Genomic DNA, 288,358 nt, shown 5'->3' on the forward strand with positions numbered 1-288,358 from the left:
AGAAGGTGTATAATTATCAAAATTTGACAGTTCAAATGCAATGAGTCTACCAATTAGACTATCCAAGGCTAAATCATTACCAAGTGTACATCTCAGTTCTTGTATTCCAAGTACTCTAATGGCATAGATAGGAAGAAGCATTCTTAATACCTTGTCAATCATAGTCTCTTTAGATATTTCTACTCCAGCTCCTCTAATTGCATTTACCACCTCTTTGAGTTGGCCCCAATACTTTGCAACAATTTTTCCTTCTTTCATTTTCGTGTCATCAATTTTGCCTCTCAAACTTTTAGCTTTAGCCCTTGATGTTGACAACATATTCTTGTCTCATCCATGAATTTGTGTCAACTTATCCCACATTTGCTTTGCAGTATTTTCACATCATCAAAATAATCACAACTTAGGGAAGATGCCAGATCTATCATCATTGTTAATGTAGAGAGATTTGACCTAGCCGCACAAGATAAGATGTTAGAGGCCATTCATGATGCAAACATGTTGTTGTAGTGCAAGATCCTTCTTCGTTGTCTCAGTAAAATCAATTAGGCATAAAAGGCAGTTTGGTATGGTTACATGTGGGCACCATGTAAATTGTTTGGTGATCAAAATGAGTAATTCAAAAATCCACGTAAAAATATGGATATTTTTCATAAATGCTTTTGATTCTTAAAACAATATCCTCATGCAATCTTAAGCAACCATGTTAGTAGGAAAATGCATCTATTGGGAATAACATTAAAACTAATGCAATGTTTGTTTTGATTATTAGTGACAAAATGCATAAATAAAGCAAACACGTGAACCATTGTAATGGTTCTTTGTAAATGGTTCTTTGGTGAACATACATGGGTGATTTGGGAATTGTTTTGAAAATTTTGAGGGAGCACTATATGGAATTAGGAACACTGAGATACTTATTTTATGTCTAGAGACCACATTTTTTGCAAGGGCTCATTTGGTTTTCTCTATGGCATTGATTTTTAAATGCACAAGGGCCTTTGTGGTGGTTAACTTGTGAGATTCAATCCAACAAAAAAGTACAAAAGAGATAGCCAAGTTGGGGGTTGGTCAAAGCTATGAAAACATTTCAAGTCAAGAGGTGAGCTCAAGTTTACAACAAGAAACAAGGTTTTGGGATGTTGGTGATTTGCACTAGATGGTGGGACTAAATTTAGGGGAATTCTTGTAATAAAATTTCTCGAGCATTCCTTGTCAACGCGGGAGAAACACTCATACTTTGGGGGCTTCTCTAATTGTTTTTTTTCACAAATGAATTAATTGGGAAAACATAGTGAGAATACAAATTTGAGCATCATTGTTGAGCAACATGGGCATCATTTCTTGCTTGGAAAGATGTTTCTTTGAGTTGAAAGCAGAGGACCCACAACTTAAAAGTGAACTTGTGTTTTTAAAAAAGGCACAGATTCATTTCCATTTAGGGGACACCAAATTTTAATGGGGTTGCAATTGTCAAGTGTAGGGGCCTATTTAAAACAGTCAAAGTGCCAAACGGAGACCATGCCCTATTCTAAAAAATAGGTGTGAGGGAATTGTTGTATGTTGACATTACCAAATTGTAGGAGACTATTGTTTAAGTGAAAGATATGTGTTTAGAAGACCAAATGAGCAACACAAGCCTAGCTTGGAGAGCATCAAATATATTTGAAATTGGGGTCATTATTTTAGAAGTTGAACAAGGTTGAATGATGTGTATAAGGAAAGGGAATGAAAAGCCCATTTGTCCCACATTGCCCCTATTTTCTTCTTTTATATTATTTTTATATTTCAGCACTTGATCAATTACATGTTATAGTGAGTTCTTTTGGCAATGGAGTATGCTAGTATGTGTGGGCCCATCAGATTGCTAAGTAGTGATGATGTGCACAAATTTTAAATAATCAATGATGACATGTTCACAATGAAAAGGGTGACAACATAAAATCACTATAAAAATACAAAAATGTGTCACGTATCTAGCTGGGTCTCAGTGCTAGTTAGATGCTAATAGACGTCAATGAATGAGAGTACAACATGTGGTGACAAGCTAGTGACATGTTTGTTGAATGTCCCAGTGCTGGTTAGATGGTGATTGATGTCAATGAATGAGAATGCAACATGTGGGGACAAGCTGGTGATATGTCTATTGAATGTCCCAGAGATAGATAGATGGTGATTGATGTCAATGAATGAGAGTGTGACATGTGGCGACAAGCTAGTGACATGTCTATTGTATGTCCTAGTACTAGTTAGATGGTGATTGATGTTGATGAATGAGAGTACATGCGGTCATAAACTAGTGACATGTATGTTGAATGTCCTAGTTCTAGTTAGATGACAATTAATGTCAATGAATGAGAGTACATGTGGCGACAAGCTCGAGATGTGTTTGTTGAATGTCCTAGTGCTAGTTAGATGGTGATTGATATCAATGAATGAGAGTGTGACATGTGATGTCAATCTGGTGATGTTTCTATTGAATTTTATTCATGAATGTACCACTTATAAAAATGCAAAAATGTACCATGTGTCTAGGTGGTTCCCAGTACTAGTTAAATGACAATTGATGTCAATGAATGAGAGTGTGACATGTCGTGACATGTCCATTAAATTTCCTAGTACTAGTTAGATGGTGATTGACCTCAATGAATGAGAGTGTGATATATGCATGTGGTGACAAGATGGTGGTGTATCTATTAAATGTCTAAGTGCTAGTTAGATGGCGATTAATATCGATGAATGAGAGTGCAACATATGGCGACAAGTTAGTGACATATCTATTGAATATCCCAGTGCTAGTTAGATGGTGATTGATGTGGATGAATGAGGGTGTGACATGTGGTTACAAGTTGGTGAGGTGTCTATTGAATGTCTCAGTGTTAGTTAGATGGTGATTAATTTTGATGAATGAGAGTGCAACATGAACGTGTGGCAACAAGCTGGTAAATTGTCTATTGCTTGTCCCAGTACTAGTTAGATGACAATTAATGTCAATGAATGAGAGTGTGACATGAGGCACAAAGTTGTTGATGTGTATGTTGAATGTCCCAATGCTAGTTATATGGTGATTGACATTGATGAATGAGAGTGTGACATGTGGCAACAAGCTGGTGATGTGTCTATTAAATGTCCCAGTGCTAGTTAGATGGTGATTGATGTTGATGAATGAGAGTGTGACATTCTAGTGACAATATGTCAATGTGTCTATTGAATGTCTCAGTTCTAGTTAGATGGAAAATGATGTCAATAATAAGAGTGCTACACATGGAAACAAGCTGGTGATGTATTTTTTGAATGGCATGCATGAATCAACGGTTCACATAAATTCACAAGGGAAGATACATGATATTCAAGGATTGCAACGAAGTGAGATGTTGCCACATGGAAGTGGGTCTTGACCAGTCAATGATGATGCAAAATGGACAAGGATGATCAAGCCAATAACACTAACACTTTGATTCATTTCTCGAGGGGGCCTATTAATATCAAGATAAAAAATCTTTGAAATTAGGGCTCTTTATGGAACATTAGACATAAAAAATTAAAAAAATTCAATTAGGGTATCAGGAAATATCAAAACTCACATAAGGGGTTTGTATTGATGTTTCGTCATCGTTAGGGAAATATCGAGTCATCTAATTAATCAATCAGTTGTAGCATTAAATCATCAAATCATTGTTAGAATTACAATCAAACATCAATTTTTTATTTAAACCAACACACTTCACACATTGATACAAAGAGGGGAAAATATAAATGCCTAAAAATGGTCAAAATAAGTATTAAAACTAAATTAAGGCAAAAGCCTACAACGCAATGGTAACTTGCGAGCCTCTCATGTGGGAGGTCTTGGGTTCGAATCTACCTTTGCTTAACATATAATAATAATTAATTCCAATAAATAATAATAATTAATCTAGGCTTTGACTATTTATTGATAAAAAAAAAGTATTAAAACTAAATTAAATCCATTTGGATTAATTAAAATAAAACATCAAATATTTAATTGAATTAAGCATTTTATTGTATGGTTCTTTAATCAATTAAATCCACCTCATTCATAAATCATACATGGCTATTTAATTAATTATTTTAAATTAATTCCTCCTAAATTGTCTCACCGACCACTACATAATAGAATTAATTCTGATAGATGAAAAAAGGAGGGATGAGTTCACATTGATCACAAATAGACTTTGATATCTTGACCATCCAATCTTGAGAGAGAATTGTACCCCACATCTTGATTATGATTGATCTAAACTGCCCCCACACCTTGTGAAATCCTATAAACAAGATATATTTCAAAAGAGAATCATTCATTCTCATTTAGAGTCATCCCTTCGTGGAACCTAATGTTGATTACTCTAGTCCAATTATTATATTTAGAGTAGATATTAATGTAGTTGGATTTAAAATCCTATATATTAATGTAAATGGTAAAATCATCTCTGTCAATCCAAGACTTGTTAAGGGTATTTTTAGAGTAGAACCAATTTTAGTTGTTTCTCTGCCTCAAGATGTTTGTCATTAGGATCTATTGGAAGATTTTTTGAACACTCAAATCTCCCTTGATGAGAAAGGTGGAGTTTTTTTTATCCATATAGGAGAGGAGTGATGCAAGAAGTTTGAAGAGTTGTAACTTTTGACTCGGATCTAGATTTTCTTAGATTTTTTTGGGTTTTTTTCAAAATCTATAGTTGAGGTGGGTTCCAACTTAATTAGCTCTATTGGGGCCTTTTCAATTTTTTTTTAGAGCCAGAAATTCCATCTTGACCTCCGAATTTCAGTTTTAAAATATCTTAGGTGTGTTTTTTATTTTTTTCTGCTTTGTAACAACTTTAAAAAAAAATTCTAAATTTTGGAGATTAGTTGGTAATTTGCTTTTATGGTTTAAAGGGTAGATATAGGAAACTTCGAATTTGCTTTCAGAGGTTTTTTAGAAGTTACCAAAAATGACATATTTTTCTAGTTGTCAAAATTTGCCAAATTTGGAAATTTCCTATTATTTTCTTTTTGGAGTCAGTTGTTATTTAATGGAGTTAGAGATCCATGTAGAAGCAATTTTTGGTAATGAACAATTCAAAGTTTGAATCTATATTGGGTGTTGTCATGAGTCTATTAAGTTCTTTGTGAGTTGAGATTGGTGTGCTACATCATTTGGTATCAGAGCCACAAGATGGCTGGGAGAGAAAGAGGAAGAGGAGGTGTTACCCAATTTCAAAGAATCATATTAGACTTGTGAAGGCAGATTGAGAAGCTTACTAAAAGAGTTGATAATCAAAGAATATGAAATGATAATGTATTAGAGGAAGAAACAAACAGAGGAAGCGGTGATCAAATGGAGGGAAATGTAGAAGATGAAGCTAAGGAGTTAGCACAAATGAGCTACAAAGACAGAGTCCTAAGGGCTTTAGAAGGAAAGAATGACAGTATCAAAATTGAAGTCTCATACTATGATGGTAACCTTAAAGTAGAAGAATTGATAGATTGGTTAAATGAGATGAGTAATTTTTTTGATTGGAAGCCTATGATAGAGGAAAAGAAGATGAAGTTTATATGCACGAAATTAAAAGATCATGCCATGATCTAGTGGTATCATCTCCAAAAGGAGTGGGTGAAGAAAAACAAGGACAAGATCAAGACATGGAGTAAGATGGAAAAGAAATTGAGGGAAAATTTCTTGCCTATAGATTATTCTCAAACTCTCTTTCGTAGGTTCCAAAATCTGAAGCAAAACTTATGTTCTGTACAAGAATACACAAATGAATTCTATAAGCTATTCATCCACATAGAACAACAAGAAGACGATGAGCAGATGGCAGCTAGGTATATAAATGGTTTAAAATTCACCATCCAAGATGAGTTGTGGATGCACCATGTCAATAGTATGGAAGAGGCCTATCAATTGGCTCTAAAGGTTGAAGAGAAACAGAATAGACAATATAACTAGAGGAATAGAGGAGGATGAAGAGACGCATCAAACCGTTTTTGAGGAAGTTCTAGTTATGGTTGAGAAGACTCATCCTTGGGATTCGATAGAGCAATAGATACCTGACAAGAACCTCAAAACCCAAAAAGAGGAAAGGGTTTTCAAAGAGGATGAGGCTATGGTAGTGGAAGAGGATGGGAAAATCAAAGAAGACCTTTTGTTTGCTTCAAATGCAAAGAGGAAGGACACAGGGCTTTCGAATGCTCAAAATATAACATGCTAGAAAGAATGCAAGGAGGACAAACCAAAGTGAACCTGATGCGGATAGAAGAAGAGGAGAAAGAAGTCTCACCAGACGTAGGAGAAAATCTCATGATGAGGAGATCAATGATCATCCCAGAGAAGGAAAAAACTCTTGCAAATATCTCTGAGAATTCATGGCTATGAACTAACATCTTTAGAACCAAGTGCACTTCAGGTGGAAAGGTATGTCAAGTTATTATTGATGGGGGTTAGTTGTGAGAATATGGTATGTAGAGAAATGGTAGAGAAACTAGGTTTACAATGCGAAAAGCACCCTCATCCCTATCGTATTGCATGGTGTAAGAAAGGAAATGAAGTCACTATTGATAAAAGATGTTTAGTAAGGTTTACCATAGGAAAGCTATATAAGGATGAGATATGGTGTGATGTTATCCCTATGGATGCTTGCCATATATTATTGGGGAGACCATGGCAGTATGATAGGAAGGCCACACATGATGGTGAGAAGAATACATACACATTCCGGAAGGATGGCTCAAAAGTGGTTTTATTACCACTCAAGGATGAAAGGAAGAGTGAAGCCATGTTGTCTGCAAAAGAAGTTGCCAAGGAAATGAAGGTGACAGGGTGTTGTTGTGCCCTGGTAGTGAAAAGAAAAGAAGACCAAGAGAACCCAATACCATCTGATGCAATCAAGGTATTAGAGGAATTTTTTGATGTTGTGCTTGATGAATTACTAGATGGTCTGCCACCAAAGAGGGATATCCAACACCACATTGATCTTATCCCTGAAGCCACCCTACCTAATCAAGCAACCTATCGAATGAATCCAACCCAACATGCAGAGCTAAATAAATAGGTCATAGAACTCCTACAAAAGGGTTTGGTTAGAGAAAGCATGAGCCCATGCGTAGTACCAACATTATTGACTCCAAAAAAAAGATGGTACATGGAGGATGTGCACTGACAGTAGAGCAATTAATAAGATTGCCATTAAGTATCGATTTCCTATTCCTTGTATCGAGGACATGATGGATGAATTGGTAGGTGTCGATACTTCAGCAAGATTGATTTTTGAAGTGGTTATCACCATATTCATATTCGAGAAGGGGATGAATGGAAGTCAGCTTTCAAAATAAAGGATAGTTTGTATGAATGGAAGGTTATGCCATTCGGACTTTCTAATGCACCAAGCACATTTATGCAATTGATGAATGTTATACTGCGACCTTGTATTGGTAAATTTGTGGTTGTTTATTTTGATGACATCTTGATTTTTAGCAAGAACAAAGAAGAACATTTACAACACCTGAAAGTTATCTTGGCTAATCTAAGAGCAGAGAGACTCTATGCAAACTTAAAGAAGTGCAAATTCATGTAGACTAGCTTAACCTTTTTAGGATTTGTCATTTCTAGAGATGGTATTCAAATGGACCCAGAGAAGATCAAAGCAATTCTCGGATGGCCTACTGCTACAAACATATCAAAGGTAAGGAGTTTCCACGGGTTAGCCACTTTCTATCAAAATTTTATCAGGAATGTTAGTAGCATTGTAGCACCTATAATAGATTGCACAAAGGGAAGGGATTTTTCTTGGACAACAGATGCAAAAGAAAGTTTCAAGTTTTTGAAGGAGAAGGTAACTACAGCTCCTATACTTGCACTTCCAAATTTTGACAAAGTTTTTTAAGTAGAGTATGATGCCTCCCATATTGGAATAGGTGTTGCTCTTAGTCAAGTAGGTAAACCTATAACCTTTTTTAGTGAAAAACTCAATGATACAAGGAACAATTACTCCACCTATAGTCTGCAATTCTATGTCATTGTTCAAGCATTACACCATTGGAGACACTACTTAGTGCCACAAAAGTTTGTGCTATTTACTGATCACCTTTCTCTAAAATACATCAACACCCAAAAGAAGTTGAATACACGGCATGCCAAGTGGGTCTCTTTCTTACAAGGATACACCTTTGTTTTGAAGCATAAGTATGGGAAACAAAATCAAGTTGTTGATACCTTGAGTAGGTGTACTTCTCTATTAACCACAATGGCAATCGAAGTTGTTGGATTTGATACTATTAAAACACTATATGCTGTTGATGATGATTTTTGGGAAATTGTGGAATAGTTGAATGGTTCAAGCATTGGTAGAACGTCTCATGTCAAAGGTGATTATTTTCTGTAAGATGGTTACCTCTTCAAGGGAAGACAACTATGTGTACCAATTGGCTCTATGTGAGAAAACATTATTTAGGAATTCTACAATGGAAGGATGGCTGGACAGTTCAGAAAGGAGAAAACAATATACTTGGTGGCAAAAAAATTTTATTGGTCGAAGATCAAGAGAGACATTACTAAGTATGTGGTGAGGTGCATAATTTGTCAAATGGCTAAGGGACATTCACAGAATATAGGTTTATACATGTCGTTACCAATTCTCATTGAACCATGGACTGACTCGAGTATGGATTTTGTATTGGGTCTTCCACACACTCAGTGAGGTAATGACTCTCTCTTTTTTTTTTTTATCGGTTTTCCAAAATGGATCACTTTAATGCCTATAAAAGACTAATGATGCCACTAGGATCACCGAATTGTTCTTCTCAAATGTTGTTCGCTTACATGGTCTACCCAAAACCATTACTTCTGACTATGATACCAAGTTCTAAGTCATTTCTGGAGGACTTTTAGGAAGAAATTGGGAACCAAGTTATAGTTTAGCAATGCCTACCACCCTCAAACCGATGGACAAATAGAGGTATTCAATCGAAGTTTGGGGAATTTGTTACGATGCATTTTTGGTGAGAAGCTCAAATAGTGGGACTTGGCATTACCCCAAGTAGAATTTGCTTATAATAGTTCTATTAATAGGTCAACAAGGAAATCTTCTTTCCAAATTATTTATGGTAAAAATCCTTCAGGTGTTCTAGATCTCATGCCTCTACCATTGGGTATTAGGATTGGTGATGATGGAGTGGCCTTTGTTGAACACCTTCAACAACTCCAACAAGATGTCTGGCACAAGTTACAACTTAGCAATGACAACTACAAGATTCTTGCAGATGCTACTAGAAGACACCAAACATTTACTGAAGGTGACTTGGTCATCATTTACTTACGCCTTGAATGGTTTCCTACTGGCACATATCACAAGTTGAAATACAAAAAGATTGGGCCTTGCAAAATCCTTAAGGAAATTAATGATAATGCTTATGAAGTTAGCTTACCCAATAATCTAGACATCTCTCTTGTGTTTAATGTTGCTAATTTGCATAAATTTCATGGAAATATTCCAGAGGTAGCTGATGGACATGAATTTGAGTGGCAACATCACCTTCCAAATAAGAAATGGGATATCGTTGCCCAAATTCTTGACAAACAATCTACTTCCACAAGGCACGATCAATACAACCGCTATTTAGTACACTGGGATGGCTTACTAGACACTAAAAACACATGGCATTTTGAGTGGGCAATGTTGCAGTTAGATCCTTCCAAGTTGCACCACTTCACCAACAGTCACTTGCAAGAGTAGTGTTTCTTTCAAGAAGGGTAGAATGATGTAGGGAGTTTGAAGAGTCATAACTTTTGACTCGAATCTGGGTTTTCTTAGATTTTTTTGGGTTTTTTTCAAAATCTATAGTTGAGGTGGAATCTATCGTACCTAGCTTTGTTGGGGCCATTTTGATTTATTTTTTGAGAGCCAGAAATTCCATCTTGACCTCCAAATTTCAATTTTAAAATATCTTAGGTGTTTTTTTTTGTTTTATCTTTGTAATAACTTCAAAATTTCTTTCTAAATTTTGAAGATTAGTTGGAAATTTGCCTTTATGGTTTAAAGGGTAGATATAGGAAACTTTGAATTTGCTTTCGAAGGTTTTTTAGAAGTTACCAAAAATGGCATATTTTTCCAGTTGTCGAAGTCTACCAAATTTGGAAATTTTCTATTTTTTCTATTTGGAGTCAGTTGTTATTTAATGGAGTTAGAGATCCATGTAGAAGCAATTTTTGGTAATGAACAATTCAAATTTTGAATCTATATTGGGTGTTGTCATGATTTTATTAAGTTCTCTATGAGTTGAGATCGGTGTGCTACATCAAGGAGATAGAGGAAGAAGAGATCAAGGACTTCCCTCCCCACTTCAAATTAGTAATCATTAGTCCAGGTAATGTTGAGGAAGGGTTCCCTTCCTAGAAAAGTACTCTTCAAGTCACTCCCTCCAAGGAAGTAGTATGATTTAACCAAGAAGCAGAGGAAGAGGAGTTTATTTCCAAAAATCTAGCCCAAACAACGGAAGAACCAAGTGAAACCCTGGAATGAAAAGAAGAAAAATTCAATATGTTAATAGAGGCTCTTAACAATATGGTAGTGGATGATCTAATTAATTAGTTTTTGGATGAGATTTGTGATCATGGGGAGGAGGTGAAGTTGCATAAATCTATTTTAATCACTGAAGTTATGGAAATGGACCTCAAGGAAGAAGAAATAACCTCTACAATTGATAAGGAAATAATAGATTTTGAGATCAATGAGGAAACAAAGGATGACAACTTGGGACCTTTAGGTTTAGGAATTTCCCTCCCAAGCAAAGGAGCTCCTGATTGTGAAAGAGTATTGAAAAAGTGTGGTCAAAAATCGTTGCAAGAGTTGAGATCTAAAGATGGGGTAGCAAAAGGTCAAGTTAAAATTACCAATATTCTTTTTGCAAGAAAGGAGAAGATCCTTCCCAAAGTACCATGAATATCATTACATTGAATGTTAGGGGCCTGAACACCCCTAACAAGAAGCGACTCCTAAAGCGTTGCATCTCTAACACTTAGGCTAACATAATTCTTCTTCGAGAAACTAAACTAAATAGTAAATAAATGGGTAAATTTAAGGTGTCTCTAGGTTGAAGGGAGGTAAGAGACTCTCCAAAAGAAGGAGCCTCAAGTGGGCTTGCTTTGTTATGGGATCCAAGGAAATTATCTATCTCATGCTTGGAAGTTTATAGAGATTGGATTTGTAGCAGTGAAGGGCATAAGATCTAATTTTTGGTATAATCTTTTTAATATCTATGGACCAATCAACAACAGAGATAAATCAAGGCTATGGACAAATTTGGAAGAAAATCTCAATGTAGAACAAGATGGTCTATCCATTATTGGAGGAGATTTTAATGTTATCCTTCATCCCTTAGAGAAATGAGGTGGCAGTAATTCTCTTTCTTTGGCATCAAAGGAGTATTCTGATTGGGTTAATAGGCTAGGTTTGATGGAAATAACAAGTTCAAATAATACCTTTACCTAGAATAATAGAAGGAAAGGCTTTAGCAATATCACGAAAATATTAGATAGGTTTCTTATTTATGGGAACCTATCTTCTGTACCTATTTCATTCCACTCTGAAGTTAAACCAATATCAGAATCAAACCACTATCCTGTTGTGCTAAAGGTTATAGAGGATAAATGCCCTAGTAATTGCCCTTTCAAATTTGAGAAAATGTGGCTTAAAGACAAAAATTATCTTATACAAATTTTAAAATGGTGGGAAGAAACAAAGGCCTTAGGCTTCAAAATGTTCCAATTAGTTAGTAAGCTGAAAAAAATCAAGCGAAAACTAAAGGAGTGAAACTTAGAATTCTTCAAGAACATCTTTGAGGATAAGTTAACTTTGGAAGAAAAATTGGCATCCCTTAATAATGAAGTTATGGATCATGGAATGGGGGAAATTTAGTACCTAGAAGAAAAGAAGCTTATGCAATAATATGAAGAAGTTCTTGCCAAAGAAGATCTTTTTTGGAGGCATAAATTGAGAGAGGTGTGGTTAGAGGCAAAGGACAACAATAGTAAGTTTTTCCATAACAGTTCCAAACAAAGAAGGGCAACCAATCGAATTACATCTATCAAAGGGAAGGATGGAAACATCAAGAATTATCCTAAGGAGATAAGCTTGGAGGTAGTCTCTTATTTTGAAGATATCTACAATGGTGAGGTTAGTTATAATCTGCTTTCCTAACAAAATGTTATGTCCAACATCCCAAAACTAGTATCCAGGGAACAAAAAAATATTCTTCTATAGAAGATATCTAAGTCAAATGTCGAGGAAAATCTTAAACAAATGCATTTGAATAAATCACCAGGACCAGATGGACTCCTTGCCTTCTTCTTTTAGAAATGTTGGCACTTCATTGGAGATGATATTACTAAAGCTCTAGAAGGAGTCAAGAATTTAGGCAAATTGCTTCCTGAAGTTAGTAACACTTTTATTGCCCTTATTCCTAAAAAGGAAAATGTGGATTCATTTAATGACTTTAGATGTATTGCCCTATGCAATACTCTTTATAAGCTCTTTACCAAGATTTTGGTCTCTAGGCTTCATAACATTATACCCAACCTCATTAGTGAGGAGAAAACAAGTTTTGTCCTTGGAAGACCTATATATGATGGAATCATTATAGCTCATAATGAAATTCATTATGTTCAGAACAATAGATCCCCTAGTATGCTCATTGAATTAGATATTAGTAAGGCATGTGATAGGGTAGATTGGTGTTTCTTATGTAAATGTCTAGAAGCATATGGATTCTCGAAATAATGGATAAAATTAGTCTTCAAATATATCTCATCCCTAAAGATGTCTATTCTAGTAAATAGCACCATGGTAGGTTTTTTCAATATTTATCAAGGTCTTCAATAGGGGGACCCAATCTCTCCATTCCTCTTTATTCTAGTGGCAGATGTGTTAGGAAGATCACTTTGTTGGGCTAGATCCTTAGAGGAAATTAAAGGGATTCTGATAACTAGTGACTATGATCCTATTGCTCATCAACATTTTGTAGATGATACCATGTTATATGGGGAAAGCTCAGTAAAGGACTCTTTAGCTCTTAAAAGTATCATAAATATACTGAGACATCAGGGAAAGCAATTAACAAAGACAAATAAAAAATCTTCTTTTTTAATACTAATCCTAACATGGAACAACTAATATGTGATATCCTTGATTTTAAAAAGCGCACTCTTTCTTGTAGATATTTAGGCCTTCCACTAAAATCTAGCCATAACATATCAAAGCTTTGGGACCCTCTTGCAGAGAAACTAAACGATAGAATTTTTGGTTGGAAAGGCAAATGGCTATCCTTAGTAAGGAGGAAAACCATGGTTTCTTTAGTCTTGTTAGCTCAGCCTATTTATCAACTTTCCTGTATGAATCTTCCTAGTAGTAAACTAAGTGACATTAGTGATTGCCTTAGGTCCTTTTTATGGCAAGGAAGTGCAAAGAAAAGAAAGTTTTCCCTCCTCTCTTGGGACCAAGTCTATAGATCAAAAGAAATAGGAGTGACAGGCATAAAAAATATCAAACTTCAAGGGAAAGCTTTGGGAGCAAGGTTAATTTGGCGAATGATTAGATTCCCCAACCTAAAATGGGTCAAGATGATTACTCAAAAATACCTTTCATCCCCCGATCTGATTAATTTTTTCAGAGAGACTCATCCTCCTAAAGGATCAAGATTTTGGAATTTCTTATTGAAATGCAAGCATATTATATAGGATAGTTTGTCATGGAATCTAGGGGATGGAACAAATATTTTATTCTGGTCAGGAACATGGGAAGGATATAAGGCCCTTGATCTTTATCCTTCCCTCTGTCTATGCAAATCCTATTTGGAATCAAAATGAGGATTTAAGGTTAGGGAGTGTGTGACATTTAAGGACAATGAGATGAACTAGAAATGGAAAGATTTTGAGTTTGGGGATAATCCACTAGAAGATAAAAATATCCTCAAATGAATTCTTTATTCGAGGAAAATTTCCTTCAAAGGAGGGAAGGATTCCCTCATCTGGTCTAGAAGTAATAATGGAGAGTACTCTTCTAAACTAGGTTACAGGCATTTAGAATATCTTCAAGGATTTTCTAAAAGCATTCTTCCTCTTAGATTGTGTTGGGATAAGTTTTGTCTCCCTGAGGCAAGATTCTTTACTTGGATAGTCCTTTACTAGAGGATCCTCACTGCAAAAAGACTAAGGAAGTTTGGATTTCAAGGTCTAACAAGATGTCCATTTTGTGAAGCTGAGGAAGAAACTACAGATCATCTTTTCCTTAATTTCCCTTATTCAACTATTTTTTGGCAATGACTTTGCTCTCAATTAGGCCTATTGATGGCCTTCCTAACTCCATATTTAGTATGTTGATGTCTTGGCCCCTCTTAAGATCTGATAGTATCTTTCACAACCTTTGGATCTCTTCCCCTTCAATAGTTCTTTGGGAACTATGGAAGGAGAAGAATAGAAGAATTTTTCAAGATAGTAAGATGTCGACAAATCAACTTTTTAACAAGATAGAAATTTCACTTATTGAGTTAGCAAATAATAGACTGCTTAATTCTAACATCAAACAAGCCAGGAAGAATTAATGGGATGAAAAGATGCGCGGATGATGAATTGGGTTAAAGATCCCGCCCTTTCTAGGAAAAGGGGTAGATGAAGGTAAATCCTCAAGGGAAGAATGTGTATAGAAAACCAAAAAAGAGATGGTTCAGGCTAAATTTTGATGGAGCATCGAGAGGTAACCTAGGTAAAGCTAGCATACGATGTTGCATTCACAATGACAAAGGAGAGTCCAAAATACAAATATAGCAAGATACATTGGAGAAACTGCTAATAACTAGGCAAATATTTTTGCTTTAGTAGAAGGCTTCTTATTATACAAAGATTTGGGAATTAATAGATTAGAAATGGAAGGAGACTCAGACATAATTATAAATGCTCTTAGGAAAGGAGCTCTTTCTAACTAGAGGCTAGATGCACAGGTCTCAGAAGCTTTAGACCTATGCAAATCCTTCAGTACAATAATAATTAACCAAATTTAATAGGAAGGTAACAAGAGAGTAGACGAGCTAGATAATTTAGGGATTGATGAATCCTTTCCAGTTGATTAAATTAAATTTCAATCTTCACTTCAATCTCATTTAGCATTTTTTTATAAAATAGATTTAATAATTACTTGTTATACTTTCGAAATCCTTAGTAGTGTTTCAATTGTTTTTCCCTTTTTTCAATAATTGTTTCCCTTTGGAAGTTTTTAATTCACTTTGTAATTTTTATTTTGTGTATCTTTTTAATTTTAATTTAATGTTTGTTGGTTCCTTGCTATCTATCTTTTTAGGATCTCAATGTCTTTAGTAGTTGTGTGTCTTTCTTAGGATTCTCTAACTTCCTAACAAGCAATATATAATTTTGTTGGATGTTTATTTGTGCTATTTTAGGTCATATAAATAGATTGGCTAACTAAGGAATTAAGGAATCTCTCCCAACATTTTTAAATTATGTCATCTAATGGTCTTGATTCTAAAAGGGCAATATTGATGGACTATCACCTAACTTGTCCCCTCAGTGACCCTTGAATTGGGTTGTATAATTATTTTTCTATTGATACATGGCTTCGACCTCCTACTTATAAAAAAATAAAAAATAAAACTATTTAGAAGACAAAGTCAATTTTCAGAGTAAACTTTCTACACAAATCCTGTCAACTTAAAAAATTAAATATATAATTTTATATATTTTTAGAATAAACTATAATTAAATAATTAAAAATAGGCAAGAGCCTATAACACAATGGTAAGTTGTGAGCCTCTCAATAGAGAGGTCTTGGGTTCAAATCCACTCAAGTTTAACACATAAAAATTAATCTCAAACAAATAATAATAATGAATTTAGGCTTCGGCCCATTATCTATCAAAAAAAAAAAAAAAACTAAAATAAATTAAAAATCATAGTTAATCCTTAAAAGAAATTGTGTTAAAACAATAGAAAAAATATAAAACTACAGATTATTCTCTAAAAATTCTCTTAATTTAAGTAACAAAATTGAAAAGGATTGGTTGATCAATCATGTTGTTCCATATCGATATTCCATATTTAAGTCTATTAGATTGATGTATTAGAGTTTATTTGGTCTCTTGAATCTTGATTACCTTTATAATAGAGAAACACTATATCTCACTTATCAATCAATGGGATCTATATTTTGTATTTATTATATTGTAGTATTCTATCTCTCTTTATTTAATTTCATTATTACCATGAGTACTACTAACATTTTGACCTCGATTTTACTCTATATTGGACTCTACTTAATTTGATTCCACTTGTTGGAATGATAAGGTAAGAGAGAAAAAAGAGACAAACAATTAAAATATTAAAAAATAATAAATCTGAATTGCAGTCCATACAATGTAGACCATTACATTCAACTACTTACAATTCTATCGAGTTGGACTAAAATATATACAAAACACATACTCGTTCAATAAAAAATAAAGAAAGACTTTCATAGAAATTTATTTATTCATCTAACAACAATAAGAGTTGAAATTGCATGCCAATTTCATTTAAATTATAGTCAAATCAAAAAATGATCCCTGCTTTTAATGCTTGCTATGACTAGGAAGTGGTAGCTATCAAATATGAAATGTACATGGGGGATTTTAGACAAGATATGTGACGGTGGTAGTTGGGATTATTTCCAACACTTTGTCCTTCTTAATATACTACTCGCCAAGATTGTCCCCACTCTAATTCATTTTGTGGAAGTAGATCTGAGTTATGGCTATAAGAAACCCTTTAATTAACATTCAAATTTAGATGGCTATGCAAGTGCCGAAGAAGCTCGACCATCCACTTCATACAAGGAAATAAAAAATAAAAGGAAATAACAATAGTACATATGAATTAGGATGATCAAAGTTAATTCTAAATAAAAAATGGTAGCTTCCAATAACCTGCAAAGTCATAAATCAACAATGTTCCCGTATAATTTTAAAAAGATCGAGAGAATTGTAAGGAAAAAAGGTAAGTTGCTATAAAAAAAATTTTTTTTAAATTTCCATTGTCGGAGAAACAAATTTATTCAAAAAATACTGACAACTTTTAGGGAGAAAATGGGATTCCCCCATAAAGCCTATGGACGTAATTATATGGAGAAATTCTTATAGGGGAGATAATTGCAAAATAAATTGATATACTTAGTTGAAAAGTGCAATTTTGGAGGCAACAACCTACAATACTATGATAAACAATTGTGAACCTCTTGTTACAACTTTATTTTATTTTATCTTCCTCTTTTTCAAACACAATATATAATTTTTATCTTTTGTTTTTATATTTATTATTATATTTTATTATATAAAATTTTTAATTAGTATTTGACATACCATCATTGTGTACTCATTTAAGACTAATAATTAATTTAAATTAATGTTTGACACACCATCATTTTGTACTATTTAAGAATTATAATTTAATTATTTAGATTTTAATCTAATAAAAAAAATTTAATTATGATGAATGATAGTCTTATTGTAACGCTCCGCTAGGGAACCTTAGAGAAACTAACTTTAAAAGATGCTAAGCTTGCTAAATAATGAATATATCAATATTACTAACTTTTTATTTATTTTTTAGCAATAAGAGGTCGAAGCCAACGTTAATTATTATTTATTGTGATTAATTATTTCAATTATTAGTTAAGCTTGAGTAGGTTCAAACCCAAAACCTCCCAATTAAGAGGCTCACAATTCGTCATTGTGTTGTAGGCTCTTGCCTAAGCAATAATAAAAAATACTAATTTTATCTGACTCAATTAATAAAATAAAACCCAAGATAACTTTTAATATAAAAAATTATTATTTAATTAATTAACTAAAAGGTCATAATGTTACCCTTACTTAGGTTCCTGATCAAATTATCAATTTAATCCCATTGGTTGAACATCTAAACTATGCATCCCAAAGTGACAACACAAGATTAGGAAAACTTGACAAATCAAACAAATTGAAGGGTAAGTCATCGAATTCAAGTCACGTAGACAAATTCAGAAGGTAGGGGAAATCATACACTTATCTTGTACCATAAGAGAAATAGTTTAGGGTTAGGATTTGGACTTAAGATCAATCTTAGAGAACACCATGGCTCCCTTAATTTGGTTAAACAAGTCATTGATCCTTGGCAAGGGATATATGTTCTTAATTGTCACCTTGAAGCCAACTACCCACGACGTGCATCACAATATTCTAGGTAAAGACCCACAGCTTCTGAGCCTACAATGGGCAATGCAGGAAGAGTGCATAAAGTCTATGTAGTAGTAGATCTTCGTGAAGCAGATCATTAGGGTACCATTGTTGAGACCATTAGAGCCACTAGAGGTACACCTCTTTCTACTTTATTTGACTCTGGTACTAGAAACTCTTTTATATCACCTTCTTTAGTAGCCAAGTACAAGCTAGAGGTAGTTAAGTTGGACATAAGTTAGCAAGTGCAACTAGCTTTAGGAGCCAAAGTGACCACCCACTCTCTAGTGCATCATTGTGGACTAGACCTTGGAGGGTTCACTACTACAGTGGACCTTCAAGTCATTCCCCTTAAATTGTATGATGTAGTGCTGAGTATGGACTAGTTAGGAGTTCATGGAGCCAACATCGATTGTAGGAGGAAGATTATTAAGTGCAAGGATGATGATGGTACCATTAGCTATGCATTCATGATGAAGATATTTATAAGATAACTTTATGTACTCAATATGCCCATTATGAGTTCACAGTGGTTCCGTTTGGCTTGACGAATGCTCCATTAGTATTTCTGTGTCTAATGAATGGAGTGTTTCACATTACCATGATCGATTTGTACTTGTGTTCTTGGATGATATATTGATTTATTTCAAATCTTAGGAGGAACACAAAGAACATCTTTGGTTAGTTCTGCAGTGCCTTAGAGACATTTAGTTGTATGCAAGTGTGACAAAGTGTGATTTCTTCCAGTTCAAAGTTTGGTATTTAGGGCATGTTATTTTAGGTGATGGTATCTCGGTGGATCCTACAAAGATCTAGGCTATAGTGGATTGGCCAACACCTGCTAATGTTAAAGAGGTTTGTAGTTTCATGGGCTTGGCTGGATACTATCGTAGATTTGCCCATAACTTTTCAAGAGTTGCTTACCCTATCACTTCCCTTCAAAAAAAGGGAAAGAAGTTTGTTTGGACGAAGAAGTGCGAAGAGGTATTTAGGAAGCTCAAAGAGATTCTAATTAGTGCACCTATTTTGGTAGTACCTGATTTGATAGGTGATTTCATGGTGTGTTTTGATGCTTGCCTATAAGGGATTGGGCTAGTCTCTGTACGTAAAGGATGGGTAATTTCATATGAGTTTTGCAAACTCAAGAACCACGAGATGAATTATCCCACCCCTGATCTTGAGTTAGGAGTAGTTGTCCATGCCCTAGCGAGATGGAGACACTTCTTATTGGGGCACCGCTTTCAGCTTCATAGTGATCATCACGGTTTGTAGTATATCTTCACACAATCCAATTTGAATGCTAAGCAAAGGTGTTGGATGGAGTTATTGTGTGAATATGATTTCGAGGTGAAGTACATTGAGGAGAAGGAGAATGTGGTAGCTAACGTGGTGAATCATAGGAGACATGGGTTATCAACATTGACTTAGTGTTGATTTATGGGGTTGTATATTATAGGCACTTCCCATAGACACATGGTATAAGGAGGCGAAGGTAGAGGTTGACTCAGGTAGACCTTTAGAGGGTAGATTTTTGGGCTACGTATTGGAATTGGATGACCTTTCATGTCAATTAGGAAAGATTTATGTGCCTTTACTAGATGATTTTCATACAATGAATTTATCTAAGGCCCATCATGCACCTTACTCAACACACCCAAGTGTCAAGAAGATGCATGCAAATTTGTGACAATTATACTTTGGGTTTGGGATGAAGCAAGATATCATTGATTTTGTGGCTAGTTGTCTTGAATGCCAGATGGTTAAGGCAGAGCCACAACATCCAACAAGGCTTCTTCATCCTAATCTCATTCCTTTATGGAAATGGGATATTATCTTGATGGACTTTATTGTGGCACTACCTATGAATCCCCAATGACATGATGCTATCATGGTTACTGTTGATCAGTTGACAAAGATGGCACACTTTTCACCGACGAGGTCATCCTATACAATGACTTCAGTAGCCAAAGTCTTGATGTGCGATATTGTAAGATTGCATGGTATTCCCCCAAAGATCATTTCGGATAGGGATCCTATGTTCACATCCACATTTTGGATTTCATTACAACATGATTTGCTAGCACAACTAAATTTTAGCTTAGCATATCACCCAAAGATAGATGGATAGACTGAGAGGGTGAACCAGGTTTTGGACGATATGTTGAGGATTTATGTCATGGATCGACAGACTCTTTGGGAGGATTACCTGTACTTGGTTGAGTTTGCATTTAATAATGGGTCTCATAGTTCGATTGGGATGAAACCTTTCGAAACATTATATGGTTGTCCTTGTGGTACACCCCTAAGTTGGGATAGGCTTGAGAATCACATCTTGTTGAGCCTTGAGATGCTTCAAGACATGGAGTGGCAAGTAGTGTGTATTCCTGAGCACATGGCTACAACACAGGATAGATAGAAGAAGTATGCAAATGCTCATAGGGCAAATAGATAGTTTGCAATGGAAGATAAGGTATTCCTGAGAGTGCGACTGCAGAAGAGTCTGATCTATTACGGGAAGGGTTCAAAGCTAATACCTCAATTTGTGGATCCATTTGAGATTCTTGAGAGGATAGGTCCATTTGCTTATTGTCTTACATTGTCACCCAATTTGGCTCATATTCATGATGTTTTCCATGTTTCTATACTTAGACAATATATCCCTAACGTGGTACATGTTCTTGATTGGAATGCATTACAAGTAGAGGACAAGTAGCTAGCTATGGAGCTCGTGCACATTCTGCAATGATGAGAGTTGACCCTCAAGGGTTAGGTCATAGAGCATGTAAGGGTCCAGTGGGACCCTACTGACAAGACATCATCTACTTGGGAGGATGTAGCTAGATTATAGGAGTTATATCCCTACTTGTTTATAGGCTTCCAGGAGAAAGCTTAATTTTAGGGGAGAGGGTGTAGTGCCTACCCCATTTTGCTTTCAGTTATATCGCCAAACACTTTTAGGCCAATTTCATATTTTATCATTTTATGTAGTGGTACTTGGTTACCATATGAGTTAATACTATCTTTTGTTTTGTTTATGTGATGAGACACTCCACACTTGAGATATTTTATGTGATTATGATTCATGGTTGGTCTTGTGATAATATTTAAAGGTTTTCTATAATGATTATAGTTAGGATTATGATGATTTATAGTTTATTTTGGATACTTACCCCATACTTGCATGTGTATGGTGCACATGTCTATTTTACATTTACGCTTATCATGATTTTTATGGTTGAGGGAGGGAGTCGTAGTCACTTGCTAGTCAAGATCTACACAATGTACCACTCCCTGCCATTGCCTGTTTAATTTTAGATAGGAGTGGAAGTTTTCTTGTTTGGTGGGAGTTAGTTTTAGATAGGAGTGGAAGTTTCCTTGTTTGGTGGGAGTCCATTTTGGAAACACAGAAACTTGTTTGTGAGTTAAAAATCTATATAAGAGGTTTTGGGGTTCATTTTTAGGGGGGAGGTTTTTCGTGAGCTCTAGGATTCTAATTGTTTCGGTTGGGCATTAGATTCAGGTAATAGTTGTAAAACTTTGTTGTAATTTTGTTTTGCTTAAATGTTTACCATTTTCTTCATCTACTTCGTGGATGTCATGTGTGGATTCTCTCATTCTTATTCTAGGGTTATTATGGGCTTTTTATAAAAAGATTATTTTCAAAATTTGGGTAGATCGGGTTCTTTTTGGACAAATACGCTAGTGTAGGTTTTATTCCAGATCTAAATGCATTATTAATAAATAAATAAATAAATAATTTTTTTTTTTTTAGCAAACTTAACATCTTTTAACCTTAGTTTCTCTAGAGTGCATTACACTTGTGACATGTTAAATAAGAATTAATTAAATGTTCACAATCATATAAAATTACATTATTATTGTATGTTTCTAAATTATTCCATAGATTATTCCAAGTACACATTTTAATAATTTTGATGTAGTTTACAAATATATTTCAATTAACTATCCAAATTTGCAAATGAAAAAAGTTAGACGTTGCCCAACACAACAACGACGCAAAGCGTCAAAGTTCCTGCCTAAGTATAGTTTTTGCATATGACAAGTAGCAATTTAGGTAATGTTTTATACATTGGATATGCAATAGGATAAAACATATTGTGCAATTTTCTTTGTATTTGAATAATAATTTACATTAGCAAAGCATCTACTCAATTATGTTATGCAACTTGATACATCAATAGTATGTCTTATAGCATATCAATGCATATACATTATTTCATTATACATATATGACACAGAGAGTGTACTTGGATATGAGACTCATGCATATACATTGTTTGATTACACATCTTTCTTTAGATTGACTAGTATCTTTTGTAACTACCATTAGTTATAGCTTGATATGTCATTATAGCTATCCATGGTACCTGCAAATTCCATTTTGTGCATGTTAGTATATTGTACTTATGTCTCATACTAACTTTCTTTTCATATTTTAAATAAATGTTAATTTGTGACTAGTCATGTTTACCTTTTGTTGTGAGAAATTGTTCAATCTCCATTTGTCACAACATGATTGATGGCATTGTTCTAGTTTAATGTGAATTGACCTTTCACGGTGAAATCTCAAAGGATAAAGATGAACTTTGATTAGTCTTGTCTGTAGTCCTCAACTTTTGTGTCTTCCAGGCTTGGTAGTAGTTGTTCAACAATGCACTTGTCTATTGAACATTGGATGATTTGTTTGTTTTTAGTTGTGATGACAGTCTTTAGGTGTAATGAATATACATATGGAACCTCTTGATTGCATCTATTGCAATGAGCTGTTTTGTCTTCTAGCATTCCATAATCCTCAAATTTTAAGTTGCATTGGGAACAAAATGCATGAAATGAATTTGTGAATGAGTTGGCTACTTTGAGAACCCCATCAACCTACAAGATATGTTTTGATATTAATTTTTCTTGTGTAAGAATTAATTAATAGTTGAAGTGCTGAATTATTTGAGTTTGCTTACCTGTTATGTTGTTTGTAGCAATGCATTCAAGGCATCCAATTTTCTCTTGTCTTTAAGTGTACAGATGTATGTAGCGACCCCTATGCAAAATGTTTTGTCCACGTCGTTTCGTCGTACAATGTTTATAAACAACATTGTAGGAGTCTCACCTCTTTGTAATTGGATTGCTATTTGCATGGATTCTTCTTGGAATGCAGAGTTGATTTGGAGCTAGTCATTGACAAAATATTTTTATTTTCTACTTTTAGAACTCTTTACTCAATAGAAACATGACTACTATACATGTTGCATAGAAAGAAGAAGTGTTTAGTGTCTTTTTTACTTGTACTTTTTCATCATCATTATTTTCATCTTTTATGTCAACAACATATTGGGAGCCTGTTTGTCATCCTGCAACTACTAGTGCACCTATTGTACCAATGGCATAGGTACTTGTGCTTGTGAGTAGCTGTTTGATTGTGGAGCTTGGTATGAATTTGTATTCTTGGCAAAGTCACGGTATAGTTTCAATTGTGCTTGAATCTTGGAGCTTCAAGATGCAATCTGAATCTCCACGGTCAAAGGTTGTTTTGTGTCCTAGTTGAAATCCTGACACTATAATGGATGTTCATGGAACTATCTTGTGTTTGTACTCTTGTACTAAGTTCCCTGTCACATTTAAAGTTATTGTCATTTCTCCTTTAGAGTCTGTCAAGTTTGCACGTAGCACCTCTTGTGTTTTGTTTTCTCTATCCAGTGTTGCTATATATACGACAAGTATGTCTCCTTCAAAAGTATTTCTTGCTTTTCTTGCATTCAAGTCCTCAATTGATATTGCATTGGGGTTTCCTAGTTTTGACCTACATAACGTATTATGGTGTTAGTCTAGTATTGTAGTGGTTTGATATTTAACATTTCTTCAAATACTAGAAATTCATGTATTGAATTATCATTTTTCATGTGGGAATTCATGTTATTGAAGATGAGAAAAGCTTAGTACCCTTTTGTTGTTTGCTCTTGCTTGACATGTGTTCCCTTTCCTGTTCTTTTGCTTCCTTCCATTATTGTGCTACATAGAAATGTAGAACATTGAAATATATACTATTAAATTAGAGTTATTGTCTTTGATACATAAAACTCTTAGGTTTAAGATGTATTTGCATTCTTGTATGCATTCTTTCATTTAATTTTTTGTTTCGTTGTCTATGTATTAGAAATCTAGAGTGGAGTATGGAACCTTATGAATGTAGCAAGGTGATCAGTCCAGTATGCTTCTGCTTTGTAATAACAACATATATTACTTGGGTTTGTTCAGATGTGATCAATTGATGGATTGTATACATTTTGTGTTTCTTCTGTGATGTAATCATGTTGTGGTATTGCATATATTTTTCAAGATTTTTTTTCCTAGCATTTCTTGTTGACATATCAATATTGAAATCGCCTACAATGTATAGATTAGTCATTGGTTTGACATATGGGGTGACTTGTTGAATAATAGTGGCATATTCTTCAATGGGTGTGTTAGGTCTTACATAAAGATTACATATATTTAGTTCATTGCTTTTGATCAAAGTTGTTATTGTAATAGATTCTATATTTGTTGTGTTGTATTGCTTTGTCTTTGAAATGACTATGGTTTTGTTGGCTAGTGTCATTATACCATGTATGTGGTAGGCATTGAAGTTGTTGAAATATTGGAATTTGTCATTTATTTTAGGGATTTGCATGTGTACTTCTTGAATGCAGATGATGTCAAATGACATTATATCATAGTCATTAGTTATGTCATTTATGTGAGGCTTTAAACTACGCATGTTTAGTGTGCATAATAGCATGGATGGTGTGTTATGAGAACATGTATCATCATTCTCAAATTGCCATTTTGCACTTGATTGTAGGTGGGACATTTCAATATGTATTCTCTCTTTGATTTTAAATTTTTTTGGTGTTGAAGGTTTTAAAAGGAATAAAGAGCCAATTGTTTTAGTTCGTGATGGTGTTGTGTATGTTAATCCATGTTGTCTAACGCCTGTGGGGTCAAAAGCCATTGCCTCCATTGTAAGCCCCTACGACCTATGTATTGTTCTTGCACATGCTATCTGTGTAGGGAATTTTTTTTGTACAATAATTTTATTTTTCACCGATGCCTTTTGGATAGGTCAAACAATGTGTAGTATCGGTACCCAGTCATTTTCAATTTTTTCTATATAGCATTGTACGAGTTTCTTGTGTTGTTGTTGTTCGATTGTATTGTCGTTAAATCTTATCCAAACTATGTCAAAATCATTATATTTTGTGTATGCTTTGAATATTCCATCTAATCCATTTACTAGACCATCTTTTGTGTGTAGTTTCCTACATATAGTTCTACCAGAATATTTGGTTTGAGATGAATTTGATGTGGGAGTGAAATTGTTTGTGTGTGTAGGCATAATGCATTGTTATTTTCATTATCTTTGTCAATGGCATTGAGGATAGTTATTTCACCAGGAACTATTACAAGCATTTTTGTATTATGAGCATCGACATCGATTCTTCTATAGAAAAGGAATGGTAGTTTTGGGTCCAATGGTGGTTTTCTCATGCATTGTTCATTGATATAGTGTAAATCTTCATTTGTTTGCATGCCTATTCATATTTTGTTGAGAACATTAATGAATTTTTCATCCTTTTGCCTTACTATAAATGTTAACAAATAACATTTAACGTTGTCTATCCAAAAATTGTAAGGCATCAATTCTGACATAGTTGCTTTATTTTCAAATATGACTGTGTCAAGTACTGGTTGTGCTTGGTACAAGTCTCCACAAAAAATTATATCGACATTTCCAATGTGTATGGTAGGCATTTGCATTATCTCACGCAATCGTTTGTCAATGTAACATAGGAATGTGGCACTAACTAATGATATCTCATCAATGAGAAGTACACGTAACTGATCATAGTGCTTTGACATTGCATCTAGTATGTCGCTATTGAGTGGCAAGAAGTCGGATGTGATAAAAGGTATTTGGAATGCTGAATGTAATGTGACTCCACCTACATTATGTGCCATTTTTCTTGCCATTGTTAGGCCCTTTGGTTTGTTGGGATCACTGTCGATGTACTTATTGTAGATTCGAAAGAGAGCTTGGTATATAACTTTTGCAGTGAAAGTCTTTCCAGTTCTAGCTCCGCCTATCAAGAATAGATGCAATGTGTTCTTGTTGTTTTTAATTTTATTTTTAACAATATCTTTGACAATTGCTTGTTGTTCTCTATTTAGCATCTGCCTCATTTTGTGGTACTCATCATTGTCCATAATTTGTGGATGGTGGCTGATTTCAAATGTGTTATAATGTATGTTGCTTTGTATCTTGTGTACCTTGTGTTGGATATCTTTTTGTATGTCATATTGCTCAATTTTCTTGTGTTCGTTGACTGTGAGGGTTTGGCCATCCATGCCATCATTCTCAGTATCTAGATCCTTGACTGCTTTTTCCATGTCACCCCATGCAAGAGTTGTGTTATGATTAAACTTTGCTTGATTCATTATGATTATTTGCTGATAGTATAAATGTGCTTGTTCCCATGATGTAAAACTTTGTTTCAATGTGCTCTCATTGATTGTAAATGGCACATAGAGTATTATTTGTTCTCTACAATAGTTTTCTAGGTCCATGTGTTTGTTGAAGTTGATAAATCATATTATACTCAGTTTGCTTTTTGTGTGTATTTTGTGTCATTTTTGCTATACTCAGAGACAAATTCTGCAAGGCATATGCTCTGAAGGATTAGAGATTGACTTAAATAGTAGTCCACTAAGGATTTTGAGAGGACATTTTTTGACTGATTAGGTTCTTTAAGTAATTCTTTATTGCTTTTTAGTATAAATGTATGATTGTGATCATCTCTTGTGTCTATGAATATGCACTTTCTTGAGCTATGATTTAGTGGTAGTGATAGAACTATGTGTGCTACTTGTTGTGATGACATTTGTTTTAAATTTAGTAGCGCATTTCCTAGCTTTGTTATCATTCGTATTGCATCAATACTATCTTTTTTGTGGTCATTATGTATTCTTTTAAATGTATTTGTCATTGTTTTGTCCACTTTTGTCATGTATGAGCTACAATACATTGCTGCAGCATATGCATTCAGTACAAATTGAGCATCAGTATTGAGTCTCCATAGTTGTGGAATTCTCTTTGCAAAGCTATTGTTCCAAATTTTTGATGGCTTTCGTCACAAGAAGAGCGTTGATCATTGTAGAGTTGATGTTAGAGCCAAGATATATTCTTCTTCACTGATTCCAATTTCATCTAAGAACATTTGAAATGTGTATGATAGGTCATAGTTTGCCTTTCTTTTGAACTTATTGCTTCATTCTTCTCTAACAATGGTTCAAGTATTACTGTCCTTTGGAGGTGTGGAAAAGGAAAATTGTATCTGCATGAAATCTTTCTTAGTCTTCTACATCGCTTTATGTGGTGGTACTTGTGAATTGTACAAAGACCAGGCTCTATATGTTCAGTTACACAAGTAATGTACTTGTCAATAAAGTTTGTAATGGATGTATTGCTATCTGTTCCATATATTGGTGCATTTTTTACCCAAAGTAGGAAATGATCATGTTCATTTCCTCGATTCTGGAATTCAGTTACTGAGAAGTAATCCACAACATTTCCAAAGAACGATTCATCAATTAAAATTAATTTCTTCATTGCATCTATTTTGTGCCTATAATATAGTGCACAAGTCACTAGGTTTTTCTTTATCAGATTGAATTTGTCACCTTTTTTTTCATACTCTTGTTGTTGTTCAATTTTTGACTGATGCACATTGTGCAATTGTTCGAGTGCACTTAATAGTGGATCCCAATTTTGTTCTACACTAGTAAAAGTAACAAAAAAAGTTGGAGGCCCTAGTTGGTGTATCATTGCGAAAACATTCTTCTTAAGTTGGTGTATGTAGTCTGGTGATATTCTTATTCTTTTGAAGTCAACGTATCCAATGTCTGATTTAAGAATTCTTTCCAAGTTGGGTTTTTTCTTAACATCTTTCGCTTGCAATTTGCGTCCTTTCAATTGTCCCTTTTGTATTCTTATCCACATTGTAGAGAGTACCTGTTGCACCAATACCTTGATAGTCTTAAAGAAGATATTTGTCGTGTGGTATGCAAAGTACCTTTTTAATTGCAGGAGTTCCCATCGTGCAATCTTTTGGTAAGAAAATCTTTGAATGATGTCTTCGTCACGTGGTTTTCCAAAGAATAATGTGGGAAAAATTATTTCCTCAGCATATTTGTCTTTGAATATTTTAATTGGTGGGTGCTCTTGTGCAGGTGCAACGTTAATTATCTTGTCTTGCATTTTATGTATGGATCTTGATTTGGTGAATCCATGTACCAAGGTTTCTGAAGGCTCATTGTCTGACTGTGTTGCATTTTCACTGAATGGAGAGGATGTTTCATCTTCGGAACTTGCATATTTCCTTTCATTCTTGACATTAATCTGAAGAGCTTCTTTCCAATCTTCTTTTATTTTAACATTTTCCATTATGTATAGTGGTGTACTTGTGAGTTTTGAGAGTGCTTGCATCACTAATGCACCATTCCTATTTGAAATGCATTTTTGTATTCTAAGTGCCTTTTGAGAGCAACAACAATAGTTGTTGTGATATTGGTTGTTTGTGGTAGTGCATTTTGTATGATATTCATGTTCACAGGAACATTGATAATAGAACCTGTTAGTCCCACTTGTGATTTTTTGTATCCTAGTTCCCATATTTGAGCAAATGCAATTCTCACTGACATTGGTCATTCTTCCAGTTGTGACAAGATTTTCACATCTTCTATCGGTTCATTAATTCTAATTTTTTTGGTGTACTATATGTTGGGAGCTTGAAGTGTTTCAATGCAAACAAGCATGTTCAATAGATGAAATTATTTGGCGCTTCATATTTTATTTGCATCAGAGTATAATAGTTGTTATTTTCCTTTTGTTTCATTGGTCTCATGTCTTTCATGAACACAATAGTTGACAAATTGAGCATGTGTGTTTTGGTGTATCCTGGATTGTTGTTTCAAATATCTCTATTGGTGACAATCAATTTTTGTTTTTTAGCAAACGACATTGTCCTGCCTCTTTTTTTTGTTCTTTGGATTCTACATGTGCATGTTGACTTATTTTGAGTGTTCTTGCTTCGATTTGCACCATTCGTTGTATTATTTTGTGTATCTCTAATAAATTTCTTAAGATGACATATTCAAAGTGCATTTGTTGTATTTTTTCTAGTATTACTTCGAAAATCTCTGATAACTCTCTTGAGGCGACATAGTCGAAGTACATGCTTTCTATTAGGGCTCTCTAGTTTGATATTTTTAACGTGCACCTTGTCATGTCCTATATTATTTTTGTTTGCAATTTCTACAATGTGTTGTGTGTTATGCTCTTTTATAAATCTCTTCAGTTTGTTGTATCGCATTTGTGCTCGATGAATGACTCTTTATGACTGTAATCTTAGTAGTGGTTTGAAGTAACCAGCAATAGGATTTGTATCATGAAAGAGGATTGAGTATGCTTCTTCTTCTATTTATTCATTGAAGTGCAAGTACTTTCTTGTTGTTGTCGTTGAGAAAATGCATATTTGTATTTTTAACCACTTGGATAACCAATGAATGCAGAATATATCTCCCCATAGTCCAACTTCTCCATTGTGTATGTTTTGCTTTGCAGAAAGTCACATTCTGCGCAAATATGTTTCTGGATCATGTACTCGGTGCAGTTCATATAGAGTTTGTGGATGAAGTTCTATACTATACGAATACAATGCTTCGGAATCACCTTCTTGTTTGCATTGTAAGAAGTAATCAATAGTTCCATTTCTTAGCTCAAGTGATGTATATCTATAATTTAGTAAGAATTCCAAGGAGTCAAATAAGCAGTCTCCTATGTTGTACTTGAATGTTGGTACTCTGCATAGTCCTTCATTCTCTAGTACAATGTCAATACTGCAAGTTCTATCTTGACCTGTTGGCTTGTAATGCTCTAGGTCTATAATTTCTATTTGATTTTGTATCATTTTATGTTTCAGGAAGGACTAGTACAACCTTGGTTTTCTTGTCACTTGTATACTTGCACAATGTTTCTTTTCTACATGCGGATATTGCTTTCCTGCATGACAAGATGCATCTTTTCAATATACTATTTTTAATTATCTTGGATTAATTACTCTGATTTTTCTATTCTTTAAAATTACACTTGCCATAAGAAACTATACTATACATTACAATATGCAGTCCCATTTATTCAGAAGTATCTAGTATGGAACAATTCAACTTTCAGAGAATGATTTAGATTTGGACTATGGTTGTCATGACAAGAAAAATGTACTTCCACATTGATATTTTTATAGAGGAATAATTGCATACACTATCTCACAATGATAAATGTAACTTGAAGACATCTAGGCAATACAAAAACTTGTACTTCTTATCTCTTCTACTATCACATATTATAAAAAGATATATTATGATACTAGAATAGAAAGCACATAACATGTTGCATCATTAGAATTCCTTGATGAAATATTCAAAAAACAAAATGCTAAGTTCCCATCTATTCACAAGTATCTAGTATGGAACAATTTAACTTTCATGGAATGATTTTTTAGATTCAGACTATGGTTGTCATGACAAGAAAAGTGTACTTCCACATTGATATTATTATAGAGGAATAATTGTATACACTATTTCACAATGATAAATGTAACCTGAAGACATGTAGGTAGTACAAAAACTTATACTTCTTATCTCTTCTACTATTACATATTAAAAAAAGATATCTTATGATACTAAACTAAAAAACACATAACATATTGCATCATTAGAATCCCTTGATGAAATATTCAAAAAACATAATGCTAATAGAAAACATAAGTAGCAAATACAAACATTGATACTCCTCTTGTTCTTTGGTCATGTCTCTATGTTATCTTTATGCTTTTTTCATCTTTCCTCTTCACATCACCACCATAATATTAAATAGTCATTGATGAAGTAAAGAAAAATGCTAATATAAAACACAAGTAGTGAATACAAAAATTGCTACTATTCTTTTCTTCAATCATGCCTCCATGTTATCTTTATACTTTTTTCACCTTCTCTTCACATCTCCACATAAAATATGATATGATGACTATGTCATCCAACAATAGAAATAATGTTGAGATCGCTCTATGTTTGTACCATTTGAATCATAAATTCAATGGTGAAGCTCAATGACATTATTATCTGATTTCACATGGAAACTGGAGAAGTCAAATGTGTCATGGTTAACACCATGCATATCTATATTGTTAGGATTGGTAGCAAGATTGTTTAGAAATGAAGGAACATTTTCATTGGGAACATTACTATCATATTTTTCTATAATTGGATCCATGTTGAGAATTGCAGAATTCCATTTTTTGTGAGATAGGTGCATGGGGGAAACAACTTGTTCTAGTTGTTGCAGTGAGCATGAGTTTATCAAATTTGAGGGATGTATATTTTGATAACTCATTTCAAAATTGGGTAGTCCAATTGCAGTAGGATAGGTTGATTCAAATAATGGATAGTGAATTTTTGTGTCACTTTTTGAAGAATACATGCTATCTATGTTAGCAGCATGTATGGAATTGATATGTTCTTTCGATGGAAGATCTTGTACTAGATTTCTATGAAAAATTTCATGGATGTTAGGTTTCATATGTATCATGGTTAGAAAGTGTTGGTTCTCAGTGATAGGTATTATTTGACCAAAATGATCATTTGTATAGACCATTGACATTGGACCATTTCTTCCTATTTCTATTAGACATCATTCAACTTGAAGGGTCAATCCAAGTTGATCTTTCTCTAAGTGAGAGATACTTTTTGTTTCATGTATCTCTGTATCTGGACGCACAATATTTGTAATGGCTTTGTATCCTTTAAAGGATATTGCAGCTAGATCATATGCGATAGTAGTTTCCTCTTTGGTATCAAATGTTCCTAGCCATTTTTGCTTTTTTTTGTATAGGATTCCACACTTGTACAACATAACGACCACTTGAACGTTTCCATACACCTCGATATGAATTTTCTTTTGGATAGATTTTAGATCCATTGCAAAATGACATATGTCCTTTGTTTTCTTAAACTTTTTTAGAACGTTCTTGCAATTCAGACAATTTCATGTATTTAGTTTTCTTCCTGTTTGATCTCATTACATTTGAGATCTAAGTGCTCTACACATTGGAAGATTGACTATGAGGTGTATAGTTGACATGGAAAAAGTTGATGTATGCATTACTACCTCTTATTGACATGTTGGCCATATCACGTGCAAAGGCTGCTTGTTCTGTTGTGTTAAATGTTCCTAGCCATTTTTGTCTTTGTAGCTTGGGCAATGTTATCTCTGCTGAAAATCGACCAGATGATTTCTTGCGAACACCCTTGTATGTCTTCTCCATTTCTTCTTTTGTGTTTCTATAGCACAATTAAACTTTTGTTAAGACATGTCTCAATACACACATGTTTACATTACATTACAAATGACCAATCCTCTCAAACAACAATTTCAATTATAAAGAAATGAAAATGATACACAATTCCAAAAAATAGTAGCTCAAAAATGATTGTTGTCATATTATTCATAATCATCTTTTGTCAGTAGTTACTTGTAGCTTATCTACATTATAAACATTATTTCTATACTATGATCAATTAGAACACTACCAGCTGATAAATACTAAATGTCATTACTATTGTCATGACTAGTGACATTACTATTATTGTACGTTGCTCGATTACATACCAAATGCATACAATATGGCTATCATACACACTACAACTAACGTTACAAACCATGGAGTATTGTCCACTGTGAAGAATAGTGTAAAACCTACTAATGTTATCAAGATTAGTGTCATCCATGCTTTTATTACAAGTTCTTCATAGCTAGGCACATGCTCAATTTTGTTCTCAGCCAATTTAGTCATCATGTTCTGTTGATATGCTCGATTCACTACAAGGGGGTTAGCAATCTAGAGACATTGTTCAAAAACCAAAAAATAAATTCTTTGACTGTGGGTGGTCTCGACTTACAAATGTATATATGCATTCTAATCTATTCTATGACATTTTGATTGTAGATTTTGTAGTCAAGAAAACAATACAATTAGTAATTTTGCTTCGCTGAGATCTATTCAAGCACATTGTTTCTTTGACTTCTTTTGTTGCCAATCATTACTTTGAATGAAAAAACTTATACCAATAGAGATATTATGAAATTCTAACATGGATCTTAAGGAAATAATACAGAAAGAAACAAGTAGATTTTGAAAACTCGTAACTTTGAAATTTCTAGATTCTAATCAAAGGTATAACTTTACTTACTATTTTTTTCTTCACTCTATTGCCAAACTTGTGTATTTGATCCTTGTTGATTTTCTTGCTTTGCAATCAAAGTGTCGTATTAAGAAAAGCATAATCAAGCTTTCACAACATTAGATGTCATTAATTAGGTCACCAGTTCTTATTCTACATATGCAAAAAATAATCTATTGTGTGGCATAATCATTGTGCACACATTGAACATAGTAGATCAAACTTTTACTAGTTCTTAGTTAGCTTTGCAAAAAAAATGGTTAGATAAACAAAGCTATCTGCATGTTTGCAATAGTCAAAGTTCAAAACAACTTCTAATATATAATAAAATGAGATGGAGATTACTAGATACATATTGTAATACATTTGTTGAAGCCTCAATGGATACTTCACTAAGAAGCAAATGACATTGAAATAACCAAATACATATTATACTATGTCATAGTGAAAAATGTTATAGCTTTTACATGCAAGTTGTGAACTTTCATTCATAGTAAGCATAAGCTTATACATCATTACTATATTCTTCTGGTGATTGTCATCTTGTAATCGTTAGTTCATCAATAAAGAAAGCACCATCTCCCAATATCCGCTACAAGATGAATGCCAAGTGGCTCGAAATTATTCTCAAATACAAATAAAAAATGACATGTGTAATGGTGCTTTATGGTCTTAGCTGCCAATGCTCCCGTATCATTATCATACCATTGCCCAAGAATTTATGTGTTGGCATGTCTTATAATCCATTCAAGTGAAAACATTGGATATGTTACCACAAGGTTTATTATGGATAAAAGTGTTTCCTTTTCAGCAACCGTGCTAAATGGTGATAGTTCGCAGAATAGTGTCTTGCATGCTGGATTGAAAATGGTTGTCAATTCTTGTGCAATGTGATTTCCAAGAGAGAAATGTCTTATGATATCTTCACAATGAACTATGATATGAGCTTCCCTATATTGCCACACCAAATGTTTTAAGTAAATCAATTCACCGTTAGTCATGGATGGGGATAGAACACAAATTTGATTAGTGTGTGGTATTGGCTGAATGTTTCCCCATCCATCATATCTGAACATGACAACATGCTTATCATAAAAATATCTTTCCAATATTTTCCTTTGGCATTCGTCTGGAAGTTGTAGAATTTTTTCAAGAATACTAGATTGTGGACTTTCAGAGAGGTGATCTGTATCACGATCTAATGAAACAAATGTATCAAGACAATCCATTCTTTTGGAATATGGATGTGAAGAACCTGTTTGCAACAAGGAACATTTCTTAGAATTTACTGAGCATCAGTTAGTTGTAAGATATATCGTGCACTTAGTGTCATTCTTTCTTCAATATACATTTTATGGCAATAATCATACAAACATCATTAATATAACTAATTCCATACATACTATTCAATAAATGTGCAATGGGTGACTATCAATTACAATGTTTAATTTCGCATCAATGGATTCCACTATTCATTGCATCTTAATAGCATACTATTCAATAAATGTGCAATGGATGACTATCAATTACAATGTTTAAGTTTTCATTAATACATTCCACTATTCATTGCATCTTAATAGTATAATTAGTATTCAAGTTCTAAAGTTCTTTATAGTAATTATAGTACCATAAGTTTGCAACCAATTATATTCATAACAAAGCTAGAAGAGACATTACTTTAATAATATTTTTATTCATATATCGATATCATATTCACATTACTTGTACATACTTGTTCATTCATAGCATAAAGTGCTTAAATAAAGCACCTAGTCTCCGTAGTATTCTCCATATTTTGTAGATACATATAACAATAGGCAAAGCACAATAGTCTTTGTGCTATTTTTCACACTTCATACATACATGTAACCATAGGACAAGGACGATGTAATAATTGAACTTTGACATTAGTACTTCCAATTTATGAGCAGAAGTCAATTTATAGTACTACTGGACAATCAAATAGTTCATGAAGAGCTTGTAGTTGAAGGAGTTGAAGCTGTCAAATCTGTAGTTGGAGCAGTCAAATTTGCTTCAATTGGGAGTTGTTTGTCACTTGGATGCTTTTGTTCACATGGAACACTGTTTTCCTTGGGTAGATTTGTGTATAAAGACATGAATGCATTGTACAAATTTGTCACTCTTGTCACAAGACGTTCACCCAAATGAGTAGCGTGTGCATTTAACGCATGAACTAGAACAAGATCACATTCATTAGTAATAGCTAGATGCACAACACTATAAATGCATGATGCAACCTCACACTCTTCAACTGCTTTATGGGAAAAGAAGCTACCACCAATAGATGCATGTGGAGTTCCTCAATATGCACAAATTGCTTCATGGTATCCCGTCGGTGGCACAAAGTACTCTCGTAAATAAGCATTTGCTAGTTTCTCAATGATTGTTGCTTCTTGTACGAAGTCCATACAATTCAACAAGAATTGTGAAACAATATCAACATAGAAAATTTTTCCTTAAGCATTTTTTAGAAATTCCTCACCTATCAGTGTCCTTAGAGATTGCTCGACACATGAGCAGTCAAATATGAAGACATGTCACATTGTGGTTGATTCAATTGGTCCTATAATGGGACAGTCCCACTGCGGCCTTGGAATACATACTTGCTTATCCATTTTCAAGTTGTAAAGTCTGTTATCAACTTTCCAATTGTCAGATTCTATAGTCCTTTAAATTTCTAAAGCTAGTTATATTAGTCACTAGCATAATTCTCCTAGTAGAGAAAGTAATCGCTGAAGATTTTGAAACACATGTCGCAAGTATTGTCTATAGCACAAGTTTTCCTGATTGAAAAGAAAAATCAACAAGATGCACAATAATACTATTTAGTTTTGTGTTATTTTGTTATTTGTTATTTATTATAGCAACCAATTAACATTCAAGATGCAGTACATGAAAATATAGGCTTGTGACTTTACTTTCAAAAAAATAATAATTAGCATTGAAATTTTCATTTATTTATTTTTAAATAAATTTGGTGAAAGTTTGTATTCATAAATAAATCAAATATTCTCTTTTACCAATGAGATATTCTAATGATGGAAAATAGGAAAACTTAATTTACTTAAGGTCTTAAAAATTCCAAACAAGCAAATATAATCTAAGTTTCACTACCACAATTGCCATTCTTCTGTGAGTGCTATTTCCAGGTCTCTTGTGGGGCCTTTTACATCACTATTTTTGTCCTCTGTCCAAACACCAAAGATGTCACATGTAGACAATGCAATATATTCTCATTAAGGCTTTGTTTCCTATATGCTCTTTTTCACATTCTAGTATTCCTCAATGGTTTCAAGATACATAAATGACATTAGATACATTATAAAATATTTAAATATAAACATGTACTTGGTTGTGTAATAACAAATAGTAGAAAGGTCTTAAAAAGTCCAAAGATGCAAATATAATCTATAATAATAAATGATAAATATAAAATGTAGGACAAATCCTTAATATATTTAACATAGTGCAATTTAAATACAACAAAACACAAATATATAATAATAATATATAAGTTTCACTACCACAAATTGCCACTCTTGAGTGAGTGCTATTTTAAGGTCTCTTGTTGGGCCTTTTGCATCACTATTTTTGTCCCCTCTCCAGACACCAATAGAACGTGACCTTACAAGGAACTAAATCATGGAAGGTCCTCCACATAATGAGGAGAATGTGGACATCAGTTCACATCGAGTCTTTTTCTTAAATATAGCGGATGATTAATAATGTGATAAGGATAGACATATCAATGTGCTTATTGTAAGATTGATAATTGAGAAATGATATAATCAGACGAAATACAAAATACTGACATACATTTAGGAAGAAGCTCCATAAATGTATACAATGGTTCCAAATGTGACAGAGGCCATTAATTAATTGAGCTTTGTCCATGCCTATCTTCGTACTTGTATTTTCATTTCTAGAGTAATATAAGTTTAATATATTATCATCTAAGAAAGCATTCAGACGACCTTTTGAATAGTGGGGCAACCTTGCATGTTTATCCATTGTTGGTGTTTTCCCAACCACCAGAGTAGCTTCATTTACTATATTTGCTAGATTTGCTCTGTAGTAGAATCAAAACTATTATAATATATTTAATAATACGTTACAAATAGCACATGAGATAACTAGTGAATCCACTGATAGTAGTAGCAGTTGAGTTCAAGCTCTCATCTGCAGCTAAAGGAAGTTGCTTGTTGGTGACTTCCCTCCCAATTTTATTTGGGAGTTTTATGCACAATATTAGGAAATAGCTAATCAGAATTCTAATGATCTCAAAAAATTGAAAGTAGTGGATATCTCAATTCGTGTCTTAGTTCAGTCTTTTTTGCTAATTTTTTACATAAACAATGTGTTATATCGCTTAAAAATCAGATCAATTTGACTAAACCTACAAAGTGCAGTGTCCAAACACTTGTCTTTTTGTTTTCAAGTAGTATCACTGCTGAGATGCTATCAAAACTATTCATCTCCTAAAATTGTGAAACTGGAAAATATCAAGAACATAATCGGTTCAAGGTTTACTCTTGTTCATAATTGTTGTCAATGCAGACAACCATTGTAGGATGTTGCCACATCACCAATCTGTAGCCACATACATTACTCTAAAATTTTGCATCTTTTTCCATTACTGAGACTCATGAAAACTGTTAAAATCAAAGAAAATCATTCTAATTGTGTTAGTTATAGAATGAACCTCATCTATGGAGATATTTGAAGTTACATTCTTCTTTTCTCTTACAAAGACATCATAGACATGAGACACACCCTTATGTCTTATATGTGGGAGGCAATAGCAATTACATCCTTATGCCATAATATTGAATCTATTAGTTAAGACAACTTATTAAAACTAAAATCAATTTTATATGATTTACAAGGGCCTTAATGATTTTCTTATTTGCAATGTTATCTTAGTCTGATACCCCCTTTTTAATGGTTGGGTTATTGACCTCGTGATTGTAAGTCTAAATGGGGGGTTTTTGCATTTTTGCCAGTATTAATGATACCTAGTACATCCTCTCCAACTTCTTCAAATATAACAATTTCTGTCTTTTCTGCCCCTAAGAATGATAGGTTTCCTAAAACACGATTTTCTTTATTTTTCATTTGGCAATATTGATGAATTTGACTATTTAACATTTTTTATCATTAACACTTCATAATGTAGTCCATGATCCATCATTTCTTCTTTCTTTGGGTATCTCATTCTGATGATTGATCAGTTATCCGACAGTTCCTATCTTTTCTGCTCCTAAGAATGACATGTTTCCTAAAATGGGGGTTTCTTTATTTTTCGCGTTGGCAATATTGATGGATTTGATTATTTAACATTTTTTATCATCAACATTTTATCACATACATCATGATCAGTTACTTGATAGTCACTAGGAAAACCTAAAAAATGGCAACAACAAAATATTAATTGAAAAATTGGAGCATAAATGTACAAAGAAAGCAAGCATCAGATCCAATTTAGGCTGTGTGACTGGAGATCATAAGATCTAAAGATTCAAGGCAATTTGGAGAGTTGGGATCAGATGATACACCAAATATTTTGGCATAGCACTGTTTCAAGCACAATGATGATATTTTCTGCCACCTAAACTACTGGCGAGCTACAAACTTCAAGCATTCTCAGTGGCATAAATGCATTGAGAACATCTAGGGTGGACAAGTTGAATCCAAGAAGAAATATTTTTTTGAGACTAATTATACACAGACTTCCGCACAAGCTTCCTAATGGTGAGCTCAATTTGTGCACACTATGTAGAACACCTATGACTTTGAAGTGTCTCTTCATTGAATGTTTGTTTGTCAGAGAAATTTTGAGGCTGTTTAGTTATTCATTTGATGAGAATATCAAGATTCATGAGATTGTGTTTGGTAATATCCTGAGCTTTAAAAAGGAGCATAATGTTTTTTTTCTCTATTTTCTCAATTGAAATTCTCTACCAAGATCAAATATGGGCAAATGAATATGAACCTTGCAAAGGTGTGGCTCCTACTGATGGAGAGTGTTATAATTGAGGAAAATTGGACCTTTGACAGGATTAAAAACAGGGATGGCATAGGAGATAGTCAATTGGAAATTCTGAGGTCCAATAGTGAAGTCTATGTGGTTGACAGGGAAGTCAACCACATCAAGTTTCCTTTCACCTCTTTCCTTTGGCTTCTTAAAAAAGAATTGCCAACTTAAAACAAGAAATAAATTTACTATATTATCAGCTACCACTCCTAAGCACAAAGGATGATATTCTGCAAAGGAAGAAAAGGGGGCCAATTAGTTCTAAAGCTTTAACAAAATAGGTGGTCAACATTACCTTATAGTTTGATGAAAGGCATCTATGGCCAGAGCAATTTAATCTCAATTAGATCCCATCCAAAATAATTTGGAGCTCTCAAAATGACTATTGTTTCTTGGTGTGGGACATTACTTTTTGCTGGTAGGTTTTTCACAAATGATAGCCTTTCGCTAATTATAATATACGGTTATCAATTTAGTAAAATTATAGTTTGATTATTATTCTGTGTATGCTTATGATTTTCAATACTTCCATAACAACTATCCTTTATATACCTATGAGTAGGAAGTGAATCCTTGCCTTCAAGAAAAGAGCATTCATAAAGGAGAACTCAGAGAAACATAGGCAGTGATTGAAGTCGAATACAAAGTTACTTTGAAAATATTTCTATGGATCCATCATTGCAAGGTTGATGTGAATAGTCTACATATTGTTGGGCTAGGAAAAATATAGAATCTTAGCCAATTTTGATGGAGTATAGAACACAGTTTGTTGGTCATCCTTGGAGATTTGGTTTACGTTTTGTTCCCAATGGTTCCTAGAGTTTTCATCACAACATTATTCACTACAATCAACTCTTAAGAATGACAACAAGAGCACAAAAAAATTGTATTATAAATGAAAATATAGAAAGGCTGCAAGAGTGCCTATGAATTCATGCCTTGATAGTTCAACTATATGTAAATTTTGTGCATTGAGGGAAAGCTTTGCATATTTTATTAAATCACAGGAGAAGGAATAAACTACCTAGAAAGCTTCTAGTGTGAGATGAACATAGCAAGCTCCTTTTAGAGACTAATACAAGGTATATTTTTTAAATATTTTTCTCTAATCTTTAGATAACTGTTTGGATAAAGAAGCATAAACAAACAAGGAACTAAATCATGGAAGTCCTTGCACATAAATATCGAGGAGAATGTGGGCATCAATTCACATTGAGTCTCTCTCTTTAATGAATAATGCGATAAGGATATAAATATCAAACAAAATGTGGTCACAACAGCCATGAACATGGAGAGAAGTCATGGAACAACTAACATTATAATTTTGGAGGGAGGATAACCGCAAACATTATGGCTTCTACTAGAATTTCTACATGGGTTGGTCTCCCTTGTTGGATACATTACCTCCACAGTTATAGTCTGATTTTTTGCTTGATCAATTCTTTAAATTTTGTCCATATTAATGGCACGTACTAGCATGTCATGGAGTACTAAAACAACTCATTATTTGTTGAATATTTTTATCTTCTGAGCTTTTCTCTTGTGAGTCATTTTTTAAATTTTGACACGAGTTCTTTATGTTTTGGTTCTTTTTGGACTAATGTGACATGCTTATTGTTCATGAAAAATTGTTAGTATTTGAAGTAAAGAATTTTTTTTCTTATAAAAAAAAAATTCAATTTGATTTTCTTTTGACAAGTTAATTGTTAGCATCCTGATGATGGATCACAGAGTGTGATCCGAAATGTTGATGTAAAAAAATGTTCACACAATCAAATCCAGAAAAAAAACTACAACACTAATGGATTGTGGAAATCTTATAAGAAATTTAATTTACTTTATTTATTTATTTAGCTATTTGAAACTTTGTATCACAAAATGTGCATCTATAATTAAAATTATTTCAAAATAATTAGTATTTGAGGTAAGGGTTTTATTCCCCCTCTATTTATGCCATTTTGAGCTATTAGGTCAATGTTCTTGATAGGGAATTCTATTTAATTATTGCAGTTGTTAATTGAACAGATCAAAGATTTAAATTTCATCTATCCTCTTTTCAATTGCACCACTTCATCATTAAGCATAGGCCGATTCTGGAAAACTGGCTTGATAGAGTTGTGTTAATGTTGGTCCTGATAACAATATCTAATTGTTTGTAAACAATATTAATATGTTATGAAATCTTCAAAAAGAAACAGGGCAAGGTTAAGATAGATGGTATAAAGATAAATATACTCAGAAGCTTATTAATTCTAGTAAACATTCTTACTGTTGATAATCCATGTTTATTTTTGTGGACAATATATAATATAGGTTTTAATAACCTGGATTTGCTGAACATTTTTAGAGTAAAACTAGAAAGTTCTCAATCATCCACATTTCTGTATTGAAATTGAGGGGATGTTCCATTTTCAATAGACTGATGAACTGGGAAGAAATGACAAATTTAGCTCATTTGTAAATATTAATGACTAAAACAATCTCTAACAGAGATGAATTTAAGAAGAGTATGATTAGTAAAAACATAATAATAATTGGAAGAGAAACATGGTAATCCATTTGATCAAATTATGTAATACTAAATAGCTGTAATTAGTGTACAACATAAATAATAAATAAAAAACTTAGGAATGTAATAAAGTCCAAAGATATATTGTCTTTTGCCTGAAGTTTTTGTGATATTTGCCACCATTTTAATTGAAATAATTTTCTTACTTTTTAAGAATTTATGGTTATTTTCCAAATTTGTTTTTAACTTTCTAGGGAAATCTCTCATTTTTAGCATCTGCAGTGTGGATTGCAGAGTTGATTAAAGGCTGACAAATAGTAAGCTTTATAAGTCTTTAGGAGTGGAACATTGTTTGAAAAGAAAATTGCAAAACCACTGGTGTATGTCCTATTTTTCAATTTAAAGAAGATTAGGGAGTCACCAATCACAATATTTATTTTAAACTTCTCGTCTCCTAGGAAATAGGAATGCTGTATTATGTGCTTATTTAGTTTCCACTTTGCAAATAACCAAAGGGAAGGTTGCTTGCATTCCTTTTGAGAAATTTGACGTTAAAATATATCACAAGAAAAGTATATAGCTCCTGGAACATGAATGTGCCTTTAGCACAAATGTTTGACCCAGTCTCTTATTGAGTGCTTTGCCCAGAAGTTAATACTAACAAATTGTGTTAGTTGAGATGGCTACTATCATTACTCTCTGGAATTCTTGAAGCTTAAATCCTGATGGTGTTTCTATTACTAGTGTGCTACCAGCTTGTGCCTATTAAGGGGCTCTAAAACTAGGCAAAGAGATCCATCAATATATGTTAGAAATCTAGAGTTGAATAACAAAAATGTTAGGTAGAGATCTAAGCAATCCAACATAAGATCTGACCACAATACTTTCAGGGATCGTAAAAGAGGCAAAAGATCAATACAACTTAAAGCATGGCACAGAAGGGGAGAAATCCCAACATCACTTTGACACGCCAAGCAGAGAAGGAACTCCATGTCCTCAGTAGGGAGAAAATCAAATGTATTCACCTCTATAATAAGAGACCTCTTACACAGACTAATAACAGAGGAATGCATATCATTCACTCCTATCCAATGTAGAGTCAACAATGTTCAAGAATAAAGTTCTTTTAGTTCGAGAAGATCAAATTGGGTGATATGTTTCCTCTCTTTGGATTGCTTTCTTCCATAGTGGAAGATTTATCTATGAAGAATTGGTTGAATGATGAGTTGTGGATGGATCCATTGACAATCTGGAGCAAGGCATGTTTCCTTGATATTTTATTCTGGATTCATGCAGAGGCAAAGACAATTTTTTTTTGTCTTTATGGAGGATACATAAGGAAAATAACCTCAATACCAACGGCAACTACCCACGGTTTGAGAAGATTAAATGAGGTTTTAAGTCCACTTCTTTGCAGTAGTTTCTCACACTGCCTATACTTTGAGGCAAGGCACTCAACTCTGTAGTGATTTATTTTCTCTATGATAATACTAGATGAGCAGATGACAAATTTGTTAGGCCAGGAACGGACTAAAAATGATCAAGGATAGTCAAATGAGATAGTATACAAATAAATCAGTGAAGTGAGCTTTCCGTTCTTCATTGACTCTTCATTTCAATTTCAAAATGACTGCTCAAATCTTACAATAACCAAAGGATCATTAATGTAATATTTACATAATATTACATACATCTGTTAATTTGTAGGGGTTATAGTGAGATCAACCATGCCTCTGAATTTTTTAATTTTATCTCTTCAAAGTGCTTTTGTTAGTATACATATTGATTGATTTGAAGTTGGACAGTCGATCAATGACCTCAACCTGTCCCTTTTGATAGTATTTTGGATTTCAGAGACAAGATCCCTTAGCAAGATTTTAGAAATTTTTAGGGGAGCTAATTGTTATAGTTGTAATATTAATAGATGCACTGGTACTGAGTTCGAAAATAGAGATAGTTCTAAAACTATGCCACTAAATACGTTGTGTGCAAAAGTTGTAGATAGTCGCCTCTAATCCTGATGATAATTGTACATTAAAGATACAAGATCTAATGGCTGCCACAGGACCCCAAAAATCTCTTAAGAAACTTCCTGATATCATAACAAGCAAGCGCGATTTTACTGAAAGGTTAGAGAATGAGGGTGTTGTCCATAGTTCAGCTGCTCGAGATTAAGATGAACCATTTTGTAGATATAACAAATGTGTATAGATTACCATATTCTTTTATTCAATTCATGGTTTAATGGAATTGATGTTAAGGAAAGATATCTGTTCACATCTAGCCAGCAGAGATCTTGCAGAGAAAATCAAATTTTAGTGACTCAGACTCCTCATATTTCTGAGCAACAATATTCCCCTTTCTTGTATAATGAAGAAGACCAAATGCTCCAAGTTTTATATTCATGGGTGTGTTGATAGGTTTTGACCATGAAGGAAGCATTACTTTGGCTTGAATTCAGTTCTATTCTCATCAAGGGATTCTTCCTTTTCAGATGAGCCATTGACATATTTTGAATACAGACATTGTTTCATCTATAAAAAAATCCAACTTACTAAGCACTAGCAACTAGAGCATTTGGAAGAACTTCACTTCTAGACGTTAGAATCTTCATAAAGGAAAAACCAAGACTAGCTCAGAAGGAGGAAGAACTCCATAAACTCCCAACGAGTGATTTTTGTCCCCATACCCAACTGGAAGGACTAGGTAATCGAAAGGAGCATTCATATTTACAAAATTGGCCAAATTTGTTATCAAGGGATCGATCATATCTGCAGAGCTGTTAGGACAATTTCTTTTCCATATTTCAATCCTAAGTCTAGCATCGTATCAACGTGTATTACAAGCGTTGATAAATGATGACTGTATCTAATTGTCAAATGATTTTCAAATATTAGGGATCATATTTACCCTCATAAATCCAATAAAGAAGCTACTAAATATTTAGCAAAAGGAAAAATGCAACGTGAGACTGAAGTTAAAAGAGACACATTGGGAGCTTAGTTTCATTAAGAAATCTATATTTATTCCCAATCATTAACATTCAAAACAATGAAATCTAATAGTGGAAATGACAGTATATTTCAATTCTGTTTATGTAAGGTAGAGAACAAAACCTTTATCATATTGAGGGTTATTAGTTAAAATTCAAACATCAAACATAGTAAAAAAAATAGCTGAACAATTTTTCAAAAATTTCCACTAAACAAACCCTACAAATCTCCACTCGACAAACCCTCTAAGCCTTATACATCTCAACCCTATCTCCACTAAACAAACCCTCAAAGCCTTACACACCTAAAATTATGTACAAATTACTAATGCAGAAAATTTATAACCAAAACTAAATCCGAACCCTACAAATTCTCCATTAAACAACCCGAAAGTAAAGAACTTCCACTCAATCTATACTTCAAGCTTTTTGAAATTGTCAACAAAAACAAAAGAAATAAGGACGCTTATTTTAAAAGCAAAAAGAGTTATGAACTTATAAGAAAATGTTGGAGAGAAAGAGGAAGAAGAGCGAACTTGTTCGGAAGGAGTGAATATGCAACCTATAAGGTTTTCAATTGCATAAACCTTGCTTTTAAATTTGAACCTCATTATAGGTCAAATTTAAGGTGCAGTACTCTTCTATTCATTATGTATTAACAACCATTGATTTTATCTTGTTTGTTGTACTAAGTAGTGGAATGTAGAATCCAACTATTCGCAAGTCAATATATCATTATTTCCTATTGTCGTAGCTTGGTTCTTGACCAATCATATGCAACTGATTTAACTACACTAATTGTAATTGGTCATCCATATTCCTATGAAGTAGTGCAATGTAGAATCGAACATAAAACACAAATATATAATAATAATACATAAGTTTCACTAGCACAAATTGTCACTATTATGTGAATGCTATTTCAAGGTCTCTTGTTGGGCCTTTTACAACACTATTTTTGTCTCCTCTCGAAACACCAATAGAATGTGACCTTACAAGGAATTAAATTATGGAAGCTCCTCCACATAATGAGGAGAATGTGGGCATCAGTTCACATCAAGTCTTTTTCTTAAATTTAGTGGATGATGAATAAAGTGATAAGGATAGACATATCAATATGTTGATTGCAAGATTGATAATTGAGAAATGATATAATCAGAAGAAATACAAAATACTGACAAAAAATACAAAATTATCTTGTATTTAAACCATTTTATTGTAGAATCCAACTATTTCCAAGTTAGCATACGATTTTTTTTTCCTATTGTCATAGCTTGGTTCTTTTGATACAATTGTCATATCATCAAATATAACTCTAAAGCATTCATTTTTTTATAAGTATTTCAATAGCACAATATATGAGTTTAATAAAACCTTGAACACTATGAGTTTCATAAAACCTTGGACAATCGTAATGATAAATCACAATAATAATATATTAAATAATATGACATATTATTATCACATTTTATTTCAAAATCTGTTATTTCAATCAAAATAGAAACAAATACTTCAAAAAAAACTCCACAGGTCTGTTACTGTATAACTTTTGTATCCTCTAGAAAATGATATTCTTTTTCATTCAAACCTTATCTCCATAAAACTTGGAGATCTTTCTAATGACAAACAGTCATGAGCCACAATGTTCCACTAGCAACAATCACAAATATACTGGAATCACAATAAACTACTAGTGATGCTATATTAGTTCATTGAGTTTGGCTTTACACCCTTTCTCAGGGGACTTTCCCCAACAATTTGAAAAGATCCATGTTTGATTGTGTTTTGGCAAACTCTTGAACCATTTTGTGAATTAAATTATAGAAATTATTGAAAATATGCATTTGAAGGTTACCAAGGTTCATTCTATAGTAGCCAAGCTCATATATTTCAAAAGCTTCAAAGCTTTTTATACAAATACAACAAAGTTACAAAAACACCACCAAACATCAAAACCCTAATAACATATTGCACTCAAATTTTCAATATAGTTTTCCACAACAATCAAAAGCCATATATCAAGCATATTATATTATTCAAAATTTTATCCGTGCACAAAATTATTATGATATAACATATCTGCATAGATCTTTGCAAAAAAACACAATTCTTTACAATAAATTTGATTCTACACAATAGATCATAGATCTCAAATTTTGACCAATGGATCTCAAATTTTCAAACAAAAAACTCAATTCTTTTACAACAAAATCGATTCTAAACCATAAACCTGAACAAGTTTCCATAGATAGATTTCATATAAATATGATGATCACAAAAAATAATACAACTACAACACAATATGTTCTAAACAATAGATTTGGACAAGATTCCATGTAAATATGATGATCACAAAAAATAATACAATTATAACACAATATAATCTCAAATAAAAAAAATAGAGAAATCTTCAACATACCTTGTACTCTAGTAAGAAGAGACGAAAGCCAAGCTTTTAGAAATGTGAATTAAAAGTAATCAACCAATGCTATAAATAAGAAAATAACAATTCTAGAAAATTCCATAATCAATGCTCACACATGACAAATGTTGACTAAAAAATCATTTATAAGCCACAACTATAAAGAAATATATTCTTTGACATCCATAATCAATGCTCATAGGACAAATGTTGACTTAAAAATAATTTATAAGCCACAACTATAAAGAAAAATATCTCTTAACATTCTTTTCAATTTCAAGAAAATTTATGTAACACAACAATAATAAACGATAAGATATGTCATCTCTCTAATTGCTTATCAGGTCGTATTGTTTTGTTTGTTTGTGTTGATTTCTTAGAAATGGAATACAACTGTAACCACAACAATAATAAACGACAAGAAATGTCATCTTTGTAATTGCTTATCATGTTGTCTTGTTTTGTTTGTTTTTATTGATTTTTTACAAATGAAATACAATTATAACCACAATTTATAAATATTTGACAATATGTTTCATTCTTATTAGTATTATGATGATTATTATTATTATTGTTATTATTAGTATTGATATCTAAAATTTGAAAAAAGATAAAAATAAAAAATTATTTTGTGTGCACAAAACAATAATGAAAAACTTTCAAACTCATGACTGGAGTACACATAAATCAATCAAATTGCATGAAAATAAGCCTAAGTTTGAAAAATGTCAAAAAAAAAATATGTTTATAGTGAAAAATGGAACTCCTGATTGGACAAACTAATAAAATTATTATCTTTTAAGGAATGCGTAAGTTTCCTTGGCATGAACTAATAATGAAAGTGAATATTGTTGTTTTGACATAAGAAAATACCAGCGCTTGAATGGGCAGAATAATCTGGACGAACCGTTTTTCGTAGTGTGAGACAATTCCGGTGTCAAGTAAGAGGCTGGCGGGAAACCACAGAAGCAAAATGTTAAATGCAGCTATCCTGTATGCTATTAGCTAGGCTTTTTTTTTTCATGATTGACTTAAAACTATGTTGCATGCACTGCTTCTTGAATTCGTATAAGTTTTGAAGGGACTGTTATAATAGCCGTTTCACTTTTTTCTGCAAATGTTCATATCAGATCATTACAAATCTCCTCTTATACATCGGTATAAACTAACCCTAAAATGTTTTATTGTGCCATTACAAACACATGTTCTCCGACATTTTGAAAAGTTTTAAATTGAGCCTCCACTCGTCTGGAGCGTCTAATATTGTTTTTGCTGCTTTAAAACCACTGTTACAGGGAAAGCAAGTCAGGGTTTATGACATGGTGTACGATTCTTAATAACCTCTGAAGTTTGCACACAGAGAACTCCACAACACAGCCAAGGCGTGGGCATATTTAAAAGCCCGACATATTTAGGGTTTTACAAGAATAACCAATTATGGCAGGCGAAGCAAACATGACGAGCTGGACGGATTTATTGAATAACTCCACCAAGCTTTTGCAACAAGCCGCTCCTTCTACAGAATTTCCTCCAATACAGGTTGAATTTGAATTTGTTTTCGGGTACACATAGGAGAATGAATATCTATATCTCTGTAGTTTTCAAGCTTTGTGGGACTTTACTATGTTAATGTTTTCATCTAACAAAAAAGGAACGGAACCTCGAGTTTTGTTTTTGAAATAGTAATTCTATGCTGGAATCATTATATCAATTTGATTTTACTCTCTAGAAATTCGAAAATTGAAGGAATGCGATATTTGCTTATATATATATATATATATATATATATATTTTAATTTTTAATTTTTAATTTTTTATTATTATTACAGAGAAGTTTAGATCAACTGGAGGCTCTATCGAATAAGTTGAAAGCTAAAACTTCGAGGCTCGAGGTGCCCAGCCACAACATTGCAGCAACAAGGTATGACTTAGCTTTTACCATTTTTCAGTACGTTAAAAAGGTATGTTTAATCTTATCATTTTTGGCCTTGTTGAACAAGGCATCTCTCAACTTTCAACTGTTTTCATAGGGTCTTTTTTATTAGTTTGTAAATGATGTTCTTCAGTGGGCTTCACAACCACTGTCCAGTGATTGGGCATGCCACGCATAACATATCCGTAATTGAATTGAGCATGAAAAGCTTGGATTGCATAGATACTAGTCCCCCATTAAACCTCAACCTCATAAAAATGAAATGCACGTCGTTGTTTTGCTACTGTTGTTTGGTGACTTCCACAGGCCCTGATATTATTTTATTTGCTGTCGGGTCTGTGTTTATTTTTGTCTTTTCTTAATGGGTACTGCCATGGATTGTGTTGCTGCAGTCTTGCTCGAAGTGAGTTTGGATTACATGTATCAGATTTTTAACCTCTTTATGTCTGTGGATGGAATTATGGGCCCCTCGCATTGGGGGTTGTTTCAAATCAGGTTAAGAGCCTTTCATTATCCTATCAATACTCCTTATAGAAAACAACTCTTATACAATGGTCAATCAGAAATATATACAACAGACACAATAAAAATAAGCAGCATATTTAAAATTATCATGTTACCGGATTTTGGGTTTGGCTCTAGGCACAGGTTCAGATTTGATCTTGGTTCGGGTTATTGGTTGTTTTTGTTGCTGTGGGCACCCAAAAAAAGTCCCCACAAGTAAAATAAAAAATCATTTAAGAATTAAAATTCTTTCAACGCTAATTTCATACAAGACTTGCATTTGCACCATTCTTTTTTAACTAGCTAGTTTTGAAGGTTGCCGTTTTAGATGTTACAGTTGCACAACTTGCTCAAGTTTCTATAGATGAGGCAGCTCCAGCACTTTCGATATAAGTAGCTAGTGGGATTGGCAATGTAATGAATAATGGATCAAACGAAGGTGAACCAAGTGTTGACCTTGATGCTTATATGAAGATGAATATGGATGGATATCAAATATGGATTGTAATTTGAATCTCCAGTGTGTAATTACATTTTGAGACTTGAATATTATAATTTCTCAAATTGTGAATATGATATTACAAGGCATTTAAAAATTTATGTATTGGTTATTATGGATTTATCACTGTACCCATGGGAAACATTTGACATAACCAGGGTTCACACACACATATCTATAGATGTTGCTATATCTGTACGGAAGGAAAAGAATCGATGTACCCACATATCTGAACCCATGTCTTTTTTTTTCTCTCTAGTTAAGGTCCATTGTTGATTGTACATTACATACAAAGGTTTTTACCACGAATGAGAAGGTAGTGGATTAAAAATCTTGAATTAGGATATTGTTTCAAATCTGACTCGGGTTTTCTACTTTTGCCATGTTTTGCTTCATCCCGTTGCAAAATAACAACATGCAAACATGCAAAGGAAACGATATAGATTTCCAAGGAAATGAGCAATTACAAACACAAAGCTATTGATAATGATTCTGATATAAAACATGCATGGCTGTTACATCATATATACTGCTGTTACAATGCTAAAACATGCGTACATTTTCCTCCAAAACCTATTTAAAATGACGCAAATCTGCTCAATGATGAACCTCTCAAGTAGTGTTGGGTTTCTGTCCAACCTAAAAATATCCAAGGGTTTCCATCCCCAGATATGGCTGCTACTGTCAAACCATCAACGAGGAGAAGTTATCAAGTATTAAATCAACATCCCCAAATATGGCTGCTACTGTCAAACCATCAATGAGGAGAAGTTATCAAGTATTAAATCAACATATCATAATAATTGGAGAAGGAAGGAAATCCCTTAAATAGATTCTCTAAACCGCCTTTGGACCTCAAATCACGATGTATGAATCGTAATAAACTTTTTTTTCCCTCTTTCAATAGGGTCGTTCCACTTCTAGAAGGCTAAATAAATAAAATAAATTCATTTTATAGCTTTTCTTTAATAATGAAGTCACTTTATATTTTATTATCTTCTAAATAAATTCTCTTTATGACTTCATTTCATAACTTAAGTCACTCTATTTTTATATTTTAATTTTATAATCTAAAGTAACTTTTCCCTTATAATATTATTTTATGGGGTCAAAACAATATTATTTATTTCTCCATCAATTAATAATTGACAATGTCAACCTCTCAACCGTTATATCTCCAAAGTAACTTTTCGGGATGACAAAAGAATATGCTAATCAACACCTGAATGATCATTGAGGAGAAGGTGCGTCACTTTATTTTTATAGTTTAATTATATAACCCAAAGTAACTTTCCCTTGTAATATTATTTTGCGGGGTCAAAATAATATTTTTTTTCCTCCATCAATTAATAATTGACAATGCCAGCCTCTCACCCATTATATCTCCGAAGTGGCTTATTGAGATGACAAAAGAATTGGCTAATCAACACCTGAATGATCATTTAGGAGAAGGGGACATTACAGTCCTCCCTTCCTGAGATTGCTTGCCCTCAAGCAAGCAGCACCTAGATGGCAAATCCAAATAACAGGATCCCATATCAACCATAGGAATGCTGCTCCACCAAAATGGTGCCCTACTTTGATATCAATGCCAGTACACCACAAACTGTGAAGCAAGATAATGGAATCTATGTGAAGCAATATGCTCAACCAATCAATAACAGGATCCCAGATATAGAACCTACTTTATGAGATGAAGTAATGATCTAATAGCAAGGAATCATCATCAGCCATCCAACCACACATGTAGACCAGCCAAAGAATGTGATAAACAATTCTCACATATTAAAAATATCAACAGACTAGGCCACTACACACCGATGTTATATCTCAACCAACAACAAATAGGAATGCAACGATGTCATCATACCAGGTGAAAAGTAGAAGACTCATCTCATGAGGATTTTCCAACAAGTATTTGTGTTCCCACATATTCCAATGCATATGCATAGCTGATGTAGACCTAAACAATCTGAGAATGTAGTGAACAACCATGTATGATAGTCACTTGCAACAAAACAACCCATGCCATTTGGCTCAAATGCCATCCAATATGCAGCTCTACTGTCACAAGAACTAGGTGCCAATATCAAATTTGGAATGTACATGCCATCGCCAACACCAAGCCAACACCAAAAGTCAACTCATGAGTGGTTGGTTCACTAATATTATGTTTGCCAATAATGGTAATTTGTTGCAGGGGAAACATGGTTTGTTGGGCTATCAAATAGTTTCCTTTGCCTTCTCAATCCTCCCTTCCTGAGATTACTTGGCCTTGAGCAATCAGCACTTGAATGCCGAAGCCAAATAATGGTATCCCATATCAATTTTAGGAACACCACTCCACCAAAATGATGCGCTACCTTAATATCAATGCCAATGCACTACAAACTTTGAAGCAAGATAATGGAATCTACGTGAAACAATACGGCCAACCGATCAATACGTGGATCCCAAATATAGAACCTACTTTACGAGATGAAGTAGTAATCTGATACCAACGAATCATCATCAGCCATCCAACCACAGATTTAGACTGACTAAAGAATATGATAAGCAACTCTCCCTGTTCACATATTCAAAATCAACAGACTAGGCCACCACATATCGATGTTATATCTCAGACCAACAACAAATAGGAAAGCAATGATGTCGTCATACCAGTTTTAAAGTAGAAGACTCATCTCATGAGGATTTCCCAACAAGTATTCGTGTTCCCACACGTTCCAATGCATACCCACAGCTGTTGTAGACCTAAACAATTCTGAGAATGCAGCAAACAACCATGTAGGACAGTCACTTGGAACAAAACAACCCATGTTATTCAGCTCAAATGCCAGCGAATATGCAGCTCTACCATCACAAGAACTAGGTGGCCATATCAAATTCGGAATGTAGATGCCTTCACCAACACCAAAAGTCAACTCATGAGTGGCTGGTCCACTAATAGTAACTTCCATAGAATCATTATGTCTGCCAATAATGGTAATTTGTTGCAGGGGAAACATGGCTTGTTGGGCTATCAAATAGCTTCCATTGCCTTCTCAATCCAACTCTCGAGTCTCAACCATTATTTGGGACTGATTTAGTGCTGTTGTTCCAAGGTAAACAGATTCAGTCCTCTTGGAGGATGCATCATCAACCAAAGACTCATGTTCATCTTTCAAAACCAATACCAACATTTGCTGACTCAATCACTTTATCTTCTCCATGATCATGGGCTGCATTACCTTGAGGAGGAAGACATATATCACTGTTGTTATAACAATCAGCACATCTGTCATGCATTTGTGTCGCACCTTCAACTTTTACAATCACTTCTTTATTGGAAACTTTATTCTCAATATTTTGCACTTTGAATACCATGATCTAATTTTTCTTCATGTGTATGAATTGTGTCATTGTTGGAATCAACTAGCACACTAGAAAATGCATTGTGGTCACCTAAAGAATCCACACTATCATCATGCATATTAATTTCATGCTTAACATGAAGAGAAGTTGTGTTTTTCCCTATTCTAGAATCCTCTTTGCTTAAACCCTTATATAGCTGAAGTGAACTTCTGGCTTCTTCTTCATATTAATTCTCAGCATTGTGATGATCTATATGCTCATCATCAGTGTGATATTGTTGGTGGTTTGGGACAGACAAATAATTGTGGCAGAGAGAGACATATCCAAGGCTTGGTTGGTTGGTATGAGGAATGGGTTGTTATTTTCTGACTTTGAGGTGCAAATCTGATTTGTTCTCTTGAAGTGTAGTAACATACTATTTAAGCTGTTGCTGTTTTCAAGAAGAGAAATGTGGTACTTAGGCACTATTTCCAGCTGCAAAACAAAAGACATCTTTTACTGAACAAATTTGTAGATAAGTCCTATCTAATATTATGATTGCTTTGTAGGTCCATGGATCAATCTTTGATGATATTATGTGAGTTTATTTTTATAATATTATCCATGAGATAACTGAAAGAAGCATAAAAGATTATTGTTCGTAGGTCAATACTTATCATTGTAAAGTTATGAGATTATCTGCAATTGTTATAATTCATATTATTGATATTTTGCCAAAATATTCTAATGAAATCTGTCTTCTATTATAAGGTGTGATGTTTTAATATTTATTGCTCAGACTTTCTGGTTTTGGCAATTGGAAGTTTTATGCATGCAGAGACACTATAGTGGTATAATTCCAGACTTTATTGAAATAGTGGTATAATTCCAGATTTATTGAGCTGACGTTAATAAGGAAACCTTGGCAGAATCAAGAGAGTCACCACACTGGGCATTTGTGTTGTTTTTACTGCTGTATCAACTGTTGGAGATAGGAGCCAGGTTTTATCAGCAGAGGCTCTAAATATTCATCTTGCGTGAGTTCTAGACAAGATTTTCCCGACAGTGGGCTTGTATTTGGATGTGACTGCAATCTGTGGGTTCTTTCTTTGCATTGGACAAGGTATGCCCAATATATTGCATGGTTCAAGTGTGCAATACTCTGTAGTGACTCTTCCTTCATAGCAAGTTAGAGATTAAAAATCAAGAAAGTCACCACATTGGGCATTTGTGTCGTGTTTACTACTGTATCAACTGTTGGAGATAGGAGCCAGGTCTTATCAGCAGAGGCTCTAAATATTCATCTTGTGTGAGTTCTAGACTAGAATTTGCAGACAGTGGGCTTGTATTTGGATGTGACTGCAATCTGTGGGTTCTTTCTTTGCACTGGACAAAGTATGTCCAATATATTGCTTGGTTCAAGTGTGCACAACTCTGTAGTGGCTCGTCATAGCAAGTTACAGATTCATAGGGAGCTTGGGCAGCATATGAAGAATGCCATTGTCCTTTGTAGAGGATTGACAAGCTTGTGAAGCAGTATTGGCTTCGAAAGCTCCTTGTTTGATCAAACATTGGAGCCAACTGATAATCCAATCTTGTGATAATGCTGCCCTTGTTGAGGAAGTCTTTGCTGAGAGGGAGTCTCAACATCAGTTGCTCTTATTATGTGCTAAAATGCATATTTCTCTAAGACTAAGAAATATGAGGAAAAAGCGCTTGAAGAGATGTTGTTTGTATATTTCTTCGTGAGAGAGAAATATGAGGTGAAATCCCTTGCAGTGCATATCTCTATGTGATAGAGAAATATAAGGTGAAGCCCTTGTACTGCATAATTCTCTGTGATGGAGAAATGAGGTGAAAGCCCTTGAGAGACTAGGTGAGAGCGTATATGCTGCATACTATACATATAATACTTAAAATGCTAGTTATGAAGATATATTAAGACTATTAAGAAATAAAATATTATAGTAGAATGGTGTCAAAAACAAATACAAAATGTTAAAATGTAGTGAAGGGAGGCTTCTAATCACTCCTCAAGAGGACAAGCCTCAAGCAACAATTGTCAGCTAATCAATGATTGATCGATGACACAGTTGGCGACTTGGGATTGATGCCCCAAGCCTGGGAGACATCCTCATCTTGGGGATGCTAGCGTTTAAGGGGACATGTGTCAACTACTAGGGTTGCCATTGCACCAAAAGATTGGCTTGTCAATGCCCAATACAACCACTAGAGTTATAGAAGACATAGGAGGTGGTTAAGCCATTTTGCGAACCTCGTAAGGTACCCTAGCCCACTGCTAACAATGCGTCCCCGTGGAACATTGATTTTCCTCCAATACTTGTTTAAAATGATGCAAATTTGCTCAATAATGAACATTGAGTGAGCCCACCTCTCAAGAAGTGTTGGTTTCCATCCAACCTACAAATATCCAAGGGTTTCTATCGTCAAATATGGCTGCTACCACCAAACTAGTAACAAGGAGAAATTATCAAGTATCATATAAACATATCATAATAATTGGAGAAGGAAGGAAGCTCCTTAAATAGATTCTCTAAATTGCCTTTAGACCTCAAATCACAATGTGATTCTTAATAAACGCTTTCCTTCCTTCCAAGAGGTTTGTCTAATTTTTAGAAGACGATAAATAAAATAAAATCATTTTATAACTTCGCCTTGATGATGAAGTCACTTTATATTTTGCTATCTTTTTAATAAAGTCACTTTATGACGTTATTTCATAACTTAAGTTATTTTTATTTTATAACCCAAAGTAACTTTTTTCTTTTAATATTATTTATTATTTAATGGGCTCAAAATAATATTATTTATTTTCTCCATCAATTAGTAATTGACATTGCCCAGCTCTCATCCCTTATATCTTTGAAGTAACCTATTGGGATGACAAAAGAATACGCTAATGAACACTTGAATGATAACTGCAACCCTATGAGCATTTACTGAAATCAAATTCTGCCCTAGCTTGTAAATAACTAAACTTTGTTGCCAATTTCTATCTAGAATGTTAAGTTCTCATGTTCAAGTATAGTTGTGCGTACAAGGTACAACTTTGGGTATGTGGCTAAACCATTTTTCCCCCTTGGGTTTAGGTATTGGTATGTTTGTAGATGACATACATCTACAAATGCACCCGTACTTGAATTCAAGGGAAAACATATTGCGGATATACTCTTACCTGAAACTAAAATACAAATTTGACGTACTTGTGTACCCTAACCACATTCATATATGGATGTACCCATACCTGTGGCTAAGGGGAAAAGTTGACATACCTGGTTAGTACCCAAACCTGTACCTCATACCAAAAACTTGCTTAGTATAATTTAACATTCTAGACAGAAATTGGCAACAAAATTTAGCTGTTTACCTAGACCATGATTTCAGTTAAGTTAGTGCTCATAGGATTGTATTATCTTCTCCTTTGTGGTAAGAACCACTATATGCAATGTACAATGGACTTAAAGAAGGAATTTACATAGATTAATAGACTGATATATGTTGCAATTCAGATTATAGTCTATATATATTCTCATCTAGAGAAGTACAATGATGATTGATTCAATTCAGCCTAGTGTTTGATGAAACTGTAAATCAATCTTTTGGTCTTTCATTATACACACACACACATACACACACACATATTTGTGTCTGTGTTTTGCTCCCTCAAGTTGGAGGGTTTTCCCAAGGTATTTGTTGTGTCTTATCATTTATTATTATTTTTTGCTAATTATTGTCATTTCTGTTATAAAATTTAACATGGTACCAAAGCGGGTTTAAGCAAGATCAGGATCAGATTCATTCAAGCAACGTAGTCTTCTCCTCTTCTTCCCATTTGAGTAAAGTCTATCTAAGCATCAAACACGGTGAATGTACTCAACAGTTGCTAGTGCATCCCATGAGCAATCACAACACCCACATCTCCAACAACAACAACAAGGAGGGCGTCAATGAGCAGAGCCTTGAGGTGTTTCAATGAATTGTGGTGTGTGATTGGGTGCCCTAGTTAAGGATTTTGCTAATGGGGAAGCTTTGCCTTCCTTGGCCTAGTTGAAGCAAGTTATGAAGATTATTTTGAGTTGTAAATTAGATTTCAAGACACTTGTGGCTCAGCCAAAACCCTTGCTTTCGAAGGCCGTGGAGTGAATTATAGATGATATCTTGGAGCACGACGTTGAGGCCTTGGATCTTTGTAATGCTATTAGGGATGGCATTAATCATGTCTACCTTTGGCATAAGCATTTGGAGATTGTGGTGTGTGCCTTGGATGTGAGGCATAGGTCTTTGGGTGAAGGGCAACTTTGGCATGCAACGAATGCACTTGTTGATTTAACTGTAGATGTTGATGACAAAGAGCCCTCAACTGTAGTTCTTGCTTATTTTTGGTACATGTCTTTTGGGCAACATGTGGCATCTTCTAATGTTGCAGGCACTTTCGTTCATCGTCCGTGTGTTGTAACACGAACGTGGTTCACTAGGTAGCAGTTTCAAGGCATGGAATCAAATCACGTCTTGGCAAAGGGCACAAAGATCGTTGCTAGTCATGGATTTTCTATTTTGACTTACACCATGAATGCTATTATATTGTTTGGGATGTGGGCTCTTGTGGTTGACATCCCTTGCCTAGATTGTGGCCTCCAAACACATTTTTTTTTATCGTTGGACTTTCACATGGCCCCCCTTGCACTCCATCTATGATAAGGTCATGGAGGAGTTGAGAAAGCATGACCGTTGAGGTAGCTCTGTTAGGCTCCTTAGGGAATTTTAACAAATTTTTGCCTGTATATGTCATCTTTTTGAAATTGTAGATTCTTAATTGATGGACAACCAAGATTAGGATGTCAAGAAGGAGGTTTTGCGGCTTATGCAGATCTAGGCTATTGTGAAAAAGGGCCTCAATCCACCTGAGAGATAGGTTAGAGATCTCTTTCACATAATTGTCAGCTCTAGAATTGAGGTTCTTGATTACATGAGCCAAATGATACTTGATAGACAATTGATATTCTCACCATGACTCTACGAATTGAAATTTCACATTTACAAGACAAGCTTGGTGTTGTGGAGAATACAACTCTGGCTGAAGGGAGTCTCAACCTCAATGATCCTTTCTACTTGCTAAAAAGCATTTCTTTCAGATAGAGAAATATGAGGTGAAAACCCTTTTACACCTCTGAAATGGAGAAGCTGCACTTTTTACTCATGGGAGTAGCCATGGTGGATTTCATGGTTAGAGACTCCATGATGACATCACGTTGAGTGGCTCCATGATGAGCAGTTGTGCACGTGCTTCTTTCTACACATGTGAGTAGCCATGGTGGACGTCGTGTTGAGTGCCTCCATGATGTTATCATGATGAGAAATTTAAACTTTTTTCCACAATTGGGTGTAGCCATTATGGGTGTAATGCTGAGAGACTCCATGACATGAATACTTGGAAATATACCTCCATAGCTAAGAGGTAATGTTGATAATTATAGCAGTAGGAGTTACTTTCCAAATTAAATAAATAAGATTAAAGGACTAACTCAAGTGGTGTGACACATCATATTTTATTGAAGCTGAATCGACACAGAAAGTCGCCTCACTTTGTAATGTCAAAAAGGCTGTCAAGACAATAATGGAGCAAGAGAAGTTTGTATACTTAGAGAAGGAATTCACATGGACTAAAAGATTGATATTTGTTGCAATTCAATTTATTAACTATATATATTCTCATATAGAGAACTGCAATGATGATTGATTCAGTTTGGCCTAGTGTTTGTTGGAACTGTAAATCAGTGTTCTACTCTTTCATTATATATATAAGTGGTATATTTGTGTCTGGGTTCTTCTCCTTCAAGTTGGAGGGTTTTCCCACGATATTTGCTGTCTTATTGTTCATTATTTTGTTTTGCTGCTAATCTTCATTTCTGGTAAAACATTTAACACCTTGCACTGTTCTTACTGTCAACACTCCCATAGTAACAAAACTCATTTTTTGATATGGTTCATCTAAGGAAAAACAAGGGTTGGCCATAAAATATCAGAAAATGTACAAGAGATCGGCAAAAAAGTGGATAATATATATTAAATTTGCAAAGATTAATATTCCTTTATAATTTTATGACAGAATTAGTTGTTTACAAGTTAGAGAAGAATTTGAATCTTTCTCACTTCCTCAAGTGTTCTGTAATAGTCATGGCCATGGTAACAACCCTTGTATGAACATTCCATACTATGGAGTTGAAATAAGGAAAGAACAATGATTGACCAAAAGAATATGCAAGACACTCAAAAAAAAGTTAACTATAGAGTAGAACTATACAATTCTAATATTCTCAATGCATAATTGCAACAAAATTGAGTTGTTTACGAGTTACAAACAATATTTGAAGCTAGGTCAAGATTCTCATTCTGTTCTTTATATGCTTATACTCTAGTCACAACTTTCTTATCAAATGCTCCCTAAACTTTAATAACGGAAAAGGTGTAATTCCCCTCGTTTTAAGTGACAATTAATCAAGTTAGTATTAAGTTGTCAAAAAAAAGTGTATTCAGTTGTTGACTTAATAGAATTAATCAAGTTAGTATTAAGTTGTTAAAAAAAAGTGTATTCAGTTGTTTAGTATTAATTAATTTAATAAAATAATAAAATATTATTTAATGCCACTTTATTAAATAGAAGCTCTCCAAAATAATATTATTATTTAGGTTGGCCAAGTTGGCCTAATGTTCTAGATGCTTCTTGTAGTTCTTTAAAAGGTGGCTGGATGGAGGAAATAAGCATGATTTTGGGATTTGATAATTCGTATGAATCTTTCTATAAATGAAATCTCCGAGGACGAAAACCTTCAGAAGATTGGAAGGGTTGGATGAAAACCTAGCTCTTCCTGGGGTTGGATTCGTGATAGAGTCTACATCTGTGCCAAATTTGTGAAGCCTCCAGTAGAGACAAATTTGCAGAAAATAAAGATATTTGCTGAATGAATTATTTTATATTTGAATTGGAAAGATAAGGATTATTTTATTCTGAGTGCTGTTGGAACATAATATTTTGTGGGTCACGATCTATTATTGGTCTTCCATAACAAGTAGTGGTGTGAAAGTAATAAGGGTGAGCATTAATATTTTCTGGAATTAATTAAATAAAGGAGTCAACTCAAAAAAGTGCCTCATTCTCTGTAGTATGCAAACATATCAAATATTAATATTTATCATTTATGTGACCTTCTGGGTAAGGTGCGATATATTTATTATTGCCAAAGTCTTCATCTGGATCCATGCAACGATTTGAGTTTTGAGAGATAAATATTTTGGCAATTCATATTGTGAATCATGACTTTGGAGGAGAATTGTCGGTGCTATTACAAGAGACAATTCAATAAAGGGAAAATACAAAGGCTGCGGGCTATCTAACGTTTGGTGTGGAATTCATATTACCTTGCAAGTGATATGCATGACTTACTAAGAACATCACTGGTGGTGTTTGTGTGGCATGATGGGGCCAAGAACTAATTTTGCTAGGTGTATCGCTACTGTTAGCTTTATTTGGTCAAGCTGATTGGAAAATTCTGGGAAACCGTGGCCAATGCTTCTCTTTTTGCAACCAGATTTTTATATTAAACATTGCATTTGTTGGAGATTTGCATTACTGAAGAAATAAGTGTTTTCAGAACTGTTCTGATGCATGTGGTTTGATATATCCTCAGGTTTCGATTTTTGTCAGGATTTTGTATACAAGTTTTGTATGATGTGCAAATCGGAAGCAAACAATAATAGCAAAACTAAATCTGTTAAAGAAACTGAGAATTGAATGCATTCAACTGTGAAATTTAAAGAATATATTGCTATTTTTCCATTATGCCTACTTGGGAATATTACACTGGTATCACTATTGCAACACTTGGCAGCCTGTTTGGGTTAATTGCACGTGTGGAAAAGGGGGTAATAGCTTGGAAAAACAGCAAGGGTAATGGTAGGTTTAGATCAGCCACCATCTAAGTCATTCGAATTCGAGTTCAACGACTATAAAATTCGAATGGAGTTCGGCAAGAGAAAAAATTCAAATTAAATTCGCCTTCTATAGTTTTAATTTAAAAAAAAAAAATGTAATATATCCCATAAATTATCAAAATAATTAAAATTGCCTAATAGATTTTAAAACTGTAAAACATGATGACACATTTATAAAGTATAAAACATAGTATTTAATATTTATTAAGTATAAAACAAATTTTTTATTTCACATTAATTTAATAAACTGATTAAATATATATCTAATGACCTATTACTCAAAGATTTTAAAATTTAAAGAATCAATTATATTACTTAAAAATTAATATATTTTTTAAACATTTCATTTATAATCAACAAATTTAATAAAATAAAAACTTATTTATAATGAATAAATATAATATATGTATTATTACATTATAAAGAAATAAACCTAAGATTCATGAATATTATTTCATTTGTTCTTAATAAATTTAATATAACAAAGAATTCATTTATACGTTACATTGAAATGAACCTAATAAATACATTGTTACATAACATTATTAAATAAAGTTAACAAAGACTATTACATTAAAATAAATTTAACAAAGACTATTATGTTATATTATTACATGAAATAAATTTAAGAAAGACATTTGAGGACTTCACAGGCGTGGGAGCCGGGAAATTGCAGGCATAAGGAAAATTGTTGTCGTTTGCAAGAGCCTGTGCACACTCGTCTACAGGAGCTGGAGATTTCGCATGTGCACACTCCACCACAAAAGGATATACAAACCTTCATTGAAACCTCTGTTGAATCCTTTGTATTCAGAACTCTTTGCATTTCAGGGCCGAAAAAATGGTTCCAAAACCCTATAAAATATGTTGCCAAATGCCTACAATAGTAGTTTTTAAATATTTACAGCAATAAAAAAAATTCCCAATTTTTACTGGCGAACACTGACAATTTTCATCAAATATTTTAGGAAAAATTAATATTCGGCAAAATCTGAATCTCATGCTTGGGATTCACCGAATCCTGTGACTTAGGCCACTATCATCAGGTGACAAAAAAGCCAAATAAATGTTAAAAAAAATGCTAAACTGTTTGAGTCCTAGAAATCTTTATCCGATTCAATTGGTTCATAGCATAACAGATGGGAAGACTTTAATGCATACAGAAACGGAATAAAGTAACATTTTACAAGCAGATCCACAGGTTCATCACAATCCAGACCTTTTATGCCTACTTTTTTTATGTGGGAAGATGAACCCACACAAGAGGAACTTGTAGATGATAATGAGGATGCTGAAATACTAGCTAAGTTTTAAGCTTGCGTACCAGATTTCCAACCAGCCATCTCTTTTAAATCTTTAAGATGAAATTCTTACATCTCCAGATCTTTCTTATGTTGTGAGGCTAGGTTACTCAAGAGGTTTTTGGCTATGTTTTGAGGTACATATTATTAATAATAGTAAGTTAGTGCTTGTTTGAGAGAGACATTTACTATTTTCAGTAAGTTAATTGGACGTGTAGCAAGAACAATGGTTGACCTCCAGGTTTAGACAGGATAGAGATATAATGAGTTATTTAAGGAAATATTAAAGTTTATAATGGTATTAATGATTGATGGTTATATTTTAAAGTTATTATTTAACTTTATATAGTGACTTTTAAGTGTGGGCCATTATATATTTTTAACAGTTGCACCTTTATCACGTTATGACCAATGGTTGACAAAAAGAGCAATTATAAAATCATTTTAATGAAAGGGCCAAATGACTTTAAGTTATGGCTTCTAAATAACATTTATGAAGGGAGACCACTTATTTAAATGTTTTCCTAAGTTGATGTGAAAAGGAAATGCATTTAATGAATTAAAAACAAAAGAAAATGTTTCTAAAGCTAAGTGACGGAGTTATGAGAAGTGTATGGATGAAGACCTCTGGTTGATTTTTATTTAGCAGATATAAAAGCCAATGAAGAAAGAAATTGAACCATTCTATGCATATGCTTTTGTCTTGGTTTTTGGTGTGAGACTTGGGAATTTGCCAAGGGTTTCAGTTTCAGCTTGGAGAATTGCGAATTCTTCTTGTTTTGGGCACTTTGAATCGGTTAAAGATCCAATATAACTGTGCAATTAGCCATGGCTTCATCCAAGAGTCATGAATGGTGATCAATGGTTTGAATTTGATGAAGAATGAAATAGGTTTCATTAGCAAAGAAGCAGAGGTGACAGATAATAAACAGCAGATTCAATTGCAACCTTTAGTCAAGGTAACTGCAGCATTTTTATGGCAGCCACACTCTATATGAGTTGCGTGGGGTTTTTAGAGGATGATGTCCAGCTTCCAGACTTGATCGCCTAGGGTTTATTTTGCATTGCATGAAAGTTGTGATCATTTTTGAATCAAATTACAAAGCTGCAACTTCAAATCAGGTTCTCATAATTGATTTCAACATCATTTGGAATTAAAGATGGAAATCTTTATCTCACATGTCCATTACAACAACATTAGATTTCAAGGCTGCTATAATTTGTTAATTTGATGTATTTGCTATTCTGTTTATATGCACTGTGAAATCAAACAGTTGTATGACTAAGTCTGTAACAGTTTAACCATTTAGTCCAAATTTACAACAGAGGAATTCTCGTGTCAAGAGGTCGTTTATCAAGTGTTTGACGAATTGTGTCTGTGGTATAAGTGATTAGCATGTTATGACCTTATAAATGTATGACAGAATTTATATGCAAAGTTCTTGTAATTTGCGTGGTGTTTTGGGTGATACAAGAATTAGAAAATTATTTTAGACTTCACTTTCCAACTATTTGACGAAAATCCTCCAAGACGTATTGAACATTTTAGGATAGATATTGGATAACCTGTTGGGGGTATTACACAGTTGATTCTCCAAGGTGTGGAGAGGTTGTGGATGCAAATGATTTTTCAGGCATGCCTTTCTCTCATGAGTTTTCAATTTATTATTTTCAGATTGTAGCATGTAAAACCATGTTTTTGATCAAATTTCAGTCTACAACATTCTATGGAGTGGTGAGATTATGGTGAGACATTGTTGGAGGTGGAGTGGACAGGCATAATAGTAGGAATACTTTCACATGTCAGAGTTGCACATCTCAATAATATTGATTTCATCAGAGTGGAGCAGCAATGTGATTTAGTGCTCTTCAAATGGTTGGTTTGGGATATTGGTGTTGCAGCTCAGAATTGGTTGGGGACAAGCAATATTTGGGTCAGTAGGACTGTAATGTCCTCTATTTAAGTGGCAATTAATTTAATTAGTAGGACTGTAATGTCCTCTATTTAAGTGGCAATTAATTTAATTAATTTTAATAAGTTATCAAAAAATAAAATAAATATTTGTTAATCTTAATTTAATAAAATGTTAAAATATTATTAAATGTCACTTCATTAAATAAAAGTTTTCCAATTTTTTTTTAATTTTAAAGCTGTCCAAGTTGGCCTAATGTTCTATTGGTTCCCAAAACCGCTGATTGGAAATCCAAGAGCCTACCACTTTTCCAATAGGATTCCGCAATCAGTTTTGGCCAATGAACGAGAATCACTTCGATTCCCTTGCGCTTTAGGCTCTACTACACCTAAGTGGGTAGATCTTCACCTCAAATGTTTACTGCTTAGTTCAAGGCTTTTGTATAGTGAATTTAAACTTTGCGAGTTCTTCGGTTGATCCTCGAACTCAATCAATATGAATTTGAATGTTGAGTGTTTGAAATGGTTGGATTTTTTGTATAATGTTTGTCAATAATGGATTTGATGCTTGTAGGAAGGAAGATATAGATTTTCTGAGTTTAACAATAAAAAGACCAGTGCCTCTGCGCCTTCGGGCAATATAGTCAACTTCAATGAAGATTTTCATGTACAACTTTATAATGTTCTATGCACTTATATTGTCAACAATTAAATAATCAAGATGCAACAGATCAAATATATATGCAAATTTAAATTAGTGCAGATTGAATTTTAACTCCTCTGGTAGGGATACAAATTGGACAAAGATACAGAACAATTTGATATTTCACGATATCCATCATGATCGAGTTTAAGATGCTAAATGATTGTGTCCACTTATCCGATATTTAAATTGTATACAGAATTCCAAAAAATAATTATAAAGGATGATTCATTTGCAGTTTAAATCTCTATGCTATTTAAAAACAAAGGACCTTTTATTTTATTATTAAAATAAAAGAATTGAATTCATTTTACAAAGTCATATTAGTGCTCCTTATTCCTCCTTACAAGTAGATATAAACTACTTCTTGTAGATGATTGTCATTTCAAATATATCTTTTGTCTCTCACCACCGCTCCATATTTATACTTGAAAATACAAAAGAAAGTGACTTTTAATATGGAAGTCATGCCTCTTCACAAAAAATTAACATTAACCATATAATTCTAAACTAACCAACTGTCCTCTTTTGGATTGCACTTGTCTAACCATGATCGGTATTTTTTATTTTTTAATACTTTCATTATCGTATGGTTCACTCTAGCCGTGTTAATTAAATGAGGAAAATAAATTCATTAATATCACCGGCTTGTTATTGAGGCACTTCAATATTCATTCTCTGCAATTTCGATCATAATCCCTATTTCTTACGTTGCTCTTGAGTTTCATTCTTGTACAATCGCCAAACTTAAATGGCTCCTCTGCTTTTGTTTTTGTGGCTTATCATGCATTATTCTCGCATATGATTGGACCTGTATATATATTTTCATTTGCGATATTTAATGTGTATAATGGTTATTGGGATATGATGCTTGTTTCATATTAGGTGTATTTCAAACCAACATGTGAACTTCTTGGCACCGTGAATGCAAAGGATGACCATGTCTTCAGTAATTATGGTGGAGCTTTCTCTTTTCAGTATTATGATACTTTCTAGACTATGTTGTTTCCAGACTACCATTGTTTCTAGTGTCTATTCTCGGTGAGGCAAATAGAATTCTAGGTCACTTCATTTGTTTGTTTCTATCACTCCTTTCTTCAATATCTTCATCACCGCTATAAGCAAGAGTGAGACCCTCGCACAGTTGACTCATTGCCCATTAATTTCTACCATTGGCTACCCCTTCGATAATGATGGAAGAACATCTTCTGAGACACCGCTTGGGCTATGGACACAATCTTGGGACAATACTTTGTCATCCAACTCTCTCTGCATATTTTTTCTTCATTAATACTGTTGATGCTGATCTTTTAAAACATGGTTCAAATGTCTTCCAAAATTCTTGGTGGTCTATGTCTTTGTTTGTGTGATGGATGTATGCCAATCATACCATATGTGCACTTTTGTTGTTATGGTTGCATTCGAAACCTCACTTCTTTGTATTCATAGAATGATAGTTATTATATTCCACATTTTATAGACATCATGTTCAGTTCCATCGTTTATAATATTTGAATATATGTTTTATCTTTGTGTCTTGACCAATGGATAATCCGACGTTTGAGTCAAACACTGTTTGGATAAAAGAGCGTAAGCTATTAGGCTTGTTGACTAAGCATCATAAATTGGAACTACAATATTACCAATGCTAGAAGGTAGAAATACTCTGGTTGCATCTTTATTTAACAGTTAAAAGATGAGTTTATTAACACAGGGGTTATTTTGTTATTCTTATCTTCATGTACTTGACTGTCATATGTATATATCAACTGTTGTTATAACTTACATCACTAGTACAATCCCGTCAATAGTCTTTTGGGTCTTTTTATCATGTCTAGCAAAAATATGCTATATCCATTCATTGTGAGAATGTAGAAGTATATAGAAATACCTTCAAATACTTGGCATTGATTTATAGCAATTTTGCACAAATGGAGACTAGATATTTTGGGCTCCATCATGTTCTACACGCTTCTTGGATTTCTTTAAAAGAAGGTTGGGTGTAAGTAATAAACATTCTTTTTGAATTTGATAATTTGTATGAAGCTATGTATAAAGCAAGTCTTCGAGGACAAAAACCTATAGAAGATTAGAAGTAGCTCTTGGAGTGGATTCATGACGAAGTTTGCATCTATGCCAAATTTGTGAAGTGGCCGTAAGAGACAAAGTTGCAGAAAATAAAGATATTTGCTGTATGAGGCACTTTATATTTGAATTGGGGAATTAAGGATTATTTTATTCTGAGCATTGTTGGAGCATATTGTTTTGCTGGTCATGATCTATTATTGTTCTTTGTTAGTAAGTAGTATTATGAAGTAATTGGAAAATATTTGCTTGTTATTAACAGTGATCAAGAGATCAATTTATGCAAGAGATTGAACTATGTTTCCAAAAAAAACAATCCTAAAGACTAGAAACATTCTATTTTAGAAATTGAAAACTAAATATTAGAAACATTCTAAGATTTACAAGAGATTTCAATAGATAACCATTAGATATTGAACAAAGATAATAGAAACTATCTATTATCGTAATACCCTTTGTTAATGGTTAATCTGTGCAGAGCACGAAGCTATCAAAAAGCGTAAGAGGCAGATTCTGTCTGCTCAAGGTGCTCTGCACTATTCCCTGTAGGCTGCAAACCAAATTGCTTAGATAGGGCAGCTAAGCGATTTTGACATTCAACCTTCATGTGCCCAAACTTGTGGCAATAGTTGCATTGAATGTTTTTCTTCTGAGAGCCTTCTGAATCTGGAGCAAAGGATGTCTGCTGAGAAGAATACTGATGGTACATTGGATAATGCTCCAAAACTTTCTAGCTGAGCATAATGCCAAAACAAACTGCAAAAAGCCATGATTTTTAGGAGAAAATTGGAAAAACCGAACATGATTTTTGGGGTGAAAATCAATGAAAACACAACATGATTTTTGAGTTGAAAAAACAATCAAAACTTGATAATTGAAAGCTTCGTTTTTCTTTTATGAAAAATGATAAAACCCAACAGATAATTTTTGAGGAAAAAATTTCAAACCCAACTGAGGAATCCCACACAACTTTGCGAATTATAGAATTAGAAATTTTTAAGGGAAAATTTATAGAAATGCGTAAGTGTTTTTTTTTTTTTTTTGTAAGGAAAAAAAATGAAAACCCATCAATATTTTTCTTTTTTTTGATGAAAACCCACCTGAATTTTTTAAGGAGTCAAAACACGAGACTTTGCGTGGTAAAGCAATACATGCAAACAACGTGCAAGTACATGCAACGTTAAAAGAGTAGAGATCTTGAAAATTTGAAGGGTGACCCAGAAGAGAGCTTGAAAAACCCAGAAAGAATATGTTGTCGGTTTTTAGACCGTCTGGCTAAAAAATCGAGGGACTCTAAAAAAACAGATGACAATGCAGTTGAGATCTCAAAAAACCCACCAAGAGTCTGTAATTTTTTTTATACAGTATAGAAAATTAGGGCTTTGAACAAAAATGACCTTGCTGCAAATAAAAACTCACAAAAAATGGTGGAAATGTGTAGAAAAAATAGATGGATCTAGACAGAATTGAGTTGTAGAACCGAACCAGAAATCGGCGGATTCATCTCTCAGAATGGAAACCCTAGTCAAATTATAGAGAGTTGGAAGCAAATATGCATGTAAATAATTCCGACAATAAAAGGCAGATAATTTCAACCAAGAAATAATAATTATTTAAAAAAAATAATAGTGTTGTTTTGATACCATATTTCAATGTAATTGGAAAATATTTGCTTGTTATTAACAATGATCAAGAGATCAATTTATACAAGACTGAACAATGTTTCCATAAAAAACAATTGTAAAGAATAGAAACATTCTATTCTAGAAATAGAAAACTAAATATTAGAAACATTCTAATATTTATAGAAGATTACAATAGATAACCATTAGGTATTGAACAGAGATTATAGAAACTATCTATTATTGTAATAAGTAGTGGGGTGAGAAGTATTAAAGGCTGTGGATTAATAATTGTGTGAATTAATTAGAGGGGCTGACTTGAACAAGTGCCTCATTCTCTATAGTATGCACAACATAATAAAGATTAAATATTTATGCAACTTTCTGGGTGAGGTGCGATATATGCATTTTTGCCGAAGTCTTCATTGGAATGCATACAATGATTTGAGCTTGGAGATAAATATTTTTGCAATTCATATTGTGAATTGTGGCTTTGAAGGAGTATTGCCCGTGCTATAATAAAGGCCAATTTAACATAGGGAAAATACAAAGGCTGCATGCTATCTAATATTTGGTGCGGAGTTCATGTTACCTTGCATGTGCTGTGTGTGACTTCTCAAGACTCTGGTGAACAAATTTACCATTGCTGTTGGTGTGTGTGTGGCATGAAGGGGCCAAGAAGTGCTATAATAAAGGCCAATTTAACATAGGGAAAGTACAAAGGGTGCTATAATAAAGGCCAATTTAACATAGGGAAAATACAAAGGCTGTGTGCTATCTAATATTTGGTGTGGAGTTCATGTTACCTTGCATGTGCTGTGTGTGACTTCTCAAGACTCTGGTGAACAAATTTACCATTGCTGGTGGTGTGTGTGGCATGAAGGGGCCAAGAACCAATTGTAGTAGAGTTGGAGTAGAAGGGAGATGCTATTATATATGTTCAATTCAGTATTCGGGTGGATTGCTACTGTTAGTTTTATTTGGCCAAGCTGATTGGAAACTTCTGGGAAGTCGTGGCCAATACTGGGTTGCTTTACGACCATTTCTTCTGCTGCTAAACCAGGTTTTTATATTAAGCATTGTATTCTCTGGATATTTGCATTACTGAAGATATAAGTGTTTTCGGAAGTGGTTTGATGCATGTGGTTTGATATATTCTCCGAGTTTCTTGTATAGAATTTTTGTATTACTGCAAATCTGAAGCAAACAATAATAGCAAAACTGAATCTGTTAAAGAAACTCAGAATTGAATGCATTCAATTGTGAAATTCCAAGAATATAATGTTATTTTTCCATTATCCCTATTTGGGGATATTACGAAGGTAGGTCTTCCAGATAAATAAAACAGAAATGATCAAGAAGTAAACAATACAAAAACTATAATAACTATAACATTATAGATATATTGACAAGAAAAGTGAGCTGTTTACAAATAAATGCATGATTTCGATTAGGATCACCCTATTAGAGCTGCCACCAGTACTGTCATAGCAACTCTAAGAGTATTTGTATGGACTGTTCCATAGCACGGGCCCCAAATAAGTAAAAATTGAAGCACAATATTTGACCAAAAAAATGTAGCAGAAATATAAAAGAATTGATTTGTTCACAATTAGGACATACATTGTCAATGATTGCGGGAACAATAATTAGGTGTCTTGGCATTTTCCAGTGAATCTTGGGTTCAAAGCTTGCTATCTCTGTTTGGACTCGTGCCTGACCTTTGATGTAAGTGGGTTTTGGTCGTTGTTGGAAAGTTGGAATTCAGTTAATAATATAATAGAAAAAATGAAGGTACAAATAGACACTAAATATAGTGTTAGCTGCAGAACACAAAATGTGATTGAGCCATGCATAGTCTTTTCTCTCTTGCAGAGTCAATTGTAAGGATTTGGTATAGCTATGATACCATGTAAGAATTTGGTATAGCTCTGATACCATGTAAAAATTTGCTTTAGGGCAAAATAACGCCAAGATCAAGAAGCTCAAGAGCTTAGCACAATATGGATCAATAATGTATGATCATAATAACAATATGAAAATGAATATCTCATGTCTACACACTAGAAGTGCCTGTATATAAAGGCATCTAAAATGACTAGGAGTCAACAAAGTGATAAGCATGACAACTAAGCACACGTGCACCAGAAGTGGATTATCCTCCATTGAGCACAAAAGTTTGTGCGGTGATGAAAGGATAAGCTTGCATAAGTGTGTCTCGTGAAGAGATGTTGCTGACACCATGTGCTTAAAATAGTTGCTAACTCCTGTGTTGTCAACAAGACAACTCATATGACAACGCATACTCCTAGGTGTCTACATGACAACTAATATAATAATGCATTAATCTAAGTAAACTTAAGTAAAGTGTAAATAGTAATTAATTATTTAAACTAACACCACCCCTTAAGTGCAACTTAGGGGAATGCACTTAAGCTCACAAAAGCTATGATGGGTCTTGGCTACTAGGCCATGTTAGGTACCCATGTACAAATGCAATGCAATCTCTCTGGAAATAGAGAAAGAGGGAAAACCTCATGGGAAAAACCCTCTCCCAAAAAGAGAGATTAGTACAATAAAAAAAGATGCATGTATGGATAGAGTAATCAAGACCCCCCCATTATGACATACATCATGCATATACAATAGAGAATCCCTTCATAAGAAGGAAATACAAAGAAATGAAATCTCCCCCTCAGTGAAAGATCTCCTAATGATGAGTGCCGGAAGACAAAAGAAAATCCAATGCCGACAAACAACATTTCTCCCTTTAGGAAGAAGATACACCAAGTATAGTATACTTCCCATTGTGGATAGGAAGATGTAGGAAGAGAAGCAATGTAACCTCCCCTCAATGAAGAATGCACACCCATGAAAGAAGCTCCTTGATGACTGAAGAAGCTGCACCATGAAAGCTGAATGAAGTTCCTCCTTGTAGGAAGAAGTGGTGCCATAGGTGTAGTAGAGAATGCCCCCCAACTAGCAGGAGGAATCCTCAGAAGATATGATGTCTGAGGAAATTGGAATACAATCTCCAAAGACTGATATGTCTCCTCTGAAGTAAAAGAGTCCTCCATCTGCTGAAAAGAAGTGTCCACAATCATGGTAGTCTCAAAAGAGAGATCAAGTGGTTGAGGGACAGAGTGTTCCCTTGCAACAAGTGAAGAAGAAGTCTCTTCAACAAAGAGAAGGTGGACGTCATCAATAATGTCTCCCACATCTTCAATGTAAGACTCCACAAACAACATTGCAATGTTTGGAAGGAAGTCATCCCATGAAGCTGAAATAAGAAGACATGGTATTTCCCGCTGCACTGAATCAAGAGCATCTGTGGCTGGAACTGGATCAGTAGAAGTAACAAGAGCATCAGGAGGTAAGATCTCAACTGGAGTTGTAGGTACCATAACTGGAGTGACTGTAGGTAGAATTTCATATGGGAATGGAGGAACTTGTGGATCTCCATATGCTTTCCAAAGGCACATCCAAAGGTCATAAGGATCACTTGCCTTTCTAAGGACAATAAAACAATCCAGACTGATATTTATAAAAATAGCTTGAAGAATTACGCTAATAGGCGATTGATCAGTGTAAGAGGGCAGTTCTTTGGAACATAGATAAGGAGATACTTCCTTATATTCTCTTAGATGATCAATCATCAAAGAACTCCATTTTTGATAGTTCCTTTTTGTCAACTTCAATTTTAAACCAAATTGACACTTGTGACATGACTCCATGAGATCAATAAATATATGCACCCCCCAAAATGCAAAAACAATCAAAGAACCCCCCCCCGCCCACCAAATGAATGCTTTGGGCACTTTATACTTAGTGCGATTACAATAGCCACTTGCCAATTTAGGCCTAAGTGGACTTCTGATTTTGCTGTTTGCAACCTCCTCTTGGAGTTCAAATTTGGTACTTAGCAATGTAGCTCAGATATACAACAATTTTGAAGTTTGATCAAAGCAATACAATGCAAAAAAGGAACAATTTTTGAAAGTGGTACTTTTGTCCACACAAGCCTATAATCTGATTGCAGATCTGGAAAGTAGACGAAAAATTATGCACTTTCAAAAAAAACGGAACTTGATTATGTGTCCAGATGAGCTTGTACGAAGCATTTGAAGTTGCAAAATGCAGAATTGGACAGGTACAGTCACAAAAAATTGAATTTTCTGACAAATCCGTTCACCAAAACTAGAAAATAATAGCATCAGTGAAAAGTTCAAAAAATTCTAGCCAAAATCAATAAAAAATGCACTTGATTTGGAGTCCAGATGACTGAGATATGGCCTCCCAAAGTTGGATTGTCAAATCAAAACTGGATATGGTGAGAGGTCTACCCTGATGATGTTAGGAAAACACTGGATTAAATTTGACGTCCAAATGGCTGTCACGACAATGTAATATGACTTGCTTGTGACAGTCAAACGATTGTCAATTTTATGCTCATGAAATGATGACGTCAGCAAAAAAATCCTACCCAACAAGCTGACGTGGCAGTACAGATTGTATAGATGTTGACGTGTCTAGTCATACGGTTGACGTGGTAGTTGTGTTGTCAGATGACGTGGTAGTCATGTTGTCAGATGACGTGGTAGTCATGTTGTCAGATGACGTGGTAGTCATGTACAATGCTGACGTGTTGGGCAGTTGATGTGGTGCCTTCATTGGGGGTTGACTTTGGGTTACGTGGCGGCCAGAGGTTGCTGTCGTGTCAGCTGCGTTGGAGTTGATGTGGCGTTGGGAAGGACGCACAACGGCAATGGAAAGTTTCAGCCGACAGGAGTGTGGAGATCGGTGGCTGGCGTCGGAGGTAGAAGCCAGCGATGGTGTGACAAATTTCATTGGTATTGGCGCCGGCAAGGAAGGACAACTGGCGGTGGGTGTGGGACTTTAGTCCCACATTCACCATATGGTGATCTTTTTGTATATTTTATAAACGCAGGCCGCAACAAGTTGAAACGGCTTAGAAGCCGTCGTGATATGAACTACCGAGATTGTTGTGTGCTAGTTTGTGGTTTGAACGCCGGTTATGATGTGTCGGCCAATCATGTTGTGATGTGCCAGATCCGTAGAGGAATATTCCGTGGAATGTATTGGCCGTGGGCTGTCAAGGTTTGATTGCTTGGTTTGCCTACAATAAATGCTCTCCTATAGGCTTGATGGCCAAATTTTTTTGGAAAAAATAATGCAAATTGGAAAAAATTTGCAGAGACGCGAATATAAAAATACAGATCTAAAAATCAATTGTATAGATCTAAACAGATCATACCAATTTCGCAAATTGGGCCTTCGGGTTCCGGTTTGCAAAATTTGTTTGCCTCAAATTTGACTATGGCCTAGGGCAAGCAAATTTATGGTCAAAATTCACCGAATCGACACTCTGAACGCAATGGTGAGGTTGGCTTTAGCTCTAGACGCTCCCAATAACTGCAGATACTTTGGATCTGAATCGTGATCCTCCAAGAGGTGAAGTAAAAATGGTCTCCAATGGCTATGAAATGAAGCTCCCTTAGCTCTGATACCATGTAAGAATTTGGTATAGTTCAGATATCATGTAAGAATTTGGTATAGCTCTGATACCATGTAAGAATTTGCTTAAGGCAATAATTCAATGCCAAGATCAAGAAGCTCAATAGATAGCACAAGAGAGACTAATGATGATCAAAATGATAATAGATATTAGATAATTGGATATCAGATGATTATACACCAGAAGTGCCTGTATATAAAGGCATCTAGAATGACTAGTGGTCAACAAAGAGATAAACATCACAACTAAGCACATCTCCACCAAGAGTGGATTATTCTCTATTGAGCACAAGAGTTTGTGCGATGATGAGAGGATAAGTTTACATAGGTGTATCTCGTAAAGAGATGTTGTAGACACCATGTGCTCAAATAAGTTGCTAACTCCTGTGTTGTCAACAAGACAACTCATATGACTACGCATACTCCTAGGTGTCTACATGACAACTAATATGCATTAACCTAAGTAAACTTAAGTGTAATAATAATTAATTATTTACACTAACATCAATAAGCTCCTTTTGCATTGTATTCATATGGAATGCAACTATTAAAATATATATTTGTTCATTACTTTTAGCTAGCAGCATCAAATTTATTTGAGCGGTTATGAGTAATTTTGTTAGCATAGCACAACACAATATTTTGGACCCACAGTTCCTATCTATTGTATCACAGTTATTTTGGAATAACATATAGTATGTGACAAGGAACATGCAGTTTAACATTCTTGAATGTCCTTGCATATTAGAGATTAGCTTACCATATACATTTGTTGTTATCACAACTTGCTGTTATTTTATTATTTTCATTATTCTTAATCATTGTTATGGAGCAAGCATCATTTCATGCATATAACCTTGAGTTATTCTGGGTCAGGTAATGGTTAGACACATAATTACAAAGTTAGGTTAGAGTTGGGATCAGGAATATTAACAACTATCTATGTCTGGGAACCTGCGTCAGAAATGAGAAACACATGCCCCACTAAATGGTTAGCAATTGACATTTTCAAATTGGTGAATAATAGTGTATTTCTTGTGGAATATGATTAAAATCTTAGAAGTTTTCATTCTAACATGGTTGGGTATCAGTTTTTGTCTATTGATATTTGTGAAGATAAGGGTGTGTTTTTGGTTGTTCAGTGCCGGGAATTTTCACAAAATCTTAATGTTTCATCTATTGGTTGATGATGGTTGTATGTCGCGGAGTGGTTAGAGTAGAGTGTTTGGTTACTCTGTGTGGATTAATCATTGCACATAAGTGAAGATTTATATGTTATACGTTAGGTAGTAAGCAAAGTTCTTATTAGCTTTCTTGAGAATAATATTTGAATGCAATTGTCAGTATTTTTGTGGAATTGATTGGGACATGTTTCTAAGTTACCTCAATATACAGACTCTTGGCTCGTGAAGGGATAAATGCAGAACAACTTGCACGAGATTTGAAATCTTTTGAGCTAAGGGTAAGTTTATTCTCCTATAAACTTTTGCAGTCTTTGATTTTAGCGTGTTTTTGATTTCTCAGGCTCTTAAATGATATTGGTTGTTATGGCATTCTTTTCTTCATCTCAGTTTCTTTAAGACTTCTCCTTATTATAAATTAGTCTTTTTGTCTGTCTATCTCTCTCATGGTAGTAAAGAAAGAATGAAGCTTTATAGAAGTCAGGAATGGCCATATATGGGACCAGGCAATAGAAAGTTCTAGGAAGAGAAACCTGAAAAGGCTCCAAAAAGGGGAATAACAAAAGCAAAAGTACAAAACAGGGGATTACCAATGCAAGTGGTGAAGATACTAGTAGAGATCCCTAAGTGAAAGTATTGCAAAAAATTGAAGATCCTTGAGTATCACTATATGACCTTGAATGGTGAAGTCATTGATGCCATCATTGATAATTTTGAAGAATTTAATCACAGTGGGAGTGTCATTAGCAAGGAGAATTAAGCAAGATACTCTCCATTAGCTAACATCAAAGACTGAAGTAACCTTTGTACTAGAGAAAAATCTTGTGATATCTATTTGCCCGTGTTTGGGGTTCAGGTGGATAGGAGTAGATCAGTAAAATGAAAAGGAAAACAATAAAAAATAATGTGAAGGGTATCGAGGAGAAGAAGATACTGTTGTGGGACTAACTTTAAAGCTATTGGTGATCGAACAAAAGTTTGAAGGCTGTATTGTAAAGAAAAATTGCAACAATGTTTGCTATAGAGATTTCTACTAGCTTGAAGAGAAGCGATACTAATCTCAACAGTGATCAAGACAAGTAAGTTGTAGCTGGTGCTAAAATCAGAACTTGCTAAACTGAAATTGACGAGATAAGATAAATGGTGATCAAAGAAGCTCCAGGTTGAAACACAGGTGCCTGGAGATGAACGTAGGACCAGTAATAGCAATTGCAGGCCCTCAATAATGCCCGTAGGTGCCTGATATAAACTGCAGGTCCAATTACAAATTGCAGACCTCAAATATGGTGACATGGCTCGGTAAAATGGATCACATGCCTTTAAAAAAACGAAACGCTGCCTCTGAATATGCCAATGCTGCCACAGGATGAATCGGCAGGTCCACAAACACACCAACTCCTCACAGATTGAAACGCAGGTATATGTCTACAATGAGCAACCAAATTTCTTTCCGAACCAGACAAATTCTTCAGCATCAAACTACTTATTCAACCAATTCTAGAGTTCAAGTCCTCAGTAACAAAGACAAATAAAGTTTAATTGGATTCAATCGCTCAACTCGATTGTATTCTCCAAAGCCACAACATGTACAGAAATGGAGTTTCAACCAACTAATGAAATCAGTATACTTCAGCAGTGATTCAAAACAATTCTTAGGAAAACTAATTCACAATACCTCAGCTGTGAATTACAAGGCACTTCTCAGCTCCAAACCCTTATACTAGAGCAAGGGCACAAAAATCTTTAAACACAGAAACTTTTCACAGGCAACAAAACAAATAATCAATCATATGCTTTTTCTTTTGTAATGAGCTCATATTTATAATCTGTCAAACGCATTTGTTTCTCAAACACAACACAACATCGCTTTAAGGGATTTAAGAAGATTCACCAATAGAACATCATTTTAATAATTAATTAATAGATATGAGCTCTTGCAATAAATAGCCTCATCCGATGTAGGTGATGCCTGATTGCCAGTGCCACCATCTGCAATGCCAAATATGGCAAACGCATGAATTAGACTTACTGAAAATAGTAAACCCACAACTGAGACCCCAAATCACCCTATTAGCTCACGAGGGTTGCTATAATGAACTAGCTCAATCAACTGTAGGAGCTTGCTAAGAATGGGACATTACAACCTTCCCTCCCTTAGATTGCTTGCACCTGAGCAATCCAACAACACCCTGAAACCTCCACTAGGATACCATAAGAAGCAAGTGATATCCATGTCATCACTGAACCAGCTGTATGCCAACATTATCAAAACCAACAACATAACCTGCAGTATAACACCCAATACTTGCGTTGCTGATGTAGAAATTAGGATACCACTACGACTCTAATTTGTAGGAGATCTCAACACACTGCTTTAGTATGTATACCTCAAAATCCTAGAAGATGACTCTAAATCTCGCACCTTCCTCATCGCCTCTTGTAAGGAAGGTGGGTTCAAAACCTCAATGACTTTACCCATCCACACAGTGGCTCAACTAATACTTACATAAACAACATCACGTGTCTACGATATGATATATCATAACCCATAATTGAGTCTGTAAAACTCATTGATATATCCCTCTAAATCACCAGATTGCCTTAGCTAAGCTAACTTCCATCCCGAAAGTACACCTCAAGATCCTTACTGTCAAACCTCTCGATTAAATGATCTTCAAACACTTGATAGGAAGAGATCTGATCATGGTGCATGGAAACTAGAACCACCAATCATGGGCAACCTTGTCCAAGTGTAACACTCCTAACTTGATGCGTCCACCTTAGACATAGGATGCAAAGCGAATTAAGTGTCGACCTTATGGATCCAAGCTCGAGCTGTAACTCTCCCACTACCATTGAAATGCTTCAGTGTCATCTTACTGGACATAGGACATAGGATGCAAAGCGAAATAAGTGTCGACCTTATGGATCCAAGCTCGAGCTGTAACTCTCCCACTACCATTGAAATGCTTCAGTGTCATCTTACTGGAAACCTCTCTCAAATTAGTTTGTCAAGGCCTCTATATCTCAGGTGCCGACCTAACTCTGGAATGCTCCCACTTCTGAGTCAGGAACCTATCAAAATTCAAATGGTGCTTTATTGCCTACGGTAAAGCATCCCACTCCGCAAAGTATGCCACCACGTCATTAACAAAAGGAGCGATCTCAAGCTCAACATTGATTGCATCAACCTCAAGTCTTAGAAATGTGGGCCTTTGCACCCTATCATATGTACTAGTTTGTCTATCAGTTTTGTCAGCTAATTTGCCTATATCCTTAAGTTGAACCCAATTATTATCCCTGTATATTTCATCATTACATGATTTGTCATCAACTTGAGAGTTATGAGAACTAATAGAAACATCTCAAGCCCTCTCCCTACTCTGTCTCCAAGGGAGTGCTATCTGCTACAGAGTGTTAGAAAGTTGCTGCAACGCACTTGCCACATGGTGTTGTCCCGTAGCCAAGTCCCAAAATGTAGCCCAAACTTATCTACCTTGGAACATGTGCTAGCATACTTGTAACCCGTAGCTGTAGAACCATATGAACTTCCAACTTCATTGTCACCTCCACTTACAAAACTGAATCTTAGGATTACCATCTCTGGGTGAAGTGCAACCTCTACGGGTATAATGCATACCAAACATCTAGTCACCATCCATAACGTTGGAAACCAAATCTCAAAATAATGCACTAATCAAATTGAGCTCAATTCTTCCAAGATGGCAAGAAACTGAACTAATACCACTGAATAACCCCCACCTATTTGCTATACCAAATATTTGTTTTTGCTAAATTTGAAACATAATATTGGAATATGGAAATAATTGATCACAACTGGTTATGTATAAATTTTCATAAATTTCATATAAATCTAGCAATGCAAGTTATTTCACCTTTATTTATTCAACGAGTTTTGCAGAGTCAAATATTAAGGCAAACTTAATAAGCAGTTCCAACTTTCAAATTTGTCACTCATAATCCACTATTGATATGCAAACCTAATATCCATGAGCAAATGAATTTCAAAGTTTGATGCCAACTATACAACTTTGAATTAACTAATTAATTTTTTGAGTAAGGCAATAGAAATTTAGAAGAACGTGATCATTCTTCAACTATGCTCGTACTTGTAGCAGAGTCCAAATGGGCCCAAGCAAGGATGCAATCTCGATTTTTTTGAACATAGGATGATAAATCAGATAACCTAACCTTAGAAGTGCATCACAAGTTGTAAAGGTTGAACATTGGCCCTGAAATGTTAGCCTCAGGTCACTAATGGTGATCAGAGATTCTTCGAGATGAACACAAGAAGAAATCAAAGGTCCTTAATAATGCCTGTAGGTGCCTAAATATAAACTGTAGGCCCAAATACTAATTGTAGACCTCAAATAAGGTGATGTGGGCATATAAAATGGATCACAGGCCTTCAAAAAAATGAAATGCTTCCTCTGAATATTGCAACGCTGCCACATTATCAATCGACATCTCCACAAACCAACCAACTCCTCACAAATTGAAATGCAGGTATTTGTCTGCAATGAGCAACCAAATTTCTTTCCCAACCAAACGAGTTCTTCAACATCAAATAACTTCTTAACCAATTCTAGAGTTCAAACCCTCAACAACAAAGGCAAACAAAGTTTAATTGGATTCAATCTCTCAACTCAATTGTATTCTCCAAAGCCACAACATGTACAAGAATTGAGTTTCAACCAAATAATGAAATCACTATCCATAGTAGTGATTCAAAACAATTCTCAAGAAAACTAATTTGCAATACTTCAGCTGTGAATCACAAGGCAGTTCTCAGCTCCGAACCCTTATACTAAAGCAAGGGTAAAAAAATCATCAAACTCAGAAACTCTTCACAGGCAACAAACACAAATAATCAATGGAATGCTTTTTCCTTCATAATGAGCTCATATTTATAATCCCCAAAGACATTTGTTTCCCAAAGGAAACTCCACTTAAGAAGCTTCACCAACAAAACATCATGTTATAACATATAATAATAATAAAGTGCCATTATATATGATATAAATTTTAATAATTAATTAATAAATACGAGCTCTTGCAATATATAGCCTCATTCGATGCAGGTGATGACTGACTGAAAGCATCATCATCTGTAATGCCAAATGTGGTAAGTACCTGAAATAGACTTACTAAAAATAGTAAGTCCACAGCTGAGACTTCCAAATCACCCTGTCAGCTCAGGAGGGTTACTATAATGGATTGACTCAATCAACTGCAGGAGCTTGCCAAAAATGGGGACATTACAGATGTTACTTCTCTTATTTACTCTATCACCACATATAAGGCCCAAAGAATTGAAGCTCTAACTTCTTGATGGAAGTCTTCGTCAAGCATGATTATTGATATGCTTATAGTGAGAGATAAACCAAATCTCTAATCTTAAAACTTTACTTGATCCGATGTTTATTTGTGCAGATTCTTTGCTGATTTTTGGCTTGTTGTAAATTATTCTTAAGGGACTTAAAATATCTTCTCATTCTTGGACCTGGTTGATGTGAGTTCTATGTTACTACAACATGCATGATTGAATAGTTAGTATCCCAAGATGAAACACCAATTTTCTAATTCCTTCTTAAATAAGGATGCTCATACGCTAAACAATTTATATGGATTGTGTGATCTAATGAGACAACCTAAATTCTTTAATTATAATGTTTTGTGATTTTTGAAAGGATTATAATTGTGATATTGCTACCAGGTTTCAGAATAGTGGTTCACTGAACCCATCTCTCATGAGAATGAATGGAATACTTAACACGCATTGGATCTAGGTGATGCTCACAAAGGTGAAGCAACGAGACTTCCTTGGAGGTCACTGATCCCAGTACTACTCTATCTTGAGTGCACTTAACTACGAAGTTTCCTCAATGGTTAAACCCACTCTGCTTGTGACCCCATTTGAAAAACCTTCCCAAGTGTTGTGCCTTATGAACCATTCATTAGAAAGCCCCTTAAGCTCATCAATTATTAAGTAGGAGATATTTCCCACAACACGTCAAATTGTGATATTGCTATTAGGATTCAACTATGTAGTTTTTGAGTCAAACTCATTGACCTATATTTCATGAGTAGTGGTTCACAGAACCCATCTCTCATGAGAATTAATGAAACACTGTCATGTCCCCATTTTTGGTGACAGTTCGATTTAATTAATTTAATTAATCTGGTTGTCCAAAATAATGAATATTTTATAAGGACGACTAATTAATTATTTTAATTAAATAAATAAGTGATATTAAAATTAATTATTTATAAAGTTATCAAATAAATAAATATTAAAAGGTAACTTTATATTTAATTAATTTAATAAAGTGACTTGGATTATAAAATATTTAATAAAGTCACTTAAGAGATAAAATCAGAAATGTTCTAGAAGTCTCTGGAGAAGGTGGAGAGAAAAGAATAAATAGGCACCCCGGGGCTCCATTCGAATCAGGCAGTTGTTATTTCTCTCCTGTTATCAGATTGTGATTAATCACAGGTGCATTGTGGAACCTAGAGTTTTTGCAATTGTCACAACTGGCCATTGAGAACGATAACTCTCAATTGGTTCACAATTTTGAGGGTGTGAAATATCACTTGAATTATTGCAGATTGGAGGTGACATTCAGTCATTTCATCAGGGCGATTATTTGTGGCTTAAGGAAAATTTGCGGTTCTTGCATCACTATCCTTGAAGGATTCGATTCAGATAATCAGGTCAAGGGCAGAATCGAGGAGTTGGTATTGGGGATGAGTTCAGAAGGAGTTCGATTTCTGATTAAGAAGAGTAAGGGACATCTCCCGCATTCTATATAGAAGCTAGCAGTGAGAATCGATCAAGGGTAGAAGAACGAATTCCAAAATTATCTTTCCGTCTAGCAGCGTTGCCGTGTACCATTGAGATCATTTCGGGAAGCATGGGAAATTAGATAAAAATTTGTGGGTCTCAATCCAGCACTTTCATATATTAATCAAGTCGAAGTCTGGGCCAGAGTTCATTCATTTTGGACGGTTGGTGATCTCCATTTTGATTAATACCGTGAACTGTCATGTGACTAAGGCGATTTTGTCTTCAAGTTAACATATCGCTTAATCTGCCATCAACGTGGGTAAAAGAAGACGGAGGTGATTGGGCGGAATGAAGATGAGGATTAACGCTTGTCAAACACGAGTCCAGTCTCATATTGCAATCGCCAAAATTGGCATATTCGTAGCCGCAGGTATTCGGAATTGAAGACGAATATTATCTTTGAAAACCTGAAGGAACACGTATATATGATGTTCGACTATGAAAGACGAAACGCATTTGCATCGAAGGGATTAATAGGTGTCGATTACATTAAGGTCATCAGATTTCTTTGTTGACATTCATGCCGAGGACGGAGTTATGACCAATATTAAACGTCGACTCTCATCTGCTTCCGCGTTCCAGTCCAGGTTTCAACCTCAGTCGGAATTAATTTCAACGGATGTTCAAGAAGGTTTCTTTGCGGGTTTGCACATTTCCTCATAGCGGGCTATTCACTAGTATGTACTCCACGGCAGGAACAGGATAAAGTGGATTCATATCTACCATCTCTTTTGGCACTCAACACAGTCCAGGTTCCAAACAGTTATTTCATGTTTTGTTAATAAAATAATAAGATTATATGGGTAGATGAAGAACATGTGCAAACCACATCATTTGCAGTGATTTCATAATTTTCCATGTATAGCAGAAATAGATATTAATACCAATATCACTGAATTGCTCATTTAGTTGTGCCCAAATTTCTTAGTTTCATATCAAATTTAATTCAGGATATTTCAGTGATTTCAAAAGCTTGCTTGCAAAATCGTTTGACCAATGTCTAACCCTTGAAGTTTTAAGATTTTTGGTGTTAAAGAAGCAATAACTGGTCGGGGTTATTTCAAACACTTAAGACGCATTGGATCTAGGAGATGCTCACAGAGTTGAAGCATCGGGACTTGTCGGGAGGTCACTCGTCCCAATACTACTCCAACTTGAGCATGTTTAATTACAAAGATTCCTCCATGGTTAAACCCACTCTGCTTGTAACCCCATTGGCAAAAGTTCACCAAGTGACAACCATTTGTTACAAAGCCTCTTAAGCTTATCAATTGATAAGTAAGAGATATATTCCGTAGTTAAGCACACTCAAGCTGGAGTAGTACTGGAATGGGTGACCTCTTGGGAAGACCCAACGCTTCACCTCTGAGAGCATCACCTAGATCCAATGCGTATTAAGTGTTCCATTCATTCTCGTGAGAGATGGGTTCTGTGAATCACTACCATGAAATATGGGTCAATAAATTTGATTCAAAACAACACAAATTTTGATAGTAATATCACAATTTGACTTGCGGTGGAAAATATCTCCTACTTATCAATTGATGTGCTTAAGGGGCTTTTTAATGAATAGTTCATAAGGCACAACGCTTGGTGAAAGTTTTGCAAATGAGGTTGCAAGTAGAGTGGGTTCAACCATAGAGGAAACTTCGTAGTTAAGCACACTCAAGGTGGAGTAGTACTAGGATGGGTTGAAAAACTTAAGAAATGCTGAGAGGGAGGGGGTGAATCAATATTTCAAAAATTTAAAAGTAAATGCAACTAAATGAACACAAAAGAAACAAAGACATAGGGATTTATCTCATGGAAACCCTTTTGGGTAAAAACCATGGTATGACTAATCACTGCAAATGTGGGCTCCAACGCAATACATCCAAGGCTCCAACCTTCTCAACAAAAGGTATGCTTCAACCTGATCAGACTTGAGGCAAATACCTCTAAAGGCCACAACCTCCAGCTAACTGATGATGCATCAATATTACAACCAGTCTAAATCTTGTTTAATCATGAAGTGATAAAATGTTGTATAGATGCAACAACACAACCGTTCTCACATAAATGAGTTTACAAGTGCAACAGATGAACTTCTTGTAACAGATCTCACCACACAAATGATGTGTTCTTCACACCGTTGCAGTAGACCTCCATCCGCATTGAAAATAGGCCTATCTCACCAAGTTTATAATCCCTTGTTTACACCCTATATTACACTCACCCAAGCAACCAACATCACTTTAGAATGAATCCCCAAAAAATTTGGTCTTCGGTCCACAAAAACTTGCACTCATTATACACACAACTATCCATGTTCTCTTGTCACTTATAAAATAACGATGATTTGCACTTCAAAAATCTCCCGAGACTCCTTTTACAGGTGCCTTCATCCCATTTGCTCTTGAAACAGTTACATTTTTGAGTCATTATTATCATTGATTATCAATAACGAGTTTAGGACAAAATAACTCATCATGCGACCAATGACCAATCACTAGCATTCATATTTGAGAATAACCAATGCTTCTTCGAATAGCTTCACCTAACGTGCAAACATTTTATCTATTCTAGGCAATTGACAATGTAACGCTGCGTATCCAGATAATCATTACTTTCGGTGTGTTGTATGTAGAGGTTTGAGCACATCAGATAGAAAAACTTGGCAAACGCACAAATTCGAAGAAACAAACTGCCAAGGAACCTAGGCATCCGTGGAACCGTTTCCTGTGTACTAAGCTTTTTGTTGTGGACAAAACATGCTTCTGCAAAAAACCTCATACTCCCTCAGATGAAACACTTCCCTGTGGACAACCATTCTCCTGCAAACAACATTCTCCCATGGAGACATAGGTAGGCGACTATTTTCCAGTGGACTACCATTCTCCTGTGGAGACACAGGCGGACGACCACTTTCCCATTGACTACAATTCAACAGTGGAGACACAGGTGGATGACCATTTTCCCATGGCTACCATTCTCCTGTTAAGACACATGCTAATGATCATTTTCCTATGGACTACGATTCTCTCGTAGAGACACAAGCAGGCGACCATTTTCCCGTGGAGGCACAGGCAAACAACCATTTTCCCATGGACTACCATTCTCCTATGGAGACACAAGCGGATGACCATTTGCCCATGGAGACATTGGCAAACAACCATTTTCCTATGGACTACCATTCTCTTGTGGAGACACAAGTGGGCGACCATTTTTCCGTGAGACAAGTCACTTGTCCAAGAAAAAAATGAAAAATACTAACAATCTCCCCCTATTTTTCATTGATGGCAACCCATATTGATACCATAATATTTCTAAAATTGAGTTAATGGAACCCATATTAATACCACAATATTCCTGAAGCTGAGTTGTGCTAAAGCTAAACATACAACTCCCCTTGCAATCCTACGACATAACTCCCCCTTTGACATCAATGACCATGAGATATAGCAATAAAATTCCCCCTGAACATATGCCATTTAATGAGGCGGAAAAACACCGAGCTTGTTTTGAAGATACTCAAAGCACTCTTTGGAGAATGGTTTTGTAAAAATGATAGGTACTTGTTCCTTTGAATGGACATATTCTAGCTTGACCACGTTGTTAGAAACATCCTCTTTCAGATAGTGATACTTAATAGGAATGTGCTTGGTGCGGGGGTGCATAACAGGATTCTTAGAAATATCAATGGCACTTGTATTATCACTATATATGCATATAGGATTATCAAACTGAATCTTATAATCAATCAAGGTGTTCTGTATCCAAATTACCAAAGTGCAATATGAAACTGCTGCAATATACCCAGCTTCAGCTGTAGATAAGGAAGTGCAAGATTGTTTCTTGCTGAGCCATGAAACCAAACAACTTCCTAGAAATAAAACACAGCCTCTTGTGCTCTTCTTGTCATCTACCAAGCCACCCTAATCTGCATCTGTATAGGTTGTAAGAGAGAAATCAGAACTCTTAGGAAACCAAAGACCATAATCAATAGTTCCTTTTAAATACTTAAAAATCCTCTTAAGAACATTTACATGAGTTTTTTTTGGTGATGCTTGAAACCTTGCAACATAACCAACAACTTGCATAATATCAGGTCTAGTGGCTGTAACAAACATCAGACTACGTACCATTGACCTGTAGAATGTTTGATCAACAAAGGGAGACACATCATCCTTACTTAGTTTGCATCCAGTTTCCATAGGAGTGCTGACCCGATTGCAATCCTCCATTTTAAATCTTTTAAGCAACCCTCTAACATGCTTTGCTTGTGAAATAAAAATGCCATCAGCTGTTTGCCTAATTTGCAGCCCAAGAAAAGAAGACAACTCTCCCATTGTAGACATTTCAAATTGACATTTCATGCAATAAGCAAATTCCTCATTCATTTTGAGGCTATTACTACCAAAAACCAGATCATCAACATAAACAACAACTATAAGCATATTGTTACCTTCCTCCTTAACATACAGGTTGCTGTCCACATATCTCTTTTTGAAACCTTGCTGCCATAGATAATTATCCAGCTTGTCATAACAAGCTCTAGGAGCTTGTTTTAAACCATAGAGTGGCTTCCTCAACTTGCATACGTAGTTCAAATTATTAGTTAACTTAAAACCTTTTGGCTGTTTGACATAAACTTCTTCATTTAAATCACCATTTACGAAAACAGATTTGACATCCATTTGAAACACTTTAAAGCCTTTGAAAGATGAAAAAACTAGAAACATTCTAATCGCTTCCATTCTACCTATGGGTGCAAAGGTCTCACCAAAATCAACACGTTGAACTTGTGAATATCCTTAACAAACCAAACGTGCCTTATTTCTTATCATTTTACCTTCTTCATTTACCTTATTACGAAATACTCATTTTGTTCCTATTACATTCTTGTCTTTGGGTCTAGGCACAAGTTCCCAAGTGTTGCTCGTGTGAATCTGCTCTAACTCTTCCTTCATGGCTGCTATCCAACTCTCATCCTTGGCTGCATCTTCATAGCATTTAGGCTCATACAAAGACATTAATGAAAAATCATCACCCTTGAAGTAATTTATATCTCTTCTAGTAGCTCTTGATCTCCTTTCAGCTATTACTTGATCTATTGGATGAGCCTTTTGGACAAACTTAGAAGGAGTTTGAAAAGAAGAGGGATCATCAATTTCACCTTGAGTATCATGCTTCAAATGCCCATGTGAGGTTTCAGCTTCATCATGTGAAGAACTTTCACTTCCACTTGCTGATTGAGTCTTTTCTTTGACATCTTCACCATCTTTGCTTGCTGTTATAGATTGTATGAGTTGAGATGAAGAAGGTACAACAGTGCTGGTCTGATCTTATTCTTCACTATGACTACCCACATTCTCACTAGAAATGTTAGAGACTTCATGAATTTTAATATTAGCACTTTCAACAATTTTATGCAACATTTAAATTCCTTACTCTTTGAGGAGTAGCCAAGAAAGATCTCTTGATCAGCTTTAGAATCAAAGTTACCCAAGTTATCTTCATCTCTTTTAATATAACATGGACTACCAAAATTTTTAAAGTACTTGACTGTCGCTGGTTTACCTTTCCAAAGTACATATGGAGTCTTATTAGTCCCTGCCTTGGATAAGGCAAGGAGCTAATGTTTTCATTTGCACCCCCACATTAATTCTAATGGAAAAATTACAGTGCTAAAAGCTAAAGTTTTGGTACATATATTTTTAAAATCAATTATACAGATCAAATTTCAAATTTCAGATTGGTCAAAGACTAATTTTCTGGGCTTTTATCAAATTTTCCCAATTGAAAAATATGAGGAAAAATAAGAGATAAGAACGAATTTATTATTTCACAATCTCATTAACACCTGTTAGAAAATGTGTCGGGCATGCTCCAGCTATAATATTCGTGTCCATTCAACACAAGTACGTGTCTTATGATTTTGCCTTCGGTTTGCCTTGATTCATCAAGCACCAATTTTAGAAGATTAAAAATATTGATGCCAATCACATTCTAAGTTCCGACAGTTATAAAAAAATATTTTTTATTTTTTCCTTTAATTTAACAATAAATTAATTTTATAATTTTTTTAATAATATACATTTAATATATATAGAATTAAATTTACGTGAGTTCCTTTCTTAAAGTGTGACATAATTTAGAATTTATTAAAATATAAATATATTGTCATAATTTAATAATTAAAGTTAAACACAATTTATATTAAAAAATAAATAATATTTTAAAATATCTAACATTAATTATAAAAAAATACAGATAAAATATATTGTCAATATTTGATTATAAAAATTTAATACATCTAAAATATTTAGAATCTTTTTTATATTTTTTAAATTGGTTATAATTCATATATTTCAAGTATACTGTTTTTATATAATTTTAATTTTAAAAAAAATTATTTATAATTTTGATTGTATGATCACTTGGAGATGAATATTTCAAATCTTTATAATTTATGACATGTAAGATTAAAGAATTTAAAATAAAAGATTTAAAGTTCAAAATCCTTTGCATGATTAATAAGTCTAAAGTTTATAACTTTCTAAATATTCAATGTGATTATGTGTTTCAATATTTACTTCTATTTATTGAGTATTATACAGGCATCGAGTAGTAAATATATTGTTCCTACACCACACGTATTTCTAGGCATCAAAAAACATATAGCTATATCAGATGATATGGTTGGATAGTCCCTATTACTGTTTTATCTATGAAGTTGAAAGGCTTTGAGGCTCATAAATTTTGTTGCTCTATATTATACTATAGGTTTATTTAACATACTTTACTCCAGCCATGTTTGGCCTTCTCATATTAGTTCCCTCTTATTATTTCCACCATTTTCATAAGGCAGGGACTCCAGCTCAATTAGAGCTCTTGTTCAACTTGGATCTCAACAAGTTCTATTCTAAATATACACAGCTGTATGAACAACTTCACTCCAAAAGGTATTACTCACCTTTCTTTCATTCATTAAGCAAAGTGCCATTTCTTGGACTGTTTATATTTTCTTTCCACAACACCATTTTGCTGCGGTGTCCTTGGGGTTGAAACCTCTCTCCTAATACCATGAAATTCACAAAAGCTTATAAACTCATTAGAAGTGAACTCTCAGCCATTATCAGAACATGAACATTTGATTTTTTAAATCAATTTCATTCTTAACTAGAGCTTTAAACACCTTGAATTTATCTAATGCTTCTGATTTTTCTTTTAGAAATGCAACCCATGTCATGCGAGTATAATAATCAATCAGCAACATAAAGTATTTCTCACTTTTAAGGCTTCCTATTCTAGTTGGTCCACAAAGATCTGCGTGCACTAGCTCAAGTGGCTTAGAGCTCGTATATTCTTTTGGTTTGAAGGAAACTCTAATTTGCTTCCCTTCTTGACAACTCTTGCAAACAATATCAGCTGACTTCTCTATCTTTGACATGTCTCTAACAACTTCCTTCTTGCTGATCTTGACCTTATTGTCAAAGTTAATGTGCCCAAAACGCTTGTGCCAAAGCCAACCATCATCCATGCTACTGAGGCAACAAGTTTCACCATTAGAGTCCTCAAGAATGTAGAGATTGTTAGTTGCCCTAGTTCAATTTTCTATGACATCTTTCCCTTTCTTAATAGTGCAAGAGTTTGAATCAACACCAAGATCATATCGTTGATCACATAGTTGACTGACACTCAATAGATTATGTTTCAACCCTTCAACATAGAGAACTCCAAACTGGATAAGGTAGTAGATTTACCAATGTTTCTAAATGAGACAATCTCAGCTTCAAGCTTGGCTATGTTTTCTTCTTTTGGCTGAATCTGGTTCTCAAGATTTTCATGAATTATCTTGCCTTCCTCATCGTGAATTTTTAGATTAGTCAAGTGCTTTTCAGCTTCAGTAAGAGCCATAGCAATCTTCATCTTTTCTTCACTCTCAACTTGCAGCAGTTCAACAACAAGATTATGATTTTTCTTATTGAGTCTTTTGATTTCAGCTAAGGCAATAACTACTTCAAGCTCTAGGTCAACTCCATCATCATCCATATCTACATCTTCAAGAAACTCTTGGTCTTCAAGCTGAGCATCTTCCGTAGCTATACGAGCCATATCCTCGTGAAGATCAATGCCAATTTTTTTTTGTAATTGCTCCCAAACATCTTGAGCTGAATTGAGAAGAAGATATTTGTCACACAAAGAATCAACAAGGCAGCTCAAAATAGCACTCATTGCTTTTGCATTTGCTGACACTTGTTTTGCAGAACTAGGAGGATTGATAGGGGGAATATATTCAGCTGAAACACATTCCCAAACATCTAATCCAAGAGCTTTGATATAGATCATTCTGAAACACCAAATAGTGAAGTTGGAACCATCAAACATAGGAACTCCACAATGTTCATGTGCTTCCAGGTTCAGGTTATCAACAACCATGAACAAGATCTCATCATTTTGAGGGTCCTCATTGTTGGAAAAAATTTCAGTCATCTTTTGAATATAAAACCCCTTTTGATTTATCACCTTTCCCATGTCGCCCAGGAAATCTTCTTGTTCTCCTAGCCTTTGTGTTCTATTGAAAGGACATTTTGAAGCAAAGTGGCCATGTTTCCCATAGCTGAAACACTTCAGAGAGATCTTGCCTTTGCTCTTACTAAGACCATTTTTTAGCTTCCTCACTAGATTTGCAATTTCATCATTTGAGCCTTCATCTGAACTTTCACCTTGGTTCTTTTTTTTTTTATCCTTGTTGGTGTTAGAGGCTTAGAATATCATCTCACTTTTGGAAGTGCCTTCAACATTTGTTCTCATTTGATAGGCAGTTAAAATACCATGCAACTTATTAGTGGTGAGAGTATCCAAATCAGACATTTCTTCGACAACAAATACCTTATTTCGTAGTAAGAGAGCAAAGAATCTTTTGAACCATTGTTTTCTCAACGATGTTATTTCCCAAGCCTTTCAATGCATTTACAACTTCATCAACCCGAAGAAAGTAGGCAGCAATGCTGTCATCTTCTTTCATGCGAAGACTTTCAAAAACAACCCTATATGTTTGAACCTTGGCGTTCTTAACTTTGACATCTCCATGATAGGCATTGAGCAACTTGTCCCATACTTCTTTAGCTGAGGTGCAATGCATGACTTTCACAAATTCAGATTAAAATAGTCCACATAATAAAGCATTCATGGCCTTAGCATTCGTTTTCAAAATCCTTTTTATCATCAAGATCAGCGGGTGGTTGAGCTGGAATGGTGTAGCCATTGATCATACTAAGATAAACATTACAGCCTAGAGACATAAAGTATGTTTTCATATGTACATCCCAAAAGACATAGTTGGTTCCATCAAATAAGGGTGCATAGTTTGTGGCAAGACCTTCTAAAGCACTCATGAAGACACATGACATATCTACTCTCAGGCATTTAAGCTTTGAAGGAGAGACTCAACTCTAATACCAATTGAGATACTTAAGAAATGCCGAGAGGGGTGAATCAATATTTCAAAAATTTAAAAGTAGGTGCAACTAAATGAACACAAAGGAAACAAAGACACAGGGATTTCTTAAGAAATGCCGAGAGGGGTGAATCAATATTTCAAAAATTTAAAAGTAAATGCAACTAAATGAACACAAAGGAAACAAAGACATAGGGATTTATCTCGTGGAAACCCTTTTGGGTAAGAACCATGGTATCACTAATGGCTACAAATTTGGGCTTGAACCCAGTACATCCAAGGCTCCAACTATTACGATAATAGATAGTTGTCTATATTAGTTAATGGTAATCTATTGTAAATATCTAGTTAGTTTTATTTTGCTGTAGCTTTTTTAGCTTTCTTAGCTAGAATAGAATGTTTTTATTCTTTACGATTGTTTCCTAAGGAAACATCATTTTATTCTTTTGTATATAATGACCTTTCGGTCTCTGTTAATAACAAGCAAGTATTTTACCAATTACTTCGTAATATGGTATTAGAGTCAATAATTTTTTTCGAAATTATCTGCTACAAAATTTTCAAAATTATTTCTTAGTTTATTCCATACCGTCTAGGGTTTGAGGATTTCAAAATCATAACTTTCTCCAAGCAAGAGAAAAATGGCGGGTTGGGCATTATTGCAAATTGCGGCTGCACAAATCACATCCGTTTTGGTCACTTCTTGTCTGAAAACTAGGGTTTATCTCTTTTGTAAAAGCTTGGACTTGGCAACTTCTACCATTGATGATCTTTTCCAGCAAAATCGCGACATTAAACTTGTGGTTTTTTTTGCATAACTCACACTTTTTCTTTAGACGGCCTTGCCCTTTTTTAAAACTCCCGTGACTGCACATTCCGCCATTGTTTGGAGTCAACACAATAATCTTTCACGCCACCTCTGCCTACAGCCACAACCTGTGACAAAAATTGGCAATTTTTTCCAAGAAATCGCAATTTTTTCTGCAATTCTCTTCTTCCATTGCAGCCGACTAGGGTTTTCTTGGAAACCCTAATTTTTGGCTCGAAAAATTATTTTGATTTTAGATTATTGGTGGGTTTTTCGAGAGCTCAACTGGGTTCTCATTAGATTTTTATGGGTGCCTTGATTTTTGAGCCATTGGATCCAAAAAACGAATACATTCCTTCAGGGCTTTTCAAGCTCTCTTCTAGGTCTGAAATTTCTACTTCTTCTTTTTTTTGCCTCGAAGAACATGCCTTCACAGATATTCACGTTTTTTCATTGAAAAATGTGCCATGGCATCTTTGACAAACATTCTGCTCGAGCACAAATCTAAATTCAATAGTTGAATTCATAGTTTAAAAACTCAATATTGGCAATATCTCGGCCGCCCCAAAATTATTGAAAAACTCGAAATAGAAAAAAACTCGGCAATAAATCAGCACGTTATCAAACATTTGAAAATATAAAATTTCTTAAAATATTCTAAAAAACGCATACATACACACCAAATTTGTAGAATATATAATAATTTGAGATATCCACCGTATATCATTCAAGGTTTTAAGTTAAACAGTAATTCATAGCAAGAGGAACTCAGTAGATTGTCATACTGCTAGAATCATATACCAAAAAACAAGTACAACATTTGAGATTTTGAATATAAATAAGATCGATACATAGAAGTCAAACTCTATGAAACTACTACTTCTAAAAACATATTAAGTTCAAGTTTCGGTATCAATGAAAATTGAAAATAGCAATCATAAATTGCGTCTACAAGTAAAACTCAAAAGAGATTGTTGCTATTGGGTGGGTGGTGTTGAAGTAGTTGCTATTGGCAACATCCTCAATAGGTGCCCAAATAGGTGCATCACAATCGACAAATGCCTTTGATGGATGACCAAACTCATTTTCCTCCTCACGTGTTGCCACATTTGCATCCCATTGATCTGCTTCTCTCTCAAACTTTGCTAGCTGCTCATCCGTCAATAAAGGTTCACCCACATCTGCATCCTCACCATTAGGAGGAGCAATCCAATCGGTTGAATATGGATCAGTGTCATAGAAGTCTAGTGCTTCATATGAAGCTTGCCCTTTCACCTTCTCGTGCAAGAGAAGGTTGTACTTCACATAAACCAAGTTATTCAAGCACTTTTAAGTCAACCTATTACGTTTCTTTGTGTTATGTTTTGAAAAGTACTCCAATTTCTCTTGCAGCTAGAAGCACTAGAAGGCTGTGATAAAATTTGGATGGCAAGCCGTTGAAGATTAGGCGTTGTGGCACCATAATCTTCCCACCACAGATCTGCAAGGATTAAAAAACCATTTATGATGTGGTAAAACTTCCAATAAACTTCACGAGTGAAATAAATGGTATGATAGAACTAAACACATGTTCTTTTTTACTTGGATGCAAGGTGTATCTCCTACGTTTGCAATCAGGAGAAGAAACCAACGACCCCTCTTCCCTCTTGTAGCTTTGCAACTCATCAAGTATGAGGTTTCGGAGGTCCATATCAGCAACCAATCTTCGAATACATCTGTCCAAGCCAATTTGAACCTGTGCATCTGCTTTAGAAGTGTTGGAGAAATAGTACTTGGGGTTCAAGAAGTAGGCAGCTGCATGAATGTGTTAGTGGAATTGCTGGTTCCACTTACGATCAATGATGTTCCATATGGGTCTATATTTGGTCTCATTTGACTTATACGAGTGCTGAATGGCCTCTTTTGCCCTATCCATGGCCTCATATAAAAACCCCATGGGGTTTTTATCCCCATCCACAATTCGTAGAACCTTCACCAACGGTTCTGACACGTGGACATAATAAAACATATAAAAATCAGCCAATGAAAATATTTCAAAATTAAATACTAAATCATCAATGAAGACTTGAAAACTTACTTTGAGGGTCTCCTCCATTAGCGTTTGAAAGCTAGCATCAAAGACAATCCTTACAATCTTCTCTGCTTTAGACTTTTTGACATAAGGACTCTAACCATTTCTTATCAAGAAACATGTGCCTGAGGTCTAGCAATGTCTCAAATACGCTTTGCAAGTTTAGAAAATTAGTAGCAAAGTGTGTGACCCCTGCTTGTGCAAGATCCTTACCTCTAGTGTGCTCTCTCATAAGACTCAAGACCCATGTATGATTGTAGATATACTTCACAATATTCCTTCCATCTTCGATCACCTTCTCCACCCAGCTCAGTTTCCTTAGATCCTCAAGAAGCAAGTCAAGACAATGGGTAGCACAAGGGCTCCAAGACAATATAGGATGTCTCTCCATCAGAAGTCTACTGACTGCCACATACGCAACTACATTATCAGTTATAATTTGGATGACATTAGCCACTCCCACTTCTATTACCACCTCATCCAACATGTTACACAAATTTTTTGCATTTTTTACTTGATTAGTCACATCAACGGATTTTAGAAATACCAATTGCCCCCCTGAAGCAACTATTAATGATGAAGGCTTCTCACACTTGTTCACAAAACCACCATTATCCATGATACCACCACAAACACCATCCTTTCCATCATTACCAGAAATCTCTGGCTTATCATTACTTGAACCATTATTTTTTGAAAGTTTATTTTATAATTTATTTATCATCCAAGGTTTTAAGTTAAACAGTAATTCATAGCAAGAGGAACTTAGTAGATTATCATACTGCTAGAATCGTATACCAAAAAACAAGTACAACATTTGAGATTTCGAATATAAATAAGGTCGATACATAGAAGTCAAACTCTATGAAACTACCACTTCTGAAAACATATTAAGTTCAAGTTTCAGTGTCAATGAAAACTGAAAGTAGCAATCATAAATTGCATCTACAAGTAAAACTCAAAAGAGATCGTTGCTATTGGGTGGGTGGTGTTGAAGTAGTTGCTATTGGCAACATGCTCAATAGGTGCCCAAATAGGTGCATCACAATCGACAAAAGCCTTTGATGGATGACCAAACTCATTTTCCTCCTCATGTGTTGCCACATCTGCATCCCACTGATCTGCTTCTCTCTCAAACTTTGCTAGCTGCTCATCTATCAATAAATGTTCACCCACATCTGCATCCTCACCATCAGGAGGAGCAATCCAATCGGTTGAATATGGATCAATGTCATACACTTCATATGAAGCTTGCCCTTTCACCTTCTCATGCAAGAGAAGGTTGTACTTCACATAAACCAAGTCATTCAGGCGCTTTTGAGTCAACCTTTTACGTTTCTTTATGTCATGTTTTGAAAAGTACTCCAATTTCTCTTGTAGCCAGAAGCACTACAAGGCTGCGATAAAATTCGGATGGCAAGCCGTTGAAGATTAGGTGTTGTGGCACCATAATCTTCCCACCACAGTTTTGCAAGGATTAAAAAACCATTTATGATGTGGTAAAACTTCCAATAAACTTCACGAGCGAAATAAATGGTATGATAAAACTAACACATGTTCTTTTTTACTTGGCTGAATGGTGTATCTCCTATGTTTACAATCGAGAGAAGAAAACAACAGCCCCTCTTCCCTCTTGTAGCTTTGCAATTCATCTAGTATGGGGTTTTGGAGGACCGTATTAGCAACCAATCTTCGAATAGATGTGTCCAAGACAATTTGATGCATCTGCTTTAGAAGTGTTGGAGAAATAGTACTTGGGTTTCAAGAAGTAGGCAGCTGCATGAATGTGTTGGTGGAATTGCCGGATCCACTTATGATCAATGATGTTCCATATGGGTCTATATTTGGTCTCATTTGACCTATACAAGTGCTGAATGGCCTCTTTTGCCCTATCCATGGCCTCATATAAAAACCCCATGGGGTTTTTATCCCCATCCACAATTCATAGAACCTTCACCAACGGTTTTGACACGTGGACATAATAAAACATACAAAAATCAGCCAATGAAAATATTTCAAAATTAAATACTAAATCATCAATGAAGACTTGAAAACTTACTTTGAGGGTCTCCTCCATTAGCTTTTGAAAAGCTAGCATCAAACATAATCATCACAATCTTTCTGCTTCAGGCTTCCTGGCATAAGGACTCTCTAATCATTTCTTATCAAGAAACATGTGCCTAAGGTCTAGCAATGTCTCAGATATGCTTTGCAAGTTTAGAAAATTAGTAGCAAAGCGTGCGACTCCTGCTTGTACAGGATCCTTACTTCTAGTGTGCTCTCTCATAAGACTTAAGACCCATGTATGATTGTAGATGTACTTCACAACATTCCTTCCATCTTCAACCACCTTCTCCACCCAACTCAGTGTTCCTAGATCCTCAAGAAGCAAGTCAAGACAATGGGCAGCATAAGGGCTCCAAAACGATGTGGGATGTCTTTCCATCAGAAGTCTTCTAGCTGCCACATACACAGCTGCATTGTCAGTCACAATCTGGATGACATTAGCCATTCCCACTTCTATTACCTCCTCATCCAACATGTTACACAATTTTTTGGCATTTTGTACTTGATCAGAGGCATCAACTGATTTTAGAAATACCAACTGCCCACTTGAAGCAACTATAAAGTTGATGAGCGTCCTATTCCTTCCATCTATCCACCCATCAGCTATAATAGTGCAACCTTTCTGCTCCCAAACTTTTTTTTACTCTTCCACAAGCTGATGAATATTTCTTACATCATCATTTAACAACGGCCCACTCACCTCATAGGGAGTTGGGGTCTTGAACCCTTTACTAGACAAAGAAATGGAAGTTACTATTTGATCCCAATACGGAGTACATAAAGCACTTAAGGGAATATCATTGCAGATTCAAAATCTTGTAATTGCCACCTTTGTCTTGTCATGCATCTCTTTGTTTGATGCAATGCCTAGTAAGTTGGGTTGAGCACTAGGAGTGTTACGTGGAACCCAAAAGTTTGCTAGAGACCCTCTCGTACTTCTCGATCCTCGTCTCCGAGGCCTAATAAAAGAACCCACTCCACTTGATCCTGATCCTGTATAACTAGAAGTCCCCATTGGGGCTGCCATAGCCTCAAATATCGTATTTTTTCTGCCTTACTTTGTGCATATTTTTGTAGGCTTGTCAAAGCCTCTCTTGTAGCCTCTTCCAAACATACTTCACACGATGTAATATCATTGCATGGAATCTTCGCAAGATGCTATTTCAATTGGCTTATCCCTGAAGTTATATATTTATGGCTATGGATACATTTGACGTGTCCATTAATTACCCTTGGGACCCCATGTTTCCATAAAGGATCCTTAGCTCTACCACCACCTGTCATCATGTTTCTATAGGTATGTTACTGACACTCGAAGTCTTCACTCTGCAACTATAAGAATGAACAATCAAATATTAAATAAGTTTAAAATTTGAAGGACAGTATGAGGAAAAAGAACTTCATATTTTAAGGCTACTAACTGTTATAAATAGGAGTTTTGCATAACATTTAGTAAGTCATAGACAACCTGTGATTCAACTGACATCTGATTTAAAAGTAGGCTGGTCACTTCATCAATGTTTACGCTTTATAATCACACTACATAAATGGGAAATGGACCTACAAGTCTTATGAATTAAATTGCAAGCTTCTTTTTTTTATTAATTTTTTGTATGATTTAGTCTCAAATAGGTATCTCGTAACATTTGTTACATTTGAGATTCAGTTTTGACACTGTTTTGTTTATACTGGATCATGGAACTTTTTTGGGTACCTACAAGGCTGCAAGTGCAGTATGCATACAATTGTCATCTTTATTGATGGGAGGCACTTCTATATGACAACTACCATTTTTAAACTATAGATTAAATAAATTTTGAAAATAATATTCATTACTAAAATTTTTAATAAGATTTTATCCTGTATTTAAATAAATAAAATATACCTTTAGAATTTTATATAAATTAACCAGTTTAAAGTTTTATATAAATTTTAAAAATAATATTCATTAATTTATAATATAAAAATAAAAATACATTTATAATATCAATTTAATTAAAAGTAAATAAATAAATTGGAATTCTAATTAGTAATGATAAAGGAAAAAAAAATACTTGGAATGTGGAAGAAACTCAATCGATGCCCAATTTGGAATCTGATTTGTTGAAGAAGTTTACAATAAAAGAAAATGGCGTTGAATTAGAAGTCTCCTATTTAAACTTCAATTGAAAATGGCACTTAGAAGAAGAAAATGATGGCAATGATGTCTCTTTCAGTGGTTCACACGGCAGCAAAAGTCCCGTCTAGTGCATTAGGCGGCAATGAAAGATTATTTGCAAAAGTCTCGTCCAACTAAGTTTGCATGTCTTGCTCTTACGGTCCTACTGGCTTTGTTTCCCGACCTTCCTATTTGAGGTGCTACTAAGGACAAACGCAAGAACGATGGGATGCGGATAAGTTAGTCCCTAGAAGGAGTTTGTGTTTGTGCGGGTGAAAGACTTTAATGCTCCTTAAAACCTAAAAAAATGTGATGACGTGGACTCCAACCCAAAATTGTGTTGATTGGTGGAGACTGAAATATTCACCAAAAAGTCTTGTTTTATGGTGTTATATTGCATTTTACTTGCCGCGATTATTTCCAATAACTTGGTGCCGATTTTTGGTCGTTTTTAACGGGGCTATGAAAAATCCATGAAAACATGCGATATACGTGGTATTCTTGTGGAATTTTAAACTATGGTATGAATGATTAAATACATGTCAATCATGACCGACCCAAAAAGGGGACATTACAAGTGGTATCAGAGCTATGACCTTGCTATCCTGTAGGGCAAAATAATAAAACAAGGAAACATTCTAATGAAATAAAAAGTAGTCAAACAATATGTGTATTATTTGTATGCTGTGTCAAATTGTATTATGTATTATGCGGTAAATTAATAAACCGTTTTGGTCAAACTGTTTGTTCTTCTCCTTGAGAGTGATATTCTTGCATATTAATTATACTACGATATTAGATAGTTTCTATTTTCTCTCTTCCGTCTATTTGTAATGGTCACTCTTTTTGTAATGTTTCCATAAATATCTTTTGTTTGTTATGAAAACTTTCTTTTTAACTCTATAATAATGTTTCTATTTCCTCTCTTTTGTTCGTTATGGAAAAATTCTCTTGTATCTTGTATTAGAGCAAATTCTTAGCCTCTTCAAAATTTTTTAATTTCATTTTGAAATTATTAGTTCAAAATTTTCAAAATATTTGCCAAAGTGTGTTCAAAATTTGCATCCTTTTTTTCCTCCAAAACCAGCTAGGGATCCAACATCCATATTTTTTCTTCAATTTTGTGGCCTTTTTTTGGGGCATTTTTAAGCTGGCTTTTTTTGCACATCTTCTGCAAAGGGCAACATCTAGGGTGTTTTTAACCCTCTAATTCTTGGTGGGTTTTTGTAGATCTCAATTGGGCCGCTCTCTATTTTTCCTAGGTGCATCGTTTTTTCGTGCCTTGATTTTCGAGCGAGCAAAATCAAAATCTAATTTCAGATTCTTTGTGGGTTTTTCAAGCTCTTATCCGGGTGTGTCTTCAAACGTTTTGGGTCTTCTGTCAACTTGTCTCGAAGTTCATGCCATCTCAGATTTTTCACGCTTTTTCAGTGAAAAACGTGCAATGGCATCTCTCACCAATCTCATGCTGGAAGGCAGGCAGTGATTTAACAGAAAGAACTACAACACCTGGAAACAGAGAATGATGATGATCTTCGAGTACCGTCGCATTGAGGTGCTTGTTTTGGGTATCGAGACTCGTCCTACCATAGTCAATGCTACCACAAACCAACATTGCAGAACATGCAGACCTCTCTGATCAACCCGAGGCTGCCTTTTATGTTTTTTGAGGACATTCAAATTTCTGTTTTTTGAAGATAGATTGACCATTAAGGGAGGGTATTATGATATTAGATGGTTTCTATTTTCTCTCTCTTCCGTCGGTTTCTAATGATCACTCTTTTTGTAATGTTTTCATAAACTCCTTTTGTTCATTATGAAAGCTTTCTTTTTCACTCTACAACAATGTTTTTGTTTCCTTTCTCGTGTTCGTTATAGAAACATTCTCTTGTATCTTGTATATATAAATTATTCATGATCTTTGTTTAATAATGCAATCATTATTTTACCATAATAAAACATGTCCTGTTTGTGGAATGCCTTTGGATGAAAACATTTGTGTTTTGCTGTTTGTCTTATGCAATTGGATGTGGTTATTTACATATCTTTGTAGCCTGTGAATTATGGTGTGAAGAATATAGAGATTGAGTGTTTGTTAGTTTAGTCACGTTATTCTGTGCGTTATCATATATTTGTAAACTTTTCAGGGTAAAAAAAAACCCCTGCCTATCTTTCTAAATTGCTTTATTCAAATCAATATATTTGACGTATTTTTCATTTCTGAAATGTTCAAGAATTCGATGATTTGCTTGGTGCTATCAGCTTTCCAATTGATTGATTGGTTCCAACTTCGTACTATTTGGGGGATGAACATGTTACTCTGCAACAGTGCACTTTGTCAATTCTTCTCGTATGTTAGTTTCCTTTAGTTTCAAAGCAAAGTTCTCTTAGTTGTCTACAACAGTGTATTTGTTAACTCTTCTCTTATGTTAGTGTCCAGAAGTGTCAAAGGAAAGTTCTCTTTGTTTTGTTGAAATCGTTTGCTGATAAATAAAATATAGTATTACTAAATTAGGGATTATTTGATAGTGCATCATATATTTGTTTTACTGATTTGTTAACTTTTTTGCTTTTCAAGACAACTTTTGAGGATGTCTTTCCCGTCAAAGCAGCAAGTGTGGAGGAACATGTTCAGCAGGTACTTGTCAAATCAAGATGAATTATATATATAGACAACAGTCAATTAAATTGCAACAGAGATGATGGCAACTACTGCTACTTCTACTTTTATTTTCTTTCTTAGTTTTCTATATCTTAGATGCCCATGTTTGAGAATTTCTTTTTATTGTATGTTTGTATTTGCAGTGCAATACAAGTTAAGGATCTGTGTTATAGTTCAAACTTGTAGAGTTTTCCATAGTGTAATGCTATCTTATGTGCTTGAGAAAGTTTGTACTTAGATGCTCTCATGAGCAACCATTTTACTCTCTTCACTTTAGGATTGTATAAGTGGTTTATGTCTTCTAGGGTTAACTTTGTGCTGTTAGTTCCATTTGAGGTGCTTACATTTACATTTTTAAGGCACGTACAATATTCAAATTTTTTCCCTTTTTTGGTTGTTCCCCCATAATGGCCTCCTATTCCCTGCTGTCATTGATATGCATTCCTATATTGTAGCTATCTGCATCTTGGAAACACAATTAGGTTTTTTCATTTTGATTCCCCCTCAAATGCTCATATTTTTCAAAATGACTTCACAAATGCTGTTGGACATTTGAGTTGGGATTTCACTTAAGTGTAATCCATGCTTTCTTGCTGCTGCAAGACAACTATCTATTCTGAATGACTGTTTTCTTAGGTCCAAAATCCTTAAAGCTTCATATACAAATCATTCAATGGACATGAGTAAATTAATTAATATTGGGTTATCCAAGTTTGGTGTTTGGGCTTGAAGATGTATATCATGAAAACTCCGGCCACTTTTATTAAGATTAGAAAGACAAAAAGTAACAGTTACATGCAAATATAACCAATATCACAAAGGAATAAAGCACACATAAGAGAACATAAGATGCAAAGATCTAACGTGGTTAACTCAATTCCTGGGCTATGTACACCAAACAACAAGTCCAATATTACTATCCAGTGATTTTAGCCTGATTACAATTTGCAATCCCTTGCAACTCAATACCGCTGTGAGAAGCTATTAAATAATAATCATATATCATAAAATCCCTAACCCTAAGCCATTTTATATAAGACTTATGTTGCTTACAAAATTAGGGCTAGACTATTTTATCCAATAAGAAAAAAATAACTCCCGATCCCAGGACCCCGCCTGATTAACCTCCAAGTCTGATTAGGCTCCACATAACAACTTTAATGCCAACATGTGGCATATGTTAATTTTTTCAGATCATTAGGAGCTCTTCGAGAGTTTTTATGATGCTTATGATGTGAAGGATTGCGAGATTAAATATAATTTACTTTAGCTCAAATGTTTGCCTTTAGAATTGTCAAATATTTACAAGTATTCCTATGGATGCAAGATTGTTATATTATAATACTCACTAGGACATCTCAGCTCTAGAATATTTGTATTTATATTATGTAGGGAATTTGTGGATTTGAGGTTGGGGCTGGGATTAAAAGACAAAAAATTTTTGGTTGGCCCCTTAGGCTATGAGTTGCTTCCAAATTCCATTTGGTAGAGCAATGAACAAAGGTTCACTCGACAACGTAATATATAGGAATCTATTGTAATGTCCCTTCTTGGGATCTTCTTGATTTTACCCTAAAATAACAATTCCAACTCGATTTTAAAAATGCAATTTATTTACAAATCTAAGCTAATATTAAACTAGTCAATTGTAATGCTCTAAATAAGATAATCCTAGTTTAGCTCCTACAAACAATATTCATTATATATCATTATGAAGTAAGCATATGAAATTCAATTTATTAACGTTAAATATCATGATTTTGTTATTTCATATAAATCCACATGAAGATCAATCCTATTAAAAATCAAATTACCCTAACAACATAATAATTTATCCAAGGCATGTTCGTATAGTAACAGTATTAAGAAATTGTTGGAAATGTTCGCATATCGCAAATGCGAGGATGTTTATTCTTGTATTGCAAGAGCATTGTTGAAATTCCCTATCCATCCATCTCGAGGTGGTGTACTTGATAGGATCTTGGGTTCAGTCCATCCTTCTATCCACCTCAGAAGCTAGTTGTCGTCCTTGATCCTTCCATCCCTCTATCCACTTATTTACTGCCCAGCTCACAAGCAAGGTAGGATTTCTGGCCCATCTTAGGGTGGCATGCTTGATAAGATTGTCAAGTCCATTGGCATTATTGAATTTCTTGATCTAAATACCTCAAACCACCGAACCATGAGCATGGTAGAGTTTTTCAATGACTCATTTAGGGGTGGCGTGCTTCGTATCTTGTGAACTCGGAGGATAGGCCATTCTATTTGCAAGCATTTTTAAATAAATTCAAGGTTGATTTCCTATTGGAATTTCCTATTTGCATCAACAAGTAAATAATCATAAAGGAAATGCAATAAAATTATTTACAAAATATGTTTATGGTTTCGAGGGCTTCAGATCCAGGTATGGTTTGCACCTGGTTTAGGTTTGGTTTTGATTCAATTTGTGGTTTGCCTATAGAAGTGTGGCCATTAAGACGAATATATTAAGATAGATGCATAGGTATATTAAGATGGATGCATGAATGAGTCATATGTTGAATATTTTATGTCAAATTTCTCTATACATGATAGGCAACCTCAAAATATATGTCGAAAACAATGGAGTTTTAGATGCTTTTGTTCCTGTAATAAAAGAATAGGCGCTAGCATGATCTCACAAGGAATGAACACTTGAAGCCATATGTTTAATGTCAATGATAACTTTAACAAGTTAAATCATTGTCAAGCTAATATAAATTACCGATTAGAACCATATGTTTAAAATGGGCATTTTAATATTTTTTATTATATTATTTATGTCTAGAGGTGTATTACATTTGTACACGTCGTTAAATTTAAGCCTATTGACTTTTTATGCCTAAACAATTTTACTCGATTTTATATATATATATATATATATTACACTTATATATATATATGTATATATATATGTGTGTGTATATTTGTAATTAAAAGTGTTATATATATAACACTTTTAATTACAAATATACACATATATACATCTATATATAAAAGTGTTATATATCTATATATATATTTATATATTTATATATATATACATATATACATATATATATATATATATATATATATGTATGTATATATATATGTATATATTTACATATATATATGTATATATTTACATATATATATATATACATATATATATTTATATATATATACATATATATATACATATATATATATATATACACACATATATATATATATATGTATAATATAATTTAAATTAGATATTATATTATTTAGTTTTTCTTATTGGTAATTAGTTATTATTAGTTGTAATAAAAATATCTTTACATTGAGTTTATAAATAAGAGAGAGCGCAAGTGGAGGCGAGATTTTGCAAGATGGTAGTGGCATGGTAGAACATATGCATGTAATTTAGATCTGCAATGTTGAATAGGGCTTAGTTAGGATGACAACTGCCAAGAAGAAGTAATGTGAAGAAGCCCTATAGGGCTAGGAGAAAGGACTATCCCAAGAAACCCTTGGCTGATCTGGGTTAATGATTTTGGAGAATAGACATGCCAATTGGAAGAAATTAGACAATTTTTTTTGTAAGCCACAAGAGGAGCCAACAAAGATCGACCCTTCCTTAGAAGAGTGATTTTTATTAATAGAATGACATAGTTGGCTAAAGAAAAAGAGGTTGTTGATGAAGTGGGTGAGGGAATGACCAATGTTGTCTTGAGTTAGTCAATGGTGTGAAGACTCTTGGTCCTTCAAAGTCCATCTTAAAACACTACTAATTGTTTTCTATTTTGTCATATGTGACAGAACCTAGAGCAAATACTGGATTTTCAATAACAAGCCCTATATGATGAAAGGTACAAGGTTTTATTTTAAGGATTGGGAGCCAAACTTCAATTCTTTGAAAGGTGAGATTCAAAAGGTATTAGTTTGGGTTTAGCTTTACAACCTTCCATTTAAATACTGAGGTTTGGATAGAATTATAGCTATAGGTGATAAATTGGGTAAATCTATATGATTAGATAAAGGTGTTAAAAGCAAGGGCTTTAGCATGTAAGGAAGAATCACCCCTTTCTAAAGAGATAGAAATCTTGTTTAAGTGCTGGTGTGAAGAGACAATACATTAAGGTTGAAGAGGTAGTGGATAATTGTAAATCTTGTAATGCTCTTGAGCATAGCAGTGAGAATTTCAAAGGGAAAGTAGGGTTGGATCAAGCTTATATAAAAACAGAGTGATCCAAGTGTCTATTAACATGGGCAAGAAGAAGATTTCAAAGATTGAGATAGGTAATGAAGGTGGGCTGCTTCCTGTAGCGAATGAAATTATTTTTATAAAATATTGATCGCCCATGGTTTGTGGAAAGAGATGTTTCAAAAGAGAAGGGCATCGATATAGGGACTCAGATGGAGCATAGCCAATATGAGGTACTTCCCCAGGACAATGCTGATAAAGAACCTGCACGAGTTTTTGTTTCTGAAGAAGTTAGGGGTAATGTTATATTGCATTCGAGCTCTTCAAGCTTTATGCAAGAACCCCAAGAGAGAATCCCTAGGGATTTGAGTAAAGATTTTGAGGAATTTAATAGTTTGTATGAAGGTCACACTCTTATGTCTAAGGAGAATGATAATGAGGTATTAGTCACAACCAGTAAAAGTGTGGAAGGTGATGAGGAATGTTGCAATCCCAATGTTAAGGAGGTTGCCTTTTCTGGGGACGACTCTCTCGAGTGGTTGGAAAGAGAGTAACCAAAGGCACCATCTCAGGACCCACCCTTTCCTTTAGGGGAAGGAGCAACCTAAAAAGATGGTATAGCATTTGTCACTTAGGATAAAAAGAGGGAAAATCCAGTGCCTTCAATCTCCTTGGATTAGTGGGGTTTAGAAGCCTCTAGATCATGCTCTAATTAATAGCTTTTAAAATACCTTGGTAGTGTTAAGAATATCAACCAAGATAAACCTACAGGTCTGACAGTACAGAGCGTACTTCCTCTTAATAGTAATATATCTATGTTGGCATTTAATGATTGATATATATATAAATCTCCTATAGGTGCCAAGGTAGGAAGGGTTATGTCCCTTGAGGGACATACCCTTTAAAAAGGATATATAAGTAGGTTGCAAATGCAGATTATAGGACACGCAGTTACAGCAGTCTGGTCCTATAAGCATTTTATATCTTGCAATTTATATTTGAGATTCTCTATCACAATAAAAGGTTAAATATTCAGTATTGTATCTGCATTATAATAAGCACTAATTTCATCAATATTCACATTACTTAGAAGATCATTTGCAGCATATAAGACTGGATTAAAAGTCTGATTAAGAGATAAGGATTTAACAAAAACTTTACATGGTATTAGAGCTCTGGTAATTGAACCTAGGCTCTGCTAAATTTCAGTAATCAAGCAACAATCTTCTATCTTCCATGGCTTACACAATCAGACTTGAGGCTAGGTTTGATGGGAAAGAGCACTTTGAAGCTTGGAAGTTCAGAATCATGATGATTCTTGAAGAGAACAATGTAAAACAATTCATTGATGGAGCATCCAAACAACCCCCAGTTGAACCTCAAAAATCTATCTGGAGCAGAGGAAATAGAAAAACTATTCAAATTATCTTGGATGGAGTTAAAAATGATATTGTACCTATGCTTACAAAACATCAAACTGCCTTTGATATGATGAATGCATTACGAAATGCCTATAAAGTAAACAATGCAACCAGGTTCTTGCACTAAAAAGGCAACTGAATCACATTCAGATAAAGAAAGGAGAATCGATAAGTTCTTACTTCTTAAGAGTTGTTGGCATTAGAGATGAACTATCAAGCATAGGAACCATCATTAGTGACATAGAATTAACACTTATGGCTATAGATGGATTGCCAGATTCATGGGAGACATTCGCATAGGGAATAAGTGCCAGAGATCAGCTCCCGGACTTTAACAGACTCAAGAATGATTGTCTTCAAGAGGAATCTAAAAAACTAAAGAAAGGAGGGAAACCAAAAGTAGAAGATGGAGAATTTCACATTCTTAATACAAACTCCTATAAAGGCAGTAAGAAGCATTTCAAGAAGAAAAAGGGAAATCAAAAGAATGGAAAGCCCAAGAAAGATCTATCTAAAATAAAGTGTTTCAAATGTGAAAAATTTGGACACTATAGATCTAATTGTTTGGAAAATTCCAAACAATAGGCAAATTGTACAAATGTCATTAGATAAGAAGATACTTATGATCTTGAGAACCGTGTTTTGTATTCCTCTCTATCAAATGAAATTTCAAATAAAGCATGGGTAATTGATAATGGATCTTCTAGACATATAACAGGATACAAAGAGACTCTAGATTCTTTATCAGAGAAGGTTAACAGTGAAGTTACCATTGGTGATAACTCAGCACACTCCGTTGAAGGAATTGGAAATTGTACTTTGAAACTAAAATCAGGAAATACTCTTCTTCTTAAAAGTGTACTCTATGTACCAGAGATTAAAAGAAACCTAATTTCAATTACAACACTTGAAGATGATGGACACAATGTTGCATAGATGGATGACAAAGTATTAACTTGGGCTAAGAACTCTTCCATCAAGAAAGCAAAGTTAATTGGTCAAAGAAAGAGATATTTGTATGAATTGCATACAGAATCTAGTCGATCCATTCAAGCCCTAGTCCACGAAGTAGAAGATTCAAATGAAATATGGCACAAAAGATTAGGGCATCTAAATTTTAAAACTTTATCAACTATAGAAAAGATGGTTATTGGATTACCCAAATTAAATAAAGACCACCCTGGTATTTGCAAAGGGTGTGCTCTGGGTAAAAGCACCAGAAGTCCCTTTCATGATAGTACTAGGAAAACAAATAATATACAAGAATTAATTCATTCAGATTTATGTGGACCTATGTCTGTTCCTTCTCTTGGAGGATTCTGGTATTATATCTTGTTCATAGATGACTTCTCTAGGAAAACATGGATTTACTTTTTAAAATGCAAGGAATCAAAATAAATCCTACAAAGATTTAAAAAATTCAAAGCATTAACTGAAAATTTTTTAGGACATAAAATTAAAGCCCTTAGAACTGATAACGGAGGAGTATACCTCATTTAAAAGGTTTAGTAAAGAATCAGGGATTAAGAGGGAGTACACTGTTCCTTATAACCTAGAGCAAAACGGGGTAGCAGAAAGAAAGAATAGGACAATTATAGAAGTTGCTAGGGCTATGATTTTTCACCAAAACTTAGAATATTATCTTTGGGCAGAAGCCTCTTGTACTGTTGTATATATTCAAAACATAAGTCCTCACTCATATCTTAAAGATAAAACACGTGAAGAAGTATTTACTAAAGTAAAACCCAATATAAGTGATTTTAGAATTTTTGGATGTCTTGTATATATCCATGTTCCAAAAGAAAAGAGAACCAAGTTAGAACCCTCTGGGACGATAGGTATTTTTGTAGTGTATAGTGAAACTTCTAAAGCATATAGGGTTTTCATACCTGGACAGAAAACTATTGAACTTAGCAGAGATGTAATCTTTGAAGAAGATCTTGCATTCAAAAGAGCCATAAGTTCTAATGAACCTTCTCCTTTATCTAGTTCTGAAAGAAATAGTGAATCTGGGTCCTAGAGGGAGAACTTAGAGGAAATCGAAGATGAAATTCAAAATATGAACCTTGAAGAAAATTCAAATAAAAGACCACTTTGGGCCATTAAAATAGTTGAAGTAGCTCAAGACTTTGTTGTACCTTCCGAAATAGTTAGAGAAAGAAAAAGACCTAAAAGATTCTCTGGTTATATAGCTAACACAAGTGATTTATCCAAAACAGAGCCAACCAATCCCTTTGGTGCTATTATACATACAGCTTGGAAAGAAGCTATGACAGAAGAATACCAATCTATCATGAAAAATGATGTTTGGGAAATTGTTCCAAGACCTAAAGGAAAATCTGTTGTTTCTTCCAAGTGGATATTTAAAATAAAGCATGCTGCTGATAGTAGTATTGAGAAGTATAAAGCCAGATTTGTAACCAGAGGATTTTCTTAGAAAGAAGGGATTGATTATGAAGAAACTTTTGCTCCTGTTGCCAGATATACCTCCGTAAGAGCAATCTTAGAAATTGCCGCATCAAAGGGATGGAAGGTACATCAGATGGATGTGAAAACAACATTCCTTAATGGAAAGATTTTAGAAGAAGTATATCTAGAGCAACTTGAAGGATTTGAAACTCATGATCCTAATGCTTTTGTTTGCAGGCTCAAGAAAGCTCTCCATAGGCTTAAACAGGCTCCCAGGGCTTGGTACGAAAGAGTTGATAAGTATCTCACCAGCTTAGGATTTTTCAAGAATGAAGCTGATCCAAATTTATATTATAAAAGAGATAAAGATGATATGGCAATTCTGATACTGTATGTTGATGATCTACTAATAACAGGTGACGATCATTTCATAGATCAGTGCAAGAAAGATCGAACTAGAGAATTTGCGATGAAAGATTTAGGATTCCTTCATTACTTCCTAGGACTAGAAGTACGGCAAAATTCTGACAGTATCATACTAAATCAAGGAAAGTATACATCAGATATTTTAAAGAAATTTGGAATGTGGAATTGCAAACCTATGTCTTCTCCAATGGAGAGTAATCTACGTAAACTTAAGGAAGTAGCTATAGAATCACCATCCATAGATTCTATTCTCTACAGAGAGATGATTAGGTCTCTTGTGTACTTAGTAAATACAAAACTAGATATTTGCTATGCAGTTAATGCCTTAAGTTAGTTTATGTGTAAACCGAAGGAGATTCACCTAATCGCAGTTAACACATTATAAGATACTTACAAGGCGCTCTTAATCTCGGATTCAAATATGAAAAAGTTGCTTTAGACTTACATGGATTCACTGATTCAAATTGGGGTGGAAGTGTTAAAGATAGGCAAAGTACTTCAAGATGCTGTTTCAGTTTGGGATCAGCAATGATATCTTGGATATGTAGAAAGCAGTCTTCAGTAGCACAGAGTTCCACAGAAGTTGAATACATTGCAGTAGCGATGGCCTATCGAGAAGCAGTATGGTTGAGGAAGTTACTTGTGGGATTATTTGAGCAAGCTATGAATCCCACGATTATTCATTGTGATAATCAGAGTTCCATCAAGCTCTCAATGAATCCAATTTTCCATGACAGGTCCAAGCATATTGAAATTTCTTACCATTATGTAAGAGATATGGTAGACAAGAATTCTGTAAAATTGGAATACATTTGCACTGCAGATCAGACAACAAACATACTCACCAAACCTCTATCTAGAGTGAAGATAGCACACTTCAGGAGGAGACTTGATATGGTTGAGTTGTAATCCATTTGTACTCTCTTGATTATTAATAAAATAATTTTATTTTGTTAGGCTATTGACTGTTATGGGCTCCACCATTTCTATTCATTATTTTAAGAGGTGACGATCTTTGAAAATAATGAGCACTTTTATAAAACATTATGAGAGGTGACGATCTCTTAGATAATGTGCTAAACAATAGAGTTCTACTATAAGATCTAGATGAGTTCAAGATCATATTGTGATATTGACATTGCTATGTTGATGGGTCACAAATTGGATAAAGGAAGAATTTTAGTATTCTCCGGGTTTATCCTGTATTCTGGTAGATCTTAAGACTCAGGATCATGTTGTGATATGGAAATACCAGTTTCTATGAAATCATAACTTGGATAAATGAAGAGATTACTCTGCAGATTTATCTTATATAATATCACTAGTAGTAGTGATTTGTCATATCACATGTTTAGTACTATGACTTTGTATCATTTGTTCTATGATACCACATACTAAGAAGAGACAGATAGATGTAGAGTATTAATTCTTGCTTATTCATCTATATTGGTGCTGCTAGATATAATATCTCTGTGTAGGATTATCAGGTTAAGAGGGAGTGTTAAGAATATTAACCAAGATAAACCTACAGGTTTGACAGTACAGAGCGTACTTCCTCTTAATAGGAATGCATCTATGTTGGCATATATATATATATATCTCCTATAGGTGCCAAGTTAGGAAGGGTTATATCCCTTGAGGGACATACCCTTTAGAAAGGATATATAAGTAGGTTGTAAATGCAGATTATAGGACACACAGTTACAGTAGTTTGCTCCTATAAACATTTGATATCTTGCAATTTATATTTGAGATTCTCTAGCGCAATAAAAGGTAAATATTCAGTATTGTATCTGCATTATAATAAGCACTAATTTCATCAATATTCATACTACGTAGAAGATCATTGTCAACATATAAGATTGGATTAAAAGTCTGATTAAGATATAAGGATTTAGCAGAAACTTTACAGGTAGATGGATAGAACTACTATCATCGAGCGCTAGAGATTAAAGGATAAACAAAAGAATTATGGTTTAAAATGGATGCACTGATTCATTTGATTGCAGAGAGCAGAAAAATGACTTTTTACAAGGAGGTAAAGGTGGAGAGGTCAAGATTAATCTTGATTTATACAACAATTTCCTCTTTAGGGCTGGTAGGCAAATCATTGGAAATGACTTTGTTCACTCTGAGGACAAATAAAAGGTAAACACAAATATCCTTACTATGTTCAGTTGACTGCCTCTACATTCCAAGTAGAGAAAGATAGAGGTGCCATTAAGGCTCTATGCAAGGAGCTTTTTATAGCTGAAATACTGAGAGGACTTGATATAGTTTTAATAAGCATCATTGAAGATCTTTTCATGTCAAAAGCTAGACACTACATCATGTTGATTATAAGGTGCAAGCTAGTTCCCTAAAACAAGTTCTGGAAATAGTGGATGAAGAACATTTCCAAGCAAGAAAACAACTTATCTTTGGAAACATAGACTTCTATTTAAAATAATGAGGATAAGGAGGAATGAAGGTGATTGGCTACATAATTATTTGAGAAATGATAGTGTGGACTTGGGCAAAGAAAACAAATTGCTGGAGTTCCTTTTGGACACCCTAGCAAGGAAAATAAAGGAAGGTCCAAGTTCTAATGAGGTGGATGCTGGTTACAACAAGCCAAGACAAAACAAGAAGAGGAAGCAAGTTCTTCAACAATGTATGGTCAAGGTAGTGTTTTTGTATTGTTAGTTAAGTGACTATATATATTTTAGATTAGGGATGTTGGTACATTGTGTCTCATATATATGTTATAGAAGATGAATGAGCTTGTATGCAACATTACATGCACTCATGGATAGTTGGATGAATCAGAGGTTGTTGCTAAAGCTCTTAGATCCTTACCTTTTTCCTATAAGCATGAGGTTGCAGCTATAGAAGAAATCAAAACTGTAACAAGAGACATTTTGATTGGTAAGCTATCTACTTTTGAGATGAGTGAATTTGTTGATACCCTTCGCAAAGTTGAATTTGCGTTCAAAGATACTATTTCTAAAGACAAGAAGAGATATAATCTAATGAGTTTAATGCATGTTATGAGGACCTTGGAATAAAAAGATATATTTTTGCTTTGCGGACCCACAACAAAATGGAAAGGGAGAACAAAATCATTCAAGACATTGCAAGGACAATGATGATTGAAGGAAGTGCTCTGCATGCTTATTGGAGAGAAGCTTTGAGTATTGCAGTTTACACACTTAATCAGGTGCAAATCAAAAGTGAAAACAATATGACTCTCTTATGAATAATGGTATGGTAATGTTCCTATTGTGAGATATTTGAGAATTCTTGGAAGTAAATTCTATATCAAAAGAGATGAAGATTTAGGAAATTTTGATACATATCACAAATGTGGTGGAAGTCAAGATTGGTCATGAGATCTAAAAGAAGAGTTGAATCAGTTGGAAAGAACAACACTTGGATTCTAGTTCCTAGGTAGAAGGACAAGAATGTAATTGGTACTAAATGGATTTCCATGCAAAAATTCTTCGTGTTATGTGTTATTGATGTGTTGTGGATTTTGTGCTTACATGTTTATATACTGATTAAGTTCTTTTAAAAATTTAAAGAGGATTTAATAAATACATGTTAGAAAGAGATCCACATAATCCCTCTTCACCTTAAATGAATAAGGTATTAAATCATCTACATAATTACAGAATCATAAGACTGGTTGTGACCAAGATGACTTGTTAAATTCAGTATACCTTGGCTCAGAAAGGCAAGTTGGTTGATTTTGCTACTATTAGTAATATGATAAGTTAGGCAATATAAGCAGCAAACAAGGTGATATCGTGGGTTTTAATAGTACATAAATTATGACTTAATGAACTTTGGAAAAGATGGAAAGATAATCATTCTATAAATTGTACCATACACCACACACGATCCTTCACATGCCAAAGCATAGGGATCTGTTGTTTCGTGATTACTTTGGCTCAAAATTTCCCCATAAAGATTTATCAACATCCTCATCTCTAGGCGAAGTGCTTAATCAAAAGCAGTGTTACATCGGCGCAGGGGTGCGAGGGGACGTCTGGACGAGTTTTCAGGTGCGGGAAAAAGTGGCTCAATTTGGGGACGACGGGGGTGTGGCGGTGGGGTGCTGAGAGGGAGGGGGGAGGGAGGGGGGGTTGCATAGTATATATATGACTGAAAATGCTAATTATGAAATGATACTTCAATATATTATATAACGTACCAAATATAGAAAATTGAAATGTGATTTACAAACCATAAGTTCAAACTTGAAACTTCATAACCATTACCAATGATCATTTAACTTAGTCAAATACTAAAACTTTTAAACATAATGGTAATAATGATAATGATAAATGAAGAATATAAACCACACATAGTACCATCTATGATGCAAGTCAACCATTGACTATCAATTATCAAAAGACAAAGATGCAAGATTCAAAATTCATTGTTAATGTTCAAATATGAATATCATATTATAAAGATGCTCATGATGACAATGAGCCAAGTAGCATAAAATAGTGAAATGAAATAATGTATCATAGCCATATCAAATTGAGTACAATCAACAAAATGACAAGATGTCAATAATGAGAATGGAATCATCCCAAGTGCTCTCTAATCATTCCTTGTACCAAAGTCCTCATCACTGGAACTACTAGATTCCTTGCGGGTAAGACCCTGATCCTCCAAAGGATCACCAACTAGCCCTACATTGGCTTCTATTGCATCTTCATCTTCATCAATTTGAGTTGGATCCTCTGGCTCCACATCCCATTGTGCTATAGGGGTCTCCTTGTACTTGCGTGTCTTGCGATCTTTGAGCCGCAAGAAGCCATGTACAACAATGAACGTCTCCACTCTCTTAGAGGTAAGTCTATTCCTCTCAACAGAGTGGATGAAGCTATAGGTAGACCGATTCCTCTCTGCAGCTAAGGAGCTAGACACCTAAGATAACAAAGTTGAAAGTTACAACTTACAAACAAATGTTCATAAAATTTGTAACAAATGATAAATGGTAAATTATTGAATCAATGAATCATAAACCACTAATCAGTAAAGTGAAACTCTTAAAGTTAAGATTATAAAGGGGTGAAATTAAAAACTTGAGAAAGCAGTTGGATGGCTAGTGAGGTGATCTTTCTGTGACCCGTGACATTTCCACCACAAAATGAGATTCTTTTGTGCCATAGTTTTGAGATCCACCTTTGCAATGTCTGAGTATCCTACAAGTTACAAGTTTACAACATAATATAAAAATAACTTAAATAAAGTTATAAGTAACAATTAAAAGAACTTATAATTATAAAGAGTTTAGAACACTGAATCAAGATTTAAGGATTACCTGAAAGACTAGTGAATTTAGACCACTCAGTGCGAATCTCACGAGCAATCTCAGTATCATACATCCTGGCAATGCATCGAAAGAACCCATTCTTCACCTCATCATCCTGAAGTGGTGTGACTCTACCAGGCCTAAGTATGTACCACTTCGGGTTCAATGTATAGGCAACCATGTGCAAAGGAGTGTTCAACTTCTACCACCTGCGGTGAATGATAGGCTCAATGTGTTCCATATAGAATGCTAGAGTGGGGTCTCTCACACATACAACAACCCTCATCTGCCCAAGCATGGAATCAATGTACTCATAAACCTCTCCAAGGCTAGGTGAATCTGCATCTCCATATCTAATCACCTGAAACACTAGAGTAATGATGGAAACTGTATTTTGCGTCCTTCCAAAACTGATCACTCTTCACTGTCTCCTTTACCATCTTCCTCTGCTCTATTCTAGACTCAAGCCATCGATTCCATTCTTGTGTCATTACCATGAGTTGCCATGGCTCTTGCAACTCAATCATTCTCTCTAAGAGAATATAATATGATGCATATCTGGTCTCAACTAGTTTCGGGAATTGCTTCTTTGCGAAGCTTCTGAAAAGTGCATGTGATGTATGGTGATTGCCACCTCTCTCCCATCATTAACCACCTATCTAATCTAGTCAATTTTCCCCTTTGAGTGCATTATTCATGGCATGCACACAACATGGAGTCCACGAAATATGACTATAGGCTGCCTCAACAAGCCTCCCTGCAGCTTTGCACACGTGCTGCATCTGTAACAACTTGGACCACATTTTGTGGCCCAACCTCCTCAATGGATTCCCTAAGCACATGAAACTGAAAATCAACATCTTTATGATGCCTTGAACAAGCAACTGCCTTCAAAAAGTATGGGCCCTCGATAATGTTGATGAGTGGACGATGACTAATGTTCGTCCACCCATCTATGATAATGTTGTAGCCTGAATCCATCCAACATCCCTTTATTTGCTCCATCAAGATCCCAACCTTGTCATAGGCTCTATCCAACATTGTGGTCACTTGGTGGCGCATATGATGGCTCTTCCTCTTTCACTACCATGGACATCATCATCACAAAATAGGGAGATTGAGCCACATGCGTAGAGATGCCATTGGAAAAGAAATCACCAACAACATCATCTAACTGCTCCCTTGCGTGCATGCTAAATAAATGAGCAATGGGGTTACTACCACTATGACTTGTAGTTGCTTTCCGTTTCCCTTTTTGCTATCTCCTGCTGAACTTTGTGTAGGTGAGGAAAAGGATGGTGTAGGTGACATGGTCCCTGCTCTCTGATGCAAGATACAAGTAGATGTATCTTGCTGCCCTTGTATACTCTGTACCTATTGCCTAGTAGCCAAAGATCTTGGCAGTGGGACTTCAATATCATCAGAAATGCCCCACAGATTGTTCACTTCAATTTTGTATTTCATATTTTCAGGATTTGTCAAGAATATGCATGGGTTCACACCATAACCAATCCAAAAAAGGTGTGCATTAACTCTCACAGTGCTGCCAAACCATTCTGCGCCACATATATTACATTTCCATTTACGTGTGACACCACCTGTAGGTGCAGAGCGTGTAATTTTCGTAGCAAATTGTTTAAGCGGGTACTTTGGATCATAAGGACCCCTAGCAAAGTGCGCCAAAATTTGTGAAGGGCAATCAATAGTAGGCACCCCTGGTGCAACATAAGGAGGCTCTTCCTCAGATTGGGCATCTATATTAGCCCCTCAAGCTCAAGCTAATAATTAGATGCACTTCCCTCGTTAATTTCCATGTCTTCTGCACTTTGATTGGATCTAGATGCGATTTATAAAACTACAGTTCACAAAATAAAAATGATTATGAATCGTGATACATTTCAATTCTCAGCCCTAGTAATTAAGAATTATTTAAAAAACATGATAACAAACTAGTTTCAGCCTACTTAAAACTTTACTATTTAGAAATGATTTTTAAAATAAGTAAGCTAAATATGTTTCAGCCTATTTTAATAACTTTTTTTAATATAAATTATAAAAATGATAAATCATAGAATCTAAGAATTATCAACTATCTACTATCAATAAGATTCAATAATGAAACATTCAAAAATTCAAAGCTAAAACTAAAAACAAATTATATAATATAAGTTGATTTCCAAAAGAAAAAAATGTTGTAAAATTAAAAAAACCTACCTTGAACTTGGTGACACACTTGCTAAATCAAATTTTCTTGCTCCTCTTGCTCCTCTTAATCTTGCAATTCTTTGCAAAATCACCCACTAAGCTCTCACAAACTCCTCCAACCTCTTTTACTCACTTTGCTCCTTGCTGCTCCAAAACAATGAAATGAAAATGAGGTGTATTGGCCTTATTAAGCCTTGAAATAGACCACATGGGACCCACACCCAATTTGGGTTCATTAGCAAAAAAAAAAAAAAAAAAAATGGCAAAAATATGTTCTTTTTTCTTACTTTGAAGTCAATGGGCTGGCCATGCCCTGCGCGCGCACTACTGCACCCAAGCGCCTGTGATGCACCCGCATCCCCACGTCCAACTCGGGTGCTTGCGTGGTGCGGTTGCAATTTTCACCCAATGGGTGTATCGAGGTCGTACGTGCACTCAGTGCTTCATGGTTTTGACCCGGGTTTGCACACTCGGGTTAACACTGATCAAAAGTCCCATACATTGTGTTGTATTGGGTCTAATTAGGTTAGTAGTCATGGAACCAAAATGACATTTGAAATCAGCAGATGATAATAGAATAATGACTTTTTATGGAGAAATCAAGCATGAGAGATTGGGGAGGGTACTCAATGATATGGATGATTTGGCCATTAGAGTTGTGAGGGAGATTTTGGGAGAAGCCTATTGGAATAACCACCAACATTACCCTTCAGGATTCTTGACATGACTTAATTACCTCATGTGTTTTATAAGTCTAGTGGTTGTATCAGGCATTGATAGGTTGATCTTTTTGTGCTACAACAACCCTAGGATGTAATTAGTGGTATCAAAGCTTGGTCATAGGTTCGAATATCCTTGGTTAATATTGAGGGGGGATTGTTGGAATAACTGTCAACGTTCCCCTTTAGGATTCGTGACATGGCTTAATTGCCTCATGTGTTCTATAAATCTAGTGGTTGTATTAAGCATTGATAGGTTGATCTTTTGGTGCAATGGTAACCCTAGCTTGTAAGAAAGCCTATCTTAAATATGGTCACAATTACCTTGTCAACTATGACATTCCTGGAACTTTAGTCTCCACTATGTTGATAGTTAGCTTCCAAAAACGTTGAATAGTTATGTAGAAGGGTTTTCGAGAATGAAATATTGGGTAACTTCAGTAGGGCTATTCACAATGTGGTTGCAAATTTTATGATAGGTTACCCAGAAGACTATTAGGATCTGATTGGGGTTAGAGAGGAGTGATGGCAGGAGGGAGGTGGTTAAGCACCCTATTATGATTATCAAGGACCTCGAGACTTTACAAAACACAAGTCAAATATGGTAAGGAACATTGATTTCTTATAGAAATGGTTTCATTTGAAAGAAGCCTCTTGTAATAGTTTTTGGGTGGATTACCTTATCAAGGAAAGTTTCAAATTTGCCTCAACAATCTCAAATTTGAAGGTGGAAAAGATTCAAGTGCTCCCTCCAATATTAATCAGGGGAGGAAGGACTAGAGGAACATTGGGTAAGGCTACCAAAGAACTTAATGAGGCAAAAGACGAGGACGGGCAGTCCAGCTCGAAGGCTACAATGGAGTAGGCAAAGCCATCTTCTCTAGCCTGTAAGGTTTGCGACTTCGTCGACTAAAGCTTATGAGAGTAATGTGACTAATTTGCCTAAGATTCTTCTATTTTAGTCTTAGTAGTTTTGTTGGTAAACAAAATTTTAATTGCGAGTGCTTCAAAGCTAGCCTTGTTTTCCCCGAGAGAGGTGACAATTGTGTTAATAGTTGGAGAGATTTCAATGCTCTGCATTTGAGAGGAGCAACTCCCTCATATGATGGGAGTATTTGTAGTTTTGTGTACTTTTCAGCTAAAAGTAGAAAATGTAGATATGACAAAACTAAAGAAAATTGACAACAAAAACCCCAATAGTAGACAAACAAATACAATTTTGAGATTTCAAATGGATTGTGATTACAAAGGAGACTTTAGCACAAAATGCAATGATGACAAAGGATAGCTAACCTTGACATACGCAAATATAAACTACATAACTTTCAAATGGGTTGAGTAACATGGATCTTTTCTTCAAATGTACTAACATGGCCATTGTAATTGATATGTTCCAAATGTAGATTTGGATCTCATATAAATATGAGAGGAGGAGACATGTCTCTATGGTATAATCATCATTTAATAATATTATATTAACATAGATAATATTTTATATATATATATATATATAATTTAACATGGATAAGTATATATAGGAAATGATGATTTATCAATAACAATAATGTATCTTAGATCGAATCAATCCGATTGAAGCTACAACCATAACACTCCCTCTTAGCTAGGGAGGATTTGTAGAACACATTATGCTCTCAAGTATATGAAGAGATACCATCTTAGTATGATATTGTTGGAATGACATATTTAAAGATATTAACATAAATCCATCAACTTAGATGTTATCTTTTAATATAATTTGAAGAATGATTCAACAAGAAATATCAGTCATATGATATTCATTATACGTATATTCTTTTGGTATGTGCACTGGCATCAAATCCTTGATACCTACCAAAAGAATATGATATCACCTAGAAGGATGTGAGTTATTTGATTTCCGACACTCTAGGACAACAACTTAATGAAGTCTAATCAATGATACATTCGTTATCATGACATTCAACACTCAGTGACAACAACTTAATGAAGTTTGTCATAATACATTCGTTATCATGACTTTTAGCACTCTTGGACAACAACTTAGTGAAGTCTGTCATGATGACAGGTCTACCATTTATAAGATCGTGACCTTACAATGGTTACCTTTTGTTTATATATGTCAATGAAAGATCGTCACCTTTCATTACATATCATGTGCAATATAGTAACCACCATGAACCAAGTCAGAGGGTGGTACAAGGGCTTTCACCTTAATTGTCTCTCACATAGAAAAATGCATTACGAGGAATTTCACTTAGAACTTCTCCTCACAGAGAAAATATCATTCACAAAGAATTGCACTTCAAAATTCTCCCTTAGAACAATGATCCTAGGAAGTTAGGTCCAATAGTTACTCCCTTAGAGGCTTTCTTCCCCCAAGGATTCTTGTCAGACTCACTCTGAATCTGATATCAATCTTCCAACTTTTTAGTGATAAGTCAATACTTCCTCATGATGCACTCAAGAGTAGGCTCATCAAAATCATGCAGTCACACACATGTATTTCTAGACTCCCTCTTGAGTATTAATCTTCCAAGCTCCTTTGTTGCCTTCGAAGAAGTGTCATACTCCCTCTTAATGTAGGAGGATACTCATAATCTCAATCCTCAAAGATATTTGCTTCAAGGGCCTCACTTTATCCAACCTTATCACAACTTCTTTTAAGCTACTGTCGTAAATTGCCTAATGTGTCATTCTTTTTTTTTTGCAAGATCAACTTCAGATACAAAGGAAAAGATCAAGGTAAATAACTCTTATAGTATGTGTAGAATTACAAATAAGAGAGAGACTACAATAAGCAAGTAAATATAATAATAAATACTTATCTACACAGTAATGTTCTTGATACAGGTTGCTCCAATGAAGGTCCACATGCATCAAATAAGATGATGTCTTTGTATAAACATTTGTCAACGAATGGGAATGAAACATTGGCTATTATTTCCGCCCACAATGTAAGATTCCCACTCATTCCATCAACATTGTTGGGTGGTAGTATCTATTTAGTGATACTTAGTTCTCATGAGCGATAATTTCGTTCTATGCAATTCGTATCTTGAGGAATGTATTGAAGTTTTGCTTCCATGAATGATCCATCATTGTTATTCCTCATATCATCATCTCCTTGGTGTGAGTATGTAATGTTCCTCTATACAATACTTTGATTCTATTTGATTTCCCAATTTCAAGAGGGTCCATGTAGTTTCCTCATAGAATATTGCTCACCTTTCACTTTGATATGTAGTAGGGTTTGCCTTGGTTTTAAGGAGATCGTATATGTTTTACTCTTCAGAATAATGTTTCCTCTACTTTCTCCCTCTCTTTCAAGGTTGTATATGATGAAAAGTCAGTCTCCCTCTGAATCTCAATCTCCCTCTTTTTCCTGCACGAACATTCTCGGAGGAAAAGATCAAGGCAAATGATTCATATAATACAAATAAGAATATTAACATTAGTCAGGATATTAGTAATTCAACTCATGCCTATAACTAACAACAACATTAATGATTGTAACATTTATTTTATACTGTCAATAATAAAAGTAAGATAACATAATATTTAATATCTTTTACCCTTCATAGTCGCATTATGAATCTCACAATCATCATATCAAATTATTAAATATCATTTTGAATGAAGATATATAGTTCAAATACTATCATACATATATAGTTTATTGCCACATATTCTCAATTATAATATTTATTAAATACTTACTATACATCTATTAACATATGAATTTATAAAATTTAAACAATATACTTCATAATAATAATATGAAGAGGAAACATTAAATCATATACCATGCATACTTACCTTAGTGGGACCGGTGCTCGAAACCCAATAGTCCTTCAGTATGTCTTAGTACCCGATCCCAATAGACCTTTGATATATCTAGGCACTAAAAATAATTGACTATTATATGCATTTGCCTCAAGTACCTTATTCCTTGCATGCCTGTCTCGCATGTAATTACTTCTCCTTGGATGCAAGGATCTATTTACCCTTTCCCTGATGTATTGGTTGTGGGTGTCACATCTTAATGTGGGTGGGATCATATTCCACGCAGTCTGCAGAATTTCTATGTTGGCAGAGTACGGGGATTAACACTTTTTTATGCTTTGTATGAAGGGTTGAGCCAATGAGAAGGACACTCTCTTTCTCTTTGCTTTTGCAGTGGGACCCTATAGTCCTTGTGGCAATCATATGCTTAAATGACTTGATGTTCTAATGTGATTTATCCTCCTGCGTTGCACATTCAGAAATGCTGCAGCGAAGAAAGGGCTCACGACATATTAGTTAACTTCATTACCGTCAGGATTTTGAATACGTCTCTCTTTTTTTATTGAGCAAGCATACTATGTGACACTGACTACATACGTATCACTGCTCCTTCAAAACAAAATAATACTACCACCTTAATACATCTTTGCCCCCTCTTACTAATAAATAAATCTCTGATTAGCTATTACATATTTCCTTCATACGACAGATGCTTTCGTGTCTTGTAGATTAACTATTATTTCCATGTGATAACGCTGAAGTACTTGTATCTTTTAATATCATTGCACTTCATTTGTTGTTTTGTTACTTTAAATAGAGTTATCTCAACCCGACATTAGGAACGTGCAAGAAAGCTTCAAATTCAAACTCAGTTTGTCCATATTTATTGCTGTTGTATAGTCATTGCATATAATTGCATGAAATCATCACATTATTTGGTACTTATACAATGCAAATGTATGTGTACACTGAGTAGAATCCAAACTATGTCACCATCTTTAATACTGTCAGCCGCTGAAGCCATTGTGTTGTGCCTGTTTGCTGTACATATCCTCAACGACTAAAGCTTCTATTAAAGTTGTTGTAATTGTCTTACTATAATCCCTGCATATCCTTGTTCCATCATTGAGTTTTATACGATGCAATGATTGAAGGTTTTGAAGTATGTAATTTTATAGTCTCAAATCAAATATCCTGTGTTTAGGAGCACTATCAAGTTATTATCCTAAATCCATGATTAAAAAAAAACATGTATCTATATGAGAATGATGCGGTCAGTAAGCATCCAGTATAACCAGATATCACAAGTATCAATGGATGTACATATCTTCCTTGTTCATTCGTCCAAGGACATGATATCCTCCTTAGACGTGTATTCCATTTGAATATATTTTCCTCCAATCTAAACTCAATTCTCTTCTATTCCAGAAGTATGGATGAGATTTACGCAGAGCACCAATCTAGCGATTATGTGCAATGTTAATTTTGCTAGGTGCTGTCTGCACATGAATCTCTGCAATACTTCTACTGTGAGTGTCAGATGTTTACCATTGTTATTCAATGATTGATATTACTGCTGTCTCTGAGATGGGCAATGTCCTCGTATAAAATGCTCTTCTACCTATGGTTTTCTTCATAGGATCCATTCCATCAGTTTCCTACATCTGCAGTCCTGCTCTGATACCATGTTGAGAAACATGGATCTTTTCTGCAAATGTACTACCATGGCCATTGTAATTGATATGTTCCAAATGCAGATTTGGATCTCATATAAATATGAGAAGAGGAGACATGTCTCTATGGTGTAATCATCATTTAATAATATATATATATATATATATATATATATATATATATTATATATACAATAATATATATTATTTAACATAGATAAGTATATATAAGAAATGATGATTTAACAATAACAATAATGTATCTCAGATCAAATCAATCTGACTAAAGGTACAACCTTCACAAAATGAAGATACCAATTGTTAATTCTGTAACTTAGATCTCATACTGATCTGATCGTACAGATCTGAGAATGCATGAAATCCATTAGCAGTAAGGCCTATAAGTAATAGTTAAGGATTAACTAAATCATCTTGGTTAGTCTAATGTATTAACATATGTCTCCATGTAAAAGTCACCGATTTTAAAGAGAACAATTCAAGGCTGACCTAGATACGGACATGTCCTTTCTAGGGACATGCCCTTTGGTTTATATATATATAGGGTATGTTTGTGGATAAGGGACACAAATATTACATGGTCTGCTCCTCTAGCAATATTGCCCTATCCAAATTATTGCAGAGATAAAACATTTTCAGAGAATATGGTTACCGATTTTAAAGAGAACAATTCAGGGCCGACCTAGACACGGACATGTCCCTTCTAGGGACATGCCCTTTGGTTGTAATATATATATAGGGTATGTTTGTGGATAAAGGACACACAAATATTACATGGTCTGCTCCTTTAGCAATATTGCCCTATCCAAATTATTGCAGAGATAAAACATTTTCAGAATATTATTTATACTATTGGCAACACATCATACAGGTCTGAATTATAGAAGATCATCTTCAACAAACACTATAAAGGTATTATCTGAGTCTGATTTATAGCAGAATTTATAGAAACTTTACATGGTATTAGAGCTCTAGTAGTCGAACCTAGGCTTTGCAAATTGACAATCAGACTTTAAATATCTAGCAACATCCTTCTGTCTTCAATGGAAAGCACAATCAGACTTGAGGATATGTTTGATGGAAAAGATCACATCTTTGCTTGGAAATTCAGAATTATGATGATTCTTGAAGACAATGATGTGAAACAGTTTGTTGATAAAGCATCCAAGCGACTTGATGTTAAACCTAATAAAATTATCTAGAGTAAAGGAAACAGGAAAGCCATGCAAATCATATTAGATGGAGTGAAAATTGAAATAGTACCTTTGCTAATGAAACATCAAACAACATTTCATATGATGAATGCATTATTAAATGCATACGAGGTTAACAATTCGACTAGAGCCCTTGCACTAAAAAGGCAACTAAATCATATACATATCAAGAATGGAGAATCTACGAACTCATACTTCTTAAGGGTGGCAAGTCTAAGAGACGAACTTGCAAGTATAGGGGCCATAATTGAAGACAAGGAACTAACACTTATGGCTATGGATGGGTTACCAAATTCATGGGAAACATTCTCACAAGGAGTAAGTTCTAGAGACAATCTTCTAGACTTTAATAGACTTAAAGGAGATTGCTTGCAAGAAGAATCTAGGAAAATTAAGAAAGGAGGAAAATTGAAAATTGAAGATGAAGAACTTCACGTTCTCAACACAAATTCCTATAAAGGTAAGAAGAAGCACTTCAAAAAGAAGAAGGAAAATCAAAGAAATGACAAACCTAAGAAAGATTCATCCAAAATAAAATGCTTCAAATGTGAAAAAGTTAGAGACTATAGATTTGTACAAAGTAGCAAGTAAACTGTACAAACGTTACCGAGAAAGAAGAAAACTATGATCTTGAGAATCGTGTATTGTATTCTGCTCTATCAAATGAAGTATCAAGCAAAGCATGGGTAATTGATAGTAGATCATCTCGACACATTACAGGATACAAAGAAGTACCAGATTCAATATTAGAAGAAGTTGATGGCGAAGTTACCATCGGTGATAATTCCTCCCATTCAGTCAAAGGAATTGGGAATTGCACCTTGAAACTGAAGTCAAGTATTTCGCTACATCTCAAAAGAGTACTCTATGTACCATGAATAAAGAGGAATTTAGTTTTTGTTACAATACTTGAAGATGATGGACATAATGTTGCATTCATGGACGGTAAAGTAATGACCTGGTCTAAGAACTCTTCATTCAAGAAATCAAAGTTGATTGGTCAAAGAAAGGGATTCTTGTATGACTTATATACAAAACCTAGTCAACCTATTCAAGCCTTAATTCATGAAGCTGCTGATATAAACGAAATATGGCACAAAAGGTTAGGACATCTAAATTTTAAAGCCTTATCGACTATGGAAAAGGTGGTAACTGGTTTACCTAAGCTGAATAAAGATCATTCAAGCATATGTAAAGGATGTGCTCTAGGTAAGAACACCAAAAGTCCCTTTCATGATAGCACTAGAAAAATTAACAATGTTTTGGAATTAGTCCAGTCAGATTTATGTGGACCTATGTTTGTACCTTCTGTTGGAGGATTCTGATACTATATACTTTTAATAGATGACTTCTCTAGGAAAACTTGGATCTACTTCTTAAAATGTAAAGAATTAGAAGAAATCCTTAAGAGATTAAAGAATTCAAAACCCCAAATAAAAACTTATCAGGACACAAAATTGAAACTCTTAGGATTGATAATGGAGGGGAATATACTTCAGATTTATTTAAAGAGTTTTGTAAAGAAGCAGGAATTAAGAGGGAGTATATTGTTCCTTATAACCCGCAACAAAACGGGTTAGCAGAAAGGAAGAATAGAACAATAATAGAAGCAACAAGAGTTATGATATTTGATCAAAATTTAGAATATTATCTTTGGGCAGAAGCCTCTTGTACTGCTGTCTATATCCAAAATAGAAGTCTTCACTCCCAACTTAGAGATAAAACTCCTGAAGAAGTCTTTACTAAGGTTGAACCTAATATAAGCCATCTTAGGATATTTGGTTGCCCAGTATATATACATGTCCCAAAAAGAAAAGAGAACTAAGTTATAACTCTCTGGGAGGAAAGGTATTTTTGTCAGGTATAGTGAAACATCTAAAGCATATAGGATTTTTTTACTTGGTCAGAAAAAAATGAACTTAGTAGGAATGTAATATTTGAGGAAGATTTAGCATTCAATAGAGCCCTAAGTTCTGAAGATCCCTTTCCCTTACTTAGTTCTGAAGAAAATACTGAATCTGAGTTTTAGAGGGAGAACATTGAAGAAATTGAAGATGGAATTCAAAATCTTAATGTTGAGGAAACTCAAAATCCAAAGAAAAAGACCACTTTGGGCCATTAAGACTGTAAAAGAAGCACAAGACTTCGTTGCACCATCTGAGACCTTCAGAGAAAGTAAAAGACCCAAAAGATTTTCTAGTTATGCAACAAACATGAGTGATTTATCCAAATCAAAACCAACCAATGTTTTGGATGCTATTAAACATACAACTTGGAAGGATGCTAGGATGGAAGAATACCAATCCATTATTAAGAATGATGTTTGGGAAATTGTTCCAAGGCCTGAAGGAAAATCAATTGTTTCTTCTGAGTGGATATTTAAAATTAAGCATGTTGCTGACAGTAGCATTGAAAAATATAAAGCCAGATTCGTAGCTAGAGGTTTCTCTCAGAAGGAGGGAATTGATAATGAGGAAACCTTTGCTCCAAGTGCTGGATACACTTCTTTAAGAGTAGTCCTAGCTATTGCAGCATTGGAGGGATGGAATGTACATCAGATGGATCTAAAAACAACATTTCTGAATGGAAAGATTATAGAAGAGATATGTTTGGAACAATCTGAAGGATTTGAAGCTCATAACCCTAAAGTCTTTGTTTGTAGGTTCAAGGAAGCTCTCTATGGGCTTAAACAGGCTCCAAGCACATGGTATGAAAGAATTGATAAGTATCTCTCTAGTTTAGGATTCTCCAAGAATGAAGCTGATCCAAATCTCTATTATAAAAAGGATAAAGATGATATGATAATTTCGATACTATATGTTGATGATTTACTAATAACAAGTGATGATCATCTTATAGATCAATTCAGGAAAAATCTAATCAAAGAATTTGAAATGAAAGATTTAAGATTCCTTCATTACTTCCTAGGACTAGAAGTATGGCAGAATTTTGACAGCATCATACTTAATCAAGGAAAGTATACATTAGACATCTTGAAGAGATTTGGAATATGGAACTGTAGACCTATGTCTTCTCCAATGGAGACTAATCTACACAAATTTAAGAAAACAACAGTAGAATCACCCTCCATAGATTCTACTCTTTATAGACAGATGGTTGGGTCTCTTATGGACTTGGTAAATACAAGACCTAATATTTGCTGCTGTTAATGCCTTAAGTCAATTTATGTGTGAGCCAAAGGAGATTCACGTAGTCGCAGTCAAACACATCATAAGATATTTACAAGGCACTCTTAATCTTGGGCTCAAGTATGAGAAAGTTGAATTGGACTTACATGGGTACATAGACTCAGATTGGGCTGTACGTGTTACTGATAAGAAAAGCACTTCAGGATGCTGTTTCGGTTTAGGCTCCACAATGATATCTTAGATATGCAAAAAGCAGGCATCAGTAGCACAGAGTTCCACAAAAGCTGAATACATTGCTACAACAATGGCTTCTCGGGAAGCAGTTTGGCTCAAAAAGTTAGTTGTGAGATTATTTGGTCAACCCATGAATCCTATAATTAGAGTTCCATCAAGCTTTCTGTGAATCTAGTTTTTCATGACAGTTCCAATTAGATTGAAATTCCTTACCATTATGTAAGAGATATGGTTGATAGGAATATTGTAAAATTAGAATACATTTGCATTGCAGATCAGACAATATCTATTCTTACCAAACCTCTCTCTGAAGTGAAGATAGATCATTTCAGTAAAAGACTTGGTATGGTTGAATTGTAATACATTTGTATTATTTAATTATTAATAATTTTGAATTTAAAATTATTATTGTCAGGCTATTGACTATTATGGGCTTTACCATTTGTATTCATTATTTAAGAGATGACGATCTCTGAGATAATGAACACTTGTATAAAAGACATTATGAGAGGACGATATTTTAGATAATGTCTTGAACAGTAGAGAACTACTGTCAGATCTAGATGAATTTAAGATCATATTGTGATATAGACATTTCTGTCTATGAGTCACAACTTGGATAAATAAAGAATTTAATTATTCTCTAGATTTTATCCTGTGTTTTGGTAGATCTTAACTCAAGATCATGTTGTGATATAGGCCTACCAGTAACTATGAGTCACAATTTAGACAAAGGAAGAATTTAATCATTCTCCAGATTTTATCCTGTATATTGCATTCCATGCAATACTGTTATCACAAGTATAAGTGATAAGTCATATCACAGGTATAGTAGTATGACATAGTATCATGTGTTCAATGATACCACATGCTTAGAAGATTCAGAGAGATATAGAGTATGAATCTATGCTTATTCATTTTAATTGATGATGTTAGATATGTTATCTCTCAGTATGATTATAAAGTTAAGAGGGAGTGTTAATTTTGTAACTTCGATCTCATACTGATCAGATTCCATAGATCATACAGATCTTAGAATGCATGAAATTCCTTAGATGTAAAGCCTATAAGTAATTGTCTTCTTCTTTACAGGTATCGACGTCTCCTTTGGGCAACATAATTAAGGATTAACTAAATCATCTTGGTTAGTTTAATGTATTAAAATATGTCTCCATGTAAAAGTCTCTGATTTTAAAGAGAACAATTCAAAGCTGACCTAGATAGGGACATGTCCCTTCTAGGGACATGCCCTTTGGTTGTAATATTTAGATAGGGCATGTTTGTGGACTGCTCCTTTAGCAATACTGCCCTATCCGAATAATTGCAGAGATAAAACATTTTCAGAATAATATTTATACTATTGGTAACACTTCATACAAGTCTAAATTATAGAAGATATCTTCAGCAAACACTATAAAGGTATTATCTTAGTCTGATTTATAGCAGAATTTGCAGAAACTTTGCACCAATAAATAATGCATTATGTACCATCCATTACAATTTGATTTCACTATTACATAAATAGATTATTAACTTAATCTAAAAAAGTTTAGTAATGACAACTTTGAATCTATTCAAGACATATGACTAAATGTATTCTCCATTGTCCTTTTGAAAAGATACATGATCAAAAACTCTTATGTACATGGTGTAAACCCAAAAGTTTATTCGAGAATTTTTCCATAGTTTCCCCTTTTACATTACCAATGACCTTTTTATTAATAGGTTTACAAAGTAACTACTTAGTAACTACCTTCTTCTCCAAGTTAGTAACCGACTTATTTTGCATAGTTTGGATAAGTTTATTAACTTTACAAATTTCTCACTGTAAGAGTGAACTTCTTAACTTTGACTAAAAAGTGACAAAAGTCACTGTTTACAAATATAATAGGAAACAATGATTTTTCCATCCAATTGCTACCAAGGAAACATACAATAAATACAATTTGAAATCATGTCGCAAGGTTGCTCTTGGCATCTCCTATAGAATTGCTTTGAGTGGTAGTCTATCCCCATTAAATAGAAGATTTTTCCTCATCAAAATAGCAACACGTCTTCATATAATCATGCACAACTTGGTCTCAAACGAATTCTACACCAATTGCATCTTTGTAAAATTTTGAGAGAATATCATAAATCCCACCACTTTTACTCTGTTCATGATCATTCAATCTCTAAGCATTAGGAGCATTATAAGGACTAAACCAAACTTAGTAGTAACCATGCTCTTCTTACCTTTGACACTCTCCTAATAAAGAGTTCTTTGAAACCTCTTCTCAACAATATTAAGGGTTATATATCAAAGATCTCATCTTAACTTTGAACCTTGGTAGGAGTTTATTGAATTGACAATTGATAATCAAATCTGATCTTTTGACCACATCTCTCTATTTCACCATTTACTTTCTACTTTTTCTTTTTTGGGTTATGAAATTAATCTTGTCTATGAAGATGATAGGATTTTTCTTCATTATTTTTTGCAAGAGTCTACTCATCTTGTCATTTGAGTAAACAATCATAGGCATATGCTTTCACACTGGTTGTCTTTAAATTCCATGCAACAACTACTCAATATTTTCTTCCTTCAAGCTTCATTTATACAATTTATAAATGGGTGTTATGACATATGAAGGTCTCATGTTGGCTGTGATGTTGAAGTCTTATAAAAAGATTCTAACATCACCACTTCAAAATTGTGTACAACACTCTTCATGGTATAGTCCCTTGAAATAGCATGTTTAAGAGAAACCATGCCCAAAGTATCCTATTGTTTGAGTGGTAACAAACTTTTTGATGTAGATATCTATCTTGCCAACTAATCCAAACGAAGAATTTCAGATCTTTCACAAGATTCTCTAAAATTTTCATTACAATCAAAGTCTTTAAATTACTCATTTAATTTGACATAGCATTGATCTCCATAAGAACATTGACCAATGTAGAAATCTGAACCAAATTGATGCAGGCGCATCTTGGGTACTTTGGCAATCTTGCATCAATCAAAAGATTTCCTTTTCAATTGTTGTTGGTTGTTGTTTGAGGAATGGTCTTTTCTATTCGTGTTTTTTCTTTTTGCGTAGTTGGCTCCTTAATCAGGAACTATAGTGCATCCTTGTCCTATGTTTGTAGAAACTAATTCATTCATATGTTGGAGTTATCCTTTCTCTTTAGTCATGGTGTGTTCTTTATTGATAGTCTAAGTAACATGTGGATTTGGCTTCGGCAAGGTTCCGTATGGTATCAAGGCTTTCCGTGGGCTTGGGGTTTGCTTCTTGGATGAGGTGTGAACCTATCTTTGTCCCCGCAGATGTTCTGTTGCTTAATTGTTCGATCACTCAATTCTCCTTTGGGGTAAGACCTATATTTTTGTAATAATTTGCTTCATAGGCCAACTTGTGGTCTTGCTAGTTATATATTTTGAGTCTAGAGTTAGGATAGGTAGAATGAAGTTAGATAAAAGGAAAACATTAAGATTTGTCTTTGTAAGCCTAAGCTCGCAAATTGTATTTTGAATGTTTATGGCTGCAACCAGGTAGGCATGGTTGCTTGACATGTTAGTGGAAGATTGTCTCACATATTTGCATTGGATTCTATATAACTTCTTGTGGTTTCTCCTGTACATTGGATTTTGTGTGTAACTCTTAGTGAGGGTAGCTTAGCATTGCCTTCTTTGGGCTCCTAGCCCTTGCGTTAGGTGGTATCAAAGCTAAGGTTTCTTTCCTTGCAAAGTTTGGAATCACAGAGAACCTTGTTGTGGATTGGTTTTAGGGTGATAGGCTGAGTTTCTGACCTATAACTTGCAGCAAGAACTATTGTCAAAATGGTTCAAGGTAGAGGATATGTAGATAATGCTATTATTGCCATGTTGAGACAATTTGCAGCTAGACTTGAAGATGTTGAAACAACCCAAAGAAGGTGAGTACATCTTGTTGTTAGTGATGATGAAGAAGTTGTACCAAATCTGGAACTTGAGGTTGAACAAGATGAAGAAAGACATTTGAGAGCCTTGAGTAGAGCGAGTTGCAGACCTTCTTTTGAACTTTTTTGCTATAGTGGGAAGTTGGATAATGATGCCTTTTTGATTGGATCTTTGTGATTGAAGAGTTCTTTGATTATGAAAGTATTCCGAAGGATAGAATGATGAAGATAGTAGCTACAAAGTTGAGAGGCCATGCTTCTCTGTGGTGGGAACACTTGCAGATTGATAGACAGGGAAGAGGAAAAGAAAAGATCAAGACTTGGGTAAAGCTTCATGTTGATTATCAAGTTAATTTCTTGAGAAGAATGCAAAATCTAAGACAAAAAGACGTGATTATGAAATATTATACTGAAGACTTCTATAAGTTGGATATTAGATCTAGACATGTTGATGATGAAGTTAGAAAGGTTGCTAGATATTTGAATGGTTTGAGGACTTATATACAACATGAGATTATCTTTGTAAAGATGGGAAGTGTTTAAAAAGCATACTTGTATGCCTTGAGAGCTTAAGAGATATTGACAAAATAAAACATAGACAAAGAACAAGAGGTGGAAGGTTTTAGAGGAATAGAGGTAGATCTTATGGAGAAAGTAGTGAATCTGACAGTACACATCATGAGAATGGTAAATCTGAATGGAAAGATGCTAGTGCTAACAGAGGAAGAGGTATCTACACTAGAGGCAATTCTCTTGCTTACCCTAGGAATAACAGTAATGGAAAGAGAGCAGATAGATCTTGGTTTAAAGGAACTTATTTTAAATGTTGAGAAGAAGGACATAGAGCTTTTGAATGAACACTTTCTGGATAAAAGACATGGAGTATTGTTAGGAATGCTTTGCTTCGAGAGAAGGTTATTGATCCTCCGAATGAACCTGAAAAGGGAGAGAAACTATCGCTCTGGAATAATTAGAATCCAAAAGTAGAAATCAAAGCATGCATTGACAAAACCATTGTGAATGGAGTTGAAACCACCACCAAGTTAGGCAAACCATAGATTGAAAAATAATTGGACTCGCCTTGGACTCAACTAGACTCGGGAGTCCAATGGCGAGTACAGTCAATCACCATGGACTTAAGAGTTGAGTCCAGGTTAGTCTAGATTGCTGGCCTCAAGAGTCTTTGTCTTGGACTAGGGTGAGTCCAGCATTAGGACTTGCGAGTCCTTTTGATGGACTTTTTGGTTACCTTCACACACCTATCAACTTACTATTATTATTATTTTTTTCACTTTTTGAGTCATTCGATCTTTTTGCTTACTCACAACAAGATTTTTGGGTGAGTCTAATGAAATGTACGATGACAAAGATGAGGACTTTGATGATAAAGAGGAAGAATTAACTCATTTAAATATCTAATTGAAGAGCACACAATTATACTGGGGGGGGGGGGGGGGTGCGTTAATCAATATAATAAAAAGTTTCGCCAATTTGAAACTTTTTATCCAAATAACTTTAAATACTGGAATCAACAATTATGCCCACAACACAATAACACAATGTTTACATGGAAACTCAATGCGGGAGAAAACCACGACAAAATAATTGCTTTATGTATAAACTAGTTCTTTTACAATGTTTTGTAGGCTCCGACCTCTATGTTTATGAGCACCAACTCACTATAAGCTCCAACTCCCACACTTTGGAGGTCTGACCTACTGGAAGCACCTACTCCCACTACTATCTTCGTGAGCACCAACCCCCTGCACACAAACTGTTTCTCCACCTTGACGAAGTTGCTTACTCAATTTTGATGGATACTTGAAACTCATCTAACTTTGAATTTGGCCAATATTTTTCTTCTCCCACTTATATCTTTAATAAATATATATCAGATTATATAAAATATATTCATTTATAACACATACTTGTATTTATATATATCAGAATAAACTTCTGAATATATATTTTTATTTCCTGCTTTACTTCCCCCTTTTACTCTTCAATTGCTGACTTCTCTTTCTACCCACCACACACTACTGATTTTTTAATTCACTGCTTTACATCTGCATATACTCACTCTTTTTAATCTTCTTGCACTTATTTTTATTGCACATCACCCACTTCAAATATATTTCTCTCTTTCACAGTTCACACCTCTTCTATCTTCACTGCTTTATTCTGCTCTCTATTTTCCACTCACTTATCACTGCATTCACCTTTTACATTTATAAACATTCTTCACTTGACACACACTCTTTGCTCTCTACTCGTTAATTGTCTTTCCCTCTGCTCTGTTTATAAAAAATTCTGCTTGCACATGTTCTTCATTCACAATCACTCCTTTTTCTCTTTTGTCAACTTCCTACGGTTCTCTTCACATATTCTTTGTTTTCAAATCTTTCTTTACTCACTGCTCTGTTCTACACTGCTAACTTTTTCTTTGCAAATAAAATAACCTTTATTTATATCATGTCTGATGAGGAAAGAAGATTTGTCTCTTTTCAAACTTCAATCACACATTTTCATTTAATTAATCATATATTCTAATCAAATTTTATTTTAATTTGAACAAATAGCATGTCTTTTGACTCTCTTCAATCTGCCGGCTATATACCCTTTCAAATATACTTCCTTTATCAAATATAATTTCTTATTCAATCATTAGTCTCCAGATCTGTTTTTATTCTCTATTTATTAAATTGTAATTGCCGAAAATATTGGTTGTTGTTGCCGTTTAAGCCTCTCTCACATATGCTGATGTGATTGGACTCTATTTCTATCGGTTGGTTCCATCATTGAATATCTTGCTGTTTACAAAACTTCAGAAACTCACATTCATTTACTAATTTAATCACAGCTTTAAACAGACTTGGAATTTTGCAGAGGCTTTATTTGTGTTTTCCGTAAAACTCTAAACTGGTTCCTTTCGGTACACCACCCATCTATATTGATGCTGCTATATTCATATCTTCTATCTTTGTCTCCTCCAGGGATTATTTCTTTTAGCACTACCAGAATACATCGATAATTGCTGCAAATTATTTATCTTTGTAAGTTAATGATTCCAGTATACATGTCAGTGATGCTTCCACATAGACTTCAGCATTTACATGAATTTCCATCAACATCAAACCATCTCTGTTTGCAAATCATGTAAATGTAGGCATTCAAATAGTTCCAGCTTCTGACAGCATCTCTGTGAGATTGTTATTTTATGTTGCTGCACCCGATGACTTAGTTTATTTTGAATCACCAATATAATAAGATAATTATTGCTATAAACTTTTTAATGCCCTTTCATGTTGCTGCCCTGTTACTCTTTGTTCGTGATCTTCATTTTGACTGTTATATATATATTATCGCTGGCCAGTATATATAAATTTTTGCCTAAACGACACTGATATTTCTATCGCTGATTGTTTATTGCATGCCGACTGTGCACACGCTGAAGATGCTACATCTTGTAGTATTTCTTTTACCTTGGTCCATCATTGTCTCAAATCTTCTTTGCTGTCAATTCTTTTCTTAATTTGTAGTCCACCAGAAATAACAAAGACTTGTGTATTTATTGTTGCAATCCCAGATTCGATCATAACATAGCCACCAATATATATTGCTTGCTTTTTTTATTTTAAGCTTTATATGAATGGACTCCTTTGGTCAATGTGAATGTTGTATATGCACGAACCATTATTCTTTGCAATGCACGACATATTTAGTTCGTTCTAGTTGGAACATTTCTCTTTCTAAGCTCCTTACCTTCTTTGCTGATTCATTATTGATAAATTCACTATCTTGCTTTGTCTTCATAACAAATATTATTATTGTCTTGGTCATTTGCGTGATAATACATCTGACTTGCATGTTTTAACTCCTGGTTCAAATGGTGACTCTTCTGGTTTATTACTCGAGGTAATTTCCAAATCATTATACCATTGGTCTGTTCATGTTATTATCTAACATTGATAACATCTCTGCTAATTCTTTCAGGTTGTAAAGGTTACACTAAATGAACTCATAATTTCTCCTTTATATGCACAGTGATTGTTGTATATGCTTGAGAGATTTCTCTGCCAAAACATTATGGATTTGTCTCTGTATGGTTCGTTTTTAGGAAAGAGATTTATTATTATCATTATTTATCTTCATCGGGCCTTGTCATTATCTGCATGTTCATAGTCATTGTTTGAACTTTATCGTCTATTTGATTGCTTGACTTTAAGTTTATTGGGCTTTTCTCATTTCTTTCTTTATATGCTGACTTGGAAGTGACTTAGCATAAGATATGAACTTGCTCTGTCTCATTTCATTTTGATGTTTAAATCTTTAATTTAAACAATATCTTCCATACACTAATTCCTTTAAATTAATTTTATATCCATGCCTCTCCATGACATGTATGTTCCTTTGACATTGATGTTGCTTATAGTTTTGTTCATCCTTAGATATCAATGACAATTATTTTATCATTAACACCAACTAGTTCAAGGCCTGATTAATTATGTTAAATTAGAAGAGGGGAATGGAAGATGTTGTCTTCAGTTAGTTGTTTTAAGCATTTGTCACTATATGTCATTTTGTTTTATAAAATTATGTTGCTGATATACATTTTGAAGTCTGAAACTATGATGAATTTACAAATATTGAGTGTCTGGGATTCATATGACGTGTAATGTTTCATTTATGGCTCTTATGTTCTCAAAATGCATTAATTTTTCTTTTTTTTTAGGTAGTAATATGAGTTTATTTTTTCTTTTGCAGAGTCTTTTTCGAGTCCAAGTTCAATTTCAATTTTTTGGTCTACAAAGTGTGAGGAGAGTCTGAGTTTTCCAACTATGGGAAAACCCATTAAACATCATGTGAAAACCAGTACCAATTTAGGCAAAACCATCATACATAAAGTGGAAACCACCCATCACTTAGTAATGTGTTGCAAATGATAAGAGGAAAATATCATTTTCTAAGGTGAACTTAGAAATGAAAAGTGGAAATTGATCTCAACTTAGGCAAGTGCATCCAAAGTAAAGTGGAAATCCAATCCAACTCAGACAAGTGCATCCAATGTAGTGGAAACTGGACCTGACCTAAGAAAATTTAAATATGCAAAAGTGGAAATTGTCATCAACTTAGGTGAACTCGGAAAATTGCAAGTGGAAATTGAGACCGAATAAGGGTCAGAGACCAGGAGGCTGGACAGAAATCTAGCATCAATAAGGTGCGTGCCAAATAGAGAGGCTGGAAATCAAGACAATATAAGGCACACAAACAATGGCCAAGGTTAGAGTTTCGGTATGAATAAGGGTGGGTGGAATAGCTATATAAAGTATAGCATTTAAGTATAAGAACTTATACATTAAGTTATATTTTATATAAATATTGTTAGGATGTTTAAGAGTGGTTTCAGATCCATAGGAGTTATGATGGAGATACTCTCAAAAATTCCTAACTTAGCCAAATTTTAGGAATTAGCATGCTTCTATCAGTTTTCCTTTTTAGGTTAAGACTGCATCTCTCATCTCTTTGCATCTCTCACTCCATCGTTTTACAGTTTGGTAAATTAATTTCATCAGAAATCTCTTGACTTTAAATTCCACATTATCGACTAGCCTGGCCTAACTCTTAGTCATATCCCTGTTTGACTTGATTCCCTAGTGCAACAAGTTGCTCAAACTCGAATCTGAGGCTTTGAGACTTGAAAATTGTCATTGATCTTAAGACTATCGAGGAAAATCTAAGCGAAAAGAGAGGGTCCCCATTTGCAATGGAGTGATGGTGTGAAAACCTCAAGACAAGCCCCTAAATATAGGCAATGTTATTCCACAAGTAAATTTTTGAAACCATGTTAGTGAATGTTTTGTTACTTTAATTTCAAATGTACGCTTGACTCCATGAACCCAAAAAGAGATGCAACAAAATATGGACAACAGACTGATTAGGCAAAAAACACCGACCCATCTTTGAATTTTAGAGGTACAACTCCCTCATGTAAGATATACAATGAATGAAAAATCCATGTGCTTTTGACCAGAAAGTGAAGGTGTATGATTATGCATGTAAAATAAACAGCTAACTACTGACAGGGTGGAAGAATAATATAAATGAAACACAGTTCACTTATAGGAAACATAACTATAGTATGAATAGGGCATAGTAGATTCGTGGCATACGTAGCTGTTATTCAATGATAACGCATTGCACAAAATTGAATAATATTTGAGAGTAATCCATAGAACATAGAAACTAAGGCCTAGAGAGTGGCAGCACAAAATTTCTATTAAATTCAAATGTACAACAAAAAGATGACAGCCTTTCTGATCACATATATGAAACACCCAAAAAAAGTACCCATCTCTACAAAAAATTCCTTCTTTTTGCTTTGTAACCCCCCCCCACCCCCACCACCACCCTCATTTTTATATTTACAAAAACTTTCTTATATAGCATTAGGTGATAATTACAAAAAAAGACAGCATGCATTCCATTATCAAGAAATGTAACGGTTGGATTCCATCTTGAGCGATATCCATGTTTTCTTTGTTTCCTACTTCTTTGCCTTCCTCTGGATTTATGTGGAGCAAACTGAGGAGGTCCATCACGAAGTATAGAGCCCTATCATCTTTCGCATCTTCCAGGATAAAGCCAAATTTTGTATGTCTCTTTCCCGGGCCAGCTCCTAAATGTCACTTTGATAGTGGACGATAGTAGTCCTCAGGTCCTAGGCAACAGTGTACAGGCTAGAGAGGATGCCATACTGTTCCTTTATCTCAGTTTCCTAGAGATCTGGTTGAAGCATGGGTTGAGGGTCATCATGGTTGTATCCTTTCTAGCAATGGAATTCCCATCTTAGCAAGAGAGAAACTTTGGATTGATGAAGCTTGCAAGATGAATGATGAAGAATAAAGTGGCTAAAGATTCCATTTGTATCAAACCCAATTAACTCTGTAATGCGGTTAGCACACGAAAAATTAAGCTTTTTGTAGGTCGCCACGCCATGGAAACACTTAATTTCTCTATTTTCGAAAAACATGCTTCATTTGAAAGATTGCCTCTCGCCTGATTTAATACGAAGTAATGTGATGATGTCCTTTTCTTGAAGAACTCACTGACGACAAGCGCTTGTTTGCCAAAGTTTCAAGGTGTGGATTGGAGGTTGCCAACTTATGATAGTGGGTGACTAGGCGACATAGACTTCGGGTCGTGAGGATGTGGAACACTCAAAGCAAGGTCACAATTTGTAAGGTTATCACAAGGGCTGATGGAGTGACACCACGAGTAACAAAAAGGAGCAATCAAGCGACTTTGAAGGATGAGAGGGGAAGTTTCAAAACTAAGGGGTATAAAAACACGCCTAACAAACCAATGGTTGTTAGCTTGAATTTTGTAGTTTGAATAAGCTTTAATGTATGAACAAGTCATGAAACCACTAATTGTTTGCTAGAACTTTGTAGTTTGAATAAACTAAAAAATATGAGCTAGTCATCTTCTAGGTAGGCATTACTCAAATTAATAATAAAAAGTTGACAATCCTTGTCAAATAATTCTCTAGATCAAACATTAATTTATGTATTACTGTAATCCATATTTTTTCAAATGGTTTCCGGAGCTACATGTAGTCAATCTTGGAAAACTTATCGAGTGTTAATCTTGTGTACAATATCAAGAATACAATTTAAATTCATGATCGTCATAATCATAACCAAGGGGTTAGATTGACAATTCACATGTTTTCATCATACAATCCTTCTAATGAAGTCTTTGCGAAAATAGGAAATGATGGGGTATGCCATTGGTAATTCCCGGAGACAACATACTTTAAATAAATTAATCAACTAATTAGGACATACTCTTTTGGGGGTTTCCTCCATGTGTGTATGCACACTGCTTCATAGATTGATATCCTTCTCCAACCTTCGGACTCACATCATGAAGGCAAGAGAGTTGCATGGATACAAATATGGTTAATTTTCAAGCAATGGCTGCAACTAGAAATGGCACTGTAAAAGTATGCATCTATTCAATTATTTATATCAAGGACATTTATTTTATTTAAAAGATTGTATATAGATATATTTGATTTTTGTATATCAGTTAGTAGTATTTATTATTTATCTTTGTTTAGTTATATAATATGTATGTGTATGGAGACATTTTATTTTTGGCACATTTTAATTTTTCCTTATGAACCCTGACTGGATATGGTAATAGGCAGTGTGATGTTGTTTCCATATGTATAAGATATAGTCCGGATATAGGCTCATATATGGGTGCACCCTCATAATGTATCCTTGTGGTATCCGGGGAAGCAGGAGTATGACACTTGTCATTGCTATCGGATACATGTACCCAGATGGGACAAGGGAAGTATCCTGTAATGTTGGGGACCCCTATTCTGGACATGTAGGCTATAAGATGTCTTCATCCTACGTGTCTTTGCATGGCGTCCAAATACGAAGTAACAACCTCAATATATACTTCCAAGATAGATGTTTTCAGTCCCTTCACATTGACATACCAAACATTCTTATTCTAAGCATTTGATTTCCAACAGGAGGTCTTGAGAGACATCACAAAAACTCTTTTGTCTTAGGTCTTGGCATTCTTCAAATGACATTTAAAAATGTATCTGTACGTTTGCATCACATCTTATTGCAGTAAGCTTTTGAATCTTATTGGTTTCTCTTTATGTCTCTTTTGCACTTTTTTCGGCATTTACTAAAACTTTTTGCTATGTTTGGATTATAACTGTTTGAGAGCTGTATCTTTGCTATTTCTTTGCTGTAGAATGCTAGACATGTATTTTTTATATAGTGACTTGTCCAATTTGCTTTACTTTTGTCAGGTTCATGAAATGGCAATGCTTTCTGCAATACAAGCAGCCCAACGGGACAACTTGCGGAGTTTTGATGACTATATGTTGCAAGTTCTTGAGGTATACTTGGTCTTCCTTAAGACTTGTTATTCTAATACACTACTTTTTATTTGAAATATGCGTTTGATTATCCAGCTTTACTGCCACACACACTTTCTCTCCCACATCAACTATTACTTTTGGTGTAAAGCATTGAGTATAGGGAGTAGAGTTTATCCTTTCTAATTCTAGTGTGTTAGCTTCTTCAACTTGAAAGCATTTTAAAGTGTGGATGAGCTTTATAGAAGTAGAAGAATATATTTATTAACCTTGACATCTGCAACGTAAATATTGTGCATATGAGTTTTGGGTTGAATCAGTAAATCCATTTTCAGAGATTTTATTTATGGAAATTGGTATTTTCTCTGATTGGTACACTACTTAATAATGGATGCTATCATTTTGTTCGACGGTTTAGGCTCCATTATGATTATAGTAGTGACTAGGATCTGTTTTTGTAATTCAAATTCTTACTTGTAAAATTTGTATTTTCTTTTATACTATTTTAATAAAGTCAATTTTATCACCATAGAGTAAATTCCTTAACTTATTTATCTGTAGGATGATTGGGAAAAAGAAAAGCGCAATTTTTTGCTCAATCTGAGTAGACTTCCAACCAGTTCTAAAGCAAATGGCGGTATCTCTTCTTCTGGTATAAGTCAAAGTGTCAGAAGTTTATCAGGTACAGCAACTCCACATTTCTCACATGGTGCACAAAGTATGGAGATAGTGCCTACAACTGAGAAACCTTTTCTAGAAAAGAAGGCTTCCGCTTATGCAGATGTTGTGAGGAATCTCAATGCTCAAAGAGAACGCGGTCTTCCTTTCAAGGTGACTCTAGATTTAGATGTGCTATGATATTGTATGAGTCTGGACTTTCCTTGATGTAGATACTAGATTTTGATGCTATAGGGTTGAGCATGCATACTTAATGATTTTGCATCTCTAAATTTTCTTTACGCAGTTGAAAGTTTATGTAGATTTCCCTGGATTGCACAGGAATTTCTTTGTTTCCTTCCATTGCATTTAATATTTTATCATTTTCAAACGTAGCAGAGAACTATCTCTGAATGGGCGGATTGCAAGTCCAACTTATAAGTCATCCCTCTATATACAAGTAAATAATTTAAATGATCGCTGAAGCAGAGCTTCATGAGTAAATTATACATGTTCAGTAAATATTGTCTTGCTAGGAATTTTGTTTTGATGATTTTTTCCTTTTCTTAATTTCACCCATAGGTGGCAACAGCTTTCAAAACAGCTTATGAGGAACTAGCCAGTGAGACATCTGGCTCAAAATCTGTTAGCATGCAGAAGATCTGGAATTTGCTTCAGGTAACCTCTTTGATAAGATTGTTATCTTAAAGTTTGTTTCATTGTATGGCTGTTGTGTCATCACAGCTCAATGAATTAAATATTATCTTTAATCTTAATTTTTCAGAGCATTTCTGATTTTGTATGAAGACGATTCATGATTGAAAGCTTCTGTAATTGTTTGACATGGGGTTTGGTTTTATCTTTTGTGTACCAGTCTTTTCATGATAATTGTCGTTTTTATCTTTGAACTTTTTTTGTAGGCATTGCTTGGGGAAGATAAAGAAGCGCCAAAGAATTTGTCTAGAACAATGGCTATGGTTATTGGGGCAAGACGCCATTTAGAAGCTGGTTATGAGAAGTATATATTGGACACCATCCATAGTCATGCTGCTCAGGTCACTTAATTTGCCTATAGATAACTATTTTTTATTATTGAATTTTCTTTCAACTCATTGTTTAAGAATTGGATTATTTTGACATTTAAATTTTAATATTTGAAAATGTTTTATCAATCCCTTTTTTAATGTCTTTTGTTTTGAATTGCCCTCCATGTGTCAAGTATAGCTTGTTTTTGTTATTCTGAAATTCACTTTCTTTGTGATGTATGAGGTAAGCACTTTATCTGGCAAGATTGGGATTATGGCTTAGAAGTTAGAATCCTTGTCCAAGGATATCTCATAGTTCAACTTATTGTTAACGAAAACCTATCGCCAAGGACTAAAAAAAGATATTGCTGAATATTGGAGATAATGTAGGAACTTCTTGAGAAAATATTAGGAACTTAAAAAATTGCTTAAATTTGATTGTAAATGCATTTTTTTTTTTGCAAATTTCAACAAGGAGATGCATCTAAAGAGTCACTGAATGAGTAAACAAATCAAACAAGCTGATCTAGGTATGTATAAATGCAAATAGGATACAAAATCACATCTTTATATGGAATGTTGATGGCTTGTAAGCAGTCTGATAGTCAGAACTATAAAGCAAACTAAAAATAAGAAATTGTCTTTGTAAATCTATAAGCAAATACACGTGTCAAGTAAATATCAAAATAGGTTACATCTTCCTTTTCCCCTTCCCAGCAGCTTTAGAAAATTTTGCTATAGTGAAAGGGAATCCAGCCCTAGAAGTCTGTTGTGGCTGTGAGTGGACCTCCATTCTAGGTGGACATGGTGCTAACATTGGCAATGCCTCCTCCACATGTGTAACCTCCTCACTCAGAGTGCCCTCATCCTGATCAACTTCATCCAATCCCACTATGAGTCCGTCCTCCTCCATATCATGCCTCTCCAAATCATAGATGTCATCGTTTCTAAGCAATGGCGGTTGCTCCTATGATTTGCAATCACAGCAGAGATCTATGTTATCCAAATCAAGTGGGCCAATTGTTGCTAACTTTACCTTTCTTATGCGCAATTTAAGGTTATAATGCACTCTATGCTAACTTGTTCCTCTTTGTAGTGTGAATGGCCTTAAATAAGCTCCAATTATGTTCAAAATCGGGTGCTACATGGCTGCCATAAACTGTGAAGGGCAAGTTTTTGCAGATTTGGAACATTTCCATCTGAATTTCGCCACCAAGCATCTGAAAGTTAAATAATAAAGAGTTAGAAAACAATTTGAAAACATATTTTAGTAACTTAGTTTCTATCTACTTATCGTGCATGTGAAAGACCAAAAATCCAAATATTGTATCTGGGGTTTGAGTGTTTCTTCCTCTTGTTAAGTTTGAGGAGAACAACTTTTCCAATGCATTATGATACTCTTCCATCTTGGCCACAATGAGGTCTCTCACGTCAACCTTAGGTACCATCCTATGCATGCAATCAATGAAGCCCTCCATGACTTCTCCATTGGGATCCCCGTAGGATAGAGAGAAGCAAAAACAAGGGTTGAGGAAGTACCCTGTTGCATGAATGGGTTGGTAGAGCTGATCGTTCCGCCTCCTATCAATAATTTCCCATATGGCATCAAGTTTTAGGCTGCCCACCTTGTAGTAATTGTTTACAGCCTCTTTGGCCCTATTTATGGCCTCATAAAGATACTGCATTGGGATTTTTTTCCCCAACTACCAAGCAGATAACTTTAACTAAAGGCTCCGTCGGCTACAATTGAAAAGTAGAAAAAGACTCTTATTAATCAGAGACTAGAGTTAGAACTTAATAATGAAAGACTTGATTATTGAATACAAGAAAATTAAATATTCAACTTTTGAAGTTTCCAAGTTACCTTCACAATTTTTGTAGCACCATCGAAAAAGTGGTTGTCAAAGACGATCTATACAACACTCTGTCCATTAGGCTTCTTTGAATAGCTCGAGTCTAGCCGCTGTTGACGCACAAATAATTGCTTCAAAGGATTCAAAGAACTAATAACACTTTGCAACATTAAGACAATCGTTGCAAACCTTGTGGCAGCAGGTCTAACCAAGTCCTTATGGGTGAATTATCTCATCAAGTGGAGAACCCAAGGGTGATTGTAGATATGTCTTGCTACCTATTTTTGCCTCCTCTACAACTGGTTTCACCTAATCCAATTTTCCTATGTCTTCCAAATGAAGGTCAAGTACATGCACCATAGAAGGAGACCGAAAAAGTGTACTATACTTATCTTGTAGGTCCCTAACCACTGCCACATATGCTGCTGCATTTCCCGTTATTATTTGCACTGCATTACCAACCTCCACTTCCATCACAACTTGCTCTAACATTATAGCCAAAGTTTCAGTTGTCTTTATCTTATCCAAGGCATCCAAGGATTTCAAAAAGACCACTTGACCCTTCCAAGAAACCAAATAATTGACGAGGGTATGGTTTCTTCCATCTGACCATCCATCTAAAAGTATTATGCAGCCAATTGTTTCCACTGTAATATTTGGTCTTCCACCACATCTTTGGCCCTAGTAACATCTTTGAACGTTAAGTACACAATTTTGATTAAAAAAGACTTATATCAAACAAAACGAAGTAAATTGTAAAACTGTAAAATATTTAAAAATTAAAACAAGTGAACTAACCTCCGACTCATGTTTTTAGGAGTAAGCGCCTTGTAGCCCTTTCCCGCCACAGTAATTCCTGTTATAAAATTCAGCTAATAGGGGCTAGCTGCAACATTGAACGGGATGTCAAAAGACCAAAAATTGGCACATTGAATGTCAACCTGCCGATGCCCATCGTTGTTCCACCCAGTACCCTCCTGTGATGGCTGTGCTCTAGGAGTTTTTCTGTGCACAAAAAAACCATCTATGGATAGGATTTCACAGTAAATTCCTAGTTTTCATAAATCATTTGATATTTGTAAGATAAAGACACCATCTGCCAAGGCAGGGTTTATATCAAACTGTCATTGTTATGGACTTGGTTGATCCATTTAAGACCAGCAATTATATCTGCTGTTTTTCTGGCAATAGCTATTTCAGTAACTGATATAGCTTAGTTCCTACTGATATAGAGACATTTGGAAAATGGATTGATTAATAAGAATATGTAATATTAATAATTATCTGATAAGATGGTTTGGTTCTTGCATTGCCAATCCATGCATATCCCACAAATTAATTGCTCAAAAACTATAGTATTGTAAAGCAAGAAATTCATGACAAGCTATATAAGATGAACAGGTATATTGCAGTATTAATCAACAATAATAATATATTACATTAGGTCTTGGTTATTTTTTCTTTTTGTACAATCCAGTATTTCTGGACTAAAAAAATTGTTTTCGACTGAGCTTGGATAAGTTCATTTCTGTAGAAACAATGCAATAATCAGTAGGGTTCTGCAAAATGGTCATTAAGTTGGACCTCTCTGTATACATTTCTGGAGTTATTAGGCAGTTACACAAGATTGTAATGGCTAGGTTAGTTATGTTGATTTACTTTGATGACAGTTACCACTAAGTTTGTTGAGATACTTTCTGTCATAATTCTAATATATGAGAAAATCATAATATGTTGCTGAGATATTCAGTAAACGTCCTGGAATTTTGTAAGCCTCTCTATTATACTTTCTGATTTGCGTAGTATTTATCTGATCATTAAATTACAGGCTGCCCTGGGAGGTGCTACTGGTAATTTACAACGGATTCGAGCTTTTCTGAGGGTACGAGCCTTTCTGGTTCCTGATCATTTCTCTGAATTAATTGCCAACCTACAGAGGATCTTCTATTTACATTTACAAATGTGTTGACAGATTTCACAAATAGCGAAATAAAACCCAATGGCTAAAGTGGATTGTAACATTCCAATGAGTGTTAATTTCAGGTTCGTCTAAGGGATCATCCTGTACTGGATTTTGATGCATCAGATGGACGTCGGCATCCTCCAGTAGACACCACATGGCAGCAGGTAAGCACCATGTCAACTGCTAAATATTTTCCACTTTGAAATGATATTGCATTTCATTTAAGGTGAATTTGCATACATGATAAGAATTAAATATATGCATTGTGATGTATTTTCATTTATCTGTTGGGGCTTAAAAGATCAATTTTGGTTGTGTGGGTTTTCTTAAATTGCTACAGCACATGCAAAGAGATTCTTATTGGTTGTGTGTTTGGATTTTTTTAAAAATCTAGTCTTAACATTAGGCACCATCTTCTCAATGATTATTAAATGAATGTTGTATTTAAGACAGACACAGCTGCATATAATGGCCTATAGAAATGATAATCTCATCTATGGTCTTTGGTGTTTCTAATATAATAGGACATTATTGGGCCTTCTTGTTCTGGTGGAAAGATCTAATGGTCTCAAGCGCCCTATTTGTGGTGTATTATTCATTTGTTATAAAGCCCACTTCTTAGCTCTTATTTTCTTCTTTCATTTCTTATTCTTATGTTTGCCCCTCTTTTATCTTAATTCTTTTCTTGTGTCACATATAAACTAGTTAGTGTGTAGCTATCTTATTATCTTTCCTATGAGGAAGGACAGTAGTGTTTTGACTCTCGAGTATTATTATAGGAGGACGTTTCCCTGTGGAAGTGGAATGTAATGGTATATTGCCACCAGAATTTTGAAATATTATAAGAAATATGGATTACACCCACAATTGTTTCTAATCCTTTTTCCACAATTTTTTTTTTTCAAATAGTTAGGAAATATATTGAGCATAAAGAATCCCTGATTGCAGGGATTTATTTTTTAGACTTACATGTAGTTTCAACTTTCAAATTTGCAATTAGTTTGGAATACTGAATAGCTCATTGCATTTAAAGATATGGGAATTTTAATAATAGTAAATTCATAGTCAGAATAGTACTGAGATATAAATCTCTTGCCTTTATTAGCTGCATTCAGTCTGAACTTGAACATTCAATTGACAATAGCCGAGGTCAAGGAGGCTGTCCTTAATTGGTAGAATTGAATGTTGATATAGTTTACAACGAGATCAATTGCCCAAATAGCAGCGTGCATTCTGCAATGCCCTATTTTTGAACCTTCGGAAGTGTCAGTGTTTTTCAGGAATTAGCCTACCTCTTGGGTCTCTGTAGGCTAATATCATGATTTGGAGACCATGTTGGCTTCATCAGTGGGCACATTGAGTGCCCTTATTTTGAGTTTTCTTTCTCAGTGCATCATCATCTTTGAGGTTTGTCTTCCAAGAATGCCTCAGGTTCCGGTTGGACAAACTTACTATTTATAGTAAGTCAATAGTATGTTGGGGGTCTGACCTTGCTATTTATAGTAAGGCATTAGGATGGTTCTACACATCTTGGTGATCTTCCGTAAGTTAGTAGAATGATCAGATGTTAATTGGTGGAGTTTCAAGGGATCAGAGCCCACTTTCTATTATTTAGAAGGTACTGCTATTTTTTACGTCCCCAGTGGGCCACAGGTGCCGTAACTGTTAACAGTCTTTAGTGGCTGAGAGTGAATGTAATTAATTATTTAAATAAATGTAACATTAACTTTTATGTCTTATTTTAATAAATTTAAGCCACTTTATTTTATTTAACTTAGCAAAATAAAGTGACTTTTTAAAATAATTTAAAAGGTTGCTTTATAAATTAATTATAAAGTGAGAAATGAATGGAGGGGGCCTTATCGTCAGAGAAATGAACCATAGTGATCAATACAAAATACATTATACAAGGTACAATATTCATCAATAAGATTACTTTACCTAAGAAAGTTCTGCTCATCTCCGTAGTTCACAAGAAATCACTGAGAGAAAAAGCCTCTTATGATCTCTGGTAAATAGTAGACAAATTGAGGTAGTCAATGGCTAGTCTAAGGCAGGCCAATAATCGTCTCATAGGATTTATGATGATAATAATAAAGAAAGCTTTTTTAATTTCCAGTATATACTAGGCAGATTGAGGAAGTCCATAGTTTGTTCAAGATATGCCAACAACTATTTCATTGCGCCTTATGATGACAATAGTAAAGAGGTCTGAGATGCTCATGTCACATAATCTCTACAAGACAGAACCCTATATATCTCTGCACTCTCTTTGGATCTAGTATCCCTGTATCCTATACATATATAAGTATAGGATACAGATATGGTATGGTTTGGGTACACATCAGGTACTGTACTCACATGTACTAAAAACTTTGATTTTCAAACTATGCTAGATATTGTGTGATTTGATTTCTCTAAAATTCAATGATAAGTCTTTTTAATTCAAAACAAACTCCAATCATGCCATTTAAATTTTTTTTTTTTTCAGTATAAACAAAACTTACTCCAAATGAGGGAAAAAATGAAAATTTTTTCTTCTTCAATGATCCTTTTTTTGGGTTATCTTCCAGTGTCACCCTATTATTTTTGGCATTTTGTAAATTATTAAACCAACTTATAATTATTTATGTAGCAATTATGTGTCTATTACTCTTAAAGTACTGAAAATCTTCTCAAATAACTTTGAATATCATGTGAAATATAGGCTATGTTTTTTTTTTAGTCTCATATCTACCCGTATCAATATCGGAGGTCTTAAAAATTTGGCCTTAATTGAATCTGTATCCATATCAGTTTCCATGCAACTTTGCTACAAGAAGAGATGTTGGTGCAATATCCATGTTTTTGAAGGGTGCAATATAGCAAGAGTCCTGCATTCCTTCTTGTTATCCGTAAGTTATTGCATGTGTGAATGTTGTTATGATTTTTAGTCTTCTTGTTTGTAGAGTTTCAGTCCCTTTTGCTGAAAGGACAAAAGCTTGAACTGTTCATGATACCAATTTGTCTAAATGATTGGTGTTTGGGACCCACTTTCTTGCCCTGATTTGTTTGGTATGCTTTTTGGAGTTATTACAGGTAAAAAACAATCATTATGCTCTGATACAAACAAACGATCGATCTTTAAAGTAAGAAGGGCCAAAGTTTGAACTGTTGATGATGTAATTTTGCATATATGATCGTTGTTTGGGGTTTTCTTCCTTGTTTTGATTTGTTCAGTATGCTTTCTGGACTTACTGTTGTCAAAAAGCAACTGTTATGCTATGATATAAACAGAGTTAGGATCTGTAAAAAAAGGCTATTGTGAGTTCTCTAGTGATTTTCAATTGATCATTTTGTTTTAGCAGATAATCATAATACTTCATTTGTTATTATTTCCCTTTCTTTTCTTTGGTGGAAGACTTTGTCCGTTTAAGATGCTCTGAAATAACTGTTCTTTTGTTTGAGTGTAATTGTGATAAATACTGGTTTGAACTGTGACATGGCTAGCTGACTTTTTTCTTATGTAATTTGAGGAGTGAATACTGTTTTGTTAAGGCAATTGCACAAGAAGATTGATGGAATTTCTCTGCAGATTTACTTTTGTTTGAGGACTGGTTATTATGATGAAGCCAGATTGGTAGCACAGTCTTCTAGAGTTAGCCAAATGTTTGCCCCACAGGTATGCCCATTTTCCAATCCAAACTGACTAGGGATTCAAGATTCACGGTAAATTAATTTCCTTATATTTTACTTTTCCTTTACAGCTTGCAGAATGGATATCAAATGGGGGCATGGTTTCTTCAGGAACTTCAACAGTGGTTGCAGAAGAATGTGAACGCATGTTAAGACTGGGAGATCGTGCAGGGAGGGCTGGATATGATAAACACAAGTTGCTACTGTATGCCATTGTCTCTGGGACCCGCCAGCAAATTGACCGGTTGCTTAGAGACCTTCCAATGTTATTCAGCACCATTGAGGATTTCTTGTGGTTCAAGTTAGCTGTTGTTCGAGACACTGGGGGCGCAAGTTCATCCTTAGCACTTGTTCCAGAAGGTCTGGCACCATATAGTTTAGAAGATCTTCAGAACTACCTGAACAAGTTCGAGCCATCATACTACACAAAGAATGGGAAAGACCCATTGGTTTATCCATATGTGCTACTTTTAAGCATTCAGCTGCAGTCGGCAGTTCAATATCTCACAAAAGAAGCTGGCAATGAAGGCTATAATATTGATGCTGTACATATTTCCATTGTACTGGCTGATCATGGAGTCTTATCAGAGGGAGTTGGAGGTGCACACAAGCTTGGGATAATGGATGCTGTTACTGAATTTGCTAGCGTAATACAACAATATGGTTCGTTATATGTAAGGCTAGGTAACTTGCCACTAGCATTGGAATACTATGCACAAGCTGCTTCTTCCATGGGAGGTGGTGCTTCTTCATGGACGGGCCATACCAGTGTTGATCAGCAGAGACAAAGAGATATAATGTTAAAACAACTTCTGATAGAGATTTTGTTAAGGGAGGGGGGTATCATGCTTCTTCTTGGACCTAATGGGACTGGATCAGAAGGTGCTCTGAGGAGATTTTTACCTGATAGGCAAACTCAACACCTCTTCTTGCTTGAAGCTGCTCGGCAGTGTCAAGAGTCTGGCCTTTATGACAAGGTAATTGTTAGATGTTTTCTAAAAAGTTAAGAAAAAAACTGTATTACTTTCAGTGATCAAAGACAAAAAATAATAATCTCAGAATGCTTGATAGATCTGACAGACCAGTTTTTTGGCCTTCATGAAGAATAGCCCTTCTTCATGTTCTGTATCATGAGACTATGTTACTGGATCTGTGGGCCAAGTGGTTGGATCTGGGTCTGGTTGAAATATGTGTAGATATTTCTAATAATTATTAAAATATTATATTTTAAATCTTTGTATACTCTATTACTTATATTATATTCATATATTATTATCTTATATTTATATTATTAATATTCTGTAGCATTTTATAACTCTGTGTGTGTGTGTGTGTGTGTAAATTGCCAGATCTGCGAACCAAATCCATGAACTTGAACTAGGTTCCAAACCAGAACCAGCAACATAGATGAGACTCTACTCTGATGGCCACTTCTATTCATTTAATTTCCGGCATTGAAGGGTTTTGCCTCACTTTTGCTAACATACTTCTTATTTTAGTATATTATGTCTTTTTTGTTTAGTTGCTTATTTAGATAGCTCCCCTTGTTGTCTTTTCTTGGTGTGCTTCCTAGCTGATTGAACTATTTTGGTTGCATAGTACATACTATTAAAACGTGATAGTGTTGGTCAGAACTCAAGGATAAACTGGCAAATTGTATGCATATGTGTGTGAATGTATATATACCAGTTCAAAATATGAACTGGTATACATGCATACACACACTTAGACAATAAATTATCTTGCCATAAAATTCATTAGGGTCATCCTTGCATTAACTGATGAACCTAATTATGAAAATCTGAGCAATCAGATTACTGTTATCTCTTGGATCAGACTGTACATCCCTGATACATATCGATCATATGTGCATCAGGATGGATTGTGTGAAATGATCCACTACATTAATAATATTGGAGGATACGAATGAATTGTTTAGCATGTAATCATGCTTGATAACCATTGGGTGCATTTGCAAATGGCACAATGGTTAATCCACAAACTATAGGGTTTGGTTGTTAATTAGAAATTTGCCTTTGTGTCTCTTCAAAAGGACATTTCCCTGAACAATCACATCCATTCCTCCTTATGTCTTTTGATGACACTATATATGGTGACCGATCTCAAAGAGGAGATCATTGAAAACAATAAATGAACTTTCTCTCTAGATCGTAATCTGTTCTCTCATATTGTCAAATATATCACAGTCTGACAGTCTGATCAAAAGTTTAATTTCATTTACATGGTATCAGAACCAGTCTAGAGTAGATCCAAAATTAAACTTGAGAAATCAGATTATTCACCTGATATTGCACATACATTAAATTCTTCCAAATGGCAACAGTAATCAGATTTGAGGACCGTCTTGAAGGAGCAAACAAATTCACAGCATGTAAGTTAAGAATGATGATGCTATTAAAAGAGAACAAATTAGATTCATATGTACAAGACAACAAGTCTCAACCTGAAAATGAACTGGAAAAATCCCAATGGATTGAGAACAATAAAAAAGCCATGAAATTGATAGTGGATTTTGTTAGAGACTACATAGTACCTATACTGGCAAAACAAACAACTGCATACCTCATGTTCAACTCTCTAGAGAACATATTTGAGATAAACAATACCTGCAGAATCCTTGCACTCAAAACATAGATGAATTGCATAAGCATGAACAAAGGAGATTCATGAGAATAGCAGAATTGGGGGATCAATTGTCAACCATTGGGTATGAAATAGATAGCAAAGAATTATCCCTAATAGCCTTAGGTGGCCTACAAAACTCATGGGAATTATTCAAACAAGGCATAAGTGCAAGGTCAAAACTCCCGAAGTTAGACCATCTAAGATCTGATTGCCTACAAGAAGCAGCTAGACAGCTAGCAAAAGGAAACAAACAAAAATCCATAAATGAAGATAGGAAGGAAAGGAGGAGAATTTCAAAAGGAAGAAAAATCATAATGGAAAAGGTTCATTCAGATAAAGAAAAGATGTTTCCCAAGTTAACTGTTTCACATGTAGTCAATATGGTGACTATGCTGCGAAATGCCCTGACAGAACTAAGAAACAAGCATCCCATGCTTAAGTTAGAAAACAAATACAAAAGAGGATTATGAGAAGTTTCTATTCTATTAAGCACTATCAAATCATGTATCAAGTAAATTCAATACATGGGTGATTGATAGTGGGTCATCTAGACATATCACTAGATTCCAAGAACATATAGATACTATGGTAGAAGAGATTGAGGAAGAAGTAAGTCTCTGACATTATTCCACACATCCTGTAAGAGGAGTGGGAACATGTAACATCAAACTAGAATCAGGTATCACTATCTAACTTCAAGATGGACTATTTGTATTTGGAATCAAAAGAAATCTAGTATCAATATCTGCCCTAGAAGATAATGGATAAAGAGTCATGTTCACGAATGGGAAAGATTTGGCATGGCCAAAGAATGCTACATTTAAGAAAACACAAGCTATAGGAAAAATAGAAGGATACCTATAGAAACTCTGTGTTTAGACCAACCAAGCAGTCATTCATGAAACTTATGACTCTAACGAGATTTGACATAGAAGATTAGGGCATATACACTTTCGTGCTCTAACCTCCATGGAAAAATTAGTAACAGGACTGCCCAAACTAAACCATACCTATAATGGGACATGTAAAGGATGTGCTTTAGGGAAAAACATTTAGGAATCATTTCAAAATAGTTTGAAGAAAAAAACTAAAAATCTATTGGAACCAGTCCACTCAGACTTATGTCGACCTATGTCTACCCCCTCCATGGGAGGTTCTCTTTGCTATGTAATGTTTGTGGATGATTTCTCCAGAAAGACCTGGATCTACTTCCTGAGGTGTAAAGAGTCAAAAGAGATCCATAAAAGATTCAAAGAATTCAAAGTCCTAATAGAGAACTTGTTTGGTAAGAAAACTAGAACTCTAAGAACTGACAATGGGAAAGAGTACACTTCAGAAAACTGGTAAAGAGTTTTGTGTTAGTGCTGAGATTAAGAGGGGGCTTACTGTACCCTATAATTCTCAACAAAATGGGTAACCGAGAGAAAAAATAGAACTATTGTGGAGGTTGCAAAATCAATGATGTACGGACAAAACCTAGATACTTAATTTTGGGTAGAAGCATCAAGAACAACTGTTTACATACAAAACAAACGTCCTTATTCACATCTTGATAACAAAACACTAGAAGAGTTTTTTATCAGGATAAAACCTTATATAAGCCATCTAAGGATATTTGGGTGTCCTATGTACTTTCATCATCATGTACCTAAAGAGAAAAGGACAAAAATAGAGCCTTTTGGGAGAAAAGGGATTTTTGTACGTTATAGTGTAACTTCAAAAGCATACAAGATATACATACCTGGACAAGGCCAAGTAGAGATGAGCAGAGATTTCATCTTCGAGGAAGACATTGCCTTCAAAATCTAATGTTAAAGTTTAGCTTCTTTAGAAGTGAAGTACACATCATAAGTATATGATCTTGTGTTTCTCACACACACACACAGACATCTACTTAATCATTATAAATATGATTCTGATGTATTTCATATACTTACAAATGGTTGTCTCAGAAATTTATGTTTATATATATATATATCCTTTGGGGACATGAACTCCTCTATATATACTAAGACTGCCGGCTGAGACAGTCATCAATCAAATCAGTAATGCACTGATCTTCGGCAGCAGTTCACATTCAAGATACATTTCAGAATACATATACATATAATATACTGGCCATGTAGGGACATGGACATGAACTCCTCTATATATACCAAGACCGCCGGCTGAGACAGTCATCAATCAAATCAGTAATGCACTGATCTTCAGCAGCAGTTCACATTCAAGATACATTTCAGAATACATATAAATATAATATTGTATATACTGTTATATATATATATATTCAGTCTGAACTGAATTTTATATATATCAGATCTAATTCATTAGTAATTTGTATACACTGTAATCTTCTCTATCAGGATTCCATATACTATCATGGTTAAAAGAGCTCAGACGAGTTAGAAATTCAAGACTCACCTAAAAACATGGAGGAAGAACCTACTTCTGAGCCTCAGAGGGAGCAACAAGATTAAACCTCTAATGTAATCCAAACCGATCTTGAGACTTAGAGGGAGCATCAATAGGAAAATCAAAACAATAACAAGAAAATACCTCTTTGAGCTAGAAAAATGATTGAGAAGTAGAAAATTTTGTAGCACCTATAGAGACATCCAGAGAAAGAAAAAGGCCTAACATATTTTCAAACTATGTCGCTCGAATGAACGAGATCATAAACTTAGAACCTACTAGTGTAACAAAAGTTCTTAAACATAAATTATGAAAAGATGCCATGATAGAATAGTATCAATCCATCCTGGAAAATGATGTATGGGATATAGTACCTAGACCTGAAGGTAAATTTGTTGTCTCCTCCAAATGGCTCATCAAAATCAAACATGCTGCAAATGGCAGCATAGAGAAACACAAGGCACGTTTTGTGGCCAGAGGGTTCTCTCAAAAGGAAGGAATTGATTACGAGTAGACATTTGCACCTATCGCTAGATATACTTCTGTTAGAGCAGTCATATTTGGCAACCATGCCAAACAATTCCATGGTAAGAATGAAAAACAAAAGTAGGAACTCCCAAAGAGTAAAGGCTTCCACTGCAATGAAAAATATGAACGCGAAGACATATGCCAAGATGTGAAAGCTCAGAAACAACGAGAAGACTTGAGAAAGAAGATTTTATGTTTTAGATGCAAAGAATCATGAGAATCAAGGCATAAGAACAGGAAAAGGAATATAGTCAATAGAATAGAAGCAAGACTTGACACAAAAATAGAAGGAACAACACCTAAGAAGATGAAATTATTGAAATATGATTAGCAAAACCTCAACAATATTCAACCAATAAATGGAGGAGAAAGCCAATGGAGCTTTGAGGAAGTCCAACCCTAGTTTTAACAACAATTTGAAAATTTGTCTTAATCGATAATGTAAGAATGTTAAAGCTATATATTCACTACAATGTAATTTTGATTATTATTTAAAACATTCAAGAAATGAATTAATTAAAAAGGAAAAAGTGTAGCAAATAAGCGAGAATCGCTAGGGTGCCATATTGTAGTTGCAATTAAGGGAGAACCGCTATGTGGGTACCCTACTGCTTTGTAATTAAGGGGTTTGGGTACCAGATTTGCACCCTGCAGCCCGGATTTGGGTTCGGGTTCGCAGGGTCCAGATTTGTGTCCAGGTTTTCTGCAGGTCTGGGCAGGGTCTGGATTTCGGAGTATTTGATATAATATGGGCAATCCTATCCTCCATTCGGGAAGTAACACAGGATGAAAAGAAAAGAAATAGATTAATTGTATATGAAATTTGTAAGAGAAATTATATGTGAAGTAGGTTGTGGATCTGTTTATTAACTATCAGAGATAATGAAGAGGAAAACTGGAACTAAAAGAATACAACATCTATTTGATATTCTGTACAGAAAGAATTAACTATTATCATATGAGCATATTGATTGGAGAGTTATCAAAGATCAAGGATTAAGAAGTATGCTCTGAGATTAATCACAAGAAAGATATCAGAAATGAATTGAATATTATTATTGTGGCTGAATCTGTTTAAACTTTATATGCATAATAATATCAGAATATAGTAAACATATGATAGATAACCTTAGCACAATCCACATAGCTAGATCAGGGGCAGTAACAGATGCTCCATCAAATAAATAAGAATCACATGTTGTAGGGCTGAACATAAAAGATATCCACTACTTTTATCTAATTGAACATCTTATATTGATTAAGACATCAATTGTATGATACAAGATTACTGTATATTATAAATAAAACAGTTCAGATGTTGAAAGACTATCATTCTTCAATAATTGGTATTATCAATATAATTCTAGCAAAGTATCAAGATATTATATTCTCCTTATAAGTGAAGTCCTTAATTAGAGAGGACTTTCTTGAAGTTGAATTATTCCTTAATAACCTCATAATTCCAAGGGTTTACATAAGGGGCCATTACAATTTAACCCTTCGAATGGAACATATTTTGGTGTGATAATATCTTTCTGTGCTTTCATTTGTACTTTTGGCTTTGGCTTCTTCTTCTGTAACTTGATACTACTTGTAATCTTCACACCCGAAGGCAACACTCTTATATCTCTACCTTCTTCTCTATGTTGCTACTACTTGTAATCGTCACACCTGAAGGCAACACTCTTATATCTCCGCCTTCTTCTTCTCTACGTCGATTTTACCTGTAATCTTCACACTTGAAGGCAACACTATTATATCTTTGTTCATTCTGAAAGAACTACTCAATGGCGACTCTATATGCTTCTTCCAATCTTTCTTCTATGATACAATTCTGCACAACCTGTTACCCTAACTGTTATAACTTCTTTACTCCCAGTGGTTGCCTTGCTTATGGTGTCTTTTTGTGGCCTTTCAAAGTATTATATCCGATGTCTCTTGCTGCATTATATCCTACTTATGGCTTGCTTGTCGCTTTTGAAACGCCTGTTTTGGATTAGTTCACATAGGTTATATTTTGTATAATTTTGGATGTACAACATACACCTTATTATGGTAAAATAATGAATATGTTACTAAGAAAAGATCATGAATGATCTATATAGTATATATACAAGATGCAAGAGAATTTTTCTATAACGAATAGTAGAGAGGAAATAGAAGCGTTCTTGTAGAGTGAAAAAGAAAGTTTCCATCAGGAACAAAAGGAGTTTATGGAAACATTAGAAAAAGAGTGACCATTAGAAAAGGACGGAAGAGAGAGTAAATAGAACCTATCTAATATCGTAATACCCTCTCTTAATGGTCAATCTATCTCAAAAAATAGAAATTTGCATGTCCTCAAAAAACATAAAAGGCAGCCTCAGGTTGATCAGAGAGGTCTGCATGTTTTGCATTGTTGTTTTGTGGTAGCATTGATTGTGGTAGGACGAGTCTCGGTACCCAGAACAAACGCCTCAAGGCAATGGTACTCGAAGATCATCATCATTCTCTACTTCTAGGTGTTGCTCTTTTTGTTGAATCGTTGACTGCCTTCTAAGAGAAGATTGGTGAGAGATGCCATCACACATTTTTCAATAAAAAAAATGTAAAAATTGAGAAGGCACAAACTTCGAGGTAGATTGATGGAAGACCCAAAAAATTTGAAGAGAAATCTAGAAGAGAGTTCAAAAAATCCACAAAATCTGAAATTAGATTTTGAATCTGTTGACTCGAAATTTGAGGTTCGGAAAATGATGCACCCAAGAAAGATAGTCCGACCTAGTTATGATCTGCAAAAACCCACCAAGAATCTGCAAAAAGCTTTTAAAGTTGACACAAAAAAAATAGAGTTTCAAAAGAAACCCTAGCCATTTAAAAAAACTAATAAGGGCAGATTTGACTGTAAACAAATGGTGGAAAGCAAAACTGCTAAACAAAAATCACAGACAGGGTTTAAAACACCCTAGACGCTGCCCTTTGTAGAAGATGTGCAGAAAACTTTAGCTCTGAAATGCCAAAAAATAAGGCTACAAAATAGCAGAAAAAATTGTACACCAAATCCCTAGTCAGGTTTGGAGAAAAAAAAAGATGCCAATTTTGTACACACTCGGGCAAATATTTCAAAAATTTTGAACTAAAAATTCCAAAAAGAAATTAAATTTTTTCAAAGAGGTCAGGAATTTTCTTTGATACCATATTATGGTAAAATAACGAATGTGTTACTAAACAAAGATCATGAATGATTTATATATACAAGATACAAGAGAATGTTTCTATAACAAATAGTAGAGAGAAAATAGAAACATGGTTGCAGAGTGAAAAAGAAGGTTTCCATAACAAACAGAAGGAGTTTATGGAAACATTACAAAAAGAGTGACCATTAGAAAAAGACAGAAGAGAGAGTAAATAGAACATATTTAATATCATAATACACCTTTCCTTCATTGTATGATGTCTTCAGGACCTGTGATACTACATTTTATCTCATTTTCTCCACTATGTTGCTTTGTTCCTCCTACACGGTGGCAATTTTCTTCCTACACAAACCTCTCTTGCTTGTACAATGCTTGAAGTATTGCTATAGGCACTTTGACTGTCAAATATAGCCCATCACTTAAACTATCCATGTCATCCAACTTGTTTTCGATGGCTATCTCTAGGCTGCGTACTGTGGATGGGAATAGTACGATAGCCTCTTGGTTGTACATCAACTAGAAGGATGTTTGGCTAGTGGTCACTTTGTAGGTCATGCAGTAAGCCCACAGTACCGAAGGTAACTTCTCTTCCTAGTCCTCCTATTTGACTCTACATGACTTATAGATTGCGGACACCAAAATCACTAAGTACCCCTTCGACTAACTAACAAGTATAAATAAATTTTAATTACCCAACAATAGTTGATAGTTAGCTTTTCTTGTTGTGCTACACTTTTCTTGGCTTTGTGACCTTCCTTTTTTTACAATTTGTTTTTCCTAAATCGTTCTGTGTTACATTTTACTCTTAGTTATCGGTTTGAGTTTGGTTCGAAGAACAAGTTCACTTGTATGACAAACTTTTGGAAAAGGGTTTGCGTTCGTCTATACAAAATCATGTAAAACTTCGAAAAAACTTATATATGTTAATGAAGCCGAGAAGCATGAGTTAAAATTAGAATATCACATATTATCATAAAATCATACGATTTGATCATTTAAAGCTAAACAACAAAAACACCATAAACTTTACACTTGTAGTCATAGCATCATTACAAAGCATTGTCCAATTGATTGGCATATCTTAGGCCTTGCTAGACAAGTTGAATACAAACAAGGAAGCTCCTTGGTCAACTACCTTGTTTATTATAATAGGCCTATAGCAAGTTGAGCTCGGAAAGAAGTGTATCATGTAATAAAAGAAGCAGAGTTATAGACATTGTTCTATCCACTGGTGGATTTATCTTGTTCATGTTGACCACTAGAGAAGCTCATTGTCTCCACATTCATGATCTAGTCTAGTCCATTTTGCGCAACTAAACATTCTCTATGTCAAAGATGCAACCCGTGATGCTTACTCTATAAAATCTTGTAGGAAAATCAGGGAGCCGTTGATACCCAATTTTTTTTGAAACTTAGGCGAATTTTTGACAAATTGGACTTGAATTTGGCATTGGTTCAAACCCAAACCTAGTTCAGAGGCCATACCAACAAACCCAGGTAACTAAGATTTTATTCGATATATATAATTATAATGTAAATGTTGAATTTGTGGATTGCTGCAAATGTACTAAGCACTATTATATATATATACACACATATATGAATCATTGTCATTATATTAATTTCTCTTTGATGTCACATATTTATTCTACTAAAGCTACCAAAATATCAACACTCCCTCTTAGCTAGGGAGGATAAACACAAGACACATATTACACCATTGGTGATATTACGTATGACATTTTTTAAAGATATCTTTGATCAGAAAATATCCACCATTTTGATATCACATTTTATATCATGAGTATTGGTCTCCCAAAAAACATGATATTCACCAATTACTAAATAAGCTTTGATATCACATCTACTATCAAGAGTATCGGTCTCCCAGAATATCAATGATATTCACCAAGTATTCAAAATAAAGTTTGATATCACATCTAATATCAAGAGTATTGGCCTCCTAGAATATCAATGATATTCACCAAGTACTCAAAAGGTTTTGATATCACATCTGATATCAAGAGTATTGGCCTCCAAGAATATCAATGATATTCACCAAGTACTCTGATACTGGCCTTCCAGAATGTTGAGATGCAAGACATTCACCATATACTTAATTTGTTTGATCTCATACTACAAGTTATTGTAAGATTGTCACCTTATAGTAACTTTTGCAAATACAAGTGAATAGGGTGAAAATAGGGCCTATCCTCAACCCTAATTTCCAATAGAAATGATCCAAATTGATTAAGCACAAGAAAGTGATCAATGCAGAAATGGATTATGCAATGGAAAATAAGGAAAAAGGAGATCCTATGATCTTCCTATTTGAGAAGTATGTGCTTAAATCTTAAAATAGTTAAAAGACAAATACTAACCTGGAAGTAGAATAATTCTGAAAATTGCTGATTTTTGGTGTTTGGGTACAGTTTCAAGGATCTTTGCAACTTGCTCTAGACCAGAAATGTCGAGACGGAGAAAACCCAGAAAACTTTTGTCCTTTTGAAGAGAGGTCGACCTTGATCCTGATAGCGGGGCCCAATCTTACCCCATAACATAATTGTACCCCGAAAAGTTGACCTTGACTTGCATTGCTCCGACAAAATTTCTATTTGTGAATCCTACAAGTTTGACGAAAAGGGTATCCAAATTTGCTCTTTAATTCTCTGTTCCACACCTGTATCTACAAGAAAAATGGTTTGTTTGTTTGGATGGGGAGTGTAGAGTGGAAATATCACTCAAGTTCACAGAGATATGCTAATCATACAGAATAACACAATTGATATACATATAAAGTAATACATAGAGTGTACCATTAATACTACAATACCAGTAGGCGAGGAAATGGTTTCTTTTTTTAATACCAAAATCAACATCTGTACATTGACAATATTCCAAGTACTTATAGAAGGGTTGGTTGGTTGGAAACCAATCGACACAATTCCTCACCTCCTAACTACCCAGCCCGACTATCTTTAACAAGTACTAAACATAATAGGTACTTAATTCCAATTACATCTATCTTGCCCAAAAAAGAACTCGTCTTCTAGACGACTACTGAACATGAAAATTACAAAAAGAACTTTGATCTCAAGAAGGATGGGAGGACATCCCTATGTTGGAAGCTCCCCGTAGCCATTGCAGATCTTGTTTAGCTGTCTTTTCCGAACACCCTGTAGTACCCTTAAAGTGTCAATCTTCTTGGCTTCCACTGTGGCAATCTTGCCCTCCAATTTGACTTTCTCTATTTTCCAGGCTTCTAGCATTGCAACTTTTTTGACTTTCCATCACACTTTCAAACGTGATATTCTCAGTCGTGATTTTCTGTGCTATTTTCCCTTTGCTTTTTGTCATCTTCCTTATCTCCTTTGCTTGCAGTACCCCAAGTTTCTTCTTTTTGGAATCAATAATGTTTCCTCTGCTCGAGTTTCTTATGCTTAATTTCACCATTGTGTGTTGGTGAGTCAATTCCAAAATTTCTTTAACTGTTTGTATATGTCACTTGTACCAACCGTTCTTGTGATGTGACTGTTTGTAACGAACTTCCACATGTGGGAATGTGGTACGGACTAAGTGTGTGTAATACGGCCCTGAACTTCCTCTTGTCTTGGAATTGGTAGGTATGGCTTTTTGTAATGCCTCTTGCCGTTGTACGGATTCCACACGTACGGATGAACTTTCCTATATAGGATTTCGTACGGATGCTACTTCCACCTGCACAAGCTTTTCCTCTCGTATGGATGATGTCTTAGGTGTTTCTTCCCTTGCCTCTGGTACGGATGCCTGGCGTACTTCCTCTGTTGCCTGCCATACGGAAATCCCATGTACTGGTATCTGTAGTACGGATGCCTTCCGTGCCTTCGCATGTACTATCTCCTTCCTCTGTACAGTGCCCTTTTGAGGAGTTCCCACGCTTTCCTCCTACTGTATGGATGTCCGTACAATTGTTCCCTCTTCTTCAAGATGTACAGATGGTGCTTCCTCTGGTATGACCACTCATACGACTGTCTCCTTCCATATGGCTTCTACTTTCTTGTCTCGTACGACTCCTCATATGACCCTTAGTATCCTCCTCCTGCTGGCTCCATTCGTACTTATTCCCCTCGTACAGTTGTTGGTCTCTTGTACGACTGTGATTCTAGTATGTGTTGATATGGCTTTATAAGACTTAGGATGGAGATTTATTTCTTCTTCGTTACTTTCTCCTTCTATACTTATGAAATAACGAGGGACTCGTTCTTTCCTTTCTTTGTATATTTTTAATTTAGACCCACTGACGAGGCCTTTTACCAGTTTATTATATAGAGTAGATAACTTTATTGCCCCATTCTTTTTATACTTCGTGTACTCCTTCGAGTACCTTCCTTCCAACTGAGATTCTTGTATTTGCAACATATTACATTCTGCATGGAAAACTTCATAGTCTCCCATTTGCTAGTGGAATAATCCATTAAGGGAACTTGTGTCGTTGTCTGAGCATTCCTCTAGTCTGAGCACCCCTTCCTCATCTGGTTCCATCCCTTCATAGTTTTGTCCTTCGGAGTCTAATGCCAAGTCCCGACTTACTAATTGGTTCTTGAGATCTATGATGGACTTTTTTTCTTCAGTCTCAATAGATAGCATGTTCCGTTTCTAGTTATGGTTAGCTTTTGCTGTGACCAACCATCCCCTACGTAATAAAGCATTGTAATCTCTCTTCTCTAAAGTGATAACCACAAAATTCAAAAAAAATTGTTGCATAATGACTACGACTTTTTGTCCCATCAAGGTTCCTATACTCTTGATGCCATGTTGGTCGGCTCCCACTAGTTGAAATGTCGGTGGCCAAATTGTAGGTTTCCCTATCTCCTTCCATGTTTCTTCAGATAAAACATTTACGCTGGAACCTCCATCAACAATGGTGTTTGAAAGCTTGCACCCTAATATCTCCATCTCTACTACTGCTGGTGTTTTCCCCATTCCTATAGTGAATAGGGTATTGTCTTCTGTTTGTACTTCTCCTTCCTTCTCTTTCTTTGAAGTTGTCCCGTTCAGGTTCACTCCCTGAGTTAGCACTACTTGCAATTGGGGTAGTGTTTCTAATAAATTAGAGATTCTTACTAAGATTGTGGTTTCCAGTACTTGTCTCACAATATTTGGTACACCCCTATTGGAAGTAGGTTTTTTTGGCCTTGTCTTTCCTTTCTCTCCCATGCTATCTTGAATGTCCTTTGCTTCTTGAAATCTCTTTGTCTCCGTGGTAACATTTGGATAGGTTAATTTTCTAGTGTGCATAGTGGTGACTGTAAGAATCTTGCCTTCTGGATCTTCAATATCTAACATATTTACCCCTTACTGTCTTGGACAATTCACACCGTCATGATTGCGTGGCCCACACCATTTACAGAGCATCCCTCCATTTTGTTCTCCTTTGCTTTGGCAATCTCGTGCAAAATGTCCCCTCCCCTTGGAATCATACTGGATTGGACGTCAGGGCATGTTGTTAGTGCTATTGTTGTTGCTATTATTACTTCCTCTTCTGTTTATTTTGTATCCCCATGGTGAGGCTTCCGTATTTGCATTCTTCGGAGGGGTGGAGGGTGGTGTAGATTGCTCCCCTTGGGTAAGGAATACTTGAGCGCTTCGTGTTTTTAAATTTTAGGGACAATCTTTAATTGTGTGCCCTAGTACTTGATAAATCTTACAAAATGCTTTCTTTGGGCATGCTCCCGTTGTATGGCCTTCTTTTTCATAGTCATTGCCCCAAAGTTCCCTCCCTTCTTTCCTTTCTTCCTTACTCCCTACGACTTCATCAAACGCCTCAGGTCTTTTCTCAGGGCTTGGATGGTTTTGGATTCTTCTTCTCTTTCTTTTGAACTTTCACTTGCTCTTCCATGCTTTCTTGCCTTGGAAATTTTGTTCTCGCTTTCTATGTCCATCGCACGAGTACACACATTCCCAAAGGTTCCTGGTGGAACTATTTTCATCTTTTTCCTAAGGCACGGTGTTAATCCTTCAATGAACCATCTTTTCTTTAGTCCATCCATAGGATTGTTGTCAAGTTTCTCTATTAACTCTTTTAGCCTTCTACTATAGGTTTTAACGGATTTGCTCTTCACTTGTCTTCTGTTATAAATCTCCGTTACTATTTCATCATTGTCCCTCAAGAGTTTGATTTCTTCGTCAAAGGCTGTGCGGATATTACTCCATGTGCTTTTCTTTGCTGCCTCTAGATCGGTATACTAGTCAATGTCTATACCCCTTAGTGTGGCAGGGAAAGCTTTTAGTCACTTCAGCTGGGTCATTTTCTCCGTTGGCTTGCCATATTGTTATGCATGTTTTATAGTGGCGGGTAGGGTCCTTCGAGCCATCCCTTGTGAACCTTGGCAATTTTTGTTTGTCTATTGCCATTATGTGGGTCTTTTTCCCTCTTGGTGGAACACTTCTTCCTGATGGCACTCTTCCTCCGGATGGAACACTCCCTCCTGATGGAACGCTCCCTCCTAGTGGAAGTCTGCCTCCCGATGGAACACTCCCTCTCGATGGAATGCTTCCTCCCGATGGAACTCTTCCTCCCGATGGAACTCTTGGTGGAACACTTCCTCCCAATGGAACACCACCTCCCGATTGGAAGTTCGCTCTCGAGGAGGAACTACTGAAAGTATCCTCTTCTTGACTTTGCTCCTGTCAGAAATCTCTCCTTGTAGATGTCTCTTGATTTCTGTATCCCAACTTCCTTGCTGGTGTCTCTAAGATGACCAAATTTGCTATACCTTCGATTGTATGCTCGATCAACCCTTCTTGGATTCTTGTGGAATCCCGTTGTCCTCCCCTCAAGTTACGACGTCTCTCCTGCTATTGGAGACATAGTATCCTCAAGGCGACTTCTTCGTTAGTTTCTTCTCCTTGTACCTGCTTGGGATATATGTTTGGAATTAGGGGCATGAATCAATTTTATTGTCTTTTCTCTTTTACTCGTAACAAATTGCGTGCTAACAGACGAGGAATCTCTCGTAGGAGATTGTACACCACTAGTGGTATTGAAAGTTCATCGCGTACTGTACCTTCAAGGACCGTATTCTCATAGGCTTCCCTTTGTACGTACTGATCGACTGCAACTTCCTAGGCCTTCACCAGATCACGTGTCAACTGATCTTTCTTGGTTATTTCCTCCTCTTCTCGTCACTATTTGTTACATGGATGAGCGGTACAAAGGTCTTCTCATTACTCCATCCTGCCAAACTCCAGGTTCGAACTTAGGCAACGATGCCAAAAATGTAGAGCAGAAATATCACTCAAGTTCATAGAGATATGCTAATCATACAGAATAACACAATTGATATACATATAAAGTTATACACCATTAATACCATAATACCAGTAGGTGAGGAAATGGTTTCTTTTCTTAATACCAAAATCAACATGTGTACATTGACAATATTCCAAGTACTTATAGAAGGGTTAGTTTGTTGGAAACCAACCGATGCATTCCCTCACCTCCCAACTGTCCATCCCAACTAACTTTAACAAGTACTAAACATAATAGGTACTTAATTCTGACTACAAAAATGTAATTGAAATTGCAATATGTATACATAAAGTAAATAGAACTATTCACCTTGCTTATATTGAAATCCTTGTGGAGGATTCGAATCCTTGAATCCACAATTACTGATGCTTCAAATGAATGTAGAAATGTATGTAGGATGTCTCAAATCAATGGCATTAGATCTTCAACATCAATCTTGAATGTATCTTTGCATAGAAGTAGGCTTGAATGAATGTGGATGGAGAAATCTTCAACAAGAGGGCTCCATAGAGATTGAATCCTTCAATGGCTAACAATGGACCTCGGTGATGAACTGGATGCTTGAACACTTGAATACTTGAATGCTTCAATGCTTGATAGATAGAAGATCTTCACTTCATAGAATAATGGTTTGTTCTATATCTCTTGCGTGCGTAAACTTCATAATAGGTGGATCTTAGTTCATAGAAAGTAGATGTCAAAATGAGGGAAGAAGGCTTACTTGTATAGAGATCAGGGGCACAAACTCCTAGAGAAGGCCAACATGGGAGCATTAAATCTCAATTAACGTTAACCCCTAGAAGTGGACCTAGAGTAAATGTAATTTAAGAGAATACCATTCTGAAACTTGAAACAATCGACCTGGAAGTGGGAAAAAGAAACTTTCTGAAGCTCGATGTCCTGAAACCTTCGAAAATTGAAAAATGGACCTGGGGTCAGGGACGAGGTCAACCCTGCCCTAGGTCAGGGTTGAGGTCGTCTTTGACCTAGGTCAGGGTCGAGGTCGACCTTGACCCCGAAAGTCAAATTCCTCAGTTTCACAAAGAAAGTTGTTAGAAATAGGTTGGAAATAGAGACAAAGAAGCATAACAGGGGGAAAATAGCCAGATCCATGCAAAGACCCATTCAAGGCACTGGCCATGACTCCAGACCACTTACTCGGAGGGCTAAACACTCTTAATATAGAAATGCTTCCATTTTAAGACGATACAACAAGTGACATCATTTGGAAGTCGTTACTTCCTCATGATGTACACAAGGGGTAGGCCCATTAAAATCACACAGTCACAAGGTATGAAGCATACTCCTCTTGACTGTTACAATTTATTGTATCACTGGAGAATCCATCTCAACATGGTTTACTCCCTCTGAATCAATATCACCAAGTTTTCCAAAGGTTGATTGAATCACATTCTCGGTTTCTCCCTTTCCTTTCAGGTTGGCTCTAATGAAATGTCAGGCTCCCTATGAATCTCAATCTTTTGAGCTCCTCATTCAAAGTTGTCTTTGAAGAAGTGTAAGACTCCCTCTAAATATTATATCAATCCTCCTTTTCCTACAGGAACATTCTTAGAGGAAAAAGAATTGGGGCAAATAATTCTTATAGCACACATAGAAATATAAATAAGATTTTAACTATAAAATAAATAAAGGTAGTTCTCAAGATATAATAATCGGAAAATACTTATCTCTCTCCTTATTTTGAACTCCACTTAATATTCTTTATAGGTAGTATCTCTAGAAATGGTTCCTCTTCACAAGGCAATTGGATTACTCATAATTTGGCTTATTAATTTCATCACTTCATCTGTAATCAATTATTAAACTAATTGCAAATAGTATCTTGTAATCACTTTGCAAGTGATAACAGCCTCTTTAAACCATTATGATTTCTTCCACAATGATAAACTTATCGCTTCAAGAACCAGCTTCAGTGGCTTTTGTGTCCATCCTTGTTGGATCATAGAGATGAATTACACCATCGTCTTTGAGGATTTTACTCCGTTCGCATCATTTCATTATTTTCTTCTTGATTGCTGTAGAATATAAACCTCTTTTACCAACAATGCTTCCTAATAGACATGTCTGTTCCGATTTGCTCCTCTAAAAATTATGCAGCATTTTTATCTTAGCTTATGTGATGTGCTTTTTCTTATCTCTCGACGACATGCATTTGCTTGATATTATTTGACAGTTCCATTGATTCCTTCAAAATTTATTCATATTAATGATCATTCATTTGTTGTGTATTGAATAAACATATTTATTCCTTGTATTGTATTGTTGAATAAGGTAGACCGAACTTTACAAGCAATGACGTGGAGTCCATATCTTGAATCATAAATTGGCATCCCCGTTGCTTTAAGAAATGATTGCAGATGTCACTTTAAGCCTTTTGCCATTTTGAATAAGTCACTCCATTTTGTTTTACATATGATAACAGTCATTTTTTCCACTAATTACTTTTTCTAATGTATTCTATACACCATTTTAGGTTGAGCACTGTCTATAACATTCAATGGTCTATCTGACAATATTCATGTCTGCAGTATCCTCTGTGAAATTATGCGTTCTTATTTGATAGACTGATGTATAATTGATCTGTTGCCTTCAACAAGCACACAATATTATTATTACATATTGTTGTCTTGATGTATCACCTTCAAATATTAATCGCATTTTTTTTGGGGTGATGCGAATATTTGTTTGCGCTTTTAATCTTTGCTTTTAAAACTCTGATTTAGAGTCATCACTTTAGATCTGGAGTCACAGCCATAAATTTGAACTTTATATTATTCACATATACTTTATTTTTGGATGAAGCCGTTTATTCAAATATCAGTCATGTCTTCAATGAATCACTGCAACTAATAGTTTTTACTTTGCTGGTCATTGATATCATTGTTTTCTTCACCATTGCTGTATTCCCATCTGTATGATCTATCTTTCTTTAATATCTAACACTGTATTCTAAATTCTCATCTTTATAATTCTTCTTCTATCGCTGTTCATATATGTTGCTGCTAGAAGAGGCTGGGCGGTATATGTCATCACAAATTCATGATGTTCAATTTTCTTTTTAAAATAGATATTCTACTAGTACTGCTGAACTGACCAAAGCATATATATATATATATATATATATATATATATATATATATATATATATATATATATATATATATATATATATATATATATATATATGAATCATTGTCATTATATTAATTTCTCTTTGATCTCACATGTTTATCCTACTAAAGCTACCAAAACATCAACAGTAAATTTAGTTTTGTTTTTTTCCAGAAAGGTTCACTTGCAAATATTTATGTACTTTGTATATTTTCTTTTATTGAATCACTATATGTCGTCTTTCATCCTATCATGTGTTTTTTTAATATAGTTCCAGATCCTTGGATGCTGCCAATGGTTGTATTTTATTTTTTCAAGAGTTAGATGTAATGTCCCCTTTAAGGCATTGACTTTATCTGGAGGTCAGCCTATGACTTTGGTCCCCATATGCTAACATGGTGATTATGGAGCACTTTTGAGGGTGTTTAAAGGCTCTTCAACTTACCTTTTGGTGCTTATTTTAATATTCTTCAGCTCAGTGTCCTATTTTGTTTTTGGTGTCTTCCAGGGATCATTTAGGACACTATAAATAGCACCATTTTTAATAAGTCGCTTGGTGTTTTGTTCATACTTACTATAAAAATAGCAAGTCACTAGGGTGGTCATTTGACATCATATCTATATCTAGAAAGCGGATGGGTTATTCCCATGAGTTGATATTGGCAATTATTAGGAGATGATGATTTGTGTTGAATTATTAAAGTTAAATCAAGTTTAATTTCAATAATATTAATTGTATCAAATGACTTTATCATATGATGACATAAAAGGGGGTTAAACTTGGTTAAAGCGATTTTAAGTCATTTTCATAAAGTGACTTCATTTTGGTGCGTAGGGAGTTATAAGGTTTTAAATAATATAATAAAGTGTTTTATGGAGACAGGTGCAAAATATTGGGATATTCTAGGTGAATGTGCAATTAATGCATAAAGTGACTTGAAGTAATTAAAATTGTTAATGTTATAATTCTGTCGGATAAATTATATTTTATATATATGAGATATATAATATATGACAATGTTATATATGGAATAATTAACTTATATTAAGAGTGAGATATATATATATATATATATAGATAGAGAGAGAGAGAGAGAGAGAGAGAGAGAGAGAGAGAGAGAGAGTATATTAATTGTGTCATAACTAATGTAAGTTAATATATAAAAGAGACATGTCTCTTCAAGAGGCATGCCTCTTTATATCATATATATACTCATTGGAATAGTAACTTGGAAAACACATCAAATATCCACAAGTGCTATTATAAGTTACAGATCCTATTTCACTAACAAAAATTATATAAGGGGTCAATTATTATTACCAATTGTGAGTAAACATAAGTATTAAAAGTGGGAAAATTTATTAAGGTTTCAAGAACTTCATGAGAGGATTATAGAAAGAGATTTGAGAAGGTCATATGATATACTTGGCTTAGTTATTTTCTCTTTGTGAAGCTATGAGAGCTTTAACTTTCATTCATAGGAAATCTGAGGAAAAATGCCCTTTGAAGTTTCTCCGAGTCTTGAATGGAAACCAAATCTATCTTTGTGTGGATTCATCCAGGATTCACTGTTGAGCATATTTGCAGGTTTACATTAGCTACAACCAGCAAGGGCTTGAAAGAACAAATTAAATCATCTAGGGTTTGAATTTATTTGCACATAGAAGATGTATTGCTTCAGATTTTGAGGTTTGTTTGCCATATTTTCCATAATTTCATGTATGGATGGGGTTTGACAGTGTTAACTGCAAACACGTTTCCATCCTAAATACCCCTGTATGGGAAAAGAAATCTGGTTCAGGGACTTGGGGATTGGCTGGGGTTCGACATAGTGTTACCCGCTAATGCGCTTCCATCCTAAATACTCCTGTATGGGAAACAAAATCCGTTTCAGGGATTTGAGGATAGCTGGAAACATTTTCAAGCTGTTCTTGATGCAAAAAATTTAGAAACTGTCCCAGAAAGTAGGAAAAGGTCAACTAATTTTGGAAACTGTTGAGCTTCCTTGGGACTGCGGGGGCCAAAAACATTGCCAGCTGTCTATTACAGGGACTTGGAGATGGCTGGATACATTTTCAAGCCGTCTTTAGTCATGGGAAAACTTTGGAAACTGTCTTGGAAACTTGGAATGGATCAAATAATTTGGGAAACTGTTGATTGTACCTGGGACTGTTGGTGCCAAAAATGTTGTGAGCCGTCCTGGGGATTGTTGACTATTTCCAACAGCACTAGGCAAAAAAGATAAAATTATAAAATCTTTTCAAATCGTGTTTGGATCTCAATGCAACCCAAAAATGTTTAAATATTATTAAAAAATGCATTCATGTTGTTATTGTTGGAAATATAAGAGGAGTAACTGAGAGGGGAGGGGCAAATCAGTTACCACTAAATAAATCCCAGATCCCTTAGATGTCTATACAAAATAAACTCTGAAAGTTTGAACTCTGCTGATGCTCGGTAAACACACAAAAAATGCTGTAACTCGGTAAACACTAAGATTGCTCGGCAAACATTTAACATGACAATCTTAAGATGTTATTTGTGATTACTTATTAATTTAACTTAGTTGCAAACACATAAAAGAAATAGCATGTACACATTTGACATGAAGATTTAACGTGGAAACCCAGTTTAAGAAAAACCACCAATTGCAACTAGTTACTGTTTTTCACTCTTCTGAAGTGAGCCCTGTTAGGAGCCAACCATATTAAAGGTTACAAAACACACTGTTAGGTGCGACCCTGTTAGAGGATTTAATCAGCGTGTTAGGAGTGGCCTTGATAAAGGTCTTTAGACATTTCAATAGAAATACCACCTTGTTAGAGGATTTACAAATAGCTATTAAGCCAACTCTGTCAGGAGATTTAGATCACTGCTACAATGGTTAGAGAATAGCAATGACATTACCTGATTTAGATGCAACTGAATTGCTGATTACAGATCTCAATTCTAGCTTATGCTTGATCCTTCCTGATCGAATATATCTTTTCAGCATCTCAAGGATGTTCTGCTTATCCTTTTGATTTGTTTCCTCTTCGCATCTTCAAATCTTCATTTGTCTTCCATGCAAACACACTTCTAAACCTCAACTTGACCTTATACTTATTTCATATTGTCAAGTCGGCTCAAATACAACTTAGAATAATTAATATTCATCTTCTCAGTCAGCTAGAATCAACAGATAAATCAATTGAAGTCAATATGCCAAAACAAGAAAATCCTTCATTAGTTGACCCTGCTTGGTAGACTCTAACTGAGAAACGATTTTCTTGTGTTAACCAAGTGAACTCGGTTAACACTGCATACTTGCAAAGTTCCTTTGGTAGCCGAGTGAGCTCGGTTAACACTGGTTCCATCCAACATTTTCTTCGTTAATCGAGTGAGCTTGGTTTACACTCAACTTCTGCAAACTTTCCTTTGGCACCTGAGTGAACTCGGTAGATACTTTCTTCTAAACTAGGCAAACTCACGAACACTTGGTAGACACAAAATATTGTCTTCAATGCCTGAGTGAGCTTGACATCCATTGACTAGTAATGATATGACATTTTGTGTAACATCAAAGACAATACACAATTATTCAATTGTTTTAACAATCTCCCTCTTAGGCATTGATGACAACAATATGTCATAATACAATGTAATTTTGGAGCAAGAATAAAGTAAGTAACATATCCTTAGTTTTATTTTGATTCTCATCCATGAGAACTCTCTCTATTAGTGTGAACTCTTTTTGTCTACAATTTCTCCCTCTATTAGAAAACTTCTATTTGCTAGAACTTCTTTCAAGTTCATTCTCCCTCTTTTGACAACTCTTTCTATGATAGCAAACTTCTCCCTCTTTTTAACAAAAAATTCTATGAGATATGACAGTAAACTTCTCCCTCTTTGACATCTCATGCCAAAGATTAATTTGTTAATATCAATGTACCTCAAGTACTGATTCATTTGCAATATGCCCTTGTCGCTATTGCACTAACTAACTGATCTTCAACATGCTCTGGTTGATGTATTACTAAACTTCATTTAGTGAGCTTCAGATAGGGGAATGACCCCTAGCTTACCTCTTAGATAAAAAATGCATCCTTAGGTAATGGCTTTGTGAATATGTCTGCAATTTGTTCTTTTGTATTTACATATTCCAATCTGACTTCTTTATCTTGTACCAATTCTCTCAATAAATCAATTTTATAGCAATGTGTTTTGTTTTGGTATGTGCCACTAGATTCTTTGATATATTGGTTCCATTGGTGTTATCACAGTATATAACTACTGGATCCTTGATCCCTATCTTCATTCCTACCATCAATTGTTTGAACCAAACAGTATTAAAACAATTGACTGCTACTGCCACATATTCTACCTCTACTGTAGGCTGAGAGATACAATTTTGTTTTTGGCTTGTCCAAGACACTAGTCTTTTACCAAGAAAGAATGGTCCACCACTAGTGCTTTTTCTGTCATCAATACTTCCTGCCCAATCAACATCAGTAAATGCTTTTAAGTCCAAATTGACTCCTATTTTGTACCATAAGCCATATTCTTCAGTACCTTTAAGATATCTCATGATTCTCTTGATTGCCCTCATGTGATTTTCTTTGAGATTTGCTGAGAATCTTGCCACCATATTGACTGCTAATGCAATATCAGGCCTTGTATGCACTACATACTGTAATTTTTCAATCATTGATTTGTATGTGGTCTGATCTACCTCTTTCGAATCATCATTCTTGGAAAGTTTATGTCTAGTAGATATAGGAGTTCCACTTGGTCTTGAATCCTCCATTCCAAATTTCTTTACTATTTCCTTGATATATTTAGGTTGAGTAATGTAGATACCTTTTTTGTTCTGCTGAATCTGCAATTCAATAAAGAATTTTATTTCACCAAACATAGACATCTCAAATTCTTTACTCATTTCTTTTGAAACTATTTTTGCCAACACAATCCTTTTGTTTGGCCCTTCTTTGATATACAAACTACTGTTATCATTTGTTCTTTGAAAACCAATTTGTACCAAGTAGTTATGAAGTCTTTCACACCAAGCTCTGGGAGCTTGCTTGAGACCATATAATGCTTTGTGTAATTTGCAGAACATGTCCTTTTCGCTAGGATCTACAAAACCTTCTGGTTGTTCAATGTAGACTTCCTCATCAATAATTCCATTCAAGAATACAAAGTTTACATCCATTTGATGAACTTTAAATCCTTTGTGTGCTGCATATGCTAGTAAAGTTCTAATACCTTCTAATCTTGCAATAGGAGCAAAAGTTTCACCATAATCAATACCTTCTTCTTGAGAATAGCCTTTACATACTAACCTTGCTTTGTTCCTGGAAACTTTTACATTTTCATTCAACTTGTTTTTGAATACCCAATTTTTTCCAATTACATTTTTATTCTTGGGTCTAGGAACAAGAGTCTAAGTGTTCTTCTTCTCTATCCATTCTATTTCTGCATTCATTGCTTCAATCCAACTTTCATTATCTAATGCATCTTTAACATTTTTAGGTTCAAATTCAACAAGTAAACATGTACTTTTCAATTTGCTTCTTGTCATCGTTCCATCTAATTTGTCTCCAATGATCTGATCAAGTGCATGATGCCTTTTGACATATCTTGCTAACATAGGTTCTTTGGATTTGGAGTGAGTTTCATTGATTTCATCATGAACTTCAATGTCTAGCTTGGGTCCCACTGTCTGTGACTTGGTTTCATCAAATTTGGTTTGCTTTAGCTTGGTAGCCTCTGACTCATGTCCTTCAGACTGTGACTTGGGTTGCATTATCTATAGCTCGATAGCTTTTGGAGATTTTGGGGACTTGGGAGGTGAAGCCTCCTTTCTTCCAAATAGATTTGGCAGGGTATCAAGTTCATAGTAAACAAATCTTTTGTAATCCTTAGGCTCTTTGTTCTTTTTTTCTTTACTCTATTTTACAAACTCATCAATTCTCACATATGCACTCTCTATGATTTAATGAGTGGAGAAATTTAAAGGAGTATCCTAGGAATATGCTTTTATCACTTTTGACATCAAATTTTCCTTTTCTAGATTCCTTTAAAATATAACATTGGCTACCAAATATTTTCAAGTAACTTACATTAGGTTTGTAGTCATACCATAGTTCATAAGGAGTTTGATTTGAGTCTTTCTTCAGCTGTACTTTGTTCAAGGTATGAACTTTAGTGTTGATTGCTTCCTTTTAGTATTTGGTTGCAACATCAATATCCTTGCACAATCCAAGATGGATCTATTCTTTCTTTTAGCTATGTCATTTTGCTGAGGTGTATTAGGGGTTGATACTAGTCTTTTAATTCCTTTTTCAATACAAAATTCTTTGAATTCATTGGAGATGAATTCAACCTCTGTCTAATCTCAAACATTTCAACTCCTTTCTAATTCTTTTTCTACTCTTGCTAAATATCACTTAAATTTTTGAAACGTTTTTAATTTTTTTTTTAGATACATTATAGTCATCATTCTAGAATAGTCATCAACAAAAAGAATGAAAAACTTTTTTCCGTTGTAACTCTCTATTCCAATAGGTCCACTTAAGTTTGTATGTACAAGTTCTAAGACTTCTTTAGAATGATAGCTTTTGCTTTTGAAACTAGTCTTTCCCATCTTACCAATTTGACAATTTTTGCATAGACCCATATCAAGTTTCCTTAAGCTAGGAATGCCTCTTACTCTTCTATGTTTGCTTATCTTAACCAGATTATCAAAGTTTACATGACATAATCTTTTGTGCGATAACCAACTTTCTTCTACTTGAGCAATAAAACATGAACTTTTACTGAGATCAAGATAGAATATGTTACCTTTTGTTTGTTTTCCGGATCCAATCAGATTTCCTTTTCCATCCAGCGCTTTGGCCTTCCCATCCACGAATTCTACCTTGAATCCAATGTTATTCAACTGTGCCACACTCAGTAGATTATGTTTTAGTTCTTCAACCCAATCAGCATTATCACATATAAGTTCTTTGGTCAAATAGATACATTCTTTTCCTTTTATGCAACAAGGTTCATTGTTTCCAAATCTCACACTACCACCATCATAATATTCCATGTGGTCAAACTTTGTTTTATCTCTAGTCATATGATGTGAGTAACCATTGTCAATAATCCATGTATCACTTTTGCTAATATGAGAGATAAGTGCCCTCTTATATCCTTCATCATCTGATTCATTTTTTACAACAATACATACCATTTCATCTTCATTGTTATCAGAATCTTTAGCCATAAAACAAGATTTCTCACCTTTGTCTTTGTAGTCCTTGTAGTTCTTGAATTCCTTCTTGCCTTTGTATTTCTAACTTTTCTTTTTATCCTTGTTTTCTTTGTTTGGGCACCTAGCAGCAATGTGACCAACTTCTTCACAAGAGAAACATATTAGAAGAACCTTACCTTTGTACTTTCCTCTGTCTTTGAAATATTTTCTTGCAAGTAGGGCTTCAACAACTTCAAGATCACTGTCAGAACTTTCTTTTGTCTTTTCTTCACTTTCTGATTGATTGGCCTTTGATTTCTTTCTCTTTTCCTTGAGTGAGTTTGGCTTCAAATGTAGACTTAATACCTTTGGAACTAGGAGTATAGTTATCCAATTCAAAAGCTGTCTATCTTCCAACTAGAGCATCCAAAGTTATTTTGTTATTTAGATCACATCTCATCTCTTGAATAGCATACACTCTAATTGCATAGATAGGAAGAAGGGTTTTGAGTACCTTGCTTACAACAATTTTGTCATCAATTTCTCCTCTAGATGCTTTGATTGTACTCACACTTGTTTTGATTCTTTCCACATACTATGCAATGTTTTCATCTTCTCTCATTTTCCTCTGATCAAATTGTCCTCTAAGACTTTCTGTTTTAGCTCTTCTTACATTGTCATCTCCTCCATAAATGTCTTTCAGTTTGATCCCATCTCATGAGCTGTTTTGCAATCTTTTACTTCATCAAATTCAACATAACTAAGAGTGGATGCTATATCAATCATCATTTTGTTATGATTTTTTTTTTCAACAATATCTTCAACTGATAATGTTCTAGTAGGAGTTTAGTATTCAGCATCAAGATACTTACAACCTGAATCACTGATGGTTGCTAGATGTAACCTCATAAGTCCTTGCTATGCTGCAAAGTTGTCTCTGTTCAACCTGGGAATTTCTCTTCTGTAAGACTTCCTAATCTTTAGCTTAGGTTCTTGAAACCTTCTCTGCAAGCACCAAGAGCTCTGATATTAATTGCTGTAAATATAAGAGGTCTAACTGAGAGGGGAGGGGTGAATCAGTTACCACTAAAATGAATCCTAGATCCCTTAAATGTCGGTACAAAATAAACTCTGAAAGGCTAAACTCTGTTGATGCTTAATAAACACACAGAAAATGCTGTAACTCGATAAATACTGAGATTGCTCGGCAAACATTTAACATGAAAATCTTAAAATGTTATTTGTGATTACTTATTACTTTAACTTATTTGCAAACACAGAAAATAAATAGCATGAACACATTTGACACCAAGATTTAACGTGAAACCCAATTTGGGAAAAACCACCAATTGCAATTAGTTACTGTTTTTCACTCTTTTGAAGTGAGCTCTGTTAGGAGCCAACCCTGTTAAAGGTTATAGAACACACTATTAGGTGTGACATTGTTAGAGGATTTAATCATCCTGTTAGGAGTGGCCTTGTTAGAGGTTTTTAGACACTTCAATATAAATGCCACATTGTTAGAGGATTTACAAATAGCTGTTAAGCCAACTCTGTCAAGAGATTTAGATCGCTGCTACAATGGTTAGAATGTAACAATGACATGACTTGATTCGGATGCAACTGAATTGTTGATTACAGATCTCAATTCTGGCTTATACTTGATCCTTCCTGATCGAATATATCTTTTCAGCATCTCAAGGATATCCTGCTTATCCTTCTGATTCGTTTCCTCTTCACATCTTCAAATCTTCGCCTTCCATGCACACACACTTCTAAACCTCAACTTGACCTTATATCTTTCATATCGTCAAGTCGGCTCAAATACAACTTAGAATAATAAATATTCTTCTCAATCGGCTAGAACCAACAGATAAATCAATTGAGCTCAATTTGCAAAACAAGGAAATCTTTTATTAGCTGACTCTACTTGGTAGACTCTAATTGAGAAACGATTTTCCTGTGTTAACCAAGTGAACTTGGTTAACATTGCATACTCGCAAAGTTCCTTTGGTAACCGAGTGAGCTTGGTTAACACCGGTTCCATCCAATATTTTCTTTATTAATTGAGTGAGCTCGGTTAACACTCAACTTCCGCAAACTTTCCTATGTTGTCCGAGTGAACTCGATAGATACTGCCTTCTAAATTAGGCAAACTCAAGAACGCTCGGTAGACACAAAAAACTGTCTTCAATGCTCGAGTGAGCTCGGCATTCACTGACTGGTAATGATATGACGTTTTGTGTAACATCTAAGACAATACACAATTAATCAATTGTTTCAACAGTTATTTGCCTTGACTAAACTAAGCCTCTGAGGCATTCTATTATTTCATTGTCTAGTGAAAATTTATATCTTCTCTACTGACCTAGTTCACTGTCCCGTTAGTGGAGATTTCATTGTTGGGTTTTCCCTTTGTAGGGTTGCATATATGCTAGCCTGAGTATATTGATGTTTGTAGGTACTAGGGTTTGCAGGGTTTCATTGTTTAACCCGAGTGGTTACTATTTATTAATGATTGATCTGAAACACAATTTCTAGCACAGCAAGTGCTCTTTCCATTAATCAAATTTTCAGAGATAGAAGAGTTTGTAGATTTCTTGATATCCATGCTGAATATTGCAGAGCAATTGTTTACTACCAAATAAATGAACTTAAATTTTAATCAGAGATATGGATGAGTATGCAGTTAGAAAATAGAATGTGAAATTGTGAACAGATTGAGCCTTTGGCAGATTGAGACTTAGTTGTTGCTTCTGTTTGGAAGTCTTTGGCTGTTACATGAATTACATTATTATATCTATGAATGTATAAAATTGAAATTTGAACTCTAATTTGACTCATTAAATGCTATATTCTATGATGATTCAATGATTGATCATTTTTTTACTGATTTTAGATTAATAAATTTTATTTTGTTAGTATGATGAATGTTACAATGATTATAATTCATGAATACATTTGATATTCAGATTTCCGTACATACAGACTTACATACATACATACATATGCATATGCATTTGCCATCCCTTGCTGTTCCCCACCCCAGATAAATACGGAAAAACTATACCCCCTTCCTCTCATCCTGGAAACTTGGGGTAACATAGGTTGAAATGAATCTCATGAAGGAATTTGAAAATTTCTTGGAAGTTGAAGGTTTGCCACAGTTTTGAATAGTGATGCCACAATGACGTGAACAGTGCTTGCAGCAGGTTTAAATTTGTTTGAGCAATGGCTTGATCGTATTTCATGGCCAAGTTGTGCATAGGGTTTGAGTACACACTTTGGAGCTCTGGCACTAACCTCTGGAGGTGATTTAAGGAGCTATTTGAGACATTTGGGGCAGCCTTATCCTTGCTTCAATTCCGCCATAAAATCAGATTTATATTCAGTTCATAATTAGAGTTGTAATCAGCATCCATACCTTGTTGATTGACATTTTATGCATCATAACATTGGAGACAAAATTGGGTCTTCCATTGTACTATAATTTTAAAACTCATTAAATTGAATAAGAAAAGTGTGCTGTTCAGAACTGTATCAGACTTCTGATTCTAATTGCAGTCCATATATTTGTTGTTATTTCATATGTTAAATGTTTATCTGATTGCTTCATATCATGAAAAGCATGTATGCATTGAAAACTCACAAATTACGTACTCTACAACTCAGAAAATTTCATTAAACATCATAAAATCAGATTACATGCCACTTGTTTCACAAATTGTCAAACTACACAAACTAAAAATTACAGGGCAGGATGTGGGTGGGACATCATGTTGTGTGTAAATTTATTCAAGGGCGTCTTATTATTTATGTTAATTGTCTTAATGATTGCAGTCTGTTGAAATTCAAAAACGGGTCGGAGCATTTGCAATGGCCTTACAGACCATTACTAATTGCCTCTCAGAAGCCATTGGTGCAATTGCACGAGGTCGGGCTGATGGAGATACTAGGACTGCTGGTCTAGTTTATTCGGGCAATAATATTATAGAAGCATACAAATTTTCTGGAGTAACAAGGTGAGATAACTTTTTTTTTCCCTATCTTGTATTGATTTATGTGAAATTTAATGATTATTTTATGTTTTTAAATTTTAATTCTTTAAATTAGAAGAAATAATGTAGTGTTTTGCCACCATTTTGTGAGTTCTGAGTCCTGACAAACATATGCTGATATTCAAAATAATAAATTACAAATTAATAAGCTACAGGTCTCAGATGAGGCATGCAAAAACTGATTACTATTTAAAATTTATATCCATTTTCAACCATATTTGCCATTTTAATCATCACTAGAATGCAGGAGAAGGGCAGGGAATGGATTTGAAGACAGACAAAGAGGTGAGGCAAAATAAAAGGTGTACCATGTAACAGATTTGCATGGAGATGCATACAGCATGGGATATGGATGTGGCACCTTTTCAAGATCCCCTGATACAGATATAGCTAGATATGAAAACAATAGAAATATACATATATTCAATTGCTTATATATCTAAAGCTTATAGCATGTAACTTCAAAATATTTTCTTCTATGAATTGACACTTTGATTTTATATTTTGGTTGACAATTTTATTTTATTATTTATGTTTGTGCCTTGAGTGATTTAAATATGGGTGTGATGACTCGGCAAATTTGTGTTACTTTTGAATGTTTTCCATTAAATGCAAAATTGATATGGCACCAAATTGTCTGGTGTTATTTTTAAAAATAGAGAATCAGGGAGTGTAGTAGAAAATTAGAGAATAGGAGGTAGAAAGAGGAGTCTGGATGCTTTTTGTATGCTGTAAGATTGAGCGTTGTCAAAGTAGATGGCTGATCTTTTCACCGGAGTCCTTGTTTGATAACCTGCAAAGCGAACTAGATCAATTGAATCTTCGTTCCCCGCACATTAATAAATTGTTGCAATAAGCTGTAAGTTTTCTATTCTGAATTATGAAATGGCACCAACAATTAGTTGTAGTATAACAGAAATGGGAACATCAATGTAAGAGAGAATTGCACAAATAAATGAGTGTTGGTGTAAATAAGTATTTACTTATTACACTTACTTAAGTTTTACTTAGGTTAATGCATTATTTAATTATTTTGCATTATTTTATTATTATTTTAGGTGAGACACTAAGGAGTTTGTGTACTCATTGAGTTACGCAACTCTAATTATGCACATGGTGTCTACAATACAGGAGTATGCATCATTCACTGAGTTCTCATGATGACAACACAGTTATCCGCACTCCTCATTTAGCACATGTTGTCTACACCACTGATTTGCATGCTACACCATTGTAGGCTTATCCTCACATCATCGCACTTAATTCCGTGCTCAATGGAGGATAACCCATATTTGGTGGACATTTGCTTGGTTGTATGACATATCATGATGCTGACTTTTATGCATTCTAGAAGCTCTCTTGAGGCTTTTGTATTCAGGCACTCCTAGTGTACTTTTAACCAGTTATTGAATGAATATCGTCATTTTGATCATACTCTGTCTATTTTGGTCTACTGTGTGCTTGTGTTGAGTTCTTTAGTTCTTGGGTGAATTCTGGCCTAAGCCAAATTCTTACATGGCATCAGAGCTGAGGGAGATTCTCTACATGTAGCCATTTGAGACCGTTCATGCTTCAGCACCTCGACACGAATCTGGAGGATCCGCAGAAATTGGGAGCATCTAGAGCCAGATTTGACCTCACTGTTGTGTCTGGAGTGTTGATTTGGTGAAGATCGACTATAAATTTGCCTATGTTGGGTGAAAATTGATCGTGAGGCAAATTTTTTTACAAATCGGAACTCGGAGGCCCCGATTTGCAATTGGGTATGGTTATTTATTTGATTTGAGTGTTTGATTTTCGGATCTACATTCAATTTCTTCTCTGCAATTTATTTCCGTATCTGGTATTTTTGGAATTATTTTTCGAAATTTTTCCAAGTAGAGAAATTTTTTTGGCCAGACCGGGCTGTCAAACCCCAGCTCGGCTCTATTATTTGGCTTTTATTTGGTGGTGGAATTAATTTATTTCGCAGGGTTTTCTATTTAATTTTCGGCTTCAATAAAGCCGAGGCCGTACTCCTGCAAATTCTGGCAACTCAATCCGCCGAGAGTCTTCCAACCCACTGCCAAACAGCCTACTACACTGCGGTTTACTACTACCCGCGGCCCACAATCCACATCCGGCGGCTCTTTGGTTTCATTGCTGTGGGTTGCGCTTTATAAAGTGCGCAGATTTTTTTAAACCCACGAATGTGGGATATATAACAAAAATCTGGCGTCGCGTAATCCAGTTCTGGCAATTCAGTGTCTTCTCTGGCAGAGTATCCGCATTCCCGGCACCCGCTGCGAATGATCTTCGATAGCCGTAAAAGAAACTTGGCGACTGAAGTTTAAATACTCCCACGTAAGCAAGGATTCCGGCGTCGTTCTTGTGTTCTCGCCCCTGAGAATGTTTTGCCAGCGTAGGAAAGATTCCCTCAAATCTTCGGCAGAACTCTGAACTCTGGCGCGGCAGAAGTCGAAAATTCGGCAACGACCAGCGTAGTGCCTTTGAATCCGGCAGAGAGCCACGTGATCCAATAACAAACTGCCATGCTAGCACAGCTCCACGTGTTAAGCCAAGTCTGCAAACACGTCATCGTCCTACTCAGCAGCTGATTTAGCGCCCAATCAAAGAATTCGTATTGACACGCAGGCAGGATAGGTGGAAATTTTCGTACAATTCTGTACTACCACATAGGCGCTGACGTCATCTCAGGCTTGCACATTGCTGACATCATCAATTCAATATCTTAACTTTGACGGCCGTTTGGACGTCATTTCTAGGCAAATTACAACTGCTGCGATGGCCGTATGACTGTCAAATTTAACCCTGTCATTCGCTGGTGCAACCCTCTCCAGATTGATTTTCATTTTTGCAGTCTGACTTTGAGAGGCCATAACTCGGTCATCCAGACTCCAAATAAGTTGCGATTTTTTTAAAAATTGGGTAGAATTTCTTAAATTTTTCAGTGGTGTAGCTATTTTTTGGTTTTGGTGCAAGGATTGTTTAGAAATTGCGTTTTTTGGCAACTGTACCTGGATAATCCTGCATTTTGCAACTTCAAACGCTCCTTACGGGCACATCTGGAGTCGAAAATAGGTTCTATTTTTTTTTGAAAGTGCATATTTTTTCGTCTAATTTTCAGATCTGGCATCGGATTGTAGGGTTGTGTGGACAAAATTGTCACTTTCAGCAATAGAGCCTTTCTTTGCTTTGTAATGTTTCAGAATTGTAGCACATTGTAAAGTTCCAAATTTGTACTCTATTAAGAAGTTGTAACAGGCAAAATCAAAAGTTCACAAAGGCCAAAATTGGCAAGTGGCCCATTGTAATCGCACTACTGATAAAGTGCCCAAAGCATCTATTTTGGGGGGGTTTCTTGATTTAGTGAGAAGGGGGGGTGTTCTTGGTGTTGTGTTCTCTCTTTTCTGCAATTTTCTTTCATTTTCTGCATTATGGGCAACTTTAAGTTTCCTAAATTAACTCCTCATAACTATGCTTCGTGGTCAATCAAAATGTTGTATCACTTAATGCATAAGGGAGTTTCACAATATGTAGATGGTACTCTTCCTAAACCAGTAGGTGATAATGTATCAACAAGTGAAATTTCAGATTGGGTAGCCATGGATAGAAAAGCCCTAGGTGATATATGTTTGGGGGTAGATGATAAAATCATGTATCAAATCAAGAAATGTACTACATCCAAGGAAGCTTGGGATACCCTCGAAAGCCTTTATGGTAAAGTGTCTGAAGAGGATGTGTTCAAAATTGAAGATGAGCTTGTCTCTTTAGATCCTAAGTCATATGACTCTATACAGGATTTCATCATCAAGGTGAATGACCTAAGGACAAAGCTTACTGATTATGGGAGTTCTATCAAAGATGACAGACTGATCTATCTCATTCATAACGAGTTGCCATCAGAATATTCCACATTTGTATCATTTGTATCTTCTTTTAACACCTCAAAGACTACCTTTGGGTCTGCCTACAAGAAAGTCACTTTTGATGAATATGCAAAACTGTTGGATGATGAAAAAAAGAAGTTGAAATCAATGGGGATTCTCAAATCACCTCAGTCCAAAGCATTGGTGGCCAACAATGAGGGTTCTCAAAATTCAGCTGCACAATCTTCAAGTAAAGGAAAGGGTAAGAAGAAGTGGAAGAAAGACAAATCTGAGGATGCAGAAAAGACAACACCACAATCCAATCAACAAGGCAAGTCCTCGAATTCTAACAAGAAAGGGGATAACAATAAGGAGAAGAAGAAGTGCACATATTGCAAGAAATCGGGTCATGAAGAGCATGAGTGTTATCTTAAAAAGATTGATGAGTTGACCAACATCATGAAGAAACATAATGTTCCATTGCCTAATGCTTACAAGGAGAAAGGGTCTTCTTCGGATTCAAAGGGCAAAGGGCAAGCACTCATGGCAAATGCAAACTCTTCAAAAGAATGGATATTTGACTCTGGTGCCTCATATCATATGGGTTCTTCAAAGGAGGATTTTTCTTCATTGAATCACTCAAAGGTACTGCTCATCTTCATGGGGAATGATAGTAAAATGGAAGTTGAAGGAAAAGGAAACGTGGAAATCGAAAATGGAGAGTTTCAAGAGGTTCTTTATGTTCCAAACCTAAGTTCAAATCTCCTCTCAATCTACCAAATCACTCACCTTGGAGATGGACATAGAGTTGAGTTCCTTCCAAACTCAGTTCAGGTGCACAGTCTTAAAGATGATTCCTTGGTTGCAGTGGGGAAAGTGAATGATCACAAGAGGTTGTACTCTTTCTCGCATTTTGTACCCAAGTCTCCTTCAAAGGCCTTGTTATCACAATCCAATTCAAACATGAAATTATGGCATGAGTGGTATGGTCATCTTGACTATCACTACCTTCAACAACTTTGCACATACCACATGGTGAAAGGTCTATCTCAAATCAACTTTTCTAAGGGTGAGTGTTCAACAGATTCAGTGGATATGCATCTAGAGGGGAAGTTACAAAGAGGGAAGTCTTCAAGAGCACCTGGTGTTCTACAGATGGTTCACATGGTATTAGCAGGTCCTTTTGCATTCAGCCAGAGTTGCTATATACTTACCTTAGTTGATGACTTTTCAAGGTTCACTTGGGTCTACTTTTTGCATGGTAAGAATGAAGTGTTGGACTAGCCTTGAATGCTCATGTAGAACGGAAATCCAGGAAAGCCATCACAGTACTCCGAATGGACAATGGAAACATGGATGTGAACAGAAGACATAGGGACTTTTGCAGACATGAGGGCATTGATCTTCAGACTCCGCCAGCATTCAGTCCACATAAAATAGATGTTGCAGCATTGAGGATCCGAACTCTCAAGTCTATGGCAAGTTGCATGATTCATGCCAAGTCTCTCGATCCATCATTAGAAGTCGAAGCAATCTCAAGTGCCACTCACATTCTTAATCGTTCTCCTCATCCAGCCTTAGATGGCAAAACTCCTTTTGAGGCATGGTGTGGTAGAAAACCTATTGTGACACACTTCAGAGTCTTCGGTTGTCCTGCATGGGCAAAGATATCTTCCAGGGGATGCAAGGCACAGACACCTCAGCCTTGTACTTTCATTGCTTATGAAGACGGTGTGAAGACATACAGACTTCTAGATCCAGAGACACATCAGATATTTGTGGAGAAGGATGTACATTTTGAGGAAAGTTCGCCTAGCTTGTCTTCTACTCTTCGCACATCATACAGTGTGGAAACTGATAGTGATTTCAGCGATAGTGCTTCAACAACTTTAGACACGTGGGGTTCTATCGACAGTTACAGTGAGAAGTCACTTCATCAGTTTAGTCCACATACATACATCACCACAGTGATAGGTCCAAAACAGCAGGATACATCCAGTCTTCCAGATATAGATTCAGTGACAGATTTGGGGGACAGTATTCATGATCTGCCTCTTCTTCTTGATGCAAAATTACCTTCTTCAGTTGTTACGAGGGTTCCATCCGACTCTCTTGTTCATTCTCTACATGATCGACCCTCACAGGTTGAAGTGATTGTGGATACTTATGATCAACAGTTGTAGCAGGGTTCTTCATCAGTTGCAGGGACAGACAATTCTTTGGGACAGGTTCTTCAGCGAGATGAGCAGGTTTCAGAGACATCACTCATCCATGGGATTCTTTCCACGCGAAGTGGAAGCGTCTCATTTGCACCCTTGGTATTGTTTCTTCCCAAGGGGAGGAACACCATTCTGCAGTCTTGGATCAGCTTCTTCATCGGAGCAGTCACTGTTCGACATTCGTCTTTGGGGGGGGGGGGGGGAGCCTATCCCGTCTCTCTTCCTCTTCTCATCATTCTCTTATGTATATACTGGATGTATGTTGTAATGGGGGGGTCTTGATTACTCCATCCATCCATGCATCCCTATTTATCTCTCTTTTTGGGGGAGGGTTTTTCCCATGAGGTTTTTCCTCTTTCCCCACTTTATGGGAGATTGCATATCATTATGTACATGGGTACCTAACATGGCCTAGTAGCCGGGACCCATCTTGCATATCGTCCTAGATTTCGTAAGCTTAAGGGCATTCCCCTAAGTTGCACTTAAGGGGGGGTGTTGGTGTAAATAAGTATTTACTTATTACACTTACTTAAGTTTTACTTAGGTTAATGCATTATTTAATTGTTATTTTAGGTGAGACAGTTAGGAGTTTGTGTACTCTCATTGAGTTACGCAACTCTAATTATGCACATGGTGTCTACAACACAGGAGTATGCATCATTCACTGAGTTGTCATGATGACAACATAGTTATCCGCACTCCTCATTTAGCACATGTTGTCTACACCACTGATTTGCGTGCTGCACCATTGTAGGCTTATCCTCACATCATTGCACTTAATCCCGTGCTCAATGGAGGATAACCCATATCTTGTGGACATGTGCCTGGTTATATGACATATCATGATGCTGACTTCTATGCATTCTAGAAGCTCTCCTGAGGCCTTTATATTCAGGCACTCCTAGTGTACTCTTAACTAGTTATTGAATGAATATCGTCATTCTGATCATACTCTGTCTATTTTGGTCTACTGTGTGCTTGTGTTGAGTTCTTTAGTTCTTGGGTGAATTCTGGCCTAAGTCAAATTCTTGCAATGAGCAACTCTAAATATATTATGAATAGGAAAGTATATCACTTTGTGAATTGAGAATGCATATTGAGAGCTTCAACGGCCCAAGTAATTCACAGTCATGTATACGAAAGAAGGTTAATTAATGTGGCTTTTGAGACAAGTTACAACCCTTGCAAACAACCTACCCGCTCACATATCACAACAATTTTAATAGTGACCTACTTAACACAATACATTCAACCTGCAAAATGCATCACAACATATTTATTTATTCATCATTATGACAATTATTTTAGCAATGACATTCAAAATTACAAATGAAATTACTTGTTAATATGCTAGTTAAATATTCTACATCACGCTTACATAAAACTTGTGACATGCTTGTGGACACTCTAGATAGAGTTTGTTGGTGGGCATGGTGTTATTTTCTATCTGGGGATGTGTGTTTGTAGGCTCTTTGGTCCTGGAATAAATACATTTTTGAATCCTTAGTTGACAGTTCCAATTCATTTACCAACATTTTAAAGTTCTGGTCAACCAGGTCTTCTTCCTCTATGCCATTGACTCGAGTGCTGCCTCTATTGTCTTCTTAAACTTTGTTTTGAACATGCTTATGTTGAGTACTAACTTCTCATACACTGTTGAGACATTCTCTTGGAATGGCAAAACATCTACTTTTGTTGTCTCCAAGTTGACTGCCTTGGCTTTGAAATGGCATCCTTACTGGCCATCTTTTTGTGGAAGTCATTGTCAAACCTGTTTCTAAACAAAGGAGGTACACTGCCACTGCTACTGCTGCTGCTCAGCTATATGTTCTGAGTTTTGTAGTTGAATACCTTGTTGTTCTGCCAATAATTGATTATGGTTCTTTTTCCATTGTTCCCTCTCATAGAGTGATCACTTTGATGCTAACTCTACATCAGCTGACTAAAACTTATTTTCAATACCATGAAACTGAATATAACAAGCTTGGGAATTCACATAAAAAAATTGTAATTAAATGGTAGTTTGCTTGAGCACAAGGTGGACTGAATGGAATGGAATTGGTAAAGTCCCCTGATCGTGGTAGTCACAATCATTTAGCAGGGCTGAGCTGAGATCCTTACCAAAAAGCTTACTTGTACAGGGAAAATCAAAACCTTGGGCGATCTCAGTTCTCAATTTCTGCTCTATTCTTCAATTCCAATATATTCATTCCCTGCATCTCACTACCTGCTTTATACATTTCTTTATTTAATGTCAATCAGAATGTTTGGTTAGTTAACTCTTACAACATGTCTAGCAGGTTTGATTAGAGATTGAGCCAATGTTACTCAAACGTGAATGATCTTTGTTGAGATGAATTATTGTCTCTTTTTCCAAGTTTTGATTCTAATCCCGTGATCCCCATTCTCAACTTTCCTTCTGTTATCTTTCACTTCTCCATTTTTGATACAATGCCCTACCTGGTTGCTGGCTTATCTAGGCTGTGACTGGGCTGGAATTGTACCAGGTACAGGTCCTAGTTCAAATATTTATTACATCAAACTAAACTAGCCCTCAAGATTTCTTCCTATGAATTTTTTATATCCAATTGTTGATAATGGCCCCTATCCGAATAATTGGAAGCTCTGTATAGTGATAAATCATATTTGAAACATTAAACATCTTCAATAGGTGAAGGGAGTTGCAAGCTACTTCTATAACATTTTTAAAGTAGGATGTTAATTACGAACAAACAAGCTCTTTGTACAATGAAAAAGTAACAAGTGTTGGACTACTTGGAAAGCAGGAATGTTATTAGTGCAGTTGATATTATGAAGTAATTGGTAAAATGCTTGTTATTAATAGAGACCGAGAGGTCTATATATACATAAGAATGGAGCGATGTTTCCTTAGGAAACGATCATGAAGAATAGAAACGTTCTATTTGTCATGTCCCCTTTTCAAATAATTAAAAATAATAATCTTTGCTAAGGCAGGTAGGCCCAAAAAGGTGAAGTTTCGGAAAAAGGGGATAATCTTTGGAAGCTAATGGACTAATAAATGAAAATTATTATTAAAATATGTTTCATTAACCCCTCTTGACGTGAGTTAGGATTATGCCCTCTTTTAAGGGGATTGGAGGCATTTTGGGCTCATTCCAGAACTTGATTTTTGCTCATTTTTTGTTATTCTTCAGAGGCTGCCAAACCTGTGGAGAGGGAGACCCAAGAACGGGAGTTTGCAGGTTTCCAGGGAGACCCAAGAACGGGAGTTTGCAGGTTTCCAAGAAGGCTAAGGACGGGAGTTTGAAGCCATTCCATGTGCATGCTCATACAAAGTTTGCCTTTGTGCTGAACAATGCAGATTTGTGGGTTTTCGGGTGTGTTTTTTGTATGAGTTTGGTGTTTTCAGTTGAGTATTTCATATCAGTTTGGGTTGCTGCTGTATTTCAGACTTTAAGGTGTTAAAATAGAGCTGAATATATGTATTGGGACGTGATTAAACTTCTGAGATAGATTATTAGTGTTTTTGTGGTGTTTCCGGGCATTTTTGTGTTAATTTCGGGAGCCCGATGAGCATAGTTTTTGTCCTACATTTGTGAACTGTTGTGTAAAGGCTATATAGATCTGGAAATGTCATTTTGTAGGCTGTTATGCTGTATGAAATTTCTGTAAAAATGTCCATTTTCAGATTTATTAATAATTTGTGAAGTTGTGAAGCTTTTGGCACTATTTCTGGCATACCCGATTTGGGGTTTCTTGAGAAATTTGGTGGATCTTTGTGATATTAGTTGTTTGATCTTGAAAATCTAATTAGAGGCGTGAAATATCATTTAAAATCAGTAAAGGGACATTTCACTATTCTAGAAACAAAAAACTAAATATTAGAAACTTTTTAATATTTACAAAAGATTACAATAGATAATCGTTAGATGCTAAACAAAGCTAATAGAAATTATCTATTATCGTAATACCGTCCCCTAATGGTTAATCCATCTAGAACACAAAGCTGTCTAAAAGCGTAAAAGGTAGACTATCTTTGCTTAGAGTGCTTCGTACTATTCGCGGATTGCTTAGATAGGGCAGCTAAGCGCTTCCGACATTCAACCTTTATGTGCCCAAACTTGTGGCAATAGTTGCATTGAATGTTCTTCTTCCAGGAGCCTTTTGAATGTGAAGCAGAGGATTTTGTTGAGAAGACTGCTGAGACTTGCCTATATCCCTCTAAAAAAGGATTTAGCAGCAAGGGCTTGATCTGTGGAGGTGGAGTTGGAATTGCTACCAAACTGTTGTTTTCACCGATCTTGCTGAAGCAGAAGTGTGCAGAGATCAATGAACTTTAGATCACCACGAGAAGACGTGATGTTGAGAGCTTCGATAAAATGCTTGTAGGACTTTGGTAGACTCCAGAGAGTGATAACCACAATGTCCGCTTCCTCCATCTTGCGATCGATGGCAAGCAACTGATCACAGATTTCCTGAATCCCATTTAGGTGAGCCTGGAGCAAGATTCACTCATCCATGATAATAAAAAATAGAGTGTTCTTCAAGAAGAAAGCTCTACTTTTGTTACAAATCTCATGAAGACTTTTGAGATGTTCCCATATCTCGACAGTTGTCTTGCTAGGTGGAATTTGAGAGAGCTGATCATTAGCTATGGATAATTTGAAAAGCATTACCGCATCTCGATTACTCAAATCCCATGTATCTTGATTAGTACTAGGGGCAATCAGACGCTTTGTAACACCCAAAACAATTTGATTGGTATTTTGATATTAAAAAATTGCTATAATCTGCTACTTCCAATTGCCATAGTTTCGACCATGAAATTTTGAGTTGCTCTCGAGTAGAATATTTGTCAAAGATGTTATAGTACGTTTTCCAATGAAAAGGTGTATTTGTGAAGGCACGTTCTTTGAGGCAAAAAACAGAAGACCTAGAATATTTGAAGGATGACCCAGAAGAGAGCTCGTAAAACTTGAAAAGAATATGCTGTCAGTTTCTGGATCCACTAGCCCAAAAATTGAGGCACCCCAAAAATATGATGACAACCCAATTGAGCTCTCGGAAAACCAAGTATTTGAAATCAAAACTTTTTTCGAGGTCACAAACTAGGGTTTCTAGCAAAAAGCTGGTCGACAGCCATGGAGGTCGAATATGCAGAAAAAATGGTGGATTTGGACAAAATTGACTGATTTTAGTTGTAGAATAGGGGCATTTTTGCTGAGATGATAGGGGCAATGAAGAGTTGTCACAAAAACAACAAATATTTCACCCTAAAAACACGAGTTTGCTGGTCGCGTGTTTGCTAGAAAACGGCCTCAGAAAATGACAAGTGTAGCAGAGGAAAATTTATAGGATGAGACACGATTTGGAGCAAAAAACAGACTTGTTTCAGATGCGATTTGGAGCCAAAAAAAGATACGTTTCAGAGACGATTTCAAGCAATAAAATGGACGTGTTTCAGACATGATTTGGAGCCAAAAAACAAACACATTTTAGCATTCAAATTTCTCAAGGCAGAAACCCTAGGTGGGTTGTAGAGAAAGAGACTGAAATAATTTAAAAAAATTTGAACAAATAATTTCAAAAGAAATTATAAATTTGTCAATTTTTTTAAAGTAATGGCTCTGATTCCATATTTCGAAGTAATTGGTAAAATACTTGCTTGTTATTAATAGAGATCGAGAGGTATATATATGCAAAAGAATGGAACGGTGTTTCCTTAGTAAACGATCGTAAAGAATAGAAACATTTTATTCTAGAAATGGAAAACTAAATATTAGAAACATTCTAATATTTACAGAAGATAACAATAGATAACCATTAAATACTAAACAGAGATAATAGAAACTATCTATTATCGTGATAGTTGATCCCAGTAACATTGACAATGTTTGTGAACCAACTAATGCCTTTGATGAAGAAAAAGAAGATGAAGATTTAGATAATCCATTAAATGATTGAAACTTAGCATAAAGTTCTAATTGTTGAAAGTCTAACAACGATACGTGAACTCGATATTGTTTTAACATTTTGGTGTTGCTAATAGATATGATGCTAAGATTAGAACTTTATAGTGTTTTTGTTGTTTTTATGATACTACGTGGCATTCCTATCTTATTTCACTTTTCTAGGCTGCATCAAATTAATCAGATTTAATTTGTAAGGCTGGATCAGGGCAGTAGATCCTAGCAGCATTACTCACCATCGGGTTTCCATTTCATACTCTTGTGCATTTGCGTTCTTATCTTGTCGTACTTCTTCTAGTTTTCAGTTTGGTGGTTTCATTTCAAGATATAAATAAGAGGTATCTAAAAGATAAATTGGATAGGAATTTATGTTTTATTTACTACTGATTCACCCCCCCTCTCAGTAGTAAATCTGTATTCTACAATTTGCGTGGCTGTCTTATCTATGGATTGGCATCAACATCTTTCTCATATCAAATAATTTTTTAGCAAAGATATTTTTGAAGTATGCATGGAATAATGTAGAAGATTTGGTGTAGAGGCAAAATTTAGAGCGATGATTGGATTGCTATTAACCATTGATTTGTCCAGCACAGACATTTTCTATAATCAGTACCATGGTTTCACACCAATCAGTTCTGTTTTGCTTCTTGGCTTCAAGTTGGGGGTTCCCAAATACTGCACAAGGAGAGGCATGGCTCTAATTTGCAGCATGTTCTACAATTTCTTTTGGCATTAAGATCTTTCTCATGACAACAAATAATTTTTTAGCAAAGATATTTTTGAAGTATGCATGGAATAATGTAGAATATTTTGATCAAGACTGAATTTAGTGTACATACAAAATTTTGAGTGATGATTGGATTGCTATTAAGTTATTAACCATTGATTTGTCCAGCACGGACATTTTCTATAACCAGTACCATGGTTTCCCACCAATCAGTTCTGTTTTGCTTCTTGGCTTCAAGTTGGGGGGGATCCCAAATGCTGTACAAGGAGAGGCATGTCTCTAATTTACAGCATGTTCTACAATTTCTTTTACCATCTCGTGGGAACTTTGAGAAATTGGCCTTATTATTATCATTAATTTTCTATCTCAAGGCTTATTAAATTTTTTTCGAAAACCACTTTAATTGGAACATACAACCTGATGACTTTGCTATAAGTGCGACCCAGGAGTTGAAGATGCTTGCGTGTATTATTGTGACCAGACACTAGATCAAAATTTGCATTGTGTACGGTGTGGTTTTGGCAGATGGTCGGATCAGAATCTTACTACAATTTCCTATAGTCACAAAATTTTGTTAGAATTTGTGAATAGTTTTACCAAGAATGGCTTGATAAAGGATTGATCATCAACAGTTTCAAGTTTAAATCTTTTTTCTCCAATTTTCCAATAAAAGTACACTTCTATCCGTAGACCAGAGTCCATGGATTGTTGGTCTTCACTGTTTTAAAGAGCATGGCAAAATGTGCATATCTTCAATCCTCATTTTTCCACAACTTTTTTTTACTTATCGATTGTTGAAGCTTATATCCTTTTGGGAATGGGTAGAACCCCAAAACTTAAAAGTATTCAGATGAAAGTTCATACTTTGTTCCATAAAGGCCCTAATCTGGTTCTTTACATTTTTATTCTTTATTCACAGGGATGGTGATTTTTGGCATGAAATTGTGGATGAGTTTATTGGCCATCTTTTATTTGATTCATGTTGAGCTTGGGCCAGTTCAATTTCTATTTTTGACACACCTGTAGTGGTTGAAAGAATGATCCCTCATCTGTGTTTCTCAATGAGTATCAAGATCGAACCCTTCAGAACATTAGTCTTTTGTACTGTATTCTATTTATTATTTATGCTTCATAGCTGCACAATACACTAGACAATGCCTTATGCATGTTTAAAATGGTATCTGAGTGAAACCCTACTTCATGTTTTGTACATTAGAAGTAAATCAGCACAATGGTTTCAGTTTTGTGATATGTTTAGCATATATATGTTTTAAATCTTTAATAAAAGACTTCATAATGTTTCTAATTCTGGGTCATGCATTTAATAGTTTCCCAATGATTATTGCATCTCAACCAGTTAAACTGAGTGTGTTGATATTTCTTATGGGGATTTAATTTTCTGAAGTCTCCCTCTGCTATTGAAACATAAGTATGATCCCGTATTCAGCTTCACTGTAATGTCTGATTTTTGAATGGCAGTGCCCAAGAAAGGGACCAAATTGCAGAGCAACAAACAACATTGCGGCAACTTGAGGCTATTTTAGCTGTTCACAAATTTGCAAGAAGTGGTCGGTATGGTGAATCTCTAAGGGAACTAACCAATCTGTCTTTTCTTCCATTGGATTCAAGATCCCCTGACATTACTGCAGATGCATTTCAAAACCTCTCGCCACCAGTTCAATCATGTATTCCAGATCTCCTTAAGGTTGCTCTCACATGCCTGGATAATGTAACAGATACAGATGGGACTGTTCGTGTTTTGAGGAGAAAAGTAAGAACTATCTGCAATATTCCGATTCCAAGCATTTCACTTATCATGTCTATTCTTTTTTAATTTTATAGCTTATGGATTCTTAACAATGCAGGGAAATTACCATTCTTAAGTGTAGATATGAATTTCTAAATTAAAATGTTATTTCTCAGACATTTTCTAGAAAAACACGGAATCTTTAGCTCATTCTGTTTTGACTAATGCAGTATTTATAACAGTGAACTTCAATATAGTATCCTATTCTAAGTTAGAGATTACATCCAGTGGTACTTCTGTGCATCAAGTAAAATCCACATTGACCCATTTCTCACAAGTAGTGGTTAATCTTTAATGAGCATGAATTTTCCTCCTGGCACTTCTTGTATCTTGTAGATGCTCATAATGTGGGAAGCATTATAAGTCAGGATTTCATTGATCCCATATGGTTTCAGCTCAAGTGTGCTTATCCATAATCATCTCATTTTTTCCACATTCAAACCCTCTTAGCTTGGTACCCACTGATAAAACCTTCAGTAAGTGTTGTTTGTTTGTTTCTTATTTAAATACAACCTCCTAGATCTTTTGATGTTTGTTTCTTATGAATGTGGTACCTCTACAATGCATCAGGTTCTGTGATATGAGCTTTTTTGGTTGAGCAGCTTAGTTTTAACTTAATCTATATTAATGCATCTTTCATGAGTACTAGTTATTCATTAGACCCCTAAAAATATGACAAAAACTTTGTGCAAGTCATGATTGCTTTGGTTTCCCATAGAATCATGAGAGGTTGGTCATGTACCTTGTTTTGTACATGTAGGGATGATCTAAGGTGTGGTCTATGCATATTTCTCCAGGTATTGTTCATTAGAACATTCATCTCTATTTTGCTATCCACTAAATATAACATTTATCTCATCCATTGACAGTGGTGTCTATAATCAGCTTTCTGTAATCACCATCACATGTGATTCTAGATTGTCTTCTGTCCTAAATCCATTCTCGGCATTGTCATTCAATCAATCTTTGAGCTTTTGGAGAAATTCTTTGTGTGAAGAGAGCCAAATGTTTTATTGGATGGTTAATTTGATCTCTTTGCTTTCCATTGATGTCTACTACAATTACTCCTGAAATTTCTACTTTTATGTTTGTTCCAACATTGCCTGAAGATTCATCATATTTGTAGACTTTTTGTTTCTTGGGGTTAGGTTGCACACTTGCATGTGGGGTAGCTTAACATGATCTCTTTGCCTTCCAGCAGTGTCTACTGCTAGTACTCCTGAAATTTCTACCTTTGTGTTTCTTCCAAGATTGCCTGAAGATTCATCATATTTGTAATCTTTTGTTTCTTGGGGTTAGGGTGCATACTTGCATGTGGGGTAGTGTTTGCCATGCACTGGTCATTAGCCTTTAAATATAACTTTATAGTGTACCAGATCCTATTTGTGCCCTTGAGTGAGTTGTAACATTGATCAATGACACGTTCCATGTTAGAGCACAGATTTATATTCCCTTGCATATGTAATCATGTCCGTCTCTTGTGTGTGCCTTGCATGCGGTATCATAATCAACCACTTTTATTCCTACCCTTTATTTGTGACCTCAATAAAGGCCATTCAATCTTTCATTTGATTGGTAACCATCCATGCAGTATAGTGATCTTTTGTAGTTGCGGAAAAAATCTTCAGAATTGCAACTGTTATAACATTGTCTATGTTTGGGATCCTGGCTATGTTGATAGTGGCGTCCATTCTGTCCTCTACATTCCTTGTCCTCTCCTTGTTGGAGCATTTTGTCATGACTTTCTTTAGTCCCTCTTTCATGTCTTAGCAAATGACTTGCACTTGGTATTCTTCATTGTTGCAATTTCTGCATGAGCAGTTGATTGCCGTTTTCTTGATCCTTTACAGAAGTTAGCATTGACATGTCAAATGCTCCATCTTGTTGTGAATTTTGGACAGATTCACTTGCATGCATGCTTAAATTGGATTGTCATTCATATTGTGGTCCTCTACCATGCAGCCCACGTAGCACAAACAAATTTGGTAACAAATAAGCTACGCGGCAGCCAACTTCTCAATCTTTTGTCATTATTGGTACTGTGGATTTCAATGTTTTTTGGGTTTTTACAACACAAAAATCTAGAATTAACATTGGTTCAGATCAAGGATTCATAGGGCTACATAGTGCTCATTTTGCAACTCGATTTGAGAGTGGGATTTTCAGCATAACACATTTACCCAGCCGATAGTCTCCACGTTAGTCATTGTTGTGGAAACTCGTATCTGCATAGTTGGAACTTAGTTAAATAATTGTACATACCTATACAATACAAGGACAACTAGAGCATGATGTTAAAAACATAGAAGTATAAATCCTCAAAAAAAGGAACGCGATTTTCATAATTCACAAAAAAATCTTTGATCGAAATGACTTGCCACCCAAAACTTGCAATTTAATCAATTATGAATTACAACATGAAAAGTATCACCCAGGAAATGCACTTACTATCAACCAACTTGTTACGAAACCCTAACCGCTCAAATGTGCTATTAAATAGGGAGTTTTCCTTGATTTTTATCATAATACTAATTGTTGGGAAATGGTTCACCATCAAAGATATGTTAGATTCATATGGTTGCTGAGATAAATTGCGAGTAGGTGATCTTGAATGGACATATATATCTAATACATTTTAACAACATTAAAATAGAGAGACACTCTTTGGTATGATTTTGCCTTTGATGTTAAGGGCATTACATAAAATGGTTAAGAGAGGTGTTGCTTTTCCCTCAGTGTTCCACAATAATGCTTTGTTGCTGATTCGTGAAATGAATCCGATTCAAGCACATGAATCTGATCCGTGGATTCGGCAACTTTTTTCCCCAATTATGATTTGGGGAGGATTCATGTGTATATATAATATATATAACTAAGTTACTGATTCGGCCTCCTAGAGACTAGATGCATAAGCTGATGCGGACGGGTGCTGGAGGCGGATGGGTGCACTGTGGGTGCCATCCGGATGCCACTCACAGGTACCTGGACAGAGTGGCATCCGGATGGCACCCACAGGGCACCTGGGAGCATCCACAGGCTTCCTCGCCTAGAAAAGAAAGACAAACTTTTTAAAATATTTTTTTAGCATGTGGCGTGGTTCTATTAGGTTTAAATCATGAGTAAAATGAGTAAAATAATTAAACAAATGTAATGAAAGATAAGAGCGATATGATAGATTTGAACCATAGTAACGAGAATTGCCCAAAAATCGCCTGAATCGGCGATTCCGCGACCAGATTCATGATGTGCGATTTTTTTTGCATCGTGTATCAGTATCGGCGATTTCTGGGCCATGAATCGCTTGAATCGCCGATTCAGGCAATTCATGTAAAAATCGCCAAAATCGCTTGTAAAAATCGAGTATGAATCGCCCGCGGCATGTAAAAAGGGAAGTTGAAATTTTAAAAAAAATCACTTGTTTTTTTCACTTTGTTTTTGACCTATTCTTTTTGTTATAACCCTAAAGGGCCTTCTATTTGTTAAGCATGAGTAGAAGAGAGGAAAAGTGAGAGATAAGAAGAGAAAAGAAAAGCCATAGGTTTCCAACCGGCAAGAAGGAAGAGCACCAAAGAGATCAATAGGCCATTTGGGGAGCCCATCAATTGCTTTGGGAGCATTAAGGAGCCAATATCAACACTCCTCAACTCATTTGCAAGATGTCAGTGCTTATTTTTTTCTTGCATGTTAGTGTATTATGCATTTTTTGTTAAATTTTTAGTGTATTATGCGTTTTTTGTTAAATTTCTATAGTTTTCAAGAATTTTAGTGTAAATCTTGAATGTTCTTTATTTTTACTAAGTTGCAAGCTAGGGTTTGTTGTTTTTTAATTTTTATTAGCTTCAAACTTTGATATTTTACATAATTTTTTTTATTGCAGCAACCTTTGCTCTCATTTTTCGCAAATTCCAATGGGTAAAAAAGATGAATGTTGGAAATATAATGAAAAGTTTCCTGGAAGAACCAAATATCAAACAAAATGCATGTTTTGTAAAGAAAAAATAACTTTCGGGGGTATTTATAGATTGAAATTCCACATTGCTGCTATACCTGGACACGATGTTACAGTTTGCACTCACCAAACTCCTGAGGCAAAACGCACTTGCTTAATGGCATTAGAAAAAATTGAAAAAGACAAAGCAAATAGGAAAATGCAAGTTGAAGGGTTAAGGGGTATTGGCTCCCATGTTCCCGCATCCGCAGCCGCATCCACCTCTGCATCTGCATCAGCTTCCGCATCCGTAGGTTGTGTTGGAGAGGGTTCTTCTAGGCTTCCTTTTTATCCTAGTTCTTCTGCTCGTGCTAGTGCTAGTGCTAGTCGGTCACATACTGAGACAGAGTCCCACACCAACCTATTGCAGCCTAGAGTGCGGAAAAACAAAATGGATAGTTACTTTGTGCCCCGCACTACTCCTGGTTCCCAACCCACGCTTGAGGGCATGGGTTTGAACAAGGAGATTCATGATGCTGCTAGAAAGGAGATATGCAAATTTTGGTACTTTTGCAACATTCCATTTATTGCAGCCAGGTAATTGATTCTTTTTTCTTTGTTTTCTTTAAAGTTAAAATTAAAAGTAAAAGTAAAACTTTAATTATATCTACTTGTTTTATAATTTGAGTCTTTGACATCTAAACTTTTATTTGTGACAGGGCTTCTTATTGATAGAATATGATAGATGCGGTTGCTATTTGTGGTCCGGGGTTTAAAGCCCCAACTGAGGCTGAGTTGAGCGAATACCTCCTGGATGAGATGGTAGAGGACATGAGGGTTGACCTCGAGGAGAACCGAAAGGAATGGATTGCAAAGGGTTGCACCATCATGACTAATGGTTGGACCAATAGGAGGAATAGAACACTCCTCAATTTTCTTGTATCCTGTGGAGGTGATTGATCATTCTACTTTCCTACATACATAATTGTAAATTTTGGTTTGTTGAATGCTAATTCGTTAATGATCCATTTAATATTATAATTCGTTGTTTTGTTACTTGTAGGATATACCATGTTCATAAAATCCATTGATGCTTCCGCACATGTGAAAAATGCCACATATTTATGTGAGGCTATTGAGGAAGTTATAGCAGAGGTGGGGGAACAAAATGTGATCCAGGTGGTGACGAATAATGCAACAAATTATGTTGCAGCAGGTAAACTTTTAACTTTTCAAGTTTTGAAAATAAATTTATTTGAATTTTGAAATTTGAGTTTCTAATTGACTTAAAATTGTTGTAGGTAAACTTTTGATGGAGAGGCACCCCACCATATTTTGGTCCCCTTGTGTGCCACACTGCATTGACCTCATGTTGGAGGAAATTGGCAAACTTGAGTTTGTCAAGTCATGTGTGGAAAGGGAAAAAAACATATGCAAATTCATTTATAATCATGCATTTGTCCTTAGCACAATGAGGAAGTACACAAAAGGCAAGGAGTTAGCTCGCCCAGGTATCACGAGGTTTGCCTCGAATTTCATCACCTTGCGGTCCTTGTTGACATCAAGGGATGGATTGAGGAGCATGTTTGTTGGGCAGGAGTGGATTTGCTCTTCCTATGCTATGACCATTGTAGGGTTAGATGTGGCGGATTGCATATTTGATGAGGATGGTTTTTGGAAACCCGCTAGAGAAATCCTTAAGGTAAATTTATTGCAATTTAACATTTAGTATTTTGCTTTTACTTAAGTTATATTATTTTATATTTAAGTTTCGACTCAAATTTTTTGTTTTACTTTATATGTAGGTCACTGAGCCCCTTGTAGCTTTGCTACGAACTGCTGATGGGGAGAAGCCCTCTATGGGCTACATTTATGAGGGCATGGATAGGGCCAAGGAGGCCATCGGAGCCCAATATGCAAGAGTGTAGGAGAGGTATGGCCCTATTTGGGACATCATCGATAGGAGATGGCAGAATCAGCTCCATCGACCCATCCACACAACAACTTACTATCTGAATCCGGCATTTCGTTTCCATCCTGAGTTCAAGGCGGATGCGGAGGTTCTCATTGGCTTATACACAGTGATTCAGAGATTGAGTAGCGATGAAAATAGCGTTGCTGCGATTGTTGAGCTAGACCAGTTCAACAATAAGGAGGGGCCACTTTTCTCTGGCAGGATGGCCATAAATGCTCAGACAACACTACAGCCAGGTAAAAATTAAATAATATATTCAATGTTCATGAATCTAGATTCTAAACTTAAAGTTGATTGTATAATGCATTAATTTTAGAGTTGTAATTTGTAAATGAGACTAATTGTTTTTGTTTTTTCCTTATTTCAGATAGATGGTGGCAAATGTTTGAGGCCACAACCCCAAACCTTCAAAAAATTGCCATCCGCATTCTGAGTCAGCCGAGCAGCGCTTCTGGATGTGAGTGCAGTTGGTCCATGTTCGAGCACATCCACTGGAAGAGGAGGAACAGGTTGACAGTGCAGAGGTTGAATGATCTTGTCTTTGTTCATTACAACCTTCGTGTTAGGATCAGACAGATTTTGTGTGCTGACTCCTCTCCGATCATTCTGGAGGAGATTGATCTAGAATCAGAGTGGATCACAGAGACCGTGGACCTAGTCTTCACTGAGGAAGACTGTGCATGGGTTGATCAGGTGGATGTAGAGGCTGAGGCTGTGGCCAGGGCAGAGGAGGTAGCTAGAGCACGTTCAAACATTGGTAGACGCACACGCGCAAGCACAAACGCAGGCCCTAGCGACGTTATTCGTGAGCCCATTGCCCATGCAGGGGACATGGGTCGGTGGTCCTCTATGACCTACCCTACACGCCTTTCTCATAGGCAAACTGGATACTCAGAGGCTGAGGTTGAGGCTGCAGCAGAGCTAGAGGATGATGATGAGGATGATGAGGCTTGAGCTGGAGCCTTGTTTCTATATTTTGTTTACACTGTATATATATTGATAGTGATACTGAATCATTGATAGACATATGTTTCAAACTTTCATGGATCTTCATCTTAGATTTATACATACATTTATGATTTGATGTATTATAGATCTTCATGATTTCATCTTACTGATTCTATGATTTGAATCATTATGATCATTTGATTTTTATTTACTTCAGCTAACATACAATTTACATTTTAGTACATAATGATAACATAGTTACGTATGTGATGGATTTTATGTTTCATGTTTATGTATGTTAGATTCTATTTGATGATGTTATAGTGTTTTTAAGTTATATTCAATAAAGGGTGCATGAAATAAGTCTTAAATTGTTAAAATCTTTACATTTAAAGGGGTTTTTCAAATTTTGCCGATTCACCGACGATTCACCCTCGATTCACGATTCGATTCGGCCGTGCGGATTCCGATATGATTCCGATTCACGTTACTTTGATTTGAACAACAATGAGACATTGATGCCTCAGAGAAACTCTTTGTGGGTGAAGACTTCAACCAAATAATACTATATGGTGAGTGCTTAAAAATGGCTTACAAAACTGATTCCACAACTCCTTTTGAATTGCAATAGGTTTCTTTTGGGCTGCTGTCTAGGGGTTTTGTATCTAAACAAAATACTTGAAAGAAACAATGTAGACCATCTTTTGATCTTGAAGGTAAGAATACAAGACCAAAATTACTTATTTGATTTCTTTGCATAAATGTAGTGTGTATATATACACACACACGCACACAACATCCATACGCATCCGCATCCCCCTCCCCCCCCCCCAAAAAAAAAAAAACAAGGAATCTTGTATCCTATATTCGTTGCCTACATCGGCTTTGGAATCCGCATCCGAATCAGTAACTTAGATATATAATATAAATATAAACATATAATATACACACACAGACATAAATGAGAGAAATATACATAATTCTAAAACTAAAACATTTCTTAGTATGAATCCATGATTCTAGTATGGATCTATGACTCTAGTATACATAATAATTGATTTATTTTCATGATTATAAAGAAAATCAACACATTCACATTGGTTTACTGAATTATAAAATGAAATTATGATCTTTGAGGATCCTTGGGCTGTGGCTTGGATCCTTGAGGATCCAGGGAGAATCCGGGCAGGATCCTTGATTCTGCCCGTGGATCAGTCAGGATTTGTGGGCCATAGATCTTGATGGATCCACAAGCAGAATCAAGGATCCTGCTTTGGATCATCAAGGATTGAGGATCCAAGCGCGAATCCGGCCTGTCTAGCACGAATCTGGTAACTAAGCAATAATGTCATCTGCATTAGGCTCGTAGTAATGCTTTCCATGTATATGAATCCAGAGACACAATTTAGTTGGAAATAATAGACAATATTATAAATTCTAAGGATTCCTTTTGATATTTTTAAACTGAATCTTGTGAGAATATTTGCCTAAAGTAAATGCAGAAAGCTAAATTAAACTGAAACAAACTCTATTTGCTTGATATCAATCTAAAGAATTTTAACATTTCATTTGTCAACAAGCTTACCAAGGTGGTTGTTTAGATCATCAAAATTTAGGATAAGTTCTAGGTGCTGATGAAGTGTGATATTTTGGATCTTCAATTTGACATTGGCCATCAAGTTTTAATGAGAAGTGCGTAGGGTAATGACAATTCTATAATCCAATTGGAAGCATAAGTATGTACATAATACCATATAGGCATTGTGAAGTTGGAAGCAGAACTATTCCTACCAAAAAGAAAAAAATCAGCTTGTAGTGTGGAAAAAATGACTAGCAATATTTATATCAAAATGAAGGATTGTTTTGGTTATATTTAGGCTTCCTATATATGTTTTGTTAGTTGTGATACTCACTCCATATTGCTTGCCTTGCAATAGTTAGGGAACTATGTACCATTTAGGCTTGTCATATATATGGAGGTTTAGAAGGTCTACAAGGAATACTATAGCAGTACATGAAGGCTTTTGACATATATAGTGTAGCATTCGATGCATGTCAAATAGGTATGAGACAAACTAATGCATACCTTGAAAGAAGTGATGCCATAGTCTTGTGGGCTTATCTTATTCCCTTCGGAAGGAAGCAATATTTTCTATTTAATGATCGAGATAGATCTCAACTACTGTCCCATTGAAAGGGAATGCTCCTCGTGCTTTGATTTCTGGTTAAAACTTGTATCTATAATGCCTCATTGTCAACTCAAAGTCCGTCAATGATTTTAATTCCATTATACGCTTACACACAAAATCTAGGAAAAATTACTTGAATAAAAATAGCTAAAATTGTGGCTCAAATAGATGCTCTCTTGTTTTGTACTAGCTGGTCTTTATAATTTAATGGAAAATTATTTCACACCCCATTTACTGTTTTACAAATCTGCTAAAATTTCAATACCATTTATGGTATTTTGATATGTAGGATTTTGTTTAAAAACCATCTTCTATCACCCTATCCTAAGGTATTTGGTTCAAAACCTATTAAGCTGATGTTTGCAATTGGTTCCATTGTCATACATCCACCACTTATAGACAGCTGTAAGGTAGTTTGATCTATCTTACTACTACCAGGCCAGACCTTATTTTTCTGTTTGCTATCTATCTTGATTCATATCAAATCCTAAAACAAACACTGGCTTGCAACAAAACAAGTTTTGAAGTATATCAAGTGCACCTCTGGCATTGGTATATTGTATTAGCACATTGGGCAGGTTCCATGGATGATCATCAGTCAACTATTGGATATGTTTTGATTCTTGATTCTAGAGCAGTTTCTTGGCAAAACAAGTTACATCAGTGTTGTGCTATCATTTATAGAAGCAGATGTAAAACCTCGCATGCAGTGCAGGATGTGAAGCTGTTTGGATATGCCAAGTTCTTTATGATCTCCACATTGGTCAACATGAGCCAACACGTATTCTTTGTGACAATTGGAGTGTTCTCAAGGTGGTAAAGAATCCTTTATCATGCCCTTGCCAAACATATTGAAATTCATCATCACTATATCTGGCAACTAACGGATTGCAACAAAGTACATCTTCAGTATCGTCCAACTGATGAACAAGTTGCTGACATAATGACAAAATCGCTTTGTCAGCTCAAATTTGTAAAATTTAGGGATAAGTTAGGTATTCTTTCTGGTTTTGTCATTAGGGAAGGGCACAATCACACTACTATTCTTTTGTTTGTACTGTGTGAGAGAGATATGTGCACAGCCATCTAAGAAGTGTTTATTACGCCATCTTTTTAGGGAGTCTTCTCTTAAGCCTCCTTATAAATGATCCATGTTCAGAATCAGCTTACCGCAAGGCCATTGTATCTTTTTTGTGGAAATTCGGTGTTACTCTTTGAAGTGCATCTATAGCATAGGTCCCAGACTTGGACTGGGCTTGGACTTGGCAAGGTCGAATTGACTCATGACTTGTCAAAATGAAAAAAACCCTCAAAATTTAGAGATTTTTAACGTTTTATAACTTGTTTCATGCACCCATTATTGAATAAAACTTAAAAGACACTATAACATCATCAAATAGAATCTAATTTGATCACATACATAAACATACATCCATCACATATGTACAAATGTAAGTTGTAGCTGAAGGAAATAGAAAACATAGATATATATAATCATATATGTTGTCCAATGTATAAAAAAAAACCTTGAAATCCATGACATCAAATGTTCCCTGACATATAAATGCGAAGTGTAAACAAAAACAAGTTTATGGCCTCCTTGAGGTCTTGCCATGGATTTCTTGATGCTCTCAATGCAAGCCTATGGTCTCCCCAAAGTGATTTGTGGTCTCCTTGATGCTCTTCTTCCCTGCTTGTTGCAGACCAATTTCCTTCCTCTCTCTCTCTTCATCTCTTCGTCTCATGACTAGCAATTAGAAGATCTTTTAGGTTTAAATGAAAAAGAAATACAATAAAAATATAGGAAAGAACTTTTATTTTTTATTTTTGCATAGCAAATTTTTTGGTTGCTGGTGCGAGTTGTCCAGCTTGGACTTTGCGAGTTTCTACATAACTTGCTGATTCATTGAGTCATGTGAGTTATGGGCAAAACTTGTCGAGTCAAGCTGCCAAGTCAGCAAAACTCGCCAAGGCTTTCGTGGTTCGCTAACTCGGAAAACTTCACGGCAAGTTTGGATTCTCTGATCTCAAGTATGTGCATAATTGGTATCTAAAGTTGTGTTTTCCTTTTTTGGTTCAGCCTTAACATTTTAAAAGTTATTCTGCTTTTAGCTTGAGCTTTTAAAATAGGTGTTAGGATCTCCTTACTTTGGCTTCCTAAGCTTTTGATTTTGCTTGTACCTTTGATCCTGTTGACATATTCAGACTCTCATGGACGGTAATCTGATTTTTTGGTTTTTTTTGGAAGTTTTGGTTGAATCATGAGTTTCCTCTGCAGATTGGGATTTTCCAATTACATTAGGAACAATGTGCACAGGACTCCTAAGTCCAATTATTGGACTGACAATGTCATTCTGTTTTCCTGGTGCTTTAATTATTGGCATTTGATTCCCATTTAATTTTTGGCATTTACTTGTTGCTAATATGAAGACAAATCAACTGTGATGACTGGTAGACTGTAGTAGTTTGGATTTGTGGATCATTTTTGGCACATGAATTCAAATTCTTCTCCCCAGAGTGGCCTTAAATTTAAAGACTTTTCTTTCACATTGTAGTTAAATTAAAATTCTCTTCAAAAATTGTCACAAAATGTAAAATGTATTCAGGGGTCTCTTCTATAACTTCATCTCTGTTGGGTTTGTTTTAATATTTTGTATTGATATTTAAGATCTCATTTTACACTATTAGATTGCAATAGTTCCATAAAACACTTGACATGTTTCCCTTATTAGTAGTCTAAAGTTGTATCTTTCTGTGCACAATTTATCTTTACTGTATCACCAGATGCTACATGGTCAACCTTATATATGGTTCATAACAGGTCCTTATTCCACAATTTCTCTGTTTCCATGACATGGTATGAAATTGGAATTGGTAAATATATGTTGAGCTGGAGGTTCAAAATTATAAATTATTTGATGTCCACTCATGAAATTATTATGTAAACCAACATAATTCTATTTTCGGATTTTTAGATGCCGTGTCAAACAAGAATTTTATGATATTGGTTTCGTTTGGGAGACACTCATTGTTGTAATGATTTTGTCAATGACATTTTGTAGATTGCAAACTTCGTGGCAAACTATTTGCCAAGAAATTGGCCACAGGAGCTTTACGAAAAGGTAGCTCAGATGCTTTGAAGACACTGACAAGTGTTGGCCATCATAATGGACACAAATAGAGAACTGGCTTTTAGCTGGGAGAAGGCACACTTCAATGGAATAATTCCCCATAATTTCTCACAATGATTCTGTGTTTTTATTACAGTTCATGGTGAGCATATGCATCTGCTAATCTTAGTTTCTACTGTGAAGCTATTCAGTTTCTACTGATTTATGTTTCTGTGATGGTTTTACATAAGCATGAACAGTAAATATTTATTTTGACAGTGATCAGCACAACATTTTGTAGAGATTTCTGCAACTTAAAGGATAGGACATGCTAGGCGACCCTATACTTTGTATGGAAAGTCTGCATTGTAAGACATGTATATTTTGCCATTTGTTATCAGTTGGAAAACATGATTGAGTTTGAGAAATCAGAGAAATGTGAACATTTTCCCCTACTGTTGAATTAAAAAGACTGGCGCTGGTTTAAATTTAGTTTTCTGTTTCTCTAATTTTGGCATTTTCTATTTTCAATATCCTTGATATAAAGGATATTCTCACCATGTGTAATATTTTCTTGAAGTTCATTTTTTATTTAGATCCACTGAACTTTTTGAAAATAACATTTTCAATAATTGTGTGTAACACGAAGGTCCACCTATTGAAGGCAACTCAGTAGATGGAAGCAAAAGCAAGATTCAGTTTTGAACTGTAGCTTGTGCTGGTTTTTCTGTACATATCAATTAACTTAAATGCGTTGTTCGTACATTTGTATCAACTTGACATATTCCCAAGCGAGCTGTATTTGAATTTCGATTTTAGCCAAAACCAGGAACCATTGGGAATGCAAAACTATATTTGCTCTGCTGAGGCATAATGTGGGAATTTATTAAGCAAGTTGGATTTTAGGTGTGCCAGGCTAACCTTATCTAATATGTAAACAATTTCACACACGTGCATGCAGATATATACATACAGCTCTCTTTATAAATGTATAATGCTCTGTTTGGATTGACACTTATGTGATGATCAAATGTTATTATCCATGTCATTTATGTAAATAAGGTTTCATTTATGTAAATGAATTTAAAATCTGTTAAATAGAACAATTTTCATATAAAATTGTTGAAGGTTATATGGTATAAGTAATTTTTATAAAGGGTTCATTGTTGGTTGATCAAATATTTGTGATATCTATTTAGTTCTTTGAAAACTTAGATATTTTATTGCAAATTCTCTTACATGGATAGATTAATGTGGTGTTCTTGCCTCAATTTGATACGCCTTTGATACGCCAAAGAAACATTGGTTTAAGGGGCAACTAACTACGCCGTGTCAACACAACTTCAAATATACAAGCAACCTATCATTCATCTTGCAGAAACTGACAGGGTTCATCGAGATGCACAATGGCCTCTGCTGCCTCTCCCTCAACGGACCATCCTCTTCCACTGCATAGCCACCTTTATCTACTCCTACCATTCCATACAGGAACTCATCTACCGCTATTTATATACGGAGACCCACCAGACACTAGCCTCGAGAAAGCTGGTTTATGACCTAATTATAAGTAATCTAATGGCCAGTTAACATGCAGAGAGAAAAGTTAAGTAATCTAAGCAGAGATATGAATAGTGTAGACAATAACAACATTGTTGTTTGTCCAAAAGGTGAAAGAAACACATTTACAAAGATGCGAGACCCTTCACTCAGATTTTGTGAAAAGAATTACAAGCTTAACTACTGATCATTTAAAAAGATTAAATGATTAAAGTAATTAGGATGCTTAAAAAAAGACTTGCTTTAAAAAATTACTTATCACACGGTTGAGTCATGGGAAGGTTGTGTATCCACAATTCACTCACTATTTTAGTCACTTGGTCTATGGGGATCCCTGGGTATGACCTTTTCCTTGCTTTTAAGAACCCTAGGAAAATCCCCCCTTTAGTGGTGAAAGGTTTAAACACTTGACAAAAAAATTTAATTTGTGGCGAAAAAATTCAGTTTACAAAGAAAGAATAATAATCTCTATTGGTTAGTCATTCAGTCTCTCGAACAATGTGTAAAATCTGGGTGAATTGTGTTATTTTAAAACCACAAAAATTATATACATTGGCGAACAAAAAATAATTATCATAGTAAAATGTTTTTTTTTGGGTGAACCATTTCTTTGTATTAGACAGAAAATATATACATTAGCGAATAATAATATTTTCAAAATTAAAACATAAATTTTATGGGCGAATTAATTCATTGTGCTACTGCTAGACATAAAATATATACGTTACAATTATATGATTAAATTTTATAATAATATTATAATAAAATAAAATAATTTTAATTCTTACAAAATAAGTAAATTAGAAAGTGTATATCTATCTCCCATCTCTAAAAGGGCTAGAAACTAGCATGTCTAGAAACAAGATTGATGCAATAATTTTTTTATTAAAATATTTAGATGTACATAATACAAAATGAATACACAAGTAAGATAGCTTGTGAACTATTGAAAAGAAAGGTGTGATGTTATGATGTGGAATTGACCCCAATATTCTCAAAAGGGACATTTAGCAACATAATGCCCTACTATTCCACTATTAAAACATTCAAAGGCTAACTTACTATATACTTGCTCAATACATTGTATAGTTAAGTGACACATTTTACCACTTCATTTTAATGAAATTCATATTTAGTTTTACCTTCATTTTTCTCATATTTTGAAATCATTGATTCATTAGAGTTCCAAGAGTTCCAAAATTATTCTTCATATTATACAATTCATTCTCAAATGTTACTAAGATGTTTCAATTAATCAAATGCATATTTTCAACCCATAACTTTTAGTTATTATTTATCACCCAAACTAGTGGTAATTATATTTTTCACCTTAGCATTGCTCTCATAAGGCATAAGCTAATTTTGGTAAGAGGATTTGATACTTTAGGAACATAGCATTTATGTTAGCATCAAGATTCAAGAACACCATATGGCATAGAGTCCACATTAGACTTCACTTTGTCCTATCAAAAGGTATAGCTTATTTCATGACGCTTGGTACATTGAGGCTTTGTTCACCAAAATATTCTAGATTTTGATTAACAAATTTTGGATGTGTCAAAAACTAATAGAATCATTGCAAGTCTTATTTGAATTTAAATTATATTAAGAGATTCACATTGTATATGAAACATCCATTTATAATTATTATTTCTTGTTTATAGAGATCAACAAATTATTTTTGACACTGCATGGATTCTACCATAATTAACTATTTAAGATTGCATGTTAAGACCAAGGGGCAATAAAGAAACTAATAAGTCTACAAGTTTGTGAAAGGGAAAACTAATATTAAATGTTCCTATGAAACAAAAAAATATGGGATTGTAAGTGACCCCTAAGAAAGATGATTTAAGAAGCTATAGGGAAACAAGGGTTTACTATGTCAATTTCTTCATTGAGAGATGGCATTGAACATGTTGTTTCTTGTACTCCCTCATATACAAGCTATCAACAAACATACCACAAAAAGTTCCAAATTATTTGCCAAATTTCTTATATCAATTCGAAGCTCCAAGGGTTTATTGTGTCAATTTCTTCAATTTGGCCTCACTTAGGTGCAAATAATCTAGAATTTTCAATGGTATGTCTGTTGACAACTTGTATTTGAGGGAGTACAAGAAACAATGTGTTAAAAAATTAAAATCTTCATTTGAGAAATAATATAACTATTGAGTAGAAGGAAATGTATTTCAGCATAGAGGACTCAACGATGCCTTGTTGGACATTTTCAAACATGTAAATATAAGGCTTTAGATTAAATAGGTTCAATGCTAACACCAACTATACTAGAATATTGACAATTGCAATGTGTAACTACATTTTATGGAGGATGAAATAATTTAGTCCTAGTTTGTCCTACTCTTTCAAACATTAAATGTACAGAGAAATCTTTTGCTTTCTTATGCATGGGAGATGCATTGTTGATCTTAGAATGCTTCCTTCAAGGAGGCATAGGGGTTACCTTTCTTGTCATCGCTGTGAATATTTTATCAAGGTATTTTTCTGCAAAAAGGTCAAATGGCTAATTTGTACCATCTATTGTGCATGGGGGTGGTAGTCCTATGGTGAAAATTGAAAAGAAATATTGGTCAAATATAAAGCCCCTTTGGCATATGCCTTGCTTGGTGAGATGATGGGGGAGATGATGCGTCACATGAATATGAAAGGATTCCTTGCAAACCCTATCACTAGGATGAAGAATATTGACAACCTCCTTCCTATTGTTAATATTTGTCATTGTTTCAATGCAAGGAGTAGAGAATCATAGAGTTGTCATCACCCCCACAATCTTCATAAGAATTTGTAGAGGCTATCAAAGGCATGAAGTGGTGTAGCCATAGTAGAGAAAATGCTTAATTAAAAATATTATGAACTTCACATAATATTATAAATATTTCGACTAAATAAGTTTGTTTGCAGGTTCAGATACCCACAAAATAAATACAAGCATATAATAATTATTGAATACACACTATACCAAATAAAACAGTACTAATCATACCAAGTGCGCTCACATTTCACTGGGATAGACAAAATATTAATAAAGAAAATATATTTGTAATTTTGGATTTTACATATGGTCACAATAGAAATGGTGACAAAGAAAGAAATGAAACTGAACAGAGAAAAAAACTGAACAATGTGCAGAGAATATTTATCTTCAGTAGATATGTACTCAATGTGCACTGTGGATCTTAGAAAGTAACAGGATGTACCAACTTGTTATTCAGTTTCCAAAGACATAAGACATAGCCATACTAAGTAGGTAAAACCAATTAAGTTTTTCATAATAAGGACAATACAATTAAAAATAAACCTTTCTATTTCCATAAACATATTATAGATGTGCATTTGCAATTAAGACCATGTTTACTAATGTCATGTTCCTCAGCAACAATAGAAGTTGCTAATGCCCTATGCTCATTAGTAGTAGTGGTGATGACAAGTATCCATAAATTTGCACTTGCAGTTCCTCTTAAAAGCTATGTACCTCATGATCTGCTTCAAATGATGATGATAACAATTTATCAAAGAGACTAATTTAGCTGATAACAAAGAAGCTATTGAATTGTCCCAACAAAAATAACATTATGCCAACAATAGAGTAACAAAATCTTGAACTCTATTTTTGTAAACTGTAATTGTAATATGACTGAATATGGAAGAAGTAAAGTATAACTATACTTACCTTAGAACTGATTATTAAATCAGTTCATTGACTTAGTCTCAAATGTGATGCTTCTATATCCCATATGGACTCCAGATCTTGAAACTAACTAGTTTTAATAGGTTCCTCTTCATTTTGAGTCAGGTATTCAAAATCCAAAAAACTTCATCTTCATTCTGACTCTGAAACCTAAATCCATCATTTATGTTGGAATTAGCAGTAGCACCACCATCTTTTGAAGTGTTGCAAAGGCCTCATCTTTCACACATGAAATTCCAAATGGCCAATGACCTATCATAAGGAAAATCTCTAACATTGTATTGAGTTACAAACAATCTCAATCAAGTTTCCAAATTTTTGTCTAGTTTGTTTCTGGCCTTTGATTTCAAAAACCCCAATGCATCGAAAAATCTCTCATCTTCTACCAACCCTAATATCATTGTTTGGCATAAATCAACAAGTTTGAAATATTATGATATTGAAGTATGCAATACTTCACTCTGACTTATTCTTTTCCAGAGCCTTGTTATTGCACCAAGATCAAATGGATTCTCAAAGTCTTCCATCTAGTGTTTCATACACAATGCAAAATGTTTACATTTTTTTAAAAGATTATTTGAATCTAAGATTCCTTGTATTGGCTGTCCATTACAATCTGTATGCTTTGAAAATTGCGTTATCAATTCATCAAGTTTATCATCAAACAACTTTGCATCACTTGGATTAACTCCGAAGTGTTTCCAAAATTGAGGAAACACACAATTCATGGCTTCAAGAATTTCTTCTCGAGGGAATCTTTCATGAATCTCACTTGAAAGTTGGTAGGAAATAGACTTCACATTTTCACTAACAGACTTAACAATCTTGTCAAAATCATCCTTTCTAATTGGTAGAACTTTTCCTCCCTTGCTTATCTTAGATTGGTGTAGTGGTATTTGAAATCCTTTCACAAACACACATAGCTCATTTTTTGCATTGAAATGTAAAAAATTCTTAGCATGATTCAAATCTGTAATTATCTCCCACCTTGAAAAGATTGGGCTATGACTTGTGAGATCTGAATACAAAGAATCCAGAGCCATGCATGCCATTTTACGTAAATCACTATACTCATGAATACACAAATTTCTGTCTTGGGCTTTCTTAACAAGTTTGTTCATTAAATCCAGCATGGGGAGAAGACTGGCTAAACTTAATAAGCTCTCTATATCACTTAACTTATTTAACAAATTAGGAGCTTTGTCTATTGTAAGGTGTTGCTCATATATAACTCCAATCAAGGATTGATATTCTGCTAGAACTCATTCTGTTGGTCCATGCAAAGATATCCACCTCATCTCAACATCTTTGAGAATCTTATTTCCTATTGTTACTCCCTCAGAAAAATCTTAAATTTTGCAAATGTTTATGAATTTTGTAAAAGTAGGAGTGGAGCTCATAGATTAGATCTTCAACTTTTGACACTATAGGAAAACTACTTACAATTTTATATGCTAAATTCATTCAGTGGGCCATGCAGTGTATGCCAAGCATGTAAGGTGCAATACTAGTTTGTAATCTTGCACAAAGACTAGTCCTTTGCCCTTGCATTACTAAAGCTCCATCAACTCTAACACACACTAACTTCTTGGCAATTGTCAAGTGATCCATAACAACGATTTCATTCAAAGCTTTCTTAACTTCTAAATATAATTTTTTTGTAGTTGAATTGGCCCTTATTTTAGAAACACAAAGTAGATGAGCTCGATGGAAATGTTCTTTTACAACATATACATGCATACAGACCCAAGTAGTGTTATCTACTGCAGTGACTTCATCTAAAGATAATGAAATGAACTTTGATTCTTTTACTCTCTCCCGTACATTTTCCTTTTCCACCTCAACAAGACAGTTTTCCATTTCCCATCTAGCATATATTGACCAATGTGACATAGGATGGTGAGGAACTCTCAAAAAAGATAATAAATTACTATATTCTGAGAAGTCTCTGATAGGATGCCCTCTAGATAGAATATGAAAAATAACACTCATCTAAACGGTCTTTGCCAAGTTTGTATCATTGGCTGCATGTTGAAGCCCAAACTTGATTGGATTGCCACTAGTGCTAGTACCAATTATTGCTATTTTCTTGAAATGCTATTCATATTCTATGGCATATTTAACATGAAGGCATTATTCCTTTGATTTCCATCTCACTGCTGCTACTTCCTTTCCATCTATGATTTGCTTTTCATAAACCTTACCAATATGCTTTTCTATAGTGTCGAGCTTTAGCTGAAACTTTTTCTCTCTTTTAGTTTTCTACGTACAAATCGTACACCTACATTTTGTTGGTTGTTCATCATTATTTGTGTTTGGTTCAATAAATTAGTACTCTGCTTGCCAATCAACCTGGAAATTCCTTTTCATTTCCCACTCCCACCCCATTTTTACATTCCTTTTTCTTTTCTTCCTACCAACATCAATATTATCTTTTGTTACAACATCTTCTGTTGTTCCAACATTGTTATCCTCGTTTGATGCATTTTGATTTAGCTGAATAACAACCCCATCTTTTGGTGGTGGTGAGCCATTGTGCTTTCCTTCTGCACTTATATGCACAAGTTGATGGACCAAAAACATTGTCAATTCCAAAGAAAGCCTTTATGGTAGTATCTCTAAGTTTTGGGCATTTTGATGGCCTCCCAATCCCTTCACTACCCTTGGGAGTCTTACTCTTGTCAACATGTAGCTTTCCTTTAACAACCCCTTCACTTTCCCGAGACTGAGCAGTATTAGTTAGAGACTCACCCTTCCCTGACATCTCAATCCATTGACAATCCATTTACTTCTTTGACAATAAGTAGTATTAGTTTCAGACTAGGACTAATTAAAATTAATTAATAATAGTAATACTATGAAGTGTAAAGAAACTATTGCCTACCTTGGTCCTTTACACTTTCTCTAGAATTCTAATTTTTGTGTAATGTGCTATGAGATTGTAACTCTAATCTCTTGCCTACTCGTTGTTTGCCAAAATATACATCAAATTTGTTGCATAAACCAAAATATAAAATCCAAAAAAAATTGGAAACCTACAAAGAGCTAGTCCACCATAACTGGGATAATTTCTAAGGGATGGATAAAATCTTAATCTAAATTAGAATCATATGACCATTTACAATTCTACCCATGTTGTCTATAATCATTCACTCCAACCATAAAGTTAGTTTGAATAGAAGGTCCACTTGAAAGAACTTGTGATGGAAGGGAACTTATAAATCATACTGAGTGGAATTTACAAGAGTCAACACCCGGTTACCAAAATTAGAATCAATTAGCTTTAACAGTTTCTTCAACTCTTCAAAACTGCTAAAAATAGGACAATTTAAGTTTTATCAACTCTTCAAAACTGCTAAAAACAGGACAATTTATTATATTATGATGTGGCAATACAATACAACGCCAGTGTAATAAAAAATTGATCCTGACAAATCGTTAGGCTTGATCACACTTTTCCTAAAGTGTAGTTAATTGCCACCCAATGGAGATCCCTATTGAAAGGTTGTGTAAGTATAATTTGCTAACACAAAAAAATCACATTAAAAAACCTATATGAAGAGATCACTTTGTATAAAAGTTGATCCTTGATTATGATGTAAGCAATGAAAATTGATCAGTGATCATCGTATTTTCTCAGTCCTACTTGTAATGGCACCATCCTATATATAGTTCAAGGAGAAATAGGACTGATGCCTGAATAACGCGACATTTTTTGTAAAAAATATAGCAAAAATGGTAGATGAATGTAACGTCTTTTATTTTATTATTGATTTTGCAGGCAGGGTATTTGGGTTGTCTGTACATGAGGACCTACAATGTCAAACTGTTGACAAACATGGAGTGGCCAGGAAAATATGACAAATTATGGAATTTGGAGGAGGAGGGGTGATAAATTATTTGCAAGGATACTTTAATCAATCCAGAATAAAAAAGTTTCATAAAATCATCAAGGAATGAACTACAAAAAAAATTGTAGTTAATGTGATGCTAGCCCCAGTGCCCTCACGTTATTTGTCTTTGTTTAAAGTTGAATGCACTTGAGCTAGCACAAGCCTATATTTTGAAAGAGTAGTCTCTTGTCCTATCCTTGAATTTGAATTCATTATGGTAACATGTTCTCATACTATAGCAACATAGCTTAATATTATGTGACATTATCGACTGGGGCTTCAGTCATAGAAAGATGTAAATCCTAATGTTTTTCCACCATTGTCATTGCAATTAATTTCTGTTCTAAGTTTAAAAAGAAGAGGAGAAAACTTATTTTGCATGTTGGTTATGTTCATAACTTCATTTGTAGAGTTCAAAGTTGTCTTTAAATAAATATACATAGCTGGGGCATGCATTATGTGAGCAATAATGGCCTCAACATAAAAAAAAAAGACGCTCTGTATTGGGACACTCATAAACTTACATAGTCAAAGAAAGATGGCACAACATCTGCACTTGAACAGACTGGAATACCTGTAATGAAAGTGGAGCAAGTCATGAACTTTCTAGAGATGCTTGATGGTCTTGTTAAAGCATTGCACCTTGCTGTGCATGGAGGTATTCTTGCAAGAAGGGATCAACATCTTCACATGGATGACCTTAAGAATCATGGAATTTAGTAAGTGGAAAAACCATGAATGGAAAAGGCCTTTAAGTGGTTATGGAGTTAATCGTAGTCCCAACTGGGAAGAAAATGAATCACTAGCAAAATCCAATGTCAGTGCATCTGAATCTTCACAATCGATTGTAGGGATAGATTGTAAGCAATACCCTTGTGCTCTCAATAAGAATCAGTCACAACCACACGGCCAATTCTATGCAATGTCAGGATTCTTTTTTGTGTACAAGTTTTTTAACCTATCTTCTAATGCAATACTTGGTGACGTAATAGAGAAAAGTAGGTCATTTTGCAAGAAAAAATGGCATGATGGTGAATAGAGTGTAGTTAAACAACCTTCCATTGAACAATATTATTTTCATGCACCATATGTTGTATCACTTTTAAGAGATGGTTTACATTTGAAGGATCAACAAGTAGTTGTTGGGTCTGGCAGTATTACTTGGACTTTAGGTGCTGCATTGCTAGAAGCTAGACCATTATTCTCAGGAAATTTAAGAAAAAGAGGCCAGGCTGGGCTTTACATTTTTAAAAATGACCATTTTTTCTAAATCTAACTACTCTAACAACAATGTTCATCATATTTCTTACTATCATCATGTTTGTCGTGTCTTGCACTCAGCAAATGGATTTTTAGGTTTTGGCACAAACCACATTTAGCTCTTTTTTGGAGATTACACTCCAAGTATCAGTTCCATCCCCAAGATTCCATCACCTTTATTCCAATCACACCGTCCTAGCAATGGAATTTCTGCAGGACGTCCTGGAATGTTTTTATAGGAAAAGAAGATTGGTGCATTAAAGAGGACTCAATTTTAGGACTGAAGTTCCAAAGTATTTTTGGATATTAGCCATATGTTCATCGTGATATAAGATTATAAGGAGGATGTTTGCAATTAGTGGTGCAACCATGGCCAAACAAATGACAAGGGGCAATGAAGTTTCAGGATACAGAGCCAAATCATACTAAATTAGAAATTTCAAATTTCATTTAACTGCCCCTCTGTTAGTCAAGTCCCCACTCAGATATGGGGAAAATCCTCATCAAAGAGTTGCATTTTATATCAATGAGTCCCTATGCGAGGTGAATGCTGGAGGCATTGCAACTACTGTACAATATCATGGAAAGGAAATGTTATATAATAACTATTTAGATGAAGATACAACCTGGAATTGTGTTTTAGAATTTGGAAGTCCAACATGTCTTATTGTGAAACACACAAATCCATGTGGAGTTGCATCTAGATCAGATACTCTGGAAGCATACCGACCCTAATTTCTAATATAACATTTAGAATTAGAGTATATCATGGCTTTGGTATACATGAAAAAGTGAGTATTATCAACAACTTCAAATATTAAAGTGGCATTCCAATCTTTCCATATGCTTAATAAAAATTTGAATTTTCACATGCCATACGATTCTCACATAAAATTTTCAGCCAAGTTCGTAGAAGAATCATATGATGCAAGAGGACAATTCTGTTGTTAAGGCTGAAGATAGTTTAATTCTGTGGGTTGTTGTAGCATCACTATAATGAGTGTGCCATGACATAGAAGTTTGATGAATCATATCTCTTTAATGAGGGTTAATAACTACTATGCATTATTTCAATTTTGCATCACATTTATAGCATCACTATAATGAGTGTGTCATGACATAAAATTTTGATTAGTGTTATCTCTTCAACGAGTGTTATGAAATAAATAGAGGCTTATTTGGGAAGACCCAATAGCTTTGCATTTGTAAGCTAGTTTTCCATGGAAGGATGTTGTGTTCTATGAAGGTTTTGCATGATATTTTTTCCATGGAAGGATGTTATGCTTTATGAAGTTGTAAACAACTATAATGGGTGTTATTTCTTCCATGGAAGGTTGTGGTCTATGAAGGTTTTGAAAATGGGTACCATTTCTTCCATGAAAGCTTGTTGTGTTCTATGAAAGTTTTGCAAGTCACAACCCAAATTACTGTAATGGGTACTAATTCTTCCATGGAAGGCTATTATGTTCTTTGTACTAAGAGTAGTTGCCTATGAAGAAGGTCCAATTGCTGCATAGTTTCAAGCTAGATATGGTATTGAATCTCTACTTGAAATCGGCTCAAAGTCTCAAATTGGAAGTGATTTCCAGTTTGATTGAATTTGTAGATTTGGATCAAATCTCTATATAGGGGCTATTTCTAGTTTGATTTCTTGGGCTAATAGCTTTTGTATAAATATTTTCCTGGGGACTATACATGCAAACTTAGATCTAACACTCAAAGGTGATGTTGGTTTTGGAGAAAATGCAATATTTTCTATTTCTATCTCTATTCTATTAGATGCTTCATTATTTAGCTGCCTCTTGTATATGCTCTATTAGCTACTTATGTCCATTGTTTTATATGGATGCTTCTAGGTATCTCTCAACTGGCTAAAGAAATCAAAACTCACTACTATAGGTTACTTGTTGGTGTAGTATGTCTTTCTATGAACTTATGCCCATGGTTTGTTATGGATGCTTCTAGGTCTTTGCTGACTTGCTCAAAAAATTGAAACTCATTACTATAGTATAACTTTTTGTAGTGCACATTTGTGAGTATTAGTCTATGAGGGATATAACATAGAAAGATTGACTGCCATCTTTCTATGAAGATGTAAGCATCATTGAAATCATTACAATGATGCTTACTATAATCATTAAGATGATAAAATAAAATAAAATAAAGATTGACATATTCTCTTGTAATACTCTATAGGGATGTGAATAGGTTACTTACTAAATTAAGGGTAATTGGCACAATATAGTCTAGTATAGTTAGTACTATTACTACCACTACTAGTACCACTACTACTGACTAAGTTAGATTGACCTAGCTCTTGTTGTTGATGCTGGCCACTAATGTGGTTATATGTAAGCCCCTTTTACTATGCTATATATACAAGATCCTTCCTTTTATCTTTCTTCCTTCTCCACTAGAAAAGAAAAGGGCACAACAAGAGAGAATATATATATTCACTCCTGAATCCTAAATGAATAAATGAATGAAAAACATGTGAACAATGTAATTGAAAAAAATCCAAAATCTCATCCATTGCATTCAAGGCTCTTTGATTGTCTAGATGATTGATAAGTATATAGAGACAAAAAGGTTGTTGAATGCAAAATTATGTAACAAGGGAACAAAATGGAGTTTGTGTACTGTAGCTAATATCAATAAAGGATTATATGGATTTCCTACTACATGATCATATGATGGGCATGAACAAGCCTAGGCCTAGTTATTATTTATGATCATAGTATAGTTTGCCTCTGCACAATATAGTTTGGTCCCCTACCACTGATTGGCCTAGCTCTTGTTACTGGTGCTGGACACTAATGTGGCTATACGTAAGCCACTTATACTATACTATGTATACAAGACTCTTTCTTTTCTTTTTATTATACAAGGACATGGATAAGAAAGAAAGATAAAAATATGGTAGCTACAGGTATAAGGAAGCAATGTATATCCATAGAGATAGCAATGATCACACATGGAACATGACATTCATGGAATAAAAAAATTAGCAGAGCTTTGTCAAAACTACTCCATTCAAAAAAAAAATTATGAGGCATGGAATAAAAAATTTAGTAGAGCTTTGTCAGAACTACTCCATTCAAAAACAACATTAGAATAGGATCCCCATAACAACAAGAGTAGTCACTTTCTCACAACATCACCCAACCAAATACACAAACAAAGAATTAAAGAGAGTCAGTGCTATCCTTGAAGGGATATACCATCTTTGATTAGCTATTACTTTTGCATGTAGATTCATCAAAACATATGATTAGAATTTTAGATTAGATAGAAAGGAGACATTCAACATTTTATATAAACAATCACATACAATATTAGATCTTGAAGAAAGGAATTTCTCATGATTATGAGGAGACTACAATTACTATTGTCAATTTACAATTTTTTTGGGAACATCAAAGTCCCTATACATTTTCCAAGTTATTTTCTAGCTTGCAGTAGATCATGAACTACATTGGCATCAAACATAGTTTTTGGTTTTCGCCTAGATGATTTTTTTTTGTAAGTAAGTTTGAATACTAGTAGTTACCTTGGTTCTCCCTAGAAATAGATCTATTCATCCACTTTATGACAAGAACACCTTGTGCTCTAACATTAATCATTCAAATCTCTCCCTTTGAAGGTTAGATTCCTTGTGGTAGTCATGGAGTAACAGTTTTTGCTATTGTGTGACTCCAAAGGAACATCTCTCGAGAATTGAGATCAACCTGCAACTTATGTAGGGATTTGGAATGTTACAATAACTATTCCAAGTAGGGATAGATCTTAATGGTACCATTTTTGTAACATCCTTTAAAGCCTTTTTTATAGTCACCTTAATTGATTTTTGATACTGCATAGTCAAGGGAACCCCCCGATACATTGTTGATTATTCCCTCATCCAAGTGTGACCTTGCTAGGTCCTTGTACCATACAACAAAAAATTATTACATTTTTATTCCCTGTCAAATGATGTAGAAGTTTCAAGAAGTGTATCTACTATCAACATATTGGAAATCTCTTTGCATTATTTCTTCTGAGAGGCTAGCATTAAATTATGATGTTCAAATTTCAACAGTTGGAGGCCCTTGAAGGAAAATATATCTAGTCTTCCCTTGCGTATGTGCTAACATTGATAGACATTATCTGTAGCTATTAGATGATAATGGAAAGTGAAAAGCAAACCTTAATTGATAGATATTCACCAAGAAATTCTTTCACAAAGTTTTCTATTAACACATTAATTGACATCCACTATAAATGGTGGATCAATTGCATTAGGAAAAGTTAGAACAATTAAAAACTTAGCTAGTCCAACATACTATTTATTAAATGTCACTATATTGATGATTATGTTCTGTCTTTTTGGAAAACTTGTCGTATTTCCCACAAGCTTATTTGTTCAAAACAAACAGACTTTGAAACTTATAACTAAAAAGTTATAAGATATTTATTAAATATGTTAACATAAAAAGGTCATGTCTAGAAACATTGAAGTTGAGGAAAACCAAAAATATTTGAAACCAAGTAATACCTTGCTTGATTGTTTATGATGAAAGAACTAAAATGGTAGAAAATAGAGAGAATCATTGAACAAAGGTCCTTTTGTTTTAGATGATGCTTTCTCGAATACAACACTTCTGTTTATTATCATCTTTTTGAACTCTTATCTTTAATTATGACTATTATCATAATATTGATGTCAATAAGAGTCAAGGATATTTATTAGGGCTTTTTGTTGAGGACAATGGTATGGAAGCATCAAAAATTGATTTATATATATATTGATACTAGGGTCTTTTGTTTTTGTTGGTACACCTTTCAGTCTAACTATAATAAATCTGTAATATATTGGGATTGAGAAGAGATTTGATGTTATTATCAAATTTGAGGGCAATATAATTTTTCTTCTTCTTGAACTATCATCTCCAATCACCTTCCTTCTCATGCATATAGATGTCTATAAGGGGCAATGGTAATCACATTTATTATTGCATATGGTTGAGTGTTGAATCATGTGATCGAATGTATTCAATTATTTCAACTAGGGATTCTTGCTTTTTTGTTAGTCTATTAAAGCTGACTATTTTTAATTTGCATGTGTTAGAATTGGGTACAAAGTTCATGTTGTAACATTTACATCTATGTAAAGATGCAAAACCACCAATCACTTTCTCTTATCTTGAACTCTTGTGTCTATATTATAATTTATTATCTTCATTTTTTCTCATATTATTGATGTGTTCATCAGATAGTGATATTGATTATCGCATTGCCAGTGTGTGCTGTAGCATTAGAGCACATAGAGACTATTGCTAATACTGAGGCTTGTTGGTTTGGTAGAGACTCCTTTCAGTTTAACTATTCTTTACAAGGAACCCTTTAGGGTTGGATATAGACTTAATGTTGTCAAGTTTCATGCATTTACCATTGCTATCTTCAATCATCTTGCCTCTCATGCTTATAAACATATATTGGTATAGTAATATTTTTATTACATATTGGTGAGTGCTATAGCATGTGAACAGATTAAAACTGGGGGCTTCTTGGTTTTATTTTTAATACAGAGGCTTCTTGGTTTTGTAGACACTCTTTTAGTTTAACTATTCTTTATTAGGAACTCTTTAGGGTTAAATATAGACTTAATGTTGTCAAGTTTCATATATTTTCCATCGTCATCTTCAATCATCTTGTTTCTCATGCTTATAGACATCTATTGGGGACAACAATATTTTTATTGCATATTGGTGAGTGCCATAGCATGCGAACAGATTGAAACTGGTGGCTTCTTGGTTTTATTAGCAGTCCATTCAGGCTAACCACTACTTATGTGTAATATGTTAACATTCAAGAGAGTACATGACCACTATCTTTCTTCTTGTACTTTGTATATGGTCGAATGTGAAATCAAAATAATAATATCTACTGATCTAGGAAATTAAAACCATTATAGTGTTACACCAATCACATTAGGGCATCAATTATATCCTTAAAAATGCAACCATTCTATTTCAAACAAATTGTAATATTTAGGAGGCAAAATTTAGAAATTTTGAATAGCTAGAAGTAGAAATATCATCCAATTTGCACTCTTATCCTTGATAGCAATGATTTTGGAATAGCTTTTATGAAATGGAAGGCATAAGCTATTTGAGTCTCTCTCTATGATGTGTCGTGCTTGAAATTTAGAACCAATGCCAATCAAAGATACACATAGATGAAGAAATTTAAAAGAGTGGTGTTTATTCAATGTTTCATTGGAGAAGAGTAATTGCCATTTGGAATTTATACCAATCAATTCCAATTTCCATAGGGTGAAATGAGACGAATCCTCCAATGCAAAATGAACAACTATTGGCTAATTCCCCCATATGCATGCAAATGTAATGCATTGAGAGTTGGTGAACATGGCATTGGTTACCATGACTAGGTCGGTTGCGTGAAAGGTGAATACCACTAGAAAAAAAGTCAAATGTAAAATTTTGCTTGATGATTGGATGGAGTAAGGACCTATTAACCCTGATAAAGCTAGGCGATTGGACCACCATGTAATGGCTCCCAAATCACCAAAATCTACACCATGAACTCCTAAAATTTGCCACTAAATTATACCCTGTGTGGGTCCATGCTCCCAATAGTTGGGGACTTGCTCAAGTCGATGTTGGGTTCCCTATGTTCCCATTTTCCTTTTTGAACCTTTTCTAGTTTTAGGATTATTTTTTAAATTTGATTTCTTTTCAAAATTTTCAAGGTTTGGACCTTTGATACCCTCAAAGTTTGACTACCTTTCCCTGTTGTCAAGGTTCCCTGCATCCCCAATGCCCTGACAACTTGACATACCAATGCCTGTGTAGTATGTCTTTTGATGTCATCTTGCCTTGTGGTTTATAAAAGGAGTTCTTAAGTACAATTCTACACTACAACTTCAAAGTTCACTTAAGGGAGATTTGCATCCCTATTTTTGGTGACTTTTTGCTTACATTTTCTTCACATCTTTGTGTTAATGTTTGTGGCCTTTACGATAAAGATCAACAATAAATAACTAAATATGCAATACTAAGCCAAGAGTGGATACATATTTAATGGAAATATAATAATAATATGAAATATATTGTTTTATTATATGATGATCCAATTAATTGGGAAAGCTTAATTGGCTCCATTTGAAGTGTCATGTCTTTTGGAAGACGCACCTCTTCATCTCATATATATATATATATATAAAATATGTGTTGGGCGATGAATAAGAAACACACCAAAACATAATGTGCAAGTAATTATTCACCATTGTTGCACTATACCTCTTATTTGCCCTAAAATCTAAAAAACTTAACGTGGTATTAGAGTGGGTTCCTTTGTGGGAAGCTTAACCGCTTGAAGTTAGATCCATTCAAATTTATGGGAATTTCTTGTTGAATCATATGTTGGGAAAAATAAAAGAATCAAATGGTGCCCTTTTCCTAAATGTGAGTATGCAATGGAATTGCATATTGGAATCACAAAATGCTACGATGTCACCTACAGAAGTTCTCATCATTTTTGTTGGAGTTTCTCAGAAGAGATGCATCACCCTACAGATTGTGATACGACTAGAGAATGGGTGTTGAAGAATTATGACAATACAAAAACAAAGAATTGGAAAATTGTGAACGCAAAGCCGTGCCCACAATGTGGGCATGCAATAGAGAAGAATGAAGGTTGCGTGCATACGATGTGTGGAAACATACACATTTCATTTTTTCTGGTTATGCCTTGGGGATTGGCAAGGTCATGCTAATTTTTATTCCTACAAGAGATTTAATGTTGATAAAATTTGAAATCCAAAATATAGGAAGAGAAAATAAAGAGGGAAGCCATAAATAATCATTATTATGAGCAATTGGTAGCCCATAAGAATTCTAGGGCCAAAACAATGTTAAATCTCAAGAACGTACTTTAGATCAAATAGTTGGTTGACAAAAAAATTGTACTTGAATCACATGTTAAATTAGTGAGAGATGCATGGATATAGGTTGTTGAGTGTGTATATGAGCAATGTTAGTATGCTAATAGAAACCAAATTTAAATAAAGCTTCTACAAACTAAACAAAATTCATAAACTTCAAGATAGAGTAAGATGAGCTCTCAATTGAGAATATGAGCTATTAATGGGCTCTCTCAATGAGAAGCTCTCTTGTTGAGTAGCTTTGTCTAAATAGATAGGATGTATGCTCAAGCTTTATGCTTCAAAAAGGGCTTCAAATGGAGTTGGAATTTGGGTGTGAGTGTATGGTTTTGATGTAAAATGGCTTCTCAAAATGGCATTATGACTTTACTTCATGGATTGTGTTATTTTTCACAGGGGAAGGATCCAATTTATAGGCAAGAGGCTTGAGGGATTGAGGGCTAAGATGCAAGGATGGGGAAAATCTCATGGAGGGCTCAGATTGCATGAGAAGAGAGCACATGGATTGTGCTTCCTTATAGCCAATCAAGGAGTGACACATGTCACATGGTGAGAAGATGGAGGAAAGGGAAAGGATGAGTCAACAAAGGAGGCTCAAGAGATAAAATCTTCATAAAGACCCTCATAATGGCTTGTAAGAGCAATAAAAGGGCTTGGAAGAGTCATTTATGGCCTAGTGGACTTCATAAAGTTTTATGGTTGGGATATTTTGAGGGAGATGAGAGCAATTTCGACTTGGGCTTGATTAGGAGGGTTTTAAGCTTGCTTAGGCTTGTACAAATGATTAGAGGATGGATTAGGATGGTTTAGGATTGGCTTAGGGATAGGCAAGTGGATGGCATTTAATGAGGGTGGGTGAAGGAGGAGATATTTGTTAACTTTGGCTTGGGTTAGTAAGTTTTAACCCATGTTTAGGGAGTGTGACAAGGTTAGGAGGGGATTAGGATTAGGTTTAAAGACATCTCCTAGAAGAGTCTAGACTTTGGATGAGGATAAAGACTTTCTAGAATAGTCTAGAACTTCCTAGGATGAGGATGAAGACTTTCTAGAAGAGTCTAGAACTTCTTAAGATGAGGATGAATTAGATTTTTAGGAAATAAATAAAGTTTTATTTATTTCAAGGGTTTGGGTTGAGGAGATATTTATTAAAACTTTTTTTAATAAACATGAGGATTAATATTTAATCTTAATTAAATATTTTGAGTTGGGATTAGGGGTAGGAAATAATGGGATTAGCCTTTAATTAAAATTAAAGAAGGATCAGAAGATTTTGGAAGAGGTTAGTGGTCTTAAGAAAATTGGCCAAGTTTTGGGCAAAAAATAATTTTTAAAATTTATTTTGAGATTTTTGGTCAATTTATTAATTAAATAATTAATAGATAAGGAAATAATGTTTAAATAAGATTTAAACATTTTTGGGAGGGATTCCTTAATTTAATATTTTTAATTAAGATAAAGGGATTTAATGGCATAAAAATAAATAAATTAATTAATAAATGATGATGCCATCAATTTTTTTTCAGAAAATAAAAATACTTTATTTTCTAAAGGATTTTAGGTGTCTACAGAATGCACACGAGTGTTGAAGTGGATGTATGTTTATGGGTATTATCTGACTGAGATTGAAAATAAAAGCACCTACTACAAGGAATTTTTAAAGTATACCCAAGCTTCTTCTGAATCCCATTAGAACAACTTCAACAGTGGGTTGAGAGAGTTGCAGGTTTTTATTGAGAGTGAAAAGCCCACAAAAGAATTTAATGAATATTAAATCAAGTTTGATACCCTCACAGATGCCACTGACCATTATTTTCACAACCTTATCAACATAATTGAGAAGGAATTTAAAGAAGACTAAAACACTATTTAATGATTGAAATATGTTCGAGGAGTCAAATATTGATTAAAAACGTAGAAGCTGAATGGTGTATCCAAGTCATAAAGGTTGTGCCCCACTAGTCAAAGTTGTATTAGAAGGTATGAACAATTATTTATTAATATCTTATCAAAATTGGGGAACATACTTAAAGTAAGACATAATGAGTTAGTTCATAATTATTATTTTGATTTATTACATTTATGTATATAAGATGGAGAATTTTTGAATACATATAAAATGAAGAGTTCTCTTATGATGTTATTTATATGAAGGAAATAACATAAATTTGTTATTAAATTAATAACATTAATATTCTAAGTATTATTTTCCTAATGTAATAAACCTGTTTTGTATTTATTATATTTCTATACATAAAAGCTATGTTCCTTGATCTTTTCCTCTGAGAATGTTTTTGTAGGAAAAGGAGGATTGATATCAAAAGTGCATAGAGGAAGTTGCCAAATGTCAAAGGGAATAATTTCCAAGAGCATTCAAACATTTCTAGGTACATTCTAAACATAAAAAAATATTTTTCTATTTAAGATTGAATGTCAATAGGGATATTACATTATATTCATTTCTAAGTATGAGTTAAAGAATCAAAACTGGTTAAAACCATTAATTCTGAGATAAATCTAGACTACGTGACATAAACCAAAAATTATCATGGTTTGATAATGACTCATAACCCCTTGAGAAGTTATCAGTAAACTTTGGCTAGATAATGGGAGGGGACCTTTCAGTGTACACATTGAGAGGGAGTCCTACCAAAAGCAGTTAAAACATAACCTTCAGAGGGAGTAATAGGAAACTTGTAAACTCTTCACTAAGGGAGTAGATAACATTAAGTTTCATGGACTCCAATTACTTCAGTTGGTTTTGACTTAAAATAGTCATGGATAAATTGAGAACTTGCATATGTGGATTGAATCCACATTAGAGATGCTCAAACTTAAGAGGGAGTTTATATATGGGCCTACTTTCACCTAGTTTTGCACTATAAACTCCTCTTTTGGGGATTTATATGTATAAGTATTTTATATATATATTTTTATGGGCTATGTATTTATCCAAGACTATATTTAGCCTAGGCTACATTATTGGTTACATTTGTTATGATCATTGGCTATGTTATAGGAAAGTCTACCCTCTTTTATATAGTTGAGTTTATAATTCAGATATTTGGATATTTTGCATGATCATTTATTTGATATGTGAATATATCATAGAGCATATTGTTTGTATGCATATGCAGCTAAATTTATCTACGTGATTATAATTTTTATGATTTGTGGATAGTGGCAATCCATGGTTTAAGTCTTCTCAACTCAAGGATTGAGTACTTGGTGGACTTAATGTTCGGATACTAGTAGTTAGAGCACTTGGTGAATATCATGTATTTGATATTCAACTACTAGTGTAGGTGACATCATGGATTTGATGTCAAATTTAGTACTTAGTGGACTTAATGTCTAAAAACCAGTATGGGTGGCATCATGGATTTGATGTCAGATTTATTATTTGGTGGACTTAATGTCCGGATAATAGTATAGGTGACTTCATGGATTTGATGTCAATTGAGTCCTTGTGACTCATGGATCTTGGATCCATAGGTTGAGTACATGGTGACAACATGGGCTTGATGTTGGGAAGCCATTACTCAAAGCATTTAGTGAATATCATGGACTTGATATTTGACCAATGCTTTTGATATCATGGATTTGATATTGGTTGATTTAGACTCAAGAGACTAACGCTTAAGAGCATAAGATGATGACTTTGAGATCTTTTGGGATCTATATGAGTTTTACAGCATGAGATGATGTATGGGATATATAATAGATTTGAGATCTTTTGAAATTATGTTTTTGGTACTATTGTCACAAAAGTTTGCACTGTTGTCCAAAGTTTTTCCCTAAGGACAACTTTGTGAAACATGTAAACAACCTCCAAGCTATGGAACTTGAACTATGAGGTTAAGTCTCTGGGGAAGGCCGAATTCATTTTCTATTAGGATGCGCCTAACTTTACTTGGAGAGGAAAAGGGATAAGGAATGCATAGAAGAAAACTACCTAATCTATTCTAAGGAGGTGATGTACCAAAATAGATTGTTCAAACCAATCTCTATCCATACATGCACACTTGAACTATTATGACATCAAAGATATATAGATCTAGACTTATTTAAATCTAATAATCACATGCAGATTAGAAAACCAAAATGAATAACATAAGGAAGAAGAGAGTTCACTTATATATCATTCATAGGTCAAAAGAGATACAGTCATGCAAATTGTGGATAACCACAAAACATTGAAAAGAGGCAAATAGGTCTTGCATAGTCATCAATGGCTGAAAGAGATAAGACAAAATATCATGAATAGTTCAACAGCAAAGGGAATTTACAATGTACATGCTAGGGCATCCCAAGGAAAACAAAGAAGGATCTGACCCTTAACAAAATTTACAAAATCTGCTTTTATAGTTTTGACATAACTGACATATTTCCTACCCTAAACCAAACTCAACCACAATACTTAGTAGTTATTGCAAATTTGAAAGAAATCTGATCATGAAACAACCCCATATGTAGCATAATCATTAAAACCCTACCTGGAAGAACCTTGGAAATGATAGAAACAATACCATTCAATGCAAAAAACCCCAAAATGGGCAATCAAATGGTGGGAGAAGTGTCACTCGTGTCATTTTTGGTGCATTCATTTGGAAATGGTTGGGATCGATCAAGAAGATTAGATCATGTGAGAAAACTCAATTCCTTTCATTTCTAGCTCATGAATTAACAAAGTCAATAGGTCAACTGATTACTGCAACCAAAAACCACCATGTGGACCAACTATGTTATTTCTTTTTGCTACATCATGGAGTCTTCACATGTTTTTACCACATCATTTAACTAAGTGTGCCACCCCTAAACTTAACCATGATGTTCACAAAACTATTAACTTTAACCTTGAAGCCAACTTTAACTGTGCCTTCCTTTCTTCTGAATTGGACCCACCGTAACATGTGGAAAATCCTCACTATGTCGCTATAACTAAAGGCCAATAATTTTCCTATAGCGACATAATGAGAGACGTTGATATGCCATCATCTAACAACTCCAAAGGTACACCCAACTTGTCAGCATATTGACCAATAAAAACATCACACCATGCCAAATCATCTGACACCTTCTCTACTTCACTTGCAACCCACAAAGGAAAAAGGACCCACCTGCTACATGTCAATCGTTTACTTTCTTGAATTTTTAACAAACTCACAACTCCAAAATGGGGAAAAAAGACAACCTTGATCTGATGGCACATAATTTGAACCAATTGATGATTGCACCACCAAGAAAATGGGCCCATGGAGCTATGTGGAAACATGTCGCTTTGTCACTATGAAAAAAGGGATTGCATTTTCTGACAGTGACAAAGCGACAACCCTCAATCCTTTTGCATCTGCATGGGCCCACAAATAAATTGAATTGCACATTACTTAGGAAAAAAGGAATAACCCAAAGTTTACAAGATTTATTTTGCATGCCCTAATTTGAATATTCAAATAATGTGATCGTTACACTATTTAAATTCAAATATTTCCAATTTGGTGGGAGGCCAAAATTGGCCAACAATTCTGGTGACTCAAAGGGGATTCAAACCTGCTATGCATGGATCAATAACCTGCACATCCATTGGGCAATTGAGTAATGGAAATCATGAAGATCCACCCAAAAAAACCCTAAAATCATAGAAAACATGCCTAGTAAAACCTCAAAACAATAGGAACCAAAACCCTCTGCAACAACCATGCACTCGTCCACTTCTTGGAAAATAGGAACAAACAAAAATAAGACTAACCTAACTATATACATGAAACATCATCTAATCAAAAACAAGGCTTGAGATATATTCCATTGATTGGAATAGGCAAAATTTCACCTTTAGGATTACTTAGCTGGAAAGCATTGGCCTACTTGCAATTGATTATCACATAGGGGCCAGTCCATAAGGCATCAGATTTTGAGTGCCTCCTTGGTTTTTCCCTATCTGCATCCCATTTCAGCACAAGATCACCTTCTTTGAAAATTTTAAACTTAGCCTTCCTATTAAAGGACTTCTTCATCTATTGTTGGTGTACTTCCAAGGTCTACATGGCTTGGTGTCTTTTCTAATTTAGCTTCATCAATTCTGCTATTCTTACAGACATAGAATCATTTTCAATTAGTTCTAATTGATGGGCTAATTCTAGGGATGGAAACTCCAATGAGATAGGAAGCCTTGCTTCCTTGCCATATACCAACATGAAAGGTAAGTTTCCAATAGCCCTTTTAGGTGTTATTCTGTTAGCCCAAAGGGCTGTTCTTAACTTTTGATGCCAACACCTTTGGTTATCCTCAATGGTCCTCTTTATGATTTTGATCAAATTTTTGTTGGAGTATTCAACCAAGCCATTACATTGGGGGCAGTAGTCAGAAGAATTGCTCAGTTATATGCTATGATCAATTGCCCATGCACAAATCTGAGCTCCTACAAATGATTTTGCATTGTCTGAAATAATGGTGGAAGAAGTACCAAGCCTTATGATGACTCCATCTAAGAATTCAACAACTAAATTCTCAGTGGCATCTTTTAATGGAATTGTGTCCATCCACTTGGTAAAATAATCTGTAGCAGCTGGGATCCATTGATGACCAAAGCTAGAAGGAGGATTGATGGGGCCTATTGGAGGTTTCCACAATATGTCAAGATTATCACACCACTATTCCTCTCACAAGGATACTACATCCATTTTAAGGACTATCTATTCCATTATGAAAATACATTTGAATTGTCAACCCAATGACATAGGACTTGAAATGGGTCAGCATAGTATGTGCACTAAGTTCCTTTAATAGTCTTAACACCTATGTTGTAGGAAAGAAAAATGCATAAAATGAATCTATACTACTGACATAGAATAGTAAACACACTTAGACTATCAACAAAGAACTATGGAAACTATAGAAAAGAGAATTCTAAACTAATTAACAACTCAAACATCCACTATGATCATTTTACTTTCACAATAATTATGCTGCAGGAATAATACAGTAAATCTATCTTAAACATGAAACTACAATAAACAAATCTACTCTACCTAATTTTATTCCACCTCCCAAGTGGGCCCCCTTGGTTGGCTTCAACTAATCTAAGAACACAACAGGTAGTCAAAAATCACTCTTTCATTAGAATTCTTCTTTTGTTACATGATTGAATAATTCATAGAGAATAGAAAAACAACTTCAGAATCCTTTTCAACTAACTCTAACTTTTTTCTATTTCTCCCATATATATAGAGGATTGGAACTTATTGCAAACATAACATAAAAAGAACCGGGAGAAAACATTGTCAGGAGAAAAAGGTAGAATTTCAACCATGACTTTAAAACATTGATTAAGCAACAAAATAATAGTATGTAGATAATGTAACAAGTAACTCCCCTCACAAATGTGACTTATCACTCAGAATTGACTTGCGCTTCTCATGCTATGACTAGTCTTCATTACTTCTTTTTAATATGGTGCTCTCCACTCTTTGTGCCACTTTTCCATTTCCTAAAATTCAAACCATATGCACAACAACATTTCTACTCTCATTCAAATATTAAAACATAGCTTAAAAAATTTATATGAAATACTACACTTTATATGTAATATTAAGCAATGTATGTTATATCCACTATCCATAGGTTTAATAGGTTCTACCTACATTTAGCATAAGTTCACAAGACATTTAAAATAGATATATTGGGAATGTTTTTCACACAACTCAAAGAGTAAGTTCAGACTATGTAAAAACTATATCAAATTTGAGACATTAATATGCCTCATCATTTGCCCCCCACTATGCAAATGCTTGTCCTCAAGTATTGTACTTCTTTGCCACTGCTATGAAATCTCCCACTGTTGTCTTCCCATGTTTCCCACTTTTGAAGGTGTAGAAATATCCTCTAGATCATCTCTAATGCTCACCCAAGTGTTCTTCAACTAATGGATCTAACTTGGTAGCATTACTTTCATATAGGGGCTAGAGAAGGGTAGGAGCTTGGAAGGTTAGTGGCATCCATAAATCTTTCTTGATTTTCCTTCCTAATTGCATATATTTAGCCACTCTATTTACTATTGCCTCAAAATTAATAGGGCTATGTGGTTCAAACTTCTTGAAATATTCTGGCAATCGACTACATCTATTTCTAAGCCCTGCAATTGCCCTCTGCTATGTGAAATTAGGAAGTGTCTGATACTCTCTGTAAACTTTTCCCTTTCTTCAAATACTTTCTCTCTAGTTTTTGATTTTGGCCTTCCACAAGTTAATTTGAACCAATCTCTCATGAGGTCATAAGGCTTATGGGATTCAGCCCAGAGTGGTAGTGGCAGTGGTTCAGATTTTTCAAGGTCTCTATAGGTATCCAACTGTCTATCATAATTTGTTTCATTCTACATCCATGAAATTAGGACTCTTAAGTGAACATCCTTTATGTAAAGTAGGGGATTTCAATCTATTTCTTGTGGAATTATGAAATTATGCAAATAGAGCTCACACAACAAGTTCTTTTTCCATGAGGGAAATGTTTGATACACATTATAAAAATCTCGAGCATTCTTGAATTCACAATCACTATTTCTCATTGTCATCATCAACTAGAATAATAGAAGCTATTCTTTTAAACACATAGCATACACTCTTGGGGGTGGTCTACAGGCCATAGCCTAATTAGCTAGCTTCAAAACTTTATTTATTTGTTGCTTTTTCTTTTCTAGTTTCTCTTTTAATGATTCAATTTCCTCTTCTCTATCAAATATTGCCTTTTGCATTTGGTCTCTCTCTTGCTTCACAAGGCTTTCTATAAAATAAAATGATTGTATAGACCAAACAATATTGACTGAATTGTTGATGACGAAAATTCTTGAGTTTTAGATTTCATCTTTTGCTCTCTGGCAACTTATTGGAAATCTTGGGTTTACTAGGAAGATTTATAAGGTATAAGAGAGACATTAGAATATTCAAGGATTGATGGCACGACAGGTTGATCATTGCTAGGTTCTTTTTCTAGAACAATAGTATGATTTGATTTGCACATTTCTTGATTCTCTTGCGGTGTCTCCTTGATAGGCTCAGTTTCATGTGTTTCTACGTTTTGGGGTTCTAATTACACAAGAGAATCATCTTGGACATTTTCAACTATTGACTTTGTATGAGACTTTAGAGTTGGGGCATTTGGTTTTTCAATAGAAGTTGGAGATACATGACCTCACATACAAGGGCTTCTACATACATGAACTTCTTCAGCTTCAACCACTTTGTGGGTCTATTTTGATTTAGGTGTGACTGGAGTAGATGTTGCAGGAAAAAATCTCTTTCTTTTTTTTACCTTAACAGAGGGATTTTATACTTTCTTTTCAAGGGTAGGGCTAACCTTAAACTTGCCTTTACCCCTATAAGAGCTCGACATATCATCCTCTAAATTAGGCTTAGAAAACTTATCAGGAGAGGGTTCTTTTTCCATCTCAGCTAGATTTTGAATTGGCTCTATGGTTTCTTACTTATTTTCTAGGTTTTGAGGAATAGGGTTGGCTTGTGGCTATAAGGTCTTGGCTTTAATAAATTTTGCCCATGAAATAGGGGAGGAATCCCTAAGAAATCTTTCAACTAGAAGCTTAATGAGGGCATGATGGGAAACAAAATTTGTGTTTCCTTTTTGAGTTTCCTTAGCACTTATACACAACATATAGTAAAGAAATTTGGGAACATTAACTTGCATGTTATGCCTTATGCAACTAAGCAATTTAAAATGATGAGCATGCGAGCTCAAAAACCTACCTTCACAAGTTAAATATTTGATAATGTGGGTTGCTAACTCTAGATATGAAGGTGGAAGAGAAAGTCTCTTACATCCTTGTTTTGTAATGTCCAATTGAGGGTAACCTTGCTAAGTGAACTATGCCCTTGAAGACCTAACATCATGTTCATTTGGATAATGTTCCCCAGTTTTCGATAATCCTGTGAACTTTGCTATCCTTTCCTTAGTAGAAACCACTCTTAATCCCCAAACTATGGCTTCCCCTTCATCAAATATCATCATGAACTCCATTGCCACTACTTCATTGAATTCTATTATTGTAAGAAGTAACTGAGCCATCCACAAGCATGAAATTGCCAAACTACTTCAATGTCTGTGAGTAGAACATTATGAATGACTGGCTCATACCTCTTTAGCTATCCCCCCATCTTCAAAATGTCTGGCTTCCACTCTTTCTACTGTGATAAATGTTTTCCCCTCTTATCTCTACAATTCCCTCTTTCATTGAACTTAAAAATTGATCTTTATGAAAAATGGAAAAAAATGCCATATGCCATTACCACTTCTCGTAATCAAGACCCCTTTATTTTTGACATGTAGAATAATGATACATTAGTGATGAAGGACATTGAGATTAATTGAAGGTATTCCCATAATAACTTTGAGTCCTTTCAATCATGCCAAGTAGAAGAGATCTTTTCCCAAAAATCACAATAATAGGTACGACAAATACAAAAAAAATTAAAAAATTAATGAAATAGAAACTATCAGACTGCCAGCAAAGTACATCCTTTAATGTAGACACGACTAGGATAATGTGGAGATGACATTTAGAAATTACTACACTTTCCTAGCCCCCCACTAAAATTTAACAAGTGTCCTCACTTAAAATTTTATGGCATGGGAAGGAGAAACTCACTTAAGTCATATATGATATATATAATGCAGTATTAGATATAAATATCAAAACCTATATTCTAAAAATGAATAAAGAATAAAATAAATTGTTATACCTAAAAATTTGAGAGTGTACATCCGCATACAAGTTGATGAGTGTTGTTTAGTGTGGATCCTGATCAGTCCCCAAGTGGGAGATTGTTAGATTGTGGTGACTGATAAGGAAAGTACTGTACATACTTCATAAATAGTGGGGTTCGGGGCATCGCCCTGAAATTTTTTTTTTGGGCAGTAGCCGACATATTACTGACATGTTATAACCCTAAAGCGGTTTAATAATTGTATAAAAGGGCTTAGGGTTGGGTATTTTTCATAATGTTGTGATACAAAATTGGTTTTTGTGGCGGTATTGAGCTGTAAGGGATTACGGATTGTAATCAGGTTGTAATCACTGGATTGTAATAAGATCAAACTTGCTGTTTGGTGGACATAGCCCAGGGATTGGGTGAACCATGCTAAATCTTGGTGCCTTGTGTTCATTTTTGTGTGTTCTATTATTTTCTGTTATTGGTTATATTTGCATGTAGTTTTTTTATTTTCTGTCTGTGGTTTATCCTAACAAGTGGTATTAGAGCAAGGTTGTCTTTCAGTTATCCTCTGCAGGAAAGTCTCACGGTTAAGTGGGAGTCTCACAGTTGAGTGAGAGTGATGGAAGATGAGGGTAAGTTGAGGGTTGACAGGTTTAATGGGAAAAACTTCTAGTTATGGAAGATGCAAATGAAAGACTATTTATATCAGAAGGATTTATGGAAGCCATTGGAAGGAAAATCCAAGAATCAGGGAACTATGTCAGAGGCTGAATGGGATCTTTTGGACAGAAAGGCACTCGAAAGCATTTGGTTATGCTTGGCACCATCGGTGGCATTTAATATTACAAAAGCAAAGACGACAGAAGATTTGATGAAAACCCTAGCGACACTGTATGAAAAGCCCTCCGCTTCAAATAAGGTATTTCTCATGAAGCGTTTATTTAATATGAAAATGGAAAAAGGTGGATCTGTTGCAGATCATTTAAATGAGTTTAATACTATTACTAGTCAATTATCTTCTGTGGGTATCAATTTTGATGAAGAAATTAGGGCTCTCTTGATTTTGTGTTCTTTGCTTGAAAGCTGGAATGGCTTGGTAATGGCGGTGAGTAATTCTGTTCCTGGATCTAGTACCCTAAAATATGATGATGTGATCAGTTTTATTTTAAGTGAGGAAACTCGTAGAAAATCCTCAGGTGGATCTACATTAGGAAGTGCTTTAAATGCACAAAGCAGGGGCAGAACGACTGAAAGAGGAAGTAACTCTGGAAATCATGGGAAATCAAGAGGAAAGTCAAAGGGGAGGAGGTCTCAATCGAGAGGACCAAATGATTGCTGGTACTGTGGGAAACCAAGGCACAAAAAGAAAGATTTTTGGAATCAAAAGAAAAATGAAGGAGATAAATTAGATGGAGACAAGGAGGAAAATGTGGTAAAGTAACAAATCCGAAGAGGATGCTTTGCTTCTGTCTTTAGAGAGTGTTGATGATTCATGGGTTTTAGATTCTGGTGCTTCATTTCATGCTACACCTCATAGAGGTTATTTCATTGATTATGTCCAAGGGGATTTTGGGCTTGTTTATTTGGGGGATAATGAACCCTGTCAGATTGTTGGAAAGGGAAAAATTAAGATTAAGTTGCAGAATGGGAATCATTGGCTACTACATGAGGTAAGACATGTTCCAAAACTAAGTAGAAATTTAATTTCAGAAGGGCAACTCGGTGATGAGGGTTGTGTAGTTACTTTTAATGATAAAAATTGGAAGGTTTCAAAAGGTTTGAAAGTAGGCACCTTATATCTTTGTATAGGTCATATTGTTCCATCTACTTTGATTGTTTCAGAGAAAAATGAATATTCAGGAACAATTACTGTAGTTGAGCAGGGAGAACAAATAGCTGCTGTAGATTTTGATACAGTGCTATGGCACATGAGTGAGAAAGGTATGAAAGTACTTCATTCAAGGAAAGTTTTACCAAGTCTAAAATGTGTGAATATGGATTTCTGTGAAAGTTGTGTGTATGGAAAACAAAAGAGAGTGAGTTTTGTAAAGATAGGGAAGGAAAACAAAAAGGAGAAATTAGAGCTTGTGCATACAGATGTATGGGGACCGGCTCAGGTATCTTCCCTTGGTGGCTCTCATTATTATGTTACATTTATTGATGATGCAACTAGAAAAGTATGGGTTTATTTCATTAGACAGAAATCTGATGTATTTCAAACTTTTAAGAAATGGAAATGCTTGGTTGAAAATGAGACTGGTAAGAAATTAAAATGTCTCAGATCTGATAATGGTGGTGAGTATTGCAGTCATGAATTTAAATATTATTGCTCCACTAATGGTATTCGTAGACAAAAAACTGTTCCAAGGACTCCACAGGAAAATGGAGTGGCTGAACGCATGAACAAGACTATAATGGAGCGCGCAAGGGGCATGAGGTTGCATGCTGGGTTGCCCTTACACATGTGGGCGGAGGCTATCAATACTGAAGTATATTTGATTAATAGAGGTCCCTCTACTCCTTTGGGCTGTGGTATTCCAGAGGAAGCATGGACTGGTAAGAAGGTGAGTTATTCTTTTCTCAAGACCTTGGGTTGTGAAGCTTTTGCTCATATAGACTCTGAAAAGAGAACCAAGCTAGAAGCTAAATCAAAGAAATGTGTCTTTGTTGGATATGACATTAATGAATTTGGTTATAGGCTTTGGGATTTTGAAAATCTTAAAATTATTAGAAGTCGGGATGTCATATTCAATGAGAAAGTGTTGTACAAAGATCTGTTGCACCAACATGAGAAGAAAGAAGATGATTATGTAGTGCTGGATGATACTCCAAAAGCTGATGTTCTAGCCATTCCTCATGATGTGTAACAACTGCAACAACAAATACCACACACACCAATAAATGTTAGACGGTCAACAAGGCAAATTAGACCTCCACAAAGGTTTTCTCCCTCTTTGTATTCTATTTTACTTACTGATGTTGGTAAACCTGAAAGTTATGATGAAGCTGTGCAGGTGGATACTAAGATTCAGTGGGAGTCTGCAATGAAAGATGAAATGGACTCTTTGCTGAAAAATAAGACATGGGATTTGTGCAAGTTGCCTGCAGGTAAAAAGGCTTTACAGAATACGTGGGTTTACAGGTTGAAAGAAGAGGAAGGAGGTAAGAAAATATTTAAGACCAGGTTAGTTGTAAAAGGATTTGCACAGAAAAAGGGAATTGATTTTGATGAGATATTTTTTCCTATTGTTAAAATGACTTCTATTTGTATTGTTTTAAGTCTTGTGGCTACTGAAGATTTGCATTTAGAGAAAATGGATGTTAAAACAACCTTTCTTCATGGTGATTTGGATGAAGAAATATATATGGCTCAGCCATAGGGTTTTGAGGTCAAAGGTAAGGAGAACTTAGTGTGCAAATTGAAGAAAAGTTTATATGGCTTGAAGCAAGCACCTCGGCAATGGTATCTGAAATTTGACAGTTTTATGCATGAGCATGGATATAATAGGTGTCATTCAGATTATTGTGTTTATTTTAAGAGGTTGGATGATGATAGCTACATTATTTTATGTCTATATGTTGATGATATGCTTATAGCTGGGTCTAACATGCATCATATTAAGGGGCTAAAATGCCAGTTAGCACATGCATTTGCTATGAAGGATTTGGGGGCAGCAAAACAAATCCTTGGTATGAAGATTTGCAGAGATAGGAAGAACAGAACCTTGACACTATCTCAGGCTGATTATGTTGAGAAGGTGTTGCAACGTTTTTGTATGGAGAATGCTAAATCTGTTAGCACACCTTTACCTAATCATTTGAAATTGACTAAGGAGATGTGTCCCAAGACACAGGAAGAGGAGGATAAGATGTCCAAGGTACCCTATGCTTCAGCTGTAGGAAGTTTGATGTATTCTATGGTATGCACTAGGCGAGATATTGCACATGCAGCGGGAGTCGTTAGCAGGTATATGAGTCATCCAGGATTTGAGCATTGGAATGCTATCAAGTAGATTCTCAGATATTTGAGAGGAACATCCAATAAGTGTTTACACTTTGGGGGCTCTACTACTGATTTACAGGGCTATGTTGACTTATATTTGGCTGGGGATATTGATACCAGGCAGAGTACTAGAGGTTATGTCTTTATTGTTGGTGGGACAGCCGTGAGCTGGGTTTCTAGGTTACAGAAGATTAATGCTCTCTCCACTATAGAGGCAGAGTATGTTGCTGCTACAGAGGTAGCCAAGGAGATGATATGGCTTTAGTTCTTCTTGGAAGAATTGGGACATCCTCAAAAGGATAATTATTTGTTCACAGATAGTCAGAGTGCCATTCATCTTGCTAAGAATTCAGCTCTGCATTCTAAGACCAAAAACATACAGTTGCAGTACCATTTCATTCGGTCAGTTTTGGAGGATGGATAGTTAAAGCTAGAGAAGATACATACCAATGACAATCCAGCAGATATGTTGACAAAGGTTGTAACAAGGGAGAAGCTGAACTCCTCTTTAGCTTCGGTTGGTCTTTTAGACTGAACATGAATAAAAGAACAGTAGAGTCCAGGATGGTTTGATCTAGTGGGAGCCCCATGTGGTAGTCGTATTGCTACAGGATCCATCTCCAAGTGGGAGATTTTTGTTTAGTGTGGAGCCTGATCAATCCCCAAGTGGGCCCTACAATTGGTACCAGAGCTTGGTTTTGGCCTGGTCATGGGTTCAAATCTCCCTGGTGCCTTCCCAACCCACGTAAGCACCTGGTATGCATGTCGAGGGGGAGATTTTTGGGTGATGCGACGTGCTCCCCTGCCCATAGGTGGTTAATTATGTGGTGTTCCATGTTCACTAACAGTCATGGCTTTTGGTGCAACGGTAAATGGGCCCAACAATGAGGTGGTGAAGTCTAATGATCGTAGAAAGTGTTGATAGTTTTGTTTACTGAAAGAAAGAAAAATAGTGTGTGGGTGTATGGTAGATAGAGCAATGCAATGGGTTGATATGAAGAAAGAGAAGAGTGAATGGAAGAATGGGGCCTTGTATTTAAATGAGGTTTTATTATGATGGCTCCTAAATTCTATCATTGTATGGTTGCAGGAAGAAGATTTTCATCTTCTGTTGCAGGAACCGTGTTCAAAAGAGCTGGGGCACTAGTTGGTTAGAATTGTTGTAGGAGCTATGCTTTAGTCTATGGCTTATGATAAAGACACAACTTATGGCCATTTACAAGTAACTTAAACTAGACAAGATCAATAGTTGTCAGTTGCACTGCTCCATTGTCAAATACATGCTAAATTTTATAAGGCCCTAACCATCGAGTCTGCAATTTCCCTAGATTCTCTTTGAAGTGAGAATCATAGAGGAGGGCCCAATCTCCTACTTGGATTTTTTTATTCTTGATATGTGCATCATGCCACTGCTTGCACTGCTATTGAATATTTTCTATTCTTTCTAAATCTCTCTTTTAGATTTCATCCAACAAATTCAAGTGGAGGAGTCTCTCTTTTTGTGCTGTAGGAAGATTGATGTTAAACTCTAAAGTAGTGTGTAGTGTCTTGTGTTCAAATTCAATGGGTAACATTGCTGATTTACCATAGAAAAACTCAAATGGAGTGAATCCAATTGTTGTCTTCCATGTGGTCCAATATGCCCAAAAAACTTTAGTTAATTTGCTTGTCTAATCCTTCTTGTGTATATGCACTATTTTAGTCAGAATGGCTTCTAGTTCTCTATTGGTAACCTCTGCTTGTCCATTTTCTTGAGGGTGATAAGGACTGGATTTACGATGCTTAATGCTATATTCCTTCATAACCTTAGTAATCAAGTTTGATGTAAACTAAGCTTCTTGATCTATGACAAGCTCTTTGGGCACTCCATAATGGGTGAATATGTCTTCATGCAGGAACTTAGCTACTTTCTCATCTCTAGCATTTTCCATTGCTCTAGCTTCTACCCATTTAGTTACATAATCCGTACATACTAAAATATAGGATTTTCCACTTGATGGTGGATCAATTGGACCTATGAAGTCCATGCCCCACTTATCAAAAGGTGTGACTACAATCTATGGAGTGAGTGACATCTCATCAATTTTGGTTGGTTAGCCCATCCTCTGGCATTTGTCACAATTAGTTGTATATGTCACTGCATCCTTATGTAACATTGGCTAATAATATCCCGTTGTAAGTATCTTCAATGCTATTCTTTTCCCTACAAAATGGCCTCCACATGGTTCATCATGAAAAACATGCAGTATATCATATATCTCATCTTCCCTGACACATCTCCTCATGACTTGATCTAGTCCTACATAGAAGAGATTGTTATCTATCCAAGAATATTGAAATTTTTTCTCTTCTAGCTTTCTCTTTTGTTTATGAGAGAAGTGTGGGGGAATTTGTTTTGCAGCAAGATAATTTCTAATGTCTACATACCATGGTGTATGAGTTTCTATATGGAACAAGTGCTCATCTAGAAAGGTGTCTTCAATTAGAGTTGGATCTTCATCACAAATGATCAATCTAGACAAATAATCTACAACTATGTTGGAGTTTCTTGGCTTATCAATAATAGTAATATCAAATTTTTGTAACAACAAGAGCCATCTTTCCAATCTACCAGTGATAGCTAGTTTTTTCATTAAATACCTTATAGTTGAGTGATTAGTATGAACAAAAATAGGATATCCAGTCACATAATGTTTGAATTTGTTCAATACATAGAATATAGCTAAGAGTTCTTTTTTAGTTACTATGTAATTTAGCTCAGGTCTATGTAGGCTTTTACTAATATAGTAGATAACATTCTCAAGATTAGCAGGCTTTTGTCCTAATACAACTCCTACAACATAGTCTGATGCATCAGTATGAATATGAAATGGAATTGACCAATCTAGTCCTTGTAAAAATGGTGCCATGGTAAGGAGTTTCTTAAGCTACAAGAAGACTTCATTACATTGGGGTGTCCAAATAAATTCAACTTCCTTAGTCAACAATGTATACAAAGGACTAGCTATTTTGTTGAAGTCTTTTATGAAATGCTTATAATATCCAGCATGACCTAAAAAAGATCTTACATCTTTTGGTTATGTAGGTATGGGCAATGTTATAATTACCTCTATCTTAGCTGGATCCACATGTATTCTTGCAACTGATATGAAATGACCAAGTACCACTCCTTCCTGCATGAACATGAAACACTTTTCAGTATTAAGTGCTGGCTTACATTCTTCACAATAGATAAGTACCTTTTTAAGATTCATCATGGTTTCTTCAAAGGTGACTCCAAATGTTGTGAAATCATCCATATATATTTCCATACAATCATGTGATATATTAGCAAAAATGCTGATTATAGCTCGTTGGAATGTTATACGGGAATTACACAAGCCAAATGGCAAAAAAGGTATATCCAAAGGTACCCCATAAGCATGTAAATGTGGTTTTGTCTTGATCTTTAGGAGCAATACATATATAATTATAACCACTGTAACCATCTAGAAAAGAGAAATACTTCTTTCTAGCTAGAGTGTCCATAAGTTGATCAATGAATGGTAAAGGAAAGTGATCCTTTTTGGTTGCCTTATTCAATTCTCTATAATCTACATAGATCTACCATTTCCCTCCCTTTTTAGGTATTATGACCAAGGGTGACACCCATCTACTATAAGATATAGGATAAATAAAACTAGCATCAAGCAATTTTTGCAATTCAGTTTTAACTATTTCTCTAAGGGTAGGATTAATCCTTCTTTGGGATTGATAGAGTAGTAGACACCTTTCATTGATGTATATTCTATGAGTACATAGTGTAGGACTCAACCCTTTCATATCCCCATAATCCCATTCAAAAGCCTTTTCATGTTTTTGAAGTAACTCTATTAATTGTTTCATCTGTGTGGAAGATAATTTGGGATTGATGTGGAGATTATTACCTTTTGATAGCTCAACAGTAGTTGTAGACTCAATTATAGCAGCTTTAGAGATTAGACTTGTATCTAATTGAGATGGTAAGAGTTGATGAATAATATCTAGCTCCTTGAGCAGAATACAACTCTCATTACATTCCTCATATGTGGTTAATTCTAACATAGAACTATCAGATACATCTTTTTCTACCACACAAGTGTTAGTAAGAATACTTTGAATTACTGAATCCTCTTCCTCCAACTTTAGTAAAGATTGTCTATGTAACATCATAAGCTATGCTATAGAGTTTAACTCTTCTTCTCCATCCCCTAAATCTAGCCAGACAAATGTACTTAAATCTGGTTGTGGTTGTGTTGGAGGATATAAATATAATTTCTTTGTTGTTTGACCATTAGATATGGTCATATTCCCTGACCTACAACTTATATTTGTATCAGCTGTAGCTAACCATGGTCATCCTAAAATGATAGTGTAACTAGATAAATTGACTTTGGGAGGGAGAATCATGAAATCTATAGGGTACTCTAGAGAGTTTAGGGTTACAACTATGTCTTCTATCATTCCATTTGGAGTGATAGTAGAACTATCAACAAGTTGCAGAATTGTTGGAGTAGCCCTCAATCCCTCTATTTTCAACTTCTTCATAGTATCCTTAGTCATGATATTTATAGTAGCACCAAGATTAATTAAAGAAATTTTAACAAACTGACCATTTATAATCACTTTCACAACTGGATTTTCTATATCAGAATATTTATGAATGATTAGTTTTCCTAACATAATGTTAGCCAACTGTCCTACAACATGGACTGTAGTTGGGTCCTTTTTCTTCCTCCTAGGCTTTTTTAGGTAGGCTTCTTTGATGGATTTTCCATAGATAGGAACATCTTTAATAACTTGGAATAGGAGTATTTAGACATGCATGTTCTTTAACTGATCAATAATATCAAAGGACTATTCCTCTATTTGTGCAAGTTTACTTTGTATGAGCTTCTCTAGAAAAGGAGGGTCAACTACTAACTAGGCTTGAGCTGAGATAGTGACATTAGTTGGGTCAACCTCTTTAGAAACTATGGGTTCTGATGCTATAGGAATATCCAATATTTCAACTATAAGAGGTAGTTTAAGTGCTAATAGGGTTGTACCAGATCTTAAATGTATATTTGCAACATTCAGAGCGTAAACAAGATATTGTTGAGCATCAATAGAGTACATGGGTTGTTGTTAAACTAGTTATTTGGATTTGGTTGAGGTTGTATAGATAAATGGGTCTACTTTTGAGGTCTAGGACTTGCAGGTGGTGACATTAGTGCAGGTTGTTGGATTGGAGGTTGTAATTGTGGATTACCAATATTTTGGTTAGGTCATTGTTGAGGTTCTCTCCATTGATTTGTAGATTTGCAATTCCCATGTGGTTGCCATTGGTTTTGCTAATTTTTCCATTGATTATTCTATTGGTTTAGCCAGGAAGGTTGGGAATTTTGAGGCCATTGAGGTTGTTGTGGATCATTTTTCCAAGCATTATTCCAATTAGGTTGACTATATTGTGGAGGACCTTGGGTATTACGAATTTTCCATTGACTACCATATAGCTTTGAATTTTGCAAAGGGTCTTAAGGCATACCTTGACGTTGGGCCCATGGCCAGCATTGAGAAATAAAGAATACTTTCTCATCATCTCCATCTATCTTGATTTACTTAGTTGGAAGATGCTAGTTTTCCATGCTAGCGACCAATTTGCATTGACAATCTTTTTTTTGCTTCCGACAATGTGGGTAATACTCAACTAATTGTACCTTAGCTTCTGCATGTTTCTTCTTTGCAGTCATTGTGTCGAGATGTGTAGCGACATCATTTATAATGTCCTTCTTGAAATCTAAGAGCATATTAGATATCTCAAGCTTTCAAATACCCTAATTGATTCCTTTAATAACTATAGTCTGGTGTCCTTTTCCTTTCTTCATTGTTGATCTTTAGTAATTAAGACAAATTTTCTTGAGGTCATCCCAAGAAGATTGATATACATCTCCTCCAATCATCAAGTCTAATGCTTCTAGACAACTACCATTCATGCCTCTCAAAAAGACTAGCTTTTGCAAATCCTTGGACAACACATGCTAAGGGTTCTTCTATAGTGTATACAAGAAATGTGAAACATAGTCTTCCAATGTTTCTTCCTCCTTTTGTGATATTCTAAAGATATAATCTCCTCTTGAATCATTTTCTTTGCAATACTCTTTGTATTTGTTCGAAAATAGAGTTTTCATTTCATCCCAGGTACCTACTGTATTGGCTCCTAAACCCACAGACCATCATAAAGTTGACTCTTTTAGTGTTGCTGGAAATAATTTAAGGAAATATCCCATATTCATCTCGTTGTCAGCCTCTTCGATGCATGCAATTGAATTGGTGACTTGTGAATCAAGCAGTCAATCTTGTGGTTTCTAACTAACACACTAATCTAAAAATAGATGACTCATGAAGGTTCCTAGTTTGACACCATCCTTAGAAACAATTCCAAAAATGGAGGTTTCCACAATAGGTCAAGATAATCAGACCACTATTCCTCTCACAAGGATGCTATATTCATTTTAAGGACTATCTATTCCATTATGAAAATATATTTGAATTGTCAACCCAGGGATGTAGGACTTGAAATGGGTCAGCACAATATGTGCACTTAGTTTCTTTAAGAGTCCTAACACCTATGCTATAGGAATGTAAAATGTATGAAAGGAATATATACTACTGACACTTAATAGTAAACACACTTAGACTATGACTAAAGAACATGTGGACTAGTAACTTCAACTTGTATGCCACCTTCCTGATCTTTTCAACAACTAAAAATGACACATCATAACGACGACCCAGTGCTGTACTTAACCCTTTAGGTAGTTTGAACTGAATTGGGTCCATCTTCAAAAAGACCCTGTCACCAACTTTGAAATCCACACTGCTCCTCCCCAAGTCTACATAATGCTTCATTCTTTCAGCATCCTTAACCAAGTTATGTCTAGCAAGATCCACCTAGTCGTGCCACTCTTGCAACCTTTTCCTTAAATTTGGACTCTCTCCCATGTATCCACTCAAAATTGTACGAGGAGTTAGTGGTTTCTGGCCTATTGCCAACTCAAATGGTTAGAACTGACTCAATGCACTCTTCTACATGTTGTAGCTGAACTGAGCTGAGTCCAATAGCCTTGGCCAATTGGATTGGTTTGACCAAACAAAATGCCTCAGATAATATTCCAAGATCCCATTGATCCTTTCAGTCTGTCCATCTATCTCCGAGTAATGACTTGTCGACATGAGCAACTTTTTCCTAATAAGTTTGAATAACTCTTTCCAAAAAGTCATTGTGAACCTTGCGTCCCAATCACTAATGATGCTCAGTGGAATACTCCAATACTTCACCACATTCCTAAAAAAGTAATCCACAACATCCTCCACCTTGCATGGTGCCTTGCACACTACAAATGTGGCATACTTGGAGAACTTGTCAACTACAACCATAATACTTGTACACCCATCCACATCAGGCAACCCTATGATGAAATCCATACTTACACTTGCCCATGGTCTTACTAACATGGGTAGTAGCTGCAAAAAACCTCCCAAAGGCTTCATTACCGCCTTGTCCTACTGACAAATGAGACAACTCTTGACATACTCATCTACATCTTTTCTCATATTCTGCTAGTAGAACCCTCTTTCCAACAATGCAAGGGTCCTCTTATGCCTCGAATGCCCTTCCCAAGGACTATCATGAAATTCATTTAGGACTTCCTTCCTCACATTCTTCCACTTAGGAAGGTAGACTCGATCTTAGGTAAAGACCAAAAACCCATCTTGGATATTGAACTTGCGAGTCCTACCCTCAGATGCTTGCTTGAACAATTGACATGCCCGAGGATCCATTTGATACCCTTCTTTGATAGTCTCCAAGACCTCTTTAGATAGTGTCACACGGCTAGCCCCTGACTGAGCCCCTTGATCCTCCTCAACTGCAACTAACTGTCCCTCTTGACTTAGAGCATCCGCAACCACTTTTTGCTTTCCTGGATTATACAGGATCTCAAAGTCAAACTTTGCCAGGATCTCCTGCTACCTGGCCTGCTTCGGTGTTAACTTGGCTTGAGTCTTGAATTAAGTTGAGGAGATGTTGTCTATTTTCACAATGAACTATGTCCCTAAGAGATAATGTCTCCACATCTTGAGACAATGTATGATCCCTGTCATTTCCTTCTCATGGGTAGGATAATTCTTCTCCCTATCCTACAACTTCCTAGACTCATATGCAACTGGATGCCCATCTTGCATCAACACACCCCCAACTACATAATCTGAAGCATCACATTGGACTTCAAATGACCTTGTAAAATCAGGCAATGCCAACACTGGTGAAGATGTGAGTTTCTCCTTGAGTCCTTCAAATGCTATTTGACATTTGTCTGACCACCGCCACTTTCTATCCTTCTTCAAGAGATCTGTCAAAGGGGCCACAAGCTTGGAATACCCCTAAAAAAACTTCCTATAGTAATTTTCCAAACCTAGAAACTGCCTCACTTCATGAAAATTGTTCAAAGGTTCCCAATCCTTGATTGCTTGCAGTTTCTTTGGATCTGGATGTATCAGACTGTTACCAACTATATGACCCAAGAAGTGCACCTCTTCCTAAGAAAAGGAACACTTTTCCTTCTTCACATATAGTTTGTGATCCTTGAGAAACTCAAAAACCTCTGCTAAGTGTTGCTTGTGTTCCTCCATATTCTTATTGTAGACCAAGATGTCATCCAAATACACCACCATAGACTTATCCAATAAAGGGCGAAACACATCGTTCATGAGTGTGCAAAATGTTGTTGGCATGTTGCATAGCCCAAAGGGCATCACCATGAAATCATATGACCCATACCTTGTCACACATGCCACCTTCTCTTCATCCCCTACAACAATCCTCACTTGATAGTAGCCCTGCTTTAGATCAATCTTGTTGAACACCCTCACTCTTGATAAGCAATTAGAACAATCTGCAATGAGTGGGAGGGGATACTATGACTAAAGAACTGTGGAAACTACTGAAAAGAGAATTATAAACTAATTAACAATTCAAACATCCACTATGATCATTTTCCACAAGTGCTGTAGGAACTTGCATAGTAATTATTTTTTAGGACTAATACAATAAATCTATCTTAAATAGGAAATTACAATAAATGAATCTATTCTATCTAAATCTATTCTACCTCCCTAGTGGTCCTCCTTGGTTGGCTTCAACTAATCTAAGAACACAACAAGTAGCCCAAAATTACTCTTTCATTAGAATTCTTCTTTTGTTACATGACTGAATAATTCACAGAGAACAAAAAAAAACTTTAGAATCCTTTTCAACTGACTCTAAATTTTTTCTTTTTCTCCCATATATATAGAAGCTTGGGACTTATTGCAAGCATAACATAAAAGAAACTAGAAGCAAACATTGTTAGAAGAAAAAGGTAGAATGTCAACCATGACTTTAGAACATTGATTAAGCAATAGAATAACGGTCTATAGATAATGTAACAAGTCAGGCCTCCTAGAATATCTCCCCTCATAGATGCGGCTTATCACCTGAAACTAACTCGTGCTTCTCATGCTATGATCAATCTTCATTACTCCTTTTTAATATGACACTCTCCACTCTTTATGCCACTTCTCCATTTCCTAAAAATTAGAAACATTCAAACCATATGCACAACAACATTTCTACTCTCATTCAAATATTAAAACATAGTTTAAAACATTTATATGAAATACTGCACTTTATATATAATATTAACCAAGGTATGTTATATCCACTATCCATAGGTTTAATAGGTTCTAGATGCATTCAACATAAGTTCACAAGACATTTAAAACAAATATATTGGAATTGTTTTTCACATGACTCAAAGAGTAAGTTTAGAATATGAAAACCTATATCAAATTTGAGACATTAATATGCCTCATCACCTATGAAGTCTAATCCCCATTAAGAAAAAGGCTGATCCACCTGGATAGGATGAAGTGGGAGGGCTGAAAGTCTTTGTTTACCTAAGAAGAAGGAACATTTTTCATATTTTATGACATAACTATGACAATCATTGAACAAGGATGGCCAACAATATCCCGCCCTCATTATTTTCATAGAAATTGTTCTTGCTAAAAAGTGGCCACCATCAGGACCATCATGAAGCTTCTTAGTCATTCCATCAAATTGGTCTGTATCAATGCACCTTAACAAAGCTCCATTGAAGTCCCTCCTAAATAGGGTACCATTAACTATGGCATAAGGAATGGATTGCAATCTGAACTATCTTCTTTTTTCCCTATCTAATCCCTAAGGATATCTGTTGTGTGACAAGAAGGTCATCATGTCATCTATCCAATTCCTTGGATTTTCATTTCTTGCTTCTTGTTGTTCTATCAATACCATAGAAACTTCCTCATCAGATTCATGAGATAAGACCATCTACTTTCACAATCCTTTCGCTCTTACCAACTTGGTAATCTAAATGTCCATATCATACTCCATCACCTTAGTGATCCAACCTACTCTTTTTAAAAAAGGAAATCCTTGACACTTGCATGTGGCACTAGGAAATGAATCTCCTCACAAAATCTATCCTACCAAGAAAACTTTACAGCCCTTTCTTGTGGTTAGAAATAGAGAGAGAGAGAGAGAGAGAGAGAGAGAGAGAGAGAGAGAGAGAGAGAGAGAGAGAGAGAGAGAGTATTGCCTTAGTTTTTTTTGTATCAATAGTCAGACCCTCCTTAGATACAATGTGTCCTAGCCAAGACATAATGACACACCATTCTCTCTACATCTGATAAATACTTGTCTAAGATGGCCAAAATGATTTGCTACATTCTTTCAATACACTATGATATCATCAAGGTAGACCAACAAAAACATTTCAATCATGTTCTTGAAGACCATCTCCATTTCCTTTTGAAATGTGGCACTTACATTTGTTAGCCCAAAAGGCATTTTACTATAGGCATGGGTTCTCCATTTTGTGGTGAATGTAGTCTTATATCTATTGGCCTCTTTTACTAGCACTTGGTTATAACCAAAGAATCCATCAAGAAATGAAAACCTCTTTGAACCACTAACCTTGGATAGGATTTTCTCCATGGAAGGAAGAGGATGATGATCCTTAAGAGAGGCTTGGTTAAGATCCCTAAAGTCTACAAATAATCAAATTTCTCCACTCTTCTTCCTAATAGGGACAAGGTTTTCTACCCATGATTGGTGCTTGATAGGAAAAATTATATTAGCCTCAATCATCTTGGATAACTCTTTTCTCATTAATGGATCAATCTTGGGATTCACTAGCCTCTATTTTTGCCATACAGGTTTGAAATTATCAATTAAATCTATTGTATGCTGAAACAACCTTTGGTCATAACCCTTAAAATCATTACATGTCCAAGAAAATACATCATTAAATTCTTGACATAGATGAATGAAATTCTCTTTCTTAGTTTCAATACATACCTTCCCCATGTTTAAGATCTTTCCATTAGCAATGAAAATTGGTGTGTAATAATATTTGTTAGTAGCTAGGTTCATCCCTCTATCTCTTACTTGGTCATTAGGATTGAAGATGCTCTCTAATGTAATGAGACCCTTAGGCAACCTTTTGGAACTAAGATTGATGATTTGATCCCCATATTGGTCATAGAACCTAGATTGATTCCTATCTAAAAATTCTACCTCATTCTGTAGGAAATTAACAATTTGCAAATCAGAGTCAAACACTTGCCAATTGGTGGTGTTGTCAAGAATAGTAGTCCTAATGACCACTTTAATCTACTACTTCTTTTCATCTTCAAGGCTCCTTGACGCATCATAAGATGCACCCACTATTGCAAGCCTATCAACATGTCCATTCTCTTTCCTAAGGATTCTTTAAATATTAAATGCATCGAAACCTTAAAGAAAATCCCATACTCTATGTTTATAAGACTTGAACAAACCATTCTTAGTGAGATTCTAATTTCTCACTTGATTAACCACCAAATCACTATCTCCATATACACTTAAGGCTCAAATTCCCCTTTTTTGAGCAAGTAGGAGACCCTAAATCAAGGATTCATACTCAACCACGCTATTCTTACAACTAAATTGGAGCCTAAAGGAGAAGTAGTACCTTTGTAATGCAAGAGAAATCAACATCACACTAGCCCCTGATCCATTCTTGTTCCTTGATCCATCAAAGTACATGCTCCATATCCCACTTATATCTTCTCCATTCTTCAAAAGGTTAGGGAAAAGAGCATCATTCTTTGATATATAATATGTACTAAGGCCTATCTCAAGAGTTTTTGATATAGGATCAAACTAGTATACATCATCCCATTCATCTAAGAGAAAATCAAGTATCTCTGCTAGGGAATTAGCAAGCTCATTTACTATATCATTTTCACCTATCTCTAGATAATGCAATTCATATTTGATGATATTAGGAGTGTAGGGACCAATATGATTGAGGGCTAAGGGCTCTGCTCTTATTGAAGCCTTGGTTCCATATCTTGTTCTAAAAAACATGTATGACCAGTTAGAGGATATGTAGCCACCTATTTGGTAGTAAAATCTCTTGTAAGATAGATGGAAACATGTGGCTTAACTTCAGCAACTGATATATCTTGAACTATAGTACAACCAAGGCATGCATGTAGGGCCATTTCCAAATTTCTATAGTCTTGGTAGTACTACCATCCTATAAGGAAACTCAGGTGCAGAAACAACTTACTACACTAATCACTTAAGGAAAGTATTGTGCAAATTCAATTTAAATCCTTACAATTTTAGATTTGATACTATGTACACAAAAATATTGTATCGAACCATGAATACAAAAAACAAATAGAGAAAGAAACACAAACACAAAGATATGCTGGGGGGGAAAAACCTTTTGGTAAAATAACCTTACCTCTTCAAGACCTGTACAATGTATTATCTTCAACTTAAAGGTTACAACACACTTATAGTGTAAGCTCTTTTAGGACATAGAAGACTTATCTAGTAGCTACCAAGAATACACTATTCACACTCCCTCAACTATCTATAACCCCTAAAGTGCTTATATAATGCACTTTCTATTTTTAGGGCATCTTCCAAAGATAGCTCTTATGTACATCATAGGAATCTTTCATAATTGTTTCATTCATGATTTCCTTACACACAATTAGATCTTCCAAAGACAACTCTTACACATCATAGGAATCCATCATAAATTTTTTAGTCATGATTTCCTTACACACAACTAAATATTCCAAAGATAGCTCTTATGTGTCATAGGAATCTTTCATAACCATTTTAGTCATGATTTTCTTAGTCATGATTTCCTTACACAAAATTCAAGATGCCGACACATGCAAGTGGAGTGACACATCAACATGCCAACTAGACATGTACACTCATAGTTAATTACAATATTTTCAAAAAATACATTTACAAAAAAAAGAAAAAAAAGAATAGGAATTATCCAAGGTTGAGACAACTAATCGCTATATGCTGAAAGGCCCATAGATTCTGAACACCATCTGAACTTCTCTATGCCCATTGGTTTCATCAATACATCTACAAAATTCTTTACAATATCTACCTTCTCCAAATTTACCTTTCCATCTTCCACCATATCTCTCACAAAGTGAAATTGCACATTAATGTGCTTCGTTCTGGCATGGAATGTTGGATTATTTGCAAGGCAAATAACACTCTGACTATCACAAAAAATAGTAATCTCTCTTGCATCAACACCAATATTAGAACACAATCTCCTAAGCCAAATGACTTGCTTACAAGCATGAGTAGCAACCATGTACTCAGCTTCTGTAGTGGACAAAGCAACCACAGGTTGTTGCTTACTCATCCAACTGATGGCACCACCAAACATAGTGAACACATAAGCATTGGTGAATCTCCTACTATCAAATCACCTAGCCAATCTGAATCCAAAAACCCATGAGTAGAAACTAAATGTGGAGCTCCAGAAGAGTTACCATGATAAAAAATGGAGTAATTTGATGTACCCCTCAAATATCTGAATACTCACTTAACTGCATCCCAATGTACCCATCCAAGATTAGCCATAAATTGGCTTAGACTCCCACTACTTGGGAAATGTTTGGTCTTGTACAAACCATAGCATACATAAGACTACCAACTAAACTAGCATAAGGTACTCTACTCATGTCCTGCACCTCACTAGGAGATTTTGGACAATCATCTACAAATAACTTTGTTCCCATAGAAATAGGAACACACAATGGTCTACAATCTACCATGCTGAACCTTTCCAACATAGACTTCACATACTTACTCTAACTCAACCAAAGTTTTTTATTAGACCTATCTCTACTAATTTCCATACCCAAGATGCACCTTTTTGCCCCAAGATCTTTCATCTCAAACTATGTTGACAATTGAGATTTAAAATGAGAAATCATACCCTTGCCCTTCCCAAACAATAACATATCATCAACATATAATGCAATAATAAGAAGAGGATCATTTTCAACTTTGAAGTAAACACAATGATCTGATTTTTATATCACAAATCCAATTGACAACACAAAGGCATCAAACTTAAGGTACCACATTCTAGGAGATTGTTCCAAACCATATAAAGAATTCTTTAATCTACAAACCAAATATTCTTTACCTTTAACAATGTAGTGCTTAGGATGTGACATATAAATCTCTTCCTCCAAATCACCATGAAGGAAAGCTTTCTTCACATCCATCTATTCTATCTCTAAATCATATGATGCAACAAGAGATAAACAAATCTAATGGATGTCATCTTTGCAATAGGAGAGAATACTTCACCATAATCTATTCCCTCTACTTGTGAATACCCCTTTGCAACCAATCTAGATTTGTACCTTTCAACATTGTCATCTGCACATAATTTCTTCTTGAACACCCATTTTCTACCAAGTTTTTTTTCCTTTAGGAAAAGGTACAAGGTCCCAAGTTTTTTTTTTATCCAATAAAGCCATCTCATCATCCATGGCCTTAATCTAGGAACCTGCATCTTCTATATCCAAAGCCTCTTTCATAGATCTAGGTTCATTAGTGTTAGTAATCAAAGAAAAAGCACAATTGGGATATAACATAGAATAACCAAACCTTTCTAGCTGCTTTCTTAATCTCATGGATCTCCTCAAGGGATAAGGTTGAGGTTGTTCTTCCTCTTCTTCTAAACTATTAGAGCTACTAGAGCTCTGCTCATCATTAGACCCAACATGGTCTTTTTGTTCAATCTTCTTAGGGGTAGGAGGCAACCGAACAATATCTTCCTTCTTTTCTTTTTCATCTAGTTGTAGCACAATAGGAGAAGATGTTAGCTCTCTAAAAATAACATTTCTGCTATACAACACCTTACTAGTCATAGGGTCCCAAAGCTTGTATCCTTTCATACCAACATCGTATCTGATGAAAATACATTTGACAACTTTATTTTCCAATTTAGATCTTTTCTCCTTTAGAACATGTGCTTAAGCTTCACAACCAAAAACATGAAGATTTCTAATTGAAGGCTTCTTACCAGACCACACGTCTATGGGTGTCTTACCAACAAGATTTGATGTAGGAGATCTGCTAACTTGATAGCAAGTAATGGCCACAACTTTAGCCCAAAACTTTTTGTTCAAGACTAGCTCCACTAAGCATACTCCTAGCCTTATCCATTACTGTCTTGTTCATTCTTTCTGAAACTTCATTTTTTTGTGGGATATAAGGAGTTCTCTTATGCCTCTCAATACCTCATTCTTTATGGAACTATTCAAACTCTACTGAGTAAAACTCACCACCATTGTAAGTTCTCACACACTTAATCTTCTTACTAGTTTGATTCTCTACAAGGGGTTTAAATTCCTTGAACTAACTAAAGACTTCTATCTTACTTTTTAGGAAATAAATCCATGTCCTTCTACTGTAATCATCTATGAAAGATAAAAAAAATATAGACTTGGAGATTGAAGGAACTTTACAGGACCAAATTAATCAGAAGGAATAAGATCCAAAACATTGGAAGATTTGTGAGAACTAGAGTAAAATTGAACACAACTTTGTTTATCATAGATACAATGCTCACAAAAGTCAAACTTGAGATTACAATCATTTAACCCCTAAAAAAAGTTCTTGTTCTTTAGGGTTTTGAGACCCTTCTCACCAATGTGTCCAAATCTCATATGTCACAACATTGTCTTTTCTACAGGAAGCTTTCCTTCCAATGTCTTTGCACCCTTAGGTACACATGTTGCACTGCCATCAAAACTAATGGCCATAGTCTTCTTTACTACTTTTTAGATGGTGGGGATGAAATGATAGCTGCTCTCTTCTTTGAAATAGAAGAACTATTACATTGAGAAATGCATGCATCAAGCTAAAATTGAGTACCTCTCCTAGTACCCTTATCAAGCACCATAACTCCTCTCATCACCTTGCATCCATCTTTAGAAAAAAAAAATCGCACACCTACATCATTCAAAATACTTATAGATAATAGGTTTCATGCCAAACTAGGGATGTGCATTACCCCATTGATCCCATTTACTCATCCATCAGAGAATTTGATAGTGATCCATCCTCATCCAACTATCTTTAGGTGAGAATCATCACCCAAGTACACCTTTCCACCATCAAAAAATTCATACTTTGAGAACCAACTTTGATGAGGGGTCATGTGGAAAGAAGAACCCAAGATTATTAACCACACATCATCAGATGCATGCACCAAGGCTGTAATGAAAGAATCACCATCTTCTTGAATTTTTTTTGAACTTGAATCTGAGGCCTTCTTCTTCTTCTTTGGCTCTTTACAGTCTTTATAGAAGTGCCTAGTCTTATCACAGTTCTAGCATTTTGCCTTAAGACTTTCCAAGAGTCTTTGATTTTCTATGGGATTTGGATCTACCCTTTCTAGACTTCTTGTCATTTTTCTTGCCTCTTCCATTGGATCTATTGTGAATAACAAGAGCTTCCTTAGCTGAATCTGATGAATTTCTCCTTGTCTTCTTAGATAACAGTGAAGACACCACATCATCCATTCTGAAAGTGACTAAAGTACTTCCAAGATCCATCACAAGATGGTCTCATGAATCTAGCAAGGAACATAATAGGGTCATACATCGATCCTCCTCCTCTATCTTGTCACCAGATGATGTCAACTATGCAATCAATAAATTAAAAGCATTTAAATGATCTATAATAGATCCCTTCCTCCATTCTTAGAGAATACAACTTCTTCCTCAACAACAACTTGTTCACCAGAGATTTGGCTTGATACACAAACCCAAGCCGTGTCCACAAACTATTTGCGGTCTTCTTATCAATAGCATTCAATAGAAATGAATCAGCTAGATAGAGTCTAATGAGACCCTTAGATTTCCAATCCTTAGGATCCCAATCTGCTTGTGATATTGTTGTAGGTCTCACATCAAGTGAAGTCACCTCCCATAGATCATGATCTTCAAGTAAGTCTTCCATCTTGAGTTTCCACAACTCAAAATTACTACCATTAAATTTCTCTACCTCCATTTTTCTGTATGATGAACTAGCCATCTCAATTTGAAAATAAGATTTAGAATGCTCTACACAAAACTCCCACTCAAACTTAAGATTAGCTCAAAAAACCCTACCCAACAACTAGGATCAAAAGTTGATCAAGATTTGATACCACTTGTAAGGAAACTCATGTGTGGAAACAACTTCCTACACTAATCCCTTAAGGAAGGTATTGTGCAAATTCTATTTAAATCCTTACAATTTTAGATTCAATATTATATAAAAAACAATATTGTAGCCAACCGTGAATACATAAAATAGATAGAGAAAGAAACACAAACACAGAGATATGCTGGTGGGGAAAAACCTTTTGGTAAAACAACCCCACCCCTCCAAAACTTGCACAATGTATTATCTTCAACTTAAAGCTTACAACACACTTATAGTGCAAGCTCTTTTAGGACATAGAAGACTTATCTAGTAGCTACCAAGAATACATTATTCACACTCTCTCCACTATCTACAGCCCCTAAAGTGTTTATATAATGTGCTTTCAATTTTTAGGGCATCTTCGAAAGATGGATCTTATGTGTCATAGGAATTTGTCATAACTGTTTCAATCATGATTTCTTTACACACAATCAAATCTTCCAAAGATAGCTCTTACGCGTCATAGGAATCTGTCATAACTATTTCAAACATGATTTCCTTACATAAAATTAAATATTCCAAAGATAGCTCTTACATGTCATAGGAATCCATCATAACCATTTCAATCATGATTTCCTTACACACAATTCAAGGTACCGACACATGCAAGTGGAGGGACCCATCAACATGTCAACTAGAAATGTACACTCACACTTAATTACATTATTTACAAAAAATACATTTACAAAACAAATGATAAGAATAAAAATTATCCAAGGTTAAGACACCTTATTCCTAACACATCCAACTATAATGCATCCCTAGCAATGGGCTCATATTTCATTTCTAAAGCATCAAAAACACACTTAGGCATCACTAAATTGTGAGCCCCTGAATCAATCATGCAATTATGCAGTAGCTTGTCCCCTATAAGAAGAGAAACATAGAATGGAGGAGGTCTAACCTTCTTACTTATTTCTCCTACCTTTGATGGTTGTACAAGATTTGTGGCACTCTCCATGCTAGGTGGTTGATCCTTTGGTTCAATGCTCTCCAATTCCTATTGCAACAACTTCTTTTGCATGGGTATAGTAGCAACAACATCCCACATTGAGATATTCACATTTATCTTCTTCATCTAATCTACTACATTAAATGATGCACTAGGTGGCCTGGTAGAAGCTTTGGGAGCTACATGTATAGGAGGTTGAGATGGAATAACTTGGGAACTATTCACATCTCCTCTATTACTGTTCTATCTTTGTTGTTGAGTAGCATTGGCTTGATCATTCACTTCTTTTACATCAGGTATTATATTTGATGTTGAAGCCTAATTAGGAGGAGGAGGGTTAACATCTTCAACAACTCTTCTCTCACTCCTAGTGTTGTGAGCAATGGAATCCTGATTTACATTACAATGTTCTTCCACTTGGTGATTCATGAAGGAGCAATCACCTTGTCATTGCAAATGTGATGCATCTTTAGATTGGACCTCTTTCTATGATTTCCATACTACATACTCTTGAGTGGTCAAAGCTAAATAGGATTCAACCTTTTGGAACATACAATAGAAATAGGAGTAATTGTAGGAAGGATAAAAATCTTGATCTTGAACCATATTGTTTTGAGGGACTAAGGTCCTATTTTGATTTGCATTTGAGGTAGAAACATGACTATTCTACCTACTCTGATCAAAAGAAGTATTCCCATGATTATGATTTGGAGGCCTACCATTATTTGGAGTTTGATATTGCAATTGAGGAACATTTTTACCTTGAGCTTTCTATCTCTCCAAAGTCACCACTTTATTGCCCACCTTTTGCATTATTGAGAGGCCATCCTTTAGTTTCTTCTCTTGACCTTGCAATCTCTTATCCATGTTCAACATCATAGACTACATAATCTCTTTAATTTCATCCATTCCATTTGAAGATGTGGAAGCTTGAGGGGTTAGAGAAAGGGGTTGTGATGTGTAAGGTTTGGGAATAAGGGCTATTGTTGGTTGGTGATTTCGTATATCAAAGAAGAAGGGCATAAGAGTCCTTCAAGTTAACTTTCCTCTTTGTATTAGAATTTTTTCCCCCTTATTACTGTTTCATAAGCATCTAGCAATGTATCTCCTCCCATGGTTTGGATTGTAGTGGAAATATCACTATTAAAGGCTTTGAGGTAATGCAAGAAGGCATTACCAGGGGTAGAATTCACTGTGGTAGGTATTCTATCCCATGTCTTTTGAAATATGTAGTTAAAATTAGTCATGTATTCATGGGGGGTTCTTTTTATAGTAGTCAGATATTCTAAAAGTGAAAGATAGTCACTTTTGTCCACAAAGTGTTTGCACAGGGCTGCTCCTAACACATCCCAATCTGTTATAGAGTTATGAGGCAACCCTCTATACAATTGTAGTGCTTTTCCTTTCAAGGATGAAGCGAAGATCCTAACTTGTACATCATCTTTAGATATTCTATGTATATCACACACATTTACAACTTCTTGGATGTGTTCTAAGGGAGAGATGAAAGTTTCACCAATAAACTCAAGAATACTTTTAAGAGATGATATTGATATGTCATGTCTTTGAGCCAATAGGGGAGGACTTACACCATTAAAGGTGGAAAATGAAAGCTCTTTGCACTAAAATTTACCTCTAGAAGATGCCCATGTTTCAACTTTGGGAATGAATCAATACAAATTGGTCTTGGGAAATAGATGTATTTGAAGCTTGGAGTCACTAAGTACTTAAAGAATGAGCCTCTTGATGGCTTGAATACTAAAGCTAGTACTATCTCTTTAACATGATCATGAAATTTTCCTCTTCTTGACACTAGTGAGCTTGTATTTTTCTAATATGGATTGTCCATTGGGCATGTCAAAAATTGTTGTCACTAAAGTTTTCACCCTTGTCAAAAGTTTTTACCTAAGGAAAACCTTGTGAAACATGGAAACAACCTCCAAGCTGTGAGACTTGAACTATGAGGTTGAGTCTCTGAAGAAGGTCAACTTCCTTTGCTATCCAGATGCACCTAACTTTACTTGAAGAGGAAAAGGGAGAAGGAATACATAGAAGCAAACTATCTAATCTATTTGAAGGAGGTGATGCACCAAAATAGACTATTCAAACCAATCTCAGCCCATACATGCACACTTGAAGTCTTATGACATCAAAGATATATAGATTTAGACTTGTTTAAATTCAACAATCACATGTAGACCATATAACCAAAATGAATAACAAAAGGAAGAAGAGTTCACTTATATATCATTCATAGGTCAAAAGAGATACAATCATGCAAATTGTAGATAGCCACAAAACATTAAAGAGAGACAAATAGGTCTTGCACAGTCATTAATGGATGAAAGAGATAAGGCATAATATCATGAATAGTTTAGAGGCAAAGAGAATTTATAGTATGCATGATAGAACATGCCAAGGAAAATAGAGAAGGATCCAACCCTTAACAAAATTTATAAAATCCTCCTTTATAGTTCTGACATAACTGAGACATTTTCTACCCTAAACCAAACTCAACCACTACACTTAACAGTTACAAAAAATCCAGAAGAAATCTGATCATGGAACAAACCTAGACATAATGTAATAATTAAAACCCTAGTTAGAAGGACCTTGGAAATGATAGAAGTGGTACCATTCAATGCAAAAAACCCCAAAATGGGCATTCAGATGATGGGAGAAGTGTCCCTTGTGTCATTTTTGGCCTTGCATTCATTTGGAAGTGGTTGGGATTGATAAAGATCATATCACACAAGAAAATCCAATTCCCTTCATTTCTGGCTCATGAATCAACAAAGTCAGCAGATCAACTGAGTCTTGCAACCAAAAACCACCACATGGACCAACCATGTCATTTATTTTTGCCACCTCATAAAGTCCTTATGCATTTTGACCACATCATTTAACTAACTGTGCCACCCCTAAACTTAGCCCCAATGTTCACAACATTGTTAACTTTAACCAAAAAGTCACCTTTAAGTGCACTGACCTTTCTTCCAAATTGGACCCATTGAGAGTCGAGACACATGGAAAATACTTGCTATGTTGCTAGAACTAAAGAACAATCATTTTCCTATAGTGACATAATGAGAGATGTCGATATGCCACCACTAACAGCTCTGAAGGTACACCCAACCTATCAACACAACAACTAATAGAAACATGGCCCCATGCTAGCTCGTTTGACACCTTGTCCACTTCACCTACGACCCACAAAGGAAAAAGGGCCCACCTGCCACATGTCAATTGCTCACTTTCTTGTATTGTTAAAAAACCTCACAACTGCAAAATGTGAAAAAGAAACAACCCTTGAATGATCTTGATGTGAAAATGGAGAAGTTGAACCAACTAATGACCACACCACCAAGGAAATGGGCCCATAGAGCTATGTGACAACATGTCATATTGTCACTATGAAAAAAGGGATTGCATTTTCTAATAGTGAAAAAGTGATGATGGATAAAACATGGGCCTACAAATAATTAAATTGTGCATCACTTAGAAAAAGAAGGAATAACTCAAAGTTTAAAAGATTTATTTTGTGTGCCCTAATTTGAGTATTCAAATACATGTGACCATTACACTATTTAAATTCAAATATTTTGACTTTGGCTGGAGGGAAAAATTGGATAATAGGTACCTCTACTAATTATGAAGATAAAGAAGTTGAGGTCTTTTATAGACTTGACATTTATTGGTTGATCTTCTTCTCAAGTCTAAGAGGGAGTGTTAATGTTTATGGCCTTTACGACAAAGATCAATAATAAATAATTAAATATGCAATAGTAAGCCAATAGTGGCTACATATTTAATGAAAATATAATAATAATAATATGAAATATATTATTTTAATATATGATAATTCAATGAAGTGGGAAAGCTTAATTGGTCCCATTTGAAGTGTCACGTCTTTTGAATGACACACCTCTTTATCTCATATATATATTACATGTGTTGGGTGGTGAATAAACAACATACCAAAACATAATGTGCTAGTAATTATTCACCACTGTTGCACTATACCTCTTATCTACCCTAAAATATGATAAAATTAACACTTTGTTGCATTGCTTCTTCAAGTTCTCATTTTCACCTTGTGGTGTCATCAATCCAAACATGTTAGGAAGAGGGATTTTGTTTTCTTTCCCTAGTTTTTGTTTCTTATTTTTTTTATTAGCTTTTGGGTTTTGTTTAAGCTTTGTAGCTACTTTGTAAGAGTTAGAAATTTGTTGCTTTTCATTATGTTTTATTGGACTTAATTTTTCTCTCAATGCCCTAATTATTCTCACTATTAGGTCTTTCAACCCTAAAATACCTTAGGAACATTGCATCCAAAGACTTAATTAGCTCATCCCCTTAATGCCTAAGGCAATGTTTAAAACCTCTTTGTTTGAGGAATTAAAATCTTCAAACCTTGAAACCCTAAAATGGGAATCAAAACTTGAAGCTTTAACAAGAAGATTTCTTTTAACCTCCAACTCCACTATGCGAAGTGTTGGGAGATAGGGACCCTTGAAAGCTCAAACTCCAATTCCACCTATGCATAATGCCTTACACTATAAGCAATTTTGGACTTCGGCGTTTCATATGTTTGAAACATTGAACTAGTTCATCAGACCTAGAAATGAGAAATGCCCAAAGAATTAAGTGGACCTTTTTTTCTTAGTCTTGGACCCTTAGTTTTTATTTTTTTACTTAGTTTTGGGTTTTTCTCTCTAGCATATTTGGCTTCGTAGAGTTTTTTAAAGTAGTTTATTTTGTTGCAAATAGATTCTAAGTGTTTCGTCATTAGTTCCTTTGCTTTCAATAAATTGTGCCAAAAAGTATCCCCTCTCTAACTATAGAATTACAACAATGACTTCATCATTAACAATGAAGTAAAAGTTTAGAAGGTTACAAAACTTCACTAAGATGGGTAATCTTGATAATGAGATTATAGACATAGACTTAGGTTACATAGACATAAATGTTGATGTGCAATATCGTTGTTTTATTGTCATTAAATTTCAATCAAATATTGACTAGGGCATGTAAAAGGCTATCTAATATAAGCATATTTGATGTGACTCATTGATTCTAGGGATTATTTGCACTGTAAACAATGATTACCTTTGAACTTTGAAGCTATCTAGATCTTTTCGAATCTCTCTTGATCTATTCTAACCCTATTGCAAACAAGTAAAACTAATGATCTTATTTTTCTCCAATTTTGATCTTAAAATGGATTGTAAATAATTCTATTCAATCTCAACAATTTGAGAAAAATAGAAGAAATACTACATAACTTCCTTACTAATTTACATAGAATAACATTTTACGAAAGAAAAAGATTCCTAATGTTTTTACCAAAACAAATAAATTTAAAATCTAAAATTAGAAAATCCAAAACTTATTCTTTTGAGAAAGCAATCTACTGCTTAAAATATTTAATTCTTAATATGAGGAATAACAACAGTTCTAACCATAGAAAGAGTACGAACACAAACAATTCCTACTTTTAAGCCATCTACCAGGGTAATCTTTAAGAAAGCCACCTCCAAAAAAAGTTATCAAATATTGGCAAACCTTTCATTATTTTGAAAAAACAAAATTATTTCTATTGGCGAATCTCTCAATTTTTTATTCTAAATATGATTAATATTGACGATTATTTTCAAATCATAATTCTTTGTAGTATAAAATATTGATTAATCTCAATAATAATCGAAAGTTCATTAATCACCATGGAATATTACAAATCAAAATTGAACATTTTTTTACCTTGTGGAATATTATGAGGATCATTACATATACTTTTAAATCAATAGTGAAAACTAAATATTGTTGATATATCCTTAAAGTAACTAATAATTATGAGAATTATTGGCCAGTTCAATTTAATTTCTCCAATAATGTATAATATTTAGGTGAGTCAAATCTAATCATGTATAGACTCTTGTGGCGAATATTTGAGTTAAAAATTTTCAATAAAATAAATTATTGAGAGATTTTAAATATTCTAGAACTAAATTTTTTAAAACTATGTCGATTTAGGTTGTATCAAATCTTAAATTATTGGCCAACTTACTAGCCAAAAATTTCTAAAATTATCCAATTTATGAATATTAGCCACTGAAAAATACCTTGCCATATATGATTTACAAATACTAGAATGATTTCTATAATATTAATTTGAGTACACTAAACTTCAAGAACTATAATATTAATTTGAGTACGGTTAACTTCAAGAAATATAACCATAGAAACTACCTTTAATATGTAGATTCAAATGTTTTGTAAAATATTTCCATGCACATACAGATAATACAAAAGTTTGACCCAAAAAAACTCCTTTATATTATCCAATCTTCAAATTTTAAATGAAGAGAAAAATAGTGCTGAACGTAACAATAAAGGAAAAAGTGAAACTGGTTTCCTGAAATTAAATACTAACCAACTAACTCATCCAAAGAAAAATTACTAAATTCACCAGAGGATATTCTTTATTCAAATTCAAAAACCTAACAATCTAAATAATGAGGATTGATAATCTAAAAAGAAAATAGAATTGGAAGTTCTGTTGAACAACTAGAGAAGTAGAGAGACATATGGAACATGTGATCAGGTATTTGAGATATGCATGAACTATTAGAAATAAGGATTACTGGGGCGGGGGGGGGGTGGGGGTGTGAATCAAAAATCTACAAAATTTAGTCACCAACTGGATATTATTACTTACTTTAAACCATACATAACAAAGTAATAAAATAATGCTGAAAATTAATAGTAACCTTGAATAGAGATAACTCACAACACCATATTTTGTTAACTAGAGAAACCATAGCCAAGGGAAAACCCTAGTTGAGATGATACCCACTAGATAATATATTGATATATAAGTTCCTTATTAGAGGATGGACCCTGTAAGGTGTCAATGAGAAAATTTAGTATAAGGAGTCCCTATTAGAAGACTTTGAATCCTTGTTAGAAGATTCCAACCTATTTGGAGTTGTGCCAACCTTGTTAGGAGTTGTTTGTATAGTAGATACAAGATAAGCCCACTTCTCAAACATGCATTTCCATTTACAAGAAAAGCTCACTACTTAAACAAGTAATCAAACTTTTGTAATATAGGTACTGTAACTTCTTCCTCGATTGATCTTTGATCTTCAACTTGATCTTGGATCACAAAATAGCTTTCAAAAAACTTCACATATATCTATTTCACAGTAAGTTTGCATATCACAATACTCACACAACTTACATTACAATTCCAATTACACTTTTTATCGCAAGATTTCCTTTGCATAAATACCATGCCGTTACACAAATTGTTGCTAGGTTAGCTAAGACCACAATAAAATTTTCCAACATAAAGTAAACATCTAGGATGTCGTCCCTAATTGGAAAAGTAATTATTTTGTAAAAAAAAAAATCCTTTCCTTCAATTCCGCTGTCCTATTTCACTTAAACATAAATAACTCTATTCTGTATAGTTGTACTGACTTTCAAGGTTATAAATGCCATCATCAACATGTATACTATCTCCATCTAACTTCATTAGTTATAATATGACGTCAAAAATAAGTTATAAACAAAATAATACAATTTTGTATACCAAATTCATACTTAGACAATTTTTTGATTATCAAAAGCTAAGTATCTTTATTTTTGAGGTTTCTTGTAAGCATGTACATCATGTGTTGCCATAAATGACAACAATTAAATATCTCCATTAGCCAATTTTCAACATGAATGTGTATCAGTGACTCAAATATTTCAAACCAAAGAATCAACACTTTCATTATGTTGTTCCAATTGATCACTTCAATCTTGTCATCGAAGGACCAAGTAACCGAGACTTCAAATTCTATCATGTCACGACATTAAAAAATCATCATCTTCAAATATGTAATCACATCACAAATGACAAGGAACAAAATATGCATAATAATGACACCAATTTACAAGATTTGATCAATAACATATCACAAAAATCATGCATTATCATTCAAATGACAATATTTAATTCATTATCCAAATAAAATTGAAGTATTAAAATATAGGTAAAAGTGCATATTAATTTATCAATTATATATATTTAATATTAAAAAAGATGTCTCATGTATGATTAAGAACCAAAATAAAAGATGTATTTATCAATGCTCATCATTTTCTCCCCTTCTTGAACTAAATGATGTCCTCATAGAAGATTTGATGAATTCTTGTTCTCTTCCTCCATATAGATGCTTATGCAAAGTGTTTCGAAATAATATTTGTCCAAAATTCTAGTATGTTGATAAACATTGGTAGCAATAATCTGATTCCTCCAGTTTCTAAGCATGTCGACTTCAAACCTATTTGGCGAATTAAATATGTGAGGAGGGTAAATAAATAGGAGATCTCTAAATCTCATTCCAATTCATGTAGGACCCTACATTTCAATGATATTGCAAATTTCTCTTGCCCTTGTTTGTGACCAAATAAATTTTTGAGGTGATATAGGCTCCATGTGCCTAATTAGGAGTTCAATAAAAACATTCCACTCTCTTATACTATTTTAACTTAAAATGTCAATTGATTAACAACATTCCTATAATCCCTAACAAAATGTTGTAAACTTTGTTGATAAATCTCAGTTGTTGCACCAACTTGGGCAAGTTGAATTAACTCTCACTTGAATGGAATTATCTAAGCATATTAACGCCTTATAGGAAGTCCCAATCTTGCGTGCATCTCATTAAATCTATCATTTCTACTTCCCATTCTACTTGATTATGCATATAAAATGAGATGAATTCCCTAAGTTGCACATCACCAACCTATAAATTGAGAAAATATTGAACACAATATCCTAATAAAAACCCATGAAAATAAAATTTAGACATTGAACTGCGCACTATAGGAACACTAGTTATATAATCATCCATGAATTCAAAATCATCCTCATAAACTAGTCTCCTTTTAAGGCTGATATGATTAATTTTCCACAAAAAAAATTGTTCCCTAAGAAAATAAACATATCTGCCTAAGGGATTCTTTAAAGAACTCAAATGTTAAACAATTTTTACAACTTGCTCTACTCTTCTTTCAGCTTCATCCTTTTCTTTGGTTACCAAATTTGGTTGTTGCTATAATACTTCCACTTGTTGTTTGTATCTTAGGGTATCAAGAGAAAGATACCACAGTGGAGTGGTTAAAATAGAGGGTTGTTGTTCTCTTTGTGCTCTAGCAGCTCAAAGTTGTTCCCTTAACATTTCTATATCCTCCTCATACCTTATTTTAACCTCTGCAATTTCTTGTCTAATAAGGGTTAACCCTTGTTGCATCATGTTCAATGTTTCTTCCTTTGTCTTAATTTTAGCTTCCAAATTTTCTAATTGTCATTGGAGTTGTGTTTCTCTATCAGGCATACGGTCATACATTTCATCTCTCATTTTATTTTCTTCCTTAAGTTATTATTCTTTTTGACAGAGAAGAAGGGCTTCTCTCAACTGCATTTCTTCCTCAACAAGAAATATTTTTACTAGCCTTTCTACTATCTCTTCTTCTTCTTCCAAAATCTCTTTTCCTTCTCTCCTCTAAAACACCTATATATCTGCAACCTCTTTTTTCTCATTCTGCTAATTAGAAGATATAGGTTCTTCAAATTCTTTCTCAACTTCCTCTTCTCTTGAACTAAAACTGTCAGCATTAGAAACTTTAATTGCCTCCATTTGTACAAGGAAACCATGGATGAAGCTACAATGCTCCCCACTATCATGCAAAATATCATTTTTTTGATTACTATCTTGAACATGGGTTTGGATTTCTTCAACCTATGTGGGTTCTTGTGGATTCTTCACAAGACTCTGGCTAATGTCAGAGCTTCTTGTAAGGGTTCCCATGAATTCCCTACTAGATGCTTTGATTGAAGAAAAAATTCCTCAATAGGAGGTTCTTATGTAACTCCTTGTTGGGCATTAATTTGTTTGGTGCTTGGCACATGTTTTTCATGTTCTATGGTGTCCTCTTGCATTTGCTTTATTTCATCCAGAACATGATTTTCCTCACATTCTTCTTTAGAGATAGGATGAAAGTGTATCTTCTTTGATTTACTAATGTTTTTTCATTTCTTTTTATAAGAAGTAGGTAAATCACTAGGAAGTGAACCAGTTTGAAGAAATTTTGGGGAATGTTGTGCCAAAGAAGGTAAATCTCTTTTCATTTTTTCTTTTGTTTCCCCTTAAGCTTAGGTTTTTGTTTCTGCCAAACTCTAGGATTTAATTTTCCATGAGCCATAGGTTCCTATTTTATTCTTTTAACCTTAGGACTTCTACTACTTCTTACCCCAGTTAAGAAATAATACCAGGACTCTTCCCCTTCTACACTTTGCATGAAATGATGTTTCAAAACTAAATGCATAAGAGCTTGGTATCTTGCCTCCTATTTTGTCCTTGCATAATGGATAATTTGTGATAGCTAATGAAATAGGAATTCTAGAAGGATGACTCTTAGCTCTAGCCATTGTTCTTCATAATGAATATGACATAACATCTTTAAACTAGGGCTAAGTACCATCACATATTGTCCATCACAAGTGAAATATTTCATCAAAAATACTATAAGGGTTTTCCAAGGCTTAAATAATGAAAGTCTATTAATTCCTTTTGTATTTCCCTTGCTCTTGACCAATTCAAGTCACCTTTCATCTTTCTATGCATTGCAAAATTATTCAACCAACACTTCCAATTTGAAGTTTGCCTCATGATTATTTTACCCTATGTTGGAATTCATGAAAGTTGACTTATTATTCTATGTTAACATGAGAACTCCTTCCATTAACTTGAGTGATATTGACATGACAAATTTGAATAAATTCTTCCACTAGGTCTTCATAAAATCCTTCATACATGTAGAGGAAATCCAACCAACCAATTCTCTAGAACCATTGTTCTGACTCCCTGTCCAACTCCAATCTTTTTGGCTTTGATTTTCTCTTTCTACGCATTTGATTAGTACCCAACAATAAGTAGTCCAAACAATGCAACTTAATTACCTAGAAATAAGAAAATTCTAACTAAAGAAATTGGCATACTGGAGTACTATTTGGCTTTTGTTTCTTTTAAAACCCCATACTTGTAATGATGTATGCCTTTAATAAATTAGAACATTTCCTTTATGAAGTTTTCATTCATACTTAAAATAGATCTTGGCAACTTACCATCAAATCTATTTTCTTGGAGTTCAATGATGCTTGATATATGAGAGTACTTGATGATGTTACAGTCATCTTTCACAATGCACTTCCATAATATTTCAAACATTGATTACAACTTATGTTGGTTTTAAATTCCCCAAAGCATACTAATGAATAATTAAATGTGTACAACTAATCACACTAATATGTACATTTCCTATTTAATAACACAAAAGTTAATAGTGAACAATAAATAATCAATGCTATATTGATGTAATAAGTGCATACCTTCTAAGATGTTACTGATTTTTGTCTTTTACTTTTGTTTTTTCTATGTGGAAAAAATATTAACATGGGTTATCGAGAGTTTCTGTTATTTTGAAGATTGAAAAATGAATCAAGTAACACGTGTAACCTTGAGGATCAACAACATAGTAACCTTACTAAATTTTTCTTTTCTTAATCCTAATTTGAAGCTATCATGAGTGATATGTTTCTTCCAACAAGTTTCCATTTTTGGTTTTCAACTTACCGAGGGCATGAGTTGCCATTTCTAGTTTTTAATTCACCACTTTTTTTTGTAATTTTTTTTTGGAGAATAGATCACCACTACTGGTTTTCAACCTATTCTCTTTATTTCACCTCTAGTGAATCTTATACTAAATCCATCATCATGGAAGAAACATCTTTTTCTAAGGCAATAAAGTATTTTCTTATTAATTAAATCATACTGATTTAATTATTAAGTCTTATTATCTCTAGTTTACTTAAGCTAAACTTTAGGCATATAATAATTAATTCTTTTATTATCTATTATTATACAACCTCAGTTTTACTTGTTAGGGTTTTGATCTCCTTTTATAAGGATTGATCTCTTTGTAATTTATTGATTCACTTTTGATTATAACAATCTCTCTTTTTGCTTAGCAAGAATGTCTCATCTATGGATCTGGGAATTCCAGCTTCCATATCTTTTACTTCTCTCTTTCTATGACAGGTGTTTGCATGTAGGTGATTCTAGGGAGTTGTGGGGTTTTTTGTTCATCAACTTCAACATGGTATCAGAGCTTTAGATCTTCATGCCCTTGTTCTATTTATAAGAGGTCTGCCTTAACTTTTAGACATGTGCTTTTTTCTTTTAGAGGGTTTTATTTTTTAGAGTTATTTTGTATTGAATTGTGGGGGGGGTGGTTCATTAATTTTTGGTACACTTTGAGTGCAAATGAACATCACCATTGAGATTAGAGCACCCAAAAAACCCTTATTTTCATATAAAATTTGTTGGATTTGGACATAGTTTGAATTTGAGGAAAAATAATAATGCTTCAAAATTGGGCAGATTTCTCAAGGTAGTGATTTTTTGATTTTTGGCACACAAATTGAGATTTTTTTGGCACATTAATTGAGATTTTTTAGTTCACAAATTGATTTTTTGGTATGTAAATAGAGATTTTTTGGCTCAAAAATTGAGATTTTTTGGTACGCAAATTGAGATTTTTGGTACACACATCAAGATTTTTGCATACAAATTGAGATTTTTTGCTCATAAATTGATACTTTCACACACAAATCAAGATTTTTTGCACACAGATCAAAATTTTTGGTACATAAATTGATAAAATTTTGTACAAAATTGACATGCTTCTCGAGGTAATTTATGGTTCTAATGGGTATTTTTTTGAGACATTTGGCATGGATCCCAAGGTAGTAAATTTATTTATTTTTCCCTTTCAATATTATTAATAGCTACATGTGGTTTTTTGGCCATAATTTTCTCATCTAGACTCTATTTTTTGCAAACGAGATATCACTGAAAAGTTGGTTTGGAGACCATACTAGTGGAGCAGATTATTTTCAATTTTGGTCCTCTTTTGATGGTGGTTTTGGTTATCAAAGTTAGGAGTTCTATTTTTCACTCTAGGAGATACATTTTTAGACATTCTATTTTCTAGATTCTACTCTAGGCACATCCCATTCAATTTTATGGTTTTATGCATTTTGGTGGATATTTTTACTATTTTAGGTCCAAAGATCAATTTTATTCTTTTAGATGATTTTTCATGGGTTGTACTATCTCTTGTATCATCCTTATGTCTCTTTTGATTTTTGTTGACATTCTTTGGTAGTATTTTTGCAAATGCACTGAGATAAAATGCCACTCTATTGCATTTCAAGATCTTGCACATCTTTGTATTTTGTTGTAGTTACAGTACATTATAAAGTGCCTTAGGGGGTTTCATGTTGGCCATATTCACCATCTTCCTTTATTAAGTGAGTGTTCCTTCAATGAAATTAGCCTCATGATGTTTTGATGACATGTGCCATTATATGTGTTTGTACTTCTTTTGCACTCTCAATGTTCCTGGTTTTTCTTTCTGCAAGAGATATTGCATTAAGTTTCAGTGTTCATGTCTTACATCTCAATATTATAGGGGGGTTATGTTGGTTCTATTACTTTCGTAGTTTGATATAATGAGCTATGTATTCAATATTTGATCCTATGTAGTAGGCAATTGCAGTGGCTAGATACTTATACATTTCAATGAGATGGATCATTTACCATATAGACATTCTTTCATTCCTATTTTTGGAGGACATGAAGATACCTTCCATCTTTGATTGATAAACTCTTTATACTTAGTCTTCTCTACCTAGTCATGTTCTATACAGTGGAGGTTCTTTAGATTAGTAGTTTGGTAGTGTTTGCAGCTTCATGCTTCAGTGGTGTTCTTCATGATCATCCTTTTGTTCCTATCTTGTGCAACATTCTTTCCATCTCTTTTTGGAGTAGGGTTTTTCCCATGTGGTTTTCTCTATTTCTCCTCTTTAAAAAGATTTGGTTGTGCTTGTTTACCTCATCAGGCCTTATTGCCACGACCCAGTTTCCTTTTAGTAGTAATTTCTAGGTTTTTGGCTACTCCCTAAGTTTATCTTAAGGGTGGGTGTTAGAGTAATAAAGTATTTTCTTATTAATTAAATCATATTGATTTAATTATTAAGTCACTTACTATCTCTAGTTTACTTAACCTAAACTTTAGGCATATAACAATTAATTCTTTTATTAATCATTGTTATGCAACCTAGGTTTTACTTGTTAGGGTTTTGATCTCCTTTTTATAAGGATTAATCTCTTTGTAATTTATTGATTCACTTTTGATTATAAAAATGTCTCTTTTTTCTCATTAAGAATGTCTCATCTATGGATCTGGGAATTCTAGCCTTCATATCTTTTTGTTGTCTCTTTTTGTGATAGGTGTTTTCATGTAGGTGATTCTTGAGAGCTATGAGCTTGAGCTTTCATCAACTTCAACATCTTCCATGGTGAAAAATTCTACATATGAATATTTCACTAGAAATTCTTCCTTGTTATCAATTTATGGTAGACTTTCAACAGGTGACTATTGAATAGTATTTTTTTCACCATTAATAGGGATCAATTGTACCACATCATTAGAATACACTGTATCAACCTAGGAGGTCCTAACAAACATGTATGAAATTTCCCTTTAAATTCCTAAAATTTGAAATCAAATAACAATGCCGAATCTCCTTTTTGAAGTTTCTCCTTTTGATATGCTTGTCATGCCAATTTTTTCTTTGTTGTTGAATCATCTCCATGTGACATGATGCTTCAGATCTTATTTCATCCATTTTTATCAACTATTGAATCCTTTCTTCTTCTTCCTTAGATAATGGAATGCTAATGTCTTTTTCCATTATCATATTTTGATAGTGAAATTAAATAGGTATAAGTGACATTTTCCCATAAAATAATTCATAGGAAAAGAATCTAATAGTTGTCTTCCATGTTGTGTTGTAGGCCCAGACTACTTCATCCAATAATTTTGACCAATCTTTTCTATTTGAGGATTTTTTTGGTTAAGATATTATCATGCCCAAAATTTACAAGGCAAAAGCACAATTTTTTTTTGAAAGATAATTTAGGGATTCTAGCAAGAAGGAACTATACATCACTATCTAGGTTATTGAATGACCAAGAGCTCAAGACACCTAAAAATTATGTTTATATAGTTGCAACATTCCCTTAAACTTTAACTGAAAAGATCTTAACTAGGTTGGTGGAAGAATCTACCCTAATCGACATCAAGGATTAGTATATACAATAATTATGATTTTAGACATGAAGGAATTGATATTAAAGTCCCCAATGTTTGATTTCATTAGGGATTACTATACATCACATTAGGGTATTCAACTATGTATGAGCTAGAATTCTGCATCTAGGGTATGGTTACTACATATGATATCTTGTTAATTCACATAATATGATTTATATCTAATAATCACCAATAATGAATCAACCACCAATATGTATACTTATATTAGCATGTTGTAGGTATCTTTTTCTTTATTACATACCACAAAATCACTTATTACGAAATCAAATGGATAGTTCTTAGTTACTAATGTTTGTAGGTCAATATACTTATCAACTAGTCGATATATATTTATATTTTACTTACAACAATAATGACTTCAGTAATTTGGTATATATTTATGTATAAATAACATTATAATAGAAAAATATTTATATATATCACATTTTATAATATTACTTAGTAGCTATCATATTTTATCTGTATTAAACTGAATAACCTATTAATACCAAACTAATCTCCTACAATGCAACTACACACTTCCATACATTACACCTAAATGCATTCTACAATACAATACATATGATAATAACCAAATTTTTTCATTTCTTCCATGAATCCACTCCTCACAATAATATACATAACATGATGATCTTTCTTGCACAATACATTACAAAAAACAACAATGGGGAATATGCATTTACAAATGCAATACTCAAGACATGGAGAAAGGGTTCCTCCTTTCAAATATTACATAATGACTTATTACTTCCTTGTTCCATCAATGTATGAGTGATATCAAACTTTTTTACTTCGATCCAATGAGCACAAAACTTGCAAAAACATTTACACAAAACCATGGAGGCTCACCTCTCATCATAGGCTTCTAAGCAGTCACCCACTGAGCGGGGGAAACAAGGATCAAATGGGGTTACACTCAAACATTTTATAATATATGAAAATAAAATATCACAATATTTATGAAATCCTTCAAGGTTTTACACAATGATTGACCATTAGAATCATTAAACAATGGGTGAAGGTGTGCTTTTCAAATAGGAGACTTTCCATATTGATAAATATATGTAGTAACAATTTTCATGCCCTTTCAGGGCTTTAAAAAATTAGCAAATTCCATGCCCTTTTGAGGCTTTGACAATCATCCTCCAAACACACTACCATTAGTTATAGCTTCCTTGGAGCCAATACTTCGTAAAATTCCTTTCTACACCATACTTCCCTTATCACCCCCAAAGAAAGATATGAATGATTATGGCATATAATGGAGCCCATACTCCAAGGTTCTCAACTAAATTTTCAAGCCCAACTTAACCCTTCACCCAAGCCATCTCTTCCCTCCCAAGGGTGTGTGAAGCCTTCACAACCATTAACATTCATACACAAAAAAAAAAAGAGGAAAAATTTGCAAAAGAAATCTATCACAACAATGACACATACCAACATTCTCAACACAAATGCATGACATGGATTTTACCAAAATATGAACAAGAAAAATATCATTGAGAAAGTGAAATGAGAGTTATGGCATGGTCACCAACCTTGATCCAAGCTAAAGGAAAATGAAATTTTTTGCATAGCTCCACTCTCCTTAGTCCTTCCTCCTTCCAAACCCTAATTGTCTCTAAACTTAGAGAGCAGGTGAACACCTTGCTAGTTTGTCCAAATACACTAAAAAGACTCTCCCACTATCTCTTTTTGGAAAAATAATCAAGCCACTATATCTTACAACTTTGTCCCTACAATATTTATTACTTTTGACTAAGAGGAAAGATGGGAATGAACTGATGGGACAACTCAATTTTTGAATTGGTGGTCCCCTAGGCTATCTAAGCAATAAAATGGTCAAATTTAGGCCCCTAACATGTTGTGCTAACATATGGGTAGCTTATTTTCACAAAATAGCACTTTGGGACCACCTATTGACCTTCTAAAATTCTTGTCAAGTTTGAATTCAAAATTTCCCTTGATGGTGACCCATCCTATCCTTTCTCCAAGTGGATTTTCTTAAATCTTTTAAAAGAAAACTACTTAAGGTTTAGTGCAACCATGACCTAAACCCTGGGTGACATGTCATTAACACATAAACAATTTACAAGTTTCAAGTGACATATTAAAATGCATTACACATCACAATGACATGTCCTTAATTCATTCATGAATATATATATTTATTACACACATGAAAAATTAAATTTATGAAATAAACACATCACAACGAGGCTTTTGAATCTTCCAAAGATTCACCTTGGCTATAATGTATCCACATCAGTTTCGACTTTATTTCCCTGATTAATTTCCATGGTTCAATTGCCTACACACTAAACTTGAACATCAGTAGCCTAATGAAAAATCATATATAATGCATGTATATAGGTGCATGACAATTTCATATTAAATAATTCACCTTATCATCATAATCGATTTTTATTTTCTAATCATTTTCATATAAAGTGTTTAAAACATTAAAATATTAGAATCTACATATCAACATTAATATCTAATCAAATGATCCAACTAATATTCTAAACCACATCATAATCCATTTCCTATCATAATGATGAAATGCTGAATCTATGTTGTTAAATAATCCAACATGAGAATTAGTATTGAATACATATCTTAGGTCAAAATCACCAAAATGTAAATATCAGAACCAATATCATTTGATTTAATGAAATATAGTCTGATTACTAATAATACCCTATTATCATTATGAGATAATAGGTGTATCAATCATGTTAGGTAATTAGGATGTTTGAATAGATACATAGTTTCAAAATCAATCATAGAATAAAACCATCACAATTTATTGGGCCATAAAATCTATCCTTGTGAATATCCACCTAATACTAATTTCACAATAGTTAACTCATTACATTACATCATATAGAGTTCTTCCATTTAGACCCTTATCCAATTTGATAACAATTTTAATCTATGACTATTAGTAATATCATAAGGGTGGGTGTTGATTCATCTTTTCATAATAACCTTCTAATTCAATTATCCTAATAGGACATAAAATAGCATGAACCTATCGACATAGTTTCTAAGTTATGACATCTCGAGCCTTTATTCCATAGGGTCTAAGCTTATCAACCTAATGTAATTTTAAATATGATACTTAACACAACTATCACTAAAATGTATATTAGTCTCAATAAGGTCTCAAGTTCATTATTGATAAGAAAAATGTCAATCACGACATACTTATACTCCAAAACCTTCCCATCATCGTTCGATCATAAGGTGCATGGTAACAATCTATAATTCACATGAGATAGAAACATAACATCTCATTTCCTTTACTCTTCCTAGATCTAATCATATTCATGTCATTAAGATTTATAATAGGGTACAAAGGAAGGGGCCTTACAGATATTCTCAAGTTCTTGATTTGTAACTTCTACCTGACCATTTTCTTGATGATGATAAGAAGATGATTCCTTATGAGTTATTTGGTATTTTTTCATGAATAAATCTATCATATTGGACATAAATTGAGGCCCTTGGTTAGACACAATAATTTATGGTGATGCAAACCTCTGAAAGGAATTATTGTACACAAAGTCTGCTATTTTGTCCTCTCGAACAACTGGTAATCCTTCCACTTCAACTCACTTAGTAACATAGTCGGTTATGACTAGAATGTGATGATTTCCATTGGAAGGTGGATCTATAGGTTCAATAAAGGAAATACCCCATTTCTCAAATGGCTCCAAGCCATCTAAAGCTACAATGACATCTCAAAAGTTGGAGTAGGCCTCCTCATCCATTGAGATTCATCACAATGCTTTATATAGGATGAGACATCTTTGGTCACTATAGGCTAGATATAACCTAATCCTAAGATCTTCTGTACCATTTTGACAACCAAATAGTGACATCCTTCTAAAGAATTATCACATGCATGAATAATGTCATAGTATTCATTTTCCAAAAAGCAACAAAACATATGATCAAGACTATGTTTAAATAAAAATCCATCTATCCATACATACTTGGAGCACCAATTCCTTATTCTACAATGGTGAGAAATGAGCTAGAAATCATCCTATAACTAAGCAATTTGCAAGATTTGAAAACCATGGTGAATGCATTGATATAGAAAATATATGTTCACTAGGAAATGAATCATTGATCAAAATCCTACAAAATGTAATGAAAAATATACAACATTATCCTTTTCAACTTTATCAATAATGGTTATATCAAATTCCTAAAATAGTAATAGCCACCTAATAATCCTACATTGCACAACCACTTTATTCATGAGATATCTTATAACATAATGATTAGTCTGAATAAATTCTTTATATCATGTTATATAATGTTTGAATTTGTTTATAGCATAAACTACTATACGAAATTCTTTTGAAGCTGTAGTATCATTTTTCTCACGAGGGCTTAAATTCTTGCTAATGTAATAGATCACATGCATGTTTCCTTCTTCATCCTTTTTTCCTAGGACAACTCCTATTGCATAATTTGACGCATTAGTATGGATATGAAATGGTTAATTCCAATTTGGTCTGTTAATAATTTATGCTATAGTCAATGCTTCTTTGACTCTTTCAAAAGATTCATGACAGGCATTTTTCCATTCAAAAGTTGAATCCTTCTTTAAGAGGCTAAACAAAGGATTAACCTTCTTGCTAAATCATTTAATGAACCATCTGTAATACCCTACATGTCAAAGAAAACTTTGGACATCAATTTGATTTGCAAGAGTAACAATTTGTTGGATAATTTCTATCTTTCGAGGATCAACTTTTATTCCTTCCTTGGAAATATGATGTTCTAGTACAATACATTCTTGCATCATAAGAGAACACTTTTCATGATTAAGAGAAAATATATGATCTTCACATATTTGTAAAAACTTCTCCAATCTCTCCAATTCTTCCTCAAAATTCTTCCAATGGACAGTAAAATCATCCATATAAACTTCTACACAAGAAGTTGTCAGATCTACAAAAATTGCTACAACTACTCTCTGAATGTGGCTAGAGCATTGCATAAACCAAATGGTAAGACTCTATAGGAATAGGTACCAAAAGGAAATGAAAATTTAGTATTGTCTTGGTCTTCTAGATCTACCTAGGTCTAATTGTAGCCACTAAACCCATCCAAAAATGAAAAGTAACTATTGTTAGTAAGATTATCAAATACTTGGTCAATGAATGATAATAGAAAGTACTTCTTTATAGAGGCTTTTTTAAGTTCTCGATAATCAACACACACTCTCTATTTACCATTATTTTTAGGAATAATAACCAATGGGGAAACCCATTTGACTATCTGATATTGGATAAATCAAACCTACTTTCAACAAATTTTCAATTTCTTGTTTGACAAATTATCTTAAGGAAGGTTTTACCCTTTGATGTCCTTATCTTATTGGTTTGACATCCTCTGTATAAATATGATGCATACAAATGTTAGGGTGTATCCCACACATGTCCTAATAATCCCAAGAAAATTATTGAGTATGCTTTGCCAACTATTGAGTATGCTTTTTCTCCTATGTCCATGTTAAGTGCAAATTTTTATTGTGATGCTTGTCTTTCTATATAAAAAATTCCTTGGTTCCTTTATTCTCATCTTGGAATTATTTCATAAGTGAGTTCAAAGGAAAAATATCACTGTGAGAGAAATGCAAGGATGTCATTTCATGTTTATCCTCATCATTTTTGAATCATTGTTATTTATTGTTTTCTTCCTCTTTTTCCAAATCATTTTGAACAAACCCTTGAAATTTCTATAAATGTTCCTTCAATGTTATCATTTCCAAATGGACTACTTCATCTCCTTCATATTCCATTTTATTGTTGTTGAGAATAGATTGAAGGATATTGTTAAAGAAGAAGATTGTATGTTTCAATCATTGCTTTGTCATTGATATCAAACCTACTATCTATTGGTAAAACAATTGCTTATATGATTTAAGTACTATCACTTATTTGATTGAAGAAGAGGATTTGATCAAGAGATATAGTAATAACATCTAGAGGAAAGGTTGAGTTATGATATGCAAAGGAGTACAAGAATAAGTTAAGACAGTGAGACCATTATGTATTGATAATCTACTTAAGGTTATAAAGGTTGGCTACACTAAGAAAATACAAAAGAACAAGCTAAATAAAGACGATCTGCCAAGCTTAACCAAGTGTATAGTAGGTGTTGAGTAAAGTCAGTGCAAGCCAAGCATAAAATTAGTTGGAGCCAAGTAAATTTTTATTCTAGTGTATGATGAGAAAAATAATGGATGCTGAGTAAAGTTTAGTTGATGCCAAGCACTAGTAAACTTTAGTTCATGCTGAGTGATTGCACATAGGATGCTAAGAAATGTAGTATATTCCAAGCATTAGAAGTAAGTTAATGTTGAGTGGCTGCATTATTTGAAGGATTTTGAATTTGATGAATCTGAGATAACAAGTTTATTTTCTTGGATTATGTGAACTAGGTGGAAGATAAGACTAATGAGCTGGTGGCACAAAATTCAAGGTAAACCATTTTTAGGTGAATTCAAAGAGGATTCAAAGAGAAGTTTCTAAAGGAGATATTGAATAAGGGGTAGATTCATTGTATACTACCTAATCCATCCTAACCCTAAATTAGATGATGGAGAATGAATAGAAAAAGATCTTAATTTTTTATTTATAGGGATGGCTGGTCAAAAGCAAAGGTTGTCATATGCGAGAACCTAAGGATGAAAAGGAGTCAAGGGTTTTTGCTTCATCAAGTAACCTAAGAGAAGAGTCTACATTGACATATTAAGTGATAAGGATTAAGGGTATGAATGCTTGAAGGGTGAACAAACTATTAGAGCCAAAACATATGAAGGCCAAGAAGAATGGAGGACCGAAACAAAGATCTAAAATCAAAAAATGAAGTTGTAAGTTGTTATCAGATCAAGCTTTACTATTATTCTCTAATAATTGTATCAGTCTATGGTAAATCCTTTGGATTAAGGTTGACCTAATAGTCATTTGTAAATCTTTTAACTAGGTGACATTCCAAGTGAATGGTCTAAAGTCCTCTAACAAGGCTCACTTTTAATAGGGTGATTGAAATTCTTTTGAAGGCTATTGTCTAGCTTTTGTGAAGGCTAGCTCTGGCCTTCTATGTTTGTGGGGTGAGTGGTGTTCCCCCATATCCGTAGGGTGAGTGGTGTTCCCCCATATCCGTAGCTGACTGTGATGGTAACATGGGCAAAGGTGGGAGTTTTGGGTTGCATCGCTTGGTCCAAGGCTCTCATTCTCTTTGACTTATATTACCTCAAAATGACTCCTTTTGGATCAAATCTTTTGGATCCTATGTCTTCCCAAGATCTGGTGTGAAGTATTACTATCTGCATGTTTCTTCTTGCTGTTATGTTGGTAAAGGCCGAGTTGGGATGGTTCCTCCCCCACTCCCTCTGCTGGATGTCAGGTTGGGTTGCTACCTTTGGGGCAATCTTAGGTTGTAGAGGCTCACGTGGCATGTTTCTCTTGGACACTACTGGTATCATACATTAGGCTCATGTGCCTTAATGCTGGTTTACCATGCTTGGGTTTCACCACTTGTGGGTGGCTAGTTCTTTGCTAGGAAGGCTTTGCTTTTCCCTCTCACAAAGAATAAAATGTTGTTATAGAAGTGGTGGGCTTGGCTTGTTGTCTTTGCTCCTTCTTGCAGGGCTTCTATGGAGGTGAAGCTACCTCCTATTAAGGTGGAGATCTCATGTGAGTTGATGATTATGGAGGAGACTCCTAATGCAGGGGACATTTTCATGGCTGCCACTTTTGATAGGTTGGGGGGCTGGTGGTTCTATCTTCCTAACCTTGATGTTTGGTTCCTTGTTGGGAGGACTATCCTTTGTCCTCTCATTTTGAGAAAAATACTATTGCATTGATGGTGGATTTGGATTCTTGTCTCCACTCCTTGCATGGATTCTATGGAGGTGAAGCTATATCCTATTGAGGTGGAGATCTGGTGTGAGTTGCTGGTAACTCCTTGTGAGGGGGACAATTTCATGGTTGCTGGTGGTGATAGGTTAGGGGGTGGGTGGTTCCATCTTCCCAACTTTTATGTTATGATCTTCCTTAGACCTGATTTTTTGTTGTGGGGGACCCTTTCACAATTGAGGTGGGAAAGGAGACTGTTGTGAGTTGGATGATCATCAAAGGTGCTAGCCTAAGAAAGGGGCCAAGATGGATATGGATCTCTAATTCAGAGAAGAAAGGGCAGGAAGGTTGCTACCTTGTTTAGCTATTCAAATTTTTTGATGATGATAGGACCTCATTCTTCTTGGTCCTTGTCTTCTTGTATTTGGATGTATGCTGGAATTTTTAAAGGGCACATCCAAGTCCTTGGCTCTTGTGTTTGGATGTATGCTAGTAGTTTTAAATGGCTTATCCAAGTCCTTGGTTCTTGTTTTTGATTATGTTCTACAGCTGTTTGGGGGCTTGTCCCAAGATGTGTCATTCTCTAACCTCTATCTTTGATAGAGGTAGTTTTATATTGTAGATCCTTGGGGATCTTGGATTTGGCACTAAAGGCTGTTAATTCAGTTTAACAGCATAGTGCAAGTTGTTTGTACCAAGGGCTATCACCCTCTTGCTGCTTAACCTAATCAAAAACATTGTATATTGTAATCTTTAATAGGGTTGGCCTTTCACAAGGAATCACTTTAGAAGAGTGAAAAATGAGTAGCATGTTACTGGTGATTTTTTCCAAATTTGGTTTCATTTTAAATCATTGTGTCAAATGTGTTGGTGAATCTATTATGTTTCATGCTTACATTTCTGCAAATTGATTTGATAGTAACCTACAAGTTTTAAGTGATTGCATAATCTTATGGATGCATGCATGAAGATAATTTCTTTATGGGTTCATTAAACTGTGAAAAGTTTTATTTATACATTTAGAGCTTGGATAACTAATTCACCCCCCCCCGCTCTTAGTTATTCTAAAGTATTCCAACAATTGGTATTAGAGCAGTTTTCTTAAGAGGACTACTTTGAAGGTACTAGAAGCACAAAGATCAAGATGTCAAGAAGAGAAGTACCTAAGCTTAATAGAGATAATTTTACTACATGGAAAAGTTTGATGAAGCTACACCTTAGAGGACTTGGAGATTACACACAATCTACCATTACTATTGAGCATGTTGATCCTGTTGGTGCACCAATAACCAAGGATATGAAAAAGAAGAAAGAACACAACTAGGCAATCTTGGAGATTGCCTCTACCATAAGCTATGCCAAATTTGATGATATCAAAGGTCTTGATAGTGCAAAGAAAATGTGGGATGCATTAACCACCATCCATGGAGGATATACTAATGTTCTAAGAGCCAAAGCTAAAAGTCTCAAAGGAAAGTTTGATGATATGAGAATGGAAGAAGATGAAAATATTGCTCAATATGTTGCAAGGATAAAATGAGTTGTTAATGTAATAAGAGGAGCTACTAGAAAAATAGATGATGATACTATGCTAAGAAAATTTTTAAGAACACTACTGCCCATATATGCTATTAGAGTTTCTACAATTCAAGAATTGAGATGTATATTAGGGAATAATCTATCACTTGAAGTCTGGTAGGTAGACTCACTACTTTTGAGCTATCTAACTTTAAAAATTACAAACCTAAGAATATTGAATCTACTTTCAAAGCTAAGGTGTCATTGAAGGAACCTGATGAGAGGAAGAAGAATAAAAATATAAAGTATGTGTCTAGTGATAGTGATACAGATGAGGAGGATGTAGAACAATTTGAAGCACTACTGGAAAGAAGATTCCACAAAGATAAAGGCAAGCTCAAAGGTAAATTACATATCACTTGTTTCAATTGTAATGAGGTTGGTCATATTGCTGCTAGATGTTCAAAGAAGAAGAACTACAAAGGTGGTGACAGGTACAAAAGTAGAAGAGATGAAGACAACAAGGATTATCAAGACAAAGGAAAAAGGTCATGCTACATTGTTGAAGTGGAAACAAAAGATGAATCTAATAAACATGATGATGAAGTGGTGTATGTTTCAATGAATGATGAATCTGATGAAGATGAGGCAACTGCACTTGTGACTTGTGTGAACAAGAATGATAGATGGATAATTGATAGCGGGTGTTCACATCACATGATTGGAGATAGAAGTAAGTTCATTACTGTGAATTTTTTTGATGGAAATAGTGTAAGATTTGGTAATGATGCACCATGTTTGATAAAAGGAAAATGTTCTATCAAAATCACATATAATATTTTATGTGATCATGCTTACTATGTTGAAGGAATTAACTATAATTTGTTGAGTGTGTCATAATTGAATAATTTAGGATATAAGGTTGAGTTTGAAAATAAGACTGCTAAGATATATGACACAAATGGAAAATTGATTGGAAAGGGTGATCAGACTAAGAGTAATCTATTCTATCTTGACATAGAAGATGCTACTTGTCTAGTTGTAAAATTTGATGATGTGTGGCTATGGCACAAGAGGTTATGTCATGTTAATTTTGATAACCTAGTTAGTATTAGTAACATGAGAAAGGTTAGAGGTTTGCCTAAGTTGAAGAAACTTGATAATATAATGTGCAAAAAATGTTAATTAGGCAAAATGACAAAGTCAAGTTTTAAGAGTAAAGCTCATACCTATAAATAAATACTAGAGATTGTTCAAACTAACTTGTGTGGACCAATGGATGTGAAAAGATAAAAAGGAGATAAGTATATTATGCTGCTTGTTGATGATTTCTCTAGAATGATGACAATTCTATTTTTAAAGAAGAAATTTGATGCCTTCCAGATGTTTAAGTGGTAATTGGCAAGAGTTGAGAAGGAAATAGGTAAAAGTTTGAAGTGTTTGAGATTTGAAAGAGGAGGAGAATTTACATCAATTGAGTTTGAGATGTTTTGTAATGATAGAGGAATCAAAAGATAGACATTTTCCCCTAGGACCCCTCCACAAAATAGAACTGCTGAAAGGAGGAACAAGTATATAATGGACTATTCTAGAACACTCATGATGGAGAATATTTCTTTTTTGAAATACTAGAGAGAAGATGCAAGTATAGTTGTCTATACCTTGAATCCTATACAAGTCAATAAAGGTACTCATTCAACACCTTTTGAACTATAGTATAGATACTCACCTAATGTAAAATATTTTAAAGTATTTGGAAGTAAATGTTACATTCTTAAAGACTTCAAGAATGATAAACTAGATGCAAAAAGTGAAGAAGGTATCTTCCTAGGATATTCCACAAGAAGTAAAGCTTACAAGTGTTTAAATACTAGCAGTAACAAAGTTGTGGAAAGTGCAAATATAATTTTTGATGAATATAGAGAAGTATATGAGGCTAAATTTATGAAACAACTAGAAAAATACAAATAATTTTTATACTTGTATGAAGGTATGCCTACCGAAGAAGATATTGTAAATCAAGTTACAAATTGATAGCAAGTTTTAGTGACTATCGATTCACATACTATGAATGTTGAGTTGGATTTAGGAACTGAGCTACATTCAGATGCTGAGTTACAAAATGAAGTTGAAACAGATTTTGATTTTGAGATTAGTAGAGATGCTAAGCTATCTAACAGAGATGTACATAATGACTCTAAAGTTGAAAGATAGAATGAAGAAACTAGAGTTAAATCAAGATTGTCCAAATATGTCAAGAGATATCATCCTATTGCATAGATCATTAGAGATAAAGATGCTAGACCAATGAAAAGAAATAGATTGAGAAATGATACATGTTTACTAAGCATGAAGGAGCTCAAATCAGTAAGAGATGCATTGGAAGATGTGGACTAGAGTAAATCCATGGAAGAAGAGATTGAACAAATAGAGAAAAACAAGACATGGACTCTAGTTCCTAGACCAAAAGGAAAAAATGTGATTAGCACCAAGTGGGTATTAAAAAACAAGCTAGAGAAAAATGGTGAAGTCACAAGGAACAAGGAAAGACTAGTTTTCAAAGGATATGCACAAGAAGAAGGAATTGACTATGGAGATACATTTGCCCCTGTTGCTAGAATGGAAGGAGTAAGAACTTTACTTGCTTATTCTTCATACAAAGGTTTCAAAGTTTATCAAATGGATGTTAAATCTGCATTTCTAAATGGCATAGAGGTATAAGTTTACATAGAATAGCCATAAGGATTTGTTGATGTTAATAATAAAAACATGGTATGTAGATAACACAAAGCTTTATATGGTTTGAAACAAGCATCAATAGCATGGTATGAGAGACTTCATAAGTATCTTGTGAAGATTTAATTTGAATGGACTAATGATAACAATAATTTGTACATGAAGACAGAGAAAGACAAAGGTATTTTTTTATCTAAAATTTTTGTTGATGATATCATATTTGGAGGTCAAGATGCTTTATGTAAGGTTTTTGCAAATGAAATGAAGCAATAATTTGATATGTCTATGTTTGGAGAGATCAAGTTCTTTTTGGGTTTGAAGGTATCTTCCTAGGATATTCCACAAGAAGTAAAGCTTATAAGTGTTTAAATAATAGAACTAAAAAAGTTGTGGAAAGTGAAAATATAAGTTTTGATGAATATAGAGAAGTATATGAGGCTAAACCTATGAAACAACCAGAAAAATACAAATAATTTGTATCCTTGTATGAAGGTATGCCTACTGAAGAAGATATTGTAAATGAAGTTACAAATCAATATCAAGTTTCAGTGACTGTTGATTCACATACTATGAATGTTGAGTTGGATACAGGAACTAAGCTACATTCAGATGCCAAGTTACAAAATGAAGTTGAAACATATTTTGATTTTGAGATTAGTAGAAATGTTGAGCTATCTGATAGAGATGTACATAATGACTCTAAAGTTGAAAGATAGAATGAAGAAACTAGAGCTAAATCAAGATTGTCCAAATATGTCAAGAGACATCATCCTGCTACATAGATCATTAGAGATAAAGATGCTAGACCAATGAAAAGAAATCAATTGAGAAATGATACATGTTTACTAAGCATGAAGGAACTCAGATCAGTAAGAGATGCATTGGAAGATGTGGATTGGAGTAAATCCATGGAAGAAGAGATTGAACAAATAGAGAAAAACAAGACATGGACTCTAGTTCCTAGACCAAAAGACAAAAATGTGATTGGCACCAAGTGATAAT

At 34.7% G+C, this 288,358-nt stretch overlaps 3 protein-coding genes and 1 pseudogene across 6 annotated transcripts; all 4 read left to right on the plus strand.

The window, feature by feature from the left end:
- The first annotated feature begins 48,402 nt into the window (after window positions 1-48,402).
- On the plus strand, window positions 48,403-208,703 carry LOC149555147 (nuclear pore complex protein NUP93A-like). 4 transcript variants are annotated; one of them, XR_016364460.1, is made up of 17 exons: window positions 48,430-48,568; window positions 48,871-49,114; window positions 49,405-49,496; window positions 76,408-76,474; window positions 102,189-102,248; window positions 141,784-141,873; window positions 142,414-142,683; window positions 143,092-143,187; window positions 143,430-143,564; window positions 147,216-147,269; window positions 147,431-147,514; window positions 150,925-151,011; window positions 151,097-152,002; window positions 181,268-181,449; window positions 195,734-196,025; window positions 208,164-208,374; window positions 208,491-208,703. XR_016364460.1 is itself a non-coding variant. In XM_089829183.1 (16 exons), exons 2-16 carry the CDS (start codon window positions 49,013-49,015, stop codon window positions 208,239-208,241), a joined length of 2,595 nt encoding a protein of 864 aa, XP_089685309.1. In that variant the 5' UTR covers window positions 48,403-48,568; window positions 48,871-49,012; the 3' UTR covers window positions 208,242-208,703. The 4 variants fall into 4 exon arrangements, 2 of the variants coding, with proteins under 2 accessions (XP_089685309.1, XP_089685310.1); XR_016364461.1 differs by lacking the exon at window positions 48,430-48,568 and adding an exon at window positions 48,582-48,733; XM_089829183.1 differs by having other exon boundaries at window positions 48,403-48,568; window positions 208,164-208,703.
- LOC149555148 (protein BYPASS1-LIKE-like) lies at window positions 54,677-58,876 on the plus strand (annotated as a pseudogene).
- On the plus strand, window positions 200,667-202,049 carry LOC149555149 (uncharacterized). Its single transcript, XM_089829185.1, has 4 exons — window positions 200,667-200,941; window positions 201,053-201,205; window positions 201,291-201,691; window positions 201,795-202,049. The coding sequence occupies exons 1-4, from the start codon at window positions 200,728-200,730 to the stop codon at window positions 201,915-201,917; spliced, it is 891 nt and encodes a 296-aa protein (XP_089685311.1). The 5' UTR covers window positions 200,667-200,727; the 3' UTR covers window positions 201,918-202,049.
- On the plus strand, window positions 201,929-203,052 carry LOC149555150 (uncharacterized). Its single transcript, XM_089829186.1, has 2 exons — window positions 201,929-202,200; window positions 202,332-203,052. The coding sequence occupies exons 1-2, from the start codon at window positions 202,167-202,169 to the stop codon at window positions 202,916-202,918; spliced, it is 621 nt and encodes a 206-aa protein (XP_089685312.1). The 5' UTR covers window positions 201,929-202,166; the 3' UTR covers window positions 202,919-203,052.
- Window positions 208,704-288,358: the final 79,655 nt, after the last annotated feature.

This window comes from Cupressus sempervirens, chromosome 5, assembly GCF_028749045.1.
Source record: "Cupressus sempervirens isolate cs-2001-9-10 chromosome 5, ASM2874904v1, whole genome shotgun sequence".
Taxonomy (NCBI): Eukaryota; Viridiplantae; Streptophyta; class Pinopsida; order Cupressales; family Cupressaceae; genus Cupressus; species Cupressus sempervirens.

Excerpts from the sequence above, each read along its gene's own strand:
- LOC149555147 (XM_089829183.1), top strand. The coding sequence starts at position 49,013 with ATGGCAGGCGAAGCAAACATGACGAGCTGGACGGATTTATTGAATAAC. Across the intron at positions 152,003-181,267 it reads AGTCTGGCCTTTATGACAAG|TCTGTTGAAATTCAAAAACG; the intron begins GTAATTGTTAGA and ends TAATGATTGCAG. Across the intron at positions 196,026-208,163 it reads TTCGTGTTTTGAGGAGAAAA|ATTGCAAACTTCGTGGCAAA; the intron begins GTAAGAACTATC and ends GACATTTTGTAG.
- LOC149555149 (XM_089829185.1), top strand. The coding sequence starts at position 200,728 with ATGATAGATGCGGTTGCTATTTGTGGTCCGGGGTTTAAAGCCCCAACT. Across the intron at positions 200,942-201,052 it reads TTTTCTTGTATCCTGTGGAG|GATATACCATGTTCATAAAA; the intron begins GTGATTGATCAT and ends TGTTACTTGTAG. Across the intron at positions 201,206-201,290 it reads AACAAATTATGTTGCAGCAG|GTAAACTTTTGATGGAGAGG; the intron begins GTAAACTTTTAA and ends AAATTGTTGTAG.
- LOC149555150 (XM_089829186.1), top strand. The coding sequence starts at position 202,167 with ATGGCCATAAATGCTCAGACAACACTACAGCCAG. Across the intron at positions 202,201-202,331 it reads TCAGACAACACTACAGCCAG|ATAGATGGTGGCAAATGTTT; the intron begins GTAAAAATTAAA and ends TCCTTATTTCAG.